At 41.6% G+C, this 288,358-nt stretch overlaps 1 protein-coding gene across 1 annotated transcript; it reads right to left on the reverse strand.

Annotated features, from left to right (window-relative positions):
* Positions 1–10,582: 10,582 nt before the first annotated feature.
* Positions 10,583–234,744, reverse strand: LOC136882006 (G-protein coupled receptor Mth2). Its single transcript, XM_067154495.2, has 7 exons — positions 234,460–234,744; positions 180,242–180,462; positions 161,413–161,598; positions 73,250–73,328; positions 30,360–30,622; positions 21,144–21,285; positions 10,583–11,702 (listed from the first exon to the last, which is right to left on the reverse strand). The coding sequence occupies exons 1-7, from the start codon at positions 234,714–234,716 to the stop codon at positions 11,369–11,371; spliced, it is 1,482 nt and encodes a 493-aa protein (XP_067010596.1). The 5' UTR covers positions 234,717–234,744; the 3' UTR covers positions 10,583–11,368.
* Between the last annotated feature and the right edge of the window lie 53,614 nt (positions 234,745–288,358).

Raw genomic sequence — 288,358 nt, forward strand, 5'->3', positions numbered from 1 at the left:
CCCCTTTTCGAGGGTTTGTTTAGTGAAAGTCAAGCGCTAAGCGTTTTGAGCTGCAGTCGATAGCCATCGGAGTAGTGAGCTGTGTTGTCAATGCTGTTTCACAAGCTACTGCCCTGGCCTCTGCTACTGTCAATACTAAACACCTGATCAGTGGAGATGATAGCCTAACGTTTAGCAAATGAAAATCTGGCTTTGGCTGGTCTGAATGGCTCAGACGATTGAGGCGATCGCTTTCTGACCCCAGTGTGGCAGGTTCGATCCTGGCTCAGTCCAGTGGTATTTGAAGGTGCTCAAATACGTCAGCCTCGTATAGGTAGATTTACTGGCACGTAAAAGAACTCTTGCGGGACTAAATTCTGTCACCTCGGCGTCTTTGAAAACCATAAAAGTAGGTAGTATGCCATAAAGCCAAATACCATTATTAATCCAGCTTTGTGCCTAAATGGATATAATGCCAGGCTATCCTGTGCTAACGGTTTCATTTCTGCGTAACTTCTGCATCCTACATCTGCTCTAATCTGCTTGTCATACTCATAACTTGGTCTACCCCTACCGTTCTTACCCACTACACTTCCCTCAGAAACCAACTGCGCAAGTCCTGGATGTCTAAAGATGTGTCCTATCATTCTATCTCTTCTTCTGGTCAAATTTAGCCAAATCGTTCTCGTCTCACCAATTTGATTCAGAATCTCTTCATTCGTGATTCGATCTATCCATCTCACCTTCAGCATTCTTCTGTAACACCACATTTCAAATGCTTCTATTCTCTTTATTTCTGAGCTAGTTATCGTCCATGTTTCGCTTCCATACAGTGCCACGCTACAGATGCAAGTCTTCAGGTTGTGGGTTCGGATCCCACTGGTGTCTGGTTGGCCCTTTTTTGCTGTACTTAACATCTCTTCAACATGTACTAAATGTACGTAACACGACCTAATAGGTTGAAAGTCGGTTTCGATTACAATGCGGTCGTGAAAATTCAATATTCATTCTATATCAATGTTTGAAGTGAGCAAATTTCTTTTCTTAAGTAAGGCCTTTCTTGCTTGTGTCAGTCTGCATTTTATGTCTTCCTTACTTCTGCCATCCTTAAAAGAAATGAAATGACGTACGGTTTTTAGTGCTGGGAGTGTCCAAGGACATGTTCGGCTCGCCAGGTGCAGGTCTTTTGATTTCACTCCCGTAGGCAACCTGCGCGACGTGATGAGGATGTAATGATGATGGAGTAACACTATTCATCCACTTCCTTTAAGACTTCATTTCCTAATCTAATATTTCCTGCATTACCTGACTTCGTTAGACTGCACTCCATTACTTTTGTTTTGGACTTATTTTCATCTTGTACACCTTACCCAAGGCTCTGTCCATAACATTCAGCAACTTCCCGAGATCTTCTACAGTCTCAGATAAAAAACCAATATTATCGGAAAATCTCAGGGTTTTGATTTCCTCTCCTTGGATACTGATTCCCCTTCTGTATTTCTCTTTGTCTTTCTTTACTGCCTGTTCCATACAGACATTGAAATAAAGGGGGGACAAACTTCAGCCCTGCTTCACTCCTTTCTGGATTGTCGCTTCTTTTTCAAAGCACTCGATTCTTATCACTAGAGATGGGAATTATAGGCACGAATAGGTTAGAATGCAAATGTATTTGAACAAGGCGCAAGTGTATGTTACCCGCATGACGGTTCTGCGCTGAGATTAGCATAAATATTATTGATCTGAATTATCAGAACCCCTAAAATTTATGCAACTCCCCGACATATCTGTAGAGCGGCTAGATTTCACTTTGCGCCTTGTTCAAATACGTTTGCATTCTAACCTATTCGTGCCTATAATTCCCATCTCTACTTATCACTGCAGATTATTTTTATACAGATTGTAGATAATTCTTCGTTCTCGGTATCCGATCCCGATCGTCTTCAGAACCTCAAATAGCTTGGTCCAATCAACATTATCGAATACCGAGCTCGATAGCTGCAGTCGCTTAAGTGCGGTCAGTATCCAGTAATCGGGACATCGTGGGTTCGAGTCCCACTGTCGGCAGTCCTGAAGATGGTTTTCCGTGGTTTCCCATTTTCACACCAGGCAAATGCTGGGGCTGTACCTTCATTAAGGCCACGGCCGCTTCCTTCCAATTCCTAGGCCTTTCCTATCCCATCGTCGCCATAAGACATATCTGTGTCGGTGCGACATAAAGCAAATAAAAATAAAATAAATAAACATTATCGAATGCCTTTTCTGGATCTACGAACGCCATGTACGTAGGCTTGTCCTTCTTAGTTCGATCCTCTAAGATCAGACGTAAAGTCAGGATTGCTTCACGTGTTCCTACATTACTTCTGAAGCCAAATTGATCTTCTCCCAACTCAACTTCAACTTTCCTTTCCATTCTCCTGTATATAATACGTGCTAAAATTTTGCAGGCACGAGATACAAAACTAATGTTGCGGTAGTTTTTAGGCATTATAATGCTAAAATTATAATGTACTTTAGATTTCCATCGTTCTCATTTAAGGTTTGGGCTTTGCCAATAGTCTTGGTAACCCTCAGCACAAGCCCCTGTCTGGCACACCTAATATAGGCCTAGCTGAATATGACGAAGCGGGATGCATACAGCGAAGTGTTTCCAGCCCAGTATAAACTGTCAATTCAGCGGCTCAGTATTTCAAGCCGAGCTAAGCTTCAAGTTTGACACGTAATTTAAACTGGATTACTACACGATTTCATATTTCTGTTGCAAATGAAGCTTCATTACTACATTATTTCCATGTTTTATGATAATAAACTACAATATTGCTTCTTTCTCCAGTAAATAAAGCCATTTTGCAACGAAATATCATATTCTTGTAATTATTCTTTTTCTTTCTTTCTTAATCTGTTTAACCTCTAGGGTTGGCTTTTCCCTCGGACTCAGCGATGAATCCCATCTCTACCGCCTCAAGTCCTGGAACGCGAGAATTTGGATCGGGAATACAACTGGGAAGAGGACCAGTACCTCACCCCGGCGGCCTCACTGCTATACTGAACAGGGGCCTTGTGAAGGGGTGGGAAGGTTGGAAGGGATAGACACGGAAGATGGAAGGAAGCGGCCGTGGCCTTAAATTAGATATCATCCCGGCATTTGCCTGGAAGGAAAGTGGGAAACAACTTCCAGGATGGCTGAGGTGGGAATCGAACCCCCCTCTACTCAGTTGACCTCCCGAGGCTGAATGGACCCCGTTCCAGTCCTCGTACCACTTTTCAAATTTCGTGACAAAGTCGGGAATCGAACCCGGACCTCTGCGGTTGGCAGCTAACCACTACAGCACAGAGGCGGCTTGTAATTATACAATTATGATATTTCAGGTTTTTCTTGTATATTAAGCTAAGTTACCATGCTATTTTTTATTACAATTAGGCCATTTTATGATAAGATTTCAGCTTTATCTCGTAATAAAGCTTACTTCAAGTATTTCCCATTTACAATGACATTTCAGGTATTTTTTATAAATAAATATATTTTACAATGCAATTTCAAGTTTTCTTCTACTTAAATCTATTTTACAAAGCCATTTCAGGTATTTATTGTGTATAAATATGTTTTACAATGATATTTCAGAATTTATTGTAAATAGATCTATTTAATAACAACTCAAATTTTAATGCAAATAAATCCACTTTACAATGACATTTCAGTTTCTTCTTGTAAATAAAGCTATTTTAACAAAGATATTTCAGGTTTTTCTAGTAAGCAAAGTTTTTATTACGGTTATATCATGAGTTTGTCGTAAATCAACCGTTTTACTACGAAACGTCATAGCTTCAGTAACAACAAGCACACGAACTGGTTATGTAAACACTCGCCACGTGCGACGTAAAGCAAAACGGATAACATTCACTTTTGAACGGTAACAGGACGTTGACAACTGTACTATATTGTAGCAAATACATTTCCTATACACTCCTACCGGTTTTTTTTTACAACTTTCCCTTATAGGCTGTATGTTGTGCAGTTCACATGATGGATTTTGTTTTCCAACTAGGAATATACAAATTTAGTAGGTACTCCATGGTCAAATAACAAGATAAATAATAATAATAATAATAATAATAATAATAATAATAATAATAATAATAATAATAATAATAATAATAATAATAATAATAATAATAATAATAATAAAGTAGCAAAAAGGAAGACATAGTTTATGCCATATTTCTGCTTCCGTTTGACAGTTACTGCTTAATTCAGGGTGGTTTGCATTACACTTTTGGTCCAAGACAAGGGATGGAAGAATCTTCCATCAGAGGCACGTTTCCGCTTAGCACAGGGTCGGTTTAAGACAGGTTGTAATTTCATTCCCAACTCTAGTGATGTGGATGATATGTTTGTGGTCACGCCTAATGCATACATCGTTCTACTTTAGAATAACAGATAACTTATGCCATTTCCATATACGGTATGTAATACTTTTTGAACTACAGTATAATATTTTGATTTCATGAACAGCATTCTTGAAGCTGTTATTCCAATGCCAGCAACGTCTTCAACATCATATGAAACTGGATCATTTTTACCTGATATTACCTTATATTCTCTCTCATCGTTTTGGTAACCTCTTCGAGCTGCAGCCGTATGTCTTAAAAGGAACGTCGCGTTACTGATCAACTAATGCCACTATTTTACATATATGTAAATATAAAGTGACAATAAATTTGAACACGTTATTTTTCCAAAACACTGAACCCCTAGATGTTTCATCCACACGCCGCCACTGGTCGACTCTACGGCTGCATCCCACACGGCTACCATTTTTCCCACTCATTTACGAAGTCCAGACGGCTCCCGCCCTTTACAACGAAAAATACCTTCTCATTTTGATGTAGCTTCCTGTTTCGTTTCGTTCGTGTAGAATTTTGCGTGTCTCATGAGAATGTATAGAAAGTTCAGCTTCATCACCTTCCAACTATAAATGATATCTAAATGGTTAATATATGGCTAAAGACGTGGAAAACGAAAATATATTGGAAGTTAATTATAATAATTGGTGGCGTCATTGTGAGTGATGGAGCGTCAGTAATGTTGTGTCTAAACCGTAAAATTGGTATTCATCGCCTCTCCTTTTTGCTATTTGCTTTACGTCGCACCGACACAGATAGGTCTTATGGCGACGATGGGATAGAAAAGGGCTAGGAAGTGGAAGGAAGCGGCCGTGGCCTTAATTAAGGTACAGCCCCGGCATTTGATGGTATGAAAATGGGAAACCACGGAAAACCATCTTCAGGGCTGCCGACAGTGGGGCTCGAACCCACTATCTCCCGATTACTGGATACTGGCCGCACTTAAGCGACTGCAGCTATCGAGCTCGGTCATCGCCTCTCCTTGGCGATAAACTAATCAGTCTCAATTTAATGTCCTATGGAGTTATAACAGTGTCTCCTATCACCTGATATTCTGGACCAAGCGTGTGCTGACAATCTTAGCATTTGGGACAATTTTTCTTTATACATGAGTAAATTAACCTTACACTAATGCTAACATTTAATATACCGTGCGTTAACTTCAAAACTTCCCATCTAGAATACATTAATAGCTGCTAATTGTTATTGTTTATATTGAGGGTAAACACGTCAATTTAGTTTTCGAGGGGGAAGTTTTTATGTGCCACCCTTAAATTAATGTGCTTTTCCCCAACAAGAACAAAATACATCGAAATAATAACCAATTAAATTAAAGGAAAAGCGCATCAATTTGGTTTCAGATAACGATATTCAAAATCACTGCTAATTGAAAGCTGCGGTTTTCCTCGATAAGAATCATAAAGTCAAAATAATAACCATGAAATTTATTGCAGGTGAGAATTTTTGAAATGAACGCCCGGAATATCAGAGACATTTAAAATTAACTGATTGCAAAGGATTGGAAAGGATATCATTTCAATATCAACCAAATTAATTATTTTGCAGCTCCTCTTATACTAGATACATTTTAAAAACTTATTCATCAATTTTATAAATAAATAAATAAATAAATAAATAAATAAATAAATAAATAAATAAATAAATAAATAAATAAATAAATATTTTGATAATTAATAATTCAACATCCTTACCTCTTAATAAACTTTATAATTAAACAACTCCAATATATATCTGTGAAACTCACTATTTAATTTCAGAATAAGAAACTAGGCTGAAATTTGTTTGTTGGAACGGAAGGGAACGGTGGTTTTTAAGGGGCATGTTTTGGTTTTCCCTGCAATACGGGAAAACGCCGGCACAAAAATTGTGAAACTCAGTATTTAATTTCAAGATTAAAGGGGGAAGAAACTGGGCTGGAAATTATTTTTATGAAATCTAAGGTACATGTGTTTCAGAGGGGGGTTATATATTTTTTTTTACTGGCATAAGAGTAAACTACTAATAATACAAAAGCTCATTATGGAATTGAATGGAATTCAATGTTCAGTGAAATAGAGGAAGACATAATTTTTGCCGTAAATATGGCAGTCCCAACGAATGGTTTACCTACTTCAGACTCTTTGTTTCTAAACTCTCTAACTAAACCTACTAGCTTAATCCTCCTTCACCATTTCTGGTAGAAAGAGAACTCCCCGAACGGCGGAGTGTATCGACTCTTTCAAATAAGCAAACGCGATCTGAGACATCATGTTGTCAAACAGGGCTAGAAAAGTATCCACATTAATGACCAGCGCATCTGTCGTCTTGAGCTTTACTGATCAGGAGCTGTTCGGGAAGTAGGGAATAAGAAAAACGGGAGCCGTCTGGAATGTTACAAATATACCGTGTATTTCATCAGCCCATTAACTTTTTTCGGAGGTAGGCAACCCAACTAACGCGTATATCACAGTCATCCGAAAAACATTAGTACCTACTCCTTTATGGCCTTTGTATATCTGTACTGTTTATATAAAGCTCGCGATTATGGTAGAAATCATTAGCGCCAGTGTTATTTCTATTATTTAAACCATAACGAACGTGTACAATGATCACAGCTGCGAATAACACTATATTACGTTTGGACAGGAAGTGTCTATAGGGACTTCACCTATGCATCGCGAATCCCGGTAGCATCACTGCTATTGTATCAGCCAAACTGTCTGGTAATAGGTTCGATTCACAGGCTAGTACACCGTTTTTTCGATTAACGCCGTTTACAGTTACTGTAATATGGCCACGAGCCATCCTGTTCCAAACTGTGAATTTTTACTTTGTCCTGAAAAGGACTGTTTTTATCCGATGTTATGTAGCCAGGTTGGACTACGACATGATGGTCTGTAGATAGGAAGTACGGTACCGTGCATATTCAATGTACCAAGTTTTCGAAATGTTGACCACCTTGGTTTATGCACGACGTTTCAAGGGCATTCTTGAACGTTGTAACATGTCAAGTGTAACAGCTTGGCATGTCTCAGTGATCAGTTGGCGAAGGTGACCAGGATCTTGAGACTCCTTTTGCATACACTACCTACTTTAAATAACTCCACAGGAAGAATATAAGAGGCGTTAGATCGGGTGATCTGGCGGGCCAGAGAACGGGTCTCCCCCTTTCTATCCATTTATTTGGATGTGAAGCATGAAGATGGATCTGGACGACTACTGGTCCGTGAGGTGAAGCTCCGTCCTGTTGAAATCACATTTGTAGTCGCTCGCGCAGTGGCACGTTCTCCAGCAAGTGTGGGAGTTCATTTTGAAGAAAATGAAGGTAGCGTGCTCCCCAGTTAGATATCCGTCGAAGAAATATGGTCCGATGGGATAGTCACCCTAGATCCCACACCAGACATTTACTCCCCACTGCACTTGAAATGGGCCCTGGGTGTTCTCCGCGCTCGAATAGTCCATATTGTGCCGATTCACGACGCGTTGTTGTGAAATCGTGATTCGTCTGAAAACAGAACTCTTGACCAGAAAGGCTGCATTATTGGTCATCCTGCGTAATTCTCATTGACAAAATGTTTCTCTAGCATCGAAATCATGTTCACGGAGCTCCTGGTGTAACTGCAGATGGTATGCGTGAAATTTATTGTTATGCAATATATGCATGACTGATGATCAGCTGATGTTAGTCTGTTGTACAAGTGTCCGAGTACTAATCATCATCATCATCATCATCTGCAGTTTCCAACTGTTGGCCGGGTCTGCTTGCAACATAAGCCTCTCGATCTCCTCTTGTCTTCCCACCACTTCTCCCTCGTCATTCTTGCCCAGTCCTCTGCTCTTCTCTGTACACAGTCTTCCACTCCTTTTATCCACTTGTCTCTTGATCTTCCTCTTGGTCGTTTACCTGTTATCTCCATTTCGTGCACCCTCCTCGATATCCTTTCTTCTGTCTTTCTCTTCATGTGTCCATACCATCTAAGTCTAGGTGCCTCTATCCTATTCTGTAGTGACTCTTCTTTTACTAGTATATCTCGAACCTTCTTATTTCTCATCTTATCCAATCTTGTCACTCCTATCCTTTCATTTCACTTGCCTGCATTCTATGCACAGCTCTCTGCCTCACTACCCAAGTCCCAGCTGCATACGTCAGAACAGGTATATAGTACATCCTGTATATCACCCTTTTGCTTCTCTGAGGGACATCCTTGTCCCAAACCAGGCTTCTGACTCTTTTCAGGACTGCTCCTGCTTGTCTTCCACGCTCGATTATTTCCTTCTCATTTCTTCCACTTTCTTCTATGATACTTCCTAAGTACTTAAAACTCTCTACCTTCCTAAGCTGTTCCCCTCCAAGCATTATCCCTCTCGTAGGTCTCTCCTATCTAGCACTTTTGGGCATTAAATTTCATTCCATATTGTTCCACCTCCTCTACCCAAGCATCCAACTGTTCCTGGATATCCTCTTCCTTTTCTCCCCAGACTAGCAGGCTATCTGCAAACATTATCACTTTCATTTTCCCTTCCCCAATTTCCCTTGCCATTTTTTGTCATTATCTCGTCCATTGTTACTACGAAGAGCAATTATGGACAGCGTCCAAAACAGCTTCTTCATTTGGACCAGACGTTATACGAGCATGTCGGATGGAAGTTACCCTTCCAAGCGTCTCCGTTGACCGCAATCTTTGTTCAAAGTTTCGGGGGGCCGATGACCTTCGATGTTAGGCCCCTTAAAACAACAAGCATCATCAGCAGCAAGCAGCAACGTTTCGGAACGTACTGGTAGTCTGTAATCTTCTCTTAGTAAAACGCTCGTGATACAGACGTTGTGACTGGACTGCGTTCTGCCTTGTTTCCGCATAAATGAGCAACATATCAGCGTACTCGCCACTGGACTACATCGTGAGTGAATGAATACGTGCTGTGATGTGACCTGTTAAGTGTGCATAAACAGTGTGCGCCCGTTATAATGGGGCACGATCTGTCGTTCAAAAATGAAAACACATGCATAAAGTTGGAATCTAACCACTGCATTACCGGCAATCAGACACATTGTGTCATCGGCCCTTAACCGACCCAGCCACAAATACAAAATACAAGAGGATCGCTAAAGGATTATTACTTAAGTATGGCCGTTCGAAATCGAAAGTTAATATCCATGTCAAAGCCTTCAATGATGTTGTACAGTGTTCATTTAACTCCTTTACATTACAGAACATGTGGCATAACCTCTTAATTCGCTCGTAGTACGGGTACCTGTTTTATTTCAAGGCACAATAAATCACATGTTTACTGAATGGTCCTTAGTATTTGATGCGGAATTGTGCATAGTAGTTTTTCCTTCGCTAGGTCCATGGATCAATTTGCAGCGATGACAAGCAGGTAGTGGAGAGCCTTATCGACCATGAGGAGAACTTTCAAGTTATTTGGTGTTCATAAAACTAAATTATAAGGATCTTTTGTTATACACGCCATGTGGGTTGCCTATCTCCGAAAAATAAGGGGCTGGTGAACCACCCTGTATATGTAAATTTCTCCGCTACGTGTAAAAGCATAGAATCATGGATATGTTTTTTTGGCTTAGAAGACGAGAAAGCGAGTACAGAATCTTTGGTAGTTCCCCTCTTAGTAGCCTCTTACGACATGCAGAGGGGTAATGAAATTTTTCACGCCACCCACAGGGGAGATAAAACGAGTTCCGATAAATTGAAAGAAATATACAGCATCAAGATCTACGTCCAACAATATGGCAGCCGATCCAGCACACAACATTCCCCTGCCATGTCACAAGGTAGCACCACCTATCCAGCAATATGACAGGTGATCCAGCATACAACATTCCCCTGCCATGTCACAAGATAGCACCACCTATCAAGATCTACGCCCAACAATATGGCAGTTGATCCAGCACACAACATTCCCATGCCATGTCACAAGATAGCACCACCTATCAAGATCTACGTCCAACGAAATGGCAACCGATCCAGCACACAACATTCCCATGCCATGTCACAAGACAGCACCACCTACCAAGATCTACGCTCAACAATATGGCAATTGATCCAGCACACAACATTCCCATGCCATGTCACAAGATAGCACCACCTATCAAGATCTACGTCCAACGAAATGGCAACCGATCCAGCACACAACATTCCCATGCCATGTCACAAAATAGCACCACCTATCAAGATCTACGCCCAACAATATGGCAATTGATCCAGCACACAACATTCCCATGCCATGTCACAAGATAGCACCACCTATCAAGATCTACGTCCAACGAAATGGCAACCGATCCAGCACACAACATTCCCATGCCATGTCACAAGACATCACCACCTACCAAGATCTACGCTCAACAATATGGCAGTTGATCCAGCACACAACATTCCCATGCCATGTCACAAGATCTACGTCCAAGAAAATGGCAGGTGATCCAGCACACAACATTCCCAAGCCATGTCCCAAGATCTACGTCCAACAAAATTGTCGCAAACAATTTTACGGCCATAAAAGTTCCCAGGATACATATTATGAGAAAAATCCTGCTGCCTCCGGTGATGTTATCATGTGTGAGGGGCTTTGCTGTTATCTAGACGAAACAGCAGTCAAAGACAGTAGAAACTCGTTTAAAACACGACGCCTTTGTACCTATTGTATATGGAAGGCAGAGCTCTGGCACACGGCAATAGCGAGAGGAAGAAGATGACGAAGGCTTAGTATAGACAAAGGACGAACACTTGTTGCCTGGTTACAACGGGGTCGGTTTTCTGTCCACCACGCAACATTTTTAACGCTAATTGATGACTCATTTTACATAGACTCCCAGTATAAGAACATATAGATATAAAATAATGACGGAGGACTGAGAAGGTAACTGTGGACTTCACGTGTAAGTTCAACTTCACAAGTCGTCCTCATTAGACAAATGACTCTCCGACTTTGTTTTGCGAGGTTTAAAACTGAGCAGGCTATGACCGAAGCCTGTTCACTTGCTCACTTCAGCATTTCTTACTTCGAACGAGGCTTCTATGTTGGTGAGTATCGTGCCTTCGTCGGGCAGAGGAAACTCGACCGAAAGTGGCCTCTGGCGGCAGCAGTGACTGCTGACGATCAAGGACAAGGCGTCACATAGCGTTGACCGCACTATGTTCCACACTCGAGGTTCTACGACGTAAATTATGGAGATGATGATTCCTTGGGAGACATTGATAGTATCCGGCAGTGCCCACGCGAAGTCCGAACCTCCAACTACCCAGGAGACGATCTGGAAGATGGAACTGAATCCCGCGAGGAGGAACACAAGCAGAGCCATGCGAGCCCTGAAAATGAACAAGAAAAAAAAGTTAATGAGTACAAAAAATAAGGTCTACACAAGGAGTGTCCATACTGTTGGACCATGCAAGCCACATATCGGGCTTTGAGTCTCAATGGGAGCCGGATCATGACATTTTGTTAGAAACAAGCAGAAAATCCCGTTGTAAACTTTACTACGGTTCAGCTTAATACAATGGTTCCGCTAATTGTGTTCAAACCTGAAATCAGTTACAGTATACGGAAGCGTTCCAATTCCTTTTGAATCACATGTGAAGAATCTCGGCGTTATCATGGACTTCGTCTGCACATTAAATATACGAGGGTAGCCCACAAACTAATGCATCACATTTCTATCTTCAACAATTATTTACTGAAGACAATGAAACATATACACAAGAAAGAATTATGTTTCTTCTACACTCCCTATTTTTCCACGTAATCTCCTTCCCATTATATGGCCTTCCTCCACCGAGACACAAGGTCGTGAATGCCCTGTCGGTACCAGTTCTTGTTCTGTTCATGAAGCCATTTCTTCACTGTGCGAATCACTTCTTCGTTATTATGACCTTACCAGCCTTTTCGCCATCACGACCTTACCAGCGGAAGCAGCTGCTTTGAATTTTTCTTCTGTGGAGAGTCAGGATGGTGCCAATCCATCGATTCCAGTTTTGTTTCGAGATCAAAATGATGAACCGAGGTTTCACCCATCACAATCTGGGACAAAAAGACTTCTTCCTCAGCTTTAAAACGTTGCAGCAACTGAGAAGAAATGCTTTTCTAAGAGTTTTGTGTTCCTCCATAAGATGGCGCAGAACCCATCGTGAACACTTTTTCTGTGTAATCAAGAGCACTGATGATTACACCTGCACTTCCTTTGCTGATTGACAACTCCCGTGCCAAATACCGAATTATTCTTCGTCGGTCCTCGTGAATGAGCACATCACGCTGCGTCTTGTTAGGTGTGACAGCAATGAGTGGCCTCCCCGACCGCTGCAAATCTTGGAGCTCTGCTGAACCGCTTTCAGATGATCTCAACCTCAGTGCCCAGTGACGAACTGTACTTCTGTCGACTCCTGATGCTCATAAATTCCACATAAACGTTTGTGAATGTTTCCAACCGTTTCTTGCTCCTCAGTGAGACATTCAATGACGATACGCTGCTTGTAACATACATCACTTGCAGGCGCCATGTTGAACCATTGATGCAAGTACGCTATCTGTCGGAAGAAGCAGAAACTTTGCATGCGCACTCCGAACACTTCTAAGAATTCACATCTTAAATTTCGCATTCGAAACCATTGTTGGGGGCTGAGAAAAAAATTGTGGTGCATTATTTTCTGGGCAGCTTTTCTCACTTCTACATTCATTACATAAATAAAACATATCTTTCCAATAAAATTTAAAAGCTCTTGCAATGCCACATTTTCATTAATGTGATATTTTCAATGATATTAGGCCAGAATTTTAAGCAAGGCCACAACACGCTCAAAATGCATGTTTGAGATATGCATAAAATTTAAGAAAATATCACCATGTGTCAGAGCCTCCGTGGCTCAGGCGGCAATGCGCCGGCCTCTCAACGCTGGGTTCCGTGGTTCAAATTCCGGGCAATCGGATAGTCCCGTTTTCCCCCATCACCTTTTATTCCAGCAATACTCTCCAATATCATTTTATTTCAACTGTCAGTCATTAATAACAACCCTAGAGGAGTGCAACAGTCTTCGGGAGCTGGCACAATTCCTATCCTTGCCACCAGATGGTGGTGAGTCATTCATTTTATTCCTGACCCGGTTGAATGACTGCAAATAGGCTGTGGATATTCATCTTTCCAAGAATTAGAGTTTTCGCGACCCCATGTTCGTCGTAACCAGGATGGGAAATCAGAAAGAAGTGGTAGGGGGAGAAGGAACATAGGGCTTTACTACTAGTGTTTTTATGAGGCAGTATCCGGCGGGGGAAGGGGGTATAATATTCCCCTGTAATGTAATTACCCTCTTCCCCCAGAAAAATGTAAATTTTAAATCTTTTTGTTTGAATTTCGTGGTTATAACGAGAATGATCAACATTACAACGTTATTCCAATCAGGAGAGAAGTTTATGAGAGTGTGTCCCTTTTTAAGACAGGCCAGACGAGCTGCGATTTGTCGTGATTTATTGATTTATTAGTAGAACCTTCCTCTGGCAGAAACATATTTTGTAGGCCCAGATCCTGTATGCGGAAGCCCGACACTACATAGAAAAATGGGTACAAAAGAAACAAATGGAGAGCTGGAAAAATACTCCAGGATGCAGACTTGGAAAGGAACTGATAAAAGGACCAAACAAGAAGCATACTAAAGAACTGTTGAAACTCTGCAGAGAAAATATAAGATGGGTAGTAGGACTGTTGACAGGACACTGCCATCTGAAAAAACACCTACACAGAATTGGAGTAATAAGAGACAATATATGTAGGAAATGCAATGAAGCAGAGGAATCAGCTAAACACATATTTTTCAAATGTGAGGCGCTGGGTAGAATCAGACTTTCCACTCTAGGACTACCAGGTGAAGAAAGAGAAAAATACAAGAAGACCCAATAAGAACACCCTGCAGCTTTGTGAAGGGAAGGTAGGAATGAAGGAAAAACATGGTAGCAAAAGATCTTAGAGATCGACGCTAATTAGGAACTAATATTTAGAGGCCGCATGAAAAGAAAAAAGAAGAAGAAGAGACTTCCTCTACCAGGGCTAAGTGTTGACTGAACAAATTTGTAGGTTTGTACACACCTTAAGTGAATATTGTCCTATTCGCTACCTATCGGAGACATACCCTCTCCAAGAAGTACAGGAGTGGTGTAAGCTAGATCTACTTAGAGCAATGGCAAGGGAGGAGAGCTTCTAATAATTTACAATTTTTCCCGGGTTTCAGATGGACTTGTCATGAATAATAGGCTGCAGGTGCGGATTGCCACTGCTACGTGGTTTTATCGCTCAAGGTCTGGCAGTCATTTGAATTATTGCTGATGTTTTTATGTAAACATGCACAGTAAAATTATTAATTTCATATGTGTTCTACATTTTCCTCATTATTTTATAATGAAAGAATCTCTCCAGCACCCCCCCCCCCCCGCGGGCAATTTTAGTGGCTGGGAAACTTTGATAAATAATCGTCGGTAGGGGGGAGGGAATCCCTCCCTTCCCTCATGCGATTTTGCACCCTGGTTGTAATTTGTTCTCTTCTCCACCGAGTTCTTACTACATCTTCCCCATCTTCACGTGTCCATTACTTTTCGAATGTACATAACAGAGATACAAGGGCTCAAACATTGAACTTGCTCGTCGTTTGTCACCATCGAACTGCCGCATGTAACAGTTCATATTGTGGGTCCGACGCACGAAAATGAAAATGGAACCGTTCACCGGATGACATCAGAGGAATGCTAAAAACAAGAGCGTTAAGAGATACAACAGGATGCGAGTGAACGCTGCATTTTTTTTTTCATTTCCAATCACTACTGATCTGCATTTAGGGCAGTCGCCCAGGTGGCAGATTCCCTATCTGTTGTTTACCTAGCCCTTTCTTAAATGATTACAAAGAAATTGGAAAATTATTGAACATCTCTCTTGGTAAGTTATTCCAATCCCTAACTCTCCTTCCTATAAATGAATATTTGCCCCAATTTAGCCCCTTGAATTCCAACTTTATCTTCATATTGTGATCTTTCCTACTTTTAAACTTATTCGTGTACTAATGTCGTTCGACGCCGTCCCTCCACTAACAACTCAGAACATACCACTTAGACGAGCAGCTCGTCTCCTTTTTCCCAAGTCTTCCCAGCCCAAACTTAGCAACATTTTTGTAACGCTAGTCTTTTGTCAGAAATCTCCCAAAACAAATCGAGTTGTTCTTTGGATTTTTGCCAGTTCTTGAATCAAGTAATCCTGGTGATGTCCCATACACTGGAACCATACTCTAGTTGGGGTCTTACCAGAGACTTATATGCCCTCGTCTTTACATCCTTACTACAAAGTGCAGTTCCACTATTTCGCCGATTGTGTTATTACAATATTGTTACTAGCTATTACTTTTAATTAAAGAGTTTGGCCAATTAGAAACCACTTAGAACCTAAGACTGCGATACAGTATTTTTCTTTTTCTTAGCTTCCCAGAACGTCTTCATACGTCAACTGTTCGCCTGTCTCCGTTTCAACGATAGCACACTCCTAGACTGACGTCGAATTTGCAAAAGCGAAAAATGCAAACAAGTGATCTGTCGCCGGAAGTCCACCTTCTTATTTATTATGTCATCTGCGATCTTCAGTGTTTGTAGGTTCCACCGTACCTCTTCCAGCCAACCGGTGGTGTGTTTTGATTTGGAGATATCGTTGCTTGCCTGTCTTTGTTCAATCTGCGAAGTGACGATAATATTGTAATCTACGTCTCTTTTGCTGTGTGTGTAATTTTCTCTATAATGCGGTAGTCTTCATTTTTCTTTTCATCTTCTTTTGGGGTCCCAAGAATTTCCTGAGTATTTTCCTTTCTTCCTCTCCCTGTTCCTCATGTTCACCTCTTTTGTTCAACCTTTAAACATTCTGATCCATAATAATAACTCTGGATTAATTACAATTGTGTAGTGCCCGATTTAAGCCTGGAACGATATCGCTCTGTTAGGAATAAAACTCCATCTCTTTCACTACTCTGATGACCCAATGAATGCACACACACACATATATATATATGTACACACACAATACTAATCAGCTATGAATGGCCACACTTACTAATTGCTGTCTATTTACAAGTTCCTCTTCCTTACGGCATAGCAGGCGGTCCAGCGCATTGCTGTACCTGCGAACGGTTAATCCTTACTTTCACTTTCCCAAGTCCAGTCACCTCATACATGAGGTTCGTTGGTTCGACTCCACAGACAGTCCAGTAATCCACACAGTCACATGCAGTAAACCTCTAAGCAGTTCAGCAGTATTCAAGAGCAGGACGATACTCACAACAGCGAACATTAACACAGGTTCATTTACCCTCGCATTCCCCATAGTGGCTTCCCTCGCAGACTCCCGCCGAGCTTCAGTCCATAGAAATACACGAACACACAGTACGGTCTTCCGTTCCGTCGTCTCCAGCCCACCCATTCACTGGTCTCTCCGAAACCACAACAACAGTTCGTCGTTCAGACCTTGGTGGGACACTAGCTAGAGTCAACACCTTTGTCGCCCTCAGCCTAGCCACCCCAAAACACCAAGTTTCACTGGCAATCCAGTCCATTGCTATACCTGCTATACCCACTCCACCACGGTGCCCAACTCTGACCCCGAGTCCTGCACCAACACTGACTTCACCACGAAGCCCAACACTGTGAATATCACACCACGGCTAGCCTCCCTTTTTATAGTTCGGGTGATTTGAGCCAGAATTTTTGCGAGGTGGCAGTACTGAAATGGGCTAGCACGGGGCTGGGACATAACATTGCCCATCCTTCGAGAGCTGATCGTCCCGATCAGTTACTTTCTCAGCCGGTCTAGATGTACCACCTCTACCTCGCACCTTGGCCTCCATCATACTCGGTAGCCGACATCATGTATTCCTCTCAGAACGTGGCAAAGGCTTTTCCACGTCCTCTGGAGCTTGAAAGACAAGCATTCCTTCCTTACGAGATTATATAGCCATCCTCGGTCGTCCTCGTGATTTCCCGAGGTGCCCGCTTGTTAGTCGTGCGACAACTTCACCCGGTCGCTCTCTGTGTTTGGACTTTTCTTGATCGCGGCGCCCACATGCTTCGGTCTCGCTGTCAGATCCACGCAGTACCCTTCGGTCGGAGTAGGGTGGTTTTCAGGATGGCTGAACTCTAAATCAACCGTAAGGCGTAGCTCACTTTCAGGTGGGGTCCTCGCTGGAATAGATCCCGTCGTGTCATGTACTACAGACTGGTAAGCCTGGGGGACCAGGGGAAGGTGACGATCGCCGTCTCTGTGCGTTTCCATTCAGGCGTCACGGCTTCAGTTTCCTTCGAACCCCACGGTGATTAGTCGGCAGGAAACTTCGTGCTCGGCCTCCCTCCTGGAACAAAACTCGCAGTCTTCTGGGCAACGTCTACAGAACAGAGCGTCGACTTACGAAACATGCTTTATTTCTTGTAGACCCTCGTCGACATTTCTCTGTCCGTTACCCATCTTCTTCTGGTCGTCGTCCGTATTCTTCTAGCCATATTCCGTCTCATCATGGCGGTCTTCCGACTTCTTTTGGCCATCCTCCATCTTCTTCTGGTCGTCTTCATTCTTCTTTCGGTCGTCTTTCAGCATCTTCTGCCGTCTTCCGCATCCTTCTGACCATCTCCTATCTCCTTTATCAGCCTCTGCTTACTTTCCGCTATCCTCTTCTGGCTTTCTTCCATCTTCTTTTGGCCTTCTACCAGCGTCTCCATCGTCATTTTCTGGCCTTCTTCTCTCTTCTTTTGACTATCATTCATCTCCTTTCGATTTTCTTCCATCTTCTCCTCCATCTTCTTTTGATTGTCTTCCATCATCTTTATTACAACGAACGGTTAATCTTTACTTTCACTTCCACAAGTCCTGTCACCTCATGCAGCAACTGTGTGTAGACCGCCGGATCTGAACAGAGGCCTACGGACCACTCGACACACGATGACTATTCACTGGTTCGACTCCACAGACAGTCCAGTAATTCACAAAGTCACATGCAGTGAACAACTAAACAGCTCTTCAGTATTCAACAGCAGAACGATACTCACAACAGCGACCATTAACAAAGGTCCATTTACCCTCGCACTCACGATAGCGATGTACATTGCTGACTCACGCCGAGCCTCAGTCTATAGAAATACACGAACTGACAACACAGTCTTCCGTTCCGTCGTCTCCAGCCCACCCACTCACTGGTCTCTCCGACACCACAACAACAGCTCCTGGTTCAGACCTCGGTAGGCCACTAGTGGCAGCCAAAACCTCTGTTACCCTGAGCCAAGCCACCGAACACCAACACACTGAGTCTCACACTGACTCCATCACGGAGCCCAACTGTGACTGACTGCCGCGCCTAGCCTCCCTTTTTATGGCTTGGGTGATCTGAGTCAGAACTTTCGCGAGGTGGCGAGAAGCGGAACATTCACGCTGAATCTCCAAGAAACTCACAGGTACGTCGGCCGACGAGAACAATACACGGGAAGGCCGGCCTCACCCCACAAGCCTGCTGGGAGATCACAGGTCGTCTGAGCCACCAGCCCCTTCCTGGAACTACTGAAAGGAACTACCATGGGACTGGAACGTAACAGCTCGTTTGTTGTAACGGTGTTGAGTGAGTTTATAAGCCATGTCGGTAGCAGTTCCTCACCAGGGGTGATGTCGCGGCCAGACAGATTTAGGATAGATTTAGTATATATTCATGTAGTAAAGTAGTGAGTTTAGTTAGGTGGTGTGTTGCATGTGGAGCTGGCGATCCGCCCATGTGCAAGATGCTACAAAGTAGATTTAGAAGTAGTTAAGTAGTATATTTATGTAGTAAAGTAGTTAGTTTAGTTAGGTGGTGTGTTGCATGTGGAGCTGGCGATCCGCCCATGTGCAAGATGCTACAAAGTAGATTTAGAAGTAGTTAAGTAGTATATTTATGTAGTAAAGTAGTTAGTTTAGTTAGGTGGTGTGTTGCATGTGGAGCTGGCGATCCGCCCATGTGCAAGATGCTACAAAGTAGATTTAGAAGTAGTTAAGTAGTATATTTATGTAGTAAAGTAGTTAGTTTAGTTAGGTGGTGTGTTGCATGTGGAGCTGGCGATCCGCCCATGTGCAAGATGCTACAAAGTAGATTTAGAAGTAGTTAAGTAGTAAGTAGTTAGTGTCTAGCTATAGTTTGTGAGTGTTTATTTTATTGGAACATTGTAACTGGGCGAAAGCCTGTTATGTTCAGTTCAATAAATTCATTCATTCATTCTATAAGCCATGTCCGTCTGCTTCAATCTCTCTTTGCAGGTTGTGTTATCGGAGTCCATTTGACCGGATCCATTTTCCCAGATATTTGAATTGATCAACTATTTAAATGTGTCCATATTGTGGTGTTAGGTTCTTTTCTCCGTTATGTCGATGTTCCATATATTTAGTTTTTTCATATGAAATCTGAAGACCAGTTTTAATGACTGTCATGTAGAGTTTCCACCATTATTTGTGCCTGTGATTTGTTTTCTGAAATTACTGCTAGGACGCACGTCCTATACAAGAAAAAGGCAATCTAAGAAAAGCTAAATTCAGGCACTATAACACCGTGATCAAACCCGAGTGACTGTATGCAAGTGAATGGCTCAGAATGACAGGAAATGTTGGACTAAGAGAATTATGAGCGGAAGATCCTTCGCAAAATAATGGATACTAAGATAACAGATGGACAGTATAGACTCCGAGGAAGAGAAGAGCTATACAGGTATAGTGAACGTCTGATGGAGTCAATAAGGAAACGACGACTGAAATTCTACGGCCATCTGTTCAGGATTGATGCTATCCCACTAACGAAGCAGATTCTGAATGTGTTGGACAACAAACCTAACGTCTCAGATAAATGGTTCAAGGAAGTAAGGAAGGACCTCAAGAGCATGGAAGTGAATCAGGAGGACATCTCTAACCGATCAAAATACAGATCAGTGATGAACAACTTTAAGGGTTTCCACGATGAGCAAAAGCAGAACAGCGACTGGACAACAGAGACAATAGAAAGAAAGAATGCAAGGCTTTTGAGCTGCAAAAATGGCTGTCAGAAATGCCTTACAGTACTTGACGTGGTCTCTAATGGCCCTAAACGGAAAGAAAAAAATACAATCGTGTAACTCACTGGGGTGAAATTGTAATACACTTATAACATATTTTGATTGTATTCGAATTATTGTTTATTATTAGTTACGATAGAAATTGTTTATCAAAACATTCATTTGGAGTGTGCTGATGTATGGCTATGAAGGATGGACTCTCTTGAAGGAGGACGTGAAACGACTAGAGGCAGTGGAAATGTGGCTATGGAGGAAGATGCCAAGAACTAGCTGGATTGAGAAGAAAACTAATGAAGCAGGAGAAAAGCATCACATTCTCCGGCATAATGACTTCATAAAGAACTTGTTCGAAGGCAAGGTGATGGGAAAGAAAGACAGAGGGAAACCACAGAAGAAGAGCATTGAAGAGGTGTTGAGATGACGGGATGCTAAGGTTCTGGAAAGATGAAAAGGATCGCAGAGAGAAGAGATCAATGGTTGCAGCGACAAGGCAAAGCCTTTAGATAATGTTAATGATGACCATAGCATTAATCATGATTCTAATGTACAATAATTTGCTTAGTGTTAGAGAAGGTCTAATGGCCTTAACTATGCTAATAAAGACATTTACATATTTATTTATCTATCTATACTTGACGGACCGATTGCATTGGCCAGATTGAAAATAAAATCCTCAAAGAACTTACTTGTGTTTAGGAATACGGTGGTCTCCAGTCCTGTTCCAGTTGAAGCGCACCACTCTTAACGTGGTGAACCCAAATAACAGCAAGCTCATCAGCATGAGGATGATGATCGGCACATAGAAGTAATGCAGCACTGTCTCCTCAGCTGAAATGATGAACAGAAATTGAATGCAGAGTCAGCAGCGGGCGGTCAGAATTCGGGGCAGTCACCACCACAAATACAACAAAAGTACTCACAAAATAAGCACTCCCACACAAATCCAGGGTCACCTGAAAACAAGACGACTCGCACAACACATAAAAACAGGGTGTATCAGAACTATGCCGATAAAATATCAGGGATGTTTTTCGTCTTATCTTAAGAACGATGATACAATCGGATTGGCGGAGAAAATTTTTATTTTCTAGAAAATGAGGCGCGCGATTGAAATTGCTAAAATCGTCGTATTTGCTATGAAAGAGCGCAAGCTGCTGCTGTGCTTCAGGCAAGAGAAGGGGAGGACGGGAAGGGAAGTGGGGTGTATGATGGCGTATGCACAAGTTTCCTCGTTCGACTCGCACAGGATTGTCTCGTACAGATATTATCCACAGTTCGTTTATTAAACAGCCGTAACTACACACACACAGTACAAGAACACACTTGTCAGTCAAGGAATGCACCAGATCGTGTATCCTCTCATCTGTTGGTCGCAGTAACGTTCCTTATTAATTAACATGCTCGGATATGCAACGCTGCCGCCGCGCGATGGTCTATTCCTTCACTCACAACATTGTAAATACAACCTGTGACAATAAAGTTCGGTGAATAGTCCTGTACTATCAACATAGATAAACAATGCACGACAGTGACCTTACTGTCCTTCGAAACAGTCCCCTCCCATAACTATGCACTGCTGAGATCGGCGATACATGTCCTGGAAAGGCTTCCTTTGCGGGTGGTGTTCAAAAGCCTTGTCACGTTTCGTTGGATGTCAAGACTATCGTCAAATCTCTTTCCTTTTAAAGCGAGTTTGATGCGTGACTTTTCGGCTCTGACATTTTTCCGACGAAGGGATCCCGGAGAACACCATTCCATGCCTTGTCGTTTCGTTTTAGGGTCGCACCTGAGACACCAGGTTTCATCCTCAGTGACAAAACAGTTCAAGAAATTTGGTGTCGCATCCGCCGTTTCGACAAAATCCTGTAAAGCCTCTAAACGTGCCTGCTTCTGATCGCCAGTCAAGTGATGTGGCACAAGTCGAGAACACGTTTTCCTCTTCCCTAAATTCTGGGTGATGATTTTCCGTACCGATTCATGGTTAATTTGCAGTTCATGCGCTATCATGCGCACAGTTAATCACCGATCGTTCGTGATTAATGTCCTCACCTTCTCAATGTTTTCGTCACTGACGGCGGTCGCCGGCCTTCAGCTATTGGGGTTGTTAGAAACACTTTCCCGGCTTCCTCGAAAACGGGCGAACCACTCGTACACACACTTCAAGGACAGTTCATAAACATGTACCAGCATTGCATGCGTTTCTTTCGGTGTCTTGCCAAGCTTAAAACAAAACTGTACACTGATCTTTTGGTCGTTCATGTTCCTGATCGCAGTTCAGAACCAACGCACTGTGTCAAACAGGTCTTATACGGCACACACACGATGCTCAACTGAACAACGTTGGGGGCAGGTGGTCAAAACCTGCTGCTACACAGGTGCAGCGTTGTGTGTTAATAGTGTTGCCGGATCGACCATTCTGACTTCATTCGCCCAACGTTATTGTCACAGGTTGTAGAATGAAATACTGAACGAAGGAAATAATATCCCAATGGTTGATTACATTTCATGTTCAATATGCCCCCCTCCTACATCGATGCACAGTTCACAACGGTGTAGATGTGACTCTGTTCAGGTTGTGTGGTGTGTCGCGAAGGACCTGGAAAGCTACCTGTATTCTTGGTACAAGTTCATCGTCTTTTTCTACGGGGTTCGCATAGTAGTCAATTTGTGCAGAATAACCTTTTACACTGCATTCTGGGGCTGGGAAGCGACTATGAAAAACGAACGGGAAACTTATGTATTCGCACCGAGCATTACGTCTGTCTCCCACTTCCCACTTCTCCTCCCTTCCCTTCTCACCTCTGACATAGCAAGTACGGCGAGTTCGTCAATTTGAATCAGGTACACGGAAGTAACAAAGTACCAATCCCATTTCACCATCGTTCTTAACATAACACGAGGAGTATCCCTGATATTTTTGTCGGTATAGCTCTGATACATGCTGTATACGGAACAGAACACACGCACATTAACAAAACACATGTAATCCCGAAGAATCGTGAAGTAAAGGCATGCGGTATATGTTGCGTATTAAGAGAGTTATTTCACACACACGGAACAAAATTTTATTAAAGGAGAATTACATTGATACAGTATCGCGAAATATGTGCCACTGGCACATTAAACTCAAAGTCCAGTTTTTGCCGAAGAAAAAGTCTTTTCATAGAACGGACGGTTTTGTCACATAAACGTATTACTACAACACTTGAAATATATACAATATTTACACATTGCCAGTACATTAACTCGCTGAGGGAGAAATGTTGCATAGCAACTGACTTGCAAAGTCGAAGTGCTCAGTCAAGAGCTGAACGTTTGAGAATGTAAAGTTTGGAGAGATGTCAGCGAGTCCAGAGATAGAAACCTCACGAGCTAGCTTCAGTCCACTTGTTCAGTAAGCTGTTTATACAGAACATCTTCTGCCCTTCTGAAGTAATGTGTAACTAGCCGTTGGACTATGTCTGCATTCCCACTCGCTTATATAGGGTCTCGAGCAGTGACGTGGAGTGTCAGCTGGTCGCCTGGCCAGCTCTGCCGGTGAGAACTGGACACTAGCCGCGTTGCGCGCGCGATTCGAATACCGGCACTACAACAGTATACAGCAAAATCGAAGCTTCTCCATAGAGAGGTGGATGGAAGCACCCTTCAGAAATGCGCTGACTATGCGTGGGTACCTGAAAATCCCTCACTGATGACATGGATCTCACCAAGGGTAGCTTTACTAACTGACTTGCCATAAGACCTATCCGTGTCGGTGCGACGTAAAGGCACTAGCATTGAAAAAAATCTGATTTTCAAATCGAGTAATTGAACAATTACTTGTACTTCTTAATTGGCTTTCTTTCGAAGACACTGTGGCTTATTATGAAAAGGACGCCCGCTCACCCCCTCTGGACTGTTTATGAAATCGGGTGGGTACACGCCTTCGTTGCTTAGACCTACATTCTCTCTATGCTTAGGCGGACAACCTTCACTTTACCTGTTTCACTGCCATCAGAAATAAAACTCATCATGTCGACGATGCTGGCCAAGTTTTAACATCTTCAAAATGCCCTTTAATATCTCATTGCAGAATCGTAACTGTCTTTTCATATTTACGTAACTTATAAACAGACCTCGGATTTTAGCTAAAAACCTCATTTGATCCAGAAGAGAGAACTTAAAATGAAGTTGTATTTACACGATTCATGTATTTATAAAAATTGACGTTAGAACCTATGTTTGCGCACATTCCTATAACGCATATTCTTTTAATCCCTAAATCGATTTAAAATACGTTTTAATTTATTCCAAAAAAACTAAAATAATTGTTGTCTCGTTTTCTGTATCTTGAACAGTATATTCTTGAAATAACTTTAGAAAGAGAAAGACAATCTTAAAATAGGGAAGGTTTGAACCACAGTTCTCGGAAGTCCTTAAGAACCTCCCGCAGTCTGTGTCACGAGTAAAACTCTTTCATTTCACTCTGTGAGAACATTTCAGTGTGTGAATTCCAAGTCGTCTTTAATTAAATAGTGATTACAGGAGTTTCCGTCATTTCACATCAGATGGTAAAATTATATCCCGTGACGTTTGCAGTAAAGATGTGAGTGAAATTTGATTGATATTTCCTACTAACGACTTATTTATCAATTTAGCAAAATAAAAAAATGGCATTTTAACGGATAAATTAATATTAATATATACTATTGAGGCTCACTAAAATACGTTTTAGAACCTATTTTTTCATATTTGAATGTCTATTTCAGGCACTTAAAACAACATTTTTAGCACCTAAAATCCCTGATCTTCTTATAACTCAGGTCATTATTCTCTCTCTGTCCATTCATCCTTACAGGGGTAACTGTCGGCTTACGTCGTCTGTGTCACTTCCTCCTGATCTATTACACATTCACCAACTGAAAATTTCTTGTAAATCCCTGAAGTAATGTAACACAAACAAACAAACAAACAAACAAACAAACAAACAAACAAACAAACAAACAAACAAACAAACAAACAAACAAAATATGTCTATAGATAATGCTCATGAAGAGCTACGACAACTGGATAAGCAACATACCAGGTGTATGCATAAGTTTTTGCCGGTTTTTTGTGGTAAAGAAAACACGTCATGTTCACGGGAAACTCATTTTTTGTTTATTCACAATATTAGGCATCGCCTTCTATACACACTACCCCCATCTTTCAGGTAAGTTATTAATACCATGCCGGAAAATCTGCTTGTCTTTTGCGGCAAACCATTCGTCGAGCCATTTTCCACCTTCCTCGCAACTGCTGAAGTGCTGCTCTGCGAGCGCGTGCCCCATTGATGCGAAGAAGTGATAGTCAGCTGGCGCCAGGTCCGGGCAGTACGGCGGGTGTGGAAGGATGTCCCATCCAAGCGATTTCAAGTCGCCTTTCACTAGTTTTGCTGTGCGAGACGGCCCATTTTCGTGTAACAAAATCACTTTGCCATGTCTTCTGGCCCATTTCTGTTGTCTTCCGATCCACTTTTGTGGTCTGCCAGAGCAAACTGTCTTTCACATCGAAATCGCCACGTTTAAATTGTCGAAACCATGTCTCGCATGTTCTAATCGATGGAACGTGTTCAGTATATGTTTCTACCAGCAAACGATGACTTTCCACAGCTTTTTCTTTTGATTAAATAAGAAAAGCAATGCGTGCCGCAAATATTCTTTTTCAGGCTCAAATGTTGACATGATCATTGAACGATACAACACAGTCGCTAGTGTTTGGCGGACTCAACTTGTGTTAATGTTAATGCCAGACGAACAAATTGACGTATGTGTCAAATGCATACACTGCGTACTGTTCGCTGGCGCCATTCCTTCGTGAAACCGGTAAAGACTTACGCATACACCTGGTACACGATGTAGAGCAAGATAGTGGAGACTGTTAGAGAAGTGTGGCATAGTGCTTTGAGACACGGCTGCAAGTTTTTACTTTAACGTGAACACGTCATTTGAATAGAGAGAGTTCCAATAAAAGTGCATGGTCAACGATCAAGCTCTCTCATTTCAACTCTTAATTATTCAAATTGGTTGATTCTGAGGAAAGTTATGAGTGCACATTCAATTTCACGTCTCATTTCTTCAACATTTTTTCTCATTGAAGCAATCATATTTTTCGTTCTAATTGAGGTACGCAGTTCGTTTTGGTCTGAAAAAACTCAGTGGATCAAGCGTTTTCTTTTGAGGTAATAACTACTTAAATTGGTATATTCTGAGAAATGTTATGAGTACATTTGTCTTCATGACGAAGATCTTTGAAGGACTTTTTAACAGTTCGGCGCGTAGTGTTGTTCCAAGGAACGTTTAATTCAGTTTCTTTGTGTGATGTATTTTCAAGTGTTTTGTTGACATATTATTACATTCTATTACCGCAGCAGATCATGTGCTTTATTTCATTAACTCGAAACTTTGCAAATACATCCATGAGGAACGTAACGAACAACACCATACTTTGTACATTGCGGGCGGAGCCAGCGGGAAACTACTAGTATTAATTAAAGTGTCAGTTGCTTAGCAACCTGCTAAGTACAAAATGTATTGCGGGTTAGGGTAAGCCTGCTATTACTGGAGTGATCATTTAATGATTTGATTTTATGATTACACAAAGTTGGCTGAACTATCAACGTCTTGTGATTCACAGGCAGGTAATTCCGGAAAGAATAGAACAACAACGAAGCAAATCGGACCGGTAGATCGGACGGAAAGATTTGCCAAAGCTGTTTTTAGTAAACATGTTGTTGTAGCCCTGTTCTACGGCCGGATGCCCTTCCTGACGCTAACCCTATATGGAGGGATGTAATCACTATTGCGTGTTTCTGTGGTGGTTGGTAGTGTAGTGTGTTGTCTGAATATGAAGAGGAAAGTGTTGGGACAAACACAAACACCCAGATTCCGAGCCAGAACAATTAATCAGACACGATTAAAATCCCCAACCCGGTCGGGAATCGAACCCGGAACCCTCTGAACCGAAGGTCTCAACGCTGACCATTCAGACAATGAGTCGGACTTTTAGTAAACTCTTAATATATAGATTATTATTATTATTATTATTATTATTATTATTATTATTAAGGAGAAAGTACAACTTAAGTTACGTTTTTTATGAAACTATAATGCATCATAACGAAGAATTTAGGAGAATCATATAATAATAATAATAATAATAATAATAATAATAATAATAATAATAATAATAATAATAATAATAATAATACATGTCCGCCTCTGTGGTGTAGTGGTTAGTGTGATTAGCTGCCACTCCCGGAGGCCCGGGTTCGATTCCCGGCTCTGCCACAAAATTTGAAAAATGGTACGAGGGCTGGAACGGGGTCCATTCAGCCTCGGGAGGTCAACTGAGTAGAGGTGTGTTCGATTCCCACCTCTGCCATCCTGGAAGTGGTTTTCCGTGGTTTCCCACTTCTCCTCCAGGCAAATGTCTGGATGGTACCTAACTTAAGGCCAGAGCCGCTTCCTTCCCTCTTCCTTGTCTATCCCTTCCAATCTTCCCATCCCCCACCAAAGCCCCTGTTCATCATAGCAGGTGAGGCCGCCTGGGCGAGGTACTGGTCATTCTCTCCAGTTGTATCCCCGACCCAATGTCTCACGCTCCAGGACACTGCCCTTGAGGCGGTAGAGGTGGGATCCCTTGCTAAGTCCGAGGGAAAAACCAACCCTGGGGGGTAAGCAGATTAATAATAATAATAATAATAATAATAATAATAATAATAATAATAATCATAATAATAATAATAGCTATATCTATAACTACGCATGGTCCAATGGAAAAGTTGGAGATAAAGGAAAGGAAAATACTACGAAAAATTCTAGGCCCCAAATTCCATAATAACGAACTTTCACACATCAGCAATGAAACCCTGTATAGGAAATCAGAAAGGATTTCCGACACAATAAGGAAAAGGAGAATTGACTTCTATGGCTACATCCTAAGAATGAATCCAAAAAGGATAACTAAAAGAATCTTCGACTATTTCCGTAATAAGAAAACCAAACCGAACTGGTTTAAGGAAACTGAGAAGGACCTACGAGAATTCCAAATTACAGAAGAGATGCTTGTAGATGGATCTGCAAAGAAAATAACCAAAGATAAAATAAAGAGGTTTCAGGACAGGGTGAAGCCCAAACGACTACACAGAATTTCTGAAGAAGAGAGGAAGGCAAGATCTGAAAGAATGAAAAAAGTAATGGGAGGACAGGAAAACACGACTTACTAACCATTGATAGATCTATCGTACCCCAAAGAGGGTGAAAGGACAATAATAACAATAATGTACACTGACTGACAGAGCAAATGCAACACCAAGAAGGAGTGGTCACAACTTTATGCCAATTGCAGGGTAGACGCACGTCACTGAGGTATGCTCATGATGTGAAATGCGCCGCTGTGCTGCGCACGTAGCGAACGATAAATGGGACACGGCGTTGGCGAATGGCCCACTTCGTACCGTGATTTCTCAGCCGACAGTCATTGTAGAACGTGTTGTCGTGTGCCACAGGACACGTGTATAGCTAAGAATGCCAGGCCGCCGTCAACGGAGGCATTTCCAGCAGACAGACGACTTTACGAGGGGTATGGTGATCGGGCTGAGAAGGGCAGGTTGGTCGCTTCGTCAAATCGCAGCCGATACCCATAGGGATGTGTCCACGGTGCAGCACCTGTGGCGAAGATGGTTGGCGCAGGGACATGTGGCACGTGCGAGGGGTCCAGGCGCAGCCCGAGTGACGTCAGCACGCGAGGATCGGCGCATCCGCCGCCAAGCGGTGGCAGCCCCGCACGCCACGTCAACCGCCATTCTTCAGCATGTGCAAGACACCCTGGCTGTTCCAATATCGACCAGAACAATTTCCCGTCGATTGGTTGAAGGAGGCCTGCACTCCCGGCGCCCGCTCAGAAGACTACCATTGACTCCACAGCATAGACGTGCACTCCTGGCATGGTGCCGGGCTAGAGCGACTTGGATGAGGGAATGGCGGAACGTCGTGTTCTCCGATGAGTCACGCTTCTGTTCTGTCAGTGATAGTCACCGCAGACGAGTGTGGCGTCGGCGTGGAGAAAGGTCAAATCCGGCAGTAACTGTGGAGCGCCCTACCGCTAGACAACGCGGCATCATGGTTTGGGGCGCTATTGCGTATGATTCCACGTCACCTCTAGTGCGTATTCAAGGCACGTTAAATGCCCACCGCTACGTGCAGCATGTGCTGCGGCCGGTGGCACTCCCGTACCTTCAGGGGCTGCCCAATGCTCTGTTTCAGCAGGATAATGCCCGCCCACACACTGCTCGCATCTCCCAACAGGCTCTACGAGGTGTACAAATGCTTCCGTGGCCAGCGTACTCTCCGGATCTCTCACCAATCGAACACGTGTGGGATCTCATTGGACGCCGTTTGCAAACTCTGCCCCAGCCTCGTACGGACGACCAACTGTGGCAAATGGTTGACAGAGAATGGAGAACCATCCCTCAGGACACCATCCGCACTCTTATTGACTCTGTACCTCGACGTGTTTCTGCGTGCATCGCTGCTCGCGGTGGTCCTACATCCTACTGAGTCGATGCCGTGCGCATTGTGTAACCTGCATATCGGTTTGAAATAAACATCAATTATTCATCCGTGCCGTCTCTGTTTTTTCCCCAACTTTCATCCCTTTCGAACCACTCCTCCTTGGTGTTGCATTTGCTCTGTCAGTCAGTGTATCACCAAAATGTTTTACCACCACACGCACTGATTTCGATGCCAATCTGTACAGCTTATTGCAATTCCTGCTATTTAAATGTTGTCTTTCTACAGTTATACTATCTGTTGCTGCACTAGGTAAATGTCTTATGAAGATTTTTAAGATCGGTTGACATGAATGTTAGGTGTACAACTTACAGCTGAACCAGCAGTGGGTGTTCCCCGTGGGCGACTTGATGTACGACGTAGGTATGGCCGGTTTGAGACCTAGGAGCATTACCACGGCCAGCAAGGTGAGAGGGAAGCCCCACGCATACGTAGAATAGAGGACAAACGTTGCTCGGGAGAAGATTTCTTGCCACTCATAGTCTACTTCTTCAATTTCATCCCACCGCTGTTCGGTCTCGTCCCATTTCCACCGCGGGAGTTGAGGGTACAAACGTACCAGCTTCGTGGCGGCCCTGTGGACAATAATTTTAATTTTTAATCATTGCATCTTAATTAAATTACAGCAACAATCCTTTTATTACGCCCTACAGCTGCAGTTGTAATGCGGCCTAGGAAAACCATGCCAACACTACTTGGAGAAAATTAAACCTTTTATGCACAAAAATATGGGAATCGTTTAATTGGAGATTTATTTAATAAACAGGTATGGATTTGCTGTACCAAAGTTCAAATAGCAGAACTTCAAATTCTTCAAAATAAAGCACTCAGAGCCCTTTATAATTTTCCATTCTTAATGTCCAGACAGCCAACGGCCGTAGCCGTGTTGAAACACCGGATCCCGTGAGATCTCCGAAGTTAAGCAACATTGGGCGTGGTCAGGAGTTGGATGGGTTGCCACGCGCTGTTGGTGGGGGGTAAGGGAATGAAGGAGCGGAAAGGAACTGGCCACTCTACCGCACGTAAACTCCAGCTCAGGAACACCTCTGCGGAGGTTCGGACCTCCCTTACCTTACCTAATGTCCAGACAAATACTATACTCATCAACAGGCATTCCTCCTGTTAGGTTATCTATTGTATACTCTTTGATATCACTTACCTTCAAAATTAAACATAGTTTGGCTCGGAGAAAAATTAAACTCAAATTCATCTGTAATTCATCAATTCATGATCATGCAACACAGCAGTCTGGAAACTTACATGTCCTTAGAGTGAGTACTGTGAAGTATGGAACTAATGGTGTATTAAGGGCTATAATAGTATTTCATTCCATTCCAGACTCGTTAAAAGCTTGTCAGAATTTCAATAAATTCAACAATTTCAAAGATAAATACAGGGATACGGCAAGGTGATGGTTTGTCACCACCTTCTATTCAAGTGTGTTCTAGAGAAAATTGTAAGAATTTGAAATGTAAAGCTTAAAGAACGTAACATTTTGCCGGTAACTTTGGGAAGGTAAAACAAATTCATTGAAATAAAGCCTAGCATTTGCAGACGATGTTGCTATATTATCAGGAAGCCTAACAAGTGCAACAACACAAGACAATCTCTTGGAAGAAATAGTCAACAAGACAGGTTTTAGAATCTCCGTAGGAAAAAAACAAAATGTATTACAAACATCAAGAATGCTCCAAAATTTTTGGCAACAGATATTGGTCCAGTGGAAAGAGTAACGAAATTCAAAGATCTGGGAAAAATAATTCAAGAATATTGTTTACACAAATCTGCAGTAGAAGAAAGGGTACACAAGACGGAAAGAGCATGTGGTAACACAAAGATTTTAATAATAAAAAGTGTCTATCTAAATGTCCTAAAATAAGGCACTACACTACAGTGGTGAAACCGGAATGCCTACATGCAAGTGAATGCCCGGTACTAAACTGTATATTAGATAAACTTGAAGTACTAGAAAGGAGAATCATGAGAAAAATCTTAGGCCCTGTTAAAACAACAGAAGTATGGATATTAAGGTCTAATGATGATATATACAGGAACACAGAAAGCATAACAGAAACGATAAGGAAAAAGGAGATTGCAATTTTTTGGACATATTTACAGAATGGATGATTCCAGATTAACAAAAAGGATTTTCAAGTACCTTTGCTAGAAAAAGGCAACAACTAGCTGGATTAAAGAAATCAAGAAATATTTAGAAAAAATAATATAAGATAAGAAGAAACTATGCAGAGAAAGATTTTTAGAAAGAGGGTAGTAAGTATGGAAGGATTCCAAGGAAGACTGAACAAGAAACCTGGTACGAAGTGGTCCGAGGACTAAAAGAAACAGCATAGTGAAAGATTGAAAGAATATTGGAAGGAACGGAAGAGAAAACAACAAAGTATGTAAGCCCTATAATTGAACTGAAATTGGCACGTGGTCGTTAGCAGACATCATCGGAAAGAAGAAAAAGAAATTCAAAAGGAATATTGAGAAACATTTATGGACAAAATGTTATACTCTTGGATTTAGCCTGTTTAGATGAACTTATAATCAGGTTTCATTTCGAGCTGTATGGTACTGTTTGTATAAACTTTTAAACACAATTGTATCATTAAAAATAAAATTTATATTTTAGATTTAAATTATTATACATTTTTATCATCTCTATATTATCAACAATTTAATTTGTCTTTAGCTTTATAATGTACTGTCCCAATATGTGAATTAGCTCATCGGATATTTAAAACAATAAAATAACAAATAAATAAATAAATAAACAGACACGCACACTTACCAGGTCACATTACAGCACGTATTCATTCACTCACGATGTAGTCCAGTGGCGAGTACGCTGATATGTTGCTCATTTATGGGAAAACAAGGCATACACGCTATATACCAGAAATTGCAGTTTTAACGAAAACATGAAAATGCATTCTTGTTTACCTACAAAAATAATGTGGTGTTCTCCTATTACCGCAATGGCTTCAATACCTGTTTGACTCAACACAGATCAAACTATGTACAGACAGTTTCCTGTTCATTTCTTTTATGGAGCTCTTCGAAGTAACTTATTAAACCTCTCAGGCTCAAGGTAACACCACATGCTTGACACGACTACCAGGAGCGCTGTTGTTTGGTTGTTGAACCGCAGTTGGTACAACGCTACCATGTATCCCTCACATGCATATATAGATTGCTGGTTAACCTGAGGTGTTGGGCCTCTTTGTAGCACTCATCACGTAAGGCAAATATCACCGCCCTATTCTCGTTCTTTTTTAATGGTTCATCGCTGTTGCCAACATGACTGGTCAGGTGGTGGTGATTATTGTTTTAAGAGGAAGTATAACTAGGCAACCATCCTCTATATAACATTAATCAGAGGGAAAATGGAAGGGATCCGACACTTCGAAAAATGAAGATATCAGCCAAAGGAAGACAAGGGCCACGAAGGGCGTGAAAATGAAAGACTCCCTAGGCCTCCAAACATAATACCGTCGGGGTCGGAAAAGAACAAGAGTTGACCAAGAGAGGTCGATAAGGATAGATGAAAATGAGGAGCCTGGCACAAGTAAGTGGAAGCAATGCTAGGACTCGGCTAAGGGCCCCGTGGTGATGGGAGAAAGCGAACGTGAAATGATACAAATGTTAGATAAACTCAACATGAAACTAGAAGAATATGGAATGAGAATTAATAAGAAGAAGACCAAAAGTACGATAATTGGAGGAAAAGGTAGAAATTGTCATATTAGTATGGGGGGGGGGGGTGGAAATAGAGCAAGTCAGTAACTTCAAGTATTTGGGAAGTATGATCAGAGATGATATGTATTGCACGACAGAAATTAAGAAAAGAATTGCCATAGCAAAAGAAGGCTTTAAGAAAAAATCAAAATTACTTTGTGGACCACTAAACAAAGATTTGAGGAAAAGACTTGCTAAGTGTTACATTTGGAGCATAGCGCTGTATGGTGCAGAGACTTGGACATTGAGAAAGGAAGATGAGAGAAGATTGGAGGCACTAGAGATGTTGGTATGGAGGAGAATAGAACGAGTGAAATGGGAAGACCGGGTAAGGAATGAAGAGGTATTACGAAGAGCTGGAGAAGAACGAAGTATGTTACAAATCATTAGAAGGAGAAAAATGAACTGAATCGGACATTGTTTGAGGAGGGACTGTTTACTGAAAGAAGGAATGGTGAAAGGAAAACTAGGAAGAGGAAGGAAAAAATATCAAATGTTGGACAATATCCAAGGAAATAAATATTTGGACATGAAAAACTTGGCGCAGGACAGGCAATAGTGGAAGAGGTTCATCCCATGACAAGACCTGCCAATAAGGCAGAATACCTAGATGATGATGGGGATACCGTGGGTGTTATTCTACCGCACCCACCCATAGGGGGACTTGACTGGTCACAGATTGAAATCACGAGACATAACCATCAACAAACTAACCTCATTGTAAGTATCAGTAATGGGAGGTTCTCGTACCTAAGTAAATGATCAGTCAAGATATTCATAATTAAGTCTGTTTTTGAAGTTTAATGAGGAATTAAGGAAATACACACCCTCACTTAATTTAATGTTGTATATTTCTGCTTTTATTTTGATATAGGCCTACACATTACTGTAATCGTATTCATCTGTATTTGCCTTGTGTAAATCATACAGCTACCTTCTTGAAATTTAGGTACTATTATTTGTCGGACTGAATGTTGATGATGGTGATGATGATGATGATGATGATGATGATGATGATGACGACGACGGCGACGGCGACGACGACGATGATGATGATGATGATGCTTGTTGTTTAAAGGGGCCTAACATCCAGGTCATCGGCCACTAATGGTACGAAATGAGACGAAATGCAATGACAAAATAAAAGTCCAAAATCCTCTACTGACCAGAATTCAAAACATGAGGACGAAGTATGAATGGATGGATATGAATTTAAAACAATCAGTGGAGCGTACCTGCAATGCCTCAGTCCCAGAAAGTGACGTAAAACAATAGTATTACTGACCAAGGGACTGCTTCTATAGCACAATACTGAATCGATGATGCTTGCAGTCTAAAGGGGTCAAAAATCCAGGTCATCGGCCCCTCATAATGGTACTTATCATCGCTAGTAAAGTAGAACCATGCTATGTGTCATGTTGCGGTACTAATTAAAAGTAGCGTAGACTCGCGGTATTCCACATAGTATGGTACTACTCACAGGTAATGTAATTCGCACATGGAATGCAGACCTATGGTGTTTCGCACATTGTGGCGCCATTCACAGGCAACGCGCACCCACCTTACAGCCCACCGCCTCTTTCCTTTCTAGAACTTCTCCGTCTACTTGCCACCTCCGTCACCAATATCACCACTACTCTCTATTATCTCCTCCTCCAATCTTACCCCTCTTGTCCTCTTTTCACTAATGTCCCACCGTACCCACAACCTGCCCCGCCGCACACTCTGTAACACTCTCTTTCGTAGTTCTCTGTCATTTTTGTATCACTCACTGTCTATGTAACACTTTTCCTTTTCTGTAATGCGCGCTCGAGATACTTTGCTCTGTCAATAAATTTCTCGTCCCTCTTCCCTATGGTGTTTGCAGGGGTTCGCTTGTTCGGGTGCTTTTCGGCTCCTCCCTGGGTCCCGGCTTGTTGTCACGGTCTCCCTGCGTCAATTCACTTACTATCCTCCCTTTTCGGTGTGTACGACACATGCCTTCTACATTTCACTTTTTTCTGATTATTACCTTCACATACGGCCGAAGAGCTCCTTTGCTGAGCTGATGGCCCGCCCACCCTATTGAGGTGGGAATGAAATGACCTCTTGACGACGACGACAGGCAACGCAAACCTATGGTTTTCATACATAAGGGTACTAACCACAGGAACTTGTACTATCCCGTGGTGTTCCTCATTAATAATAAAATATGTGCAGAAACTATTACGAAAATAAATTATAGTTTCAATAATTTTATAGTCATTGGGCCTCTATAGTGTATTTACAAAAAAGATACATGCAGATAACGTATACTACTTATTAGATGTATTATCAGTAGTTTAAATGGTGTAAAATTCCGTTCACAGCAGCATAAGAGCAAGGTAAGAGCACATGCAGTTCATGTGAACAATCTCTCAGGAGGCGGGAGAAACGCTGCTATTCGAATAATATCTACCTCGGTCAACAGAGAGAAGCACATACTTGTAACAGTATCCAGTAGAAGCAGAACACCTCTGTGCGGTTCATGAGAGTGCGGTATCACGACAAAAGCACTGCGAAGGAAAAGGTTAAAGAAGCTATAAAAATTTACATCGGAAAAAATGTCCGACTCGTTGGCTGAATGGTCAGCGTACTGGCCTTCGGTTCAGAGGGTCCCGGGTTCGATTCCAGGCAGGGTCGGGTATTTTAACCTTCATTGGTTAATTCCAATGGCTCGGGGGCTGGATGTTTGTGCTGTCCCCAACATCCCTGCAATCCTCCACCACAATAACACGCAGTTACCTACACATGGCAGATGACGCCCACCCTCATCGGAGGGTCTGCCTTACAAGGGCTGCACTCGGCTAGAAATAGCCACACGAAATTATTATTTATTATCGGAAAAAATAGACAACCAAACCAACCTCACTGATCACATGCATTTAACCCGCCCCCCCCCCCCACTATATGCACTATTAAATTATAAACAATATTTCACACCTTTTGCATAATCGCTTAATTAATTCCCCAGAAAGCTACTCTGACAATCGATACGTTTTAGTAGCTTATCATTTATCACTAAAAAATAATGCACAGAGGAAAAGGCAGATCATATCAAAGGACGACATCTGGCTTTTACCGCCATCTGTTTCTTAAAATAGAACATTTTAAACAAAATTAATGATTTTTTTCAGAAAGACAAAGAACAAAACTGTTTCCTTAAAACTCAGTGATGGACCAATCCAACAATAGGCAAATTCAAATATCTCGGTTGCTGCATTGCAGATAAAGTCCACCTTGATCTAAAAATCAAGACACGGATTAAAATAGCCAAAGCCATTTTAAGAAAATGGAATCACAGGTAAGGCTTTTTGCTGATGATGTTTTACTCTATGGAGTAATGAATAAGTAACAGGATCGTGAGCGATATCTAAATTTCTCCGCTACACGGAAAAACAGGGAATCGTGGATATGTGTTTGGGCGTAGAAGACGAAACAGTAAGTACAGATTCTTTGGTTATTCCCCTCTTAGTAGCCTCTTACAACATGCAGGTGTACAGATAATGCATCCTTTTTACTCCACCCACAAGGGAGATAAAGAGTTATGGTAAATCGGAAGATTAAAACTCTAGTGGTGTTCACGTGACATTGGTACCATGGTTACCACTTGCATCACCAACATCTATGCGCGGTATGACTGTCCTATGTTTATTTCTCGCCGATGACGTGATCGAGCAAAGCACAATGCTGCCAACCACTCTATTTAGGAACTAGACCATCAGTGAGCAAAGGGGGGTCTGGGGGCGTAAGCCCCAAGGTTAGAACCGCGAAGCGGCCTTAGGCCTCTTAGTTACTTGAGGAAACACCATTGGTCTGGATTGGTTAGGGTAATGAGCCCTGGACCAAAATAAACTTTTTTCTCACCTTACTACACCAGCGCTTTCTATGTGGGTTAGTGGTCAGAAAATGAAATACCTTCTTCTTGCTAGTTGTGAAAAGCTTAATTAATAATGATAGACAGTAGCAAAGCCTACAACGTTTTACTTGGCAGATAGCGCCTCCAGATCTAGACGGCAGTGCATCTGTCCATTGTTGATACAATACGTATGTAATTCTATTATTTATGCGTTTTTACTTCGCGGGTTGGCAACGGTATGTGCTTCTAACACTAATGGCAATGGCGTAACAAGGCATTTTACGACAGCCAATAGCAATGCGCGTAGCCAGTCCAGCAATGGAAAATGGCGTTAGGTTATAAAAGTAAACGTACTTCTTGGGTTGGGTTGGTGGGTCCCTGGCCATGGCAATGGACACATCTCTTCTCTAAAAGGCAGTTCACGCAAGTTGTGCATGCTTTATTCTACATCACCTCCTTATAAAACTTGCGTGAATAGCACTGGAGTTTTACCATCGAAAGAAATTGTAACATCATGATCTACAAATCATGTCAGCGTTTTCCGGGCTTGTAGGCCGTGGTCCAGGAGCGAGTGAATGTCCCGACGTTTCACCGAAGACTGCGTTCGGCATTGTCAAGGGTTCCGACTGACTTCGAAAGCAGCGAAGCTCTCAGAGTTGTCTCACAGTTGTCTTGCACTCAAACATAGGCGCCTACCATTATATGAAAAAAGTCTGTAGTATAATATCTAACAACTATAAGCAACTGGAGACTAACCTCTTTTCAGTTCCTTCAGGTACCTTCTTCATTATGGCTTTGGTAACTTAGGTATCTTCGCAGAAAACTTCCTCTTGACAACTCTAAAAGCTCTATTTTCCTTAGTATGGGGTGCCCGTTGCCTTCCTCAACTTATAGATAGTCTTCATACAGCAGTATAGCTCAGAGCTTTGCTGCTTTCGAAGTCAGTCGGAACCCTTGACAATGCCGAACGCAGTCTTCGGTGAAACGTCGGGACATTCACTCGCTCCTGGACCACGGCCTACAAGCCCGGAAAAAGTTGAAATGATTTGTAACGCCCAGGGCCGGATTAAGGTGGGGGCTAAATGGGCTGCAGCCCCGGGCCCCGCGTGCCAAGGGGCCCGGCCCTTGGCCGAACCTAAAATTGTATTAAAAAAAGGCCTGCTGCTCCACCTTCGTGCATGTATATGAGTATTTACGCTCGCAAAATATCGAACACGCACTCTTCCTTCCTTCCTATCATCTGTCCGCGTTAGTATTTCATCACTGCTAGAATCAATTACTGTCCTCGAATCCTCGCTACTTATGCACTGTAATATTATTGTAAAGGTTATTGTTGACGAAAATTTAAATCTGGCAGCTTGCGAGTACGGGCAGAGGGGGAAAGGGCGAAGAGGTCTAGGAAGTGAGTGGGAGGGAACAGGGAGAAGCTATACTATATATTTGCATCAGGAAGAGAACTTATAGTTCACCTCTGATTATTCAACCATTCGTAAGTTATAATTATAATGTTCTTGTAACATGGATAGAAAATATCCTAGTGGTGCCAAAAAACGTAAGTTCTGTTCTGTATGTCGATTTGATAGTGATGATGAGACAAATGTAAAATATGTTTTGGCATTATGAAATATTAACATGAAAAATAGAGAAAAATTGTAGTCTATTTCAACACTTCCCTATTCATTAATTTAAGTGGGAGTAGTTCTATAACGACTTCAGAATGCTAGTCTTACGTGATGTTACGAAGAAGGGGCCCCACATTTTTAAATAGCCCGGGGCCCCCAAACACCTTAATCCAGCACTGGTAACGCCGGCCGTGAAAGCCTCAATTGCTATCATGATCTACGTCCAAGAATATGGCAGCTAATCCAGCACACAACATTCCCATGCCATGTCTCAAGATATCCCCACCTGCCAAGAATTACGTCCAACAACATGGCAGCTCATCCAGCACACAATATTCCCATGCCATGTCACAAGATAGCCCCGCCTATCAAGATCTGCGTCAAACAATATGGCAGCTGATCCAGCACACAACATTCCCATGCCATGTCACAAGATAGCCCCACCTATCAAGATCTGCGTCCAACAATATGGCCGCTGATCCAGCACACAACATTCCCATGCCATGTCACAAGATAGCCCCACCTATCAAGATCTACGTCCAAATCTGTAAATATGTTTCCGGACCCATGTTGTCATAACCTTTTTTTCTTCTCTCTATGTGAGGGATCCATTCCTAAATTTTTGCCGTCGAGTTTTGGTACACTCTGTATAGTAATAAAATCGGTAGCAATTCACGCTTCGATATCTCTTATTTAGCACCCTGCATTTTATACCACTAATTAGAGTTTATTGTTTTTATTCCTTTAACTAGAACATTCTTAATCTGTTTACCCTGCAGGGTTGGTTTTCCCTCGGACTCAGCGAGGGATCCCACCTCTATCGCCACAAGAGCAGTGTCCTGGAGCAAGAGACTTTTGGTGGGGATACAAATGGGGAAGAGGACCAGTACCTCGCAAAGGCCGCCTCACCTGCTATGCTGAACAGGGGCCTTGTGAGAGTATGGGAAATTTGGAAGGGATGGACAAGGAAGAGGAAAGGAAGCGACCGTGGCCTTAAGTTAGGTACCATCCCGGCATTTACCTGGAGGAGAAGTGGGAAACGACTTCGAGAATGGCCGAGGTGGGAATCGAACTCACGTCTATTCAGTTACCTTCCCAGACCGAGTGGACCCCGTTCGAGCCCTCGTACCACTTTTCAAATTCCGTGGCACTCTTCGAGAGGCAGCAGGTTCAGGCTCGTTGGAATTGTATTTTTTTCACAAAGGTTGGCATTATTATAGGTTATGGTTAGCGGAGACAGCTAAGACGTAACATATGCAGTATAAGAGGCAACAGAATTCTTATTATAATGAATACCAGACAAACGTTATTATAGATTTAATTTGAAAGTATGCGAGTGTGCTTGAATAACAAAAGAGTGGACTGTTATATCACACAACATTCAATATTTTCCTATATGAGTGCAATCTAACACGGGGAAAACGTGATAATAAGTCTTCAATGATTTTTTGGGCATTTTTTACTGAGCGGAAAATAATTCAATGCGTTGCCAATGCTGCAATGGTAGCAGAAACATTTTGCACAGTTGTCTTGCACTCATAAACATAGTCGCCTACCATTACATGAAAAAAGTCTGTAGCATAATACCTAACAACTATAAGCAACTGGAGATTAACCTATTTTCAGTTCCTTCAGGTACCTTCTTCAGTATGGCTTTGGTAGCCTAGGTATCTTTGCAGACAAATTCCTCTTGACAACTTTAAAAACAATTTTTTCTTAGTATGGGGCGCCCGTTGCCTTCTTCAACTTATAGTCTTCATACAGCAGTAAAGCTTGCTACCATTTCGAAAAGTTAACAATTGTTAAAGAGGTTTAACACAGGGCTGGAGCCATGTTCAAGTATTAACAATCTGTTAGTGCTAACAATTAATTCTTGATGAGACGGCCATTTTGTTAAATTGTGTGTTAAGTCTACTTAACAGCTGTGTGAACACTTAACAGTCGCTGAAAAAACTGGACCTCATGCTCGGTTCATCCAACTCTGTGTTAAAGTTTACTTAACAAATGTTAACTAACAATTGTTATTAATTTAACACTTCTGTTAAAAGTCTCCTGTTTCACGAACACATTTCCAACATTTGTTACTTCGATAACACGCATCCGTCAGCGCTCGGAGTGCTATATTGAAATATATTTATATATTGAAACTCGCTGTTGCTTGTTGGGGGCTCCGCCCCCAAACCCCCGTTGCTCTGCATTGGAAGGGGTCATTACGAAAAAATACCGTGGCGAAACGGTATGTCGCATCGACAAACGGACTATGCCACCGGACCGCCCTTTTAGTGGCCTATATGTTTAGTCCTACAATGTTTTCTCGTAAATTGGCGATTAATAGTACAGATAGCAGTAAACGTTTCGATCTGGGGGAAATTTAGTACGCTTTTCACAAGTTGAAATATATTTCACCAACTTAGCAGACAGCCACAGTTTTGAAACTTCGCAGACATATCGACATTGAACCGACCGACAATTTTGGTTCTTTGACGTTTTGTCGTATCTCCATCGGCTGTACCTTAGATTGCTTTAGAAACTTAGAGTAGGCTGAAATTGCAGCACAGTTTCCGCATATTCCGTTCGTTTTCCCATACATGTGTGGCAGCTAAAATAATATTTAGTTTGCATATGACCAACAGTCATGCCAAGGAGCTTGCTGAATTTCGTGCTTCTATCTACCTTATTAGGGTATGAATCAGTAAAATAATATATGGAAAATGAACAAAATTGACCAAAACTGGGAAAATGAAGCTTAATCTAAGATAGAAGGGGTCGGGATATGACAAAAAGTGATAGGACCAAAGTTGTAGACCTCTTAATTTTACAAGCAGGAAGTGCAATCCGTTTGTTGATAGCAATTACCGCTTAGCCACAAAGAGCCTCGAAACGAAGGTCTGCACCGTCATTAAATTTGGCTGAATATTTCGATATTTTTCAAGGGTAAAATATTAAATATTTGAACATCTTGAATTTTTTCCATCGGCTACAGGCTATGGGCTAGAAATTTCGCAAATTTTAATTTTCTAGCTACCACCATTTTGGTTTGGAGAAGGAGGTGGAGCAAAAATTAAAAATTTGAACTTTTTGAATTTTTCCTTAGTTTACATGCTAATAGCTATCACTCTGCCAAACTTCAAGTTTCTAGCTCATGCGGAAGTGGGTAAACATTTATGTCAGTGAGTCAGCCAAGGCGCTTTATATATATAAGATTGTAATTTCTCACATATGTTTATGGTTAGAGGATACCGCTAAGTGTTATTATAATGAATACGAGACAAACTCTATTATAGATTTAATTTGAAAGTATGCGTATGTGCCTGAAAAATAAATGGACGGGTGGTTATATCACAAAATTCAACATATTCTTATATGAGTGCAATTTGATGTAAGTCTTGAATGATTTTGCAGGCATTCTTTTACTGCGGGGGAAATAATGTAATGCGTTGCCAATGCCGCAGAAACTCTCTGCACAATTCTATACACTCTTATCTTGTACTCACGAACATACTGTAATCTCCTACAGTTACTACATTTACATAAAGAATCTGAAGCATATGGATACACTGGTAAGTTTCAATCCGTGGGGAACAAACTATTTCCAATTTTTTCTATCACCTTGTTTCGTAATTACGCATCTTTGTAGACAACTTTCTTGTTACGAGTGTAAAAAGTATTTTCTTAGTATGGGTCCTCCGTTGCCTTCTTCAGTTTATAGATAGTCTTTATACAGCAATACAGCTTACGGCTTCTAGGTGCCACTATTTTGAAATTTTTTGCGCTGTTAAGAGGTTTAACACCGAGCTGTTATGTTCATTTAGCACAAGTATTAAGAGTTTGTTAGTGTTAACAGTACTTGGTGAGGCGGCCATTTTGTTCAATTGTATGTTAAGTCTACTTAACAGCTGTGTTAACACTTAACATTCTTGAAGAAACTAGACCACAGTGTCGTAAAATTTAGCTTACATACCACTACGTAGATGCTTTAACACTTTCAACACTACCATATCTTAACATGGACTCTGGCAGTGAACTGGGTCCTTTTCTTGAATTTTAATAAATTATTGCACAACAGAAAAACATAGTACATACCTGATTTTGTATCATATGAAGGTGTCAGCCATCCAAAACGAAGATGTTAATCAGGAAGTACATATCTAAAGTACTGTATTTTAATTACACTAGTCTTATGAAAAACATAAAAGCAATACGAGAAAAAACTTTACATTAAAGTTTCACCAAAAATCCTGCTCAAAAAATAAAAACGAATCATTTAATGTGGCTACTTAAGCCACAAATAAACACAATTACATTTGAAATACAAGATCTACCTACTTAGGAATAGTTTGCTTTGGTACAGCAGCCTGAAAGCATTGGGCTATACACATTCCAACCTTGCTCAACCATTTACAGTACTTTCTTTTCGCAGTACAATTGAATCATCAGCCTGTGCCTCTTCGTCTTAACGATAAAATAAGCCCATATTTCTGGAGAGGTGAAGTATTTCTACCGTTTGTATTCGGAGTAAAATAACGCAGATAAAGAAAATTGCATTCGAAAGGGACGTAACAAATACAAATCTTTCCCGAATTATCTCTTGATATGTTATCTGGATCGTAAGCAGAGTATTCATCACTGCCATCTATATCTGAACGCGCTTCTCCCTATGAAATATCCAAGATATCACTATCATTGAGCCGGCGTGAGGACAATCATATTTGTACAGTAACAGCTGACAATGCGACAGATTTGGCGTACTCAGTACTCGGCACATCGAGTGCTTCGGTAGAGGACACGGCAAGGAGAAACTACTCCCGGTGAGACGGCGGTGGTTTGAACTTTCCGATAACTGCTGCATTCTAGTGGACACTAGATAAACTGCTACCTCCAAGCACGGCCGACTGGATCCTTCGCTGCGCTCCCAAGGAGCTAGCCAGAGCGACGCATCAAATCGGCCGTGCTCCAAGCAAGGGAGGGGAATCGTATGGCATACGTGCAGCTGCCTATAAACACGAGCGAAAATCACGCCCGTATGGCATAAGGGTACCGTCCACAAATAGGAACGCAGTGTGCCTATATCCTGTACAGGTATAGTGTTGAAAGTGTTCAAAGTGAATGTCAGCTTATCCATGACGAAAATCCATGCTTCGCCTCTGAAGACGATTCACAAAGACTTCGTAGTTAATTTTAGTTGTCTGTGGAGACTGATTACCTCGGATCAAGTAGAGGTGTATCAGTAGCCTTAATAATAGAGAGTACTTCACTTTGAGATTTGAAACTGTAACATAATGACTAGATAAGTCGCTGCTGCTGTGATGATCGAGTGAAACAGATTCCCGTTGACGCTGAAGAATCCACAGGCACTGAAATCCAGTTTAGCCTGGACCAGCTGCGTAGAGAACTCGCGTAGTTCTTGCACAGACTCCTCGTCCAATGAGCGCAGCAGAAGGCACTTGCGTACCAGAGACAGGGCCAATGCTTCCTCGCGGATCACTGCTTGAGTGCCTTGAGTCAAGAGGATGATGTGTGAAATATTGAACAATCCCCAAACCAGACTAGTGGACGCACTCTCCAAGCGGGACATTTCCATGAGCAGATCCATGTTCAGCACAGAAGACATGAGGACATAAGAACAAGTAATAGTTCCTACGAATGAGGTCGCCAGGATACTCAGCAAAGGAACACCGTAGGCGGAATTTGTAACATCCACTGCGGAGTACAGAATGGAGTGCACTTCTCTGAGGAGGTGAATTCTGTTGCAGAAATGCTGGAACTCGTTGCGTCCCCTTGACAAATTCTTGGTATGGAAGTCTACGGGATCCCACTTGTTAATATTGGCTGTTGTTGGCAAACTGTTTCTAGCCAGCGCGTCAGAACGCCTGTTCTCCCAAACAGATCGGAGGTATTTCTTACTTTGAAGTGCATCAGTCTCTTGCAACAAACACGTATTTAAAGCCTGGAGTCTACCTTTTAAATGAAGTATGATTCCAAAATACTGGTTGATCTTGAGTTCTAAAAACGTATCCAAGAAGATATGCAGTATACACCTTCCTAGACCCCACTGCAATTTCAAGCCCAATAAGCTATTTGCTACCGCGTTGTAAGATAAATAAGAAAGTAATGTCACTAACTGAATCACCTGCATATTCTTGTTCGTAGTGTTCATATCAACTGGGAGAGTTTTATCAGCCAGATGTATTAACTTGTAGATATCTTCGTGGCAAATTTTGTTGACTCTCATATACCAGAGAAGGGATATCAGACCAGCTAAATATGTTAAGTAACTGTTAACGACGTCTCGTACAACATGAGTAATACGCAGAGGATAGCGGATGTTGGCAGTCTCCAGGATGGCTATCATACTCAGGATATTTACACACACCATAACAAAAGAATAGACGACTTCTACTTTGCTGCGAACAGTTCTATTGTTGTAGAAAGGCGCGAGGCCGAATATCTTGGAGATGAACAAGGTTGGGTATACCGCTTCGAACACACTGCGTGGCTTAAACAAGTGCTCCATGTTGCGTGTCTCGAAGAAACCTCTGTGAAGAGCTTTTACAGGAAGACATTTGATCGATTACGTAATAACCTAATGGAAAGCAAAATACATTACTAGGCTGTCAAACAGTCCAGCGGGGGCTCATAAAAGGAAAGACAGGAGCTGACGTAAATGCTAACAAATGATAAAAAGGTATTGAGGGGCTGTGTTGTTATTATTATTATTATTATTATTATTATTATTATTATTATTATTATTATTATTATTACCAAATACATTGCAGTGGGCTGATGTCTGCTCACAGTGGTGTAGAAACGAAACGAATGGAAATATAATTTAGGTCTACATAACAACCAATTTCCGTTAGTATTCTCAGGGACTCTCTCCAAACTGCCAATCATAATTTGTATCGCACGACAAATTACAAATGAAATGCATATTCCAGCCTGGGAACATTTTTGAAAAAGATGATTCAGTAAATAATTTCTTCTTCTTGTAGTGCCTTTTCGATTACTGAAGGTTGGACGCAATCACTCCAAAGTCTGCGCGGCTTTCGTCTGTCCTCATCAGACTACTCGAATCTAGTCCTGTCCAATCCCGTTCGCTCCTCAGCCAAGTGTTTTTCCTTCGAGCACGACCTCTATGTGCATCAGTTTTACCCTGAATGATCAATGTAATTAGGATGTTATAATAATAATTTGGGGATATCAGGTCGCGTAATGTTTATAATCGATGCTGCGTCCAGGATCGTCTTCAGAGCAATAACAAATACTGTAATATATTGGCAACTGTCATTCCATAGTAACCCAACGCAATTATAGAGACCCTGTTAGAAAAAAAATAGTTCATTCCGGGGCCTTCAGAGTCAAGGAGGAAGATTTAGACGAGTTTAACATGGAGAGTAGCATGTATGTAACAGAGTTTTCATTCACCCCCCCTCTCTCTGGCCAAGAGATGCGGGCGGATTGGGGAGATGTGATGTAAGAAGGAGATGGGTAAAAAGAGGAGGGTGGCCATGGTCTACTCAGTACATAACCTTCACTTTTGTTAAAATTATTTAGGTTTTTAGCAATTTCTACCGGCTCACGAATGGTTGTCACGTGATTCACGTCTTTTGAGCCTGGCCTTCATGACATACTTATAATCAGTCACTGATTGGTAATATTTTCAGAAGGCACAATGTCAAGACCATTTTAAAGTCTAATATCATCATAGGCAATTGCTTGCAATCTGTTAAAGATATTATTGGTTTAAACTGCGCTGAAATATACAGTATATGATTCCTTGCTCCTGTGGATCGGTTTACGTTGGCCAAACATGTAGGAATGTAGCAACAAGGGTTAAAGAACATCGCAGGTACTTACGTCTTTACCAGCCAGAGAAGTGTGCTGTGGCAGAACATGCCATACATAATGACTAGGTTTCGGAAGTTTATGACCTAAAGAAGTACAAAATATGCAAGCAAATATGCCCTAAAATTAACTAAATATGACATAAAGAAAGTAAAATATGACTTAAGCATTTTAGGAACAGATAGCAAGTATTAGATTATTACTAACATTAAACGTTCCAAACAAGTGATTAGCGCTAAAACAACAGACACAATTATGCAAACTGACCGAGCTACAATAGGTACGTCAAACCTTTATACATTTATTCAGTATCTTAGCCCTGAGGTGCAGTTCACACTCTGTTATTCTTAAAAACAATAAAAACACATACACGGAATATTAGCATGATATTTGTTATCTGTTGGCGTACGTTCGTACACCATCTCTTTCTCGGAATCATGTCTTCTAAACCTGCTGCCTATGTGTTTCGCGAAAAGAAAGAAAAATACAACTACTACAGTATTTTGAAATCCTAACGCATGTAACATGTACCTTGTTAAAAACGACGCCTCAATTTAAACAAAAATCTTTAAAAGATAACCAAATATAACCTTATATCACTAAAATGAGCAAAATTTGACCATAACAATAAAAATGGCTGAAATATGCATTTATAAGAAGCAAAAAAAATGCTTTAAACGGGGTCAAGGACCCATTATCTACAGTTATTTTTCAGATTTCGGGTGAAATGAGATCAGGAAAGAAATATGACTTTTCCTTAACATCCGAACCTTAATAATGACCATCAAATCAGTTTTGATGAAACGTCTGTCATTTATACAGAGAAACATTTGATACCCAGAATCATACGTGAGGATATAGAAATTGCTAAACACCCGAATAATTTCAACAAAGGTGACGGTTATATACTGAGCAGATCTTGGCTGCCCTCCATAGTTAACTCGTCAACATCTTTTTCCTTAACTCTGGGGGCCCTGGAATGAACTATAATTCTAACAGAGTCTCTCTATCTTGAGTCTGGTTACTATGGAGTGACAGTTGCCAATACATGATTTGTTATTGCTCTGAAGACGATCCTTTTCGCTGGATCGAAACGCGTCAGCAGATTATAAACATTGTGTGACGTAATATCCACAAATTACTATTATATTGTCATTTAGTGGTCGTGAATGTCTACGCATTAAGATAAGTAGGATGTACTTTTCATTCTTCTTAATATTCCCAAGGTAGGCTGTGTTTCTTTTCTTGGCTGTACACACCAAGATTCCTTCCCTCCTCATGCGCCTGAGTACAACAGTATTGAAAAAGTGGTCAGTCCACCAGATCCGTGACATCCTTTGGGAAAGCCGTATCTCGAAGGCATTTATTCTCTTAATGGTGTTACATTTCAGAGTCCATGTTTCATATTCATAGCATCTGACGAAGATGGGACGTGTCTCCAAGCTGAGAGTTCTGTCGTACAGTAGATTCCTCATTTTCAGAAAGCTAGCACGAACCATTTCTAGTCGTACACGGTTCTCTAAATCCAGGTCCAAGACCTCAGTAATCTACCTGCCAAGGTACATAAACTTCCGCACTTGTTCAACTTGTTCCTCTTGAATGTTCATAGGTATGTGCGTGTTACGAGTTCTTGTAATGGCCATCACCTTTGTCTTGTCGGTGTTAATTTTGAGTCCAAGTTTATCCCCTTCTGCTACGATTCTGTCTACCAGACGGTGAAGACCTCAGCACTGTCTGCCAAGATGACAATGGCATCTACGTGTCTCAGATTGTTGATCAGCCTACTGTTAACTTTTACTACATCTTCCGCTTCTTGAAGAGCAGCTCTGAAGTTCTGCTCACAGTACAGATTAAATAGCAGGGCAGATAATACACATCCTTGCCGTAGTCCCTGTTTGATCCTAGTAGCGCGAGTCTTGAAGTTTTAAATTCCCATGGAAGCTTCTTGATGATCATACGGCTTTTTGACAAATGTAAGATCTTCACTATCTATTCTATCTATTTTAGTCTCTAGTAAGACCCCAACTAGAGTATGGTTCAAGGATTACTTGATTCAAGAACTGGAAAAAGTCCAAAGAAAAACAGCTCGATTTGTTCTGGGTGATTTCCGACAAACGAGTAGCGTTATAAAAATGTTGCGAAGTTTGGGCTGGGAAGACTTAGGAGAAAGGAGACGAGCTGCTCAACTAGGTGGTATGTTCCGAGCTGTCAGTGGAGAGATGGCGTGGAATGACATTAGTAGACGAATAAGTTTGAGTGATGTTTTTACGTAAAAGTAGGAAAGATCATAATATGAAGATAAAGTTGGAATTCAGGAGGAGAGATTGGGGCAAGTATTCGTTTATAGGACGAGGAGTAAGGGATTGGAATACATTATCAAAGGAAATATTCGATACATTTCGAAGTTCTTTTAAAATATTTAATAAAAGCAATAGATAGGGAATCTGCCACCTGGGTGACAGACCTAAATGCAGATCAGTAGTGATTGATTGATGTCGCAATAAACTGTTTCGAATGTATGTTTTATGGAGATGGTTCCGGAAACACTTCCCAGGCCTCCACGCTCTCCAGACCTAATCCCATTAGAATTTTATTTGTGGGGCATTTAAAAACTCTGGTGTATCGACTGTATTCTTTATGGACATGGTTCCGGAAAGTCAATCAGTAAGTGGTAAAATGTTACATTTGGTCCGCATTGCTTTATAGGGTTGAACTCTAAAGCGGGCCACAAATCATCGACTGGAAACTCTAATCTAAGCTGTTGGTCATATTAATGCCTTGATCTACGCCTACCATTTTTGCAACCTACGCATTTCGCTTAAGTAGCAATTGAACAAGTCCTGGGTGTCTTCTTCTGATCAAATTTCACCAACTCGTTCTCGTCTTACGAATTTGATTTAGTATTTCATCGCCGTCTGTATTACCACATTTCAAAAACTTCTATTTCCTTTCTTTCGGAGCTAGTTATTGTTCATTTTTCACTTCCGTGCAATGCCACTATCCAGAAGAAAGTCTTCAACAACACCTTTGTAATTCCTTTTTTTTAATAGTGGTTTTACGTTTCACCGCCACAGATAGGTCTTATGGCGACGATGGGATAGGAAAGGCCTAGGAGTTTGGAAGGAAGCAGCCGTGGCCTAGGGGAGTACGTACCTCAATTTTTGCAAAAAAATTGCGAATTTCATTTTAATGTATTTTAGTATTCTTTGGTATGTGTAAAATAGAGCACCGTTTTTTATTTCAGCGAAATCGCGTTAAAAGTGCCCATAATTTGGATATTCCATGGCCCCTCCCATTTACAAATGCCACGCCTTCCTCTGACTGCAGGCTGATAACTTTGATAACTTTCTAGGAAATGCAAGTACATTAGTGAACCGCATAGACTATGTTGGGGCTTCTCATCAGTCGAAATCTTATGAAGAAATGTTGCCCACAGCAACAGAAATATCCAAAATAGCACAAACGGCATCAGTACCGAAACTTGCCCAAGACTAGACAGAAAAAGAGAACAAACTAACGTGAAGTTTTCAAAGACATAATTATATCGTATGATGTCCAGATAATATTAGGACCTGAGTACGTTTAATCCAACTTCATATTTTTTTTACAGATAATCTCTTTAATCCAACTTCAAGTTATAGCAATGTTAGGTCTCCTTCAAGGTTTTTATGTTAGCTTATTATTTCGGGTTACTGAGTTCCTCGGCGTGGTTCTTGGTGCACGTATAACAAAGACAAGGGAACCTTCAAACACCAGGGACTTCCTGAAGAAGTGATACTTCTCATTAAGCCCATTTATAAAGATCTTGCCCATCCCAATTTATTGAAGAAAATAATGTTTCCATGGGAAACCCCAAAATGTAAACGAGTCTTTTAACAGTGTTATTTGGAGCCGTATGCATAAAAATATTTTTTTAAATATAACCTTATATTATGTACAATATGCATATTATTCGCACAGCCACTCACGTTGTTTTATAATTGAAAATTTGTTGTTTTGAACAACAATTTAATCTGTGATTTTAATTGGACTTCATGCTTCATATCACGTTCACGCCGCACCATTTTAACATTGAAGATTGACAAGACGCCATCACGCCGCGTCACAGGATACAAAGACTTTTTATTCACTTATTTTAAGGTGTCCTCGCCTTATTTTTAATGTTTTGTATTTGTGACTGAAGATGTCCCATAAGAGGACAAACATGTTTCACGAGTATAATTTAATGTAGTCTTTTTAATAAAGACAATTACAGTATTGCAAAGGTGAAATTATAAATTCAAATTTTCACAAGTTGATACTTTGACAATTCTGGCTCTAATATGAAGTTTATGACATGCAATACTGCCCTTGTGTATTGCTGTTTCTTTTTCAAAACCCTCGATTCTTATTACTGCAGAATGATTTTTGTACAGATTGTAGATATGAGGGCCATTCAAAGAGAAACGAGTCGGAGGCTATAAAAGGAGAACCACTGAAAAGATCATAAAGCAATCGGAAGAAGGTACGGTCTCTATAAGAGCGCTGAGGTCCTTAGCTCGCCGTTGGAGGGACACGGGTGCACACCATGTGATGACAGTGTAACTTTTTTGATGAATATAACTAAATAAAATCATGAATAAAAATATATAAATAAAATTACTCAAAAACTTAATAAAATTAATAAGCATAATTAACCGAAATGTCCATAGTATGGGCGCCAGAGTTCACCAGAATGGATCCCTCGAACTTAGATAAGAGCATGATAAACTTTATATTCCAGGGCGTGTATATAATGCTGCGTACTGGTACATCTGCTGCAGGCCTTACCTAACCTCCTGAAAACGACTAATTAGGTAGGAACTGCACCTAGGTTCATCAATAACACTGATTCTAAAATAGCTAACTATATTCTGAACAAATTCCGTGCATGAGCACCTCATCAACATACAACATTATACATATAATACACAAATAAAATATTGCTGGAAGACACCATATTTACAACAACAACAACAACAACAACAACAATAATGAAAATCGTGGGAAAATGAAAGCGAGAACTAAGCTACCATTTGTAGATAGTCCGATGAACAATGTACATGTATGAAGATAAATACCCTTCACTGTCTCTATATCAATTCGACATACCGATTCTCATAATCGGCAGTTATCACATCACACAGATACTGTACCTTGTACTACTGTGTTCACATATTTTAACACTTGTTGTAAAGATATATACACACGTCTGTCGATCCTCAACATAAATTATGGAAAGTCTGAGATAGCTTTCACCAACATATAATGCTAGGCCGCCACAAGTGCTACAATACTTAATGCGCAAGCACTCTCCACAATCAGTCACTTTCCACGAACATAACAAGACTACGCTCCACGAACGTTTGAAGTCCAGTCCATTGCAGCCGTGTCACTCCAGTACCGTGTATCAGCACCACTTCCTTCCCGTACAGTGCGTCAGTTGTAGTTCTCTTATACAGTGTCACTGGTTGTAGTTATCTTCCTTCTCGTTCCTTTACAATCACCCCCGGTTGCCGCCGTATGATCAACCTTTATAGACATCAACATCCCCCTCCTCTCAGATGATACGTCTGGATTGGTCCTTGCCCACCAATCATGAGTGATCTCTAGGCAAGACCCAGCCCTGAACTCATACTTGGTCTCAAGACAATAACAAACGCTCGGGTATATCATATGAGTCATACGAACTTCTCTAATACAACAACAAGCTCATCTCATCAGGCTGGGATATACAGGGTGAAGCGTAATTCGCGCACTCGGGCGTCGCAGCGCGACTCCTCACATGCCAGCAATAAAAAAATGTCTCTTACAAAATTTCGTCTTGAGAGTATATCTGGCAGAAAAACGACGTTGAAGAGTAGCAATCTGGCAACACTGTAACCGCATGTAGGGTAACTACCTCTGTCAGCAGAAGTTAGACGTACTGTACAGTTGGTGCAGTGGATAGAGTTTTGGGTTAGCATGCAGGAGGTCGAGTGGTCGATCCTGGGTTAAGGCGTATGTTTTTTATTTCGTAAATGTAGTCCAGGTGGTATGGTATCTGGCATCTTAATCGCCAACAGCGATTGCAGTGGGTCCTCTAGAAACCATTTGCACTTACCTACTACGATCCTAGAAATGGACGAACAATCGTTTTCATTGGTCAGCTTTGAAAGGCGCCCTTTCTACGTCGTGGGCGTGAATTTATTCGCACCACTTCATCTACTAGATGTGAAACCTATTTGTTTCAGCTGTCTATTTCTTATTAGTCTAACCAGGTATTTGTTGTTTCAGCGTTACAAAATTTTGTAAATGTAGGATACATGTGACCTCAAAAACGGCGTCTTACTGTATTACAGTAGGTAATGTCAGATGGAAATTAGCAAATAAAAAACGCACCTCAACGCAGGATCGAACCATCGACCTCCTGCATGCCAACCAAAAACTCTACCCACTGCACCAACTGTACAGCACGACGAGAACGTGCTAACAGCGGTAGTTACCCTACATATGTTTACAGTGTTGCCAGATTGCCACTCTTCAACGTCCGTTTTCTACCGGATATACTCGCAAGACGAAAATTTGTAAGAGACATTTTTTTATTGCTGGCATGTGAGGAGTCGCGCTGCGACGCCCGAGTGCGCGAATTACACTTCACCCTGTATACATGACTCATTGGGTATCCCGACACAAGTAGATCACAACAAACACTGGGGTATCCACATGACTCAACCAAATTACCAGAGTTATTAAAGCAATGTTTTCCCACTCGTGCAAAACAAATTACTCATACCTACATATGTGGATATCTTCCAGCTTACCAATATAAATGGCAAAATATACAAATGAAATTCTGATAATAATAATGGTAATAATAATAATAATAATAATAATAATAATAATAATAATAATCGAATACTGACAATAATATCTCTCACTTCGGGGGTGTGATATATGTACTATCACAACAGAGCGAACACGTACAGGCGTTGTTGGTCCCCTGCACCCAGACCTCCTGACAACAGTGAAATGGGGGCTTCAAAAAAAAGAGCAAAGGGGTGTAGAGCGTTTCCTGACAACAGAAAGTGAGAGAGGGAAACGAAAATTCATCGAAGAATGGTACAAGTGTACGGAGAACACTGCATGTCCGTTGCAAGTGTCAATTAGTGTTGGGGAGCGGAGCGGTTGTTGTGACGTCATCACCCGGTAGTACCGAGTGAATGTCCTGACGTGGGACGTTTAAACACGTTATAGGTATGGCACTGCAAAGGTATTGCATCCCCCTATTAATACCCTTCTCTCACAACGTAACAACTGTAAATAACTGCATATATATTCACTAGAATTGTTATATACGTAACTGCTAGGGAGTAGGAGGTAGTATGTGGAATAAATGTTAGTAACTCGTATAGTTAACTCATTCGAATAGTAAAACAAAGTATGGCGCATACCTACCGAAAGGGTTTGTATACAAGGGGATTGGAAGTTAACAGAAAAGTAATGTATTAACAATTATTACGTAAGTTCATGTGATACTGTACACTGTTAATGGGAAGAATAACCTAAATATAAAGAATCTTATCAGAATGCAATGAAAAACACTGACATAATTTCATCTACAGGATGACAAAAGTAATTACGTAAATGAACGTTGACTGGAATGTCCCTCTTTGCAAATGTGATTACAAAACATATTTTACAACATAGTACTACACGTCCCAATGCCAAACAGCTATCAGTAGAATGCTTCTATAAATACAATTATTATATCATTATATTATATTATTATATTTTTTTATATTTGTTGTGCCACCACCCGTCGCGTATGTGCGGCCACAAAATTTGCATTTTGCGAGTTTCAGTGATGTCAAAAAACTGCCAGGCATCCGACGGTTTTCGTGGCATTTGTGGAATAACGTTCTGTAAAATTTTCTTTAAATTCCTTTAAATGTTCTAAAAATATAACTACTATCTACGAATATGTTTAAATATCACACTAACGCCACAAATATAATCTAACAGACTTTACATTATCTACAAAACATAACAAGCGTAGGAAATATATACGTACATTCGAAACACACAGATTGAATACAGGTACATGTGTTGTGCGCTACACTGTGCTCAGGTCCTCCGCGAGTACTCGCAGTTGTAAGCGGAGGGGATCGGTGGTGCGCTCTACCGCTACAACCGGATTACTCATCGGTATTACTAGCTCCGTCCCCACCTCTAGTGTCAATGCGAGGCACAAACGATTCAGGGAAGGACGGATGTCGGTTGACCTATACTGCACAGTCTGAAACGCCACACGGCATTACCGATGCCATTGTCCAGCAAGTGGATGGCCTCATTATGCGAGACCGGCGAGTTATGGTGGCAGCCATTGCCGCAGAGGTCGTAATGATCGTCGGAAGGGTTCACGCCATCATTAAGGACAGATTAAAATTTCGCTAAATGGGTGCTTCACAGTATTCAATCAATCAATCAATACTGATCTGCATTTAGGGCAGTCGCCCAGGTGGCAGATTCCATATCTGTTGCTTTCCTAGCCTTTTCCGAAATGATTTCAAAGAAATTGGAAATTTATTGAACATCTCCCTTGGTAAGTTATTCCAATCCCTAACTCCCCTTCCTATAAATGAATATTTGCCCCAGTTTATCCTCTTGAATTCCAACTTTATCTTCATATTGTGATCTTTCCTACTTTTATAAACGCGATTCAAACTTATTCGTGTACTAACGTCATTCCACGCCATCTCTCCGCTGACTGCTCGGAACATACCACTTAGTCGAGCAGCTCTTCTTCTTTCTCTCAATTCTTCCCAACCCAAACATTGCAACATTTTTGTAACGCTACTCTTTTTTTTTTTTCGGAAATCACTCAGAACAAATCGAGCTGCTTTTCTTTGGATTTTTTCCAGTTCTTGAATCAGGTAATCCTGGTGAGGGTCCCATACACTGGAACCATACTCTAGTTGGGGTCTTACCAGAGACTTATATGCCCTCTCCTTTACATCCTTACTACAACCCCTAAACACCCTCATAACCATGTGCAGAGATCGGTACCCTTTATTTACAATCCCATTTATGTGATTACCCCAACGAAGATCTTTCCTTATATTAACACCTAGATACTTACAATGATCCCCAAAAGGAACTTTCACCCCATCAACGCAGTAATTAAAACTGAGAGGCATGTCGAATGGACCTCTCTCTTGAACATCTGCAATGTTGTGCCAAAGAAACGAATGAGTTCCTGTCACGTATGGTCGCTGGAGATGGGATATTGTGTCACCACTTCGAACCAGAGTCAAAACAACAAAGTCTCCAGTGAAAGCATGCAGGGTCGCCAAATAATCTAATGTGAGCAAAAGAAGGCTCTGAGAGACAAACTATTTACCTCGGACGATGTCGTCAAGCAGTTGGTTCACAACGCAGCCCCAGGAATTTTACGAGACGGCCATTCACCGCCTTGTGTCGCAGTGGGATAAGTGCCTAAACAGTGCTGAGCAATAATTTTGAAAACTTGGTGCAGGTGTTCATTTTATAGCTACCGGTTAGTATCTTTTTGAATGGCCCTTGTAATGCTTGCGTTCGGAATCCGATCCCGATCGCCTTCAAAATCTCACTGAGCATTATCGAATGCATTGTCTAGACCTTCGAATGCGGTGTATGTAGACTTAACCCTATAAAAAAGTAGATAATTTTTGTATATTGTTAGTTGAAATCGGCCCGCTCATTTAATATTCACAGAGATTAGACTCGAATCTATATAATTTTGAGTCGGAAAATAGTTCGAACTAAACCCGAGAGATGGGAGCGGGAAGTATTGTGGTGTTCTGTGGATTGTAAATAAAGGGTACTGATCTCTGCACATGGTTATGAGGGTGTTTAGGGGTTGTAGTAAGGATGTAAAGGAGAGGACATATAAGTCTCTGGTAAGACCCCAACTAGAGTATGGTTCCAGTGTATGGAACCCTTACCAGGATTACCTGATTCAAGAACTGGAAAAAAAATCCAAAGAAAAGCAGCTCGATTTGTTCTGGGTGCTTTCCGACAAAAGAGTAGCGTTACAAAAATGTTGCAAAGTTTGGGCTGGGAAGAATTGAGAGAAAGAAGAAGAGCTGCTCGACTAAGTGGTATGTTCCGAGCTGTCAGCGGAGAGATGGCTTAGAATGACATTAGTAGACGAATAAGTTTGAATGGCGTTTATAAAAGTAGGAAAGATCACAATATGAAGATAAAGTTGGAATTCAAGAGGACAAACTGGGGCAAATATTCATTTATATGAAGGGGAGTTAGGGATTGGAATAACTTACCAAGGGAGACGTTCAATAAATTTCAAATTTCTTTGAAATATTTTAGGAAAAGGCTAGGAAAGCAACAGATAGAAAATCTGCCACCTGGGCGACTGCCCTAAATGCAGATCAGTATTTGATTGATTGATTGATTGATTGATTGATTGATTGATTGATTGATTGATTGATTGATTGATTGATTGATTGATTGATTGATTGATTGATTGATTGATTGAAATTGTTGTTACTTGAAATGTGTCACACAGGCTAAGTTACTGAAGCAAATGCACCCACACACAGCAACTTTAATTGTTGGGTCAAAGTGCATTCTGTAGTAGAAATATGTATCATTTCCAATGAAACCAGTATTATTATTTTTATCGTTCACACAATGTAATATTTTATTTATTTTATTTATTTATTAATGCCTTTTTTCCGTGGCGAAGTTAGGGCTCGAGGCCCTCTCTTCCACTTAACCACATACTAATCAAAACCATACATAAAGTTATGAGATATTTAAAATACTTAAAACCAAACAAAAAATTAATAGAATTGAGAGCAATTTTAAATACATTACTAAGTTAATAATAAAACTAATTAAAAGTAAGAACTCTTAATAATGACTTATCCTCAGGCGCGCACACATTCATACTTCAACCATTCAGTTAGCTGTCCTCAGCAGGTAGTCTCGGCAGGTGACCTTAAACCTTTGTAAAGAGCTAGTTTCTCTGACCTGAGCTGGCAGGGAATTTCATAATCTGGCGCCGGTTACTACAAACGATCTATTAATTTTATTTATGCGGTGCACTGGAATAGAAAGAGTGGATCTGGAACGTGTATTTAAGTTGTGAAATGATGATAGAAAGGTGAATTTAGAAGAAAAATACAGTGGCTGACTTTCCGCTAGTACTGTAAATACCATCGTTAAAATGTGTAGCTGCCGACGTTTATCAGGCTTCAGCCATGAGAGAGCCTTATAGTATGGAGTAATGTGAACATCGTACCCAATATTGTAAATAAATCGCAGGCAGGAATTCAGTGCTCGTTGAAGTTTAAGTGTTTCTTCTCTTGTCATATCAACTAGAACAACGTCACAATAATCAAGAATAGGGAGAACCAGTGTCTGTATTAGTTTGGCCTTAAGCTCAAATGGAAATACATCCCTTTGCCGTTTAAGAGGGTGTAGCGCTCCAAAAATCTTTTTACAGATGATTTTCGTGTGATCAGACCAATCAAGTGTTTTATTCATAATTACGCCGAGATGTTTAACTGTTTTATTGTAGGGAATAATGTTACCATTCAGTAGGATAGGCGGGATTGCAATATTGTTTGAGCAGTTCAGTAATTTTCGTGTTCCTATTATGATTGCCTGAGATTTTGTGGAGTTTAGTATAAGAGAATTTCGTTGTGCATATATACTGAGTCGTCGGAGGTCATTGTTAATATCTTTTATTGTTACATCTAAGTCTGAAGTCTTGCAGTGTCGATAAATCTGAAGATCGTCAGCATAGAGGTGGTGTGTGTTATTTCCTGTCACCGATGATATGTCATTGATATAAATACAGAAAAGTAAAGGCCCTAGAATACTGCCCTGTGGGGCACCACTAAGTTTCATTTTCCATTTAGAGACCTTTTCGTTTACTGTTACACGCTGCTGACGGTTACTCAAATAAGAACTAAAAAACTTAAGCGCAGCCAGGTCAAAATTTAGTAGTTCCATTTTCTTTATCATAGTCTGAATGTCTATAGTGTCAAAGGCGCTACTGAAGTCAAGAAGGATAAGTATAGTAAGCAGTCGTTTGTCCATAGCATTTCTAATGTCTTCAGTAACCTTCAAAAGTGCTGTCGCGGTACTGTGCCCCTTCTTAAATCCAGACTCCAAAGGGTCCAAAAGAGCATTTTTATTTAGGTACTCCAGAACCTGCTCGTATACTAAACGTTCGAAGGCTTTAGAAAGCGCAGGGAGTATGGACACCGGACGATAGTCAGAGGGTGATTGTGGGTCTAAACTCTTAGGTACCGGTATAATATTGGCTGTTTTCCAGACAGTTGGGAAAGTTCCGTTTAGTAAACAAACGTTCAGTATGTGCGTCAGTATAGGCAGGACAGCACCCATAATGTTATGTATAAAAGCAATAGGAATATCGTCTACACCTGTGGCCTTTGATTTAATCGAGTACAAAGCCTTTTTAACCTGATTTTCTGTGACACTGTGAAATGTGAATGGTGGATTGGCTGGAGGGGAGGGCGGTGAGACGGTACAGTTAATTGGGGTAGGTTGAATATTTATTCTACTAAAGTAATCGTTCAGTTCGTCAAGTGGAATGTGAGGAGTTGTCTGTCTCTGTTGATGTTTTCCTATTCCCAGAGCTCTAAGTTCGTCCCAAGCACGATTAGAATTTATGTTGTTAGCTAAATTCCGGAAATATGCACATTTTTTATTTCTGATTAATTGCTTTGTGCGATTTCTTAAGATCCGGTAAGATTCGAAGTCTGCGTCATCTAGGGTATGCTTATAATGTCGAAATAAAGAGTCACGGTGGGCCATCATTCTCTTGGTTTCATCATCTAGCCATGGACAAAAAGGGCGAGAAACCTTTATTCGACGTTTGGGGGCATGTCTGTCATATAAGTTCTTTACCATCGTATTAAACAAGTTAACTTTAGCGTCAGTATCATTTAGACTCCGTATATCGTCCCACGGTAGTTGATAAGCGTCATATTTCAAGTAATCCAAGTTTAAGTCCTTCGTATTTCTGACAGTTATGTACTTGAGTTTATATTTAGGCACTTTGAGGGAATAGGATAAAAATATAAGGTCGTGGGTCGAAAAATCATTAGGCCTCACATAAGACCTTTACAACTTTGAATCGCATTTAAGAAATAGACATCAGATTTGTAGACACATGCACATTTTGTTTGCTTATATGTAAGACTTCCATAACCGACAAGGAAGTGCGTTTGGAGGTGAAATTGGACGAATTATTAAGTTTAATACTGCTTATTAGAGGTGTGACAAACGGTTATTTTTATGCAACTGCTACATCTGCCACTGTTACAATGAAGTAACTGTTAAAAGTAACAGTTAAAAATAACGTACAACGTTACTTACTCTTTAATTGGTCACGGCTTCAAGCTTGTCTCCTTACAGCTGTGTTGCGAAGTCCCATTCATTCACTCGCACATGCGCGAACGCATCACTACATTGTTGAAAGTCGGTGCAGCAAAACACGCATTTCTGTTTGCTATAAAGTTAACGAGAGGGAGACAACGGATGAAATGAGAAGACCACATAACACCTTTTCTGAAATCTAGAGGAGTGAGTTTGACAATGCCCCGATCAAGGATAGAAGACAAGAAAATATGAAGATCTGTCTGCCAAACCTCGATACAAACCGGTACAAGAGGATCGATTAAGTAAAATGAAGTAATGTTACGTTATGTATAATATCAATATGGAAAGTTATCATACTAATTCATTTATGGTATAAGAAAAATTATACGGGTGAAACTTATAATAATATTATAACGTAGGTAGCCCTGCGCGATGTCTGAGTCAACGATTACCCCTGAGCAGTTGAATATGTCATAACAGTTTACACTTTAGTTACCAGATGACAGCAGCAACTTAAACAAATGCACTATAGAGTATATTATACACTATAGTGTATTTGACTTAAAGCAATCTCCTACGAAAGCTCTCTCACTTGGAAGACATGCGTACTATCTGAACTCTGAAGGTCACATTCTGCGTCTCTAAGCTGTTACTAGTGACAGTTCCGACTTCCCAGTTACTGTTTTCACTAGTACGTTATTCTGTTGTCGTTACTCGGTAACCTGCTACTTTTGTCTTCGTTGCATTTGTAACAGTGACAGGCATGTAACTGTGACAACGTAACTGCTACGTTATTTGTCAGCCATCTCTAGTGCTTATACAGGGTCTTTTTTTAAAATGGAAAATCTGCTAAGTTGGCAACACTGGTTATAAGCTACATCGGAATACAAATCTTTGAACTTTATGCAGAATGATTAGATGTTTCTAATATGTAATTATATTAGCATATAGTGTCCGGCTTCATGGCTAAGTGGTTATCGAGTTGGCCTTTGGTCACAGGGGTCCCGGGTTCGATTCCCGGCAGGTTAACTCTCCTGGCACTGGGACTGGGTGTATGTGCCGCCTTCATCATCATTTTATCCTCATCACGACGCCAGGTCGCCTACTGGTGTCATATCAAAAGACCTTCACCAGACCTCTCCGGAGACCACACGACATTTCATTTCAGCATATAGTAACTTAATCAGCACTCACTCCAAAATGAGTCAGGTAGTTCATAGTCATATTTTCATACATGCATAGGCTATAACATTAAAATGGAAGGAATCTTACTTTAAGTATTAATTATGCCAGTTTGTGTCAATGTGTCACTAAACTTCAGATTGACATTAAAAAGTAACAACTGCGGAGCTTCAGCAGTAAATCACAGCAATCACGGTGTTAAAATATTTGGAGATGTATACGCATGCGTCAGCAGCAGTTTCACTCACAGACTGGAACTGGAAAACCACCGAGAGAATGTGTTGTGACTGATTGACTCTCGGAGTGTACCAGCCTGTAGCACTCGTCACAGGGCCGGTCCTCGGAGTGGTGATTTCGTGAGCTCCATCACAGGTGTACACAGCTCCAACCAAATCACAGTGATAAACTCACAAGTCGTGAAATCACAACCCATTCCTTATATACGAGGGTTGGAACTTAGATAGTGGCAACACTGCTGTGGAGACGCTATGCAACGGAATCTAATATTGTCGCTGATAGCACACGTTGGTTACATACCTACCTTACCTCAGAGCAAATGGACTCGTCCGTCCCACATCACCTGCGTGCGCACAAGCGAGAGAAACACAGTCACTTGTGAGCTAGCGGTCTAACGTAACGTTGTCAGTATGTTTTCCAAACAGAAACAACGGAGTTGGATCAAGATTGAATGTGCCAGAGGTCGTACAGCACGACAGTGTCATCAAGGTCTTCAAGAGGCTTGCGGGGAATCTGCATTGCCTTACAGAACAGTGGCACGTTGGGTAAAAGCCTTCAACGATGGTCGGCTAATTGTGGCGGACATTCATCGGGCAGGTCGTCCTACGAGCGTCCCGCCGCGTTACTGGACAGTGATCGAAACCAGACGATTCGTGAGCTCGCCCAAGAAATCGAATTAGCGCATACGACTGTGCTTCACATCCTGAAGGAACGCCTGAGCATGCGAAAAATTGCATCACGATGGGTTCCACATGATTTGACGGAAATGCACAAATGGTTGCGTTACGACGCTGCTAAGACGCACTTGTGACTTCGATTTGATTCCGAAGATGATTCGCTTCAGAACTGTTGCAGAGATTTGACATGAAGTGGACCGCTCCATTCGCACCATCAAAAGACAGGCTCTGCTAAAGGTATACTACGACTTCCACATCGCTAGCAACGGGTTATACACAACGCTGGTGACTACATTGAAGGACAGTAAAGGTTGCTAACATGTAACTCTTTTGTATCTGTTGTAAATAAATAGTTGTCACTATTTAAGTTCCAACCTTCGTACTTATGCATATTTTCATATACTTGAAATTACTGCATATATTTTAAATTTCGGATTTATTTTGCATGTTTTCGACTTTTATTATGCATATTTTAAATACGTTTTATAAGCATTCTTCAAGAAAATGTCGACTAATTAATGCCGTGAACACTTTCATCAATGAAATGGTTCAAAGGGTACTGGCAATTACCAAGACACACTTCTAAATCATACCAGAATCAATCAAGAAGCTAGAAACACGTGGGTCGCATCTTTATAATTCGCTGGACATTATGGAAGACGTGAAGCGTGAATTGGGAAGTATCCCACGAAAACTCGGATACGTCCTTTTAAAAAAACCGGAATACGAAATCATGGTAACTATATACAAATACACTCTATAACAAACAAACAAAAAAAAGACGCACCGGGAAGGCGTTGTTCGATTGTAAGGAAATTACGTATGCAAAGACAGTCGGACCGAACATGCAAATGATTAAAGTTTCGTGTCCAATGAATGAATAGCGGGAGCACCCGCACATCCGAAATGTGCATGTATCAGGTGTATATAAGGCGCGATTCTGAAGCGTAAGCTCAAAGTAGCTGTTGCATGCGACTGCGCTATCTTAACGTCGGCTGTAAGAATGCCACGCCGAAGGATTCGTGCTCATTACGAGCAGAGATCAGAGTTTGAAAGAGGTCGTGCGATCGGATTGAAAGAAGCTGGTTGGTCGAATCGAGCTGTCGCTGGACATTTGGGTCGAAGTGATGCGGCGATCAGACGATACTGGCAAGCGTGGGTCAGCAATGGCAGGCATCAGCGTCAGGACGGCAGTGGTCGACCGAGGGCCTCAACAGCACGGGCAGGCAGAGCGATTGTCAGAACAGCTGTCACAGCACCGGAGTCGTCGTTATCAACAATCCAGCGTGTGACCCGCACACATATGTCCACCATGACCATCAACATACGCCTGAGCGAGAAGAATTTGCGTTCACGCCGCCCGTTACGCCGCTTACCACTCACGCCTGTTCACCGTCAAGACAGATTACAGTGGTGCCGCGCTCGAACAACGTGGAACTGCGCTGACTGGGGACGTATAGTCTTTAGTGACGAGTCCCGTTTCCAACGGTGCCCTGACGACAACCGCAGAAGTGTTTGAAGACGTCCAGGCCAGCGTGGGGATCTTGCCTTGACTATCGCGCGCCACACAGCCCCACAACAGGGGGTGATAGTGTGGGGGTGCCATCTCCTTTGATAGCCGGACCCCTCTGGTAGTCATTCCTGGCACACTGACAGCACAGCGGTATACTGATGACATTCTACGGCCGGTTGTGTTACCGTTCCTTCAGCGTCATCCAGGCCTTACTTTCCAACAGGATAATGCCCAACCGCACACGGCACGTGTTGCTATGAACCGTCTTCAAGCTTGCCCTATCCTTCCTTGGCCAGCTTGGTCGCCGGATCTCTCTCCCATAGAGCACATTTGGGACGTCATGGGAAGGCGATTGCGAACAACCCGGAATGTCGCCGATTTAGCCCATCAGTTGGAGACCATTTGGCACGAAATTCCGCAGGGCGCCATCCGGGAACTTTATCAGTCTGTGCCACGTCGAGTGACAGCTTGCATCCAGGCCAGGGGTGGACCGACACCTTATTGACGCCCTCACCTTGTAAGGCTCCAACTCTGCAACAAATCATTCGATTGATCGTTGATCGTTTGTTTTCTATGTCTGTTCCTCACATCCACCGATTTTTATCACCATCGGACAATTCCTTCCTGCTGCGTCGCTTTTATTTTATACAGTGTATTTGGCTGATATCGATAATGTGGATCTACCAGAATGTCTAACCCATACACTCGCTCCCGAATTCAAATACTGCCCTGTCACATCCGTAGATGACCGAGCTTGATAGCTGCAGTCGCTTATGTGAAGCCAGTATCCAGTATTCGGGAGATAGTGGGTTCGAACCCCACTGTCGGCAGCCCTGAAGATGGTTTTCCGTGGTTTCCCATCTTCACACCAGGAAAATGCTGGGGCTGTACCTTAATTAAGGCCACGGCCGCTTCTTCCCAGTCCTAGCCCTTTCCTGTCCCATTATCGCCATAAGGCCTATCTGTGTCGGTGCGACGTAAAGCCAATAGCCAAAAAAAAAAAAGCAAAAGAACATCCGTAAATGTAGAGAGATCATTCTGCGCATTGGAGCTAGTTTTAACAGACAAATGCCATAGATTTATACTAGAAAAATTGGAGAGGGCTCTTGTAGTGTGCTGTAAAACAAATTATGGACGGGAAAAGTACAGTAGTGTGTACAAGGTAAAATGAAAGAGGAATGTGTATCTGAATTTATTCACGTTTGAGTTTTTTCACTGTTCTTTTACAACCTTGCTAATTGATTTATCATGTGTATTAGCTAACACATTGCGTGCGCATATTGTTTTAGCAGTGAATGCTAAAGGGGCCCATAGACGTATAATATTATTGGGCAATATCGGGGTTTGTGCAATATAATTGATAGTGTGTATTTAATATTGAAGTGCTGTGCAATGCATTGTACGAAATTTAAAAAAGTTTGAAATATATTGTGCAAATCGCAAAATACTGTGCCGTGTGTTGGCAATATTGTGCATTATCCCGTCCTCCCGCAAGCTGGCATCAACAAGTGGGGGAGAACGTGTCGTGAGGGCAGACAAACAGGTGTTGAAAAAGTTTATTTTAGAGTTTATCGGAGTGTACCATGGCCTTCCGGCTTTATGGGACGTTAAGAGCGAAGATTACAGTAATCGCCTTAAAAAAGGTGAACAGAACGAGGTGCTTATTGAGAAATATCGTAAAAGATACCCGAACGCCGACAAGCAAAGAAGTTATTTTAAAAACTCAGTTCTCTGCGTACAAACTTCCGGAGAAAAGTGAAGCGGATTTTGATACAGAAAAGAGTCTTCACCGAACAAAATACTGGCATGGACTGACTATAATATATTGCCACGCATATTGTACGTCTATGGCAGCTTTGCACAATATATTGCACAACCAACAATATTATCTCCACACGATTCTATTTATTGCACAAACCCGATTGTTGTGCAATAATATTGCACGTCTATGGGCCCCTTAATAGATTCAGTAGAGGCGAATGGGAATTGGACAAAACAATATACAGACAACAAACAGTGCCTGGGTTTGTGGGATATAGCGGACGGGTGGTTTCTATACATTAAAACTGAAAAAAGCAAAGCTACAACATGGTAAGGCTTTTTATGCTCTCCCAGCGAATTTTGACAGAGAGGTAAAGGTTGGCAGTGTACCAATTTAAGTGCGGTAATAATAGTTTCTTGAGATTCTGATTCAGTGTTTGTTTGTTCAACCCTTGTCCCGTTTCTCTACGGGGTCGGGTATGAGGTGAGGTAAGATGAATCTGTCGTGGCGGGTTTTTATGACCGGATGCCTTTCCTGACGTCAATCTCATCAGAGGAGTTAATGAGATGAAATGGATGACGTGATGTACGATAGTAGGACGGGAGAGGGTGAAATCCGGTGCCGGCACATAGCCTACTCCTGTTGAATAGCACCAAGGGGTCTGCTGAAGGCTTGACGTCCCCATCTGACGGACGAATCACCATCAACAGCGTCATATACCCTCACTCCATATGAGTACTGCGGAGAGGTTTTTATGACCGGATGCCTTTCCTGACGTCAATCTCATCAGAGGAGTTGGCACGCAATCTAGTGATTAGAAATGATATACCACCACCTCCCCTACCCTACCGGCCAACATTCTGATGGTGAAAAGATTTCTGACCAATGGGACTCGAACCGGCTAACCGCGGTGTCAGACCGTTTAGACTTCATGGCCACCAAGCTGGCTTGAAATTCTGATTCAGTACTGTACAGTAACATTTTCAACAAAGACATTTATTAAAATTAAAAATATTTACGGAATGTATTCCATTAAAATCATTTAGTATTTGACTACACACTGCAAAAACTAAGACACTAAAGACACTGCCGGACTGACGAATGCCCACGGCAAGCAGGCGAACCATACCTCAGTGTCCATGACGTTGGCAAAAACTTGTAACCCCTGCTACCTTTCCTCACAGCGAATGCAAAATCTCCACTACTTGCTGTGGCGCTATAGAAATCGATTGGCCGCGAAGAAGAAGGGCATTTTGTGTGTATTTCCGGTGATAATATTGTTAATCTTTATTTCTTCATCTGTTTACCCTCCAGGGTTGGCTTTTCCCTCGGACTCAGCGAGGGATCCCACCTCTACCGCCTCAAGGGCAGTGTCCTTGGAGCGTCCGACATTGGGTCGGGGGATACAACTGGGGAGAATGGCCAGTATCTCGCCCAAGCGGCCGCACCTGCTATGCTCAACAGCGGCGTTGGTGGAGGGATGGGAAGATTGAAAGGGATAGACAAGGAAGAGGGAAGGAAGTGGCCGTCGCCTTAAGTTAGGTACCATCCCGGCATTTGTCTGGAGGAGAAGTGGGAAACCACGGAAACCACTTCCAGGATGGTTGAGGTGGGAATCGAACCCATCTCTACTCAGTTGACCTCCCGAGGCTGAGTGAACCCCGTTCCAGCCCTCGTACCACTTTTCAAATTTCGCGGCAGAGTCGGCAATCGAACCCGGGCCTACGGGGGTGGCAGCTAATCACACTAGACACTACACCACAGAGGCGGACAATAATAATATTGTTAATAATTAAAAGAATTAAGAAAAGATTCACCTGATAACAGGCCTTGTACAGTTTGCTTTTTTTTTAAAATCTATACAAATAAATAAAATTCAAATGTCTGTTTGTAATGTCAAAGTCGGGCTGAGTGGCTCAGACGGTTAAGGCGCTGGCCTTCTGACCCCAACTTGGCAGGTTCGATCCTGGCTCAGTCCGGTGGTATTTGAAGGTGCTCAAATACGTCAGCCTCGTGTCGGTAGATTTACTGGCACGTAAAAGAACTCCTGCGGGGCTAAATTCCGGCACCTCGGCGTCTCCGAAAACCGTAAAAGAGTAGTTAGAGGGACGTAAAACAAATACCATATTTTAAAAAAATTGTAATGTCAAAATAACAGCATTTTACTAAGTTTATATTAAAGTATATAGGGTACATATAACTAAAGTTCGCCTACGTAGCGTAACGGTTAGTGTTATTAGCTGCCGTCCTCGGGGGCCCGGGTTCGATTCCCGGTACTGCCAGAAATTTAAGAATGGCAGGAGGGCTGGTATGTGGTTGAAATGGCACATGCAGCTCACCTCCAATGGGGGTGTGCCTGAAAAGAGCTGCATCACCTCGGGATGAGGACACGAGTTTACTTTTATATAACTAAAAACAAATTTTTACATTTTTTGTCTGTCTGTCAGTTCCGACTAATCTCCGAAACGGTTGGACCGATTCTGACGGGATTTTCACTGGCAGATAGCTGAAGGTATAAGGAGTAAATGAGGCTACTACTAAATTTTCAAAACAATTAGAGGGGGGAGACGACGGCAGGAATTATAAAAATAATACGCGAAATATCGAATTTGTTGTGCATGGACGAGACAAAGCTAATTTTAAGCCCCTTAACGCAAAGAACGAAACTCGGTAAGCCCTACGAGCCCGAAGACCATGTTTTAAGGCCCTGAAACCAACCATTATAGAGATATTGTCACCACACTACCCCTGCTCTAGGAATCCGATAAAGAAACGACCAGCCGTAACCATGGCAACGTCAGCTCAAGGATTCTACAGGAGCGAGATTTGCCACCCAAAATTGGTACATATTTGTAATAGTTACGAAATGTCGGATCAAACAAATATATTCAGTAATATTTATATTTGTGGTTGTATCTAGCGGTAGTATCCTTAAACTATAATTTCAAATGTGAAAAATGATTTCTACGTACTTAAGTACACCAGTGATATAAATATCTAATGAAGTCACTCACACCAGTAGTATGAGTAACTAAAGCGAGTTTCTGATAACCCGTACGAAGAACGGGTATTTCAGCTAGCAATTCCTATAATTCCTAGTTTCAGCTGGCTAAAATGGAATAAAATGTAATATTTTCTCCAGAAAACTCCCAACTCATCGCTACTCAATAGATTGATATGTCTCACAGACTATGCACGGATTGTTTGTTCTAGTAGAACAGCCACAGCTGTAAGTGGCTTTACGTCGCACCGACACAGATAGGTCTTACGGCGACGATGGGATAGGAAAGGCCTAGGAGTTGGAAGGAAGCGACCGTGGCCGTAATTAAGATACAGCCCCAACATTTGCCTGGTGTGAAGACGGGAAACCACGGAAAACCATCTTCAGGGCTGCCGACAGTGGGAGTCAAACCCACTATCTCCCGGATGCAAGCTCACAGCCGCGCGCTCCTAACCGCACGACCAACTCGCTCGGTAACACCAAACACTAATCTTCCTATGATTATGAGCGACTTCATAAACACCATTAGGATTTTCTGCACACCAATAGAGAGAGTTATAACTGTTCATACGACCATTAAGATGAAACCAGAACGGTGTTGCAATGATAACTGCCCTACCCTAACCCATCACCGATCAAACCCGCCGAATCTCCTGGCCAGAGAGAAGGCGTTACCTTCTACGTGGCCCGCCCCTCCCCACTAGGGAGGGGAATGAAAACTTTTTGATGACGATGATGATTTAAGTATGATACATGTGTCACAAATCTGTTGAACCCCGGTGACGAAATTCACGAGCCGCCACTGCAAACTAAAGACCGTTTTCAATGCACTCACATGAGTCAATAACGTACTGGCCTCCCAAGAACTCTGAGGCATTCTTGAATGCGATGAGGCAGGCTCAGTTCTAAGATACTGCGTATTTCTTGAGGCAAACAGTCCCACTCCTCGATGGCAGAATCTATTAGGGCAGGGCCTCTCAAACGCCCAAAATCTCACGCGTGCAATTCGAGGCGCAAGAGCTCCATGCGCTGTGCATCAGTTCCACTCGGCTCGGCTCGTCTCGTCTCGCACCAACGTTTCGTCTCTGGGCTACTCGGCTAAGCTCGGCTCAACTCGACTCAACTCGGCTCGGATTTGGAGCGCAACGGTGCAAGTGAGCAAGAGGGAGATAGGCGTGGAGAAAGAGAGAGACAGTGCTTTTGCTCCAAAACGAGGAGTGGGGGTCTGCACTCTGGGCAACCAAGCGAAGTCGTCTTTTGCACCGTGCACAGTGCATGCACCCTGAGAGGCCCTGTATTAGGGTCTGGATCGTCAGTGGTGAATGTTGACGGTTGGAAATTGCTCGATTTTAACTGCATGCTCTATGCGGACGCTGGCCAGTCCATTCTCCGGATCCCATGCCCTTTCCCCACCACCCAGAGTAACCATTCACACCTGCTGCACGATATGGAAGAGTGTTATCGTCCTGTAGAGCAGTGGTATTCAAATGTTTTGGTTGAGGTACCCCCGACGTAGGATTATATTACGATTATACCAGAAATGCAAATAATATTACACTATAATCATCATCATCATCATCATCCATAGCTTACCCCGCTCGCTTGGGGTCCTTGCACGCGCTGAGATATGAAAGAGACGCGGCCGAGGATTTAAGGTTGCATGTCCTTCCTGACACCACGGAATTTTCAACCGAAAATTCCATCCGAACAAAACCAGGAATCAAACCATGGTCGCTGGCCACAGAAAACCTCGTCATTCCTTCGGAGTAAAGTTTATAGAAGCAGTCCAAAACTGAGCAGTCAGCAATGGCCGAAAATCTGTTCCTTGCATTTTCATTACCAATTATTCGACGATTGGAGCCTTCTGTTTCCTGCTCAGCCAACGCGGCAAGCCTTCACAAGACAGATGGAGAAACTTGGTTTTCTCGGGAGTGAAATCACGAGGTTTTCATTGCCTAGCAACGATATATGTACACGAGTATAATTATTAACGCAACAGTTATTGTACTATATACAGAACACTACTATTGGAAAAAATAGAAGTGAATGAGTGGATTTGGAAACAAAAATTTAAAAAGAACAATGTAGCAGAAGTAAGCACAGGGGCGGCCCTACCTTATGTGCTGAAGTGCTGCAGCACATTGCCTATTTGAAAAATAAATTACTTTAAAAACATTATGTGCAATCAAATACAGTGCATTGAAAAAGAAGTCAGCCAAAGAATAGGAAATTATTCAACTCCCCTCACAACCAGGTAAATAGTCGTGCGCTCCACGCCGGGTGGCTGTGCTCAGGGAGAATTTCTAAGCTTTTTGCCAGAAAGCAGGAACTCTGCCTTTTGCGCATGCGTGCCCAACTTTTCGGATAGGCTGTAGAAACAACAGCCAAGACCGCCAAGACATCACTTCGCAGCGATTCTTCGTTCGACCACAGAGAGGCAGCACTGGTCACACTTGCATTACGACCGAAATGAGAACATGGCAAGTGGCACCCTCTTGACTCAGCGGTAGTATTTAAGAGAGGATCGCTCAAAGCAAACGGGAAAACAAAATACTGTAGAACTGTTCCCGCCAGGTCTTTTAATACCAAAGAGGATAGAATACTCCCAACTTGCCTATTCCATAGCCACCTTTTGAAATAGATGAACTGTAAAAATTGTACGTTTTATGTTGTCAAAATAAGGACACGATATTGTGATTTTCTTTAATAAAAACGTCTAGTTTATGAATGAGAGTATGAAAATACAACATGTAATTTTGCATTACGACGTTGCTGGTTTTATTTCAATGATTTGGGTAACATTGGGAAGTTTTGTTTTTGCGCGCTCACACTCAGTGTTTGAGTTCGTGAATATTTTGCCATTGCAGGTGTTATTGTGTGTTTAACTAAATAGTTTTATTACGAGGAATGTGTATATGTGTTGAGTTATTTGCGTGTTTGTTCAGTGTGAAATACTCAGTGGAGAGCCTCTTGAAAACCGCGTGCCGGTATGTTTCTCAATATTTTTATTTTTTGGAGGGGGAATGACTTACAGCACACAACTGATTTTCTGCACCAGCCGCCACTGAGTAAGCATTTTACATTCCTAGTGAATGGGAGGTACAAACCGACACATATTTTAGAACGAATAGTTCAGAAAGGAGACTCTGTGTAGTGTGAGACGAAAACACTAAATCGAAACAAGATTTTATTGAAAATGAACAGGCTTGTGAATTGCTTACTGGAAACAGTTAGAAGCCACGATAAATTTGCGTATCACTAGTGGCAAGCGGACCACACTTTGAATACCATTGCTACAGAGAAAACCTCTGTCCCCTACATACGTTATACGAGGGCTGATCAACAAAGACCGAGACTGATTTTTTTCACAGATGTTTATTACTCCATTTCAATATTTACATGATATTTTTCAAAGTGGTCCCCTCCTACTTAAATGCACGTTTTATAGCGTCTCTGCCAGTCCTTGAACACATGCTGCAGACCATTTTTATCAGGTCCTTGAGAATCACCTCACTTCTCTTCAGCACTGCTTCAGAGTTCTCAAATCGAATACCCGTAAGCTTTGCCTTTAGTGATGGGAACAAAAAAATCACAGGGTGCAAGATCAGGGCTATAAGGAGGATACGGTACACAGGTAATGTTGAATCGAGCCAGAAACTGCATGACTTGATTTGCGACGTGAGGCCGTGGATTGTCATGATGAAGTCGCCACCCAGTCCGAGAAAACTCTGGTCGTTTCTTTGCAATGTGCTTCCTCAGTGTAGCCAATACTGACATGTAGTAACGGTAGTGTGAGGGGGAACTGCATGCTAGTAAATTATTCCATTACAGTAAAAAATGTGATCACCATCACTTTCCCTGCTGATGGAATAACTTTTGCCTTTTTTGGCGATTTCCACACTGTGCTGGCTTGTTTTCCTTCAGGACCATAATGATGCTTCAGCTTTTCGTAAGTTTCAGTGGCTGTATGGTTTAAACGGAAACAGAATTTGATTACGCTGTATTGTTCTTTTCGCGTCACCTCCAGTGTCTGGTATCCGAAATGCACGTTGTCTCAAAAAAATAGAGCATTACAACCAACCTACTGATACGAGAGTGCTGCCGCCTACGGACATTACACATAAAAACTCGCTCTTTTCAAATATTTATGTTACAGATCGGAAACTATCATGGAAGCTACAGTAAAAAACCAGTCTGTCTTTGTTCATCAGCCTTCGTATAACATCTTCAAACAACACTACATTAAAGAAATACAACGTTAAGTAAAATTATTTAACTTAACCAAGCACTCCGATAAAGTCTGTAGAGGTTTAAGTAGAGAAGCATACTTACAGGATACACCAGAACGTGTCAACAGACAGGATGCTCAGCCAGAAGAAACTAGCCGTGAGGAAATACTGGAGCATATATCCTGGAAAGAAAGAGAGAAATAATCAGCCGTTAGTTCATTGATTTACGGAATAGAATGGTTTCAAGAATCATGATTACCGGGCGAGTTGGCCGTGCGCGTAGAGGCGTGCGGCTGGGAGCTTGCATCCGGGAGATAGTAGGTTCGAATCCCACTATCGGCAGCCCTGAAGATTGTTTTCCGTGGTTTCCCATTTTCACACCAGGCAAATGCTGGGGCTGTACCTTAATTAAGGCCACGGCCGCTTCCTTCCAACTCCTAGACATTTCCTCTCCCATCGTCGCCATAAGACCTATCTGTGTCGGTGCGACGTAAAGCCCCTAGCAAAAAAAAAAAAAAAAAAAAAAGAATCATGATCGTGTTTATTAGCGATGGGCTGTCCGACTCGTTGGCTGAACGGTCAGCGTACTGGCCTTCGGTTCCGAGGGTCCCGGGTTCGATTCCCGGCCGGGTCGGGGATTTTAACCTTAATTGGTTAATTCCAATGACACGGGGGCTGAGTGTATGTGTCGTCTTCATCATCATTTCATCCTCATCACGACGCGCAGGTCGCCTATGGGAGTCAAATAGAAAGACCTGCACCTGGCGAGCCGAACTCTTCCTGGGATATCCCGGCACTAAAAGCCATACGACATTTCATCTCATTTCAGCGATGGTCTTCCCTTGCGAGAGTCTAAGATTTAGTATAATAGAATATATTGGGTGATCAGACGTGCTGTACACCGGCGCGTGGTGCTTTATCTATGGGCGAGGGTGCGCTCGTTTCTGGCGAGCGGGTCGATGTCCAGTAGCGGGAATGTGAAGTAACACAAACAATTTAAAGTTCCTTACTTACCGAATTAATAATAATGGTGGCATGTGGCCTTGGAGGAGGCCTGCTGCAGGTCTTTCCAGTTGACACCTGAAGACGGCACACTACCCCAGCCCCGAACCATCAGAATTAACAAATGAAGGTTAAAGTTCCCGAACCGACCGGGAATCAAACCCGGTGCCACTTGGACTATAGGATAGCACGCTAATCATTTAGCCATGGAGCCGAACACCGAATTAATGAAAGGCGGTGTTGAAACTGCCCGCCTTCATTCTACACACATTGTTGGCACCTCGTTAGGAAATTATTCATCACATTCTGTATTTCACGTTGAATAATTCCGGCAATTTCCTGACGAATACTACTACTACTACTACTACTACTACTACTACTACTTTTTTCATTCCTCCCCTGAAGTGGGAGGCGGGTTTCCTAGACGGTGACGTTGTCTCTCAGGCCGGCAGATTTATATGGGAGAAGGTGAGAGGGTTGCGGGCTGTGGCCTTTACTAGGAACTGCTACGGCATTCGCATTAGTGCAGAAGAATGGAAAACCATTCTCAGTTCAGCCGACGGTCAGGACCAGCCTCTCTCCGTCTCCCGAATACAGAGGCCGAGAGCCACGGTAGAGCGGTGACCACTTGTGGACCGAGACCCACTCTACATCCATCGACGTCCTGACGGATATTACGTTTCAGTTCATGTATGGTGTCCGAGTTGTTCTTGTACACGCCTTTTTTTCTTTATTTACCCAAGAGATAATCATCACAGGCAGGTAAATCGGGGAACCGAGGGGGCCACAAATCCTTGCAAATAACTGTTCTGTGGAAACACTTAGTGAACTTTCTTCATAGAATTATTCGCAGTGTGTGCAGTGGTAGAGACCAATTCAAAAAAATGCAAAATCACGCTCCCTGCCGGTAAATTCTATGAAGTTGGAGGTTAGTGTGGTATTTATATGTAACAGAAACAACCGTATTCTAATATATATCTATCAATCTTTCACTGCCTATGGCACACCATACACCGAGTTTTGCGTCATGGAAGGGCACTGCGCGTACGAATTCAGGTTTAACAGCACTCCAGTAAGGATTGTTTTGTGTACAAACATAACCTTGGAGGTGGAGCCAGGTCCCATCTGAAGAGAATTATAAATATTGGTCTATTTGTCCATACTGTACATTTTCCAGTATCTACGCTAGATGACATATTCATATCGCCTACCTGGTTGAAGAGCATGTAACACAGTTGTTTGATACGGTTTTGAATATAATAATTTAGTAGCCTGTTCGTGTCAGTGGTGTAGTGGTTAGTATGAAATGTGCTACGAAGACTGGAACGGGGTCCACTCAGCCTCGGGAGGTCAAATGAGTAGAGGGTTGTTCGATTCCCTCCTCAGCCATCCTCGAAGTAGCTTTCCGCGGTTTCCTAACTTAAGGTCACGGCCGTTTCATTCCCTCTTCCTTGCCTATCCCTTCCAATCATCCTATCTTCCACAAGGCCCCTGTTGTGCATAGCAGATGAGACCGCCTGGACGAGTTACTGGTTCTTCTTCCCAGTTGTATCCCCGACCAAATACCTCACGCTCCAGGTCAGTTTCCTTGAGGTGGTAGAGGTGGGACCCCTCGCTGAGTCTGCGGGAAAAAACCAACCCTGGACGGTAAACAGTTGATGAAATAAAAAGTAAATTTAGTAACCTTTTACAAGGACCCATTTGTCCAACTCGTGTGTAAAACAACGAAGTGATGGTGGTGGTGGTGGTGGTGATTATTGTTTTAAGAGGAAATACAACTAGGCAACCATCCTCTATATAACACTAATCAGAAGGAAAAATGGAAGGGATCCGACACTTCGAAAAATGAAGATATCGGCCAAAGGAAGACAAGGGCCACGAAGGGCGTGAAAATGAAAGACTCCCTAGCCCTCGCAAACCTAATAGCGTCGGGGTCGGAAAAGAACAAGAGTTGACCAAGGTAAGTCGGACAGGATAGATGAAAGTGAGGAGCCTGCCACACGTAAGTGGAAGCAATGCCAGGACTCAGCTGAGGGCGCCGTGGTCGCCAACACACGCTTCAAATTTCGGAGCCCCTGGGGCCCCTTTGAGTCGCCTCTTACGACAGACAGGGGATACCGTGGGTGTTATTGTACCGCCCCCACCCACAGGGGGACAACGAAGTGATTTTAGGAAAATTTTCCAAACGATGACCAGTGACTTCTAACTTTTCTCCAGCGAGAACGCTACGCCGCTTGTTAGCTTTCTCAGGCTAGATACTTCTATTTTCTAAAATGTATTATAAAGTTTATGGACTGTTTTACAACTTGGAAGTCCGACTCGTTGGCTGACCGGTCAGCGTACTGGCCTTCAGTTCAGAGGGTCTGGGTTCGATTCCCGGCCGGGTCGGGGATTTTAACCTTAATTGGTTAATTTCAATGGCACGGGGGCCGGGTGTGTGTGTTGTCTTCATCATCATTTCATCGTCATCATGACGCGCAGGTCGCCTATGGGAGTCAAATAGAAAGACCTGCGCCTGGCGAGCCGAACCCGTTGTGGGATATCCCGGCACTAAAAGCCATACGACATTTCATTTCATTACAACTGGGAATATTCGTTGAAACAGTCTTTGAACTTCACGAGCTGTGTTGACGTATGAATCGTACATAAAGGCACGCTATGCCGTTGAAGCGTACCCTTGAAATTAAATGGCGTATGGCTTTTAGTGCCGGGAGTGTCCGAGGACAAATTCGGCTCGCCAGGTAAAGGTCTTTTGATTCGACTCCCGTAGGCGACCTGCGCGTCGTGATGAGGATAAAATGATGATGAAGACGACACATACACCCAGCCCCCATGCCAGAGAAATTAACCAATGATGGTTAAAATTCCCGACCCTACGGGAATCGAACTCGGGACCCCTGTAACCAACGGCCAGCATGCTAACCAATTAGCCATGGAGCCGGACAGCGTACCCTTTATGACCCATTACAAAAAACACACACACACAGAGGAATTGCGATATTGGACACGTGTACAAGGTCAGCTACCGGGGATACGCACGTACACACACACACAAAGGTCGTGATCAGGGAACAAACATGTAATGACATACTCCGCCATCCCCTTTCCGCTTCGTGGCGGACGAGCGGGGAGATCGCCCACAGCAAAAACACCGCGCGCATCGGAGAAAGGCATATCTGATCAACCGATCACTCTGTATCATAAATAGTAAGATTGGCGATTGGAAATGCAATTCTTTTATATTATGAGATATCGCGTAACTTTATGCCGCATTAATAATCAGAAGAAGAAGTAGAAGCAGGAGAAGAAGAAGACCATTACTCATCGTCTTCTCCATCGAAGCCGGCCAGGAACAAAACAACGCAAGAGTAATTTCGCCTGGAAGATCACTGCGTTAGCTTTGTAGAACATTCATTCGATACCACTTTCTGAATGAATATAACTTAACTATAGGAGTGGAGACGAAGATATAAATATAACAATGGTAGATGAAATGTAGATATGAACATGGCAGTGATAGGGGAGGCAAGATATGGATATATATCGTATGGCTTTACAAGTACACAAACTATCTAATATCAAATGGAAATGTCCAAATTTGACCAGTCCAGAGCACTTGGAGTCACCTGGTATAGAAGCCTCAGATCACCGTTAAATGCTCCAAGTGGGCACTCCTTAACAATGTGTTACATTGTCTGCTCCTCCACTCCGTAGTCGCAGTCAGCAGATGGACGGAAACTCCATTTCTTCAACATGTAACCACACCTACCTTAACCCGTTCTAATTCGGTTCAGCTTCGACCAGTTTTTACGCAGCAGTTGGAATCCTTCAACCTTCTTTGTTGGATCTTAAACCAAGTGAGCGTTGTTGGATGGATGTTCATGCCAACGTTGTCGCCACTCGGAGGTCATGTCGAAAGAACTGACGCTTTTAAAATCAGTCCAGAGTGGTTTGCGTGATTTCGGACGAGTTGGTGATGGGTCTTGTAGGGCATATGGATATGATTATGGCAGAGAGGCCATGATATGAACATGACAATGACAGAGGGGGCCACGATATGGATACGATAATGGTAGTGGAGGCGAAAATATGAATATGAGAATGGTAGAGGAGACCAAGATATGAATATGACAGTGGTAGAGGATGCCAAGATATGAATATGACAATGGTAGTGGAGACCAAGATATGAATATAACAGTGGTAGAGGAGGACAAGATATGAATATGACAGTGGTAGAGTATGCTAAGATATGAATATGACAATGGTAGTGGAGACCAAGATATGAATATAACAGTGGTAGAGGAGGACAAGATATGAATATGACAGTAGTAGAGGAGGACAAGATATGAATATGACAGTGTTAGAGGAGGCCAAGATATGAATATGACAGTGGTAGAGGAGGCCAAGACATGAATATGACAATGGTAGAGGAGACCAAGATATGAATATGACAGTGGTAGAGGATGCTAAGATATGAATATGACAATGGTAGTGGAGACCAAGATATGAATATAACAGTGGTAGAGGAGGACAAGATATGAATATGACAGTGGTAGAGGATGCTAAGATATGAATATGACAATGGTAGTGGAGACCAAGATATGAATATAACAGTGGTAGAGGAGGACAAGATATGAATATGACAGTGGTAGAGGATGCTAAGATATGAATATGGCAATGGTAGTGGAGACCAAGATATGAATATAACAGTGGTAGAGGAGGACAAGATATGAATATGACAATAGTAGAGGAGACCAAGATATGAATATAACAGTGGTAGAGGATGCTAAGATATGAATATGGCAATGGTAGTGGAGACCAAGATATGAATATAACAGTGGTAGAGGAGGACAAGATATGAATATGACAGTGGTAGAGGATGCTAAGATATGAATATGGCAATGGTAGTGGAGACCAAGATATGAATATAACAGTGGTAGAGGAGGACAAGATATGAATATGACAGTGGTAGAGGAGGACAAGATATGAATATGACAGTGGTAGAGGATGCTAAGATATGAATATGGCAATGGTAGTGGAGACCAAGATATGAATATAACAGTGGTAGTGGAGACCAAGATATGAATATAACAGTGGTAGAGGAGGACAAGATATGAATATGACAGTGGTAGAGGATGCTAAGATATGAATATGGCAATGGTAGTGGAGACCAAGATATGAATATAACAGTGGTAGAGGAGGACAAGATATGAATATGACAGTGGTAGAGGATGCTAAGATATGAATATGACAATGGTAGAGGAGACCAAGATATGAATATAACAGTGGTAGAGGAGGCCAAGATATGAATATGAGAATGATAAAGAAGACCAAGTAATGAATATGACAGTGGTAGAGGAGACCAAGATATGAATATGAGAATGGTAAAGAAGACCAAGAAATGAATATGACAGTGGTAGAGTAGACCAAGATATGAATATGAGGAACCACTAAGGGTGGCTAAAGACGTCCAGTTATATAGAAAAAAAAATGTCAAAAACTAAGTAGATGATGTGGCGTAGGAGGGAGGTGAATAATTGGCTCTGGAAAGTTTAAATGATCGCGCTATGACCTTATCACGTCATCAATTGACTCTACCAAGAATCTGCCAGCGAGTTAAAGAGATTCTGGTCAGACGTTGTATCCATTGTATACAGTTCTTTAACTGTCACTTATTGGTTGACGAGATGTCACGGCCACACATTACGTCATTTCACGCTTCCCATAGTGCTTCATCTGCATACGAAAAGAAGTTGTTCCCAGAAGATGGTTAGATATCTGCCTTACTGCTAAAGAAGATGATGCAGCAGGAGAATTTTTGGTATCACCCACACTTCTCTTATTAACTGAACGGGGAAGGCGACAGCGGCAATGGAAAGCGGGACCGATGAATATTCAATGAATGTGAATGAGTAAAATAATTGTCTCTCGATCACGGGAAGAGGGAATTAATTTATTTTAATCATAATTAACCGTTAATTGCCTACTATTCTTCAGAAAGTCGGGCTGAGTGGCTCAGACGGTTAAGGCGCTGGCCTTCTGACCCCAACTAGGCAGATTCTATCCTGGCTCACTCCTGTGGTATTTGAAGTTGCTCAGATACGTCAGTCTCATGTCGGTAGATTTATTGGCACGTGAAAGAACTCCTGCGGGACTAAGTTCCGGCACCTCAGTGTCTCCGAAAACCGAAAAAGTAGTTAGTGGGGCGTAAAGCCAACAACATTATTATTATTATTATTATTATTATTATTATTATTATTATTATTATTATTATTTATGAATTGACCACTTAATTTCACGGTACAATTTCTTCTTTGAAGTTTCTCCTTTCTCCATTACTCCTTCATAAGGGCGCTATGCTGTTGCTTCTGTTCATCCATCCGGTCCCTTCCACTCTTTGCAGTTCTTTCGACTTGAAACCCTTCCAAATTTTGAATCATGGTCCGAAATGTTTTCTGTCTAACATATGAACTTCCTGGATGTTGGACTTTTCTAGATCTTTACGAACTTCATAAATTCATACAGTTGTTGTCTTCTTGTTCCACAGATACCGGTAGTCGAATAACTTTTGGTTAGTCTAGTTTGGTCCATACTGTACAGGTTATTATTATTATCATTATTATTATTATTATTATTATTATTATTATTTCTTTGCGTTTTGGCCATCTGCGGACCACGGTGCTTGTGTTCTAGCTGTGTTTTTTGTCGTCGTCTGCTCCTTTTGGCGTACTGGATTGTGTTCTTAGTGGCCTCTTGAGCCTTCCTATTGGCCCAGTATTCCTTCATTTTCTCGCTGAATTATTTCCTGCGCTCCTCCGACCAATTCCCGGCTCTTTTGTGGCTAGCTGATGTAAGGGATGTTAGTTCCTGTCAGTTATGGCGGCTTGATTAATATTAAGCTCTGCAAGATCTTTGTCCACTTGCTTGGTCCAGGGGAATCCAGGAGCTTTGCCTTTGTTAGCAACCTTGAAGATCTTATGGGATAATCTATTAGGATCCATTCTGTGTCCATAGAAAGTCAGACGTTTTCTTCTGATGGCATCTATGAGGTTTTCTTAATGCTGGTAGAGCTCATTGTTGGGTTTGTACCATCGCGTTCCATCTGGTAGGATCCTTGGCCCTATTATTCTTCTAAGGAATTATTATTATTATTATTATTATTATTATTATCATCCTGTACTAACCTTTTCATTTCTATGTAACTACAGCATCCTACACTACTCTAGTTTGCTTTCATACTCATACCTTAATAATATAATAATTTTATTTGCTTTACGTCCCACTAAGTACTTTTACGACTTTCGGAGACACCGAGGTGCTGGAATTTAGTCCCGCAGGAGTTCTTTTACGTGCCAGTAAATCTACTGACACGAGGCTGACGTATTTGAGCACCTTCAAATACCACCGGGCTGAGCCAGCATCGAACCTGCCAAGTTGGGGTCAGTAGGCCAGCGCCTCAACCGTCTGAGCCACTCAGCCCGGCTATTCATACCTTGGTCCACCCCTACCGATCTCACCACATACACTTCCCTATATATATATAAAGCACAAGTCCTGGGTGTCTTAAGATGTGTCCTATCATTCTATCTCTTCTTCTCGTCAAATTTAGTCAAATCGATCTCCTCTCACCAATTCGATGCAGTATCTCTTCATTCGTGATTCGATCTATCATCTCACCTTCAGCATTCTTCTGTAACAGCACATTTTTAAAGCTTCTATTCTATTTCTTTCTGAGCGAATTATCGTCCATGTTTCACTTCCATACAATGCCACATTCCAGACGAAAGTCTTCAAAAAGAGTTTTTCTAATTCCTATATCAATGTTCGAGGTGAACACATTTATTTTCTTAAGAAAGGCCTTTATTGCGTTTGCTAGTCTGCTTTTTATGTCCTCCTTACTTCTGCCATCGTTAGTTATTTTACTCCCCAAGTAACAATATTCATCTACTTCCTTTAAGACTTCATTTCCTAATCTAATATTTCCTGCATCAGCTGACTTCGTTCGACCGCACTCTATTACTTTTGTTTTGGACTTATTTATTTTCATCTTGTACTCCTTACCCAAGACTCTGTTATAACATTCAACAATTTCCTCAGATCTTCTGCAATACCATCAGCAAATCTTCGTGTTTTGATTTTCTCTCCTTGAATTGTGATCCCTTTCCCAAATTCCTCTTTGATCTCGTTTACTGCCTGTTCTATATAAACAGTGAAAAGGAGGGCGACAAACTGCAACCTTGCCCCACTCCTTTCTGGATTGTTGCTTCTTTTTCAAATCCCTCAATTCTTATCACTGCAGACTGATTTGTATACAGATTGTAGATCCCGATCGTCTTCAGAACCTCAAATAGCTTAGTCCTATCAACATTATCAAATGCATTATATTTTCCTATTTTACATTAATTTTTCCTTATCTACGAAGCCTAATCACTAGTGACAGGTGGTGGTGGTTATTGTTTTAAGAGTACAACTAGGCAACCATCCTCTATATAACACTAATCAGAAGGTAAAATGGAAGGGATCCGACACTTCGAAAAATGAAGATATCGACCAAAGGAAGACAAAGGCCACGAAGGGCGTGAAAACGAAAGACTCCCTAGCCCTCGCAAACCTAATAGCGTCGGGGTCGGAAAAGAACTAGAGTTGACCAAGGGAGGTCGGATAGGATAGATGAAAGTGAGGAGCCTCGCACAAGTAAGTGGAAGCAATGCCAGGACTCACCTAAGGTCCCCGTGGTCGCCAACCCACGCTCCAAAGTTCAGAGTCCCTGGGACCCCTTTTAGTCGCCTCTTATGACAGGCAGGAGATACCGTGGGTGTTATTCTACCTGCGGGGGTGGCAGCTAATCCCACTATCCACTACACCACACAGGGGGGCTTATACATATTATAGGCCTAAAATCTGTGAAAAGGCCGATCCCTGCTATGTACAATTAACTCGATTTCTCAAAAGGTTTGTGTAATTTTGTTCTAGTCTTGTACAGCCCTGAAGATATTCGTATGTCTCATGGGATGCATTGGCAACATGGTCTGTAATTTCTTTCAGTGAGACCGCAACACTTACGGCTTGTTAAATCCCATCTCAAATCCAATTATAGCCTAGCGTGGGTACTGGGCTACTGAATGTGTTACGTGAGTCATTACATGTGATGTCGGGGGAGAACAATTCGTTTTAAACGTTGGTGGGTGATTAAGTTTCCTGAAGGAACGCAGAATTGCTGAAGCAATGCTCAGTCATGAATGACCAAGTGCTAAAAGAGTGGGTGCAAGCAGGCTTTGGTTTGAACGGGTGGGCGAGTGGCTTCCTAAATAAGAGCTCTGTCTCATGGCTACAGATGGAGGTATTGTCGTTGCATATGCCAGAATGGTGAAGATTCATTCACTTCGCGGATAGAAGGTACTTTTCACTAAACAGTTCAAATATGATGGACATAATTTAGTAGTCCGCCTGTTAGCTACTGTCTTCGAGGGACCCGGGTTCGATTCCCGAAACTGTCAGAAATTTAAGGTTAGCAGGAGGGCATAAAGGGCTGCATCATCTCGGGACGAGGGCACGAATATACCCTCGAAGCATAACTGTTAAATGCCGTCCTCAAGGGCGTGGGTTCGACACCCAGTACTGCCATTGGGGGTGTGCCTGAAAAGAACTGCACCACCTCGGAATGAGGACAAGACTTTACTTTTATCATTTAGTATTCTAACATGGATATGTTTGTTTCTCCTTCAAGTGTCATGGCTGCCAGTGGTTCAAGTAATTTCAAAGATGGCCATCACATTAGCACTCTATATTTTTCATGTTGTTGTATATGCCATTTTATTTACTTGCAATAATACAATACAATGTAAGGAAAATATAAATAATGGTAGAAAAACCAACTCTTGAGTCCTGGTGTAGCACATATGAAGTCATTAAAACTACTATGTTGTTGGGTATTCAGCCTGAAGGCTGGTTGGATCCTCATCAGGTCTAGCATTAGCTGTCACAGATGGCCAAGGTGTCACTAAAGAGACGTACTAGGGAAATGAGGAGTGAGGTATTTTCCCGTTGAGCAAAAGATAATTTTCTTTGGTGAACATTTTAAAGTTGTTTTAGCAAAATGAAACATATTGAATGCAAAAACAGATTCGGGACTGAAGAGGTTATGGCTGGCTCGAACACATCACTGCCTTCTGAATACTACCTTGAATTACTTCCGAGGGGAATAACAGCGAGAAAACCGAGAAAAGCGTCAAGAAACCGCGGTTTCGAAGTCAAGGATTAAACAATGGTGCAACAGCTTAATGCGTTGCGTACGTTATACACTCACAAGGCCGTTTTGAAAAGCGGCTCGGTGTTGTTTGAAAATGCACCGCTAGATCGCATTGTTTAGACCTGTTCAACCGTACGGTTTTATTAGGCGGCGATACGTAATAAATCAAATTTGACCGGGCGAGTTGGCCGTGCGCGTAGAGGCGCGCGGCTGTGAGCTTGCATCCAGGAGATAGTAGGTTCGAATCCCACTATCGGCAGCCCTGAAAATGGTTTTCCGTGGTTTCCCATTTTCACACCAGGCAAATGCTGGGGCTGTACCTTAATTAAGGCCACGGCCGCTTCCTTCCAACTCCTAAGCCTTTCCTATCCCATCGTCGCCGTAAGACCTATCTGTGTCGGTGCGACGTAAAGCCCCTAGCAAAAAAATAAAATCAAATTTGAATTGAATTAATGCATATGACACATTTATGGGAATACAACAAACATTAACTTCATCTTTTAATAAATAACTGTCTTAATTGTTAATACTCTGCTGCATAATGGGAATCATAATTTTAGCAGTTTACGACTTTTTCATGAAATTCTTCGCGAAATCAGTGTCATTTGTAATCTTTCTTGCATAATTTTAAAGTTTTGGTTTGAGGAACTTCGTTACAATAATGTCAGGGAGTGGCTGCGCATTACATTTATCACATAGAAATATTTGTATGAATTTGAGAACAACAAACACTTTGAGTTTTTAAAGCACATTTGCATTTTGTACATATTTTATGGCATACGAAGTGAATTTAAGAACATTTCTTAAGAAGAAAACAAACTTTCTCGATGGGTAAGGTAATGCGCCTCGGTCTTGTGCCTTAATTAGACACATCAAAGGGCTGTTGGTATTGATTCCAGGAAGTTGCTCTAGACAGAACGAACACTGCAATTCGAACCAAGTATCTACGTGTCATATCCAATGATGTCAGTTCTATTGAGTTTGGGTAATCTGCAATAGACAACTTATGGATTGTTTACTTTCGAGGTCTTATACAAAGAAAAGAAAATTCTAGCTGACAGATAAACAACACATCATATAGTGATAAGTCAAGTAACTCTAAAATAGCCTTGGGCAGACAATTTGAGTTCATTTTATGCATCTCTACCCCGGCACATTGCTGTTTGATGGCATCTAATGTCTTGAACGTATTCCTTTCTTCATTGCTTGTATCCAACGTATTTATCATGCCGATTTTTAATGTTGTTTCCATTGCATTCAAGTATGTTCTCATGTCCATCATGTCATTAAATCAACTTTTCCTTCGCAAATGACTGAAGAACAGTTCAATGTCATCATTACTCAGGTTGCCAAACCAGGCCTTGTTTCGGGTATCTTTTCCTGTAGTTGGTCTAGGAGGTTTGCATAGTATTGCCCCGTAACTGTTTGACCAGTAGGAAGATAATCTATCAGCAAAATGCCTTTTGCATCCCAGAAAACTGAGGCCATGACCTTTCCGGCCGAACGCACTGCCTTTGCTTTCTTTGGTGGTGGTGAATCAGCATGTTTCCACTGCTTTGACTGCTGTTTTGTCTCTGGGGTATAGTAGTGGGCCCAAGTTTCATCTGTAGTCGCAAACCGGCGCAAAAAATCTTGTTGGTTGCACTGAAAACGGGCCAGACTTTGTTCGGACACTTCCAATCTGGTGCGTTTATTGTCCAATGTCAAGAGCCGCGGCACCCATCTTGCGGATAATTTTTTCATACCCAATTCTTCGGTTAAAATATAATATACCCATTCAGAAGACATCCCTACAGCTTCAGCAATCTCCCGCACTTTCAGTCGACGATCCTCCATGACTATTTTATGCACTTTTGCGATAAATTCTGCGGTCGTAACATTTTTGGCCGTCCACTACGCGGATCATCATCCAAGCTCTCCCGACCAAATTTAAACTCCCTGGTTCACTTGGCAACAGTTGAAAATAAAGGAGCAGAGTCTCCCAGTGTGTTATGAAAGTCGGCATGAATTTCCTTTGCGTTCATACCTTTCTTTATAAAGTATTTAATCACTGCTCGAATCTCAGTTTTTTCCATTGTCACAAATCACTACGCGGGAACAACAACAACAACAGAGTCGTCACTACCACACTCCTGCAGCTAGAGCACTGACGCGCCACGTGTTCACTCACAAAGGATGTGTGATTATTGCGCGGGAACCTCGTTGCTCTAGCACAGACATCTAGCGGTGATTCCGAGAACTTTTCACAAACCGTCCTCGTACGTCGAATTTGTTGTCAGTTGGATACCTTGGTGTGTTTCTTAGCTTTTTCTTGAACGTTTGGTCTGCATTGGTTTGAATCTTTTCAATAAACGGCAGAAAGGTCTCCGTTAACCACATTGCCTTGTCATCGTCTACTGCGGAGAATATTACTTTGTCAGAATTTCGTGAAATGTACGACTGTTTTATGGCATAGACTTCGTGTATGTCATGCCACTTGCGGACCATGTCCAAAAAATGTAATTGTTTTCTGGAGATCGGGTAAGGATTGCTTTTCCCAAATAATTTCGATACCAAAGGTAGCAACACGGTTGATTGCAGCATGATATAGTGTTACTGCTGCTCTTACAGACAGTTTATGGAGGTTTTTATTTTCTATATTGCTCTGATGGATGTTGCTGCTTTCTCCCTTATGTGTATCCCGAGGTAACTGAAGAAATTAGTTAATTCTAGATCTTTACATTTTACAAGACATGAAGGACCCCACTAATGCTTTGGAGAACTATCTCCACAATGTGAATTGTCGACAAGGACAGGACTAAAACCTGCCACCTAGCGGCAGAAAGGCGTAATAGCTGTGCCCGCTTTTTTGGCTTGAAAAGACCTGCATTTTACGGCCTTGTGAGATATAACGTAGGCAACGGTTAATGACAACGCCACGGTAAGAATTTTACCACGGCTTCGCAACACCTGATATTTACCGAGAATAGTGCACCCGGGCATAAGAGCACGGCCATAAATATTCGCAAGATATCATGAAAAAAAAATTCAACATGGGTGGTTTAATAATGATTTTCTCCTTACCAGAATCACTGTAGTCCTTTTAATTGTATCTTCTATTACAGCCCCTTATTTCTAGGATTAATTAATTTAGTTTCGTTAGGTTAGCTTATCAGCCGATACGGAAAGTAAAGGGTTCGTACGAGTAGGGAACTGGAGTCAGTCACCTATTATTAATTGTAATAAGTACGCCACAATCTACTTCTCCAGCCAAAATACGGTTTGAAACGAGGTGTCTGTTCAATCTTCAAACGGACTGCCCCCTGTCCCTTTCTCTCTGATCATCAACCTCAAGATACTGCAGATATACGAGATGTAGTACCAAATCCATTTCAAGGATAAAATCAGTGCTCATTGATGCACGCAATACAGGGTAAAGCGAAATTCGCGCACTCGGGCGTCGCAGCGCGACGACTCATATGCCAGCAATAAAAAAAAGGTCTCTCACAAAAGTTCCTCCTGCTAGTATATCCGGGAGAAAAAGTACGTTGAAGGGTGGCAATCTGGCAACACTGTAACCACATGTAGAGTAACTACCTCTGTCAGCACACAATAGTCGTACTGTACAGTTGGTGCAGTGGATAGAGTTTTGAGTTAGCATGCAGGAGGTCGAGGGGGTCGATCCTGGTTTGAGGCGTATGTTCCTTATTTCGTAAATGTAGTCCAGGTGGTATGGTATCTGGCATCTTAATCGTCAACAGCGATTGCAGCGCGTCCTATAGAAACCATTTGCACTTACATACTACGATCCTAGAAATGGACGAACATTCGTTTTCACTGGTCAGCTTTGAAAGACGCCCTTTCCACGTCGTGGGCGTGAATTTGTTCGCACCTCTTCATCTACTAGATGCGTTACAACGTGTTCAGCTTTACTAAATTTTGGAAATGTAGGATACATGTGACCTAAGAAACCTTGTCTTACTTATTACTAGGGCCCGGATTTTTAGGTTCTTAAAAACCACGTTTTAGTTTTTTAATACCTCAAAATAGTTTTTTTAGTTTTTTATCCTCCTGAAATAGTTTTTAATGATCATTTCAATCATTTCTAAAGTTATACTATTCATTCAAACTTTTTTTTTTGCAGTCGCTTAAGTGCGGCTAGTATCCAGTAATCGGGAGATGGTGGGTTCGAATCCCACTGTCGGCAGCCCTGAAGATAGTTTTCTGTGGTTTCCCATTTTAACATTAGGCAAATGCTGGAGCTGTACCTTAATTAAGGCCACGGCCGCTTCCTTCCCATTCCTAGGCCTTTCCTATCCCAACGTCGCCATAAGACCTATCTGCGTCGGTGCGACGTAAAGCAAATGATTACTTGCCTTTAGGCATCGCCACATCTGAGATGCGTAAGCTTCTTAAACTGCCTTCAATAATAATTTGATTTATAGGGAAAATTAATTTTTTCCGTCACAAAATAATGTGTATAGAGCTAAACAGTCGTAGCTGGCGGTAGTCGACCGTACACAATGAGAAGCTGGCAAGTTAGGCGGGCTTGTACCTGCTAGATACAGGTCAGTGAACGCTCTTGATTTGTGCTGTACCCTAGTGGAATAGTATCGTATCATGTTGTTTCGCTCTCACTAGTTATACTTACAAACCACTTCCAGTTCCAAACCATGAAGTCACTTCAAAAAGTCGTGCATAATGTTTATTTATAAAAAAATCATTCAATTTCATTAATATTTGGTACTTCTATTTCAAAATAACGTAATACTGTCTTGAATAGCCCATTTAGTTTTTTTTTTTTTAGGTTTTAACGTCTTATTTAGTTATTTTTAGGTTTTATAAGATTCGAGTAATTTACTCCAATGATAATGAAATGGATAAGTAAGTTAAAATACTGCAGTTAGCTAGCAAGGAATAAACTAGTTTAAAACCTAAAAATCCGGGCCCTACTTATTACAATATGTAGTGTCCGATGGAAATTAGCAAATAAAAAAGTGCGCCTCAACCCAGGATCGAACCCTCGAGCTCCTGCATGATAACTCAAAACTCTACCCACTGCACCAACTGTACAGCACGTCTAGTTTATGCTGACAGAGGTAGTTACTCTACATGTGGTTACAGTGTTGCCAGATTGCCACTCTTCAACGTTCTTTTTCTGTCGGATATACTCGCAGGACGAACTTTCGTGAGAGACATTTTTTTATTGCTGGCATGTGAGGAGTCGCGCTGCGACGCCCGAGTTCGGGAATTTCGCTTCATCCTGTATGCAACGACCTCGTGAGGTTATGCAGAGTACGAAGGCCTTAAAACTTTGGTTAGCTGCTTAACTGCTCGCTTGAAATTCAACTTAACCATGGTAAGCTAATCATTTTACTCTAGTTAGTTCTTTAAAAGGTTCAAAAATCGTGAGACGTTCATTATTTTTTTCTTGCAACGGGGTTTGAACATTCTCGTTTTCTCAGTATCTTTGTGAAAGACAAACAGAAATATGGATTATAATAAAATAATAGAAGATACGGTCATCCATTGAAATATTAGTGATATAATATATAATATAATTCATTTACACTTTTGTCAGTTTAACGTCTAGGGTTGGTTTTTCCCTCGGACTCAGCGAGAGATCCCACCTCTACCGCCTCAAAGACAGTGTCCTAGAGCGTGAGATATTTGGCTCTGTATACAACACGGGAGGAGGACCAATAGCTCGTCCACGCGGCCTTATCTGCTATGCTGAAACAGGGGCGTTGTGGACAATGAGAAGGTTGGAAGCAGTGCTATTTTCCGCTAAATATGGCGGGATGAGAAGACTGTCGGCGGAGAAATATATCATTCAGCGGACTTTTTGGCGGAATTCTAGATTTATTATAGCGAAATTCAGTGTTTTATCCATTTTACGTGTTTTTTAATTTGTACTTCAGTCTTTCTCCGAGCTATTCCGTTTTTCTTGTCAGGAGCTAGCAGTCACATGAGGAAAACACGTTATTTGGATTTGATGTTATGAGATCGTGGTATCATAAATTTGTAATACGTGGGGAAAGGGTACTTATCTCTTCGTTGACGAATGAGGACAGATAATGAATCTGAGAGAGTAGCGTTTATATTTATGCTATGAAGGGAGACCGTTTAATGAACTCGCCTGTTCTTGGAGTAGGGGATTCACCTAGTTTGCACCCGGCACTAAAACGCCTACAAGTTTTAGCTCGTCGGCTTTAATCCCAGTGAAACTCACAGATCAGGTGAGTGCAGAAATTTACTTATTATTATTATTGCTCATTATTTGAGATCGGATTTCTTGACGGAATTTTAGCGGATTTTTAGTACTAATTAGCGGATCTTGAAAATATAAGTTGGCAACACTGGTTGGAAGGGATAAACAAGGAAGACGGAAGGAAGCGGCCGTGTACCATCCCGATATTTGCCTGGAGGAGAGTTGGGAAACCACGGAAAATCACTTCGAGGATGTCTGAGATGGGAATTGAACCCCTCTCTAGTCATTTGACCTCCCGAGGCTGAGTGGAAGTGGATCACGTTCCAGTCCTCGTAACGCTTTTTAAATTTCGTGGCAGAACCGGAATTCGAAACCGGACCTCCGGGGGGTGGGAGCTAATCACACTAACCACTACACCACAGAAGCGGACTTAGTTCTACAAAAAAAAGTGCAAACAATAACAATTAAGATTTTTTCTTGCATTCTTTAATGTCTTGTTACAGAAAAGAGATTCAGAAGATATAAGCACATTTACGTAGCCATCGTTGAGTTGGAAAAGGCATTTGACAATTTTCACTGGGGTAAAATGTTCTATATCCTGAAAGAGTTCTCACAAGCGAACTGTTTAAGAACCAGCTGGTTATTGTTAAGACAGGCAATGAAACAAGAGAAGCAAAGATCAGGAAAGGTGTTAGAGTCGTTTGCTGTCTGTCGGTGATATTCAATGCATACAAAGCACCACTGAATGAGCTTCGGGAGAAAGTCAGTGTAGGAGATAAGATCCAAGGTGAAAAATTGGATATGCCGGCAGTATGTCGATGACATAACGATAACAGAAAATGATGATCTCAAGTTAGTAGGAAAAAATAGCCGGAGCTGGCGCAGGGGCTAATGTGCAAGATGGCGGCTATACACGGGCTCTTATGGGACTAACTCTGGGGAGCTGGCTCAAGAGTTATTGTCTACGATGGCGACTATACATAAGCCCTTATGGAGAAAGCTGGCTCAGGGGCGACACAGGACTTAAGGAGACGGCCTAGGGGCGATTGCGCAAGATGGCGGCTATACACGGGCTCTTACGGAAGCTGGCTCAGGGGAGACATAGGACTTAAGGAGATTGCCTAGGGGCGATTGCGCAAGATGGTGGCTATACACAGGCTCTTATGGGACTAACTCTAGGGAGCTGGCATAGGGCCACATGCGCAAGATAGCGGCTATGCATAGGCTTTTATGGAGAAAGCTGGCTCAGGGGAGACATAGGACTTAAGGAGACGGCCTAGGGGTGATTGCGCAAGATGGTGGCTATACACAGGCTCTTATGGGACTAACTCTAGGGAGCTGGCACAAGGCCACATGCGCAAGATAGCGGCTATGCATAGGCTTTTATGGAGAAAGCTGACTCAGGGGAGACATAGGACTTAAGGAGACGGCCTAGGGGCGATTACGCAAGATGGTGGCTATACACAGGCTCTTATGGGACTAACTCTAGGGAGCTGGCATAGGGCCACATGCGCAAGATATCGGCTATGCATAGCCTCTTATGGAGAAAGCTGACTCAGGGGAGACATAGGACTTAAGGAGACGGCCTAGGGGAGATTGCGCAATATGGCGGCTATACACGGGCTCTTACGGAAGCTGGCTCAGGGGAGACATAGGACTTAAGGAGATTGCCTAGGGGCGATTACGCAAGATGGTGGCTATACACAGGCTCTTACGGGACTAACTCTAGGGAGCTGGCACAAGGCCACATGCGCAAGATAGCGGCTATGCATAGCCTCTTATGGAGAAAGCTGACTCAGGGGAGACATAGGACTTTGAACTTTGGAGCGTGGATTGGCGACCACGGGGCCCTCAGCTGAGACCTGGCATTGCTTCCACTTACTTGTGCCAGGCTCCTCACTTTCATCTATCCTATAGGACCTTCCTTGGTCAACTCTTGTTCTTTTCCGACCCCGACGCTATTAGGTTTGCGAGGGCTAGGGAGTCTTTCATTTTCACGCCCTTCGTGGCCCTTGTCTTCCTCTGGCCGATATCTTCATTTTTCGAAGTGTCGGACCCCTTCCATATTTTCCCTCTGATTAGTGTTATATAGAGGATGGTTGCCTAGTTGTACTTCCTCTTAAAACAATAATCACCACCACCACCACCACCACCAGACATAGGACTTAAGGAGACGGCCTAGGGGCGATTACGCAAGATGGTGGCTATACACAGGCTCTTATGGGACTAACTCTAGGGAGCTGGCATAGGGCCACATGCGCAAGATAGCGGCTATGCATAGGCTTTTATGGAGAAAGCTGGCTCAGGGGAGACATAGGATTTAAGGAGATGGCCTAGGGGTGATTGTGCAAGATGGCGGCCTCGTACAACTTCCTAGTGCTAGGGACCTCGAGGCAAGATGGTTGCTATACATTGGTTATATGAGACTAACATTAAGGAGATGGATCAGGAGTTAATGGTGATACACTGTAGGCCTAACTCTACAGAGCTGCCTCAGGGGCTCACAACTTTTAACTTATGACCTGTTAGTTTGATCAGCCTGACATTCGAGAACTAAGGCAAGGGATGCTATGCAAGATAGCTCATATACTCTATTCGTATAGACCTAACTGGAGAGATACCTCAGGGGCTCACAACTTTTAACTTATGACCTGTTAGTTTGATCAGCCTGACATTCGACAACTGAGGCAAGGGCTACTATGCAAGATAACTGCTATGCTCTATTCGTATAGACCTAACTGGAGAGATACCTCAGGGGCTCACAACTTCTAACTTATTACTTTTATCAACCTAACTTTCGGGGGACTGAAGCAAGGGCTACTACGCAAGATAGCTCCTATACTCTATTCGTTTAGACTAAACTAGAGGACTCCCTCAGGGGCTCACAACTTTTAACTTATGCCCTATTAGTTTTATCAGCCATGCTAAATCCGCTGCGAAGCCGGTCCCAACCCCGGTTCAAAAAGGATGAAGGGCTGTATGATTAGCATACTGACCTTAGGTTTACAAGGCCTTGGGTTCGATTCCTGGCGGGTCGTGATTTTAACTGCGTATGATTAAGTTTTCTGGCTTGAGAACTAAGTTTTTTAGTCGTAATAAACTTCTCTTCATCTATATAAAAAAGGGCTTGGGTTCAATTTTCGCCTAGGTCATGAATTTAACTGTGCATGATCACGTTTTCTGGCTTGGGGACTAAGTGTTTTCGTCGTGTTGATCCAAATATATTGAGGAAAAGGTCAAGAAGGAGGAGAAGAAGAAAAATAAATAGCATGTCCTGTATTCTACGCTCCGTGTTTGAAACCATTATGATGCCTTCTCTTAATAATGATATACTTCTTTGACTGCATCGTCTACTATATTTCCACCATCTTTACTCACTGTTGTTCGCAAGCTCTCGGTAGCTGTTTCTTGATCAGCATTCCTGTATGCTACAAATGAGCTTCAAAAACAGGTAACAAGAGTTCGCATAGAGAAAATTTATTTTATAGCAGACAAATCGAGGTCCTATAAACGCTAACCTAAGCTCACAAGTTTAGCGGCTACTAGAACCCCTCTTGGTCGCTATTTGCAACTCCTGCCGCAGTTCCAAAAGTTAGACTGATAAAAACTAATACGTAATAAGTTACAAGTTGTAAGCCTTTGAGGTATGAGACTTCATTGTGTCAAACGATCGTGTAAGTAAACCCCTGTAGAAGCTCTACAGAGTTAGGCTTACGCCAAACTCAGCTAAAGACCCCGACTTGGCTAACCCATGCTCTTCCAAGTCGGGCGCCCCTTTTAGTAGCCTCTTTCGGCAGTATTCCATAAGATGACGACATCCTATTGTCTTAGGGTGTCATATAGTGCCCCTCATCCTTTTTGAACCGGGGTTGGTATCGGCTTGGCAGCAGATTTAGCATGTCTGATAAAACTAATAGGTCATAAGTTACAAGTTGTGAGCCCCTGAGGGAGTCCTCTAGTTAAGTCTGAATGAAGAGAGTATAGCAGTTATCTTGCATAGTAGCCTTTGCTTAAGTCCCCCGAAAGTTAAGTTGATAAAATTAATAAGTCGTAAGTTAGAAGTTGTGAGCCCCTGAGGTATCTCTCCAGTTAGGTCTATACGAATAGAGCACAGCAGTTATCTTGCCTTAGTTCTCGAATGTTAGGCTGATAAAACTAATAGGTCATAAGTTACAAGTTGTGAGCCTCTGAGACAGCTGTAGAGTTAGGCCTAAGAGTAACGTCATCATGGTAGTGAGAGCTGTAGTAACGTCACCGCTAACAAGTTTTGGCCTGTACCTAAAGCCCCGCAGGTCTCTCAAATCCAGGGGCGTATTCTCCTTGAATGCAAGGCATTCATTGCATGCGTTATGATAACACAAAGAACTGTCTGATGTACCATTTTAGGTTGCTTCAAGTCAAATATTAACGATTTCATCTCTCAGAAGTTCAAAAGGTCCGCGCAACTGTATTGGTTCCGTTGCTTGACTACGTGTGGTGCTGGTGTAGTCTCGCCGTCTACTCCACTCTAGGAAGGAAGAGACAGCGAATGCAGGAGTTAAGGATGAAAGGCATTCAATCTTAAAATTGCATTCAGTGGCAGACGTAGTTCTGAAACCCTCCGAACGATGTCGCTGCAATTGAAACTTGGTCAGAATTTGTCACCCCATACCCGTGCTACCGTCTGCCATCTGTTAGCAACTTGGAGAAAGTCGGCATCTTTACCCCCCCCCGGCGAGAACCCAATGTGACGAAACTGACCAATGCCACTGGGGTGACTTACCTCCAGTGCTTGAGTTGTGGCTAACTAGTGAGTTAATTCATTGTGTTTTCGGTGTTTTGTTATATTTTGCGCACATGTGGTATTAACGATGGATGAGTCTAAAACGGATATAATTGTAAATCAGTTTGAAAAGCCATTTACTGGCCGTTCGTTTGATGAAAAGATTCAAATAGTTAAAGCCGGGAGACCTCTACCTTCCCTCGTAAATTTCTTCTTCTTCTTCTTCATCTGTTTACCCTCCAGGGTTGGCTTTTCCCTCGGACTCAGCGAGGGATCCCACCTCTACCGCCTCAAGGGCAGTGTACTGGAGCTTCAGACTCTTGGTCGGGGGATACAACTGGGGAGGATGACCAGTACCTCGCCCAGGCTGCCTCACCTGCTATGCTGAACAGGGGCCTTGCGGGGGATGGGAAGATTGGAAGGGATAGACAAGGAAGAGGGAAGGAAGCGGCTGTGGCCTGAAGTTATGTACCTTCCCGGCATTTGCCTGGAGGAGAAGTGGGAAACCACGGAAAACCACTTCGAGGACGGCTGAGGTGGGAATCGAACCCACCTCTACTCAGTTGATCTCCCGAGGCTGAGTGGACCCCGTTCCAGCAGAGCCGGAAATCGAACCCGGGCCTCCGGGGGTGGCAGCTAATCACACTAACCACTACACCACGGAGGCGGACCCTCGTAAATTTAAAAACAGAAAACAAGAATTGTGTACGCACGTTCAATCCAGAAACTTACAGTAAAACTGTTTGGCTCGAGTTCACCTACATGTAATTAGGGTGAGTAGAATTGAAATTTACTTAATACATTGTGTTAACTGCATGGTTACTAGTTGCATGCCTCAGTGGAGATTCCAGGATACGCCACTGCTCAAATCAGGTGTCTTACATCATAACACATTGTCAGCATTCCTTTACCAGATGCGAAAATACTGTTTAGCTCACAAAGTCATTGTTTTTCTGCTGAAATGTACATGTCTCCACATTTACTGTAGTCAGTACACCTTCATCGTACACACATTTCAATCAGAGTGAGGATATTTCAATTGCACTTAAGCTCTTTAGTTTTTAGTTTATGTCAACTCCACACTCGAATCCTTAGGAGTGGCATTTAGTCTGCTGCACTAGGGTGGAAGTGTCCCCTACAATAGTTCGCCAAGGAGGTTAGATATACGACAGATGTAGATTGCGCGTGGCGGCCATCTTGCGCACCTGCCCTGCGCCTGCTCCCCAGATTTTAGTCCCATAAGAGCCCGTCTATAGCCACCATCTTGTACATTAGCCCCTGCGCCAGCTTCGGCTATTTTTCCCTACTCAAGGTAGTTTTGTCTAAAATGGCTAATATGGAAAGGTTATTCTCCAGCTAGCAGCATTGAGTGGCTCAGTCCGGTGGTATTTGAAGGTGCTTAAATACGTCAGCCTCGTGTCGATATATTCACCAACACGTAAAAAAATTCTGTGGGACAAACTAGCAGCTCCTATGCGTCTCCGAAATCTGTCGAAGTACGTAATGGGACGTAAAAATATTATTTTTGCTACTTTGTTTTAAGTCGCACCGACACAGATATGTCTTATGGCGACGATGGGATAGGAAAGTACTAGGAAGTGGAAGGAAGCGACCGTGGCCTTAATTAGGGTACAGCCCCGGCATTTGCCTGGTGTGAAAATGGGAAACCATGGAAAACCATCTCAGGGCTGCCGACAGTGGGACTCGAACCCACTATCTCCCGATTACTGAATACTGGCCGCACTTAAGCGACTGCAGCTATCGAGCTCGGTGTAAAAATATTATTATTATTATTATTATTATTATTATTATTATTATTATTATTGTCCGCCTCTGTGGTGTAGTGGTTAGCGTGATTAGCTGCCATCCCCGGAGGCCCGGGTTCGATTCCCGGCTCTGCCACGAAATTTGAAAAGTGGTACGAGGGCTGGAACGGGGTCCACTCAGCCTCGGGAGGTCAACTGAGTAGAGGTGGGTTCGATTCCCACCTCAGCCATCCTGGAAGTGGTTTTCCGTGGTTTCCCACTTCTCCTCCAGGCGAATGCCGGGATGGTACCTAACTTAAGGCCACGGCCGCTTCCTTCCCTCTCCCTTGCCTATCCCTTCCAATCTTCCCATCCCTCCACAAGGCCCCTGTTCAGCATAGCAGGTGAGGCCGCCTGGGCGAGGTACTGGTCATACTCCCCAGTTGTATCCCCGACCAAGAGTCTGAAGCTCCAGGACACTGCCCTTGAGGCGGTAGAGGTGGGATCCCTCGCTACGTCCGAGGGAAAACCGAACCTGGAGGGTAAACAGATGATGATGGTGATGATTATTATTATTATTATTATTATTATTATTATTATTATTATTATTATTATTATTATCCAGTTACTTCATGAAAATTAATGGCAGGAAAACTAAGGTATTTTTTTACAAGAAGTGGGAATTACAGACAATGATATCTGGGAACGTGCCGCCCCCCATAAACAGAAACTAACAAGACACCGATGTTTCCAAGAAAAACCTAAGCTTCCAACAAACAAGAAGTGAACCGAAGAAAGGAAGCAACGGCATCAAGAACTAATGAGGAAGTACTGGGTGGAGGTTAAAGCTCGACGCAGCAAGAAACAGTTGAAATGAAGAAATAATAATAATAATAATAATAATAATAATAATAATAATAATAATAATAATAATAATAATAGGGCTTCTGTGGCTCAGGCGGCAACGCGTCGGCCTCTCACCTCTGGGTTCCGTGGTTCAAATCCCGGTCACTCCATGTGAGATTTGTGCTGGACAAAGCGGAGACAGGACAGGTTTTTCTTCGGGTACTCCGGTTTTTCCTGTCTTCTTTCATTCCAGCAAACACTCTCCGCTATCATTTCATTTCCAGTCATTAATCATTGCGGGCACATTTCCTATCCTCGCCGCAAGATGGGGTCTACATTCGTCCCATCCTTGAACCGGTCACTGACAGGAAAACAGGATGTAGGTTTTCATTTTCAATATTAAGAATAATAATAGCGTGTAGAGGCGTGGTCCAGGCCTTTCAAGTTGACGCCTGATGGGCGACCCGCACGCCTGTGAGGATGGGGCCCTCCTTATGATTAATTCTAATGATGAAATGTCATATGGCTTTTAGTGCCGGGAGTGTCCGAGGACAAGTTCGGCTCGCCAAGTGCAGGTCTTTCGATTCAACGCCCGTAGGCGACCTGCGCGTCGTGATGAGGATGAAATGATGATGAAGACGACACATACACCCAGCCCCCGTGCCAGCGAAATTAACCAATGATGGTTAAAATTCCCGACCCTGCCGGGAATCGAACCCGGGACCCCTGTGACCAAAGGCCAGAACGCTAACCATTTAGCCATGGAGCCGGACAATTCTAATGATGACGACGGCACACTCACACAGCCCCCGAACCATCGCAATTAACCAATGAAATTTAAAATCCACGATCCCGGACGAGAATCGAAACCGGGACCTCGTGGGTCAGAGGCCAGCACGCTAACCATTTAGCCATGAAGCCGGATAATTTAGCAACAGTTTACAAATATCAGTTGAACTATACCAACGGACAACAAAAAACATTGAAATAAATTGGCCTCCAGCTGTTTTAAAGATCACCAACTCACAGTTTATAAATTTCATCGTGCTTTTTAAGAAAACGTTTTATCTGACATTTTATTTTGTTTGTCTGATGTTTTTAATGCGTTATGTATGTCTTACTGAGGACGTTCCTCTGTCGGGTCGAAACATGCCTATGTAAAGTGTAATTGGATGTAAAATATTCTAGTATGATGAGGATGATGATGATGATTATGTTTGTTGATGAATATTGAATTTTCACGACCGCATTGTAATCGGTTCGGATCCCAATGGTATCCGGCTGGCCATTTTTGTTCTGTACTTAACATCTCTTCAACACGTACTACATGTACGTAACACGACCTAATACGTTGAAAGTCTGTTTCGATTACAATGCGGTCGTGAAAATTCAATATTCATTGACATGCCCCACAACGGGCGACTTAAACGCACTCTACAGTGTGCTAGCAGCAGTGCCAGACCTGTAGCTCAGATCCTTTCAGAGAGAACAAAGATGGTCTAGGCCACCATAGCTCAATTGGTAGAGCAACCGACGCGAAATGCAACCGTGAAAATTCAATATTCATTGATATGCCCCACAACGGGCGACTTAAACGCACTCTACAGTGTGCTAGCAGCAGTGCCAGACCTGTAGCTCAGATCCTTTCAGACAGAACAGAGATGGCCTAGGCCACCATAGCTCAATTGGTAGAGCAACCGACGCGAAATCGGGAGGTTGTGGGTTCGGATCCCACTGGTGTCCGGCTGGCCATTTTTGTTCTGTACTTAACATCTCTTCAACACGTACTACATGTACGTAACACGACCTAATACGTTGAAAGTCTGTTTCGATGATGTTTGTTGTTTAAAGGGGCCTAACATCTAGGTCATCGGCCCCTAATGGTACGAAATGAGACGAAATATAATGACAAATTAAAAGCCAAAATCCGCCACTGACCACAATTAAAACGTGAGGACGAAGAATGAATGGATGGTTATGAATTTAAAACAATCAGTGGATCCGACCCGCAATACCTCTCATTCACAGAAACTGACGTGAAACAATAGTATTACTGACCAAGGGATTGCTGCTATAGCACAATACTGAATCGATGATGCTTGTAGTCTAAAGGAGTCCAAAATCCAGGTCATCGGCCCCTCATAATGGTACTTATCGCCAGGAAAGTAGAACCATGGTATTTGTCATGTTGCAGTACTAATCAAAAGTAGCGTAGACTCGCGGTATTCCGCACATTATGGTACTACTCACAGGTAGTGGTGGTGGTGGTGGTGATTATTGTTTAAAGAGGAAGTACAACTAGGCAACCATCCTCTATATAACACTAATCAGAGGGGAAATATGGAAGGGATCCGACACTTCGAAAAATGAAGGTATCGGCCAAAGGAAGACAAGGGTCACGAAGGGCGTGAAAATGAAAGACTCCCTAGGCCTCGCAAACCTAATAGCTTCGGAGTAAAAAAAAAAAAGAGTTGGCCAAGGGAGGTCGAATAGGATAGATGAAAGTGAGGAGCCTGGCACAAGTAAGTGGAAAAATGCCAGGACTCAGCTAACGGCCCCGTGGTCGCCACCCCACGCTCCAAAGTTCAGAGATTCTGGGGCCCTTTTAGTCGCCTCTTACGACCGGCAGGGGTTACCGTGGGTGTTATTCTACCACCGCTACCCACACGTAACGAAATTCGGACATGTAATACAGACCTATGGTGTTTCGCATTGCGGCGCCACTGACAAGCAACGCAAACCTATGGTGTTCATCAGATACGCGTACTAACCACAGGGACCCGCACTATCCCGTGGTGTTTCTCATATAGTGGGTACTAATCATAGGCAAGCCAGAACCATGGTGTCGCTCATATAGTGCTACTAATTACAGGTACTGCAAAAGCAGGCAACGCACTCTTTTGCTATTGATCACAAACCTATTGTGTACCTAACATAGTGGCACTACGCGCGAGTAAAAGCGACCCATGGTGTTCTCCGCGTTGTGGTACTAATCACAAGTAGTTTCATGGTTCTAATACAATCATCCCTTGGTGGCCCCTTTTAGTCGCCTCTTACGACCGGCAGGGAATACCGTGGGTGTATTCTTCGTCTGCGTCCCCCACCCACAGGGAGTTGTGTGTTTGGTTCGCGAGAGGTATTTTATTTCCCTCAAGTCCGCCGGCAGGCCGGTTAGGAACCCCCTAACCGCCACCTAGGACGCGCTACCTGGGAGAATCACTTCTCTCCCTGCTACGCCAGCGTAGTAGGTTCGTGGTATTATAGTTATTGACTAGGGAGGATATCAGCATAACTGTGTACAATTCTGTAAAACATTCAACCGTCTATACGGATCTAACATGAGATGCATAGTCGGTAAAAATGGAATAGCGTATGGCTTTTAGTGCCGTGTTCGGCTCGCCAGGTGCAGGTCTTTTGATTTGACTCCCATAGGCGACCTGCGCGTCGTGATGAGGATGAAATGATGATAAAAAAGACACATGCACCCAGCCCCCGTGTCAGCGAATTTAACCAATTATGGTTAACCCGCGAGTGGTCGCTAGCCGAAATGTAACGTGTGTGGTCGCGCGTGAGACTTTCTCTCACATTAAAATAAATATGATATTTTTCACAGTTTTGTTTGGCGTAAAGGGGCTCATAGACGTACAATATTATCGCACAAAAATTGAGTTTGTGCAATAAATAGAATCGTGTGGAGATAATATTGATAGTTGTGCAATATATTGTGCAAAGCGGTCATAGACGTACAATATGCGTTGCAATATATAGTCAGTCCATGCCGGTATTTTATTTGGTGATTATATTGAGTGACACTGATCTTTGCTGCGTTTTGATCGCCGTGGGCGTAAGTGCCAAAAAGAAGCAGAAACGGAAAAGAAGCACAAGGGCCAAACAGTGGTTTCTAGACAGAGAAAAGTACACTCATGAAAATTTACTCAATGAACTGAGAAAATGGGAACCAAATGATTTTCGAAACTCCCTGCGCATGAATGGTGAATTGTATGATGAACTCCTCGCTTTGCTCTTAACGTCCCACAGAGCCAGAAGGCCATGGTACACTTCGATAAACTCGAAAATAAACTTTTACTCCTTTTTGCCCGCCATCACGATACCTTCTCCAACGCTTGTTGATACCAACTGGCGGGAGGACGGGATATTGCACAATATTGCCAACACACAGCACAGTATATTGCGATTTGCACAATATATTTCAAACTTTTTTGATTTCGTACACTATATTGCGCAACCCTTCAATATTAAATACACACTATCAATGTTATTGCACAAACCCCGATATTGCGCATTAATATTGCACGTCTATGGGCCCCTTAAGGCTGAAATTTACTACTGAAATGTTCTACCTTATGTATTTTAGATACATGAAACGAAATGGCGTATGCCTTTTAGTGCCGGGAGTGTCCGAGACATGTTCGGCTCGTCATATGCGGGTTTTCGATTTGACACCCGTGGGCGACCTGCGCGTCGTGATGAGGATGAAATGATGGCGAAGACGACAACATACACCCAGTCTCCGCGCCGGCGAAATCAACCAATTCCAATTAAGGTTAAAATTCCCGACCCTGCCGGGAATCGAACCCGGGACCCCTGTGACCAAAGGCCAGCACACTAATCAATTAGCCATGGAGCTGGACTTATTTTAGATAAAAATGAAATAATTAGCTGTTTATTAAAGACACAAATTACTACTTAAAACAACATATGCAATGTACAAAAAAAAATATCTTCCGTCCTGAAGTTGTAAAAAATAAAATCTCACACATGTATTATATCTAGTAATACTTACGTACAAAGCAAGGATTCTGAACACAATAACAGTTTCAAAAACAAGAAGTGCTCATAATACAAATGAATCGTTTGTTTCAGAAACGACACTTCTCCAACGTACCAAATTGTTCAGAGAACAGGAAATACTGTCTGTAGTGTGTAATGTCATATCTATCTTTCCGATATTTATTATGCTTATTCTACTGTTGAAATGACTATGACAGATAGGTTGTTTGTATGAATTAGTCCAATACGTTCCTTTACAGACTTTGTTGAAAATGGTGGAGACGTGCTGTTTCTGCAACAAACGCCATTATTGAGAATATAAGGAAGTGTAACATTGATTTTAACGTCATTTCAATTTCAAAAGGAACTTTGTTAAATAAAGTACAAATTTTGTACTGAGGAAATACAGTGTTTAAACCCATTATTTAATAGTTATTTGTAACACTTACTTATTTGCACATATTATGATTAGACCACCTTGTATAGAAAAATAAACAGAAGAATACTTCTTTTATGTGCCTCTCCAAAGTTCGTAAAACAAAACAACACAATATAATACAAGTAACATGCAAGTCTCTTATCTTTTAACAATGCTTCTCACTTCTATTGCGCTGATGTTGTCCATGCAAACAGTTCATTACAAAACTCATGGTGTTCTTTTGGTATGTAAGATTCCAACTTCTTTATGTCTGCTAATTTCTTTTCATTCAGTGGAATACAGCCTTGTGGATAAGCAAGTCTAGTTGGTAACACAGGGAGACGGGTTGCAGAAATAAGCAACTTGAAAGTATGAACGCACAGTCCATTAATGCAGTATTTTCCTAAGACATAATTTGCCTCATACTGAAACTCCATAAATTGATTTAAATGAAACGCGACTTTTGCATCTCTTTTCACACCTCTTCCTAGCGACTCAAGTGAAATTAAAACCATACCTCTCCAGGATAAGTGTTCTTTCTGCACAAAACGGAAACTTTCATTCGCGACTGACAGGCAGGGATATATGGTAGAAGTGTTTTTTCTGCACAAAATGGTAGCGCTTCGTGCATTAATCATGGCAGTATTAATAACTCATATAGTGTCAAAAAGTGGAGAAGTGCTGTTTCTGCAACAAACGATTCAAATACTAACGCGTACAACAGGAGTAGGTTTCCCGCTCCACTTCAACATAACACCAACGTCATTAGTCGCGCGATGAGAGAAACTCTCACGCAGCGCGCACGGACACATAGGAACCTTTGTTCTGACCAAGGGAGGGGGTGCTTACCCTTCAAATGCGAATCGCTTCACTCACGACAGTTATAAACTTAGCTAGAAGAGGGAACAGTCACCTCCCTTTCTTCACTGTGAACTGAGAATTTCCTAACTAGCTGACTTATTTTACAACATATGTATCTGCATTTAACTTGTAAAATCTGAATATCTGCATTAAAAATGGAAAATCTGAAAATTAACATTCATTAAATAAAATACACAATCGTCGAACCTGGTACTCACACTTACTAGTTACCTGCTTACTTACACATACGTTATTTGAAGGGCGCCAGCTGTCACTCAGTACAGCAATAATAGAATGAGACTCTTGACTATCTCTAGGGTGTGGGGTAATAAGCTTACTTTTGACAACATACCATATAAGTTCTGGAAAAAGGAGATTGGCGTTCGGTTTCCCCATTAATTTTGAGGTTAAGAGATTTTACTGTCAATGAAATGAAACTATGAATTCGTTTGACAGAACAATATATATTCTTTAAATAATATACCAAAAAATAGTGAGTCTTGTTGCGATAAAACAGATGAGAATATGAAATTATGACATTGCAACTGAAAGAAACTAGGCATGAATTTGAATTCTTCTTGACCGGACATTTAACAATTTATACGAAATATTTCCCTCACTGATTCACTTGACTGTACCTTCAACACTTTGAGTGTAATTACGACGTAATCCATTGCTCTGGTGTTTACTGTAAATGTGTCACGCCTAACGTGGTGATACATCCTTGCGACTGCGTCTTCTCCATATCATCTGACTTCTTTGTAAGTCAATATGGTATGACCTCTTGGCAGGTCTAGGGTTGCCCTCTCTGACTCCATGGTAAGTGTAGAATTATGTCGTAAATACACATTATTTTTGTATCAACTAATTCAGTTTTCAACATTCATAAACAACTTTTATTTATAATCAAAACATGTTAACGCCCGACCACAGAATACACAAAACCCAAAGAGTAAAGGAATAAACATAGCCAACTTTAACATCTTCAAATATCTCGACATACTCCCACCTAATTTACAATTTTCTCAAAATTGGAAATTATCAAAACATTGAGGGTAACTGAACAATGGATGCCAAGTGGATTCTCTCTCCCCGGCCTCATGAAATCAAAGATTTAGTCTTTTAGGAGGAACCACATTTCTTCCTGCTCTTGTTCTTATTTCTTCAGGGGATTTAGAAAAAACCTCTTCCTTGAGCTGGGCTTTGTTTGGCAACTCTCGATGCTAGAGTGAACCTTTAAGGGGTACACTCTCTGTAGAGGACGCACAACGGTACCACTGCTAGTCTTCAGTTGAACCACCCGGACTCTTCCATCTCGCCCTGGAATGAGATGCTCAATTCTTGCCAAAGGCCAATCCATCCTCTTTCGATTGTCCTTTTGATCTTGGAATACTTGGAAATTCTTAAGTCTCTGATCGTCTGGGAATTCGAAGGACTCTGCCTGAATGAGCAGAACAAGTTTATCTTCAGCTGCAGCTACCTCACTTGTCGATAACGAACCTCTTCTTTTAATTTCAGTGCGTCGACAGTTGTTGAGAAATCTGAAGATCCATCCCACCATCCGGACAATATTTTCATATTTGCTGAACCGGTGATACAGCCACGTAGTATTGTGAGTGACTGCAATAAGATTATATTCGTTTGCCACTCCGTAGCTTATGTGAGATTCAGGCCAGTTTTCTTCTCCTTCAGCAAGCCATTTAGGCCCTTTCCACCATTCGGATTCGAGCAGTTGCGCGACAGTACATCCTCTTGAGGGCAGATCTGCGGGGTTCAACTCACCTGGTATGTGTCTCCAGCTTCGTACATCAGTGAGTTCCCTTATCTCCTTCACTCGATTCCTAACAAACACAGTCTTGTCTTCATTGCCAAGAATCCAGGCCAGCACAGTGCTTGAATCGGTCCAACAATGAACAGGGACTTCTTTCCAATCTAGACTTTCTCGAACTGATTTCAGTAGACGAGCTCCAATAAGAGTTCCTAATAATTCCACTTGAGGAATGGTCAGGCGCTTAAGCGGTGTTACTCTTGCTTTGGCTACCGCTAACCGAATGTGTACCTCTCCCTGGTAACCACTCCTGATAAAGACAACAGCTGCATATGCATTCTGACTTCCATCACAGAATACATGCAGTGAGATATCCTCCTCGCTGCCGAGGTGGCGCATCATTCCGATTTCTCTTAGGTGAGGCAGGTCCTTCAACCACCTCTCAAATTGTCGTCGAGTATCTTTGTCAATAGGGTCGTCCCATCCTAACTTTCTGGTCCATAACTCTTGAATTAACATTTTCAACCTTATCGTTTCTGGAACGGTTAGTCCAATCGGATCAAAAATGCGGTGAACTATTGAAAGAACAGTCCTTTTTGTCAGATTTTCCATTTCCCACGATTTCTCCCACCAATCCATATTGATCTTCAAAGTGTCATCTCGATGATTCCACCTAATGCCAAGCAGTGTAGACTCCTGGGGAGAGTTGTCTCCAGTCCACTCCCACCCTCGAAGGTCGAACCCGGCCCTCGCCATAATGGTCTTCGAAAGATAAACGAATTCCTCTACTTCTTCTGCTCGGTCGAGGCTTGTCACTAGATTATCAACATAAAAATTATTCTTCAACGATGCCGCGATTTTTGCCTCCTTTGGATCAGTTGATTCCACACATTTTTCTAGGTGGTATCCAATAACTGCTCCAAGAAGAAACCGACTAATGGTAACACCGAATACCACTCTGGCATGACGAAGGACTCGTAGGTCTTTCTCATTATCTTCATACCACAAGAACTTCAAGTAGTCTCTCTCGTCTGGGTGTATTCTTATCTGCAAAAATGCCTTTTTTGTATCAGCTGTGATACCTATCCTCCGTTGTCGAAACCTCAAGAGCAATTCTGGTATGATTTCAACGAGGTTCGGTCCTTCTTCAAGGCAGTCGTTCAGTGACGGGATACCCCTCTCTTTCGCCGACGCATCGAATACTGGACGCACTTTCGTAGTTGCACTAGTTTCCTTCAATACCGGGCGGTGAGGAAGGTAGTGTCCTGTAGATAGATCCATTGCACCTTCGACAATGCCTTCTTTCACCCAGTCTTGTAAGATGGTATCATATTCTTCGTAGACCCCACGCTTTGCCTTTAATTTTCGGGTCATTCGAACTAATCTGCCTTCTGCAATCTCTCTATTGGTTGGAAGGTCTGGAGCATCTCTCCTCCATGGAAGACGTACCTCATACCTGCCATCTACAAAATTAACCGTATTTTTGAAATATCTGAGTGCTGACATCCTCTTCTCCTCCTTTGTTGCATTCTCTACTGGATCGGTGATCCCAATGGTCTCCATTTTCCATAGATCAGATACAGGTAGTTGAGTAATACTGAGTGCAGTGACTGTATTCGCAATACTTGCATGCTGAGCTAGATCGTTTTTTCCTATGGTGCATACTTTCTTCTTCTTCCCCGTTACCGTCCATCCTAAACGGGTTTCAATGGCAACCAGGCCAGAAGGTAGAGTCTTTATTTTGCCCGTCCACAACTTTCCCGCGATGTCAGAACCTATCAAGATGTCAATCGGAGCCCTAGAATCTCTGTACATTGGAATGTGTTCTCTCAGCAACTCTTCCCTCACTTCCTCCCTGACTTCTACTGATGGAACCGCAGCTGTAATTGTTCTCTGGTCTAGCGCCATGAAGTTGCATGCAAAGTCATTACATAAGCTGAGTAAGTGCACTTTATAGCATCTGTGCTTGACTACCCCTGTTGGCTTACCACCAAAAAGAGAGTGTATAATGTTTTCTTCCCCAATTGGAAAGTAGTTCATTTCTTCGACCAAACTACTAGAAATGTACGAACGTTGGGATCCACTGTCTATCAGTACCCTGGCCTTCTTGATTTTGTCACCATTCTTTACATAAACTAGCAGAGTCTGTAGATAGACCTCCGTTTGGGAGCTAACTGTCAAATTGTTATCAACAGATGAAGTATTGAACAAGGAAACCTCTTCTCGTTTGCTCTCAGGATGGCTACCCTCAATACATTCTTTCTCTTCCACTTGGTACTTCTCAACAGAGGGGCATAATAATGGCACATGCCGCCCACGACAAACAACACACCGTGCTCGACATTGCTGCGCAGAATGGCCTGCTTTGGTACAAGAAAAACAGCGCTTAACTTTAAACAGAACCCCTTTCCTATCTTCAAGTGACATTTTTTGTGCATGGAGGCATTCTGTCGAATAATGATTCACTCCTTTACAAAATACACACTTCTGAGAGTCAGATTCAATTCCGAGAGTAGCAAGATCGATTGCAGAGGCAAAATTAACCTTGTCCTTATCATGTGATTTCCCCGGATTCTTAGCCTGGCTATAGGAAAGGGACTGATTATTTGCCATTGCGACTCTCTCCTCCCCTTCTACTTCTCTTTTCAAAAACAACATTAAGTTATCCATTTGCTCCTGCAGTGTCCTATTGGGTTCATTGGAACGTTGCCACACCTTCAATATGTCTGTGGGCAGACACGATTCTATTAGCGGAAACAATAATGCGGCATAATTATCCGAGAAGACATTTAATGCCTCCAGTGCCCGTAACTGGGTTTCTAGTTTGTCATATAAAATACTGATCTTGACTGTCTTCTTTTCCAAAACCAAACTTAGTAGCTCCCGAACATAATACTCGATAAGGAGGTCATTACGCCCAAATCTGCCTTTAAGTGCTTGAATGGCCCTCCCGTAATTTTCACCTGAGGGAGGAAAACTCATAACAACCGCGCGTGCTCGTGAATTTTCTTTCGTAGCTTGAATCAAATACTGAAACTTTTCCTCCCTACTTAACGACTTACTCTCGTCAATTTGTGAGAACTGTGACCAGAATGATATCCAACCGGCTATTTCCCCGTCGTACTTATTTAATTCCAATTTCGGTAGACGAAGAGATATTTCGTTTCCCGAACGATCACCAACACAACTAGATGAAGCATGGGCAGCACTATTCATTGTGATCAAATCAGAGGCCTTACCTTTAATGCTGTGGTAACGTAAGGTATACTCCTCTGCTTTCTCCATTTCTGCCATCAGCACCTCTTCAATCTCCTCTTCCTTTGTTTCAGCACAGATGTTTTCACAAATCTGACTGTCCAGTTCCGATAACTCGTTTCTTCTCTCTTCGAGCACTAGTAAACGCGCGCTTATTAATTGTAAATCTGCATCCGTATGCGTCACTAGTTCGTCTATAGCATTGCAATTTTTCGTGAACAATGTGCGGATAACAGCTCTTTTCTTAGTTGCTTGTGTAGACGTCATGATTACGATGTACCGGTACGAATGTAAACAACAGGATACGGTATACTGGATATACAGACACAGTTATACTCGTTATCAAATTAAAACTCAACGAAGTCTACGCTACGTCCTGTCACGGTCGCCATATGTAGAATTATGTCGTAAATACACATTATTTTTGTATCAACTAATTCAGTTTTCAACATTCATAAACAACTTTTATTTATAATCAAAACATGTTAACGCCCGACCACAGAATACACAAAACCCAAAGAGTAAAGGAATAAACATAGCCAACTTTAACATCTTCAAATATCTCGACAGTAAGCCTTGCGTCCGTGTCTTCAACTGAGTGAGCGACCAACCAACATTTGGCCTCACTCTCTCAATGACCAATGATTAATGGCTCACTGAGTCTTCTCCATCTCTCGTTCACACTGGTTGACTGACCACCTAAGGCCTCTTGATCTAGTAGACTACTTCACTGTACTGCATCCGTATAAGCAGCGTTCTCCCTAGGACCTTTCTAATGGGCGCACCGCCCAGCCGTTTTCACTGACCGCCCAGCTATCATAACCTAGATATCTGCTAGTTACATAATATTTCTAGTTGCTTTACGTCGCACCGACAAAGATAAGTCTTATGGCGACGATGGAATAGGGAAGGGCTAGGAGTGGGAAGAAAGCGTCCGTGGCCTTAATCAAGGTACAACCCCAGCATTTACCTGGCGTGAAAATGGGAAAACACGTAAAACCATCTTCAGTGCTGTCGACAGTGGGGGTCGAACCTTCTATTTCCCGACTGCAAGCTCACAGCTGTGCTCTCTCGGTTTACGTAATATTAATACATATTTCAGTCATTGAAAACGTACAAGCTATTTTCCAGTCCGTAACCGGATCAGGGATGGAAAGAATGAAGCCCCCTCTTGCGGGGAGGATAGGAATTGTGCCGGCTGCCAAAGCCTGTCGTAGTCCACTGGGGCAATGATTAATGACTGACAGATGAAGTGAAATGATATTGGAGAGTGTTGCTGGAATGAAAGATAAAACGGAAAACCGGAGTACCCGGAGAAAAACCTGTCCCGCCTCCGCTTTGTCCAGCACAAATCTCACATGGAGTGACCGGGATTTGAACCACGAAAGCCAGCGGTGAGAGGCAGGCGCGCTGCCGCCTGAGCTACGGAGGCTCACATATTTAAGTCATTATGTGTTCCAAATTAAAATGTAAACACTGTCAAACTGTTTATTTAAATGAAACACCTTCATTATTGTCAGCATAACTGCGCGAGTTACATCGGAGTTCAGCTTATCCCGCAGTGTCGTGCGCGAGCGATGTCTGGATTAGCGTGGAATCGCATGCGAGCACTCGATTCCGCGGGACGTAACAAACCCGTCTGGCTCTCCATAGCAACCGGATGATTATGAACGAGCAGTAGAACACTAGAACTTCAAACTACTCTCTTACATCCTCTTCGTGTTAACACTAAAATAGTTCATTTTTGCAGTTAATGTTTACCTGTCTATTGTTATTGTTAATGGCCTGAGGGGAATGAGTTGAAATTTTATTATAATTATTTTTTACGTAGTATTCCCCGCCCGGCTACTCATTCCTACCACCCAGCTAACGAAAATTTCTGGGGAGAACACTGGTATAAGTAATGACTGACGCTACAATATGCATCCACCTTATATAGACGTTGGTTGACACAACTACGTAATCTCCAGAAATAACAATGACATACTCCCACCTACGCGACAAATATTACATACAGTGGTGAAATAGCCCCGCGGCGACTAAGTCCGTGCGCGCATTGCTAAATAAATACGATGACGTAGCCATGGAGTGGCGATGACTTGGCAGAATCTCCACTGGTATAGCAATATAACAACGTCACTTCCAATCTCTGATATATACAACAATTCTCACTGTACAGGTATTGAGTGCTATTCTACACATACGTATATATGCATACATCTAAGTACAATCTTGCAAGCAACAGGCAATTGCAAAATCGAATTGAATAAAACGGATAATTACAATAATAGTAACAATATCACAGATAACATAATAATAATAATAATAATAATAATAATAATAATAATAATAATACAGATAAAATAATAAAATACAGATATCATCTTGTAACGGGATTTGAACCGTTACAATTCGCCTCCCTCATAAATAAATCGAAGAACAAAGAATCGATTGATTTATGAACAACATAATAAAAATATAACACTGACACATCTAAACACTTTAAATGAGTATACAACAATAATTTTCTTTTTCAACATCCATACATTTTATAATACATCACATATGAGAATTTTTCTCGCACATTGCCATCGTAGATAACTGTTCAGTGCCCCATTCTCTTTTTCTCTCATACAAATCACAAGAGTACAGCACTCAATTTAACACATACAAATAATTTTAAATGATTACACTACATTCTTCTTTTTTTTTACATATCAAAACTTTTTGTGAGATACCACTTATATGAGAACTGTTCTCGCATATTGTTATCGCAGGTAACTGTCCAATGTCCTGTTCTCCGTTTTTTTTGTCACACAGTACATGAAAATGTAGCACTTATTCTTCCAATACACCAATACGACACTTGGTTCACATGCCAATCGCAGATGTTAGTTTTATTTGCCAGTTTCTCACAAAATTTTAATCATCTTACTCTTATTTCAACAAATCTCACGTGAAATACTTCTTTACATATATAATACTATAAACACCGACAATATCCCCTTCCTGATCTATTAAAAAATATGCACACTTCCCGATACGGTTCACAATAGTGAAATACCCCTGATACAAAAAATAACTTCAAAATATTTTCCGCCTCTGCAGATGATGAAATGGAACTCTGAGTAGCACTCTGTCACTCAAACTGAATCAATTTTGCCCTTGTAAACTTACATATCTCAAGAAATCACATCCCACTTGGCAACAATAATTAAAAGAATCAATACTATGGCTACAAGATGGTTCAATTATTCCGTAATCCAGCATAATGTTTATCTGTTCTTCGACAGCACTAGCATATTTGAGTGGAATGGGATACTTAGGTCCCACAAATGATGAATGGTCATGTACTACAAATTTATGTTCATATACGTGTTCTTCCTCACTTACCACTAAATACCTCTCGATGCTTACCTAACATCGAACACAATTACTCCTCTTGTAATTCACTCAAATTACCTCACGTCACTGCCTCATACCGACTATCCCTCGGATACTGGTCGAAATAGACACGTAACACACATTAACATTTCCTCTCACTAGGAACAACTTCACTTACCTCTCACCTATTTTTAAAGACCACACGTCACCAACACACTTACCTCAGACCATCATAATTAATACGTACTTCTTTGCTAGTTTCCTCCCAGAACAAACACACACTACCTAAATTAAAGTCTACTCTACTTCCATGATTTGCAACCAAGTCAGCTCCTAAAACAACTGAATACACAAGTTCTGGTACAAGAAGGCATGTCTGAAACTTACAATTATCTTTACTTATGATCGGTACCGCTATCATTTTATTTACTCACTTTGACTCACCCAACGGCTGTTATAAGATCTGATAGTACCTTCACTTACCTTCCTCATATCACAATTTCCATCATCGGAGTTATTCCCTCACTACTTACATCACATTCTCGGCATTACAAGTACTTACATCACTTACCAGAACACTTCTTACGTCTAACTTACAGCTACCATTAATTACTTCATTATCTACGACTACGTCATTACTTAAATATCTCACTTAACATTACTTAAATCTACTTATACTAAATACCAGTTCATCTTCTACCTTCAGCCTGTCTACTTAACTTACCCGATTCCCTGTGAATCTGAAATACTCTGGCTCGATAACGACACCTTGATAACATTCATATTCAGACTATCATAGTCTCTTTGATAACTCAAATCCGTACGCCTCCCATCTTCCGATTCTCTCTGATTACTCCTCTGATACTCTCTCTCACAACTCAAATTCATACGCCTCCCATCTTCCAATTCTCTCTGATTACTCTTCCGACCTCTATCACCATCAACACAACTATTAATCCTCTGCGGATCATGATCACTACCTCTTCTCTGATACACGGCTAACATTTTTCCTCCTCTCTCTACTATACTCCTTTCTCCAGACATCATGCGCTCTCTCTCTCGCGCGCGCGCCCTTGCACACATTCTTCCCAACGCCTATCAATGAACACTTTAAACTCCGCTAAATTAGACATATTATTCCAGTATACTCGAAACCATATTCTACTTTCACCGATAAAAACATTCGACAAGATTTCCACCACGTATTCCCATTCATTAATATTATTCCTCGACTTACTTGCAAATCTTTTCTCAACTACTTTTACAAACTCTATAGGATTAAACTGTTTTCCAGAAAACTTGGTTAAATCACGATCCCTACTGAACAAACCACTCGCTACTATCACGTCTAAACCTGTCTTACCTCTACCTTTCTGCCGTATCACTTCCTGGCAGTTTACAACTTCTTCTTCTTCTTCTTCTTCCGCTGCTCTCTCAGAATTCTCTTCCACTATTCTCACGTCTTCCTGCAATTCTTCCTCTCTCTCTCTCACCTGTTGTGATAGCATTTCCTGTTCATTCCGTAGTTCAGTGACCTCCACAAGTTTGCTTTCAATTTGTTCAATTCTACTAATCTGTTCCCTCGTCTCTTCCCCAACTGCATTGCAAATCCTGTCCAATCCTTCCTCGACTACCTCATGAATTTCTTCCCGATTACTCGAAATTTTATTACTTAATTCTACGATATTCTCTGTACATATTTCTTTGACTTGCTCAGTCTGAATATGAAGACTGCTCCGATTCAACTTCATTTCATCTTCATTTTCAACACACTCTTCATTTGACTTACGTTCTAACATACATGTTTGCCCTGTTACCTCTAGTATCTTAGAATCTATATTACTAATGATCGCATTACAATTTTCGTTATTACTGCTAATTAATTCTTCCATCTGTTTCTTATTGTTTTCATTACTAATACTACTAAAAAATTATTTCATCTCTTTCATCTCTTTCTTATTTTCATTACTGAGCTCGGTAAATCTGGCCATCAACAAATTAAAAAAACCTTGGTTTATTCCCCCCACGATTTCCTTTTGAGTTTCAGTGTGTTTCTCAATTTCTGCACTTTCCTGAATTAATTCAGAAGCTTCCATCGTATTCACCTGCTCCCTACTCTGAATTTCACCTTGGATGTCCGCAGAAGCAATGACCTCGTCCTCACATGACTTGTTATTGTCTTCCTTGTCCATCTTTGGTTCACTAGTGATAGTACGCGATCTCAAATTAATTTCCCTCTTCAAATCCCTTGACATATCCCCAAAATACAAATATATATCACAGAATTATAGCCCTGAAATTTACCGGTAATAATTCCGTTGGCTTAAATGTGCATACTCTTCCCAAATGAACCTATGATATGCTGTCATTCAGAACAGGTTCTGAATTTATTCGAGTCCCACGTTGCGTCGACACTTTGTGAGGTTTTCCTACTAAAAACTAACAGGGTGTGGGGTAATAAGCTTACTTTTGACAACATACCATATAAGTTCTGGAAAAAGGAGATTGGCGTTCGGTTTCCCCATTAATTTTGAGGTTAAGAGATTTTACTGTCAATGAAATGAAACTATGAATTCGTTTGACAGAACAATATATATTCTTTAAATAATATACCAAAAAATAGTGAGTCTTGTTGCGATAAAACAGATGAGAATATGAAATTATGACATTGCAACTGAAAGAAACTAGGCATGAATTTGAATTCTTCTTGACCGGACATTTAACAATTTATACGAAATATTTCCCTCACTGATTCACTTGACTGTACCTTCAACACTTTGAGTGTAATTACGACGTAATCCATTGCTCTGGTGTTTACTGTAGATGTGTCACGCCTAACGTGGTGATACATCCTTGCGACTGCGTCTTCTCCATATCATCTGACTTCTTTGTAAGTCAATATGGTATGACCTCTTGGCAGGTCTAGGGTTGCCCTCTCTGACTCCATGGTAAGCCTTGCGTCCGTGTCTTCAACTGAGTGAGCGACCAACCAACATTTGGCCTCACTCTCTCAATGACCAATGATTAATGGCTCACTGAGTCTTCTCCATCTCTCGTTCACACTGGTTGACTGACCACCTAAGGCCTCTTGATCTAGTAGACTACTTCACTGTACTGCATCCGTATAAGCAGCGTTCTCCCTAGGACCTTTCTAATGGGCGCACCGCCCAGCCGTTTTCACTGACCGCCCAGCTATCATAACCTAGATATCTGCTAGTTACATAATATTTCTAGTTGCTTTACGTCGCACCGACAAAGATAAGTCTTATGGCGACGATGGAATAGGGAAGGGCTAGGAGTGGGAAGAAAGCGTCCGTGGCCTTAATCAAGGTACAACCCCAGCATTTACCTGGCGTGAAAATGGGAAAACACGTAAAACCATCTTCAGTGCTGTCGACAGTGGGGGTCGAACCTTCTATTTCCCGACTGCAAGCTCACAGCTGTGCTCTCTCGGTTTACGTAATATTAATACATATTTCAGTCATTGAAAACGTACAAGCTATTTTCCAGTCCGTAACCGGATCAGGGATGGAAAGAATGAAGCCCCCTCTTGCGGGGAGGATAGGAATTGTGCCGGCTGCCAAAGCCTGTCGTAGTCCACTGGGGCAATGATTAATGACTGACAGATGAAGTGAAATGATATTGGAGAGTGTTGCTGGAATGAAAGATAAAACGGAAAACCGGAGTACCCGGAGAAAAACCTGTCCCGCCTCCGCTTTGTCCAGCACAAATCTCACATGGAGTGACCGGGATTTGAACCACGAAAGCCAGCGGTGAGAGGCAGGCGCGCTGCCGCCTGAGCTACGGAGGCTCACATATTTAAGTCATTATGTGTTCCAAATTAAAATGTAAACACTGTCAAACTGTTTATTTAAATGAAACACCTTCATTATTGTCAGCATAACTGCGCGAGTTACATCGGAGTTCAGCTTATCCCGCAGTGTCGTGCGCGAGCGATGTCTGGATTAGCGTGGAATCGCATGCGAGCACTCGATTCCGCGGGACGTAACAAACCCGTCTGGCTCTCCATAGCAACCGGATGATTATGAACGAGCAGTAGAACACTAGAACTTCAAACTACTCTCTTACATCCTCTTCGTGTTAACACTAAAATAGTTCATTTTTGCAGTTAATGTTTACCTGTCTATTGTTATTGTTAATGGCCTGAGGGGAATGAGTTGAAATTTTATTATAATTATTTTTTACGTAGTATTCCCCGCCCGGCTACTCATTCCTACCACCCAGCTAACGAAAATTTCTGGGGAGAACACTGGTATAAGTAATGACTGACGCTACAATATGCATCCACCTTATATAGACGTTGGTTGACACAACTACGTAATCTCCAGAAATAACAATGACATACTCCCACCTACGCGACAAATATTACATACAGTGGTGAAATAGCCCCGCGGCGACTAAGTCCGTGCGCGCATTGCTAAATAAATACGATGACGTAGCCATGGAGTGGCGATGACTTGGCAGAATCTCCACTGGTATAGCAATATAACAACGTCACTTCCAATCTCTGATATATACAACAATTCTCACTGTACAGGTATTGAGTGCTATTCTACACATACGTATATATGCATACATCTAAGTACAATCTTGCAAGCAACAGGCAATTGCAAAATCGAATTGAATAAAACGGATAATTACAATAATAGTAACAATATCACAGATAACATAATAATAATAATAATAATAATAATAATAATAATAATAATAATAATACAGATAAAATAATAAAATACAGATATCATCTTGTAACGGGATTTGAACCGTTACAGAACTAATATCACAATAAAAAATAATGTGAGAGAAAATCTCATATAGCGACCATTCGCGGGTTAAAATTCCCGACCCTACCGGGAATCGAACCCGGGACCCCTGTAACCAAAGGCCAGCACGCTAACCATTTAGCCATGGCACCCCCTGATACGACCACACGTACCCCTAAAGGTACGCGTACCCCACTTTAAATACCACTGATCTAGAAGATAGGTTTGAACTTCATTTCTTGCAATTTGCTCTACGTCGCACTGACACAGATAGGTCTTATAGCGACGAAGGGATAGGAAAGGGTCAGGAGTGGGCTGGAAGCAGCCGTGGCTTTAATTAAGATACAGCCCCAGCATTAGCCGGTGTGAAAATAGGAAACCACGGAAAACCATCTTCAGTGCTGCCGACAGTAGGGTTCGAACCCACTATCTCCCGAATTCAAGCTCACAGCTGCGCGCGCCCCTAACCACACGGCCAACTCGCCCGGTTAGTTTTAAATTTGGACGGTGAGGAGATATGGAAAATGCAGGCTTGAGATTTCGAGTCCTGCTGCTACAGATGAATGCTCAAAATTAGAGGGACAAAGAAATGACAAACGTCAGAGATTACCCCGGTGCAGAGAAACCAATAGGCACGGGTGACAGCAATTTTTTTAAAAAAATGGAGTGACGCACCATCCAGGTAAGCCCTCTAGGGTTAAGTCCAAGATGTGATGGTGGTGATTATTGTTTTAAGAGGAAGTACAACTGGGCAACCATCCTCTATATAACACTAATCAGAGGGGAAAAAGGAAGGTATCCTACACTTCGAAAAATGAAGGTATGGGCAAAAGGAAAGCAAGGGCTACGAAGGGCGTGAAAATGAAAGACTGCCTAGGTCTCGAGTACTCTAATACCGTCGGAGTCGAGAAAGAACAAGAGTTGACCAAGGATAGGATAAATTAAAGTAATTGGAAGCAATGCCAGGACTCGTGGTTGTCAACACACGCTCCCTAATTAAGAGCCCCACCTTTTTAGTCAGTTTTACGTCAGGCAGCCCTATGGTTGGCAACGCCTTTTTAGAGCACCACATCTGGTAGAAGACCACAACAGCTGGAGATTTCTCAATAGCCTCCTCGTAGATTACGATCCTCAGAATTGAGAGTAATCGTTTCTAAGGAAACATACTCACTAATTATTGATATTATACAAATTGTTCTGAGGGGAGCAATACTAATCTGAAATGTTGTCAATTTTCCTGGATTAATGTAGTATTTATAACGTACTAGCAAATGTATCTGTGCTTCGCTATGATATTCTACCTTTTATACGGAGTTCTACGTAAGTTGCTGTACACGCAGTACTGCATGTCTCTTAGCGTTGTCCGAGAAACAAAACGTTGTCTCCGATGTAAGGTGCATGTTGGGGGAATTTAGATGATAATAGCAGGTCACATTTCTTACTGCCATTCCCAATCGAGTTCGGAAGTTTCCACAATAACGCCAGGCTCACTTGCCAACTGCCCTTCACAATAGAGATGGATAGTTTTCATTATAATTATAGGCCCCCTTTCCTAAAGCCAGTCACTATCGAGTTGGGGAGATTTGATTATAATCGAGAAATGCTGCGCTATATAAAGTATAAATAATCGAGATAGGACAATAATGATAGGATCAAAGTTCAAGATCTCTTAAAATTGAGCGGCGATTGTGTAATCTGCTTTGTGAAATGACTTACCGTTTAGAAACTAGGATGACGTTTACACACAATCAAATCAGTGGTGGCTGGTAACCACAAAATCTACGGTAAATTATCACGCAAGCGGGCCCATGTTTACTAAGACGGTTTTACTTCTAGTATCGTGTACTTACAGCCGTTTTTAATTTGCGCTATTAACTATGACACACCCTGTATAAAGGCTTGGTGTAGCTGTTTTTGGTGTGCTAATCAAATTCATTTGAGATTATATTTTCTGACACATGAACACCGCTAATACAATGAGTAATGTGCTATTGTTGCGCGGATAGCTGGCTTCCTGTGCGGTCCGCACTTGGCTTCCTGTGCGGTCCGTACCCTGTCTAGATATGAGCACAGCTCGAATCTTGCAGAAAAAAAAATCATTCAAGTACGCGTCCGCAAGGATTTCGGGGGCAACAAAGCGTGCTGCTATCAGGATGGTTGCCATGAGTGTTGGGCGGGGAGGAGCCCTCACTTTGAAGGAGATTCATCTTACATCTTATGGGATTGTCTCAAGAAGAAGCATCACTCAACAGCTTCGACTACAACTACATCGATTTTTTAAAAAAAAGTACGCGTCCGCAAGGATTTCGGGGGCAACAAAGCGTGCTGCTATCAGGATGGTTGCCACGAGTGTTGGGCGGGGAGGAGCCCTCACTTTGAAGGAGATTCATCATGGGATTTTCTCCAGAAGAAGCATCACTCAACAGCTTCGACTACAACTGCATCGATTATTTTAAGTACGCGTCCGCAAGGATTTCGGGGGCAACAAAGCGTGCTGCTATCAGGATGGTTGCCACGAGTGTTGGGCGGGGAGGAGCCCTCACTTTGAAGGAGATTCATCATGGGATTTTCTCCAGAAGAAGCATCACTCAACAGCTTCGACTACAACTGCATCGATTATTTAAAGTACGCGTCCGCAAGGATTTCGGGGGCAACAAAGCGTGCTGCTATCAGGATGGTTGCCACGAGTGTTGGGCGGGGAGGGGCCCTCACTTTGAAGGAAATTCATCTTATTGGATTTTCTCCAGAAGAAGCATCACTCAACAGCTTCGACTACAACTACATCGATTATTTTAAGTACGCGTCCGCAAGGATTTCGGGGGCAACAAAGCGTGCTGCTATCAGGATGGTTGCCACGAGTGTTGGGCGGGGAGGAGCCCTCACTTTGAAGGAGATTCATCATGGGATTTTCTCCAGAAGAAGCATCACTCAACAGCTTCGACTACAACTGCATCGATTATTTTAAGTACGCGTCCGCAAGGATTTCGGGGGCAACAAAGCGTGCTGCTATCAGGATGGTTGCCACGAGTGTTGGGCGGGGAGGGGCCCTCACTTTGAGGGAAATTCATCTTATTGGATTTTCTCCAGAAGAAGCATCACTCAACAGCTTCGACTACAACTACATCGATTATTTTAAGTACGCGTCCGCAAGGATTTCGGGGGCAACAAAGCGTGCTGCTATCAGGATGGTTGCCACGAGTGTTGGGCGGGGAGGGGCCCTCACTTTGAAGGAAATTCATCTTATTGGATTTTCTCCAGAAGAAGCATCACTCAACAGCTTCGACTACAACTACATCGATTATTTTAAGTACGCGTCCGCAAGGATTTCGGGGGCAACAAAGCGTGCTGACTTCCGGATGGTTGTCACGAGTGTTGGGCGGGGAGGGGCCCTCACTTTGAAGGAGATTCATCATGGGATTTTCTCCAGAAGAAGCATCACTCAACAGCTTCGACTACAACTACATCGATATTTTTAAGTACGCGTCCGCAAGGATTTCGGGGGCAACAAAGCGTACTGCTATCAGGATGGTTGCCACGAGTGTTGGGCGGGGAGGAGCCCTCACTTTGAAGGAGATTCATCTTATTGGATTTTCTCCAGAAGAAGCATCACTCAACAGCTTCGACTACAACTACATCGATTATTTTAAGTACGCGTCCGCAAGGATTTCGGGGGCAACAAAGCGTGCTGACTTCCGGATGGTTGCCACGAGTGTTGGGCGGGGAGGAGCCCTCACTTTGATAGAGATTCATCACGAGGGACTGTCTCCTACGGAAAGATCAACTTGCTGCATCACTCAACAGCGTCGACCTACTATCCACCTTCCCCTGTCTTCAGGTCTGCGAGTACCCTCCACCTCGAATTCCCTAAAACCCTCCAACACAACAAGTTTGCTTCCGTAGGCTGATGTGCCCTCGTCATCACCACACCACTTCGTCGTCGAGTAGATCGTTAGGTGTTAGAAAACATTATTGCTAATGTCATATTCTTCTCTCTTTCCAGGTTGTGCTGTCTATGTCCGAAGACGCTGACTTCTGGATGGTTTGCACGGGTATACTATAAGGTTTTTAAATTGTATTCTTATTTTACAGGTACGCATCCACTTGGGAGAGCGAATCGTCACTAGTACGGAATTCAACGACCGACTTCGCATGGGAAAACTACTGGAAACATCCAGAACAATTTCACCATCAATTCTTCATGAGAACATCAGACGTTCCTTCACCTACATTCAGCAAGAATGGCCTAAATCCCGTGAATCCAGTGTCTTCAACCAATAACTGCCGTCAAAAGCTGACACTCTCTGGCGATTACGTCATTCACCACAGCTAAAAGATTCAATCATGAGGTAGTTAGAACCAACAATTCTTCGACGACGGTTATGGTACGGTCTGCAATCTCTGCCAAACATCTGTTTCGTATGCATTACATTTCTCCACAGTACCTCTGAAGACAGTTACCTCATGTTACGAGAGTGTTGTAAGCAGACAATCTGGAATAAATGATGAAATCATATCTTGCATTTTCCTTTCGCAATCTAGAATAATAAGGGGAAACTGTATATGGAAGGAAGGAGAGGGTTGTACCAGAAATTCTGGATTATCCCCGTATTTGGAAGAACTTCCTTTTTTCTGGTAAAAAAGTTAATAGTAGTAATAACAATAATAATAAAAACTGTCTATCATTTGCAGGTGATTTCACCATACGTTCAGAGAACCTGACAAATGCAGCAAAGCCCAAGTCAATATCTTGGAAGAGAGAGCCAACAGAACAGGTTTAAGAATTTCTGTAGGAAAGAAAAATGTATTAAGAACTAGCTGATGTACCCGTGCTTCGCTACGGAATTCTAAATTTTATACAGAATTCTAGGTTAGGTAGTGTAAACGTTGTGAGCAAGGTTGTATTAAGTTGCATACCGTAGCTCTTAACGTTGCCCTAGAAACACGACGGGGAAGTCACCGACGTCTTTTCTCATATGAAGACTGGGTTAGAGAATTTTCATTGTAATGGTAGGCTTGCTTATCTACCGTCAGTCACAATCAGGTTGGGGAGTTTTCATTATAATGGCAGCCACTTACTCTCCGCCTGCCTTTATAGATTCTCAGAAAGACTCCCTTAGTGGTTTTCCCAACTGAAATGAACATGGGTCATTACAATGACGTCAGTAGGAATGGCGCGATTCAAAGTAATGCTTTCATATGAAATACTCGATCAAATGAAAAAAACACACATTTTCTCACTTTTAACGAACAGTACTATGCTGCCGAATTAACAGTCCAAAGCTACAGAGCTGAAATGACCAAAACGCAGACATCCGTGAACAATCTTCGTCTTTTTTTTTTCGACGGGGGGATTCGAATAGTCTCAGGGCAAAAACTATGCCCGTTTACTTATCTGTTTCCTGAGAGCACCCGATGAGTCGGAAAATTTCAATTCACTACACTGGCGGGGGAAAGAACTATCTGACGTGGAGGCAATTTTTCCTCCAAGCCAGAGAAGAAACCACATCTTCGCTACTAATTTAGAATAAAATGAATGTAGATTTAATAAAAGTGATGAGGAAGAAGCTTTTCTTAAGAAACGGCTCTTTTCAGGGTTGAATTTTGAGTTATTTTGTGAACTGTGGTACTTTAATTTGGGATAGGCCTAAATTGTAATTCTAGACCAATTCATACTACTACTACTACTACTACTACTACTGCTACTACTACTACTAGGTACTACTAACTGATCCTCTGACTTAAGTGCGCACACTGCTCATTCAAAACAGCGCGTCAGAGTAGGGATCGAATAACTGGCAAACTATGATGAACCAGTGTGTTACGTACCAGCAGTATCAGAAAATGTATGAACCAGAGGAATAGCGTGCTAAAGAAGAAAGTTATCTAACTCCTCAGCTATTTCCCGCCAATATTCAGTTAGGCTGTTATACTCGGTACGCAGCAGTAATCCCATCTATCGGAGTTGAATGTCAGCAGAAGAGACAAAGAACATTACAACAAACAACGGCCAGTGTAATGTTATTGTTGATCAATGTTACGCGTTTTCGATATTGTAGGCCTTCACATTATTAATTGTCTTCCGGTTCTGAAATAAATAAATGCTCCAGAATTTCTAATAACAGAAATTGGTCGAATAAGGAAGATAAAGAAATTCAGAAATTTGGGAGAAACAATCCAAGAAAACAAGTTCAAAAAAAAAAAAACGCTGTAGAAGGAAGGATACACAAGATGGAAACAGTATACGGTATGACTTTTTTTTTTTTTTTTTGCTAGTTGCTTTACGTCGCACCGACACAGATAGGTCTTATGGCGACGATGGGGCAGGGAAGGGCTAGGTGTTGGAAGGAAGCGGCCGTGGCCTTAATTAAGGTACAGCCCCAGCATTTGCCTGGTGTGAAAATGGGAAACCACGGAAAACCATTTTCAGGGCTGCCGATAGTGGGGTTCGAACCTACTATCTCCCGAATACTGGATACTGGCCTCAATTAAGCGACTGCAGCTATCGAGCTCGGTCATACGGTATGACTAGTAATATCTACAACAAAAAGTATTTATCTAAAAACCTCAAAATACAACACTTCAACTGGAATTCCTATACGCGAGTGAAGTCTAGTACTGAACTAAAAGATTAATAAATTAGAAGTGCTGGAAAGAAGAATGATACGGAAAATACTCGGTCCGCTAAAAACTACAGAACTCTGGAAACAAAGATGTAATGATGAAAGATATCGAAACATAGAAAACATAATAGAAACAATACGGAAGAGGCGAATATTTTTGGACATTTATAGAGAACGAATGACAACAGATTAACCAAACAGAACTTCAAATATCTTCGGAACAAGAAGTCACCAACAAACTGGATTCATGAAGTCGAGAAAGGTTTGGAGAGTAACATGGTCCGTTTACAATGCAACGATCCCAGCGATGACACATGGACAAGAAGAAGCTACTAGCTAGTTATTTTTTACGTCGCACCGACAGATAGGTCTTACGGCGACGATGGGACAGGAAAGGGCTAGGAGTGGGAAGGAAGCGGCCGTGACCTTAATTAAGGTACAGCCCCAGCATTTGCCTGGTGTGAAAATGGGAAACCACGGAAAACCATTTTCAGGGCTGCCGACAGTGGGATTCGAACCTACTATCTCCCGAATACTGGATACTGGCCGCACTTAAGCGACTGCATCTATCGAGCTCGGTACAACAAGAAGAAGCAGCAGCAAAAAAAAAGAGAGAGAGATGTTTAGATAGAAGGTGTTAAAAATTTAAGGATTCCCAGGTCGGAAGGAAAATAAAACAGCCTAAAAATGGTTCGAGATGAGGAAAAGAAGACATAGTGAGAACATGGAGTATTGGAGGAAGGAGAAGGAACAAGAAAGGATGAACCATCGAAACTGGTAAGTGGCCCTGGAGGACCCTAACGGAGAAATAATAATAATAATAATAATAATAACAATAATAATAATAATAATAATAATAATAATAATAATAATAATAATAATAATAATTCGTGGTGTGTGCTCCTGCACTCACGTCTTAGTTCAGCAACGGCTGAGTGGCCTAGTAAGTGGTCTTGAGAGTCGGAATACCAGTTCCTCTCGAACATATTATGAACGTCCGGCTCCATGGTCACAGCGGACCAGGGTTCAATTCCCGGCGGGGTCGGGAATTTTAACCATCATGGGTTAATTTCTTCTTTTTTTGCTAGGGGCTTTACGTCGCACCGACACAGATAGGTCTTATGGCGAAAATGGGATAGGAAAGGCCTAGGAGTTGGAAGGAAGTGGCCGTGGCCTTAATTAAGGTACAGCCCCAGCATTTGCCTGGCGTGAAAATGGGAAACCACGGAAAACCATTTTCAGGGCTGCCGATAGTGGGATTCGAACCTACTATCTCCCGGATGCAAGCTCGGTTAATTTCTCTGGCACGGGGGCTGGGTGTATATGTTGTCTTCATCATCATTTCATCCTCATCACGACGCGCAGGTCGCCTACGGGTGTTAAATCGAAAGACCTGCACCTGGCGAGCCGAACTTGTCCTCGGACACTCCCGGCACTAAAAGCCATACGCCATTTCATTTTCTGAATCCTGTCCCTCTTTATGCTCAGGAGACTATACAATCTACCGGTTGTCCCTAACCCGCTAGAAGAAAGATTCTCACTGGGACTATGAGTAAGTACTGTAGCATTCTGCTTCGCAAACATTTTACCGAGCCCGTTCAGAATGTTTTAAGCAAGCATCGGACCTCTGGAGGTAACCGAGTCCCTCTTTTATTTGATAAGCAATGGACTCCTAGGAAACAGCTTGAAGAACGAAATGGAATTCGATGGGGAGCTATCAATATTAATGGGGCTTATGTAAGTAAGTAAGTAAGTAAGTAAGTAAGTAAGTAAGTAAGTAAGTAAGTAAGTAAGTAAGTAAGTAAGTAAGTAAGTAAGTAAGTAAGTAAGAACTTCCACGGGCAGCAAAGAGGATGCGTCCGAATGTGTTAGGAGTTAATGATATTCGGATAAGGGGAGATAACGAGGAAGATAGAGATTATAAAGTGTTCTTAACAGATAGTTTCTGTTAGACACAAAAAGAGCGAATGATGTGGGTAGATTTAGCAGCTGGAGGAATTAGGACGAGAATTGTCTCAGTGTATTCACCATGTGAGGTTTCAGATGAGAATGAAGTTGACAAGTTTTATGAAGCACTGACTGACATCGTAGTGAGGATCAACAGCAAGGAGAGGAAAGTGCTAATTGGCGATTGTAATGCGAGAGTTTAAAAAATAACTGAAGGATATGAGAAACTGATGGGTAAAGCTGGGGAAGATATGGAAGCTAAAAAGAACGGGAAGCGTTTACTGGACTCATGTGCTAGCGCGAGATTAGCAGTTACGAATACATTCTTCAAGCATAAGGCTATTCACCGCTACACAAGAGAGGATAGGTCACTGCATTTATAACAGACTAAATCATAACCGAGTTTAAATTCAGGAAATCTGTTAGGAATGTGCGGGTTTTCCGGAGAGATTTCGATGATACAGACCACTATCATCTCTGCAGTGAACTAAGTATCCTCCATCTGTCTGAAGACTAATAAGGATATAGAATCTCCAGGACGAGGAATTAGCGTAAAGTTCCATACAGTAGACAGTAAGAAAGTTCAGGATATAAAAAGAGAATGGACGGTATACAGGGATGCTCTAGTGTAAACAGCAAGGTAAAGAAGCCTAAGAACAATTGTATGCAACGATAGGGAAAAAGTGAACGCATTTTGGTGGAATGATGCAGTGAGAGCAGGCTGTAAACGTAAAAGGAAGGTATAACAGAAATGGCTCCAAACAAGGACTGTTGCAGATATGGAATTTCACGTAGATGAAAGAAGCAGAGCGAAACAAATACTTATTTAATCCAAGAAGTCATGAGAAATTTTAAGTAATAACCAGGGAAGGCTGGGTCAAGCGCCAGACAAAAATTTCTGAACAGTAATAAGAAGCTTAGAAAGGGAGGGAAAGAGTTTTTTGGGGTAAATGACAAACTTGGAATCGATCCCATAAATCATTGTTATAGTGATTTAAAGATTATTAGATCCAAGGGAATCACTGGACACATGAAAGGAATATTTTGAAAATCTTCTCAACGTAAAAGTAAATCATCCTATTGACGTCGCGAACAGCAAAGCTCATAGGGAGGAGGACAATGGTGTTAGCGAAATTACGCTTGAGGAAGTTGAAAGGATGGTAATTAAACTCCATTGTCATAAGCAGCAGGAATAGATGAATTTAGATATGAAATGACGAAATATAGTGGGAACTTCACAGAGTAATAAGATTAGCATGGAATGTTAGTAAGGTATCTTCTGATTGGACGAAAGCAGTAATTGCACTTATCCATAAGTAAGAGAACAAGGAGGATTGCAACAAATATCGAGGTATTTTAATGTGTTCAATGGGTTTTTGGAAAGGAGTGGTTCAGAGTAAGCTGGATGAAAACCAGCGTGATATTAGACTGCAGAAGACCACAGAGGTGGCTGTTACGATCAGATTTTCAGTATGCGCCAGGTAATTGAAAAATGGTATGGGAGAAATAAACAGTTATGTTTATCTTTCGTAGATCTAGAGAAGGTGTATGACAAAGTACTGAGGCAAAAGGTGTTCGCCATACTAGAGGATAACGGAATTGAGGATAGGTCCTTGAAAGCAATCGAATTTCTTTTTATATTGACAATTGGGCTGCAATGAGAATAAGTGGTAGAATGAGTTCTTGGTTAAATGTAATTACAGGGGTGAGAGAAGGCTGTAATATTTCACCGTTGTTGCTCATAGTTTATATGGATCATCTACTAAAAGAGAGGGATTCAGTTAGGTGAAAATGTAGTAATTAGTGTGGCCTGTGCCGACGACTTCGTCTTAATGGAAGATTGTGCTGAGAGCCTGCAGTGAAATATCTTGGAACTTGAAAATAGATGTAATAAGTATGATATGAAATTAAGTCTTTCCGAGACTACAGTGATGTCAGAGAATTGATATATGGTCCGATCTGCATCATAGAGACCGGAAGATGACAAAAGAATGTGGGGAGGGAGCAAGGTATAAGTGTACCAGCGGTTTAAGAAAAGTGATACTGGGAGGAGGATCACCAGAAAAATATTGCAGTGGCTAGGACATGCTTTTAGATCAGAAAGTACTGTACTTACTCACCTGCCAACTGAAAGACTTCCAAGAGGTGGAAATATAGAGTACTGTTGACACGAGAACAAGTCGACCCAAGAGCCAGCAATGACGGTTCGCGAGATAGAAGTACATGGCCGTACATCTGTGACAAATAATTGCGATATGGCCCTCAGGATTTAAAGGCATATAAGTCTCTGGTAAGACCCCAACTAGATTATGGTTCCAGTGTATGGGACCCTCACCAGAATGACTTGATTCAAGAACTGGAAAAAAATCCAAAGAAAAGCAGCTCGATTTGTTCTGGGTGATTTCCGACAAAAGAGTAGCGTTAAAAAAATGTTGCAAAATTCGGGCTGGGAAGACTTGGAAGAAAGGAGACGAGCTGTTCGACTAAGTGGTATGTTCCAAGCTGTCAGTGGAGAGATGGCGTGGAATGACATCAGTAGACGAATACGTTTTTTTTGCTAGTTGCTTTACGTCGCACCGACACAGATAGGTCTTATGGCGACGAGGGGACAGGAAAGGCCTAGAAATGGGAAGGAAGCGGCCGTGGCCTTAATTAAGGTACAGCCCCAGCATATGCCTGGTGTTAAAATGGAAAACCACAGAAAACCATCTTCAGGGCTGCCGACAGTGGGGTTCGAACCCACTATCACCCAGATGCGAGCTCAGAGCCGCGCGCTCCTAACCGCACGACCAACTCGCCCGCTACGAATAAGTTTGAGTGGTGTCTTTAAAATAGGAAAGATCACAATATGAAGATAAAGTTGGAATTCAAGAGGACAAACTGGGGAAATTATTCGTTTATGGGCAAGGGAGTTAGGGATTGGAATAACTTACCAGGGGAGATATTCAATAAATTTCCAATTTCTTTGCAATCATTTAAGAAAAGCCTAGGAAAACAACATAAGGAATCTGACACCTGGGCGACTGCCCTAAATGCAGATCAGAATAGATTACATAGATTAGATAAATCGAAATAGAAATTATAATCGAAATCGAAATCGAAATTGAAATTGAAATTGAAATTGATTTGATTTGATTTGATTGACTCTAGCGCTACCTTCACAACCGAGGTAGCTCTGCTGCATATTACGTGACCTTACCATCTTAGACGAGTCTCCCGCATATCGTCATTAATTGGAGTCACTCCAGATGCCGCTGGTTCCTTACGTGGTCCAATTTACTCAGTCCCCGAGAGCTCGAAGCATCCCATGACATGGAGGTGTTGTTCGTATCTTTTTCTGACATGCCAGTACTACGTCCCGAACGACCGATCTAAAAATGTTTGGGCCGATTCCAGAAACGGTATTTAGACTATGTTTACGGTTAAACAGTCCGGCTCCATGGCTAAATGGTTAGCGTGCTGGCCTTTGGTCACAGGGGTCCTTGGTTGGATTCCCGGCGGGGTCGGGAATTTTAAGCATAATTGGTTAATTTCACTGGCACGGGGACTGGGTGTATGTGTCGTCTTCATCATCATTTCATCTTCATCATGACGCGCAGGTAGCCTACAGGCGTCAAATCAAAAGACCTGCATCTGGCGAGCCGAACTTGTCCTCGGACACTCCCGGCACTCAAAGCCATACGCCATTTCATTTCAATGTCTAAGTAGGGCTGCCGCATTGCAAAGGCGTTATTTATCACTTAGACACTATCTAAAACCAATGTTCAACCTGTCGTGTTTAAACACTGCCGAGAACACTATTTAACCTCAAATTTGAGGAGTGAGACACAATCCAGAGGTTACGTACCATGAAACATATGACACAAGGGACAGTTCGGTAACTGTCGACTTGACTACAATTCTTGGCAACCAAAATGTTTTTACCATATTTGGGATAATTTCCCTGGAATTATAGGTCACTTCGACTACATCCATATCAGAATAACGTGTCCCGATCGTCAGAGGGCCGTCACATACATCAACCGGAAGGGATTCAGTTATTATATTTACTGCCAAGTAATCACACATAATAGTGACACTAAAGTAGGTTGTGTGCGTGTGTGTGGTTCTTTTGCGGATAACCGCCGCGCTAATTCAGGTGAGATTTAGTGAACTATAGAAATAGGAAAAGGCAAGCACTGGGAAGGATGAACTGTGGAAATAATAACAGCCCAGTATTTGCCAGATGTAAAAATGGGGAACCACGGAAAACAATCTTCAGGGATGCCGATAGTATGGCCCGTACAACTCATTCAGTTACATCTTCATCTTCCCTTCGCAGAAGCTATTTAGATTACTCTCACCGTAAGAACACTATAAACAAAGCTATATGGTGGCGTGTCGCTTCAGTGTTGATAATATTATGAGATTTTATTTCCACCGAAAGCGATATTCTTACCTGTGGGCATGCTTAACCATATTTGAGTAATGTTTAGGAAGACGACAGCTGACTAACGTTTGGCGCGCGGATCGATGAATTTCATTGGTTGCGACAAGCAAAGAGTTGCATGGAAGATACTTCTATTTCCATTTTAGAACCAATATTGAAACTTTAAGCGACGTCTAGCTAAAGACCAGCTGAACATCGCTTATGCAATGGAAGATCGTGCTCGACTTAGACGTTGTTTAGGTAGACGTTGTCTGAGGCATAAAACTAGTCATCGTTTCTGCAATCTGCCCGTTGATTTTAAGTACAACGGGATCTTCCGGTAGAAAAGGACTCATAGTAACTGGGGGCTTCTTCATCCAGGCTGCATTTACTCTATTCTTTGTATCTGTCGGTGCATCATAATCTAAAACAATGAGTGATCCCAAATATTTAAACTGACTTGTGTTGAGAAGATCAACACCATCGATGTTAATGGACCCATTCCGTTGCTCTCCACACTCAGGAATTCCGTTTTCCTGACATCAAGTCGCAGTCCGTATTTATCTAAGTGAAATTTCCAGTGTTGGACTAGCTGTTGTAGTTCTTGCCGAGATGCGCAGGAGACCATGAGATCATCAGCATAAACCAGAGTCCAAGGATCTGGCGTCTGCAACTCTGCAGTGATGGTGTCCAGACACAAGATGAACAAAAGCGGAGATAAAGCCGATCCCTGGTGCACGCCGACATGGATATTACATGGTACACAGATTCCTGCAGCACATCGGCCATAGCTGGTGACACTCCGATGTAGGAGTCGGATCCATCGAACGGAAATTTCTGGTACACTGGGCAATCTGAGTGCATACCAAATTAGATCACGTGGCAAGATCTAGGGATGCCATGTGGAGTGGTTTCCGTTGCTCTTGGTGCAGACGTGAGGCATGTATGGCGTAATTACATTACTGTTGTTGTTGTTGTTGCATGTTATTTGTATTAATAATTACAAGTAGATTTATATTTTACAGTGCTTAAGTGTAAGGGAGAGCTTGAGCCCTAACTTTGCTACAAATAAAGGTTTAATCTTATTTTCTTTACGTCCCACTAACTACTTTTTAAGGTCTTCGGGGACGCCGAGGTGCCGGAATTTAGTCCCGCAGGAGTTCTTTTTACGTGCCAGTAAATCTACCGACACGGGGCTGTCGTATTTGAGCACCTTCAAATATCACCGGACTGAGCCAGGATCGAACCTGCCAAGTTGGGGTTAGAAGGCCAGCGCCTTAACCGTCTGAGCCACTCAGCCCGGCAAATAAAAGTTTAACCACTCGCGGGTTAACAACATTAAACTATGCAAAGAAAGGAATTTGAAAACATGATTAAATTTAGAAACGTTGAAATACCATCATAATATTAAAACAAGCTAAGGACACACGATGTGGGATGGGGTAGGAACCCCTAAGAGACGATGAATCAGAGATTCTCGTGGCCGAATATTTTTCACAGCCACGTTTTTCCACTGTCACAAAAGGCTTTATCCATCATATAATCATTTACGATGATAAGGTAAAGGGTGCCTAAACTCACTGGGCACATGTTGTAGCAGAACAGCTTCTAGACTAATTTTACTGATTTGAACGATTCTGGGGAAGTCAACAATTGTAGTATTCAAGCACCAAAGTCTGAATACATATTTTGATTCTTAAAAGTTCTCGAATGTATTGTACTCGGTTCTAGAAAGAATTCGATTCTCTCAATCACTACTGTAACTCACGTTATTGTTCGCCGTAACTTATAACTTAAAAAAAAAACTTTTCCCTATACGAAAATCAAATGATCATAAATCTGTGGCTTGGTTCTAAAAGGGCTAATGTCAAAAAACTTGTTTTTGAGCTATGAGCATTTGAAGTTTTGCTTATAGTTTTCCAATTATTTTTTTCAACAACTATAAATAATTTTATACTTTCTTTGTGGAAGTCACCTTATTAAACGCTAATTTTTTCTATCGTATTCTTTAAAAATTGCCAGGTCTCTAATCTTTTTGGTAATCTAACATTATTGGCAAGGGCTTATTTAATTAAACGTTAACTGTTCGTTTAGTACTTAACAGAGACATTGGCCCTTTTAACATGTTGCGAGCCAGGATAAAACGCGTTTGTATCAGTTAATATCTCAATTTTGATGTCCGGCTCCATGGCTGAATGGTTAGCGTGCTGGCCCTTGGCCACAGGAGTCCCGGGTTCGATTCCCGGCGGGGTCGGGAATTTTAACCATAATTGGTTGATTTCTCTGGCACGGGGGCTGGGTGTTAGTGTAGTCTTCATCATCATGCCATCCTCATCACGACGCGCAGGTCGCCTACGGCCTCAAATCAAAAGACCTGCATCTGGCGAGCCGAATTTGTCCTCGGACATTCCCGGCACTAAAAGCCATACGCCATTTTTTTTTCAATTTCGATTTTAAAAAAATGACATTGGCCCTTTTAGAACCAAGCCACAGAAATATATCTCCCGGTCATGACCATGCATCAACGGCTATTAAATTTCAGATGGCAATCAACCATTATATAGCCTGCACGGTTGCTAGGTTACATCGTCAGGCTATCCATCCATACCTTACACCACACCCTGCACAGTTGCTATGGTTACTCTTCCGTCACACATTTTGTCACGTTACGTTACAAAAAATTTTGGATGACCACCTACCCCCCCCCCCCTCCCGCAGCCGTAAGACATATTTAGGCCAAAATTGAAAAAGTTCTCATCCCAATGTTGAATTCGCCATTTATCTTCGCAGTGCATCATTTTCAGTGTTTAACATTATCAATCAATCAGTTAATCAATCAAACAATCACTACTGGTGTACATTTAGGGCATATATCAGAATATTAATGAAAGTGTTAGTCGCTTAGCAACCTGCTAAGTACAGAATGTATTGCAGGTTAGTGTAAGCCTTCACCTGCAATTATTGGAGTGATGATTTAATTATTTGATTGTATGATTACTCACAGTTGGCTGATCTTAGAGACCTGCCAATGTCTTATGATTCGGCGGCAGGTAATTCTGGAGAGAATAAAACAAAGAGGAAGCATATCGGTCTTGTAGAATGGACGAACGGATTTTCCAAAGCTGTTTTTAGCAAACTCTTTAATATATACAGTAGATTATCAATATTGCTTTCTCAATGTCTATTTTTTTACATAAATCATTCACAAATCTCACAAATTAAACTTTTTATGAATAACTTTAGGAAAGGATTAAAGCAATTTTTTTTTTACGCAACATCGAATATAAATTAATGCGGAAATCCATGCATCTAAGCATATCCGTAATTTTATGCTTCTACATATAGCGGAGAAAAAGTACCGTTTTGACATTTCACTGGCCTTGGTCAATTGCGGAATTTCACACTGCAGCGTGTGGGCAGTATCTGCCGGCTGGCTTTTGCGGTATGCATTGCAACAAAAAGATTTCTCCATAAATATTACTACGCAACATTTCTTATTACGCACTACTGATAGACGCACGTTTATTTTCTCGGAAACTTTTTAAAAAGTTTTTTCAATTTACTTTACTTTGCACAGTAATTCATAGGTCTTATGGTGGAGATGGGATAGCAAAGAGCTAGAAGTGGGAAGGAAGCAACCTTGGCTTTAGGTAAGATACAGCCCCATTAGAAGAGAGATTCTCACTGGGACCATGAGTAAGTAGTGTAGCATTCTGCTTCGCAAACATTTTACCGAGCCCGTTCAATTATTATTATTATTATTATTATTATTATTATTATTATTATTATTATTATTATTATTATTATTATTATTATTATTATTATTATTATTATTATTATTATTATTATTATTATTGCTATTTGCTTTACGTCGCACCGACACAGATAGGTCTTATTGCGACGATGGGATAGGAAAGGCCTAGGACTCGGAAGGAAGCGGCCGTGGTCTTAATTAAGGTACCAGCCCCAGCATTTGCCTGGTGTGAAAATGGGAAATCATGGAAGACCACCTTTAGGGCTGCCGACAGTGTGGTTCGAACCCACTATCTCCCGAATGTAAGTAGACAGCTACGTGACTCAAAACACGCACCCACTCACTCAGTATTATTATTATTATTATTATTATTATTATTATTATTATTATTATTTCTTTCTTTCTTTCTTTCTTTCTTTCTTTCTTTCTTTCTTTCTTTCTTTCTTAATCTGCTTACCCTCCAGGATTGGTTTTTCCCTCGGACTCGGCGAGGGATCCCAACTTTATCGCCTGAAGGGCAGTGTCCTGGAGCATGAGACATTGGGTAGAGAGATACAGCTGGGGAGGAGGACCAGTACCTCACCCAGGCGGCCTCACCTGCTGTACTGAATAGAGGCCCTGTGCGAGGATCGGAAGATTGGAAGGGATAGACAAGGAAGAGGGAAAGAATCGGCCGTGGCCTTAAGTACCATCCCGGCATTTGCCTGGAGGAGATGTGGTAAACCACAGAAAACCACTTCGAGGATGGCTGCGGTGGGAATCGAACCCTCATCTACTCAGTTGACTTCCCGATGCTGAGTGGACCCCGTTACAGCCATCGTGCCACTTTTCAAATTTCGTGGCAGAGCCTGGATCGAACACGGGCCTCCGGGGGGTGTGGCAGTTAACCACACTAACCAGTACACTACAAAGGCGGACATTATTATTATTATTATTATTATTATTATTATTATTATTATTATTATTATACCATTAATCCACAAAGAGAACTACTAAATCTGTAACCCACGAATTCAGTCAACAGCTGACGTAATTAGTTCGCCTGTTTCGTGGAGCTACGCCCTCTACATTACTTGTAATATCGAGCAGAAAACTTGACCCATTTTTGGACTGTGAATGACGTAGGAACCGGAGAAACCACTCTACAACGAATGGGTGTGTCATGACGTGTGATGTCCTGCCTACACTACATATTTGACACGCTGCATTGAGCAAACAAGGCCTTCTGGTATCTTCCTGGTAAACGTGATCTATCGCTTCGCAGCTTGTAGTAGGAGGCTCTCCGTCCTGACGTCACAAGAGAACCAGGTGGCCCTGGCCTTGATCAGCCGTGGAAATTCACAATGTGGCTGGCTTTTGTGGTGTGCATTGCAACAAAAAGATTTCCCCACAGACATCACAGTACTACGTAACATTACTCGCTACTGAAAGACGCGTCAGCTGACAGACGATACAGAGCAGAAGATTGCCTTAAAAGGTTGAATTACGTAGTCTTGAAATGTTATTTCATTTTTCATTATAATCCGGCTCCTTGGCTGAATTGTCCCTGGGTTCAATTCCCGACTGGGTCAGGGATTATAACAATAAATGGTTTATTCCCTTGCTTCGGGGACTGGATATTTGTACTGTCCCGAACATCCCTGCACCTCACGAAACAGTATCCTACACCGTAAAAATTAAGTTTCCTATGTATGGCAGGTGGGCAAGTGCCACCCACCCTCATCGGAGGGTCTGCCTTAAAAGGTCTACACCAGGCTAGCAATAGCTACACGTTATTATTATTATTATTATTATTATTATTATTATTATTATTATTATTATTATTATTATTATTATTGATGAAGATTCTTTCTTTCTTTCTTTCTTTCTTTCTTTCTTTCTTTCTTTCCGACGAAGAAGAAACGCGAGAGTGTGTGTGTGAGAGAGAGAGAGAGAGATAGAGAGACAGAGAGAGAGAGAGAGAGAGAGAGAGATAGAGAGACAGAGAGAGAGAGAGAGAGAGAGAGCCTTCGAAGAATGAAGATAACAGAAAAAAAATCGTTCTTGTTTTTCATGATAATGTTATTGTTTCTATGTCCCACTAGCTACGTTTTTACGGTTTTCGGAGACGCCGAGATATCGGATTTTTTCCCGCAGGAATTCTTTAACATGTCAGTAAATCTACCGGCATGAGGCTGATGTATTTGAACACTTTCAAATACCACCGGACTGAGCCAGGATCGAACGCGCGAAGTTGGGTTCGGAAGGCTAGTCCCTCAACCGTCTGAGCCACTCAGCTCGACTTTCTTCTTCTTCTTCTTTTTCTCTCCTTAAGAAGAGTAAGAAGAAGAAGATAAACACAAAGAAAAACTGAAAAAATAATATATATCTCTCTGTTTATTTTTGTACAATTGGCTTTACGTCACAGCGACACAGAAAGGTCTCATGGCGACGGCGGGACAGGAAAGGCCTAAGAGTGGGAAGCAAGCGGCCGTGGACTTAATTAAGGTACAGTTCCAGCATTTGGCTGGTGTGGAAATGGGAAACCGCGCAAAATCCTCTTCAGTGCTGCCCCGAGAGTGGGGTTCAAACTCACTATCTCCCGAATGCAAGCTCAGAGCTGCGCGCCCCTAACCGCACGGCCAACTCGTTCGGTCGATGAAGAAGAATAGCGACAGTGAGAGTCTTCGATGAATGAAGATAACAGCAAAAGAAAGGAAAAATTATTACTATCTTCTTATGTCTTTCCTCCGGAACAAAATACACGGGAAATAATAGTGAGATAATCACCCATTCCCATTTTTCTTACATATTTTTTGTTGAAGTTCCCGTTAAATGTTCTTTTTGTACCCCTAAACATCTTAGTTATATAAAGTTCTGGTCGTGATGGACTTAATTTCTTCGCAAGTAATACATTTTCGTAACTTAGAGTTTTATTTTGTAAATGTCTCACTTGATTCATTTCATTTACTATAACTGACACATCGCACAAAACAACACATACATACATACATACATACATACATACATACATACATACATACATACATACATACATAGATAATTATTAAAGACTGCTATGCCTTTCAGCGTTCAGTCTGCAAGCCTCTGTGAATTTACTAAACGTCGCCACAATCCTCTATTTGTACCTAGTGCTGTGGCCTCATTTAGTTCTATACTTCTTTAAATCGTTAGAAACTGAGTCTAACCACCGTCGTCTTGGTCTCCCTCTACTTCTCTTACCCTCCATAACAGAGTCCATTATTCTCCTAGGTAACCTATCCTCCTCCATTCGCCTCACATGATCTCACTACCGAAGCCGGTTTATGCGTACAGCTTCATCCATCGAGTTCATTACTAAATTAGCCTTTATTTCCTCATTCCGAGTACCCTCCTGCCATTGTTCCCACCTGATTGTACCAGCAATCATTCTCGCTACTTTCGTGTCTGTTACTTCAAACTTATGAATAAGATATCCTTGAGTCCACCCAGCTTCAACATTCACAAAAAACTTTTCTAAAACGTATCGAACAGATACATGTAATACAATAAATATTAAGCATGTGTTTACTTCCCGCTTATCATCTGTGTTTGGTTCAGCCTGGCCAACATAACTGCATGGAAAACCGACTTCTTCTTCGTTTTGCCTCATGACTGAGGCGTCGTGACTATCATAATATTCAGCCCTCTAGCCGATGAACCATACTTCGCCATTCTTCCCTACCTAAAGCTTTAAATGTGGTTACTCTGAGAGAACACTGTAGGGGGCCGTTCACCATGTCAATCCATCGCGTTGGTATTCGTCCTCGTTGTCTGGTTCCCTGGACTTTGCCCTCAACAATCAGCTTTTGAAGACTACCATCTCGGCGCTTTATACGTCCAAAGTAGCGTACAATCCGTTGAGAGACCTTACACGATAGACGAACTTTTATCTGAAGTTGGTTCAGGATTGATGTGTTCGTGCGATGAGCTGTCCAAGGAATCCTTAACATTTTCCTCCAGCACCACATTTCAAAGCTTTCTATCCGTTCACGATCACGTTTGAGGATGGTCCACGTCCCTGCGCCATTCAAGAAGACTGAGAAGACTAGAGATTCAACGAGCTTCTTTTTTGTCTTAATGGTGATGTTATCTTTCCAGATCTTCCGCAGACGGATCATTGCTACCTTTGCTATTTCAATTCTTCGCTTTATTTCATCTTTGGAACCACCAGAATTGGATAGTAAGGAGCCTAGGTATACATACTGATGTACAACTTCACACCGACGAGCACGAATCAAATATCCGCTAAATTTCTTCATCACAAATTAAATGGAATATTTCTGTGCCCCTAGAAGAAGTTGAAATAACCACTAAATCCCTAATAAACATTGCACTTTATTTTAAAATTCCCCCTGCTAGATACATCTCAAATCCTCTAGATCTAGTGGAAAAATTGCTAGATTGGCACCAGAAATTTGTTCCACTCTAAAACAGTAAACTGCACGAACATTTCTTTTTTCGGTTTATGTTTTTCTTCACATTATTGGTGTTCCTTATTTAATACAGCATCTATCACGAGAAACTTTCTAGACGAAGATAACTGTCCGTTTAGTTAGGGTCAGGCAGCTGTGAGCTTACATTTGGGAAAGAATGGGTTCAAACCCCACTGTCGGCAGCTCTGAAGATGGTTTCCCATTTTTACACAGCTCAATTACGGTCACGGCCGTTTCCTTCCCACTCCTAGCCCCTTCCTGTCCCATCGTCGCCATAAAGCCTATCTGTGTGATGTAAATATAATAATTTCGTGTGGCTATTTCTAGCCGAGTGCAGCCCTTGTAAGGCAGACCCTCCGATGAGGGTGGGCTGCATCTGCCATGTGTAGGTAACTGCGTGTTGTTGTGGTGGAAGATAGTGTTATGTATGGTGTGTGAGTTGCAGGGATGTTGGGGACAGCACAAACACCCAGCCACCGAGACAATGGAATTAACCAATGAAGGTTAAAATCCCCGACCCGACCGAGAATCGAACCCGGGACCCTCTGAACCGAAGGCCAGTACGCTGACCATTCAGCCAACGAGTCGGACATTTTAAAAATGTACTAAGGAAGTGAGCTCTCGATTTTCTGTTGACAATCTGAACCGAAGGTTATTTGTGACACGGACGTGATTATATCTGGGGGTTTTCCTTCTTTCTTGTTACAGTATTTAATTTCTAAAGAACTCATTTTTGTTAAGCCCCATCCTTCTTATCTTTTATTGCTTGTTTTCTCTCTCTCTCTCTCTCTCTCTCTCTCTCTCTCTCTCTCTCTCTCTCTCTGCAAGATGACATTATCACTCAAACTGTATTAAAAAAATGAACCCGTCAATAGCTAGTAAGTACTATTCTCCAACACACTCGGCATTTCTCAGGAACACTTTATGAGGAAACACACAGCATAACAAATCTGACTCCTGACGTAAAATTCCCTGAAATTTTCATTACAATTGGAGAGCAGCCACACCTGTTCGGCGGAGGTGAACGGACCCAGAGCAACGTATCTTACAGTACAGCAGTACCCACTCACTCATTGATAAACAGGTGAACAGGACGCACAAAGTGTGGCTTTGCTCACGTTACGCTTGGGATTTATAATAGTCGGGCCCAGAATCTATAACTATGCACAAAGGATATCAAAGGGAGTTTGAAGATGGAGTACTTTAGACTTAAAAATTTTCTGTCACTTTGTTTCCCTATTGGTTAACAACCGGCGCTTCAAACACCTGACTAGAAGTAAGAAGGACGGGAAAAGAACGAAGCGGGGTTGCCAGTTTTCTTTCTATAGTGCAGTGTTTATTTGTTTCAAGTTTCTTCTCACTTCATATTTATTTTATGGTTTTGATTAATCGAGTTGCATGTTGTGAGTTTTTTAGTATCTAAGTCACTTATATCGAACCGGTGAAATTTGTAATAACGATACAATATATCGCAACATAGCGTATCACCAACATTCTCATATATTCATTGAATACCGCTGGGCACTCAATGTCCGCATTAAGAAAAAGAATACCCCCGCCCCTAGTCTACTAAAGGTGTCAATGGTGCGGCTCGAGTCAAAGAATATTTCCCTCTAGTCTACTGAAGTTGTCATTAGTGGAGATTGAGTCAAAGAACATTTCCCTCTAGTCTACTGAAGTTGTCATTAGTGCAGATTGAGTTAAAGAACATTTCCCCCTAGTCTACTGAAGCTGTCACTGGTCGGCTTGAGTCAAATCATATTTCCCCCTAGCCTACTGAAGCTGTCGCTGGTGCGGCTTGAGTCAAATCATATTTCCCCCTAGTCTACTGAAGCTGTCGCTGGTGCGGCTTGAGTCAAATCATATTTCCCCCTAGTCTACTGAAGCTGTCACTGGTGCGGCTTGAGTCAAAGAATATTTCCCCCTAGTCTACTGAAGCTGTCGCTGGTGCGGTTTGAGTCAAATCATATTTCCCCCTAGTCTACTGAAGCTGTCACTGGTGCGGTTTGAGTCAAAGAACATTTCCCTCTAGTCTGCTGAAGCTGTCACTGGTGCGGCTTGAGTCAAATCATATTTCCGTCTAGTCTACTGAAGCTGTCACTGGTGCGGCTTGAGTCAAATCATATTTCCATCTAGTCTACTGAAGCTGTCACTGGTGCGGTTTGAGTCAAAGAACATTTCCCTCTAGTCTGCTGAAGCTGTCACTGGTGCGGCTTGAGTCAAAGAATATTTCCCCCTAGTCTACTGAAGCTGTCACTGGTGCGGTTTGAGTCAAATCATACTTCCGTCTAGTCTACTGAAGCTGTCACTGGTGCGGTTTGAGTCAAAGAACATTTCCCTCTAGTCTGCTGAAGCTGTCACTGGTGCGGCTTGAGTCAAATCATATTTCCGTCTAGTCTACTGAAGCTGTCACTGGTGCGGCTTGAGTCAAATAATATTTCCCCCTAGTCTACTGAAGTTGTCACTGGTGCGGTTTGAGTCAAATCATATTTCCCCCTAGTCTACTGAAGCTGTCACTGGTGCGGCTTGAGTCAAATCATATTTCCGTCTAGTCTACTGAAGCTGTCACTGGTGCGGTTTGAGTCAAAGAACATTTCCCTCTAGTCTGCTGAAGCTGTCACCGGTGCGGCTTGAGTCAAATCATATTTCCGTCTAGTCTACTGAAGCTGTCACTGGTGCGGCTTGAGTCAAAGAATATTTCCCCCTAGTCTACTGAAGCTGTCACCGGTGCGGTTTGAGTCAAATCATATTTCCGTCTAGTCTACTGAAGCTGTCACTGGTGCGGCTTGAGTCAAATCATATTTCCGTCTAGTCTACTGAAGCTGTCACTGGTGCGGCTTGAGTCAAAGAATATTTCCCTCTAGTCTACTGAAGCTGTCACTGGTGCGGTTTGAGTCAAATCATATTTCCCCCTAGTCCACTGAAGCTGTCACTGGTGCGGTTTGAGTCAAAGGACATTTCCCTCTAGTCTGCTGAAGCTGTCACTGGTGCGGCTTGAGTCAAATCATATTTCCGTCTAGTCTACTGAAGCTGTCACTGGTGCGGCTTGAGTCAAAGAATATTTCCCTCTAGTCTACTGAAGCTGTCACTGGTGCGGTTTGAGTCAAATCATATTTCCCCCTAGTCTACTGAAGCTGTCACTGGTGCGGTTTGAGTCAAAGAACATTTCCCTCTAGTCTGCTGAAGCTGTCACTGGTGCGGCTTGAGTCAAAGAATATTTCCCCCTAGTCTACTGAAGTTGTCACTGGTGCGGCTTGAGTCAAAGAATATTTCCCCCTAGTCTACTGAAGCTGTCACTGGTGCAGCTTGAGTCAAAGAATATTTCCCCCTAGTCTACTGAAGCTGTCACTGGTGCGGCTTGAGTCAAATCATATTTCCGTCTAGTCTACTGAAGCTGTCACTGGTGCGGCTTGAGTCAAAGAATATTTCCCCCTAGTCTACTGAAGCTGTCACTGGTGCGGCTTGAGTCAAATCATATTTCCGTCTAGTCTACTGAAGCTGTCACTGGTGCGGTTTGAGTCAAAGAACATTTCCCTCTAGTCTGCTGAAGCTGTCACTGGTGCGGCTTGAGTCAAATCATATTTCCGTCTAGTCTACTGAAGCTGTCACTGGTGCGGCTTGAGTCAAAGAATATTTCCCCCTAGTCTACTGAAGCTGTCACTGGTGCGGTTTGAGTCAAATCATATTTCCGTCTAGTCTACTGAAGCTGTCACTGGTGCGGCTTGAGTCAAATCATATTTCCGTCTAGTCTACTGAAGCTGTCACTGGTGCGGTTTGAGTCAAAGGACATTTCCCTCTAGTCTGCTGAAGCTGTCACTGGTGCGGCTTGAGTCAAATCATATTTCCGTCTAGTCTACTGAAGCTGTCACTGGTGCGGCTTGAGTCAAAGAATATTTCCCTCTAGTCTACTGAAGCTGTCACTGGTGCGGTTTGAGTCAAATCATATTTCCCCCTAGTCCACTGAAGCTGTCGCTGGTGCGGTTTGAGTCAAAGGACATTTCCCTCTAGTCTGCTGAAGCTGTCACTGGTGCGGCTTGAGTCAAATCATATTTCCGTCTAGTCTACTGAAGCTGTCACTGGTGCGGCTTGAGTCAAAGAATATTTCCCTCTAGTCTACTGAAGCTGTCACTGGTGCGGTTTGAGTCAAATCATATTTCCCTCTAGTCTACTGAAGCTGTCACTGGTGCGGTTTGAGTCAAAGAACATTTCCCTCTAGTCTGCTGAAGCTGTCACTGGTGCGGCTTGAGTCAAATCATATTTCCGTCTAGTCTACTGAAGCTGTCACTGGTGCGGTTTGAGTCAAAGAACATTTCCCTCTAGTCTACTGAAGTTGTCATTAGTGCAGATTGAGTTAAAGAACATTTCCCCCTAGTCTACTGAAGCTGTCACTGGTGCGGCTTGAGTCAAATCATAATTCCCCCTAGTCTACTGAAGCTGTCGCTGGTGCGGTTTGAGTCAAATCATATTTTCCCCTATTCTACTGAAGCTGTCACTGGTGCGGTTTGAGTCAAAGAACATTTCCCTCTAGTCTACTGAAGCTGTCACTGGTCGGCTTGAGTCAAAGCATATTTCCCCCTAGTCTACTGAAGCTGTCACTGGTGCGGTTTGAGTCAAATCATATTTCCCTCTAGTCTACTGAAGCTGTCACTGGTCGGCTTGAGTCAAAGCATATTTCCCCCTAGTCTACTGAAGCTGTCGCTGGTGCGGTTTGAGTCAAAGAACATTTCCCTCGAGTCTGCTGAAGCTGTCACTGGTCGGCTTGAGTCAAATCATATTTCCGTCTAGTCTACTGAAGCTGTCAGTGGTGCGGCTTGAGTCAAAGAATATTTCCCCCTAGTCTACTGAAGCTGTCGCTGGTGCGGTTTGAGTCAAAGAATATTTTCACCTAGTCTACTGAAGCTGTCACTGGTGCGGCTTGAGTCAAAGAATATTTTCCCCTAGTCTACTGAAGCTGTCGCTGGTGCGGCTTGAGTCAAAGAATATTTTCCCCTAGTCTACTGAAGCTGTCGCTGGTGCGGCTTGAGTCAAAGAATATTTTCCCCTAGTCTACTGAAGCTGTCACTGGTGCGGCTTGAGTCAAAGAATATTTCCCCCTAGTCTGTTGAAGCTGTCACTGGTGCAGATTGAGTCAAAGAATATTTCTCTCTAGTCTGCTGAAGCAGTCACTGGTGCGCCTTGAGTCAAAGAATACTACCCTCTAGTCTGCTGAAGCTGTCACTGGTGCGGCGTGAGTTAAAGAATATTTCCCTCTAGTCTGCTGAAGCTGTCACTGGTGCGGCGTTGAGTTAAAGAATACTACCCTCTAGTCTGCTGAAGCTGTCACTGGTGCGGCGTGAGTTAAAGAATACTACCCTCTAGTCTGCTGAAGCTGTCACTGGTGCGGCGTGAGTTAAATAATATTTCATTGTAGTCTGCTGAAACTGTTACTGGTGCGGCTTGAGTCAATCAATCAATCAATCAATCAATCAATCAATCAATCAATCAATCAATCAATCAATCAATCAATCAATCAACCAATCAATCAATCAATCAATGATCTTTTTTGCAAGTTGTTTTACGTCGCACCGACACAGATAGGTCTTATGGCGACGATGGGATAAGGAAGGGCTAGGAGTGGGAATGAAGCAGCCATGGCATTAATTAAGGTACAACTCCAGCATTTGCTTGGTGGGAAAATGGGAAACTACCGAAAACTATAATAATAATAATAATAATAATAATAATAATAATAATAATAATAATAATAATAATATCTAGGGGTTGGATTTCCATGACATATCTGTTTTTCCAGGACTGTTTCTACAAAATTAAGTTAAACTAGCGGCCCGTGCGAGAAATCTCGCATGCTCATAAAGTATGCGGTGGAGTAGCCCCCTGGTGAACTAAGGAATACACAAATTAGTACAATATTGGACAGTCTTACTTACCACTTCATGTAATCTTTGATTTTTTAAAAATACATTTATGATATCTACTTGAACGGAAGCAAATGCAAGTGCATTATTATACTGACGGATGTTTCGGAAGTATTTTTTGGTTTTACTATCATTCTTTTCTTAACTGATAATTACAGCATATTATAATGACATAAAACAGGCGTCCAATCGGCCATAATGTGAAGTGGACAGCAATGATGGCGCGTATTTTCCTACAGCAAATTTGCAAATCGCACACTTCGTACAATTTTTAAACTCATTTTTTAAAAAGAAATTATTGATATTTATGAAACGAGAGTGCAATTCATCACTGCTAACGTATATTCTCTTTCTTTTGAATGCTCATTTGTCATGATCGGTTACTTGTGAGGGCCGCAAAAGGGATCTATACTACTTTTGTGAATACATTCACATGGTTTATATTGTTTTCATTAATGTATGTTTACTATACTCTAACATAAATTCATATCAGACGCCAAAATGTTGTAAACGCCTATTTTCGGACATATAATTATTTCGCCAAAACAAAAAAAGAGAGAATACTGATGGAATGGAACAAAAGTGTTAATACACACTAATGTACTGTACAATCAGAGGCGTGGATACATTAGTTGTTCTCAGTAATGAAGTGATACGAATGCAGAAAGTACTGAGCAGATCACACGAACCAAACAGTACAACTTTCAAAGAGAAAGTGACCGTGGAATAACTGAAGTGGTCCATTGTGGCCAATAAAGTTAATAATATTCTTCTTCTACCGCTTCCCCCCCCCCAAAAACAGTTTTACGACCCTGTTTTACGGCCGGGTGCCCTTCCGGACGCCGACCCTCTATGGAGGGATTTAATCACTATTTAGTGTTTCTGTGGTGGTTGGTAGTGTAGTGTGTTGTCTGAATATGAAAAGGAGAGTGCTGGGACAAACACAAACACCCAGTCTCCGTGTCAAAGGAATTAAACAGACTCGATTAAAATCCCCGACGCGGCCAGGAATCGAACTCTGGACCCTCTGAAGCGCTGACCATTCAGACAAGGATTCAGACAATAATAATAATAATAATAATAATAATAATAATAATAATAATAATAATAATAATAATAATAATAATAATAATACAGAATGGATGACAATAAACTAAACGAATCTTCAAGTACCTTTGGGAAAAGAAATTAACTACCACCTGGGATCAAGAAGTCAAGAAAGACCTGGAAAGGAACAACATACGAGAAGAAGAATTATTGGAAAGAAAGACTTTTAGGAAGAAAGTCTTACAAATGGAAGGATTCCAAGGGAGGAAGGAAAAGAAAACAGGCACAATGTGGACTGAAGACAGGAAAAAGAAGCACAGTGAAACAATGAAGGAATATTGGAAGAATAGGAAAGAACAACTAAGGAGGAAGAATTGGAATTGTAACGTGGTCCTTAGAAGGCCGGAACGCAAGAAGAAGAAGAAGAAGAAGACAGATTTCACAGGGAACAATTTATTCAATTTTTATAACAGCCCGCCTGGTGTCCATGATCTTTAAGGCGCTGAAATCTAACCGGTCTGACACCGAGGTTGACCATGAGAATGTTGGCCGGCAGGGTAGGGGAGGTGGTGGTATACAATTTCTAATCACTAGATTGCGTGCCAAAAACCTGGATTAAATTCCAAACCTCTCCGCAGTACTCATATGGAGTGAAGGCATATGACGCTGTTGATGGTGATTCGTCCGTCGGATGGAGACGTTAAGCCTCGAGCAGACCCCTTGGTGCTATTCGACAGGAGTAGGCTATGTGCCGGCACTGGGTTTCACCCCCCTCTCTCTGCTACCATATATCACGTCATTCATTTCATTTCATTAACTCCTCTGATAAGGTTGACGCCAGGAAGGGCATCCAGTCATAAAAACCCGCCACGACAGATTCATCTCACCTCAAACCCGACCCCGTAGGGAAACGGAACAAGGGTTGGACAAACAACAACATTCAATTTTTATAACAAGGAAATTTTATTGGTAGAATGTCGAGTTATTATTATTATTATTATTATTATTATTATTATTATTATTATTATTATTATTATTATTATTATTTATTGTTGTTGTAACGAGCCGGGGTGAATGGGCGCACAGAGAAAAGATCGAAACATAAGTTAAAACACTAAAATGTAAAATTTTATTTCTTTCCTTTCTTTTTTCCTTTCTCTGATTTTAAACTCGTTAAACCAATAACAGTGGATGAAAAAATGGTGATCTCCTCAGCTCTTATAACAACAGTGGTTTGAAAAACCTAAAACAATCAGGTACTATAGACATAATGATTTCGAAGTGATAAGTTTGTAGCTCAAATATTACACTGTAACCAAGAGCACTATTGTTCCAATCAATTAGAATCTAGGAGACCGAGCTCCAAAATTTACAATATTCCAGCCTCTCAAAAACACAAGTTTCCAATCCAAATTTTACATTAGATCATTACGAAAATAGTCTTTACTGTCTTACCCGCTTGACAGCCTGATGCACACTTAATTATGAATATTTAGAAATTAAACCGGGGCAATAAGTGCCCATACTAAATGGCCTTAGTGGTCAAAAGAAGAGGTTTAAAATATCGGCCATAAACAAAATGCTAGGAGCCGAAGACTTGCACTCCCTTGGAAATACACTTTGAAACTCTTAAGATCCTAATGGGCTTATGGCTAAGCCAATACTACAGAGGGTGACTAGTTGGACACAAATACTAAGTTCCAAAAGAAGAGTTACAAAATCACAGTCACCTCAATACAAAGTTGAATGGGAATTAAAAGACGGTGAACACTCTTTATTCCGTAAGTTAGAATAAAGTCCTTAGGTTTGTTTGAGAATTTACACTGAAAAGATGATGTTGAACTTCAGGAATTTACATTAAGAATGTATTTAAAAACCTTCCCCTCAAGACAGCTTTCTGAAACTATCACATAATTAAAAGATGTCTTCCATTACCTTGAGCTGGTAGGCCTTGCAACGGCGAGCAAGGTTTTCTCCTACTTCCACTACATATGCTCTCCAAACCTCTTAACTGGAGCGATGAATAAGACAACATGGCCCAAAAGCTCCCAGCTTTTATGCAGAGGACAAGGTTCCAGAACTCTCTACTCCGAAGGCCTGTACACACCCTCAAATTTCATTGGCTAATTGAATAAATATCCAAAATTCCTGACTGGTTAATAATTTCATGAAGATTAAGAGAACACACAAAAAAAAATCTACCAACATTTCAGTTTAGAAAACCTCGAAATTAAAAATTATTTTGAAAATGAATTGTCCGTCCTCCCACCAGAGGGGGTACATAAGTCGACAGCAGAGACATCTGAAGATTAAAGTTCAAACTTCTTCCAATACACAGTTCAAAGTTCGCATTACAGATGTCCTAACAGGCGCTCAGTTTAAATGTACGGAGCAGGTATACCTCCGGTACAATTATTATTATTATTATTATTATTATTATTATTATTATTATTATTATTATTATTATTACTATTATTACTATTATTACTATTATTATTATTATTATTATTATTATTATTATTATTATTATTATTATTATTATTATTATTATTATTATTATTATTATTATTATTATTATTATTATAAAAGCCTCACAGTTGTTCTGTGAATTCTTAGAAACAACTTCTGACGTCAATGAGATGCTTTCCCATTCAATTACAAGAAGCCTTATCTTTGATTAACCTTGTAAAGTTTATCTTGCTCCTTCATTCACCTTCGATCTGCCAACATTTACCGCGAAATGCTGTGTTAAAACATTTGCTATATTTCAATTAATCTCTCTCAACCACGTATCAGGAGGCTATATATTTTGATACGCTGGGGAAGATTCCATTCCATTGCTGTGTCATGTAGGAACTTTATTCTCTGACTATATACACTTATGAGTAAATGATGATGATGATGATGATGATGACTGTTGTTGTTTAAAGGTGCCTAACACCTAGGTCATCGTCTCCTAATGGTACGAGGGGCAACAAAATGAAAATTAAAACTTCAAAAAGTATCCACTGAGCAGAATATGAAACGAATGGTGATGAAAAACTGTTCGTGAAGCAAAAACAATCAGTGGATCCAATTCACAATGCTTAATTACTGGGATGGTACTTATTATCTAAAGGGATCGAAAATCCAGGTCACGGCCGCTCATAATAACAATCCCTGGTAAAGCAGAACCACGGTGTTCCTCCTATAGTGGTACTAATCACAGGTAATGTAGACTGAATTGAGGACATAATATGCAAAACCCGCCAAGTCCAATTTCTGACATTTTGAAGTTGTATACGCCATTATGTGCGCAATGCAGAATTCTTTGCTTATATTTTATCTCATAAGCAAAACCCGCCATGTTATGTTATAAAATGCATGCAGAAATTCGCAGTTTCAAGCAATAAGCGCCAAGTCCACAGGAGCCAATGAAACTGCTCATCCATCTCACGTGACATAAGTTCACAGGTTCCATTTCACAGAGGTTTATCAGCTCGTAAGATCACATATATTTGTTTAAGTTACCGAGAAATATATTAATAACATGGCAGATTGTTCTGTTAAAATAATTCCATGTCAGATCAATAGAATAATACTGACAAGGGGGCATTTCCTACTCGTCACCACCGATTTCGCTCAAATTTATAGAACATGCAGGGCTGGGCTAGACATGAAAGTGCCCGAAGTGGGAACTCTAGATGGCCAAGCGTATAGAAAATAAAAATAAAAATGTTGACGCGGCTCTCGCACCGTATAAGGCTGATGACACACGGAGCGGTTTTCGCCGAGTCGGCAGCCGAGTCGGCCGCCGCGTCGGCGCATGTTTCTATTGTATCAGATGGGATGAAACAGACACAGCGGTGCTCGCCGACAGGCGGCAGATTTGCCGACTCGGCCTGTCGTGTAGCTGGCGGTGCAGCGAGCGTTTTGAAGACTTTGTGCGCGCTCTAGCGCCATAGATTTATTACATTCAGCTGAATCACGGCTGACTTGATGTTTCGCTCTAGTCGGGCGTGGCTGAATTTACGCGGCGATTGCATCATTGGTAGATATCATGAAGTATCTTTGAAATTCAATAATATACACGTAAAAGGACATATAGAGTAAGTAGTCTTTTGGAATAAGAACAATCCTTTATTTTTCGGTAATTTTAGCTAGCTTCCTCACCTAACGTCACGCTCACTAATGTGTTTTGTCCACTGCCTGCTCGATACGCACCCGATGACTGCTTATAAGCAGTCATTTTAGATGCAGTTCGAGCGGGCAGTGGTTTCGTCACAGTCGGCAAAAACCGCTCTGTGTATCAATCACAGGCGGCGGCCGACGCGGCTGCCGACTCGGCAAAAACCGCTCCGTGTGTCATCAGCCTAAGCCATTTACGTCAGTGTGCACGCCGAGCAGTAGTTGGCGTAGCGGTAAGAGCTCGGACTGGTAGTTCCATAGTAGTGGGTTCGACTCCCCGTGTGGAGACTGTTTCTTCTGTCAAATTTTATATTATTCATTTTATTTATTTATACGCAAAAGGCACAGAAAAGGTAAAAAAAAAAAGGGATTTCATTGTCATGGTCTACCTGCGCCAAGAATCTATTGTTTGTGTACAGCCGCCAGGAGCAACCTTCACTTGTCAGGTGAAAACGAATCTTACAGCGAAACGACTATTCACGTTTATGGCCTATTCCCCAAGCAGGGGAGGTAGCCAATAAAGGAGAAAAAAGAAGAATTTCTGTTTGGACACGTCGGGAAAGTTCGCAACTCCAAATTTTCTACAATTGTGCGCTGATTAAAAAAATGACGTCCTATCTGTCATTTGCATAAGTAAAATAAATTAAAATAAATGAATAATATAAAAATTGAGAAAAATATTCTCCACAGGGCGTGTCGAACCCACGACCATCGAATTACTAGTCCAAGCTCTTACCGCTACGGCAACTACTGCTCGGCGTACGCACTAACGTAAGTGCCTTATACGGTGCGTGAGCCGCGTCAACATTTTTATTTTTATTTTTTGTACGCTTGGTCATCTGGAGTTCCCACTTTGGGTACTTTCATTTCTCGATGATGATGATGATTTTTTTTTTTGCTAGGGGATTTACGTCGCACCGACACAGACAGGTCTTATGGCGACGATGGGATAGGAAAGGCCTAGGAGTTGAAAGGAAGCGGCCGTGGCCTTAATTAAGGTACAGCCCCAGAATTTGCCTGGTGTGAAAATGGGAAACCACGGAAAACCATCTTCAGGGCTGCCGATAGTGGGATTCGAACCTACTATCTCCCGGATGCAAGCTCACAGCCGCACGCCTCTACGCGCACGGCCAACTCGCCCGGTATATGATGATGATGATGATGATGATGCTTGTTGTTTTAAGGGGCCTAACATCTAGGTCATCGGCCCCTGATGGTACGAAATGAGACGAAATGCAATGACAAAATAAAAATCCAAAATCCTCCGCTGACCAGAATTCAAAGCGTGAGGACGAAAAATGAATGGATGGATATGAAGTTAAAACAATCAGTGGAGACGACCCGCAATGCCTCAGTCACAGAACATGACGGAAAACAATAGTAATACTGACCAAGGGACTGCTTCTATAGCTCAATACTCAATCGATGATGCTTGCAAGCTAAAGGGGTCCAAAATATAGGTCATCGACCTCTCATAATGGTACTTATCGCTTGGAAAGTAGAACCATGGTATTTGACATGGTGCGGTACTAATCAAAAGTATCGTAGACTCGCGGTATTCCTCATATTATGGCACTACTCACATGTAATGAAATTCGCACATGTAATACACACCTATGGTGTTTCACACTTAGCGGCGCCATTTACAGGCAACGCAAACCTATAGTTTTCATTACGTAAGTGTACTAACCACAGGGACTCGTACTATCCCGTGGTGTTCCTCATATAGTGGGCACTGATCATAGGCAAGCCAGAACCCTGGTGTCGCTCATATAGTGCTACTAATCACAGGTACCGTAAAAGCCTGACCGCACAGTGCTCCTGATTACTACTAATCAAAAACCTATTTGGTACCTAACATAGTGGTACTACGCGCAAGTAATAGCGACCCATAGTGTTCCCCGCGTGGTGGTACTAATCACAAGTAGTTTCATGGCTCTAATCCAATCATCCCTTGGTCACCCCTTTTAGTCGTCTCTTACGACAGGCAGGGGATGCCGTGGGTGTATTCTGCGTCTGCGTCCCCCTACCCGCAGGGGTTATGTGTTTGGTCCGCGAGAGGTATTTTATTTCCCTCAAGTCCGCCGGCAAGCCGGTTAGGACCCCCCTATCCGCCACCTGGGACGCGCCACGTGAGAGTATCACCTCTCCCCCTGCTACGCCAGGGTAGTAGGTTCGTGGACTTTCATTTCTAGCCTAGCCCTGCATGTTCTATAAATTTGAGCGAAATCGGTGGTGACGAATAGGGAATGTCCCCTTGTGAGAAAAACAAGCAGTGGAGTTACAGTTCAGGGTGAAGCACATTACCGCACGGATCTATATATCCCTAAAATTATTCTCAAGAAGGGAAAGAGATTAGGAAACAATATTCTTCCAAACTGTGTCCAAGTGAAAAAAAAGAAAAACTCATAGACATCGAAAACCTACTAAAAAAGCAACAGAATGGAATAGCAAGAAATAGAGAGCCTCAAATTCTACAAGGACCTCATCGATGCTTCCAATGAAAATCTACCTGAATTAGTGGAAGAAGAGCCTGGCTGTGAAGAGAACGGGAGTGAATGTGTGCTTGATCTGAGAGTTTGAAACAATGCCAATGTTTTTCGATTGTGAAGATCTATTTGGTGAACCATCATCATCATCATCATCATCATCATCATCATCATCTGTTTACCCTCCAGGTTTGGTTTTTCCCTCGGACTCAGCGAGGGATCTCACCTCTACCGCCCCAAGGGCAGTGTCCTGGAGCTTCAGACTCTTGGTCGGGGGATACAACTGGGGAGTATGACCAGTACCTCGCCCAGGCGGCCTCACCTGCTATGCTGAACAGGGGCCTTGTGGAGGGATGGGAAGATTGGAAGGGACAGGCAAGGATGAGGGAAGGAAGCGGCCGTGGCCTTAAGTTAGGTACCATCCCGGCATTCGCCTGGAGGAGAAGTGGGAAACCACGGAAAACCACTTCCAGGATGGCTGAGGTGGGAATCGAACCCATCTCTACTCAGTTGACCTCCCGAGGCTAAGTGGACCCCGTTCCAGCCCTCGTACCACTTTTCAAATTTCGTGGCAGAGCCGGGAATCGAACCCGGGCCTCCGGGGGTGGCAGCTAATCACGCTAACCACTACACCACAGAGGCGGCTTTGGTGAACCATAACTAATTCAATTAAAACATTATTCTTGAATGTACACTTCTAAAAAACCTTTTTAATATTCAAATATTTCATTGTTAACGCAAAATACTTTATTGCAGAGACTTAGCGTCTCATTCATCTACATAACAGAATTTTGAATTGATGATTACTGTCATGTTCCAACCAAAACCCTCCAGGTCAAAAATAAAATCCACATTAACAACAAAAATAATAGGTATATGTTTACTTTCCTTTGCTCATATTATTCCCAAACCCCTTACGTATCTCTTGTCCAATACACACACAGTAAGAACAAATTGTAAAGCTGAGAGGGGCCCGTTTTTCTCAATTTCTGAAAATTTTGTCAACGTGGACATGGCGGCTTTTGCATCTTATGTCCTGATGGTGTGTCTCGCATGGGGGTATTAATCTCAGGTAATATAGGCCCATGGAGTGTCACACACAATGGCACGACTCACAGGTAATACAGACCTATGGTGTTTCGCACTTGAGGGTACTACTCACAACCAACGCAGACCCATGCTATTCCTCATATAGTGGGATTAATCACGGGCGCCGAAATTCCCGTGGTGTTCCTCACTTGGCTGAATTAATCACAGGCCACGTATATATGTGCTGTTGCTCACGCGTGCAAACTGCGGCGCAGAGTTCCTGTGCACAGTGCATCGGCCCCATTCGGCTCGGCTCGGACCAATGCTTCGTCTCTGGACTACTCGTATAATCTCAGCTGAACTCGGCTCGGATTTGGAGCGCTACAGAGCAAGTGAGGAAGAGGGAGACAGGCGGAGCGAGCGAGACAGGCGTGGGGAAAGAGAGAGCCAGCGCTATTGCTCCAAATCGATGAGTGGGGGTCTGCACTCTGGGCAACCAAGCGAAGTCGTCTTTTGCACCGTGCACAGTGCATGCACCCTGAGAGGCCCTGATCTAGAGTCTCAATTAGCCCGGATTAATGAGGTTCTACTGTATGTCTATGTCGGTTGTACACACCACGACTCCGTCCAAAGCCATGGTCGTAAATCTTGGCGTTCTTTTTTTTTTTTCACTACCGCACCATTTAGAGCATTGTATTCTGCAAAACTTCAACTGTTATACCAAAATTACGACACGGTAGTACCATGCTTCCACCCTGTAATGGTATTTTGCCGCTGTTTCTCTCGCCTTGGCTTCTTGTCAAGTGCTTATCATAATAGTGCAAATGAATAGAGATGAATTCGATAGTTGGCGACCACGAACATCACAAAGGCCGTTAGAGGAGAAAATAGAAATTAAGTCTTGGAAAACCAACATTGGTTAATAAACCTCTACAAACAATTGTAATTTTAATGGAATGTTTACAGTAAGATACAAAAGTTGAAAACTAGAAAAGCAGCTGGAATTGATAAGGTTTCGGGGGATATACTAAAGACAATGGGTTGGGATATAGTACCATACCTGAAGTACTTGTTTGATTATTGTTTGCATGAAGGAACTTTACCAAATGAATGCAGAGTTGCTATAATAGCTCCTGTGTATAAAGGAAAGGGTGATAGACATAAAGCTGAAAATTACAGGCCAGTAAGTTTGACATGCATTGTATGTAAGCTTTGGGAAAGCATTCTTTCTGATTATATAAGACATGTTTGAGAAATTAATAACTGGTTTGATAGAAGGCAGTTTGTGTTTAGGAAAGGTTATTCCACTGAAGCTCAACTTGTAGGATTTCAGTAAGATATAGCAGATATCCTGGATTCAGGATGTCAATTGGACTGTATCACGATTCATCTGTCTAAGGCATTTGATAGGGTAGATCATGGGGGACTACTGGCAAATATGAGTGCAATTGGACTTGACAAAATAGTGACTGAATGGGTGGCTCTGTTTCTAGAGCAACAGATAGGGAATCTGCCACCTGGGCGACTGCCCTAAATGCAGATCAGTAGTGATTGATTGATTTAATGTTGGTTTTTTTTTAAGAACAAGACTGATTGTGCAGTTGTGATGGAAGGAATACTCTGTTTTGTTTACCGTGTGTTTTGATAAATGTGCTGTCAGCAACGACAGGAGATTTTTCAGTTAATGAGCAATATATTTCAGTTTGGCACCGTCTTTAAATATTTGGCACCTCAAAAGGCTTGACTACCATTTAGCATAATAGTAATTTCTGTGCATTCTTGCGAAAGTGAGGGAAGTTCCTAATGTTAATCACTGTAATTGAATATTATGCAATCCCGTACACATCAAGTCTTCGACTGCCACTGAAAAGCAGGAAAAACGCACGCGCACCCAGAATATTGTCTTCCTAGCTAGTATGACCACAACACTATCTCATGTTATCACAGGAATTATGTAAAGCTGATTACTCTGTGTTACTGCCACTTCAATGGTGTCTATATTTACTCTACCCGGAATGTTATCTACAGTAGGTATGAACTCGACATTCCTGAGGTACGCAGCTATCGCCTTCCAAAATACTCTGATGATTAGTCTAGAGCTGAGATTTTACGATTCACTGTAAGCGTTTCCAAGTATGATGAGATCATCGTCCTTAAGAAGTTATGCACGGGGAAACTGAGACTCTGTATAAAATAGACTTGCCAGATTTTCTGAAGGGCAGTAAGGGACACTTGCCATTTTTTTGCGCTGTTGTAAGGATTAACCACCTAATTGAGAAAATAAGGAAAACTATAGCAACACTTAAAATAAATAATTGGAGCATACAATTGAAATGGGTGATAAACTAGCAAAGGAAGCAATACAATTACGACAAGTTGCTACCGCTTTTTCCCCCACACCTGTGGGGTCGCGAGTGCGAACTGCGTCACACATGTGGATTTGGTCCTGTTTTACGGCCGGATGCCCTTCCTGACGCCAACCCTACATGGAGGGATGTAATAACTATTGCGTCGTGTTTCTGTGGTGTGTTGTCTGAATATGATGAGGAGAGAGTTGGGACAGACAAATAGACACAGTCCCCGAGCCAGAAGAATTAATCAGAAGCTATTAAAAATCCCCGACCCGGACGGGAATCGAACCCGGGACTCTCTGAACCGAAGGCCTGCACGCTGACCATTCAGACAACGAGTCGAACTACGACATATTATCCATCAACACAGTTAAAAGTAACCTCAGGAAAGTGTCTATTTACGAATGGCAGCGAAAATGGGAAGAGACTTCAAAAGGTACAATCACAAAGCAATCCTTTCCTGCAGTTGAAGGTAGACTAACAAACAAAATCAACCTAACGTCAAACGTGTCAACAATAGTAGCCGGCCATGGACACATCGCATCGTATCTGCACAGGCTTAGCATTGTACACAGTCCCGAGTGTTCCTGCAACAGAAGACTCCAAAGAGTAGACCACTAATATTCGAGTGTAGTGAAATAAAAAGTGAGAGAGAAATGTTAATAAACAGTGTCATTATGGCAGGCAACTGGCCAATGCAAAAGTCTGTCCTAATCAAAAAGTGTTCAAAACCATACGCAAAATTTGTGAACTATATAAACTTTCAAGCATTGAGAAAAAGTCAAGACCAATAGCCATGACCAAATAAGTAAGATTAGTTAAGTGCATGTAGTGGAGCATGCAGAGAGTGTATAGAATAATAATAATAATAATAATAATAATAATAATAATAATAATAATAATAATAATAATAATAATAAACTGACTTGGAAAGAAACTGTGTTGAATAGATTAATGTTACTATGTGTTAAAAAGTAAAAAAAATAATTAAATTCAAAATCATTATTGATCTATATTTAACGCAGTCGCCCAATTGGCAGATTCCCTATCAGTTTTCTCTTCGATGATTTCAAAGAAATTGGAAATTTCTCAATAAATTATTTCAACCCCTAATTCCTTTTCCTATTATAAAAATATTTACCCCAGCCTGTCCTCTTGAATTCCAGCCCTATCTTCATGTTATGATCGTTCCTACCTTTAAAAGCTCCACTCAAACTTATTAGTCTACTAATTTCATTCCACGCCAACTCACCACTGACAGCTCGGAACATACCACTCACTCGGGCATCTCGTCTCCTTACTCCCAAGTCTTTCCAATTCTAAGTTTATAACATTTTCGTAACATTACTCTTCACTCTGAAATCACCAAGAACAAATCTGCTGCTTTCCGTTGTATCTTTTCCAGTTCCCATATCAAGTAGTCCTGATGTGAGTCCCATACACTGGAACAAGACTAACTGCGGTCTCTCCAGCCCTCTCCTTTACATCCTTACTACAACCCCTAAATACACTCATAACCATGTGCAGAGATCTGTAACCTTTATTTACAGCCTCCTTAATGCGATTGTCCCAATGAAGATCTGTCCTTAAATTATCACCTAAGTACTTACATTGATCCCCGTAAGGTTCTATCACCCCATCAATTAAAACTAAGAGGACTTTGCCTTTGGGTGAAACTTACAACCTGACTTTGCTCCCTTTTACCATCATTCAACTTGTGAAAGTTGTCGAGGTCTTTTTGCAGTCGCTAACAATCCTGTAACTTACTTTTTACTCTTTACAGTACAACTTGATCAGAAAAAAGCCTTATCTGTGATTCCAGTTCTTCGCTCATATAATTTGTATACATAAGAAATTAAAGGTCCAATAATAATGCCTTGCGGGACCCCAACCCCTCACCTGTCTTATTCGTTACAGGATCAAATACTACTTTACCTACTCTAATTCTCTGAGTTCTACTTTTTAGAAATTTTGGCCGTGCTGTTAGGGGCGCGCAACTGTGAGTTTGCATCCGGGAGATAAAGGGTTCGAACTCAATATCGGTAGCCCTGAAGATGGATTTCTGTTTGTTTCCCATTTTCACACCTGGCAAATGCTGGGGCTGAACCTTAATTAAGGCCACGGGCGCTTCCTTCCCACTCCTAGGCCTTTCCTATCCCATCGTAGCCTTAAGACCTGTCTGTGTCGGTGCTACATAAAGCAATTATTTAAAAAAAGTAATTATAACTCATCCACTAGGGCCTTGAAATAGGTGTGCTAGCTCAGGTAGTAAAGGTGTACGTGGAAGGATGTTGGTTCGATTCCTAGTCAGTTAGTTAGAATTTATGAATGATACTACGACTTCCTTCTTTTCTGATATTTGTTTTACGAGTTCGACACTTATTTGTCTGCATGTTTCTGTGAAATTCTTATAGGCCTATAATAAAATAGTAATAGGTATTGAAAACCTAATATTCTGCTGCTGGTTCTTGGTTATTAACAACAAAATCTAACATAGTAGCGCTTAACTTGTTGTAGCATACCTACATGTTCGGTAGCCCTGAGTATCAACAAGTTATCTTCTGAATAATCGCATTACGCGCTCCACACTACGTAACTGAACCAAATTTATTTATTTATTTATTTATTTATTTATTTATTTATTTATTTATTTATTTATTTATTTATTTATTTATTTATTTATTTATTTATTTATTTATTTATTTACCTTCTAAGATGGTTTTAAATTTGAAAAACTTCGGGCACGTTTTGCTCGAAACTCTACTTACTGTACTTTTGACAAAATTTATCGTCACACACATTTCCATAATACGAGAACGTTATTTTACGCAATAACTCTGTTGAAGATATACTATCAAGCTTACGCTCGTAGTTGGTCGGACGTCGCACAGACCGCAGCACAGCAGAATCGGTCTCGAGAATCTCGAAATCTGTGACTTCAGTCTCGCGAGTCTCGAGCGAGAGATTACTCTAGTCCTGTTCACGCAACAGTAGTAGAATGATTCAATGGTTCACCACTTACATTGCGGATATCTTCGCGCGGTGTGACTGCTGTATGTTAATTTCTCGCGGGTGCCGTGATACCGCGGTGCACAAGACTGCCAACCTGTCTACTTAGGAATTAAGATGAATTGCAATGACCTTTTCTTTCCTGCCGGCCTCTCGAAAGGAATGTGTTCTAACGACAGTCTACCAATCATAGAGATTGGCCTGGACCGCTTTTATTACCGTGCGATAGCAGCGCATTCTATGTGACCTAGTGGTGAAAAGGTGAACTGATTCATATTAGCACCTTTTTCTTTCTGGCTGGTGGGCCCTGGACCAAGATGACTTTTTTCTTGCTATACGATAGCAGTGGTGGTGCGGTGGGCCTGTGGTGAAAAGATGAAATACCTTTTTTTCGGTGAAAAGCTTAATTAAGAATGCCGGATACGAACTAAGCCTACTAAATTGTTCTTGGTAGATAACGCCCCGAGATAGAAACAGAAGTGCATCTGTCCATTGTTGATTCAAACCATCAACAAGCTAGCGGCTCTGAAGTAGAATGATGACGACCTCTATAACTGGACGGGACACCCTTCCATAATTCCCATACCCACCTAGCGTAGTGGTCACCCAACATAACTCAAATACTGTGGCAAAATCTGTACCTTGGGTACATAATTCCTACCTACAGGAAACATTTTTATATCAGGTTACATGACAACATTGTCGTGTTCACATCTTGTATATAGCAATGAACATTCAGTCCACCTTCACACTCCTCCCTTAGATACTTAATTATATACTGGTGTCAACTTAGGCGAAGGATCTCCCGCATGGTTCTAAGAAATCCACAGCTGTGTAAATATGTGTCTTCGCTTATATAGATGCTAGCAACTCCAGGAAATTCAAATGAATAACTTATCAAAATCTATGCTTACATTGTACATAATCATGTCACCCTTGTAAATTTTATATATTATATAAAGTCATCACAAAAAAGGTATGAAAGTAACATACAAACAGCAAAAACACTTAAAAAATAAAAATTAAAAGTTAAAAATTAAGGGGGGAGACCTAGCTTAACACGGGGAAAATAGGCCAATATTCATTCGATTGCTATATATGCTACAAACGTTGTTGAAAAAGGCTGCAAAATCCCAGTATTTGCATGCTTCAGAGCAATCAGAAGCAACTTCAATAATGTCAAAATTCTAATTATAACATTTTCAAATTAAATGTTCAAAATTTCCCGCCTTTTTAACAATATATCAAGGTTTCCTTCACAACCCTCTTACTGATTCACGGATAATTATGAATTTTTCAGAGTTTTCTTCCCATAGTGTTGTACTACAATCTTTACCTCGTTCAGATCAATAGGATTTAAATTAGATTTTATATAACATTTTTATTTTTTTAAACTATAAATATTTTCTGGTGCTCGGAATAAAAACGCGACAAAAAATCCAAATCGCAGTCTATGCTAATGATTGAGGTTCATATTGTAGCTGGAGTTTTGATACACACTTTTAAAAAAGGAAAAGTACAAAAATTCTTATAAACTTGGAATTTATAAGGGAAACTGATATATTAAAAAAAAGTCGGGAAATTTTGAATATTTTATTTTAAAATACTAAAATTATTAAAATTCTGACATTATTGAAGTTGCTTCTGGTTGCCAGGAAGCATGCCAATACCGGCAATTGGACTTGACAAAAGAGTGACTGAATGGGTGGCTCTGTTTCTAGAAAACAGAACTCAGAGAATTAGAGTAGGTGAAGCTTTATTTGTCCTGTAAAAATTAAGAAGGGAATTCTTCAGGGCAGTATTATTGGACCTTTATGTTTTCTTATATATATCAATGATATGTGTAAAGAAGTGGAATCAGAGATAAGGCTTTTTGCAGATGATGTTATTCTGTACAGAGTAACAAATAAGTTACAAGATTGTGAGCAACTGCAAAATGACCTCGATAATGTTGTGAGTTGGACAGTAGGCAAGGGTATGATGATAAATGGGGATAAAAGTCAGGTTGTGAGTTTCACAAATAGGAAAAGTCCTCTCAGTTTTAATTACTGAATTGATGGGGGTGAAAGTTCCCTTTGGGGATCACTGTAAATACCTAGGTATAAATATAAGGAAAGATCTTCATTGGGGTAATCACATAAATATGATTGTAAATAAAGGGTACAGATCTCTGCACATGGTTATGAGAGTATTTAGGGGTTGTAGTAAGGATGTAAAGGAGAGAGCATATTTGTCTCTGGTGAGACCCCAACTAGAGCATGGCTCCAGTGTATGGGACCCTTACCAGGATTACTTGATTCAGGAACTGGAAAAAATCCAAAGAAAAGCAGCTCGATTTGTTCTGGGCGATTTCCGACAAAAGAGTAGCGTTACAAAAAAGTTGCAAAGTTTGGGCTGGGAAGACTTGGTAGAAAGGAGACGAGCTGCTCGATTAAGTGGTATGTTCCGAGCTGTCAGTGGAGAGATGGCGTGGGAGGACATCAGTAGACGAATAAGTTCGGATGGTGTCTTTAAAAGTAGGAAAGATCACAATATGAAGATAAAGTTGGAATTCAAGAGGACAAATTGAGGTAAATATTCGTTTATAGGAAGGGGAGTTAGGGACTGGAATAACTTACCAAGGGAGATGTTCAATAAATTTCCAATTTCTTTGCAATCATTTAAGAAAAGGCTATGAAAACAACAGATAGGGAATCTGCCACCTGGGCGACTGCCCTAATTGCAGATCAGTATTGATTGATTGATTGATTGATTGATTGATTGATTGATTGATTGATTGATTGATTGGGATATGTGCAGCAATTGTCAACAACAATTGTAGCATATTTAATAATCGAATGAATATTAACCTATTTTTTTTCCTTTGTTAAGCTGAGTCTCCTCCCTTAAAAACAACAAAAAGAAAATAACAAAATGTTAAAGTGGTCAAGAAGTTCCACTGTTGTAAATTAATTTTTCTGGTTCGAAGTAATATCAACCAAACAAAGAAAGTTCCTTTACGTTGTATAATGTAGTACTTACCCAGTGTGCTGCACACACCATCACTGAAAGAGGAACTTCCAAGTTCGACGCAGGCCAGGAGGACGTAGGCTACGGCTAGACAAGAGCAGTAGGACGAGACCGCCTTGCCGTTCAGATCTCCAAGTTCAGGTATGAGGTAGTAGACCAGCACGGTCACTAGGAGGAATGGTACAGAGATCAGACGAACTGCAACACAATAATGATAGGAACATAAAGTGGGAATTCGAGAGGACAAATTCATTCATATTCATTTACAGAAAGAGGAACTAGGGAATCGAATCATTTAGCAAGAGAAACGTCCGATAAATTTCAAAGTTCTTTCAAATCATATAAGAAAAGAGTAGGGAATCTGCCACCTGATGGACAGTCCTAAATGCAGATCATTCACAGTGTTGCCAACTTAGCGGATTTTCCGCTAAATTTGGCGGAATTAGAAGACTGTCGGGCGGAGAAATATATCATTTAGCGGACAGCGGAATTTTTGACGGAATTCTAGATTTATTATAGCGGAATTCAGTGTTTTATACATTTTACGTTCTTTGTTAATTTGTACTCCAGTCTGTCTCCGAGCTATTCCGCATTTTCCTTGTCAGGAGCTAGCAGTCACATGAGGAAAACATATTATTTAGATTTGATGTTATGAGATCATGGCATCATAAACTTCTAAAGCATGGGGGAAAGGGTAATTATCTCTTAGTTGACGAATGACGACAGATAATTAAACAGAGAGAGTAGCATTTATATTTATGCTATGAAGGAAGACCGTTTAATAAACGGGCCTGTTTTGTGTGTGGCCCTAGGGGATTCACCTAGTTTGCATCCAGCACTAAAACGCCTACAAGTTTTAGCGCGCCGACTTGCAGGTAGGGGGTTAATTCCAGTGAAACTCACAGATCAGGTGAGGGCAGACAATTACTTTTTATTATTATTATTATTATTATTATTATTATTATTATTATTATTATTATTGCTAGTTGCTTTACGTCGCTCCGACACAGATAGGTCTTATGGTGACGATTGGACAGGAAATGGCTAGGAGTGGGAAGGAAGTGGCCGTGGCCTTATTTAAGGTACAGCCCCAGCATTTGCCTGGTGTGAAAATGGGAAACCACGGAAAAGTATCTTCAGGGCTGCCGACAGTGGGGTTCGAACCCACTGTCTCCCCAATACTGGATACGGCCGCACTTAAGCAAAGCTATCGAGCTCGGTTTTATTATTTATTATTTATTATTATTATTATTATTATTATTATTATTATTATTATTATTATTATTATTATTATTATTATTATTATTATTTGATATCGCATTTCTTGGCGGAATTTTAGCGGATTTTAAGTAGTATTTAGTGGATATTGAAAATATAAGTTGGCAACACTGTTCATTCATGATGGACAGAGAACGTTAGCTGACCGTGCACCCGACAGTACGTCCGTAATGACGTACATCATTACAGACTGTTATGCTTTTCAGCATTCAGTCTGCAAGCCTCTGTGAATTTACTAATCGCCGCCAAAATCTTCTATTTGTAACTAGTTCTGGGGCCTCGTTTAGTTCCATATCTGTTATCTTTAAATCCAGTGGCGTATATTGAGGGCTACCAAGGCTACAGAATACTGTTAATCGCAACTGCGAGCTCACTGCATTAGCTTTTCTGGGAGAACACACATCCTAACTAATTGAAATTATCTACCTGTTCCAGCTTTGTAAACCCAATGTGACATTCTGTTCTGTTGGATTTCTTATTGACTGACATCAATTTAGTCTTGGACAGGCTAATTCTCATACTATACTCATTGCACCTTCTTTCAAGTTCCAAGATATTAGACTGCAGGCTTTCGGAACAATCAGCCAGTAAGACCAAGTCGTCAGCATAGGCCAGACTGTTTACATTTTCAGCTAACTGAATCCCTCCCTGCTCTAATACATCAAAAGTTTTCGGTGACGGCCTTAAGGGGGGAGGTACACCTTTACTGGTCAAAAAGTATCATTTTTCAATATTTTTTTTCTCTATAGAAAAAACTTTTCTCGTTAATATGTTGAAGGAATTTTGTAAATATCTCTAACGATATTCAAGATATGTCCCGTAATCTGCACACATGTTACGCAGCTTGTCCTTTTAAAGCAGACAATGACCACACCCACTTGCTCTACCAAGTGAAAATGAAAACCTACAACCTGTTTTCCAGTCATTGACCGGGTCAGGGATGTGATGAATGAAACATATATAGGCTGTTATTAATGAGTGATAAATGCTATGAAATGATATTGGAGAGTGTTGCTGGAATGAAAGATGACAGGGAAAACCGGAGTACCCGGAGAAAAACCTGTCCCGCCTCCGCTTTGTCCAGCACAAATCTCACATGCAGTGACCGGGATTTGAACCACGGTATCCAGCGGTGAGAGGCCGACGCGCTGCCGTCTGAGCCACGGAGGCTCTGCTCTACCAAGTAATTATTGCAAATGATTTGTTGCCGCTCAAATTTCCCGCTCCATTTCTACTTCTTCCTTGGCACGTATAATCTCTTTGACATTACAGGAACAGGAAATGTCGATAAAGCTTCTGTTTTGTTTATATTTTGGTGGGATATTACAAAGGCGAACCTCGTGTGTACATTCATTGCGAATATTAGTGCCAGTAGCAATTCTTCTCCAAGTCATCAACTACAAATATAAAATGGGCAATCAGAAACCAACTTAAAAAACGAAGAAGCGAAAATTTAATGGGAATATGTTTGTAACTAAGATTAATACTGACACTTCTAAGCCACAGACCTCTCCTAACCTAGAAAGTGCTTCTGCTAAGAAATTTGTAAATAGACCGAAATGTGACAGTGTAACAAACACTAATAATTATGTTAATATTATTTGTAATGTAAATATAATGTTCCGGGAATTACAGAAATGTAATTATTGCAAATGAGTGTGTTTGTGGTGCCAGTGTACATTTTAATGTAAATAGTGTTGTAGGCCTAGGTGGTAAAGTTGCAGTTGTCTGTGAAAAGTGCAGCGAAATCGGATCATTCAATAACTGTGACAGCCGGGCTGAGTGGCTCAGACGGTTAAGGCGCTAGCCCTCTAACCCCAACTTGGCAGGTTCGATCCTGGCTCAGTCCGGTGGTATTTGAAGGTGCTCAAATACGACAGCCTCGTGTCGGTAGATTTACTGGCACGTAAAAGAACTCTTGCGGGACTAAATTCCGGCACCTCGGCGTCTCTGAAGACCGTAAAAGTAGTTAGTGGGACGTAAAGCAAATAGCATTATTATTATTATTATTATTATTATTATTATTATTATTATTATTATTATTATATTATTATTATTATTATTATTATTATTATTATTATTATTATTATTATTATTATTATTATTATTATTATTATTATTATTATTATTATTATTATATATAATTCGCTGGGGCCATCAAGGACCACGTTAAGTCTTGTTGCATTTGGCACTGAACTTCGCCTTCTTTAGAGCCCAAATTTCCCTCATTCTTTGTGAGTGAGCCTGCTTACGCTCCTCTGTCCAAGGGGCACCGTGTCTTCTCTTCGGTTGCTCGACTCGGTTTAGTCCGTTCGTCAATATTTTCTTGCGGAAGAGATCTCTGTTAAGGGCGTATTCAGCTGAGATATGTAGCATTTGCAGGTCTTCTTTGGTATTTCTAAACCAGGGAATTGAGGTTTTGGGGTTTGAATAAAAAAAGTGAAAGATTTCTGTAGTTAACTTTCTTCCGTCCATTCTTTTCAGATGACCGTAAAATCGTGCCCGTCTTTTTCTGATTGTGTCGGTAATTTTCTCTATTTTTCTGTAGACTTCCTTGTTGGATCTCTTTTGATGGATTCCATTTCTGTACTTTGATCCCAAGATTCCTCTCACAATTTTGCGTTCTCTTTTCTCCAGTTCTTCAAGGAGTCCTTTGTTGGCATTTAGAGACAGGATTTCGGCTGCATATAGAACTACTGGCTTCAGAACTGTTTCATAGTGACGTAGCTTGGTGTTTTGGGAAAGGCATTTTTGTTATTATTATTATTATTATTATTATTATTATTATTATTATTATTATTATTATTATTATTATTATTATTATTATTATAACTGTGACAAAATTGGGAAGAATGATATTGTTTATTCTATAAACAGAAGGGCAGTGTATGCTATGAGGTGCATAGGTCAGGGTTTAGCTGCTCTCAAAGTATTTTATGGTCTTATGAACTTGGCACCACCAGTAAAAAGAAGTACCTTTACAAAAACAACAACCGCCTCAGCATTTGCCTAGTTTGAAAATGGGAAACGAGGGAAAACCACATTCAGGGCTGCCGACGGTTGGATTCGGACCCTCCATCTCCCGAATGCAAGCTCACAACTGCACGACCCTAACCACAAGGCCAACAGATTTCTATACCAATTCCGAACAAGAATGTTTAAGTGGTTGTGAGGACATATCGAAGTGATTATGGTAGAAACTCATTTTAATTTTGAAAACAATTCTTAGCAGACAAAGCAAGGGTCCCCATACTACAAAAAACGCAAAGTTAAGCAATTTCCTCAATTATGCCAAACGTTGAAAGGATAATGGACTTGGGAATGTTTCAAATTGTGAGAAAAAAAAATCGAAAATCACTTCCAACCTAAATGTAGTTTCGGAAAAACAGCCTAATAGCGCTTGTTTATTTACGCGTTTTCTTTTTTAGTCAAATCCTAGTCAAATTAACTTATTTACATAATTCTTTCTATAATGTGGTCTTTGCTTCAATACCCTGAGGCATTTTTTGATTTTTGAAAAATGTCCACACTGAAGGGATTAAGTGAAACTCTGCATTGATTCACATTAGCGCTCGTAGTGGTCGAAAAAGGCAAACTCGTAATCTAATCGACCGGATAACTATGATCAAGAAAAGGATTGTAATTTTTAGGAATTACAGAAAACTGATAGAAGAATTCTTAGAACAATTATTAATAAAAAACACCAAGTTGATGGACAGTGGAGACTGTTGCCTAAGATGTTCCGTAGTAACCTGCGTTCTCTTTTAGTAGTTGGTTGACTTGTCCTTTTCGATTCCTGCACAGGGTCTCCGAAGCATATAAGCCTTCCCCGCCTCATGTGATCTGCCACGCAAAGAATGGGAGGAAAACACATTGTCAGCTAGTTGTCGGTGGGGACAGATATCTGATCCACGAGGCGGGGCTGGGAGTGGTGTCACGGGCTGGAGGGGCAGTTTTCCTTACCAGGGGAGATACCACGACCAACCAGTTCTTTTAAATTAGTTTTAGGCAGTAAAATACCTAGTTAGGACGTTAGGGTAGATTGTAGTTAAGGTAGCATTTTACATGTGGTACTGGAGATCAGCGCATGTGTGGGATGCTACAGAGTAGATTCACAGATTGTAATTTAAACATAGAAGTTTTAGATTAAATTAGTTATAGATTTGGGGTAATAAAGAAGTAATGTAACGTAATCTGGTCTAACAACAGTGCTGTAATGTCTTACTTTGACTCCGAAACTCAGCATCTTATAGATGTTTTTAGTCGATTGGACTCTCGCTCTAATTTCTGGATGCGGATATTGGTCGCTTCTTGTTCTAGCCCATTCTCTTGGATTACTTCACTAGGGCACTTCTGAAATATTATATGATTGGATTAATTTTTGTCCACGTCGTGTCTTCAGAGCGTATGCCACAGGATTTCCAATGCAACAGTCCATCGAAGGTCTATGGTAACGAGAGCACTCACGATGTAAATCTAATCTTGAGGAATGGTTGGCCGACCTGTGCATGACCCGCATGAAATGCCTTGACCCATCATGGAACCGCCCTATACGATAATGCGTTCTCGCCGCAGGCTTCACGTAATCCTCGATAATATTTTGATGCATTTTTGCCATGGGCAACCTCGATTTTAATGCACGAACGCTGATCACCTTTTGGAAACACGCTTTTGAGCGGTGAAATCGACACTCTTCACTTCAACGCCACACAACAAAAACAACACTCCCAACTTGATGCTCGTCAAATGCACACTACACATCGACAACAGCACCACTTGACCGCTCCCATGCCCGATCTCCTGCGAGTGTCTGGACTACGTCGCCACAACTCTATTTACAGCCTTCATATATTTTTTACAACCTGCTCTACGTCGCACCGACACAATAGTCTTATGGCGCCGATGGGAGAGGAACTGGCTAGAAATGGAACGTTAAATACATTTAATCTAGATGGCGCTGGACAGCAACACGTCAGTGATGCCGCTTGAGATCCGTGTACGTTATACCGACATACAGGAATGGCACCGGTATGAACTGGCATACCGGATAGATACCGCAACGAAGGAAAAACATTTATGCAGCATATCGTCGCCATTGATGAGACGTGAGTATGAGCCTACGAGACTGAATTAAAGCATCATCGAATGATGCGTCTGCCACCTCCACAGAAATTTCGACAGGAACCCAGTCGGGTGAAGCTTATGCTGATTGTGGCATACACTACGAGGTTGTTGGTCTTACGCATGCTGTACCTGTCCGTCTGCGCAAACGTCCATGTTTATTACGAGACGATCGCCCTATCGGCATGTTGTCATGTTGCAAACAATATCAAACACTTATTGTAACACTGGCATTGGGATAGCTTGGAACGGCCTCCTCACTCACCAGACATGAGTCCTAGTGACTTCCACCTGTTTCGGAAGTTGAAGGAACCCCTCCGAGATCGCCGATTTCCTGTCGTGTAATCCACGCTATAATCAATAGACAACGCGTTGAAGGACTGTAATGCAATTCTACTCGTTAGTTCATTAAACATTGCATCTACTTTATTTATAGCCCTCGTATACATTTAAGGTTCACTATCTTTTTACCTGCTCTTCAGCCTTTCCTCAAGATAATGGTTCTTTTGAAGCCCCGTTTCATCAATAATTTAACGCGTGCTGAATTTTAAACAAAGAGAGCTGGCGACCTGGTTTTTAAGATCACGTTCTATTGATGTCAATGACAGCTTGGATTTGGTAGGATGCCCATGTTGCCACCCATAAACTCCAGACGAAGCCAAACCATCAACAAGCTAGCGGCTCTGAAGTAGAATGATGACGACCTCTACCCCTAACCCTTCCATAATTCCCATACCCACCTAGCGTAGTGGTCAGCCAAAATATCTCAAATTATGTGGCAAATCTGTACCTTGGGTACATAAATCCTACCTACAGGAAACAATTTAATATTAACTCACATGACAACATTGTGGTGTGCACGTCTTGTATATAGCAATGTAATTTCCAATGTAATTATATACTGGTGTCAATTTAGGCGAAGGATCTCCTGTATGATTCTAAGAAATCCGCAGTTCTCTAAATATGTGACTTCGCTGATATATACTCTAGCAACTCCAGGAAATTCAAATGAATGACTTAATAATTTATATATCAAAACCTATGCTTACATTGTACATAATTATGTCATCTTTGTAAATTTTGTATATCATATAGAGTCACTATAAAAAAAGTATGCAAAAAACATATAAACAGGAAAAATATTTACAAAATAAAAGGTTTAAAGTCCGCCTGTGGGGTGTAATGGTTAGTGTGATTAGCTGCCACCCCCGGAGGCCCGAGTTCGATTTCCGGCTCTGTCACGTACTTTGAAAAGTGGTACGAGGGCTGGAACGGGGTCCACTCAGCCTCGGGAGGTCAACTGAGTAGAGATGGGTTTGATTCCTACCTCAACCACCCTGGAAGTGGTTTTCCGTGGTTTCGCACTTCTCCTCCAGGCAAATGCCGGGATGGTACCCGACCTAAGGCCACGGTTGCTTCCTTCCCTCTTCCTTGTCTATCCCTTCCAATCTTTCCATTCCCCCGCAAGGCCCCTGTTCAGCATAGCAGGTGAGGCCACCTGAGCGAGGTACTGGTCATTCTCCCCAGTTGTATCCCCGACCCAATGTCTCACGATCCAGGACACTGCCCTTGAGGCGATAGAGGTGAGGTCAATCGCTGAGTTCGAGGGAAAAACCAACCCTGGAGGGTAAACAGATTAAGAAAGAAAGGTTTAAAAATTAAAAATAACGAAACGAAAATAACAAAAGATTAAAGTGGTCAAGAACTTCCACTAACGTAAAGAGCAGTCGCTAATGAGCAGTGCCTAATGAGCAGTGATTAATTATTTTTCTGGTTCGGAGTAATACCAAGCAAACAAACAAAATTCCTTTACTTTGTATAACGTAATTCTTTTTTAAAGTTGCTTTAGGTTGCACCGGTACAGAGAGGTCTTATGGCGACGATTTGACAGAAGGCTAGGAGTTGAAGAAAGAGACCGTGGCCTCAATTAAGACACAGCCCCCAGCATTTGCCTGGTGTGAAAATGGGAAACCACGGAAAACCATCTTCAGGGCTGTCGACAATGTAAATTTTAGGTTCGAAGAAAATACCAACCAGGCAATTTTTTTTCATTTTGTCCTTCTTATACTTAGGCCCTACTATTGTAAACCAACTGATGTAATAAAGCGATTCGCCCATCTTCTTACCTCACTTATTTACCCCTCTCCTCCATTCCTCACCTGCCCACATCTCTTGGCCAGAGAGAGGGCGTAACCCTCTAGGTGGCCCGCCCCATCCCTTCACGGTGGGGAATGAAAACATTTATTATTTTTATGATGATGAAGAAGAAGAAGAAGTAGAATACGTCTTATTTCGAAACGTGGTGAGCATTACAAAGACATGGAAGTTTTAAAATAGAAACAATTTGCAAACGGTCCGTGCGGAGAGAATGTTAAATAGAACGGGGGAAATAGTTCTTTTTCTGGAACAAGTGCGTTTTTCCTGTTCCGAAAAAAAAAACATGTTCCAAATAACAGTCCATGCATTAGGAGGTCTGGGAAGTAGAAAATATCAACAAACCTCGTGTATGCTAAATCGAAAATTGTGTCATCACTGCGAGTTTTATGCTTTCTTTTAATTGGATAGGGTTTAGTGTAGTTTAGCCTAAATAAGGTAAACTGGAACCTGTCGTAATCCCGAGGGAACTAGGATAAGGATCGCATGAATTCAGAGCGAATAGTCAGCTAATGACGTGATGGCTTAAAGAGAATTTCTACGCGAAGCTGAAATTTGCACTGCCTTTCCAATAATTACAATTACTACTACTACTACTACTAAATGTTTTCATCCTCCCCTGAAGGTGGAGGCGGGCCTCCTAGACGGTGACACCGTCTCTCAGGCCGGAAGATTTATAATAATAATTAAGAAATGCGTACAATGTGGATTATGTTTGTTTAGCGTAGTCACACAATTATTTTGATCTCTTTTTGCAAAACTGCAAGTGGTATCTTCCACAACTCTCACCACACAGCTCACAGACACACGAATCACACGGTTCGTGGTATCTGTTATTGGTGCAGACTGCATGATGGAAATCATCACATGCAAATCTGGTAACCACATGTCTCAACTCATAATATGACTGGGTCCAGTCCCTTTTCGTCATCGCGTGAGTGCTGTAAAATTCGCACCAAATAAAATTAGTTTTTGTTCCCGTCTTCTTAATGTTTGCTGAAAGGCGGTCGTTGATTTCTGAACTCTTGTATTAGATAGTCCTTTTGTTAGTACGTATACAAGTCCTGATCAAGTGAATTTTGATGCACTTGAGTGTTCTCTTGAGGAATGATGCCTACGTCGCTTGTTTGTAAATGGTCCCATACAAGTTCCACTCCGTATGTTAGAACCGGCATTATTTTCGCTTGAAATAGTATCATTTGCAGTGATTAAGGATATTTTTTTTTCTGGATTTTTGATGTCTTTCATGGCTCTAATCGCTGGTGTTGCTTTTTCTTCAACATGTATAGAGAAGGTGGTTCGGGCCGTTTGGAAGGTAATACCCAAATTTTTGAACTGATTTACAATTGCTAATTTGTTCCCCCCTAAGTATAGTCCACGCACCTATTTGCGATATTATTTTGTACGGGGTTGAGGAGTAAGGAGGGAGCTGTCCCGGTTTCGGTTATACTGCCAACTGAATGGAAATGAAATCATGCTCGATCGATATGAATTTTCTAAACATTTATCATCTTACGCCAACAACTGTGTCACACATACATTATTTAACATTATATAATATTTCTCGATGCGAATCTTGTTCCTAGCATGAATTCTATAGTTTGGCTTTGCTGTGTAAAAAAACATCAGTACTAGTACGTAAAGTGTACGCCAGATGTCGCACAACAATGCATAAGCGATTCATAGTTTGTGTTTCAAAGGTTGCTAATGCTAATCTCGAAGATAACCGAGGTCGATCGATTCAGCACTAGGGTGTGCATGCATCACTAAAAGGTGCGCGTACGGTATATAATTGGGCCGATGACCTTAGATGTTAAGCCCCTTTAAACAACAAGCGCAAGCTGAGTATAAATGGTTTTTTGATGCAATCTTTCCTCGTTTTCAGAATGTCATTTGAACTGTCTTCTTAGTGTTAATTGTGAATTTGTTTTCTATAGCCCATTCCGAGAGTCTATGAGGTGCATCTTGCACCTCTTGCAGGATTGTCCTCCTATGACGATGTGAGGTGTTGAATAGTGAAAGGGAGATTTTGGGGATATAGAAGTGTGAAAAGATTCATATTCCTCAGTGTTAAGAGTAAATGCAATTGGCCGCAATGTCGGACTGATATTGGAGTGACGTGTTTTCAAGTGCGAAGTTCTCATCTTCAGTGTATTTAATCTTAACTTTATGATAGGCCAGGAGATTTGTGTCGGGGAAGGAAATGTGCGGAGAAGGTGAGAGAGTGGGCGGCCATGGCCTATAGTAGAAACTGTCTGGGCATTCGCTTTAAGTGCAGGAGAATGGAAAACGTGGGGAAACCATTCTGAGATCACCCGACAGTGAGGACCAGCCCTCTCTGTGTCCCGAATACAGAGGCGTAGAGCCACGGTAGAGCCGTGCTCTCGGCTCTGCTCGGTTGGCCGGACGGAGTGCAGATCTGTCGGACCAGCCGTGGCTATTTGTGGGCCGAGACCTACCAACTCTACATACGCCTACAATTACATTTACTAATCTGAGGGTATTTACATATCCAAAATTATTGTTAGGATATATTCCAACCAGAGTTGGTAAGTAATTGAGTAAAAGAAATATAATTAGTTGTAACGAATACATTTTTAGTAATGCTTTACTTCTAAGCGCTAATAGTCACTTTTTACCAAATTTAATATTTACACATAATGTTCTCCTTAAAATAAAATTGTAATGGTTACATTTTAGCGATCAATACACATCGCATGAAAGCAGAAACAGAAGATTTAACTTCTTCACTTCTAATTCAGTTGAACCAGTAGCTTCATCGGTGTTGGATGTCCGGCTCCATGGCTAAATGGTTAGCGTGCTGACCTTTGGCCACAGGAGTCCCGGGTTCGATTCCCGGCAGGGTCGTGAATTTTAACCGTAATTGGTTAATTTCGCTGGCACGGGGACTGGGTGTATGTGTCGTCTTCATCATCATTTCATCCTCATCACGACGCCCAGGTCGCCTACGGGTGTCAATTAAAAATACCAGCATCTGGCGAGCCGAACTTGTCCTCGGACACTCCCGGCACTAAAAGCCATACGCCATTTCATTTCATCGGTGTTGGATGAGGTATTTTCTTACCTCTCCAGTACTTCCAAAGACATCAGACTTATCCTACAATATCCATCACTCTGGGGATGTTCTTAACGTTCAAGAAAGATATCCATTCAAGTGTCCCTACAACGCGTCTTATCTGTAAATGCAAAGATGGAATTTTCCCCAAGGGACCGAAGCTTAGCGATGAGAATTTTGAGAACCAATTGTATCGCAAAGTTTGCAAATAACAAATTATTTCAAATGCTTAAGCAACATAAACAGCCCTGAACCTTGGTTTAAAAAAAAAAATACTAGTACTTGACGATGCTTGTCGTTAACCGCAGTGAGAATTAAAATGAACAAAGATTAATAAAACCAGTGTCATGCATACTAACCACAGGTTCGCTGCTTGTCGAATTACTAAGACGCGCGACCCTTACAAATTCATATTTCGCGAGTTCCCTTTCCTGATCCGTTGGTGCCCACTGCTGCTTGCTGCCAACGTTGTACCCAGTGACAATTTCCGAAGAACATCGAAACCAGTACAGAGACTTACCGCTCATGTTCTTTTGGATTCGGAACAAGTAGCCAAATGGCGGAGCTTTCGGGGATCTTGGACACCTGGACCAATCCCGCTGGAATGCAGGCGATTCGGGAACAGTTATTTCGAGTGAGATGTGTCAAGTAGTTCAATGTTTGGAGTGGTCACGTGAATTGACTGTGCGAGTTATCGGCCTTGTCTGGAGTCGAGCCAAGTGAGCAACAGTCCTGTGTTGTGATGATCAACAGACGTGTGCTCGAACCTGTATGCTTGTAACTGCTATGTAGTGCGACCATGTGAAAGGTGAGAGCTGTCAATCAAGATTACGGAAGGGTCGTCCGTTCCAGGTAAATACCAGGAAGTGAAGACCTGCTGTGAGGAGTACAAGAGACTTTGCGAATAGGCACTAATTAGTGAAGTTTTGCCACTCTTTTTTAAGTATAATTGTGTGTGTGTGTGTGTGTGTGTGTGTGTGTGTGTGTGTGTGTGTGTCCGCTAATTGGGTCATCCTAGATTAAATTAGTCCCACAAAACAGTCAGTGTTTTATTTGTAAAAATATGACTTCGTAGACCTGCGATGCTCCTAATAAATAAATAAATAAATAAATAAATAAATAAATAAATAAATAAATAAATAAATAAAAACAGTACGTCCGGGAGGAGGTGTGAAATGGACTCAGGAGCGAAAAGACATCCACAGTGCAAGAATGAAGGAGTACTGGTCAAAGAAGAAAGCTGCTAGAGATAAGAACCACGTGGTCCATAGCAGGCCCAAACGGAACTAAAAAAAATAAAATAAAAATAAATTATGTTATTGGTTTTACGTCCCACTAACTCCTTCTGGTGGTTTTCGGAGACGCCGAGGTGCCGAAATTTTGTCCTGCATGAGTTTTTTGCGTGCCAGTAAATCTGCCGACATGAGTCTTACTTATTTGAGCACCTTCAATTACCACCTGATAGAACCAGGATCGAACCTGCCAATTTGATGTCAGAAGGCCAGCAACTCAACCGTCTGAGCCACTTAGCCTGGCTAATAAATAAATAAATAAATAAATAAATAGAATTATTATGATTTTATTTTTATAGATAAACTAGTAGTTGAGCCTGTCGCTGATGGGTGAGATTGTATACAATTGCAGTGGTAATGCCATCTGGTGGAGATTAATGGAAGCCATGGACAGAGAATTAATGGTAGTTTTTTTACGTCCGACTAACTACTTTTGACTGTTTTCGTAGATGCGTAAGTGCCGGAATGTTGTCCCGCAAGAGTTATTTTACGTGTTCGTGCCAAGAAATCTACTGACACGTGTCTGACTTATTTGAGTACCTTCAAATAGCATCGGACTGAGCGAGGATCGAACCTGCCAATTTGGCGTCAGACGGCCAGCGCCTCAATCAGTCACGAGAGAGAGAGAGAGAGAGAGAGAGAGAGAGAGAGAACTTCTCAGTTAACAACAGTCAGTATAATGTACTCACTCTTGATCAGTTTTGTAAACTTAGGACATTGTAGGCCAACGCATTTACCGTAGTTTCTTCTGCCTCCACTATATTAGTGCATCCGACATCAAGGGTGTCTCATTTCCACCTCCCTTCACCCCTTTTCTCGTATTATTTTTCTTGTTGCAATGGTTACCAGGAGTATGCATAAGTTTTTGCAGGTTTTTGTGGTAAAGAAAAAACGTCATTTTCAAGGGAAATTCATCTGTCACTCGAAATCGAAGTGTTCCCTAACCGCCTGCATTCCAGCGGGATTGCTCCAGGTGTCCGAGATCCTCGAAAGTTCCGCCAGTTGGCTACTTCTTCTGAATCCAGAAGAACATGATGTCATGTTCCAAGATGCTCGAGCTCTTACCCACACTAGACACTAGAGGTCCAGGATTATACGGGAAGCTGTGGAAATACTTATAAATCCCACAAATTTCAACAGGGACACTGGCTATCAATTAAATAATACCTGGTTGCGAGCCATTAAGGATTTACGTAGGTAGTTCCCTTCCCTGTCCCTTCACTACTGTCATTTCGTCTCGGTGTTTTCCAAATCCATACGTTCCTCATCGCCGGATGTTTCATTCCAGGCTTGTGTCAATGTCATGTTACATATACATGTTATGTGACGCTCTTAGGACTGATTCTGATGGTTCGGTCAGCTTCCCCTTCGAACGCTAGCACTGTGCCACGTCCGGGGAGCCATCTGGTGGTGAATGAACACACCATTTCCACTTCTATTATAACATCTAAATTTCAAAAAGTCATTGTTTAAGAAGCCTTTCTCTTGGACAGTCGAGATTTTCTTCTGATGACGCAGAGCACAGTTCTCTGCGAAACGTAAAGAATTTCACCTTATTTTCTTGACACGGCATAAGCCCAAAAGCCTATACAATATAATGTCTACAAGTACGGACCGTGACAGCATCAATGGAAAAATTCATTTTTTTGTTTATTCAAAATATTGGCCATGGGCTTCTACACACTTCATCCATGTTTCAGGTAAGTTATGAATACCATGCCAGAAAAAAGAAACTGCTTGTCTTCTGCAGCAAACCATTCGTCGAGCCATTTTCCAACTTCCTGGAAATTGTTGAAGTGCTGCTCTGCGACCGCGTGCCCCATTGATGTGAAGAGATGAGAGCGAGATGGCGCCAGATCGGGGCAGTACGGCGGGTGCGGAAGGATGCCATCCAAGCGATTTCAAGGTGTCTTTCACTGGTTTTGCTGTGATACGGCGCATTGTTGTGTAACAAAGTCACTTTGACATGTCCTCTGGCCCATTCCGGTCGTCTTTCGATCAACGCATGATTTAAATGAATTATTTGTTGATAGCGTTGTGCATTAACGGTTTCGCCGGGCTTCTTCGCACTTTTACGGTCTACCAGAGCAAAAAAATGTCGAAACCATGTCTCACATGTTCTAATCGATGGAGCGTGTTCACCATATGTTTCCACCAGCAAAGCATGACTTTCCACAACACAGTGTTTGACGGGCTCAACTTGTGTGTGTGTTGGTAGGTTAATGTCAGACGAACAAACTGACGTATGTGTCAAATTCATACGTAGCGTACTGTTCGCTGGCGCCATCTCTTAGTGAAACCGGAAATGACTTATGAATACGCTTGGTATCTTAATTATCCTGTGCGATATGGCCTCGTGACCACACTGACCTGGTTGCAGGTCTGCGCAACCACCAATTTTTATAAAAAAAATTTCTTGCTAGGGGCTTTACGTCGCACCGACACAGATAGGTCTTATGGCGACGATGGGACAGGGAAGGGCTAGGAGTGGGAAGGAAGCGGTCGTGGCCTTAATTAAGGTACAGCCTGGTGTGAAAATGGGAAACAACGGAAAACCATCTTCAGGGCTGCCGACAGTGAGGTTCGAACCTACTATCTCCCGAATACTGGACACTAACTTGAAATCTCTAATTAATTAAATGATTATAAAGAGCTTGCATCCGGGAGATAGTAGGTTCGAATCCCACTATCGGCAGCCCTGAAAATGGTTTTCCGTGGTTTCCCATTTTCACACCAGGCAAATGCTGGGGCGGTACCTTAATTAAGGCCACGACCGCTTCCTTCCCACTCCTAGCCCTTCCCTGTCCCATCGTCGCCACAAGACCTATCTGTGTCGGTGCGACGTAAAGCAACTAGCAAAAAAAAAAAAAAAAATTCTAGTTATTCTTTTTGAGCAGTTCGTTAATAATGCTCTCTGCATCAACATCCATACATGTCGGTTCAGTCCAGCGGAATGTGATTGGTGCATATTTGCTTCGCAACAGAACCACAGATTGCAATCTCCACTTATTTTTCATACGCATGTATCTCCCTAGCTTCTCCACTGTTGGTGTCGTAAAGCATTGCCCGGAGAAACTTGTTCGTAGTTGACTCGCAATCCTTGTGAGTAGCAGTTAGGACTGCGTAGTGTTGCTGCTATTTTCATTAAACTATGCCTCAAGTGATGGTAAAAAAAAAAAAACCTTCAGCTTGCATTCAACAGAAGACAAGCTAGAAATTTTAAATGTAGGTTAATCCACACCAGCACTAAAAATAGAAAATTTTGTACAAATTAAAGTCAAAACGTTTACACGTAAGTTCAGTTCATTTGTTTGTGATAAACATAATGTTGCTAGTTGCTTTACGTCGCACCGACACAGATAGGTCTTATGGCGACGATGGGACAGGAAAGGGCTAGGAGTGGGAAAGAAGCGGTCCCAGCATTTGCCTGGTGTGAAAATGGAAAACTACGGAAAACCATTTTCAGGGCTGCCGACAGTGGGGTTCGAACCTACTATCTCCCGAATACTGGATACTGGCCGCACTTCAGCGACTGCAGCTATCGAGCTCGGTAAACATAATGCTAGATTTGTGGCTGAGAAAAGAACAATTCATTGTAGTCCTACTGTTTTCTATGCTTGACCGGAACACGAATGGCAGATTTAAATCATCTAAGAGACAGAATCAATAAAAACAAAATTCGAAGGCACACATTAAAAATGCTTTAAGCCTATCATTATTTGGGAAACTGAACATTGCTAAACAGTTTGACTGTGAATACAGAAAATCAGTGTATATGCCTAATGATCACAGTCTTGGAGGAAGAGTACAAGATGAAAATAAACAAGTCCAAATCAGAAGTATCTAACGGAGTGCAGTCGAACGAAGTCAGGTGATGCAGTGTGACCGTTCACGGTACTACAGATACCATATCGTGACATCCCATATCAATAACATGCCGTTTTCCGCGTCATTCTACGACGTTTAGCCGCAAAGCTAGGAGACCCCAGCGCTGCACGGAATACGAACGATGTGCTGCTACCTCAGAGGACAAGAGGCTCTGTGCGCGTAATGACAAGGGCGAGTCATACGCTAGCCAGCAATTAGGATGTTTCTGTCTCCTGTGCGAGTGAGTTGGAAGGAGTAAATAAATGTCATGTGACAGCCCACGAGCCATACTTAATAAGTCGGGTTAACTTGGGAGAAGTAATTCCCTAAATATTTGTTGGTGATTTTAGTGATACCAACCAAAACCTTCATTTGTTTTAGAATTTTCAATATTAATAACAATAATAATAATCACGTGATTCTTGACTTACGCACCTAATATTCATGAACAAGAGCTTGTCATAATCAGGGAATTATTTAGTTAAAGAAGACAACAAAACATCTTCCAGTTATTTAACTTATCATTAATTACGTGATATGAATCGGTGCAGTAGGAAATATTAGATTAAGGAATGAAGTCTTAAAGAAAGTAGATGAATACTCCTACTTGTGTAGCAGCATAACAAACGAAGGCAGAAGTAAGGAGGACATAAAATTCAGACTAGCACAAGCAAGGAAGGTTTTTATAAGGAAAGAAATTTGCTTACTTTGAGCATTGATATAAGAATTAGAATTTTTTTTTTTTTTTAAGACTTTCGTCTGGAGCGTGGCATCGTACTGGAGTGAAACATTGACGATAACTAAGTCATAAAGGAAGCGATTAGAAGCTTTTGAAATGTGGTGTTACAGAAAAATGAAATGGCGTATGGCTTTTAGTGCCTGGAGTGTTCGAGGACAAGTTCGGCTCGCCAGATGCAGGTCTTTTGATTTGACTTCGGTAGGTGACCTGCGCGCCGTGATGAGGATGAAATGATGATGAAGACGACACATACACCCAGTCCCCGTGTCAGCGAAATTAACCAATTATGGTTAAAATTCCCGACCCTGCCGGGAATCGAACCCGCGATCCCTGTGACCAAGGGCCAGCACGCTAACCATTTAGCCATGGAGCCAAAGGGTGTTACAGAAGAATGCTGAAGGTGAGATGGATAGATCGAATCACGAATGAAGAGATACTGGATCGAATTATTGAAAGGAGATCGATTTGGCTAAATTTGACGAGAAGAAAAGATCGAATGACAGGGCACACCTTAAGACACCCAGGACTTGTTCAGATAGTTTTGAGGAAAGTGCAGGTGGTAAGAACGGTATGGGTAGGCCAACGTATTAATATAACAGGTGGATTAGAACAGATGTGGGATGTAACAATTGCGTAGAAATGAAATGATTAACACAAGATAGGATGGCGTGGAGAGCTGAATCAAACCAGTCAATGGACTGATGACTCAAAGAACAACAATAAAAAAATCCACTCATGAAATATTCTCCCGTACTTCTATTACACGTCCGCCTCTGTGGTGTAGTGGTTAGCGTGATTAGCTGCCACCCCCGGAGGCCCGGGTTCGATTCCCGGCTCTGCCACGAAATTTGAAAAGTGGTACGAGGGCTGGAACGGGGTCCACTCAGCCTCGGGAGGTCAACTGAGTAGAGGTGGGTTCGATTCCCTCCTCAGCCATCCTGGAAGTGGTTTTCCGTGGTTTCCCACTTCTCCTCCAGACGAATGCCGGGATGGTACCTAACATTAGGCCACGGCCGCTTCCTTCCCTCTTCCTTGCCTATCCCTTCCAATCTTCCCATCCCTCCACAAGGCCCCTGTTCAGCATAGCAGGTGAGGCCGCCTGGGCGAGGTACTGGTCATTCTCCCCAGTTGTATCCCCCGACCCAGAGTCTGAAGCTCCAGGACACTGTCCTCGAGGTGGTAGAGGTGGGATCCCTCGCCGAGTCCGAGGGAAAAGCCGAACCTGGAGGGTAAAGAGATGATGATGATGATGATGATGATGATGACTTCTATTACACACAGTATAGATAACATTCATTGTATAGGAATACGAACCAATGGGATAAATGATTACGTGCAGTCCGGCGGACTTCTCCCCACTACTCTCAACCACCTCACATATGAACGGTGTAACATAGGAGTCTCCATTCTCTTGTAAAGTTTCCATGCAGAAGTCCGTGGGCGCCAGAGGATCGGTGAACATATAAGGTACTACCAACGAGCCGTCAGGGAGCAAGTAGTTGTAGTCCCTGTCATCTGTGGGATCCTGTGGGTACCTGAAACAGAAATCACACCACGTCACTGAATGTGAGCTACAGTGAGAACTAGCAGAATAGAACAGAATACTGCTATCCACTCGTTCCGGACCGTCTGAAACTGCAGAGAGCACTCATATATTGCACTTCATTAAGTTCAATACATGGATTACATTTTCCTCTTATAATTATTTGACTATTATTACATCAAATAAAAAATTTCAGCTCAATCGGTCCAGTTGTTTACGAGCCTATCCGGAACAAAAAAGTAACTATACAGCACCATCTCATTTATTTATTTATTTATTTATTTATTTATTTCTTCTTTTTCTTCTTCTTCTTGCGTTTCGGCCTTCTAAGGACCACGTTACAATTTCAATTCTTCCTCCTCAGTTCTTTCCTTTTCTTCCAGTATTCTTTCATTGTCTCACTGTGCTTCTTTTACCTGTCTTCAGTCCACTTTGTGCCTGTTTTCTTTTCCTTCCTCCCTTGGAATCCTTCCACATTTGTAAGACTTTCTTCCTAAAAATCTTTCTTTCCAATAATTCTTCTTCTCGTATGTTGTTCCTTTCCAGGTCTTTCTTGACTTCTTGAATCCAGGTGGTAGTTGATTTCTTTTCCCAAAGGTACTTGAAGATTTGTTTAGTTAGTCTATTATCATCCATTCTGTAAATGTGTCCAAGAAATAGCAATCTCCTTTTTCTTATTGTTTCTGATATGTTTTATATGTTCTGGTAAATTTCATTGTTACTTCTTAATTTGCAAAACTCTGCAATTCTTAGGGGACCTAATATTTTCCTTATAATTCTTCTTTCTAATATTTCTATTTTATCGAGCTTGTAGTTCAGTGCTAGACATTCGCTGGCATAAAGGCATTCTGGTTTCACTACTGTGTTGTAGTGCTTTATTTTAAGTTTTCTTGATAAGCACTTTTTGTTATAAGTATTCTTAGTTATACCGTAAGCTCTTTCCATCTTTTGTATCCTCTCCTCTATAGCAGATTTTTCCAAACCATTTTCTTGAATTGTCTCACCCAAATATTTGAATTTATTTACCTTTTCTATTTCTATTTTATTTATTTATTTATTTATTTATTTATTTATTTATTTATTTATTTATTTATTTATTTATTTATTTATTTATTTATTTATTTATTTATTTATGACTTCCATTTGTGCCGAAGTTAGGGCTCACGGCTCTCTCTTACACTTAAGCACTTTAAACAATAACATTTAATAATGTAAATAAAAAGTCGGATACGATAATTCTGCAAAGAAATAATATTACGGACAGATAAACTAGAGATTAAGTTACAAATTAGAATGGTAATAAGTGTCCACGAACCTGCTACGCTGGCATAGCAGGGGGACAGGTGATACCCCCACGTGGCGCGTCGCAGGTGGCGGATAGGGGGGTCCTAACCGGCTTGCCGGCGGACTTGAGGGAAACAAAATACCTCTCGCGGACCAGACACACTACCCGCTGCGGGTGGGGGACGGACATGTAGAATACACCCGCGGTATCCCCTGCCTGTCGTAAGAGGCGACTACAAGGGGCAACCAAGGGATGATTGAATTAGAACCATGAAACTACTCTTGATTCGTACCACCTTGCGGGGAACACCATGGGTTGCATGTACTTGCGAGTACTATCACTAAATAGGTTTGTGATTAGTTGCAGTAAAAAGCCTGGCCTGGTGGATTCTAGTACCCGTGCGTTGTACCCATGTGAGCAACACCGCGGGTCTGGGCGTAGCCTGTGAGTTGTACCGCTATATGAGCGGCACCGTGGGTCAGCGTTGCCTGTGATTGGTACCCACTATGTGAGGAACACCACGGGAATACCGGTGCCCGTGACTAGTACACCTAGGTGAGGAACATTACCGGTTTGCGTTGGCTATGAGTGGCGCCACTGTGTGAGAAACACCATAGGTCTGCGTTCCCTGTACGAATTGCAATACTTGTGAGTAGTACCATCTTGTGTGGACCACCGTGAGTCTTCGCTACTTTTGATCAGTACCCCAAAATGAAAAATGCCATGGTTCTACTTTACTCGCGACGTGTACCATTCTGTGGGGCCTTAGACGTGAATTTAGCAGCCCTTCAGACATCAAGCATCATTGTGCTTTATAAATGGTCCCTTGGTCAGTAATACTCTAATTACCTACCTTCTTTTTGAGTCTGATCCACTGTTTTTGTTTGTTTGTTTGTTTGTTTGTTTGTTTCTTTGTTTGTTTGTTTGTAGGGTTCATGTCCATCCATTCATTCTTCATGACATTTTTTTATTTTATTTTAGTCAGTGGATGAATTTGAATTTTTTGTTATTACATTTCGTACCATTGAGGGCCGATGACCTCGCTGTTAGGCCCCTTTAAACAACAAGCATCATCATCATCAACGGTAATTAGTGTGATGATAATAATAATATAAAGAGGAAACGTAATAATAATAATAATAATAATAATAATAAAAGTGCATAATAGATAAAAATCCCATTCACACAACATACACACAATGACTCACAGAACTCAGTTATGTGATCCCAGGGGAAAAAAATCGGCAGGCAGATTTGAATTTTTGAGAGGAACTAACGTGCCGAATGTACATTGGGAGTCTCGATGCAGTAACTAAAAAGGAATGATTGTAGAAATTCGTTCGATTTAGTGGAATTTCAAGTAGGGAACGAGAACGGGTACTAATTTCATTGAATGAGGAAAGGGAACGATAGGTAAGTAGGAGTGTTCGTCGAGAGTACTTGGTAAAAAAGCGTCATTAGGTGAAAATTCCTTCGTTCATTTATGCGTAGCCATCCCAATGTTTTGAAATGTCCGACTCGTTGGCTGAATGGTCAGCGTACTGGCCTTCGGTTCAGAGGGTCCCGGGTTCGATTCCCGGCCGGGTCGGGGATTTTAATCGCTTCTGATTAATTCTTCTGGCTCGGGGACTGGGTGTCTATGTCCGTCCCAACACTCTCCTCATCATATTCAGACAACACACTACACTACCAACCACCACAGAAACACGCAATAGTGCTTACATCCCTCCATAGAGGGTTGGCGTCAGGAAGGGCATCCGGCCGTAAAAACAAGGCCAAATCCACATGTGCGACGCAGTTCGCACCCGCGACCCCACAGGTGTGGGAAAAAGCGGCGGGAAAAGAAGAAGAAGATCCCAATGTTTTGAAATATGGTGTAACATGAGCGTCATGTCGCAGTTGGAAGGCATATCGTAATCATGAGTTTTGTGCTCGTTGAAGTCTCAAAGCTTGTTCAGCATTTAGGTTGAATAGTGCCGTATCACAGTAGTCTAAAATTGGGAATAGTAGTGCTAGGATTAATTTTAAATTTAAGGTTTGGAGGAAAAGCATTCTTGTGACGTTACAGGGGATATAGAGCTACATGGACCTTTCTACATACACTAGTTACGTGCTCATTCCAGGTCAGATTCTCGTTGATGCAGATTCCAAGATTAGTTCCTTTTTTAAGGTACGGAACAGCAATGTCATTGATGACAACTGGAGGAGGATTGACATTTCTTATTACATGTAATAATTTAGAGTTTCCTATAACAATACTGTTTTACGAGGATTTAGGTTGTTTTTAGAATAGGCGGTAAGTCTTTCAATATCTGAATTAATACACTGAATTGTTTCATGAAAATTGTTCACAGTAATAATAATTTCGTGTGGCTATTTCTAGCCGAGTGCAGCCCTTGTACGGCAGACCCTCCGATGAGGGTGGGCGGCATCTGCCTTTTGTAGGTAACTGCGTGTTATTGTGGTGGAGGATAGTGTTGTGGTGGTGTGTGAGTTGCAGGGATGTTGGGGACAGCACAAACACCCAGCCCCCGGACCATTGGAATTAACCAATTAAGGTTAAAATCCCCGACCCGACCGGGAATCGAACCCGGGACCCTCTGAACCGAAGGCCAGTACGCTGACCATTCGGCCAACGAGTCGGACATTGTTCACAGTGATGTGTTTGTATATCTGCAGATCAGCAGCATATCAGCATTTTTATTCCTTTTATGAAAATATTATAGTTTTATTAGGGTCAGACTCGTTGGCTGCATGGTCAGCGTTGAGGCCTTTGATTCGGAGGGTCCCGGGTTTCGATTCCCGGCTAGGTCGGGGATTTTAATCGCATGTAATTAATTTTTTCCAGTGGTACATGCAGCTGTCCGCCTCTGTGGTGTAGTGGTTAGCGTGATTAGCTGCCACCCCCGGAGGCCCGGGTTCGATTCCCGGCTCTGCCACGAAATTTGAAAAGTGGTACAAGGGCTGGAACGGGGTCCACTCAGCCTCGGGAGGTCAACTGAGTAGAGGTGGGTTCGATTCCCACCTCAGCCATCCTGGAAGTGGTTTTCCGTGGTTTCCCACTTCTCCTACAGGCGAATGCCGGGATGGTACCTAACTTAAGGCCACGGCCGCTTCCTTCCCTCTTCCTTGCCTATCCCTTCCAATCTTCCCATTCCTCCACAAGGCCCCTGTTCAGCATAGCAGGTGAGGCCGCCTGGGCGAGGTACTGGTCATACTCCCCAGTTGTATCCCCGACCAAGAGTCTGAAGCTCCAGGACACTGCCCTTGAGGCGGTAGAGGTGGGATCCCTCGCTAAGTCCGAGGGAAAACCAAACCTGGAGGGTAAACAGATGATGATGATAGTACATGCAGCTCACCTCCACTGGGGGTGTGCCTGAAAAGAGCTGCATCACCTCAGGCTGAGGACACGAGTTTACTTTTAAGTCTTCTGGCTCGGAGACTGGGTGTTTGTGTTTGTCCCAACACTCTCGTCTTCAGATTCAGACAAAACACTACACTACCAACCACCACAGAAACACAATAGTGATAATAATGCTATAGGCTTTACGTCCAATGAACTACTTTTGCGGTTTTCGGATACGCCGAGGTGCCGGAATTTAGTCCCGCAGGAGATCTTTTGCGTGTCATTAAATCTGGCGCCGACCTAGCTTACCCTGTATGGAGGTCCCTCAATCGTTTGAGAGTGGCCATCCCTCGATGCAAGACCAACCTGAAGAAATGGGGGATCCTTCCAGCAAACGCAGACACCTCGAGTGTATTATTATTATTATTATTATTATTATTATTATTATTATTATTATTATTATTATTATTATTATTATTATTATTGTACCGGGCGGTACACCTCCACGCTGCTTATTTAAACTTTGCGCCAGTTGAAACTCCCCTACTGGAAGAAGTGTGAACATTCTCTTCTAGAGGACACTACTGAAGAACTACAACGGTGCACCCTAGCGCGGAGTGAAAGAACTGTTTTTGTTGAGAAAATTTAATTTCAAAAGTTTGTTCTTTGCTAAATTTCTTTCAGTCATTGTTTAAGTTGGCAATATTAACCCTTTCTTTCCCCTTGTTTTGAAATTAGCCAATCCCGAATTTCTCGAATTAATTTTCAACCAATAATATGTTTCTTCCCCGTATTGTGTAGGGGGTTTCTTGGTGAACCAATAAAAACCTTGTGGGAGGGTGTTCTCATTCCAAAAACGCCTCGAACTTTCCGCGAGAGTATATAAACTGCTGATTTTCGGGTCTCGGGGCCACTTCAGTACCATCTTTCAGTGTGTAAAGTACATGGCAGGGGGCGGGAAGCGCCTCTTTCTTCGGGGAGCAGTTCAACACCAAGGTAATGGCCTTTTAATAACTTCTTTTCTTGCTAGCTCAGCAGTTTAACTCTCGGGGCGGGTCCGAAGCGTCTCTACCATGTAACTTTCCCTAAAATGTAAAGACTCTTAGCCTCTATTCTCTTTCAAAACTACATATTGGGATAGAGAGTGCTTAACCCTCTCGATCTCCCACTCATATTGTTCTGAGGTGAACTTATTTTTCTCAACCGATTCTTCCGTAACAGTAATGTAAATTGTTTCTTTCTTTAGTCACCTCTTTAGTATGGGATTAGCCCTTGCATTAGCGGCCTAGTGCCAGATTAGGGTTTTAAACAAGTGTATTAGGAGTGCAGATCGCCTCCTCTCAATTGTTATTTTAGAGGTCAAGTAATTAACCTTTTCTCACTTAATAGACCTCAGTAGGTTGGGTATGTTACCCCTGTGTATATGTCCTTAGAGGACAACTTGAAGGTGGAGTTTGGTGTGGCCTTTGATAGGCTTAAAGTTGAGAGCGAGTGGCTCTTTTTTGAAAACTGAGTGTTGTATGCCTCGAGGAGGCTTTACTGTGTAATTTGGAGCAAGTGCTCCTGGGCTTGATTGGGGTCTTCTGCCCCTTTGTTGAATTCTGTATATCGTAAAGTTGGGCTAATTGCTCAGAATTGTGTGTCTGGCTCTCGGAGCCCAAATCCTGTAATTGTACATTCTCGATTAGTGGTTTTGCTACTCTGTACCTGCCATTATTGTTATTTCTTGTTTTTTGCTAAGAAAATATAACCTTGTTAAATTTTACATTAACTTTAATTTCGTAGTTTGAGACCCGTTCACACCCGCACCTTCTTTCACCTCTACCTACCGGAAAACTCCGTAACAATTATTATTATTATTAAAGCTACTTTATTGTGGAGAAGTTAGGGCTCCCGGCCTCAAAAATTTATAGTATAAACAGTATAAAAACCGAAATGACCTCATTTAAACACATTCAATCTTTTTTTTTTTTTTTTGCTAGTTGCTCTACGTCGCACCGACACAGATATGTCTTATGGCGACGATGGGACAGGGAAGGGCTAGGAGTAGGAAGGAAGCGGCCATGGCCTTAATTAAGGTACAGCCCCAGCATTTGCCTGGTGTGAAAATGGGAAACCACGGAAAACCATCTTCAGAGCTGCCGACAGTGGGGTTCGAACCTACTATCTCCCGAATACTGGATACTGGTCGTACTTAAACGACTGCAGCTATCGAGCTCGGTCATTCAATCTTCACCACCTAAAGTATAAACTAGAACACGTTACAGTAAGCAACCATATTCACTCTCATTCATGCATCCCACTCACACTCAAGAAAGACTGGAAGTGCTTATAAGATGCCGCTGGCAGAGGATTTTAAACTTTGTTTTTGATTTAGCGCCCCTGATGTCATTGCGGAGTTCATTCCACGAGCTCGTGGCGGTGATCGTGAACGATCTGTTGTAGGTTGCGGTTCGATGTACAGGAATTTCTGGCGTACAGCCTGATCGGGCATTGAAGAGGTGTAGTGAACTAAGGTAGCGAAATCTGGTGTGGTGCTGAACAAGATCCAAGCATCTACGTACTTATCTGTCCCCTCCTGGACAACCCATGCACATCACAAGTTGTTTTTTAGAGGAAACAACAAGGCCATCGCAGCTGCAGATTTTTGGAAATGCTGACCGGACACGGAAACGAACGATGAACGAACGAACGAATGACATCTACCGACATGAGGCTGACGTATTTGATCACATTCAAATACCACTGGACTGAGCCAGGATCGAACCTGCCAAGTTCGCGTCAGAAGGTCACGCAATATAGGGTTCTACTCAGAAAACGCATTCGACCAGATCGATGTGTGCGACACAGTTCACACCCGCGACCCCATAGATGTTTTTTTTTTTTTTTTTTTGCTAGTTGTTTTACGTCGCACCGACACAGATAGGTCTTACGGCGACGATGGGACAGGAAAGGGCTAGGAGTGGGAAGGAAGCGGCCGTGGCCTTAATTAAGGCACAGCCCCAGCATTTTCCTGGTGTGAAAATGGGAAACCACGGAAAACCATTTTCAGGGATGCCGACAGTGGGGTTCGAACCTACTATCTCCCGAATACTGGATACTGGCCACACTTAAGCGACTGCAGCTATCGAGCTCGGTCCCATAGATGTTGGAAAAGCAGAAGTAGTAATTTATAGTTCTAACAGAGTAATGTTTACTTCGAATTAAACAATGTAATAGGCTATTCGAATAAAACGCGGATATTTAACATTGTATTGGTTAGAAATATGAAGAGGCCGTGAGAAACATTCGAATTATTGACACGTTCAACTTAAAAACGTACCAGTTAACCAAATATTACTGTACCTTCATTGCTGAGACCCTGTAGCTCTGCACATGGCTCACATTTGCAGTAACTTTAGCGCCTGTTCGTTGTCCGTGCTGCGCGTCTGTTATAAGTGTTGCATGAAACAGGCGGGCATTTCACTGCATCACTGACACAGTGACTGGTAAAATTATGAGTTCTCTGACCTTATAAATATCTTGCATACGATAACTAGTTCAGCTTTCTGAGGACAGGTTTAAGGAAAACCCTGAGGGCGGTTTGCTAAATGGTGAACACTCTTTACACTTATTGTAAACTGCAACGTATAAAGAAAGAATTTCGCTTTAGAAACGACCTAGTGTCTGTGTAAGTTTGAACTCAAACAGCAATAATTAAGGCGTTGACGTGTAAATTATTAACACTGCACAGTAGAAGTATTTTTTTGCTAGTTGCTTTACGTCGCACCGACACAGATAGGTCTTATGGCGACGATGGGACAGGAGAGGGCTAGGGGCTAGGAGTGGGAAGGAAGCGATCGTGGCCTTAATTAAGGTACAGCCCCAGCATTTGCCTGGTGTGAAAATGGGAAACCACGGAAAACCATCTTCAGGGCCGCCGACAGTGGGGTTCGAACCCACTATCTCCCGAATACTGGATACTGGCCGCACTTAAGCGACTGCAGCTATCGAGCTCGGTCTACCGATTATTACAACTACTATATCTATTTTGCTCGAACAGACAAGTAGAATCTGCCCTAACACCGTTTGAAATGCACAAAGGCAATAAACTCATGATAATAGGCACTTAAAATAACAAAACTGGGCACTAAAATAGGAAACATGTCATGTATTTCTCAGAATACCGATTCTGTTTCCTAGTCAATCTGTTTTATCGAACACATAATTATGAAACTCTTAACATTCAAATTCCTTACAAAGTAATTTTACTTAACTAATAGCAAACATTTCACTGATTCAGTGTTTTACTGATTTTTAACATCTGATTATTGAGGGGTCATCGAAGTAAAATATTCTCTCCTTACTGGTGTTATGTCCAGACACTGAAAAGAAGTATTCAGTTATCTGTAGAAATAATAATTAGGGGCTGCCTGGTCGAGGCGGTAAAGGCGTGGACGGACGTGGGTTCGAATCCCCGTCAGGAAGTTCTAAAATTTAAGAAACGAGATTTCCACTTCCGGAGGTACACATGGCCCTGAGGTTTACTCAGCTTACACCAAAAATGAGTACCAGGTTAATTTCTGGAGGGTAAAGGCGGCCGGGCGTAGAGCTAACCACTCTACCCCATCAAGAGCTGAGGTTACGGACAGTGGAAGCCTTTACCTTCCACACCTCCAGGGGCCTTCATCGCCTGTACGGAGATGACTTTGCTTTGCTTTAGAAATTGTACCGGGCGGTACACCTCCACGCCGCTAGTTCAAATATTGCGCCAGTTGAAACTCCTCTACAGGAGACAGCCTGGACTTTAACAAACTGAATTAACTCAACGGTTTCTCGGAAGATGTCACCACTGTAAATTTGGTAATTTTGAAGTGTTCTGAACTGTGTCTATTTCGATTTGTGTTTGTTTGATCCGTATCAAGAAGTTGGGACATTCTCTAACAGATGTCTCTACCAAAAACTATGATAACGCACTCTGGTATAAAGGAATGTAGTCTCCTGAAGAAATATTGTATTCCTAAGTTTTGTTTTTACTAAATTTTGTTCTGTAGTTTGTGGGTTGGCAATATAAATCCTTTCTTTCCGCCTGTTTTGAATTCAGCCAATCCCGAATTTTCTAAATTAAATTTTCCTCCAATCCTAGGTTTCTTGTTCATGTTGTGTGTAACTTTTGATGTTAGCCAATAAAGGGAAGGGGTGTGGCGCTTCTATTTCATGAAAGGTCTCGAAGCTTCCTTGTGGGTATGGCTCGTCGCCACTCCATCGACATCTTGCTTAGTGTGTGAATATGTAGCAGGGGGCGGAAAGCGCCTTTTTTCTTCGGGAAGCACTTCATCAACAAGGTAATAGCCGTTTAATAACTTTATTTCTTGCTAGCTCAGCAGTTTAACCCCCGGGGCAGGTTCGAAACTTTTCTCATGTAACCTACCTTTATAATGTAAAAGACATTTGGTAAAAATTCCGTCTCTTTAACTACAAATTGGGATAGAGAGTGCCTTACCCTCTCGAGCTCCCACTCATATTGTTTTGAGGTGACTACGTTTTCATTACCGATTTTCTTATTTTCTGAATGTAATAAAGTTTTCTTCTACGAGTCACCTCCTTAGTATGGGATTAGCCCTTGTGTAAGCGGCCTAGTGCCAAGTAGGTTTTAAAAGTGTATTAGGAGTGCTAGCTACGCCTCCAGTCAATTTGGTATTTTGGGCCATGTAAGTAACCTGTTCCTTTTCTGAGTAGGCCCAGTAGGTTGGGTACATGGTACCCCTGTGTAAATTTGTAAGTTGTGCCTGTAGGCATGTGATTGTAAAAGTCGAGGATGCCTTAAATAGGTGTGAGTAACTGAGAGACGGTTCGCTCGTTTCGAATTAGGTTTTGAGTGCCTCTAGAAGGCCGGAATGTGTTAGGTGAGAGCAAGTGCTCTTTGATTTCAGGGGAATTCTGCCTCAGGTAGTCTGGTTGCATATTGGTAAAGTGGAGCTTGGAGCTCATTAATTATTCACCCGGGGCTTGAACCCCAGCAAATGTAATTTCTTAACTTGTTTTCCTGCTACTTGGTACCTGTTACTCTGTTGTTGTTATTTGTTGATTTTGAAAAGAAAATATAACCTTTGTTAAAGTTTTAAATTAACTTTAATTTTGTAGTTGAGACCTATTGCAGCCCGCACCTTCTTTCACCTCTGCTGTTCCACAGATACCTCGGAACAGAAATAATTGCGTGTGGTCTCCAAAGAGTCCTGGTGCAGGTCTTTCAAATTCACGCCGTCTAAGCGACCTGCGCATCTATGAGAATGAGGTCCCAAGCCATCGGAAACAACCAATGTTTTCCGTGGTTTTCCATTTTCACACCAGGAAAATGCTGGGGCTGTACCTTAATTAAGGCCACGGCCGCTTCCTTCCAACTCCTAGGCCTTTCCTATCCCATCGTCGCCATAAGACCTATCTGTGTCGGTGCGACGTAAAGCCCCTAGCAAAAAAAAAAAAAAACCAATGAAGGTTAAAATCGCCGATCCAACCTGGACCATCTGGACCTTCAGGGCTGCGGACAGTGGGGTTCGAACCCCACTATCTCTCGGATGGAAGCTCACAGCTTCGCGCCCCACGCCCCAAGACCGCACACCCAAATCGCCCGGTGTGCTAACCATTTAGCCAAGGAGCCGGACATCTTTAGAAATTCAAAATATTTGTCTGCAAGTTGAATTTTAAAACCCATTTCTCTAGAGATGTCATGTTTGCCAACAAATTGCTATTGCTTTATACATACTTGAATATTTTAGCAATTTCAGATATTTTTTTAGACAAATTGAACTGCGAATAAAATATCCACGTAACATATTTATTTCGAGATCTCGACTTATTTTTTCAACCGTCGAGGAATTTATTTGTCCACGGGACGAACATGACACAACCAGAAATATATTTTTAAAATTTGAGATTGGGGTGGGGGGGGGGAGCGGAATAAAATCCTATGAAAAATTTGAAGTGTAGGACATTTTATACTTACTTCCGGACACAGGCCCGAAATGTAGGACGTGCGATCACTAAGTACAGCGCCAGCATTGGCTTGTTTGATAATGAGGGCAAATCTCGGGAAGTCATCTTCAAGGCTATCGATGATAAGATTCGACAGCCCTGAAGATGGTTTTAAGTGATTTCCCGCGTTCACACCAGGCAAATGCTGGGGCTGTACCTTAATTAAGGCCACGGCCGGTTCCCTCACATTTTCCTGTCAAATCGTCGCCATAAGACCTATCTGTGTCGGTGCGACGTAAAACAACTTTAAAAAAAAAGAAAAAAGGAAAAATAAGAGGATGAAGAAGAAGAAAAGTAATACTACTAGATAAGAGAAATGAAGGAAAAGGAGGACGAAGAATAAAGGAGAAAAAAAAGAACGGAAATAAAGAAAAAGTAGAAGTAACGGACAAGAACACGAAGAAGTAAAACAAGAAGAAGAATTAATAATAATGTTATTTGCTTTACGTCCTACTAACTGCTTTTACGGTTTTCGGAGACGCTCAGGTGCCGGAATTTTGTCCCGCAGGAGTTCTTTTACGTGCCACTAAATCAACCGACATGAGGCTGAAATGTTTGAGCACCTTCAAATACCACCAAACTGAACCAGGATCGAACCTGCCGAGTTGGGCTCAGAAGGCCAGCGCCTCAACCGTCCGAGCCACTCAGCCCGGCACAAGAAGAAGAAACAAGAAAGAAGAATAGAAATGAAGAAGCTAAACAGAAAGAAGAATAGAATAATGAAGAGGAAGCGGAAGAAGAGGAACAAAAATAAGGAGGAACCAGAAAACGCCAACCCTATGTTATGGGATGCATTCACTATTGCATGAAGAAGGGAATAAGGAGGAGAGAGAGAGAGAGAGGTAATGAGATAGAGAAGAGAAGGAAGAAGACTGAGAACGAGAGAGAAAGAAAGGTTGACGAGAAAGGATAAGAAAACACTGTTTTCTTTGTTGCAAACTCACAGCTGGTTATTTTTAAATCTTCATGTGTTAAGAGTTGCATTACGTCAAAGAAACCTGATACTTGTGGCTTAAAATACGCTGCTATGTCTCGTTTACATTATTAGTAGCTGTTAGCAAACAAGGCTCATCCTATTACAACCTCTATAAGAGCGCTGTAACAAGTGGTCATAGGGGGCCTTGACAGAGAGACGATATTCAGCAAGAACGACTCTCAGCTGTCACGGTCGAAAAAAAAAAGAAAGATTGTCACAGGTGAAGGTTAGCGTTCTTTAGCCAGTTACCAAAAACTCGAGCTTGGGTGTTCATAGGAGCTAGGGACAATAATAATAATAATAATAATAATAATAATAATAATAATAATAATAATAATAATAATAATAATAATAATAATAAAAGCAAATCACCTCCGTACAGGCCATGAAGGCCCTTGGAGGAGTGGAAGGTAAGGGCTTCTACCATTGTTAACTTCGGCACGTGATGGGGTAGAGTGGTTAGCTCTACGCCCGGCCGCCTTTGCCCCCAGAAATTAACCTGGTACTCATTTTTGGTGTAGGCTGAGTGAACCTCAGGGCCATATGCACCTCCGGAAGTAGAAATCTTGTTTCTTAAATTTTACGACTTCCTGACGGTGATTCGAACCCACGTCCTTCCACGCGAACCGAGCACGCCTTTACCGCCTCGGCCAGGCATCCCCTAATAATAATAATAATAATAATAATAATAATAATAATAGTAATAGTAATAATGAAGCCTTTGCTTCACGCATGAATAAAATGGAAATGGCTTACCATCTGACTAAAAATGTCTATAACAATGGATCTATATCTCTGAATGCAAAAATCAAACACTATTGCACTGTCATCCGGCCAGAGGCTCTATATGCAGCGGAATGTATCGCCATGAACAAGAAAGGCATGGTGGAGAAATTGGAGGCCAAGGAAAGAAAGATTTGAGGAAAATCTTAGGTCCAGTCTAAGACAACGGCGAGTTTAGGAGACGGCACAACCAGGAGTTGTACTCGCATGTGGAGAAAATAACCGATGTGATGCGAAAAAGGAGGATTAGGCTACTTTTTATGGACGCATGGCCCGAATGAAGTCAACACGGTTAACCAACCGCATTTTCACTTTCCTCCAAGAGAAACAGGCAAAGGGAGCATGGTTCAGTGAGGTACAGAAAGATCTGCAGGAGATTGGGATCTCATTTGAAGATATCCAGGAGCGCGACCCACTTAAGAAAAAACTCCAAGAATATCAGAGTTTCCAACCAAAGCCGAAGATGAAAACTGGAAAGGCATGGACGAAAGAGGGAAAGGAGCAACACCGTCTACGAATGAAGGAATACTGGACGAAATGAAAGCTCAAAGGAAACAGTTGAAATGACGTGGTCGTTTGTTGGCCGAAACGAAATAATAATAATAATAATAATAATAATAATAATAATAATAATAATAATAATAATAATAATAATAATAATAATAATAATAATAATAATAATAATGTTGTTGTTGTTGTTTGAGTCATCAGTCCATAGACTGGTTTGATGCAGCCCTCCATGCCACCCTATCCTGTGCTAACCTTTTCATTTCTACGTAACGATTGCATCCTACATCTGCTCTAATCTGTTTGTCATATTCATACCGTGGTCTACCCCTACCGTTCTTACCACCTACACTTCCTTCAAAAACCAACTGAACAAGTCCTGGGTATCTTAAGATGTGTCCTATCATTCTATCTCTTCTTCTCGTCAAATTTAGCCAAATCGATCTCCTCTCACCAATTCTATTCATTATCTCTTCATTCGTGATTCGATCTATCCATCTCACCTTCAGCATTCTTCTGTAACACCACATTTCAAAAGCTTCTATTCTCTTTCTTTCTGAGCTAGTTATCGTCCATGTTTCATTTCCATACAATGCCACGCTCCACACGAAAGTCTTCAAAAACATCTTTCTAATTCCGATATCAATGTTTGAAGTGAGCAAATTTCTTTTCTTAAGAAAGCTCTTCCTTGCTTGTGCTAGTCTGCATTTTATGTCCTCCTTACTTCTGCCATACGAAACGCCAGTCGAAGACAGCGGAAATTCGTTTAAAACACGGCCTTATTTGTACACACTGTATATAGAAGGCAGAGTTCCCGCACACGGTAATAACATGAGGAAGGTGATGACGAATACTGGTTGCCTGATTAACCACGGTGTTTTTTTTATGCCCACGGTAAATTGATTATGGTAATTGCAGATAGACCCCCCTCCACCTAAAAACACATCCATGTTAAAAAAAGGCCGGTTATCCCATTACAATTGACACCACCCCACACCATGACTCCTGGGGTCTGGCTGTTCAACACAATGAATGCGTGTTTGCGGGACGCCAGTACAAGCAACTGTAACGATTCACGCTACCTCATACGTGAAATGTTACTGCTTCATTCCACAGCACGTAGCGCGCTAGCCCAGAATTTTATCTTCAAGTATCGCGAGCCAGTCTCGGCAAATTGTACGCCTGTCGGTATTCTCCTTACTCAGCGCATTGACCAGGCACGGATGGCATGGTCTTCGGCTGAGTTCTTTCAGCATTATTTGCACACTTGTTCGCTAAATACCCAACCTGATAAACAAACACCTTCGTAATTTGTCCTTGCGGGGCGAGCTGGCTAATTCATTCTGCAACCGCAGTTTGCTGTCCTCATTAACCACACTTTTCGGTCTACTCGCTCTTATGGCATGTTGTACGCTTCCTGTTGAGCCAAACTTGGAGTTATGACTTCTGATCGTGTTGAGAGAAGGCCCAGGGAATTCATACTCGATAGCCATATGGCTGTTCACATACGCATAATTATTGCACACAGAATACAGCCGAACACATTTATTACGACAATTAAATGTTTCCATTCCTCCCTGAAGGGGGAGGCGGGCCTCCCAGACGGTGACGCCGTCTCTCAGGCCAGGAGATTTGTATCGGGGAAGGTGAGAGGGTTAGCGGCCGTGGCCTATGCTAGGAACTGTCCCGGCATTCGCCTTAGTGCAGGAGAATTATCATCATCATCATCATCATCATCATCATCATTCTCGTTCTTTAAAGGGGCCTAAAATCTAGGTCATCTGCCCCCAATGGTACGAAATGAGACGAAATGGAATGACAATTCGAAAGTCCAAAACTCATCCACTGACCAGAATTCAAAACGTGATGATGAATGGATGGATATTTAAAGTTAAAAATAATTCAAAAAAAAAGAGAGAGACTTGAACAATGGTTATGAACTTAAAACAATCAGTGGATTCGACACGCAATGCCCCACCTTCCCAGAAACTTTCTTAAAACAATGGTGTGTACTGACCAAGGGGCTGCTTCCAAAGCACAATCCTGAATCGATCATGCTTGTTGTCAAAAGGGGTTCAACGGGCGAGTTGGCCGTGCGGTTAGGGGCGCGCAGCTGTGATCTCGCATCCGGGAGATAGTGGGTTCGAACACCACTGTCGGCGGCTCTGAAGATAGTTTTCCGTGGTTTCCCATTTTCACACCAGGCAAATGCTGGGGCTGTACCTTAATTAAGGCCACGGCCGATTCCTTCCCGTTCCTAGGCCTTTCCAGTCCCATTGTCACCATAACACCTATCTGTGCCAGTATCCAGTAATCGGGAGATAGTGGGTTCGAGCCCTACTGTCGGCAGCCCTGAAGATGGTTTTCCATGGTTTCCCATTTTCACACCAGGCAAATGCCGGGGCTGTACCTTAATTAAGGCCACGGCCGCTTCCTTCCAATTCCCAGGCCATTCCTATCCCATCGTCGCCATAAGATATATCTGTGTCGGTGCGACGTAAAGCAAATAGCAAAAAAAAAGACCTATCTGTGACGGTGCGACGTAAAGCAAGTAGCAAAAAAAAGTGGGGGGGGGGGGGTCAAAATCCAGGTCAACGGCCCATAGTATCTCTCGTGTAGCGGTACTAATCATGAGTAACGTACACTTACGGTGTTCCACACATTATGGTACTACTCACAGGTAACGCATACTTATGGTGTTTAGGGCGCCACTCATAGGCAACGCAAACCCATGGTCTTCCTCACATAGGTGTAATAATCACAGGCAACGCAGACCCACGGTGTCGCTCATATAGTGGTTCTAATCACAGGCAACGTAAGCCCGTGGTGTTCCGCATATAGTGGTACTAATCTTGGGTACTATAAAATCCATGCTGATTCAGTCTCTGGTGCTACTAATCACAAACTTATTCTGCACTTAACATAGTGTTCCTCGCGTGACGGTATTAATTACAAGTAGTCTCATGGTTCTAATTCAATCATCGCTTGGTCGTCCCTTTTAGTCGCGTCTTACGACATGCAGGGTATACCGTCAGTGTCTGTGTCCCTCATCCATAAGGGGTGCAAGAGAATGGAGAACAACGGGAAACCATTCTCAGAACAGGTGATAGTGGGGAGCAACCCCTCCCATCTTCCGAATACGGAGGCGCACGGCCACGGTAAAGCAGTGGTCGGTCGGTCGGTCGGTCGGTCGGTCGGTCGGTCGGTCGGTCGGTCGGTCGGTCGGTCGGTCGGTCGGAGTGCAGAGCTGTCGGACCACTTGGGGGCCGAGACCCATTCTACATCCGCTGACCAAACACATTTTGACTTTCTCTAGTAAGCTTAATTGATGCGCTGCTTTTTTGTCGACCCAGCTGCGAAACTGCCATCTATTGGACATGTCCATAACTAGCCATATCTATAGTGCAGTAGCTTGATTAAAATTAAATGTCAAATATTCCCTCATTTAAATGTTTTATATATATAAATAGGGGTCGTCCTGCCTATCACTTTAAACAGTAGTTTCCAACTCCTTCAAAAATACGTACTCCATTTCCAACAATAAAAGGACTGTATATCGCCAGTTATTAAAAAATACTGCTATTATTTACGATCTTGCTCGACATTAAATGCAATAAACCTAAAAATCTATCAGCTGGACTGAACATTCCAACATGATTCAGGAGTTGAACTGAACTTCCTTGAATTATTGCATTAATGTGTCCATAAAACAATACATTTGATTCCTTTCATGATCCACAAGTTAGAGCTCGCAAGAACACATTATTAACAAATCTGACCATAACTGGTCCTATATTGGCCCGTATTGACTAAGATAATCAAATACCACAACGAGGTATTAACGGGACGCCCTGTCAATATTTATTAATTTTCACTAACACATTATTTATTAATCGTACATGTTTCGAAAAATTTATAACAAAAGCCCGGATTTTCATGCGGCAATAGGTTAGATTGCAAACTAATTTGGTTAGTAGGAAATGTCGGTCACCCGCTCTTCCATAATGTAGAAAGAGTAACATAAATTTTAGGGGTTCCGATGGGCCATACCCGTAATGTCTATGCAACCCCATAGCATAATCGTTGTGAAGGTAGACTATACTTGCTTCTCGCTTCAGTAAGTTTGCAGTCTACCCTATTAACGCATAAAATTCCGGGGCCTATTTATAACATTCTCTTCATAAGCGATATCAAAAGAATCTGCAAAACATCCTTACTTTCTAGGACCCAAGACGAAAATTACAATTATTGCACCTGTATTGATACAAATTTAAAAACTTAGTGCATTCTTCTTAATATATAATAAATTATAAGGATATAATTCTTTAAATGTTGTTGCGCCCGTTCTTGAAATTAATATTCTGAAAACATTGCGTACACCAGCAACGACAGCATCACATAAATGTTCAAGTGGATAAAGATCGGGAGATCTGGAGGGCCAATCCATGGTCGTAACTTCACTGGAGTGCTCCTTCAACCACCTGCGTGCCACCACAGTGTATATAATGTAGCACCAATATGATGATATGATTAATAATAATAGGAAATTCCTGAGAAAATACGAAGAGTCTGTTGTCAAAACAGCAATCCAACTCGATCCTGGGGGACGTCGACCCCACGGTAGACAAAGACGTAGATGGATTAACAGCAGGGATGACATGAGCAATGTGTATCTCAACCCCGAAGACGTGCACAACAAAGCTCGGTAGAAGAGACATAGTAGAACAGTAGATCCCGTGTAATGGGGTAAATGATAGTAAATAATAATAATGAAAATGAAAACTTACAACCTGTTTTCCACTCATTGACCGGGTCAGGGCTGTAATGAATGAATCATATATAGGCTATTAGTACGATGAGGTCGCCACTCTCAAAGTGAGTTATTAATGACTGATAGATGCTATGAAATGAGAATGGAGAGTGTTGCTGGAATGAAAGATGACAGGGAAAACCGGAGTACCCGGAGGAAAACCTGTCCCGCCTCCGCTTTGTCCAGCAAAAATCTCATATGGAACGACCGGAATTTGAACCACGGTATCCAGCGATGAGAGGCCGACGCGCTGCCGTCTGAGCTACGGAGGCTACAGTAAATAATAATAATAATAATAATAATAATAATAATAATAATAATAATAATAATAATAATAATAATAATAATAATAACCTATTTAAATATCTTGGAGATAGTGGGTTTGAACACTACTGTAGGCAGCCCTGGATATGGTTTTCCGTGGTTTCCCATTTTCACACCAAGCAAATGCTGGAGCTGTACATTAATTAAGGCCACGGCCGCTTCCTTCCCACTCCTAGCCCTTTCCTCTCCCGTTTTCGCCATAAGACTTATCTGTGGTCGGTGCGACGTAAAGTAACTTATTAAAAAAACCTTGGAGAAATAATTTTTCTTTTGGGATTAGACATTTTCGCCAATACAGAAAGGGCCTCAAAACTTCATAGAGGGCATTGAGACTAACATGGAATCATTACAATAAAGGAGTAATGTCACGTAATGAAACATTACAAAATACTTATCCCACCGGAAGCTGTATATGCATCAGAAACCTTAAACCAGGGCCTCTCAGGGTGCATGCGCCTGGTGCATGCACTGTGCACGATGCAAAAGACGACTTCGCTTGGTTGCCCAGAGTGCAGACCCCCACTCCTCGATTTGGAGCAATAGCGCTGTCTCTCTCTTTCCCCACGCCTGTCTCGCTCGCTCCCCCTGTCTCCCTCTTCATCACTTGCTCCATAGCTCTCCAAATCCGAGCCGAGTTGAGCCGAGCTTAGCCGAGTAGTCCAGAGACGAAGTGTTGGTCCGAGCCGAGGCGAGTGGAACCGATGCACAGTGCACGGAGCTCTTGCGCCTCGATTTGCACGCGTGAGATTTAGGGCGTTTGAGAGGCCCTGCCTTAAACTTTAGGTCATTCTAAAACTTCAGATATTGAAAAACAAGAACGTTAAATTCTTAGAACAATTTTCGGCCCCATACAAAAAAAAATGGAATTTCAAACAGAAGATGGACCGCAGATCTCTATAGTTACACAGATAGTTTCATCAATACTGTACGGAGGAGACGTTTAAAATTGTTTGGATACATTTTTAGGATGGATAATAATAGACTAACAAGAAGGTTATCCAATGTAATAAATTTCCAACACATGTAACAAATTGGATGGAGGAAACAAGAGGGGACCTGAATGAGTTGAACATCTGGGATGATATCACGAAAAATAGCAAATTCTTCAGGACCTCAATAAGTAAACACACATTTATGGTGGAAACTAGCAGCAGGACTGGTACAAAGTGGTCAGAAGAACGGAAGAGGCAACACAGTGAGTTCATGAAGAGATTTTGGAAGAATAGGAAGGCGAAAGTCATCAGGAAAACCTGTCCCGCCTCCGCTTTGTCCAGCAAAAATCTCATATGGAACGACCGGGATTTGAACCACGGTATCCAGCGATGAGAGGCCGACGCGCTGCCGTCTGAGACGCCAAGATGCCAGAATTTTGTCCCGCGGGAGTTCTTTTACGAGCCTGCAATTCTACAGGCTCAAAGCTGGCGTACACTTACACTGAGTGGCCAAAAGTCATGGGAAGACACTGAATGTGATGTTAGTCACAAGTTTCTCCTCCGCGAACCCTCAAAACGGCAGCAGTACGGCGAGGCATCGACTCTACAAGGTGTCGGAATCGTTCTGGAGGGATCTGGACCCACGCATCTTGCACTGCTACCCACAGTTGGTCTTGCGTAGTTGGTGCGAGGTTCATGGAGCGTACTCCAGCAACGGCAGCATCACATAAATGCTCAAGTGGATTAAGATCGGGAGATCTGGAGGGCCAATCCATGGTCGTAACTTCACTGGAGTGCTCCTTCAACCACCTGCGTATCACCGCAGAGCGGTGACATGGCGCATTGTCCTGTTGAAACATGGAGTCTCCATCACGGTACTCTAGGGCCAGAAAGGGATGCAGATGGTCTGAAAGAATGTCCACATAACGTGCACCTGTCAGTGCACCCTGCAGCCGGACAATGGGGCCTAATTGCGATCATGAGAACGCCGCACAGACCAGAACTGAGCCCCCTTCCGCCTGGATACAACCTTGTTGACACGCAGGATCCATAGCTTCATGGGGCATACGCCACACTCTCACGCGCCCATCAGATCAATACAACTTGAAACGGGATTCATCGGACCATACCACACTCCGCCGCTGTTCCATCGTCCATTGGCGATGTTCGTGGGCCCATGCACGTCATTGAGCTCTCTGTCGAGGTGTCAGCCAAGGGACACGAGTTGGGCGTCGGCTGGTGAAGCCTATGCGGTGCAGTTGCCTCCTTACGGTCCTGGTAGAACTAGGTTCCTGACTCCCAACGTTCAACTAGACGGTGATCTGACTCACAGTAGCCCGTCGAGCGCCCAGTATGGTTCTGCGGAGGGGACGTAATGTCATTTCGTTAAACACCTGTGACCTTTCCGTGCGGCGGTTTACGCGGGTGGTAACATTCTTGATTACAATTAATCACAAAATATTGCAACAGATAGTCAAAAAACAAATTTGCACCCCATGTTTGCTTTATATGTGCAGTGGGCATCTTGGACACATTCTCATTCACGGCCCTCAATGTGCTGAGGCGGCTAGGTCTATGCATCCACCGGTAGTCCTGTCAGAGGAGAGATCCTCTCTTGGAATATGTGTAAGTAAGGGTAGCATTCTGCTTCATTGAAGATCCACCCTCGATACTGTTGACCTCGGAGTGGTGGTGGTGGTGGTGATTTTTTTGCTATTGGCTTTACGTCGCACCGACACAGATAGGTCTTATGGCGACGATGGGACAGGGAAGGGCTGGGAGTGGGAAGGAAGCGGCCGTGGCCTTAATTAAGGTACAGCCCCGGCATTTGCCTGGTGTGAAAATGGGAAACCACGGAACATCATCTTCAAGGCAGCTGACAGTGGGGTTCAAACCCACTATCTCCCGAATACTGGATACTGGCCGCACTTAAGCGACTGCAGCTATCGAGCTCGGTGATTATTGTTTTAAGAGGAAGTACAACTAGGCAACCATCCTCAAACGCTGACCTCGGAAACGCGAATTCGCGTGTAATCTCCGCAATGCTATGATCCATACGCCGTGCGCCGATGATCATCGCACGTTCAAAGTCGGTTAACTCGCGACGTGTTGCCGTCTTCATGACGCTGGTGTCCGTGACAGACTGCTCAGCTACGCAGCAGTTCTAATGATGATGCTTGTTGTTTTAAGGGGCCTAACATCGAGGTCATCGGCCCCTGATGGTACGAAATGAGACGAAATGCAATGAAAAAATAAAAATCCAAAATACTCCACTGACCAGAATTCAAAGCGTGAGACGAAAAATGAACGGATGGATATGAAGTTAAAACAATCAGTGGAGACGACCCACAATGCCTCAGTCTCAGAAACTGACGGAGAACAATAGTAATACTGACCAAGGGACTGCTTCTATAGCTCAATACTGAATCGATGATGCTTGCAAGCTAAAGGGGTCCAAAATATAGGTTATCGGCCTCTCATAATGGTATTTATCGCTGGAAAGTAGAACCATGGTATTTGTCATGGTGCGGTACTAATCAAAAGTATCATAGACTCGCGGTATTCCACATATTATGGCACTACTCACAGGTAATGAAATTCGCACAGGTAATACAGACCTATGGTGTTTCACACACAGCGGCTCCATTTACAGGCAACGCAAACCTATGGTTTTCATCACGTAAGTGTAGCCTACTAACCACAGGAACTCGTACTATCCCGTGGTGTTCTTTATATAGTAGGTACTAATCATAGGCAAGCCAGAACCCGGGTGTCGCTCATACAGTGCTACTAATCACAGGTACCGTAAAAGCCTGACCGCACGGTGCTCCTGATTGCTGCTAATCAAAAACCTATTTGGTACCTAACATAGTGATACTACGCGCAAGTAATAGCGACCCATGGTGTTCCCCGCGTGGTGGTACAAATCACAAGTAGTTTCATGGTTCTAATCCAATCATCCCTTGGTCGACCCTTTTAGTCGCCTCTTAAGACAGGCACACGGGGATACCGTGGGTGTATTCTTCGTCTGCGTCCCCTACACACAGGGGGTTGTGTGTTTGGTCCGCGAGAGGTATTTTATTTCCCTCAAGTCCGCCGGCAAGCCGGTTAGGACCCCCTATCCGCCACCTGGGACGCGCCACGTGGGAGTATCACCTCTCCCCCTGCTACGCCAGCGTAGTAGGTTCGTGGACGCCGCAGTTCTAATGGGGCACCCCTTCCCGTGTATTTGAGCACCTTTAAATACCAGCTAGCGCTCTACGGCCTGAGCTAATCAGCCCGGCGTTGGGACAAAGGAAACACGAGTCCCCGAGTTGAAAGGAATTAACCAGACACGATTAAAATTCAGGAATCGAACACAAGACCACATGAACCGAAGTCATCGACGCTGACCATTCAGCCAATCTTCCCACTGTTGCTTGTCGTCTACGTGACTTGGAGAGAACAGTGCTCTATTCACACATTCATCTACTTTCACTTGTAATGAAGATGATTTTCCGTGGTTTCCCATTTTCACACCAGGCAAATGCTGGGGCTGTACCTTAATTAAGGCCACGGCCGTTTCCTTCCCACTCCTAGCCCCTTTCTGCCCCATCGTCGCCATAAGACCTATCTGTGTCGGTGCGACGTAAAGAAAAAAAAAATGTTAGTCTGTCTTCCTGATGTCCATATTCAGCAGCTACCCACACACACTACTGCACGTCCCACAGGCAAAACGCTCGCCTGTCCTTGGCAGAGAAGCGGGCCACGCCACTCCCAGTATTATAAGACATCGTTTGTTTGATCTGTTCGCACCATTCAACCATGAAAGGAACTGTCCGCTTGTGGGTGTACAAGGGTCTCTTATGTTCCCGAAGATATGATGATGATGATGATGCTTGTTGTTTTAAGGGGCCTAACATCGAAGGTCATCGGCCCCTAATGGTACGAAATGAAAGAACAAAAATTTCAAAGGCATCCACTGACCAAAATAAAAATAAAATATGTCATGAAGAATGAATGGATGGACAGGAACTCAACAAAACACAAAACAAACAAACAAAAACCAGTGGATCAGACTCAAAACAGATCGAAAATAACATTATTACCGACCAAGGAACCACTTATAAAGCACAATGATGCTTAGTGTCTAAAGGGGGTGCAAAATCCACGTCAAAGGCCCCACAGAACGGTACATGTCGCGAGTAAAATAGAACCATGGTATGTGTTATGTTGGGGTATTAATCAGAAGTAGCGAAGACTCACAGTGTTCCACAAAAGATGGTACTACTCACAAGTATTGCAATACGTACAAGTAACGCAGACCTATGGTGTGTCTCACACAATGGCCCAACTCATAGCCAACGCAAACCGAGAAGGTTCCCCACCTAGGTGTACTAAACACGGGCGCCGGTATCCCCGTGGTGTTCCTCACATAGTGGGTACTAATCACAGGCAACGCAGACCCACGGTGCTGCTCATATAGTGGTACAACTCACAGGCTACGCCCAGACCCGCGGTGTTGCGCACATGGGTACGACGCACGGGTACTGGAATCCACCAGGCCAGGCTTTTACTGCTACTAATCACAAACCTATTTCGTACCAAATTTAGTGGTACTACTCGCAAGTACAGGCAACGTATGGTGTTCCCCGCGTGATGGTACGATTCAAAATTAGGTTCATGGTTCTAATTCAGTCAGCCCTTGGTCGCCCCTTTTAGTCGCCTCTTACGAAAGGCAGGGGATACCGCGGGTGTATTCTACATGTGCGTCCCCCACCCGCAGGGGGTAGTGTGTTTGGTCCGCGAGAGGTATTTTATTTCCCTCAAGTCCGCCGGCAAGCCGGTTAGGACTCCCCTATTCGCCACCTGGGACGCGCCACGTGGGAGTATCACCTCTCCCCCTGCTACGCCAACGTAGCAGGTTCGTGGTTCCCGAAGATAAAGACGAAACCTGTGTTTAAGTATCTACAAAGATGGACCAGCGAAAATGAAGATGTTCAATGAAAAGGACATGGCATAGCCTATACAGTGGCGGTGAAAGTGGTCATCATCATTATCATCAGCAGCAGCAGCAGCATCATTATCACGTGTTCTAGTTATTGCCAGGTTCCTGACAGTAGCGGTGATTAGGGGGAGGGTGGAATTAAGTTTGTACTCAGTTTTAACCGCCTGTAGCTGGCAATTATAAAACAATCGATTTGTATAAACTCTGTTGTCTTTTCAGCTAATTATTTCCTTTAATGTCTTTAATTATTTAAAAAAATACTTTGCGGAAATACGCACAAAATGTAGTTCGTCGCGGCTAACCGAATTATTGTCCGGCTCCATAGCTAAATGGTTAGCATGCTGACCTTTGATCACAGGGGTACCGGATTCGATTCCCGGGAGGGTCGGGGGTTTTAACCATGATTGATTAATTCCCCTGGCACGGGGACTGGGTGTATGTGTCGTCTTCATCATCATTTCATCCTCATCACGACGCTCAGGTCGCCTGCGGGGAAATCAAACGAAGTGCGCCAGACGAGCCGAAGTCCTCAGGACACCTCCAGGCACTAAAAGCCATACGCCATTTCCATTCTATCGTAAAAACCGCCTCTACTGTTTTTACTCCATTATTATTTTATTTTATTTTTTAGCACAGTGGGCATTAAGAGGCTATCATCACTAAGTGAGACTAAAACTTTCAAAATGATCACTCCTAAGCGAAGTTTGCATGTCGCATTCATGTTTATTATTTTGATGAAGCATCGTGAGGAGTATCTGTAACTATGAACCGAAGATACAGCATACAGCTGGGGCGCATTGCCGTTATGCAGCAGGACACTTCAAAAACCAATGTGACAAAAATCAATCTTGTCAACACTCTCGTGTTCCTTGCTACGTCCTACGCATCAAAGGCATGATGATCGCCACCGCATCGAGGCCTTTGAGATGGGTTGCTGACGACGACGACGACGACGACGTATGTTTCGCATTCCGTGGACAGCACACAGAACCAATACATCCGTTCTCAAGGACATCAGACACCAACAAATAGAGATGGGGAGATTTTGAACGAGTGATTCATAATGAACGAATCATTGCACTGAACGATTGAATCATGATTCAGTGAACGAAATGAATTGACTCGTTTGTGAATCGAAAGCTGAACCGAGAGACGACAGCCGCAACTCGTTCCTTAGTTCCTCGTTCCTCGTTCGTTCTGATTCATATCGCCCAATCGGGTATCCACCATTTTTTAATCAATTACAACTTGTGAAGAACGACTCTGTTATTTTTTACTTAACCTGAACTAAAGTCCGGTTGACAAGTCAAATACTCCTAACCTAACCTTACAGGTAAAAATATTTTATTTTTTTAAATAAGAAATTATCACGTCGTTTCAAGTCACACACTTCACAGAACTGTAATATACACTCAACTTCCAGCTCAATGCGAAATGTTAGGTTAAGTTTGCTTCAAGGTTCCCGTTTCCGTTCTCGTTCTCATGAACTACTGTCAACTAATAGTGTGGAACGTGGCCACAAAAATGTTCATATCTACTATAAATTTCAAATTCGATTGTAGCATTTTTCGACTGTAACCTCTAAAAAAGGATATTACTCTTGTTAAAAAGCTAGCAGTTACCTTGAACATTTCACTTCTCGTAACTTGTAAAGCAGTAGCAGTTATAAAGAACATAACGGGATGGTTCATCTGAGTCCATGGTTTCGCTTTCGGCTCTCCGTCACGTGGTAATCGAATGAACGAATCAAATGAACGAATCATTTTGGTGAATCGTTTCAAATGAATCGGTTCTTTTGAATGAATCAGATTCCCCATCTCTACCAACAAAGATTATCGACCTTGATACATAAGATAAGAACAGCTGAAGACAGAAATGCATGGAGAAATGATGTGTGAAGACCTGCCTAAGGGCAGAACATTTGATATATTGTACTCCTCCTAAATTGTGTCCATGCCATTCGGCAGTTTCTCAACAACTTTTCTTGGCGGACACAGATAAGATAAAAATATCATCCGCAAACATCAGAGTTGTGATTTCCTTTCCTTTAACGGGCATTCATTTGCCAGTTTGCTATTTTGATTCAGTCTCTCTTAATTTCTTCGTCACTTCTTCCTCACGATCATTCAATCTCTGTTGAACTACTACTCTCCGATTTGGACAACAACCTCCCCCTCCAATATTAACAAGTTAGACACAGCAGTGTCCTCCTTTGCTTCAATTGTAAGGAACAGAAAACCCAAGCTCAGAAGTATGTCTACGCAGCAGGTATTGAGGGCAATAAATGTATCACTGCTGCACATCAAGCGACAGGTAGCTGATCAGCGTTTCCTCCGCGGGATCTTAAGTGGGGATTACCGCTCGGTACATTTTGTCTCACTCTTCACCCTCCGTGTTCCATCTCGCTCCACCAGAATCAAAGAGCTTCTCCACATTCCCCACAACCAGCACTCAATACTTCAACGATCCTTCCTAATCCATCCCCCAACCCTCTTTAACAATATTAATAGGAGACAAGAGATTGATATAGCATCAAGTAAAAATATATTCGAGAGGGGTGTAAATATTCCCTTAAAGATAAGTTTATGTTATTACACCGCCATCTTGATCCACGACGACTTGGCTGTGAACATGGACATTCTCATGGTTTTCGATTTGGACAGTTGTGCTTGATGATGATGATGATGATGCTTGTTGTTTAAAGGGGCCTAACATCGAAGGAAATCGGCCCTTGGACAGTTGTTAGGAGTAGATTGTCTTCCTGATCTTGTTATCTTTTGTTATGTTTGTTATATATAATTATGAAAGTGTGTTGACAGTACAAGTGAAATTTGCTCAGTGTAGCTGTATCTTGTGTTTCGTGAATAATTCTTCTTCTTCGTTTTGCCTCATGACTGAGGCGTCGTGACTATCATAATATTCAGCCCTCTAGCCGATGAACCATACTCCGCCATTCTTCCCTATCTAAAGCTTTCAATGTGGTTACTCTGAGAGAACACTGTAGGGGGCCGTTCACCATGTCAATCCATCGCGTTGGTATTCGTCCTCGTTGTCTGGTTCCCTGGACTTTGCCCTCAACAATCAGCTTTTGCAGACTACCATCTCGGCGCATTATATGTCCAAAGTAGCGTACAATTCGTTGAAAGACCTTACACGAACTTTTATCTGAAGTTGGTTCAGGATTGATGTGTTCGTGCGATGAGCTGTCCAAGGAATCCTTACAACTCATCATTGAATAATAAATAAATACATAATAAAACATGTGAAAGTAGGGGCACAAAATAGCCCTATCTCACTTCATTTTGAATAGCTGCCTCTCTTTCATAGTCCTCGATATTTACCACTGCCATTTGATTTCTGAACAGGTTGAAAAATAAATGTGCTGACCATATTGTGGTATTACGGGATCACAGCTAGAACACTACAGAAAATCAAATGCTTTTGTGTCACCGTGAAAATTGATGGAAGAATGAGTTCTACCCCCTGTGGGTGGGGACGCAGACGAAGAATACACCCACGGTGTCCCCCACCTGTCGTAAGAGACGACTAAAGGGGCGACCAAGGGTGATTGACTTAGAACCATGAGACTACTTGTGATTAGTACCATCATGCAGGGAACACCGTGGGTCGCCTTTACTTGCGAGTCAAAATCGACCAAAGAACATCAGAAGCGACTACAATCAGAAAAGGTGTTCGTCAGGGATGTGTGCTATCACCTCTCTTGTTCAACATTTATTCTGAAGCAATATTTAGGGAAGTGTTGCTGAAAGAAAACAGCGGGATAGTTATAAATGGACAGGCAGTTAACCAATATCAGGTAAGCAGATGATACTGTTGTCATAGCAAATGAATTACCTGCTCTCCAATGCATGATAGACAAATTACTCCAGCGCAGTGAAGAGTTTGGCCTCTTTGTCAACGCTTCCACGACCAAAGTTGTAGTCTTCTCTAAAAGAAAAATCCAAGCAACCCTGTCAATAAAAGGCAGTAAGATTGAACAAGTATCCTCCTTCAAATACTTGGGCACTGTGCTAGATGAGGAATGTGATTCCAAGAGCCAGGAGACTTTGTTTTTTAGCATGAAACAGCTATTTACAAAATCGGATCTAAGTCTGCAATTGAGAATGCGAATGATTCGGTGCTGTGTGTTCTCCATTTTTCTCTTTGGATGTGAAAGCTGGACCCTTGACCAAAATCTAGAAAAAAGAATTGATGCTTTTGAAATGTGTCTATATCGCCGCCTACTCCGAATACCTTGGGTGTTGAAAATACCAAATGACGAAATCCTTCATCGCATGAAGAAACAAGAGCTATTACTTACTGTAAATAAAAAGGAAAACCCAATATCTAGGGCACATTATCAGAGGCGAGAAGTACCAGCTATTACAACTCATCATTGAAGGTAAGATACAGGGGAAAAGATCTGTTGGCAGGAGTAGGAATTCATGGCTGAAGGACATCCGAAGATGGCACAACTGCACTTAGAAGATGCTTTCCATGCTGCAACATCACGTCCGGCTGTGTGGACCGCCAACCTCCGCTGGGAGAAGGCGCCTCAAGAAGAAGTACTATGTTAGGTACACAATAGGTTTGTGATTAATAGCAGCAGAGGGTGGTTCACTATGGGTTTACAGTACCTGTGATTAGTACCATTATATGAGCGACACCGTGGGTCTGCGTTGCCTATGATTAGTACCTACACTATGTGAGGAACACCACGGGATAGTGCGAGTCCCTCTGATTAGTACCCACTATGTGAGGAACACCATGGGTTTGCGTTGCCTATGGGTGGCACCGTAATGTGAGAAACACCATATGCCTGCGTTACCTGTTCGTATTACATTACATGTGAGTAGTACCACAGTGTGTGGATCACCGTAAGTCTACGTTACTTGTGATTAGTACCGCTACATAAGAAGTACTATGGTTCTTACTTTCCTAGCGATAAGTACCATTATGAGGGGCCGTTGACCTGGATTTTGGCCCTTTAGACAAGCATAATCGATTCAGGATTGTGCTTTGGAAACAGCGCCTTGTTCAGTATATGCCATTGTTTTAAGTTAGTTTCTGGAAACGTGGGGCATTGTGGGTCGGATCCGAATGATCGTTTTAGGTTCATAATCATTGTTAAATTTTTAACTTTCAATATTGTGAGCCGGATCCGCTAATTATTTTAGATTCATATTCATCCGTTCATTCTTCATCATCACGTTCTGAATTCTGGTCAGTGGATGAGTTTTCGACTTTTAAATTGTCATTACACTTAGTTTCATTTCGTACCAGTAGAGGCCGATGACCTAGATGTTGGGCCCCTTAAACAACAATCATCATCATCATCATCATCGATATTGTTACGTACCAACCCTCTGCCTGTAGCTCCCTTCGGTATTTCTTGGAAGCAGCTAGTGAACCAGCTGCGAGCTCCCAGGGCTTAGTGACAGCCTCACCTCTCTCTTGTTCCCTTCGTATTGTTTCTCGTGGATCTTCTGGAATATTCTCATTCCGGCCGCACTCCGAAGAGTCTGGAACTTCATTACCGCGGATATAAAAGAGGCTCGCCGGGAGCAGACAGTTTAATTTCGTATGGCTATTTCTAGCCGAGTGCAGCCCTTGTAAGGCAGACCCTCCTACGAGGGTGGGCGGCATCTGCCATGTGTAGGTAACTGCGTGTTATTGTGGTGGAGGATAGTGTTATATGTAGTGTGTGAGTTGCAGGGATGTTGTGGACAGCACAAACACCCAGCCCCCGGGCCATTGGAATTAACCAATGAAGGTTAAAATCCCCGACCCGGCCGGGGATCGAACCCGGGATCCTCTGAACCGAAGACCAGTACGCTGACCATTCAGCCAACGAGTCGGACGGGAGCAGACAGTGAGTGTAGGAGAGTTGGTAAGCAGTTGTACTGGCTGTCGTCGGAGTTGGTGTGGTGCGCTTCCACCAGAGTCAGTGTCAGAGTGTCGTCATTTTCGAGTGTCGCTTGCAGTATTGCCACACTAGCGGATTTTCCGCCAAATTTTAAGGACTTTTAAAGGGAACAGCGTACAGCGGAATTTTTGACGGATTTTCAAACTGCTATTAACGGTTTTAAGCAGATTGGTTCTCACCTTTATTCATAAGGAGAAAATTAATAATCCCTTTGTTAGTTGAAGATGGTGTTAAATTAATTTCCTTTATTAAAGAAGCTACTATATGCTATTTTGTTTCAGTTCGGAATTTAGTGGAATTTTCGCGGATTTTCAACTAAATCTTAGCTGAGAAAAGATTTTTGGGTATACTGTGTGTTTACCGGTGTGGAGTTGTGGGGAACAGTGCACGAAGAGTAATAACAATAACAGTCGTATGGTCTGAGCTACCGTGTGCAGACATTTTAATTTGACGCCATCTAGCTGTCTTCCCGTCAATTTCGACGTTCCTATTTTGCTCTAGGCCTACTAGATGGTAGAGCAAACCGAATCTTACCTGCACTTTAGTGGCTAAGTTGTATCGGATAAAGACTAAAAGTTTTGTTTTGGAAGAGACCAAGATATTGTTTTCGAGGATACCACGTTTACGAAAAGACGGCATATCGTTATTGTTATTACTCTTCGTGCACTGTTCCACATACTCACTCCACACCGGTACATACGCGGTACTCCACGGCAGTACACATACAGTACTCCACAGCAGTACACATACAGTACGATAGCGAAGGAAGTGGAGAACTCATTTGCGAAGCTTTGAAAAATTACTTTAGGCGTGGCAAACCCTCAAGGTTGTTCAGAAAAGAGCTTCTAATAAATAAATAAATAAATAAATAAATAAATAAATAAATAAATAAATAAATAAATCGTTACGTAACATGCTTTGCAATTGTTTCACAGAAGTCACGGGTTTGACCAAGAGCAATGAGTGACTACAACACAGACGTCCATGGTGCAATAAACATAGATATAAATATCGTCAGAGTAATTGAAACGAAACAAAGCAATGTTCATTGTTTTATTCATAACTTTAACTGGCGATCTGCCGATTACCAGTATTTAGTCACAGTCTAATATATACAGTCGCGAAGCTCTGATGATATTTTTCATCCGATGCGACTACAGCTCTCCAAGCGGCGAGGTAGAGGCAACTTGCTGGCAGACAACAGGGAACGAATTACCACTACAGTCTAAAATGGTCATAACTTCTGAACCATTCATGCAAATAAATTCCTGACAAGGTTATTGTAATCCTTATGAAATAGTGGATGAGGTCGAACAATTTATTTCGATGAGGAGTTCGAGGATAATATCGAAATATTTATTTAATCTATAGGAATCATTTTTCTTTACCGCGGACTATAATATGAAATCGCTTCTAGAGGGCAACCAGACCGTCCGACCGACATCGAACCTGCCAAGTTGGGCTAAGAAGGCCAGCGCTCTACCATGGTCGTCACTTGCTTTCTTGGCTTACGCTGCGTGAACTGTCAACGATAGACCCCAAGTGTAAGCGTACGAATTGTAGAGCATAGAAACCTCTACCAAAAAAAAAAAAAAAAGCCCGCGATGGTATATACCTATTTCGAACCGGTTGCCCTCTAGAAGCGATTTTATGTTATAGTCCGCGGTAAAAAAAAACATAACTCCTTAAGATTAAATACATATTTCGATATTATCCTCGAACTTCTCATCGAAATAAATTGTTTGACCTCCTCCACTATTTCATAAGGATTACAATAACCTTGTCAGGACATTATTTGCATGAATGGTTCAGAAGTTATGACCATTTTAGACTGTAGTGGTAATTCGTTCCGTGTTGTCTGCTAGCAAGTTGCCTCTACCTCGCCGCTAGAGGTGCTAGTGTCGCTCCAGCTGTCAAGTGGATGAACCTTCCTCTTATTAGAGCTTCGCGACTGTATATATTAGACTGATTTAGTTTAATCGCACAAATAAGTGTCGTAAAGGTTTTGTGATTGTCAGTAAACTGACGAGTGATGTGAAATAAATTAAAATCTTTTCCACATAATCATACTTCTTTAAGTGGCAATGGGGTCCTAGAAACTGTGAAAACTGCGGTATTTAAGTTGACTATGGCCAGCACGCTGGGCGTTATAAAGTTATTGTGAGAAGCAGCGAAGGCGTTCGGGAATTAGAAGTGGGGTGGGGTTTGGATATCAAAATTGAAAAACATTGCTACGAAATAGTAAGTTTCTGATGCTTCCTGAGTGAATTTCGACAGAGAAGTAAAGGTTGACAGTCTAACAACTTATGTGTGGTAATAACAGTTTTTTGAGATTTTGATTCAGTATTATACAATGAACCTTTCACCAAAGGAACAATTCCCCATGTATTGCAATTTAATAAGAAGTACGGCATCGTTTAGTGTTTGACTACACACTAACAAAGTAACAGACACCTAGCTAGACTGCACAGACACATTGACTGAGTGAGATTGCCAGACTGAGGAATGTGTGCGGCCGGCGGGTGAATCATACCTCAGCGACCATGACCTGGGCAAAACTATACCCTTGTTACCCTGCAGCACAAGCTTCACGTTGCTGCACGAGTGTCCACTACTTACTGAGGCGCTGTTAACCGCGACGAATTGCGCATATTTCCGTTAAGGAGGCAATGTTTTAATGAATGAAAATCCATAGCATGTTTCCAGTCATTCGACCGGGTCAGGAATGGAATGAATGAAGCTCCATCTAGCGCCAAGGATAGGAATTGTGCCGACTGCCGAAGCTTGTCGCACTCCTTTGGGAAATTGATTAATGAATGACAGATGAAATTAAATGATATTAGAGAGTGTTGCTGGAATGAAATATGACAGGGAAAACCAGAGTACCCGGAGAAAAATCTGTCCCGCCTCCGCTTTGTACAGCACACATTTCACATGGAGTGACCGGGATTTGAATCACGGAACCCAGCGGTGAGAGACCGGCGCGCTGCCGCCTGAGCCACGGAGCCGATACTATGTTTTAATAAATATTTAAATAAATTAAAGGGAAGAATTTGTATAAATTGTTTTTAAAAAATAATTCCTAGTTTCAGGTGGCTAAAATAGAATTAACGGGGCGAGTTGGCCATGCGATTAGGGGCGCGCAGCTGTGAGCTTGCATCCGGGAGATAGTGGGTTTGAGCCCCACTGTCTGCAGCTCTGAAGATGGTTTTTCGTGGTTTTTCATCTTTACACCAGACAAATACTGGGGCTGTACCTAATTAAAGCCATGGCCTCTTCCTTCCCATTCCTAGGCCTTTCCTATCCACTCGTCGCCATAAGACCTGTCTGTGTCGGTGCGACGTAAAACAAATTGTAAATAAAATGGAATAAAAAGGAATTTTTTATCCAGTTCATTTCGGAATTTAGCGGATTTTCAACTAAAATTTAGCGAGGAAAAAATTTCTGGGTTGGCAACACTGGACTTGTTGGAGTACTGTGTGTGTACTGCAGTGGACTGCTGTGTGTGCACTGTGCGCGTATAGTTTAGAGGTGGAGGGGTTTAAAGCGTGCAAGATTAATGACCGGGCGAGTTGGCCGTGCGCGTAGAGGCGCGCGGCTGTGAGCTTGCATCCGGGAGATAGTAGGTTCGAATCCCACTATCGGCAGCCCTGAAGATGGTTTTCCGTGGTTTCCCATTTTCACACCAGGCAAATGCTGGGGCTGTACCTTAATTAAGGCCACGGCCGCTTCCTTCCAACTCCTAGGCCTTGCCTTTCCCATCCCCTCGTCGCCATAAGACCTATCTGTGTCGGTGCGACGTAAAGCCCCTAGCAAGATTAATGAACCGATTTTGAACATTCTGATTCTCAAACTTCTAAGAAAACCATTGTATATTGTTCCCAGCTTTACCACAGACATTCCGAGAATGATCCCTGGTTATAACTTAGAATGTATGTTGCCATTTTAACCCCATTTAACCATGCTCTGTCCTCTGAATAATAAACTTTGTGACAAAAGATCTGGCAATGGCCCGTTTTACTAAACCGGCCGAAACATTCTGCAAACAGGTCGCATGTTTGTTTCTTCTTATCTTTCGCAAAAGTGACTCCTCGCGATTTATTCAGCTCGTGTGATTCTTAAGAAGATGCTCTGAGTGCATTTTCTTTGAGTTTCTTTGAAATATTATCTCCCGTATAACAGGCGGCCAAGACTTAAAAGCTTGCACCAGCAGTAGAAAGTTAATGTTGTTGAATATGAGCTACGACTCGATAACCTTAGAATTTGGGTTGCGACTGGTTCTTAGCTTCTGTTCTGCAGTATCTTACGTATAAAAGGAAAGCTTCTGGACAAACAGCTGTGATATCTTGTAACGTTTGCTTGTAACCATTCTCTTTGGTAACCATGTTGGTCACCATTGTAAGTGTATGGTTATTACACTTACCTCACAGTTAAGTATTTCCGTAGATTTTACTGATTCTACTTGACGTAATAATAATAATAATAATAATAATAATAATAATAATAATAATAATAATAATAATAATAATAATAATAATAATAATAAATAATAATAATAATCAGGGTTCAGAAAAAGTCGCTCAACAGCCGAACAGATCCAAAATCTCAAAACGATCATCAGATATTGTACACTAAGGTCCAAGCAGTATGTGTCTGTCTTTGTGGACTTCACGAAAGCGTACGGTATGACTACATTGACCGGGAAGTCCTGCTAAACATCTTAAATTAATTTGGAGTTGATTTGAAACGGTTGGCATTAATTAGAGCCACCCTGAACGATACAAAATCCAAGGTGAAGTTCCATGGATGTCTTTCGCATTCCTTTGACATCAAAACAGGAGTCCCCGATACTCTTCAACTGCGTTCTTGAAAAGATCATCAGAACCTGGCGGGTGAGATTACAGGAAACCAACTACAGTCCACTAAGAATAGGAACCAAATCCAAGGGGATCACAACAGACTGCTTAGCATTTGCCGATGATATTGCCGTTCTCACAAACGACGTAGAAACCGCTAGAGCTCAAGTTGAAATGTTAAAGGAAATTGCCGAACAAACTGGTCCGCAGATATGGTTTGAGAAAACAGAAGTAATGACTAACATCAAAGAGGCCCCACCAAAAATCCATACAAAATACGGGGACATCACCCGAGTAGACAAATTCAAATACCTGGGTGAGATCATCATGAAAAATGGACTGGACCAAGAAGCACTTCAGGAGCGAGTACGCAAACTGGAAATAGCCTACCAAACATCCCGCACAATCTACAACAAAAAATGCCTTTCCCAAAACACCAAGATACGTCACTATGAAACAGTCGAGGCCAACGAAAGATATTCCTTACATGAATGTTATTTTTAGTTTTTGTTCCACCAGGTATAGTAAGAGACACTATGTTTCATTTGATCTGTAGTTCAATAGTGTTCTTTTAGTAGGTTAAAATGCGCTGAAATGTATTTTATTTACCGCGCTACGATAGTCTCTCGCGTGAGCTTGGGGATGCATTCTCTACAGTAAGACCGGCCGAGTCACGTGACATTCAGTGTATGACGTGCGCGCCGCGGCCTGTCTTTCTCGTCGGCCTCGGAAACAGTTCTGAAGCCAGTAGTTCTATATTCAGCCGAAACCCTGTCTCTAAATGCCAACAAAGGACTCCTTGAAGAACTGGAGGAAAAAGGGCGCAAAATTGTGAGAGGAATCTTGGGTTTAAAGGACAGAAATGGAATCCATCAAAAGAGATCCAAAGAGGAAGTCTAAAGCAAAATAGAGAAAATTACTGACACAATCCGAAAAAGACGGGCACGATTTTATGGTCATCTGAAAATAATGGACGAAAGAAAGTTAACTAAAGAGATCTTTCACTTTTTTGATTCAAACCTCAAGAACACAATTACCTGGTTTAGAAATACCAAAGAAGACCTGCAAATGCTACATATCTCAACTGAATATGCTCTTAACAGAGATCGCTTCTGAAAGAAAATATTGACGAACGGGCTAAACCGAGACGAGCAACCGAAGAGAAGACACGGTGCCCCTTGGACAGAGGAGCGTAAGAAGGCCCACTCACAAAGAATGAGGGAGAAAGAAGGCCAAGTTCAGTGTCAAATGCAAGAAGACTTAACGTGGTCCTTGATGCCCCCAGCGAATTATATAATAATAATAATAATAATAATAATAATAATAATAATAATAATAATAATAATAATAATAATGTTCTTAGGACAGAGAACCGATCTCAGTACCGACAAGCTTTCTCTTCCCACTGTCCCTCACAAAAAAAAAAGAGTACAGGGACCACCAGACCTAAGTGGACGGATGGGAGCAAGCAGGCACACAGCCAGAAAATGCAGAAGACCATAGCTAAGATTTAAGACGAGCCCCGTGGTTCCTAGAAGGCCAAAACGAACCGAAAAATGTTATTCGGAGAAATCTCTGATCCGTTTGAAATTATGACAGGGGCCAGACAATGATACGGATTATCCCCGATCCTGTTCAAGGTCGTAAAGGAGAAAATAATGAAAACTTGGGAAGAAACTACGAAATTGGAAGGAATAAGTGGAATACACCTGGGGAAGAAAGTACAGAACCTAGAAATCAAGTGTTTAGGTTTTGCCGAAGACCTTGCCGTCTTAGACAAAACACCGAAAGGACGCACAAAAGATGTTGGGACAGCCGCGTGAAATCGCAGAAAAAGTGGGTCTTAAAGTGTCGTACGAAAGGGCTGAATATATGGAGTACCAGCACCGAAATGAACGGTAAAACATGGAAAGATTAAAAGGACAGAGAAGTTGAAATACATGGGAGACTGGATCAGACCCAACGGACTGGATGAAGAGGCAAGAGCCAGAAAATTAGATATTGCCCACCAGCCAATACAGAACAGGTATACCAAAGGGGGCAATAGCCTACAACAGGGCCTGTAAGGGTGCATGCACTGTGCACGGTGAAAAAGACGACTTCGCTTGGTTCACCAGAGTGCAGACCCCTACTCCTCGATTTGGAGCAATAGCGCTGTCTCTCTCTTTCCTCACGCCTATCTCGCTCGCTCCCCCTGTTTCCCTCTTCCTCACTTGCTCCGTAGCGCTCCAAATCCGAGCCGAGTTGAGCCGAGCTTAGCCGAGTAGCCCAGAGACGAAGCGTTGGTCCGAGCATAGCCGAGTGGGACCGATGCACTGTGCACAGGAACTCTGCGCCGCAGTTTGCACCCGTGAGATTTTGGGCGTTTGAGAGGCCCTGGCCTACAAGGCCGAAAAATCATATATTGCAACTCAGTAATAAAGCCAGAAAGATTGTACGATTTAGAATGTCTTATTTTAAATAAAAAGAGGAGCTGCAAGAACTCGAGATGAAGGAAAGGAAGATTCTGAGGAAACTTTTGGGACCACAGAATACTAAGGATAGGACTTGAAAGAAAAGGGCAAACAAGGAGCTCTACAAGTACACTGAAATGATGAGACACAATGCGTAAACGAAGGCTGGAATTCTACGGACACCTAGTAAGAATGGATGACAAACTACTGACCAAAAAGATCTTCAGATACATCATGGGGTTAAAGACCACCTGCAAGTGGGTAAAAGAGGTCAAGAAGGATGCAGAAGAAGTTGGAATTACATTATAGAGACGATCCACAATAGAAGAGAGTTCAGAAGAAGAGTCGACAGTCCAAAATCATTTGAAGAGAAACCACTAAATCGAAGACCCAAAAGAATCATTTCCGGATAGGAAAGAAAAATGAGAAGCGAAATTTTCGTAAATGGTGCCAGAGTTCACCGAAGTGGAACCCTTTAATTTAAATTTTAAAATGTCATAATGAATTTATCTTCTGTCAGGGTGTATATGATGCTGTATTTTGGTACTGTACATCCGCTTCAGGCCTTACCCAATCCCCATGAAAACGGCCAAACCCATGATTTTAAATGTAACCTGCAAGGAATATGTTTATTTTGCATATAGAGTCACTGTTTTGCTGTACTTCGCACCGACATAGATAGGTCTTGTGGCGACGATGTGATAGGAAAGGGCTAGAAGTGGGAAGGAAGCGATGATGATGATGCTTCTTGTTTAAACCGGTCTAACAGCTAGGTCATCGGCCTGTAATGGTACGAAGTGAGACGAAATGTAAAGGCAATTTAAAAGTCCAAAATTCATCCACTGACCAGAATTTAAAACGTGATGGTTAAAAAAGGAATGGCTGAATATGAATTTTTTAAAAACTAGCGGATCCAACTCACAATACTGAAAGTTAAAAATAATTCCAAAATCGATCCATTGACTAGAATTTAAAAAAAGACGTCGATGAACAATGATTGTGAACTTAAAACAATCAGTGGATCTGATCTTCCCAGAAACCATCTTAAAACAATAGTTTTACTGACCAAGGGGCTGCTTCCAAAACATAATTCTGAATTGATGATGCTTGTTGTCTAAAGGGGTCCAGAATCCACGTCGATGGCCGCTCATAATGGTACTTATCACTAATGTCATGTTGCGGTACTAATCAAAAGTAGCGTAGACTCACGGTGTTCCACACATTATGGTACTACTCACAGGTATTGTACGTCGCACAGGTATATAACACAGACCTATAGTGTTTCTCACGTATGGCGCCACTCATCGTATACCCATGATGTTCCCCACATAGGTGTACTAATCACGGCCGCCGGTATTCCCGCGGTGTTCCGCTAGTACTAGTACTTAGCGGTTCCTTTGATGTTAGTCAGGCTTCTGGTAGGTGAAAAGGCTTCCGCAACGCCAAATAGTTCCCTAGGTTTGTCACTTGTTCCTGAAGTCAGGAGCTTCCTTCAGTTTGGTTAGATATTCTGGTGAACTGACTTGACGAATTAAAAATTTTTGCCGTGTATAAATATGGAAAATATATCACAGATTGTATGTCATTCGGGCTCGTTACCAACTCTTATATTTCATACATAGATAGCTGGTAATGTTCTAAGTGGAGTATGTAGCAAAATAATAATTATTTAACTTGAGATTGATATCTTATTGCACTGTGCATTTAGTAAGCTTTGTTCGAGTTCATTCCATTGCTGATAAGTTCGCATACAATTTGCGACGTTGAAGATGGATCCAAGAAAACAGTTGGCAATACTGGCCGCAATGCAACAGTATGTTCAGTATTCATAATGGCTGCCAGCTGTGAGCAAGACGTGTGTGATGCAGTGACGCTTGAGTCCCCTGTGAAATACTTTAACGCAAATAAACGTGGAGAAAAATTAAGTAGGAAATCTAAACAAATTGTTTTAAATGTATACAGTAGCCTACGAGATGAGAATCCGCTGTGGACTGTGGAAGACATGGTGAAAAAGACCGCGCAGCTGACTAGTGTTTCTGTGTAGTGTTTACGCCGCTCGCGCGGAATTTAAACTCCACGGAAAATCCAAGTCTCCAGCGAAAGGTCGACCGGCGTCCAAAGGGAAGAAAGTTCGTGTGTCACAATATTCTGATTTTGTTTTAAGTGGCGTTCGGAGAAAAGTGCACAGTTTTTTTCTTAAGAACGAAATTCCGACTGTCAAGAAAGTGACAACTGCAGTAAATAGGGATGCCGAGTTACCTAATTTCAGTGAGAGTACAATTCGGAGGTTGATGACGGATTTAGGATTTGTCTTTAGGAGGCGGAATAGAGCTTCAGCTTTACTGGAACGAGCGGATTTAATTCAGTGGCGTCACAAGTACCTAAGGTCAATCAAGGATTATCGTAAACAGAAGCGCACGGTTTATTACCTTGACGAAACTTGGTGTAACGCTGGACATACACCATCTAAGGTATGGCAGGACAGTACTATTAAAAGCAAACGCCAGGCTTTCATTAGTGGTGTAAGTACCGGGTTGAAAGCCCCAAGTGGAAAAGGGGGTCGTGTGATCATAGTACATTGTGGGAGCGAGAACGGTTTCGTTGATGGTGCGGGACTTGTATTTAGAGCCAGAAAGTCCAGTGGCGATTATCACCAGGAAATGGACGGTCCCAGGTTCGAAGCTTGGTTTAAGGAACTACTGCCGAAACTTCAGCCGAATAGTGTGATTGTGATGGACAATGCCAGTTATCACTCTGTCAAGCGTGAAAGGATCCCTACGTCGTCTTCCAAGAAAATTGACATGCAGAAGTTCCTAAGGGAGAAGGGAGTGTACTTCGAGGATAGCTGGATAAAAGCAGAACTCATAGGTTTAATTCAAATTGTGAAACATAAGTATGAAGGTTACCGTATTGACAGCATTGCTGGACTGGCTGGACATACTGTGCTTCGTTTACCTCCATATCACTGTGAACTAAACCCGATAGAGCTAATATGGAGCCAGGTCAAGGGTTACGTTGCTCTGAACAACACCACTTTTAAACTTGATGATGTCGAAAGGTTACTACAGGAAGGAATCGCCGAAGTTACACCGAAAAGTGGGCGAACTGCGTCCGTCACATTATGGGAGAAGAGACGAAATTGTGGAACCTGGACTTCTTAATGGATGCAGAGGAAGACAGGTTTGTGATCAGCGTTGATAGTGACAATGAATCGTCGAGCGGTAGTCTCAGCGGAATAGAAGAAATGGATGGAGATTAGCTACGTCACTCGTTATACTGTTTTCAATACAAATCATATATTGTCTTAAGGGAATTCTTATGTTTTCTTGTGGTGCTATATCGTATGCTCTCCTGTGGCTGTTTATATATGTCGTGAGTGTTTCTGATGACACGTTTCCCTAAAGTCGCTGAATTTTAGTTTTAAGAAAGTGTCTCAATATGTAAACGAGCAATCAAGGTGAAGGAAAAAAAAAATGTCACTCAAATAAGCCGCATGCCACATGTGTTTGGCTGCTCGTCAGTAGGCTCAGTTCGAACTATGCACTCGCCGTAAATAAGATTTGTGTAATACAAAATATGGTTTGTGAAATATGGTTTTTACAGTTGAAATATGCAATTATCTTTATTATTAATAATACAGTACATTGGTACATTTCAATTATATTTCCACTGATTAATTTTAATACGGTATATAAATAATAGCAGAAAATATCCGTAACAACTCAAAAAGGCATCAAACTTTAAAATAGGCAACAACAACAACAACAACAACAAAGTAATTACTGGTTATACCATGACCAAATGTACGGAAACACATGTATATCTATTTGACACTTCAATATATCCACCCAGATAGAAAAGTAACTAAGTTTCCCTTCGCGAAAATTGAATGATCATAAATACGTCTCCCGGTCTTGGCCATCCATCAACAGCTGCTAATTTCAGATGGCAACAAGCCATAAGACATAGCGTGCTCGGTTACTAGGTAACATTGTCTAGCCATCCATTCACACCTTACATCACAGCCTGCACGTTTGCTAGGTAACATTGTCTAGCCATCCATCCATAACTTACAACACAGCCTGCATGTTTGCTATTGTCTGACCATCCATCCATATCTTACATCACAGCCTGCACGTTTGCTAGGTAACATTGTCTAGCCATCCATCCATAACTTACATCACAGCCTGCACGTTTGCTATTGTCTGGCCATCCATTCATACCTTACATTACAGCCTGCACGTTTGCTATTATCTGGCCATCCATCCGTGCATTACATCACAGCCAGCACTTTTGCTAGGTAACGTTGTCTGGCCATCCATCCATACCTTACATCACAGCCTGCACTGTTGCTAGGCAACATTGTCTGGCTGGCCATCCACCCATAACTTACATCACAGCCTGCACGGTTGCTAGGTAACACTGTCTAGCCATTCATCCATATCCTACATCACAGCCTGCACGGTTGCTAGGTAACACTGTCTAGCCATCCATCCATACCTTACATCACAGCCTGCACTGTTGCTAGGCAACATTGTCTGGCTGGCCATCCACCCATACCTTACATCACAGCCTGCACGTTTGCTATTGTCTAGCCATCCATGCATACCTTGCATCACAGCCTGCACGTTTGCTATTGTCTAGCCATCCATCCATATCTTACATCACAGCCTGCACGGTTGCTAGGTAACATTATCTAGCCATCCATCCATACTTTACATCACAGCCTTCACGGTTGCTAGGTAACATTGTCTGGCTGGCCATCCATCCATACCTTACATCACAGCCTGCACGGTTGCTAGGTAACATTGTCTGCCATAGCTGCCTCTGTGGATCAGCGGTAGAGTGTCGGCCTCCGGATCCCAAGATAGTGGGTTCAAACCCGGCAGAGGTAGTCGGATTTTTGAAGGGCGGGAAAAAGTCCATTCGACACTCCATGTCGTACAATGTCGGCATGTAAAAGATCTCTGGTGACACATTTGGTATTTACCCGACAAAATTCATTAAATCTCAGCCATAGACGCTCAAGAGAGTTTCGGTTTACTCGGTCTGCCATCTAGTGGGGGCCTAGAGTAAAACGGAACGTCGAAATTGACGAGCAGACAGCCAGATGGCGTCAAATTGAAATGTCTGCACACGGTAGCTGAGGCCATACGATTATTATTATTATTATTATTATTATTATTATTATTATTATTATTATTATTATTATTATTATTGTCTGCCATCCATCCATACCTTACATCACAGCCTGCACGGTTGCTAGGTAACATTGTCTAGCCATCCATCCATACCTTACATCACAGCCTGCACGTTTGCTAGGTAACATTGTCTAGCCATCCATCCATACCTTAAATCACAGCCTGCACGTTTGCTAGGTAACATTGTCTAGCCATCCATCCATCCATCCATCCATCCATCCATCCATCCATCCATCCATCCATCCATCCATCCATCCATCCATCCATCCATCCATCCATACCTTGTATCACTGCCTGCACGGTTGCTAGGTAACATTGTCTAGCCATCCATCCATACCTTACATCACAGCCTGCACGGTTGCTAGGTAACATTGTCTGCCATCCATCCATACCTTACATCACAGCCTGTACGTTTGCTAGGTAACATTGTCCAGCCATCCATCCATACCTTACATCACAGCCTCCACGTTTGCTATTGTCTAGCCATCCATCCATATCTTACATCACAGTCTGTACGTTTGCTAGGTAACATTGTCTAGCCATCCATCCATAACTTACATCACAGCCTGCACGGTTGCTAGGTAACATTGTCTAGCCATCCATGCATACCTTACATCACAGCCTGCACGTTTGCTATTGTCTGGCCATCCATCCATATCTTAGATCACAGTCTGTACGTTTGCTAGGTAACATTGTCTAGCCATCCATCCATAACTTACATCACAGCCTGCACGGTTGCTAGGTAACATTGTCTAGCCATCCATGCATACCTTACATCACAGCCTGCACGTTTGCTATTATCTGGCCATCCATCCGTGCATTACATCACAGCCTGCACTTTTGCTAGGTAACGTCTGGCCATCCATCCATACCTTACATCACAGCCTGCACTTTTGCTAGGTAACGTTGTCTGGCCATCCATCCATACCTTACATCACAGCCTGCACTTTTGCTAGGCAACGTTGTCTGGCCATTCATCCGTGCATTACATCACAGCCTGCACGGTTGCTAGGCAACATTGTTGGACCTTCCACCCATACCTTACATCACAGCGTGTGCGGTTGCTAGGGTTACCGGTACAATTCCGTAACGTAAATTTTCAGATGACTCCCGGCCATAAGACATATTTACGTCAAAAACATTTTGCGTAACTTCCCGGCTCAAGCTTTAAGTTCTTATTTATCTCGCATGTAATTTGTTTCACAGATCCTGTATTGATAATGCTAGCTATATGGTTTACACCAAGCCAAGAGCTAATAAATAGAAAAGAAATAAGGGCATACGATCCCTGCTGCCATTCTTAAATCTCTGGGAGTACCATAAGTCGAACTCAGGTCAAAAAAGACGGCAGCTAATAGCGTTAACAGTTACGCTACGGAGGCGAACACGGGAAACCATGGAAAGCTGTCTCTAAAAAAGATGCCGACGACGGAGTACAAACCCATCAATTCTGGAATGTAAGTTATTATCCAAACAAACCATACCGTGTAGCCATCTAGTTTATTTTTATTATTTATTCAGTTGTTATTCCGCCTGATAGGCGACTGCCATATCAGTGACTTGATAAATTCAGAATACCTCGCACACTTCGACCCAGACGTAACATGTCGGCTATGTATCTTCCCTATCAGTCTTCAGATTAGATAACAGCCATAGGTAGAGAAAACCACACATTAAAGGATACCAATCAGCACTGTCTAGAAGGCAATCAATAAGACAATTCTATACCTCAGAACAAAAACCAGAAAAGCACTTATTAGAGAATTTAATAAACACTCATAAAGTTGTGGTTCCTCGAGTTATAAAGAAAAATCCACAGGCAAGTAACTCAATGTTGAATACATCCTAGGGATATGAGCTACGGATCTTAGATAAATAAAATAGTATAATAAAGTATGAGAATGCGCCTCTGTGGTGTAGTGGTTAGCGTGATTAGCTGAAAACCCCCGGAGGCCAGGGTTCGATTCCCGGCTCTGCCACGAAATTTGAAAAGTGGTACGAGGGCTGGAACGGGGTCCACTCAGCCTCGGGAGGTCAACTGAGTAGAGGTGGGTTCGATTCCCACCTCAGCCATCCTGGAAGTGGTTTTCCGTGGTTTCCCACTTCTCCTCCAGGCGAATGCCGGGATGGTACCTAACTTAAGGCCACGGCCGCTTCCTTCCCTCTTTCTTGCCTATCCCTTCCAATCTTCCCATCCCTCCACAAGGCCCCTGTTCAGCATAGCATGTGAGGCCGCCTGGGCGAGGTACTGGTCATACTCCCCAGTTGTATCCCCCGACCAAGAGTCTGAAGCTCCAGGACACTGCCCTTGAGGCGGTAGAGGTGGGATCCCTCGCTCAGTCCGAGGGAAAATCCGAACCTGGAGGGTAAACAGATGATGATGATGATGATTATTATTATTATTATTATTATTAATATTAATATTATATTTCATCTAAAAGTATCGTGATGCTAGTCAGTGAAAAGGGGACCGATTGGGAGGGGAAAGAAATGGCGGCATAGCCCTGCTAGAGTAAAATGTCATGAACCGCCACTGCTGTGAGGAAAAGGAGACTGATCTTTCATGGACACATTAAAAGGATGAATCAAGAAAATTTGGCGAACAGAATACTCCTTCTATACGAAAAGTGGAAAAAATAGCCTGCGTGGCTTACACAGGTGCTCAAGAACCTAGCAGAAGTGGGTGAATCGTACCTCAGTGGCCACGACCCTGTTTCCCTTCCTCAAAGCACATGCTACAATCAATCAATCAATCAATCAATCAATACTGATCTGCATTTAGGGCAGACACCCAAGTGGCAGATTCCCTATCTGATGTTTTCCTAGCCTTTTCTTAAATGAGGGCAAAGAAATTGGAAATTTATTGAACATCTCCTTGGTAAGTTATTCCAATCCCTACCTCCCCTTCCTGTAAGCCAATATTTGGATCCGTGGTAGAGTGTCGGCCTCCGGATCCCAAGATAGCGGGTTCAAACCCGGCAGGGGTAGTCGGATTTTTGAAGGTTGGAAAAAAGTCCACTCGATACTCCATGTCGTACGGTGTCGGCATGTAAAAGATCTCTGGTGATACATTTGGTATTTATCCGATAAAATTCATTAAATCTCAGCCATAGACGCCCAAGAGAGATCCGGTTTACTCGGTCTGCCATCTAGTGGGCCTAGAGTAAAAGGGAACGTCGAAATTGACGAGCAGACAGCCAGATGGCGTCAAATCGAAATGTCTGCACACGGTAGCTGAGGCCATACGATTATTATTATTATTATTATTATTATTATTATTATTATTATTATTATTATTATTATTATTATTATTATTATTAGTGGTTCATGTTTGTGGGTTACTGTAGTCACGTCCTAGTTCGTGAACCATGGGCAACGGCTGAGTGGCCTAGTAAGTGGTCCTGAGAGTCGGGATACCAGTTGCTATGGAATGGGAGTGGGCATCTCGGACGTATTCTGAGTCCTGGCCCTCCTTGTGCTCAGGCGGCTAGGACTATACAATTCACCGGTGGTCCATAACCCGTTAGAGGAGAGATCCTCACTTGGACTATGTGCAAGTAGGGCAGCATCCTGCTTCATGAATTAACCGAGCTCAGAACACTTTAAGCAAGCCTCGGACCTATGGGAGTAATGGAGTCCACTCCCATTTGACAGGCGAGGGACTCCTTGGAAACAACTTGGCGAACGAAATGTTATTCGATGGGGAGCTATCAATATTAATGGGGCTTATGGAAGAAAGAAGGTAGAACTGGCTGAGTCAGCAAAGAGGATGCATCTGGATGTGCTAGGAGTAAGTGATATTCGGGTAAGGGGAGATAACGAGGAAGAGATAGGAGATTATAAAGTGTACTTGACGGGTGTTAGAAAGGGAAGGGCAGAGTCTGCGGTAGGGCTCTTTATCAGGAATACCATTGCACGCAACATAGTTTCTGTTAGGCACATAAATGAGCGAATGATGTGGGTAGATTTGTCAGTGGGGGGATTTAGGACAAGAATTGTGTCCGTGTATTCACCATGTGAGGGTGCAGATGAGGATGAAGTTGACAAGTTTTATGAAGCATTGAGTGACATCGTGGTCAGGGTCAACAGCAAGGATAGAATAGTGCTCATGGGCGATTTCAATGCGAGAGTTGGGAATAGAACTGAAGGATACGAAAGGGTGATTGGTAAATGTGGGGAAGATATGGAAGCTAATGGGAATGGGAAGCGTTTGCTGGACTTCTGTGCTAGTATGGGTTTAGCTGTTACGAATACATTCTTCAAGCATAAGGCTATTTACCGCTACACATGGGAAGCTAGGGGCACCAGATCCATAATAGACTATATCTTAACAGACTTCGAATTCAGGAAATCTGTTAGGAATGTACGAATTTTTCGCGGATTTTTCGATGATACAGACCACTATCTGATCTGTAGTGAACTAAATATCTCTAGGCCTAGGGTAGAGAAAGTGACATCTGTCTGCAAACGAATAAGGGTAGAAAATTTCCAGGACGAGGAAATTAGACAGAAGTACATGGATATGATTAGTGAGAAGTTTCGAACAGTAGACAGTAAGCAGGTTCAGGATATAGAAAGTGAATGGGTGGCATACAGGGATGCTGTAGTAGAAACAGCAAGGGAATGCCTAGGAACAACTGTGTGTAAAGATGGGAAAAGGCGAACATCTTGGTGGAATGAAGTGAGAGCAGCCTGTAAACGTAAAAAGAAGGCTTATCAGAAATGGCTCCAAACAAGGGCCGAGGCAGACAGGGATTTGTACGTAGATGAAAGAAACAGAGCGAAACAAATAGTTGTTGAATCCAAAAAGAAGTCATGGGAAGATTTTGGTAATAACCTGGAAAGGCTAGGTCAAGCAGCAGGGAAACCTTTCTGGACAGTAATAAAGAATCTTAGGAAGGGAGGGAAAAAGGAAATGAACAGTGTTTTGAGTAATTCAGGTGAACTCATAATAGATCCCAGGGAATGACTGGAGAGGTGGAGGGAATATTTTGAACATCTTCTCAATGTAAAAGGAAATCATCATGGTGGTGTTGCAAACGGCAAAGCTCATGGGGAGGAGGAAAATTATGTTGGTGAAATTATGCTTGAGGAAGTGGAAACGATAGTAAATAAACTCCATTGTCATAAGGCAGCAGGAATAGATGAAATTAGACCTGAAATGGTGAAGTATAGTGGGAAGGCAGGTATGCAATGGCTTCATAGAGTAGTAAAATTAGCGTGGAGTGTTGATAAGGTACCTTCAGATTGGACAAAAGCAGTAATTGCACCTATCTATAAGCAAGGGAACAGGAAGGATTGCAACAACTATCGAGGTATCTCATTGATTAGTATACCAGGCAAAGTATTCACTGGCATCTTGGAAGGGAGGGTGCGATCAGTCGTTGAGAGGAAGTTGGATGAAAACCAGTGTGGTTTCAGACCACAGAGAGGTTGTCAGGATCAGATTTTCAGTATGGGCCAGGTAATTGAAAAATGCTACGAGAGGAATAGGAAGTTGTGTTTATGTTTCGTAGATCTAGAGAAAGCATATGACAGGGTACCGAGGGAAAAGATGTTCGCCATACTGGGGGACTATGGAATTAAAGGTAGATTATTAAAATCAATCAAAGGCATTTATGTTGACAATTAGGCTTCAGTGAGAATTGATGGTAGAATGAGTTCTTGGTTCAGGGTACTTACAAGAGTTAGACAAGGCTGTAATCTTTCACCTTTGCTGTTCGTAGTTTACATGGATCATCTGCTGAAAGGTATAAAATGGCAGGGAGGGATTCAGTTAGGTGGAAATGTAGTAAGCAGTTTGGCCTATGCTGATGACTTGGTCTTAATGGCAGACTGTGCCGAAAGCCTGCAGTCTAATATCTTGGAACTTGAAAATAGGTGCAATGAGTATGATATGAAAATTAGCCTCTCGAAGACTAAATTGATGTCAGTAGGTAAGAAATTCAACAGAATTGAATGTCAGATTGGTGATACAAAGCTAGAACAGGTCGATAATTTAAAGTATTTAGGTTGTGTGTTCTCCCAGGATGGTAATATAGTGAGATTGAATCAAGGTGTAGTAAAGCTAATGCAGTGAGCTCGCAGTTGCGATCAGCAGTATTCTGTAAGAAGGAAGTCAGCTCCCAGACGAAACTATCTTTACATCGGTCTGTTTTCAGACCAACTTTGCTTTACGGGAGCGAAAGCTGGGTGGACTCAGGATATCTTATTCATAAGTTAGAAGTAACAGACATGAAAGTAGCAAGAATGAATGTTGGTACAAACAGGTGGGAACAATGGCAGGAGGGTACTTGGAATGAGGAGATAAAGGCTAATTTAGGAATGAACTCGATGGATGAAGCTGTACGCATAAACCGGCTTCGGTGGTGGGGTCATGTGAGGCGAATGGAGGAGGATAGGTTACCTAGGAGAATAATGGACTCTGTTATGGAGGGTAAGAGAAGTAGAGGGAGACCAAGACGACGATGGTTAGACTCGGTTTCTAACGATTTAAAGATAAGAGGCATGGAACTAAATGAGGCCACAACACTAGTTGCAAATCGAGGATTGTGGCGACGTTTAGTAAATTCTCAGAGGCTTGCAGACTGAACGCTGAAAGGCATAACAGTCTATATTGATAATGTATGTGTTATTGTTATTATTATTATTATTATTATTATTGCCCCAATTTGTCCCCTTGAATTCCAATGTTATCTTCATATTATGATCTTTCCTAATTTTGAAGACACCGTTCAGACTTATTCGTCTACAAATGTCATTTCACGTCATCTCTCTACTGACAGCTCGGAACATACCACTTAGTCGAGCAGCTCGTCTCCTTTCTCCCAAGTCTTCCCAGACCGAACTTCGCAACATTTTTGTAACGCTACTCTTTTGTCGGAAATCGCCCAGAACAAATCGGGCTGCTTTTCTTTGGATTTTTTCCAGTTCTTGTACCAAGCTGTGCGTGTCTCCACTACTTGCTGCGGCGCAGTACAAATTGGTTAGCTGCGACGAATGACATTTTGGGCGTATTTCTGACAAGCACATTTTAATAATTGAAGAAATTAAAGGGTCCACCTCTGTGGTGTAGTGGTTAGTGTGATTAGCTGCCACCCCGGAGGTCCGGGTTCGATTCCACTCTCTGCTACGAAATTTGAAACGTTTTACGAGGGCTGGAACGGGGTCCACTCAGCCTAGGGAGGTCAACTGAATAGAGGCGGGTTCGATTCCCACCTCAGCCATCCTGGAAGTGGTTTTCCGTGGTTTACCGCTTCTCCTTCAGGCAAATGCCGGGATGGTACCTAACTTAACCCGCGAGTGGTCGCTAGCCGAAATGTAACGTGAGTGGTCGCACGTGAGACTTTCTCTCACGTTAAAATAAATATGACATAATTCACAGTTTTGTGGGGCGTAAGGCTGAAATTTACTATCGAAATGAAACGCAAGTTCTACCTTATACATTTTAGATAAAATGAAATGATTAGCTGTGAGAGAGAGACAGGTGGCGTATGGCTTTTAGCGCCGGGAGTGTCCGAGGACAAGTTCGGCACGCCACATGCAGGTCTTTTGATTTGACCCCCGTAGGCGACCTGCGCGTCATAATGAGGATGAAATGGTGATGAAGACGACACATACACCCAGCCCCCGTGTCAGCGAAATTAACCAATTAAGGTTAAAATTCTCGATCCCGCCGGAAATCGAACCCGGGACTTCTGTGACCAAAGGCCAGCACGCTAACCATTTAGCCATGGAGCCGGACTTGATTACTTGTTTATTAAAGACACAAATTACCACTTAAATAACATATGGAATATACATAAAAATAACTTTCGTCCTGAAGTTGTAAAATATAAAATCTAGTAATATTTACATACAAAGCAAGGATTCTGAACACAATAACATTTTTAAAAACAAGAAGGGCGCATAATACAAATACTAACGCGTACAACAGGAGTAAGTTTCCCGCTCCACTTCAAAATAACACCAACGTCATTGGCCGCGCGATGAGAGAAACTCTCACGCAGCACGCACGGACACATAGGAACCTTTGTTCTGACTAGGAGAGGGGGTGCTTACCCTTCAAATGTGAATCGCTCTACTCACGAAAGTTATAAACTCAGCTAGACGAGGGAACAGTCACCTCCCTTTCATCACTGTGAAGTAATATCACAATAAAAAATAACGTGAGAGAAAATCTCATATAGCGACCACTCGCGGGTTAAGGTCACGGCCGCTTCCTTCCCTCTTCCTTGTCTATCCCTTCCAATCTTCCCATCCTCCCGCAAGGCCCCTGTTTAGCATAACAGGTGAGGCCACCTAGGCGAGGTAAGGGTCATCACCCCCAGCAGTATCCCCGACCCAGAGTCTGAAGCTCCAAGACACTGCCCTTAAGGCGGTAGAGGTGGGATCCCTCGCTGAGTCTGAGGGAAAAACCGACCCTGGAGGGTAAACAGATAAATAAGAAGAAGAAATTAAAGGAAAGAATTATGTGATAAGCCAACAGTGTTTATACAAATTGCCGTTTGGTATAATTCCTGTAATTCCTAGTTTCGGGCGGCTAACATGGTATAAAAATGCAATTTTCTCCACAAAGTGGGGGTGGGGGAGGTTACTGCGCCGCCCCCATCGCCTCCGAATCACCACCACTGGCCTTCACCTTCCTACTGCTTTATTATTTGAAATGATGTACAGAAGCCTAACAAGAAATCGAATTTATACTGTACAGTCCGGCACAATGGCTAAATGGTTAGCGTGCTGGCCTTTGGCCACAGGGGTTCCAGGTTCGATTCCCGGCAGGGTCGGGAATTTTAAGCATAATTGGTTAATTTCGCTGACACGAGGGCTGGGTGTGTGTGTGTCGTCTTCATCATCATTTCATCCTCATCACGACACGCAGGTCGCCTACGGGTGTCAAATCATAGACCTGCATCTGGCGAGCCAAACTTGTCCTGGGACACTCCCGGCACTGTACATGCTGTATTTACATTTATTGTTAAATTTAGACACGTCTTGTGATTTGTATTTTTTTGGTCACGTGGACTTGAAAAATAATTCGAAAAATGAATATTTGTTGCGGTTGTTACTACCTGCTTTACGTCGCACCCACACAGCTAGGTCTTAAGGCGACGATGGGATACGAAAAGTCAAGAATGGAAAGGAAACGGCCGTGGCCTTAATATTAAGCATTTGCCTGGTGTGAAAATGGGAAACAACGGAAAACCATCTTCAGGGCTGCCGACAGTGGGGTTCGAACCCACTACGTACCGGATGAAAGCTCACAGCTGCGTGCCCCTAACCGCACGGCCAACTCGCCCGGTAAATTAACATTTTAGCGTTCACCTTTTGAAATAGAGTAAGCTTTTCTGAGACCAAAAATATATAACGTGTGTATGTTCCTGTAGCAACAGTTTATTTTAACGGGCTGTTTAAATCTGACGGTACCACTGCCACGCGCCCTCAGCTGACAGCTAACATTATTTATTTATTTATTTATTTATTTATTTATTTATTTATTTATTTATTTACAGCTACAATGAGCACTTCTTACTTGTCCTGTCAAAAGACGATTAAGAAATGTAAATTTCAAGAAGTCCCCCTCTGTGTTGTAGTGGTTTGCGTGATTAGCTGCCACCCCCAGAGGGCCGGGTTTGATTCCCGGCTCTGCCACGAAATTTGAAAAGTGGTACGAGGGCTGGAACGGGGTCCACTCAACCTCGGGAGGTCAAATGAGTAGAGGTGGGTTCGATTCCCAACTCAGCCATCCTGGAAGTGGTTTTACGTGTTTCCGACTTCTCCTCCGGGCAAATGCCGGGATGGTACCTAACTTAAGGCCACGGCTGCTTCCTTCCCTCTTCCTTGTCTATACCTTCCATTCTTTCCATCCCCCTGCAAGGCCCCTGTTCAGCATAACAGGTGAGGACGCCTGGGCGATGTACTGGTCATTCTCCCCAGTTGTATCCCCTACCCAATGTCTCACGCTCCAGGACACTGCCCTTGAGGCGTTAGAGGTGAGATCCCTCGCTGAGTCCGAGGGAGAAACCAACCCTAGAGGGTAAGCAGATTAAGAAAGAAAGACATTTCTAGAGTGGATTTTGGCACAATTTTCTCAGGAATAAAATAGCTAAAGTACATCCACTTAATAGCTTTAACGCTGCCATAGAGACTTGCAAAAAGAATATTTTTCCCTAAGATACTAGTGTGCCACTAAAACCTCCAAATTGTTAAATGGAAACATATTTTTGTAATCATTTTAATGGGGTAACATACCGTTTATTGGATATAAGCCCTACTTATAGGTACTATTGTTATTAGCTTCCACAAAAAGAATTAGGACTCATATAATAATATCTTAAGTGAAAATTATACGGAAAGTTATGCCATAAATGTAATTTTACAAATGGGATTTGTTGCCATTTGATCCCTGTTGATAAATTAAGGAAGATAATACAGTATGTTACTAATGAATTTTCCAGATTATCAGGCATTTCGCGAATCCAGTCCCTTTTGAGGCGGGTAAATGGGGTTCTAAAGCATTTTTAAATAAGGGAAAAAAACCACCGCTTTCGCCATGTCTTTAAAAATATAATAAATAATGAGTGTTTGCTTACTTTCTGCCTTTGCAGGGGCTTCCATATACAATGACATAGGTGTCAGGATCGGCGAAACTTGTGGCATTTTCTCCCAGTCGTATCCTGAACTCAATACTGGAGTTGTGACATGCCAGGTCGTCTTGATAAACATGGCCCTCTGGGCAACATTTATGAACACACGCTTTATTGGGAGCTGCAGCGCACTCGGCAGGTAAACTGTTCACGTTCGTAAGCAAAGCCCACCAAAGCACAACACTCATGGAAGTACGCCACATCGCACACTTTCCTCAGCCGGTGAGGCCCGTGTCGCCTGGCGAACTGTGTGTTGAAGTCTCACCGGTCACGGGCCTTGCTGGCTCAGCCCGCTACCACAGTGCTGCCAACCTGATCACGGAGATCAAACGAGAAACCCCGCTCACGTAGAGCGATGCATGTCAAGTAGCCAATGGCACAAGTCTTACAAATAAAATACTAAACATGCTACAACGGCAGATAAAGTGGCCAGGAAAGGGGCAGAAACATATTTTATAGGCCCAGAACTTGTACGTGGGATTTCCTATGGACAAGTCCGACACTACATAGGAAAATGGGCACAAAAGAAACAAATGGGGAACTGGAACTGGAAAAATACTCCAGGATGCAGGCTTGCAAAGAAACTGATAAAAGGACCAAACAAGAAGCATACCTACTAAAGAACTGTTGAAACTCAGCAGAGAAAATACCTACAGTACATTGAATTGGAGTAATAAGAGACAATATATGAAGGAAATGCAATGAAGCAGAGGAATCAGCTGAACACATACTTTTCGAATGGGAGGCGCTGGGTAGAATCAGACTCTCCACTCTAGGACTACCAGGTGAAGAGAGAGAAAATATCCAAAGAGACCCAGTAAGAACAACCTGCAGCTTTGTGAAGGGAGCAGGTATATCTAGGTGGGAATGAAGGAAAAACATGGTAGCTAAAGATCTTAAGAGGTCGACGCTAATTAGGAACTAATACTTAGAGGCCTCATGAAGAAAAGAAGAAGAAGAAGAAGAAGAAGAAGAAGAATAAAACATGCTACAAAAGCTACCGTGCCTCAATCAAAGGAAATAACAGCATTCGCACTGAAATGAAATGTCGTATGGTTTTTAGTGCCGGGATATCCCAGGACGGGTTCGTCTCGCCAGGTGCAGGTCTTTCTATTTGACTCCCGTAGGCGACCTGCGTGTCCTGACGAGGATGAAATGATGATGAAGACAACACATACACCTACACCCAGCGCCCCCGTGCCACTGGAATTAACCAATTAAGGTTAAAATCCCCGACCCGGCCGGGAATCGAACCCGGGACCCTCTGAACCGAAGGCCAGTACGCTGACCGTTCAGCCAACGAGTCGGACAGCATTCGCACTATTAGGCCTCTTTAAACAACAAGCAGCATCATCATAGCATTCGCACATACATACATACATACATCATGGACCGCTATGCCTTTCAGCGTTCATTCTGCAAGCCTCTGTGAATTTACTAAATGCCGCCACAATCCTCCATTTGCAACTAGTGCTGTGGTCTCTATACCGTACCTCTTATATTTAAATTGTTAGATACTGAGTTTAACCATCGTCGTCTTGGTCTCCCTCTACTTTTCTTACCCTCCATAACAGAGTCCATTATTCTCCTAGATAACCTATCCTCCTCCATTCGCCTCACATGACCCGACCACCGAAGCCGGTTTATGTGTACAACTTCATCCATCGAGTTCATTCCTAACTTAGCCTTTATCTCCTCATTCCGAGTACCCTCCTGCAATTGTTCCCACCTGTTTGTACCAGCAATCATTCTCGCTACTTTCATGTCTGTTACTTCTAACTTATGAATAAGATACCTGGAGTCCACCCAGCTTTCACTCCCGTAAAGCAAAGTTGGTCTGAAAACAGATGTAAAGATAGTTTCCTCGGGGAGTTGACTTCATTCTTACAGGATACTCCGGAAAGGCTGAGATGCCGGAATTTTGTCTTGCAGGAGTCCTTGTACGTGCCAGTTGTTACACCGTATAGAGTAGTAAATTACTTGCAGGATTGCGAGCGACTGCGGGGAAAGCACGTGGGTGTCAATCAATATAAAGAATGAGTTCTGCCACTGTAATGTTTCTGATTTCATTAGTAATGTTTTGTTTCATTTCCTCCAATGTGTGAGGATATGTTCGACACACTTTTTTTTCTTTTAGTTTACCCCACAAGTAAAAATCACACGCTGCATTTACTGTCGTCTCGAAAAAGATAGGCCCAATTTGTCTTGCACTAACAGCACACCAAACCAGCGTTACCAACCTAGGGGTTTTACCCCTAAATTTAGGGGGATTTAATCGTCCCAGAGGGAAAGTTGGGGGATAGAAGAGACAGGGAAATTTTAGGGGGAAATTATATCTTGAGGAATTTTGAGGGGCTATGGGGGTCCCATAATTATTTATTTCATTGCAATAGCGTGCTTGGTTCCGCAAGTGTGTTGGATTTATCTCGATGTTTAAGTCTCAGACCCTGCAATTATTTTCTTTTCTAGAAGCTCTTAACGTACGATCCCTTCACGTTCCTCGAGATTCCCTCTTCTCCTCTCATTTATGGACGCAGCAGTCCCCTTATTCTTTACATTTTTATTGACTACCAGCAAATATGTGTATTTATATAAAATTGACTGCATGTTTATATATATTAAAACACTGGAGACATGCATATCCCATGCCTTCTTTCTTTGTCCCTGCTTCTGCTCGGTCACCGCAGCAGCATTTGTTCCTTTTGATAGATGTTGAGGAGAATTACTCACTTCGGATCTCGCACATAGTTCATTGGTCTGTTTGTAGAGTAAATGTCACTAGTTGTCAACGTCATGTAGGAGGGAAATCCCCGCAGTAGATGAATGTAGCGGTCTAATAGCGGAACTCGATGCAGTTTTCACTGTGACTGTGCAGTTGTAAGGCTATTTGCATGGTATGTTAACAAATTAAGGCGATATCTGTGATGTGTGAATAATTCTGTGGAGTGATTTATTGTTCTTGTAAATAATGACAGTGCTATTACTATTATTATTATTATTATTATTATTATTATTATTATTATTATTATTATTATTATTATTATTATTATTATTATTATTATTATTATCTTTAGTTTGGTGCTAAAACATGCACAGTACAAGATCTACTTCAGGCAACAGAAAATGCACTGGATGTCACCAGTTTCTGGGCAAAAGTAGTATAGACCTTTCTTTTATAAGTGTGACTTTGTCTATAATGTATATAATTCAGTAAGAATATATATGTATATGCATTTATAGTATTAATGCTTCTGATACGAATAAATAAATAAATAAATAAATAAATAAATAAATAAATAAATAAATAAATAAATAAATAAATAAATAAATAAATAAATTATTATTATTATTATTATTATTATTATTATTATTATTATTATTATTATTATTATTATTATTATTATTATTATTATTATTATTATTATTTGGGGTTATTGTCTCATTTAGAGGGATTTTTGAATTGATCTGGGGGAATTTAAACTTAGGAGTTGGCAACACTGCACCAAACACCAATCTTCACATCACAATGTTACTCTTTATTCAAAAATAGTTATTTCATTCCTGCCCGGTAAGGCTAAACATGTAGCTCTTTGGCCGGTGCGTGAGTATATAAAGTAGAATTTTGCAACCTATACACAGAAGTATGTCTCGTACATACTGAAAACAAAACAAAGTTCTCCTGACAAGTTTATCTCCCTTTTCATTTTCTTCTATACCTCCTTGCCCTGGTACTCATAATATTTCGACAATGTTGTACTTTGAGAGCTTCAGGAGAAGTGAATGGCAATACCAGATAATTCTGGATATTATTCGGACTGCCTCTAGTGCCATAATGGCCGCTTGGCTGTCCGTAAAAATGAAAATGTTCTTATTTGCCGGAAACATACAACCTCATAATTAATTTTTCAAACAATGTTTTAATAATAGTAGCCTATGACTTAAATCTTTTGTTTTTTTTACAACTCGCTTTACGTCACACCGACACAGATAGCTCTTACAGCGACGATGGGACAGGAAAAGGCTAGGAGAGGGAAAGAGGCAGCCGTGGCCTTAATTAAGGTACAGCCCCAGAATTTGCCTAGTGTAAAATGGGAAACCATGGAAAACCATTTTCAGGGCTGCCGACAGCGGGGTTCGAACCCACTGTCTCCTGGATGCAAGGTCACAGCTGCGCAACCCTAACCGCACGGCCAACTCGCCCGGTAAAAAATCTGTTAAAAACATTTAAGTTCTTTAGACCTATTCAGTCGTGAAATGTTCGGCTCCATGGCTAAATGGTTAGCGTATTGACCTTTGGTCACTGTGTTCCCGAGTTCGATTCCCGGCAGGGTCGGAAATTTTAACCATAATTGGTTAATTTCGCTGGCACGGGGGCTGGGTGTATGTGTCGTCTTCATCACCATTTCATCCTCATGACGACGCGCAGGTCGCCTACGGGAGTCAAATCAAAAGACCTGCATCTAGCGAGCCGAACTTGTCCTCGAACACTTCTGGCTCTAAAAGCCATAGGCCTACGCCATTTATTTTTATTTATTTATTTATTTATTTATTTATTTATTTATTTATTTATTTATTTATTTATTTATTTATTTATTTATTTATTTATTTTGTCGTGAAATCACCAACGTTTCGTCCCAGTGAAGCAGTGAGCTCATCAGTTGGATTGCTACACCTTCCCAAGATGCTGGCGGCTAGTGTGCCGTTGAGACACCACTACAGGCCTCTTATGCAGGACAATGCAGTGCTAATTTTGGTACAAACATGCTACCCTCCATAGTAAATTCCTCAACGTATTTCTCCTTGACTCTGGTGGACCTGGAATGAACTATATTTCTATCAGGGTCTTTCTATCTTGAGTCTAGTTACTATGGAGTCATAGTTGCCAACACATTATTTGTTATTACTCTGGACGATCCTAGTCACAGCACCATAACGCGCCAGCATGTTATAAACATTACGCGAACTAATATCCCCAAATTATTATTATAACATCCTACTTAAATTGATCATACAAGGTAAAACCGATTGGCGTAGAGGTCGTGGTCGAAGGAAACATTCTTGGCTGAGGAACGCACGGGACTGGACAGGACTAGATTCGAGTAGACTGATGAGGACAGACGAACACCGCACAGACTTCGCTGTGATTGTGGCCAACCTTCAGTAATGGAGAAGAAAGGTGCGTCCACACCAAATGTTTCCGTTAACTTCGTTAATAAACAAATTAGCGTGTTCAATAACTTTTCGAGCATGTTGATTAACAAAATTTCTTTAACTCTTGCGAATGAAACTTTTCATTAACATTTCGTGTTTTCGTTAACATTTCGGTTCGCACATGCGCAAAGACGCAATTAGAACACGCAAATTCGTAGCGCGGAATACGATGCTTTTTTTTATTTTATTTCTCGAAATCGACTATCGAATCGCAAGCAACTCGCATGCACCATACAAATGCATAAGTGAAGCGTAGGACTCACCAATTGCTAAGAATCTTAAATTTATACCTGTCCTAACATTAATGGAGATGGCGTTCCGATAATTTTTACAATTTCTTGCAATTTCAGGCCCAATTACTGTCAGCAAGAATTGAAAGGCATGTGGGGACATTCTCAGAAAGTGTTGAAAGCCTGCTGCGTCATGAATTAAAAGATCTGATAGGCTATAAGTGTGCTCTCCAAACTTAATTTTAAACGTTTTTCCAATGTTTTTTCTTTTCCACTTTTCTATAACTGCACTAATTAAAATAATGAAAGTTGTAGCTGTAAGTATTACCTTCTTCCTGATCCTATCAATTGTAACCTCACAAACAGATATTTTGGTGGGGAGACAATGTTAAAGAAGTTTGTTAACAAAAGTTTATTAACATCTTGAGCAATGTTTTCGGTAACAGTGTTTATTCACTATGTTTCTTTAACACTGTTTATTAACTTTGGTGTGGACTAACCAGCAGAAATTATTTAGTGAATCATTTTTTTTTTTCAAATCGGTTCCTTAAGATGCCTGGCCAAGGCGGTAAAGGCGTGCTCGGTTCGCCCGGAAGGACGTGGGTTCGAATCCCCGTCAGGAAGTCGTAAAATTTAAGAAATTCCACTTCCGGAGGTGCATATGGCCCTGAGGTTCACTCAGCCTACACCAAAAATGAGTACCAGGTTAATTCCTGGGGGCAAAGGCGGCCGGGCGTAGAGCTAACCACTCTATCCCATCACGTGCCGCGGTTAACAATGGTGGAAGCCCTTACCTTCCACTCCTCCAAGGGCCTTCATGGCCTGTACGGAGGTGACTTTGTCTTTGTCTCTTAAGATGCAGCTTTCCCCGACTGGAATATGCATTTCATTTATTTGTCGTGCGATACAAATTATGATTGGCAGTTTGGAGAAAGTCCCTGAGAATATTAAGGGCATTTTTTGTTATGTAGGCTTAAATTATATTTTCCATTCGTCTCGTTCCTCCACTACTGTGAGCAGACATCACCCAACTGAAATGTACACTCATGTTCATAAAAACAGAACAACTTGAAAGACTAGAGATGGAAAGTTCATATTCACAGGACATGTTCATTTTAGTGTGTTCTACAGAAATTATTAGCATTTCAGTCACCTGGGTTCAGCATGTGTCCTGTTGCCTAGTAGGCACTGTGTCCTCCATGGGCTCTGATGATATATAAGACGCGAATGGCGTCCTGGAGTATAGCAATCCATGCTGCATTCACCAGGTTTCACAGTTCATCATAGGTGGTTGGCATTGGTTCACAGCGCCGCGCCCGTCGTTTCACCATACCCCACACATTTTCGATTGGCGACAAGTCTGGTGATCGTGTGGGCCAGGGCAACAGTCTGACATCCGGTGACGACAAGAAGGCACGTGTTCGTGCAGCGACATGTGGTCGCACATTGTCCTGTTAAAATATGGCGGACATATGACAGAACAACTTGAAAGACTAGAGATAGAAAGTTCATATTCACGGGACATATTCATTAGTATGTTCTACAAAAACGATTAGCATTTCAGTCATCTGGGTTCAGCAAGTGTCCTGTTGCCTAGTAGACACTGTCGTGCAGAAAGGGTATGCCTATGGCTATGGGTCGCAGGATGTCATTCACGTAGGTCAAACTAGTCATAGTGTCCTGGACACGCATCAAATGTGAATTATTATTGTACCCGATAGCACCCCACACAATAAGGCCTTGAGTTGGCGCTGTATGTCTTGTGAGAATGCAGTCAAAGTGATGCCTCTCCCCCTGTGTGCGGCGAACCAAAATGCGGCCATCATTCTCGAACAAACAGAATCTGGATTCGTCCGAAAACACTATCTGCTGCCATTCCTGTCCCCAGTGACGTCGTTCCATACACCATTGCAATCTAGCATGGTTATGCAAATTAGTCAAAGGTAGGCGGGGAAGTGGACGATGCGCCAGTAACACAGACCGTAATAAACGGCGACGGACTGTGACTCTTGATAGAGTACGATGTGTTACACTGTTGCGCCAGAGCCGAGGAGGACGCAGATCTGTCCTGCAATGCCAGTCGGGTGAGGTGTCGATCTTCTCGGCAGGTGGTCTGGGTGGTGCGACCAGACCCATCTCATCGTGTTCTACGGCCTTCTGTGAACCATTCTGTACACACCCGTTGCACTGCCGACACATTTCGTCCCACACGAACAGCAGTTTCCCGGATGAATGCATCGCTTTCTCTCATGCCAATAATGCGCCCTTTTTCAAACTCACTCATTTGACGGTACGGTTCTCGCATACGTCTGCGAGGCATCCTGCATGTCTGCTCAAGTCACACTGAACCATTACCTTCGGTTTATAGCGACAACGAGAGCCACAGGGACATTTTACCAGTCGGTGGTGATGCACCAAGACATCGATGTGGACCTTGAACCTGAGGGCCTACATGGTTCATTTCTTCAGAACATGCTAATGCATATGCCATGTGAATATGAACTTCCTATCTGTAATATTTCAAGGTGTTCTCCTTTTTATGAACATCAATGTACTGTACTTGGTAATAATAATAACTCATCCTCTCAATACATTTTTTTATCATTTGTTAGCATTTACGTCAGCTCCTGTCTTTCCTTTGATGAGCACACGCTGGACTGTTTGACAGGCTAGTAATGTATTTTGCTTTCCATTAGGTTATTAAGTAATCGATCAAATGTTAAAGCTCTTCACAAAGGTTTCTTGCAGACACGCAACATGAAGCACTTCTTGAAGCCACGCAGTGTGTTCGAAGCGGTATACCCAACCTTATTTATTTCCAGAATATTCGGCCTCGCGCCCTTCTACAACAATAGAGCTGTTCGCAGCAAAGTAGAATTCGCCTATTCTCTTGTTTTGGTGTCTGTAAATATCCTGAGTCTGATAGCCATACTGGAGACTGCCAACATCCGGTATCCTCTGCGTATTACCCTTGTTGTGCGAGACGTCGTTAACAGTTACTTAACATATTTAGCTGGTCTGATATCCCTTCTCTGGTATATGAGAGTCAACAAAATTTGCCACGAAGATATTTACAAGTTAATACATCTGGCTGATAAAACTCTCCCAGTTGATATGAACACTACGAACAAGAATATTCAGGTGATTCAGTTAGTGACATTATTTTCTTATTTATCTTACAACGCGGTAGGAAATAGCTTATTGGGCATGAAATGGCAGTGGGATCTGGGAAGATGTATACTGCATATCTTCTTGGGTACATTTTTAGAACTCAAGATCAACCAGTATTTTGGAATCATACTTCATTTAAAAGGTAGGCTCCAGGCTTTAAATTCGTGTTTGCTGCAAGAGACTGATGTACTTCAAGGTAAAAAATACCGCCGGTCTGTTTGGGAGAGTAAGCGTGCTGACGCGCTGGCTAGAAACAGTTGGCCAACATCAACAACAACAGCCAATATTAACAAGTGGAATCCCGTAGACTTCCATACCAAGAATTTGTCAAGGGGGCGTGGCGAGTACCAGCATCCCTCGAACAGGATTCACCTCCTCAGAGAAGTCCACTCCATTCTGTTCTCCGCAGTGGACGCTACAAACTCTGCCTACGGTGTTCCTTTGCTCAGTATCCTCGCAACCTCATTCGTAGGAACTATTACTTGCTCTTATGTCTTCCTGTCTTCTGTGCTGAACACGGAGCTGCTCATGGAAATGTCGCGCTTGGAGACTGCGTCCACTAGTCTGGTTTGGGGGTTGTTCAACATTTCGCACCTCATTCTCTTGACTCAAAGTACTCAAGCGGTGATCCGCGAGGAAGCATTGGCCCTATCTCTGGTGCGCAAGTGCCTTCTGTTGCGCTCATTGGATGAGGAGTCTGTGATGGAACTACGCGAGTTCTCTACGCAGCTAGTTCAGGCTAAACTGGACTTCAGTGCCTGCGGATTCTTCAGCGTCAACGGGAATCTCTTTCGCTCGATCATCACAGCAGCAGCGACTTATCTAGTAATTATGTTACAGTTTCAAACCTCAAGTAAAGTACTCCCTATGAAGCCTACTGATATACCTCCACTTGCTCCGAGATAATCAATCTCCACATGCAACTTAAATTAACTACGAAGTCTTTCAATCGTCTTCAGAGGCGAAGGGTAGATTTCATCCTGGGTAAGCTGACTTTCACTTTTAAAGAATCTACGTTAAGATATGTAAGCTAAATTTTACGATACGATCATCGTGTGCCTTCCACCGAAACAATGGAACCAACGTTCGGCTGCATAGACTTACGTCTCTGCGAGAATATGTGCCGTAACATACACTAAAGTGAGTTGGTTCCCCTGTGTTCAAAATACATAAATCCAGCTCTGTTAGTAGTGTTTCCAGCTCTCTTCACCGGGGGCAAGGCGTCTCAGAGCCCCATATGGGGTGATGGGCGTTAAAATCTCCCAATAAGATGAAGGGAGGTGGAAGTTGGTTCAACGAATGTTAAGTATTCACTCAGCTGTTTAAGTAGACTTAACACACAATTTAACATTTATCAAGTATTGTTAACACTAACAAACTGTTAATACTTGCGTTAAATTAAGATGACACCAGCCCTGTTTTAAAACACTTTCAGCTGCTAAAAGTTTCAAAATGTTAGCACCTAGAAGTTGTAAGTTTGATGCTTTATTGCTGTATGAAGACTATCTATAGACTGAAGAAGGTAATGTATGACCCATAGTAAGAAAATTCTTTTACGTTTGTTACAAGAAAGTTTCCTCAGAGATACCTAATTACGGAAGTCATAATGAGCAACGTACTAGAAGAAATCGAAAATAAGTTAGTTTCCCACACAGTGAAATGTATCAGTGTCTCCATAGCAGCAGTTACATATAATTTTTCGATATAATGCTTTAGACTCTTTTCACGTAACTGTAGTAATTGTAGGAGATCATGTTCATGAGTGCAAGACAAGAGTGTGTAGAATTATGCAAAGAGTTTCTGCTGCCTTTGCGGCATTGGCAACGCACTACGTTATTTTCCCCGCAGTGAAAGAATGTCTGACAAATCATTCAAGACTTATATCAATTATCACATTTTTCCGGTGTTGTAGGAGCTTTAGAATGACACTCATATAAGAATACATTGAACGTTGTAATATAACCGTCCATCCTTTTATTTTCCAAGCACACTTGTATACATTCAAATTAAATCTATAAAAATGATTGTCTTACATTCATTATACAAAATGCTTTTGTCGCCTCTTACTGCACACGTTTATATCTTAGCTGTATCCGCTAACCATAATCATAATCATATTTTTACATAGCGCTTGGAGCGTTGACGGATACGTGTTAATTTGTCTTTAACAATGTGTTTCGTAATAAATGTCGGAAATGTATTCGTGAAACAGGAGACCTTTAACAGAAGTGTTAAATGAATAACAATTGTTAGTTAACATAACTTTAACACAGAGCTTGGGAAACCGGGCACAAGGCCCAGTTTCCTCAATGGAAGGTAAATGTAAACACAGTTGTTAAGTAGACTCAACACGCAATTTAACAAAATGGCTGTCTCATCAAGAATTAATTATTAACACAAACAAATTGTTAATAATTGTGTTAAATTAACATGGCACCAGCCCTGTGTTAAACCTCTTAACAGTTGTTAATTTTACAAAATGGTAGCATCTTGAAGACCTAAGTTTGAAGCTTTACTGCTGTATGAAGATTATCTATAAACTGAAGAAGGCAATGGACCACCCAAACTAAGAAAGAGTTTTAAGAGTTATGAAGAGAAAGTTTTCTTCAAAGATACCTAATTACTAAAGCCATAATGAACAAGGTACATGAAGAAGCTGAAAATTGGTTAGTTTCCAGTGCAGTATTTGCTTATAGTTCTTAGATATTATGTTTCCGACTTTTTCATGTAATTGTTATTACAGAAACAGTCTTTAAACTCCATTTCCCAATACCAAATTCACACCATTCTGAAATTTTTAATTTCGCTTCACGCTACCAGCAAATACAGTAGAGACAATACGCGACACTTCCGGATTTAGCCTTGTTAAAATGGAAGACAAGTCGCAAGTGGCGCTCCTAGTGACTTGACCTGAAAATTCGCGCTATTCAAATATCAATGTAAATGTATATACGGAAATGGATAAAGAAAGTGTTATTAAGATATTAACTTCAAAGTTGCTAAAGCAATTCTGGATAAATGAATGAAGAATTATTTAACCGGTTATTATTTAAACACTGAAATTAGACACATAATCAAGCTGTGAAATGGACTGCTGTGAAAGGGCTGGATCTTTCACGTATGCATTACTATTTAGGCTTTAGAATTCCTGCCTGAACTTTCACGGCTAGATTTGTCTTTTTTCTCATTTAAAAGCATTAAAACACTTGTCAACACAAATATCGGCACATTCCTTACATACATGATTCAATGCACTTACATTTAAGAGCTGGACAATTTTCCTTTTAACTTGAAGCCTACTAACAGAAAGAAAAATCTATAATTTAGCCTCAAAAACATTCAAACTTTCCCTATAAGCAATACTTGCCATAATGCCATTACATTAAGGTAAAGCAAATTTGCATCATCGTGTTGTTTCAACAAAATATGTACATTTCTTAAATCACCCATATTTTCTTCAGTGCTTGACAACGCATTACGGCATCCCAAATGGGGTAACTTGGAACACAACCAGCCACACTCATATACATATGTATTTTCCTGAATTAAATCAAACCCACAGATCACACCAACAACAACACATTGGTATTGAAGGTTAACTGCTGCACTATACAATAAAATATGCGTATTATATTTTAAGCCAGTTAAAATATGGGTCGAGCAGGTCAGAAGATTATGAAGTACTATAAAAATATCTTTGTTACAAGAATATATATGCAAACACAATATTAATTACATTTTCTTGTCACGAGGGAAACTGAAGAAAGACCGCGCATTCTTCTCTATTTCATAGTTACTGCAGCCAAACACAGCACATACCTTTCCCTCCATGCTGAGAGGAGATATCAAGGAATGACACACGCTACTATTTAATTATGTCAACTCACTGAAAACGCATAAATGACACCAAGAACTTCACACATAAATACACGTGCTCTTATGACAGAATCAGTAGTTCTCAGGTCAATCCGCTAGAGAGAGCTCTAATAGCTGTCCCTCGATATCTCGCTGAGTGTCGCGTATTGTCTCTACTGTATTTGCTACCAGTTACCGTGTGAAGACATTTTAATTTGACGCCATCTGGCTGTCTGCTCGTCAATTGCGACGTTCCGTTTGACTCTAGGCCCACTAGATGGCAGACCGAGTAAACCGAATCTCTCTCGGCCATCTGTGGCTGAGATTTAATGGATTTTGTCGGGTAAACACCAAATGTGTCACCAGAGATGTTTTAGATGCCGACCTCGTACGACATGGAATGTCGAATGGACTTTTCTCCGCCCTTCAAAAATCCGACTACCTCCGCCGGGTTTGAATCCGCTATCTTGGGATCCGGAGGCCGACATTCAACCACTGATCCACAGAGGAAGTTACACTACCAGTTAAAAAAAAAAAAAGGCTTCGTGGTGTACCGTTTTGTTTGAGACAGTTTCGTAAATTTGCCAACCTTCTATTCCAGTATTAAATTAGATGTTGGTATTTTTTCAACCTTTAATTTTCAACTTTTCTTTGTAGTTTGGTATTGACAGATATTAAACATCTGTTAGTGGAACGTCCACCATGTTCTCAGATACATTACTGGACTAAAACTCTCGCCGTTACCAAAATGAAAAACAACAACACACTTTACTCTCGGCATTAGATCTTCTAGGCTCGTCTTGGTCGCAGCTGTGCCTTGCCTTCCACGCCTCAGCTCGTAGATATACTCCAGCTTGAAGCTTCTAACACTATACAGCGTCTCCCATAGAAACCAAGACCGAACGCACGGTGTTTGTTACACTGCGTTACGGCAGCTGCCTGAGCCGAACTTATGTCGCACGCCACCGCCCTCCTTTAAGCGTGCATAAAATCTCTCTCTCTCTCTCTCTCTATATATATATATATATATATATACACACACTGACTGACAGAGCAAATGCAACACCAAGGAGGAGTGGTTCGAAAGGGATGAAAGTTGGGGAAAAAACAGAGTCGGCACGGAAGAATAATTGATGTTTATTTCAAACCGATATGCAGGTTACACAATGCGCACGGCATCGACTCAGTAGGATGTAGGACCATCGCGAGCGGCGATGCACGCAGAAACACGTCGAGGTACAGAGTCAATAAGAGTGCGGATGGTGTCCTGAGGGATGGTTCTCCATTCTCTGTCAACCATTTGCCACAGTTGGTCGTCCGTACGAGGCTGGGGCAGAGTTTGCAAACGGCGTCCAATGAGATCCCACACGTGTTCGATTGGTGAGAGATCCGGAGAGTACGCTGGCCACGGAAGCATCTGTACACCTCGTAGAGCCTGTTGGGAGATGCGAGCAGTGTGTGGGCGGGCATTATCCTGCTGAAACAGAGCATTGGGCAGCCCCTGAAGGCACGGGAGTACCACCGGCCGCAGCACATGCTGCACGTAGCGGTGGGCATTTAACGTGCCTTGAATACGCACTAGAGGTGACGTGGAATCATACGCAATAGCGCCCCAAACCATGATGCCGCGTTGTCTAGCGGTAGGGCGCTCCACAGTTACTGCCGGATTTGACCTTTCTCCACGCCGACGCCACACTCGTCTGCGGTGACTATCACTGACAGAACAGAAGCGTGACTCATCGGAGAACACGACGTTCCGCCATTCCCTCATCCAAGTCGCTGTAGCCCGGCACCATGCCAGGCGTGCACGTCTATGCTGTGGAGTCAATGGTAGTCTTCTGAGCGGACGCCGGGAGTGCAGGCCTCCTTCAACCAATCGACGGGAAATTGTTCTGGTCGATATTGGAACAGCCAGGGTGTCTTGCACATGCTGAAGAATGGCGGTTGACGTGGCGTGCGGGGCTGCCACCGCTTGGCGGCGGATGCGCCGATCCTCGCGTGCTGACGTCACTCGGGCTGCGCCTGGACCCCTCGCACGTGCCACATGTCCCTGCGCCAACCATCTTCGCCTCGCCACAGGCGCTGCACCGTGGACACATCCCTATGGGTATCGGCTGCGATTTGACGAAGCGACCAACCTGCCCTTCTCAGCCCGATCACCATACCCCTCGTAAAGTCGTCTGTCTGCTGGAAATGCCTCCGTTGACGGCGGCCTGGCATTCTTAGCTATACACGTGTCCTATGGCACACGACAACACGTTCTACAATGACTGTCGGCTGAGAAATCACGGTACGAAGTGGGCCATTCGCCAACGCCGTGTCCCATTTATCGTTCGCTACGTGCGCAGCACAGCGGCGCATTTCACATCATGAGCATACCTCAGTGACGTCAGTCTACCCTGCAATTGGCATAAAGTTCTGACCACTCCTTCTTGGTGTTGCATTTGCTCTGTCAGTCAGTGTATGTATATATAACTTGTCCTGACTGACTGATTCATCATCGCCGAGCCAAAACTAATGGACATAAAGAAATGAAATTTTGGGGATACAATTATATTGACATGTAGGTGCTCGCTAAGAGAGGATTTTTGGATATTCCATCACTAAGGGGGTGAAAGGGGGGGGGAGGTGAAATTTTAAAATGAGTGTATCTATATCTCAAAACTTTAAAAGTTTGCAGATGTAAAAATTGGTATTTAGAATCTTCTTTACAAATAAGGAAGCACGTATTTTTTGTTTCCGGAAAATCCCAATAGCAGGGGTTAAAAAGGGTGAAAATGGGTTGAATGCCTTTAATGAGGATACTTATATCTCAGAAACTGAAGATATTACAGACCTGAAAATTGGTTTTTGGGATCTCCTTTCAAAATAAAGAAAAACGTATTTTTTTTGTTTTTGGAAAATCCAATTAATGGGAGGGTGAAAAGAGGGGTGAATTTTTAAAATGAGCGTATCTATATCTCAAAACTTTGAAAGTTTACAGATGTAAAAATTTGTATTTAGAATCTCCTTTAAAAATAAAGAAACACGAATGTTTTGTTTTCGAAAATCCCAATAGGAAGGGTGAAAAAGGGGTTGAATATCGTAAATGAGGATACTTATATCTCAGAAACAGAAGACATTACAGACCTGAAAATTGATATTTAGAACCTCATTTAAAAATAAAGAAACACGTATTTTTTGTTTTCGTAAAATTCCAGTAGGAGGGGTGAAAAGGGGCGAGAAAGGGGTTGAATGCCTTTAATGAGGATACTTATATCTCAGAAACAGAAGACATTACAGATCTGAAAATTGGTATTTGGGATCTCCTTTAAAAATAAAGAAACACGTAATTTTTGTTTCTGGAAAATCCAATTAATGGGGGTGAAAAGAGGGCGAATTTTTAAAAATAATTGTATCTATATCTCAAAACTTTTAAAGTTTACAGATGTAAAAATTTGTATTTAGAATCTCCTTTAAAAATAAAGAAACACGAATTTTTTGTTTTCGAAAATCCCAACAGGAAGGGTGAAAAAGGGGTTGAATATCTTAAATGAGGATACTTATATCTCAGAAACTGAAGATATTATAGACCTGATAATTGGTATTTGGGATCCCCTTTAAAAATAAAGAAACGCGTATTTTTAGTTTTTTGGAAAATCCAGTCAATGGGGGGTGAAAATGGGGTGAATTTTTAAAATGTCTGTATATATCTCTCAAAACTGTTAAAGTGTACAGATGTAAAAATTGGTATTTAGAATCCCCTTTAAAAATAAAGAAACACATATTTTGTGGTTTTCGGGAAATCCCAATAGGAGAAGTGAAAAAGGGGTTGAATGCCTTAAATGAGGATACTTATATCTCAGAAACAGAAGACATTACAGACCTGAAAATTGGTATTTGGGATCTCCTTTGAAAATAAAGAAACACGTAGTTTTTTGCTTTTGGAAGATCCAAGTAATGGGGGTTAAACTTTAGTGACAAATGGGGTGAATTTTTAGAAAGACTGTATCTACAGTATATCTCAGAAACGTTAAATATTACAGACGTAAGAACTGGTATTTGGAATCTCCTGTAAAAGTAAAGAAACATAGGTGATTTGTTTTTGGAAACTCCACTTACGGGGAACTAAAAAGGGGGTGAAATTTTAAAATGAGCATTTCTACAGTATATCTCAAACACGTAACATGTTACCGAAGTGAAAAATAGTACTCTTTAAAAATAAAGAAACATGTATTTTTGTTTTCTGAAAAAACACTTGGGTGGAGGGGTAAAAGTGACTGAAAATGGGGTTGAATTCAGTTAATTGGGATACTGACATCTCAAAAGGTGAAGATGTTACAAACGTGAAATTTGGTATTTGGAATCTCCTTTAAAAATAAAGAAATACGTATTTTTTGTTTTCGGAAATCCACCTAAAGTGGGGAGGGAAATTGAAAAATTTGTTGAATTATTTGTATGAGGATACTATTATCTCAGGCCTCCGTGGCTCAGACGGCAGTGCATCAGCCTCTCACCACTGGATACCGTGGTTCAAATCCCGGTCACTCCATGTGAGATTTGTGCTGGACAAAGCGGAGGCGGGGCAGGTTTTCTCCGGGTACTCCGGTTTCCCCTGTCACCTTTCATTCCAACAACACTCTCCATTCTCATTTCATAGCATTTATCACTCATTAATAAATCACTTTGGGAGTGGCGACCCCATCGTACTAATAGCCTATATCTGCTTCATTCATTACATCCCTGACCTGGTCATTGACTGGAAAACAGGTTGTAGGTTTTCATTTTATTTCGCTATTATCTCAAAAACGAAAGATTTTGCAGATGTGAAAATTGGTATTTGGAATCTGCTTTAAAATTAAAGAAACACGCATTCTCGGAAAATCCAATGAGGGAAGGGGGGGGGGGGGGGCTGGGTGGGTGAAAGAATTGTAAACATTAATTGAATTAATTGTATGAGGATACTTACATCTAATAAACACTAAGGTTGTTACAGACGTGAAAATTGGTATTTGGATCTCCTTTAAAAACAAAGAAAAGAGCGTTTTTGGAGGAAATCATCTTGGGAGGCAGGAGTGAAAAGGAGTTGAATTCCTTTTATGAGGACACATGTCTCAAAAACTGAAGATGTTAGAGTCGTGATAATTGGTATTTAGAAGATCCTTTACTATTAAAGAAACAAAGTATTTTTTAACGGGAAATTCACTTAAGGGGCGGGAGTGTGAAAGGAAGTGAAAAAAAGTGAATTCTTTTTATGGGGATACTTATATCTCAGAACTGAAGGTAACAGACGTGAACATTGGTATTTGGAATCTTCTTTAAACATAAGGAAACGCGCCTCTTTCTTTTTTTTGGTGTGGGGGGTGGGGGTAAATCAACTTAACGGCGGTGGGGTGAGAAAGGAGTTGAGACCAATTGATTTTACTGTTCATAATGTACTTATTCTGATCATAAACTGATCATTTTCAATCTTTCCTGGGTTCGTTTTCAACAACCATCTTTTCCTTTGGAGAACATAAAGTTAGATTACAGTAGATTCTCCTGGCATATAAATAAAAATGTAAACACATTTGAAATAAACGATAGGAATGATATTGACCGTGCAATTGTTTACCTCTATAATAAGGTCAATAATGCATGGAAGTATATCATTCGTGTCACCAGAAACCTCGCGCACTTGCCTACGCGCGACGATGGTGCTGGTCTCATTATTATTATTATTATTATTATTATTATTATTATTATTATTATTATGTTCTGGACCATCTGGAAACGGGTCCTGGCCGGGTAATGACTACTATTGCAGTCCGGCCGCGGGTTCAATACCGTCAAGACACCCAAGACGACACCACGCCGGATCTCCTCAAGGATTCGATCCATATTTAAAATGCTTAAGGGAAAAGATTGCAAAGATTTAGGGACCCAACTGACCGGGTGGAATACCTGGACCTAGCCCGGGACGTACGAAATCGATTGCTGGAAAGAAAGATTGAAAAATGGGAGGAACTTTGGCGTAATCTCTCAGAAAACAAGTCAGAATACGAATTTTAGCGGTTTCTCTCAGAAGACGAGTTAAATCGCGAATTTCGGCGTATATATATAAAACGTTAAGCATTTAATTATAAATTTCATTACAATGCCGTAACGAAGCACGGGTATCTTAACCAAACCAAACCCCATCGCACTACAGCCCTTGAAGGGCCTTGGCCTACCAAGCGACCGCTGCTCAACCCGAAGGCCTGCAGATTACGAGGTGTCATGCGGTCAGCACGACGAATCCTCTCGGCCGTTATTCTTGGTTTTCTAGACCGGGGTCGCCATCTCGCCGTCAGATAGCTCCTCAATTCTAATCACGTAGGCTGAGTGGACCTCGAACCAGCCCTCAGGTGTAGGTAAAAATCCCTGACGTGGCCGGGAATCGAACCCGGGGCCTCCGGGTAAGACGGGTATCTTGCTAGTCTTAAATAATGGAAGCCTATATCAAGTAAGAAGTGATACAGTGTAGTTTTGGAAAATCGTGGCAAAGAATTTTCTCCATTTATTCAATCAGTTTTATAATACTGATTAAATGAACACCACTGCTTATGGCTGTCAGTATATTTAAACAAAGACTTTAATATTACTTATCTAGACTCACAGAGCGCGCTGGTGCTATGCGGAAAATTGAATATCTTCGCGCATCGCCATGTTGCGGGAACTTCAGTTTTGAATGTAATGTTAACACGTGGTGATGTTTACAGTTTCTTGTGTATTTTTCATGGTGATTCCTATCGGTTAGCGGACATGTGATTGTGTTATGCGATAAAGTGATAATTTATAGTATTGGCAACTATTTTAGTGATAAGTGCGAGCTTACATTGATCGGCGATATTAAAGGAGAGTAGGCCTAAGTTGAGCCGTAAGTGCGGAGTGGAGAACTATTCACGATGGTGACCTCTTGTGCAGCTTTCAATTGCACAGTCGGTATCGGGAAGGATCTGGTATTTCTCTTCACAAGTGAGTAAAAATTGAAATGTTATAAAATTACCATAAGAATGGGATACAGATTGGTGGATTCAGTGATGTATGGACGTGGCATTCTCAATATTTAGGCTTCTTCTTCTTCTTGGCGTTTTTCATTTCGTTAGGGCAATTCTTAAGAACTAATTAGCTATTCAGAAAAAGTGCACATTTTGTTCTTACAGACTGTGTACCCGTATTAAAATTTCGATGAACACAGGCCTAGAATCCGAAAAATATGATTGATAAAGCTTGGTAAATCCATCTAAGTTATTTTTAGGTCAAATTATTACTTCAAATTATTAACAATTATCAGAAAAATGTTTTACTGATACCATTATCCATGTTTTCAAATCTCCTTTATAATAAAAGAATTGTTAAATATGCCATTCCAGAGAAGTTTGACTAAAACACTAATCAATCTACCTGTTTAACTGTTATATTCATATGTGCTTAATATTCAAGCTCCTTTATCTTCTTTCTTATGTGAATCATAATGTTCCTGTAATAGAAAAGTTAGAACACATTTTCAATTTTAATTTGTGCATAGAAAATCTCCTTTCAGTTTGAGTTGATAAAATCAGTAGGCCTAATATTGGTATTCAAGATGTGAATTGTAAGAGAGGGAATTTTGCATCCTAAATTGTATATTTTTCCTCTCTTAAATTAACCAACTGGTAAAAATATATTTAATTCAGAGAAACTGAAACTAAGTTAGGTATTCTTTTCATTATTAGATACATTTAGAATTATGAGGTAGAGTAGCACTAGTGTAATGTGTTTTATTTCAGGAAGAATATTTTCAAAATGTAAAATGATTTAGTGAAATGTGAACGATTGCTGGCTCCACCACTCTGTTCTGAAATATATCACATGAGGTTCTATTTATGAAGCAGAAAAATATTTTGTGATAAATCAATGGGAGAATGTTCTGTCATTGTACCAGGAATGGTTGAGAAAAAGAGGAGGAGATAGAAATATATACATTTCTTTTATTTCGAACACATGGCTAATGTTTTTAGACATATTGCTTCCAGTTTTCCATTGAATAAGCCTGAACTTCTGTCGAAGTGGCTTGTTGCTGTAAAAAGAGACAAGTTGGCTCCAACTTATTCCCAGAGACTATGTTCAATTCACTTCACAGAAGCAAGCTTTTGGCAATCTGAAGAGAACACAATTCTGAAAGATGATGCAGTGCCAACACTGTTTGACTTTCCAAATCATTTAAAAAAGGTACTTGTAGGTCAAGTAATTTGGATTAGATATTGTATTACTTCATTTTTAATTTTTTTTTATCAATGATAGGGCTTTGCTTATGGTAGACCCAATAGGCCTATATATTTTTATTTTTTCAGACTGACAAGGCTCCCCATAGGATTTTAAAAAGGAAGTTAGATTTTGGAGGGACAAATCAACAGAATAACACCATAGATCCCAGTCCATGTAGCAGTTCAGTCAGTGCTGTTACACAGTGCATTTCATTTGAGCACAATTATTTTAGTGCAGAAAGCCCCACAAAACATGTAAAAATCTCAGTAGATTTTAGATAGCTATTTTCAAAACCATATAGAAATCATAATTGAAGGTATACTCATCCTGATATACTATTTCATATCCTGGAAATAATAACAAATAAAAATTTCATTCAGGTGGGAATTAGTAAAGCAAGTAAAGTTACTTGTGGTAAACACTGGATTTTTTTTTTTTTTTTTTTTTTTACAGATTTCTGCAGTCACGTACCTTTTCAACAATCTGTTCATAGTACCGAATAATAACTTGCTGTGATTACTCATCAGAAAGAAAAGATCTGCCATGTAACTTTCATAGAAAACATTCTATTTCACAGGTTTTCTTTTTGACAATATCACAGATTCTTGCTTTTGATACAACCGTTTGTTAATACTGTAAATATTGAAAGAATTGACGGATTATTGATGTACTCCAGTCTCCTATGTCACAGGTGAAAGATTGTTTTTCTCCCCATGATCTGTAAATCATACTGAAGTTGTAAACTGCTATGATTTGAAAATGTCTTGGTATTTTCATGAGAGCTTAACTGCCGAGTCTAGGATTTAATTACATGTGTCTATTTCGAATATGCAAACAAATCAGTTAAAAACATGGTCATTATAGTAGGCCTAATGTGAGCTACATATTCTTTCTTGAAGATTATTAATTCAATGTACTGGTATGCAATGTTTTTGGAGTATGTTCTCTCTAAATTTAAGATATGTGTTTATCTACGTAGGTATAGTGGTGTATTTTGAAGTCTTCTTATCCAGTTTTCTAGATGTTGTTTTATTGCGTCTGTTATTTATAGGCCAGCTATCCAAATGATTTGTGGAGATTTGTTCAATAACAATGCAAATGTGTTCAGTTTGTAGGCTATGCATAAGTATCATTTCCGTGTTATTACCGCCTTGATTCTTGTATATTTATTGCGTGTGTTCACGTTAGTCGGTGTAGGCTGTGCCTTTATTATTAATGAATTAGGACTTGGGAGTAGCTTAAGTTTCCTTGATGTTTGGAATGCAACATTTCCGTACGAATCTTCTGTTTTCTAAAGCGGCATCTTTTTAACATTTTATTTTGGATGTATCTAATGAACATCTTTACTTACCGTGTTATCCTGTATCGCAGGAATAAAAATAACCTGTCGTGAGGTGTTTTCATTCGTGCGTAATTGAAGTTAATGCATGAATTCCATACTACGATCTCCTCGGCGAGCTGTGGAGTGCCCGCAACATGGCGATACGCGCATGGACAGCTCTTCCCCAGTCACACGCTACTGCGCAGCCAACGGTGTGGGGCCTTGTATTTAAAAGCTCAATGTTTGGGAGATCCCTGCTGGCCAGCCGGCCGAGTCACTCGTGAAACGTAAACAAACAAGACATTCTCCCTGTCATAAATTAAGAGATAACGAGATAAGGACTTGAGGTATGATTTAAAAATAACTTCCATATCCGAAGACCGTTTACTTTGCTTTAACCATGCCATGATCCTTCTGCACCTTTTCTTCAAACTGAGATCCCCACGCACGAGCATGAACTCCCGAACCACACAAACGAAATACACTTGCCCTCAAGAATTGTACATACGGTATGTCACTGATATGTATTTAATCACTATTATACATACTACTGACAGAATGAGCACTGCACTGCATGTGACTGTGTGGAAATGTTAAAAGCGCATGTTTGGGAGATCACTACCGGTAGTTCAGCCAACCAGACAGACAGACAGACAGCCGAATCATGCGTGAAACCAAAATTTAAGGAGACATTCTTTCTATCACAAGAACTAAGCAAGATAAGAACTTCGGGATTGTTTTAAAAATAACTTCCATATCTGAAGTCCATTTGCTTCGCTTTGACCTCCCATGCAAATTCAATAGGAAAGATGCTGGCCAGCGACTGACTTTTTTGTGCCTGCACATAAAAATCCCTGAACATGACTGAAAATAAACACATATACTGAATTTTCTTATCACCTAAATTCAAAAATAAACTTATCTACATTGAGCTGAAATGTGTCTTTATCAGCAGTGAAAATTAGGAAAATAATGAATATAAAATAGGAGTTATGACATGATAAGTTCTATGCAATGAAGATTTTGGATTTGGCGTAACTTTCCATTATATTACCATTTTCACACTAAATTATTTTCTTACAATTTTTTTGTTAATGGCATCAAATGCGCCCTGAAATTCTGTACATAACACGATATTCACCCATTTCAACCGATAACATTCTGATTTACGGATATTTGGCAAATCCGCTGCATTAGAGTAGGACAGTGCTACCCGCAAAACATGGGAGAAGGAAAGAGATGGGATTATCCCATTACTGCTGAACTGCATTTTAAGGTTGGAGCACTCTGTAGAGAGCCATGTTAACAAGATCTCAGAATTTATTTCCACATTCAACACATTATTTTTTAAAAGTACGTATAGAGATCTTGTGTCATCTGCTGCTTCTCTCACACGCTAGTAGGGTCACAGGTTCAATCTGCATTGCATATCTGGCCTCTGGAGAAACCTGTTGCAGGTCTTTCAAGTTGATACCCATCGATGTCTGTGAGGATGGGCCCATCCTAGGATGAAGATATTGAAGATGGCACACACACACTCAGCCCGAGCCACAGGAATCTATGAAAAATTCCCGACCTTGCCAGGAATCGAACCTGATACCTGTTGAACCAAAGGTCATCAAGCTATTCAGCGACAGAGCAGGGCAAAATTTGTGTTCTCGTCCGGAAGTGGTACAGCTCTACTCAGGCACCCCCCACCCCCCACATGAAGGTGAGCTGCATGTACCTATTTAAACATGTACCAAAACCCACAGCGGTACCAGGAATCGAACCCCAGCCTCCGAGGAAGCAGCTAATTGCACTAACCTTTAGACTACAGAGGTGGACAGCCAAAACTCTAGCATCGATCTGATTTATATATAGCGGTTATATTCAAACTCATGTTTTGGCTACATTCTTATACTATGGTTAAAAGATGCTGAAGATCATTTACACTGTCAGCAAAATGCATCGCAGCGTCAGCATCTTGATATCCATCAACTTTTACATTTCCCTTCCAATATTTTCAAGGTGTAAATTAACGAGGTTTATGACAATTATTTTAATATACAATAAAAGAACAGGATACACTTCAAAGGAGAGCATTATTTTACAAATTGTTGGGTATAAATACAGTGATTGAACATGACTAACAAACTACTTACACATATACAATGGAGACAAATAAATCACATTAGAGTGAAGAGAAGTGAGCAGATGTACGTCTACTCTTTTACGAGATAAACACAGCACAAGCTAAAGTTTCACGGGCCACATACCCTCCTTTAGAAGTTCTCAACTCATTTAAATGTAGTGTAATTTGAGAGGTGAAGTAGAAAAAAGGTGGCAAATGAAAAGCACAGATTTATTAACACACTGTACTCAATAGAGAGACGCAGTATGATCACAAAGGTTGGGCTGATCCTTCATCAACCCTCCCACCAGTTTACTTTGGTCTATCATACAGCAACAGATCTCTGTCAGAAATAACTTTCCACCTTAGACATTGCACCTCTAAGAATTTGGAATGAAATTCAATTTCACATTTCAACAGCCCAAAATCAGATTCAACTCCTGAAATATGTTGCAGAAAAAGTCGGCCTTCAGATATCTTTTGAAAAGACAGAATACATGACCTGCAATAAACAAGCACCAAAAATCATGGGAACAAAATATGTTCAAAATTAAACAAGTATCACAATTTAAGTATCTTAGTGAAACAATTCAAGAAAATGGATTTGAAACAAAAGCCAATTAAATTAGATGCCAAAAGATGGAAACTGCACATCAACTAACCCAAAATATTTATAACAAAAAATGTAGCTCCAAGCACACAAAACTAAGACATTACACTACAGTTATTAAACGAGAATGTCTTTATGGATCAGAGATGCTAATTTTGAAAAAGAAAGCAGACATTGAAAAAAAAAAAATTGAGAAAAAGGAATGGAAAATCATAAGAACAATTCTAGGCCCAAAACTCACCAACGGACAATACCAACTTCGAGGCAGACAGGAAATCAAACAATACACAAATATTCACAGTTTTTTTTTTGTCCAACCCTTGTCCCGTTTCCTTACGGGGTCGGGTATGAGGTGAGATGAATCTGTCGTGGCGGGTTTTTTATGACCGAATGCCCTTCCTGACGTCAACCTCATCAGAGGAGTTAATGAGAGATGAAATGAATGACGTGATATATGATAGTAGGGAGAGGGTGAAACCCGGTGCCGGCACATAGCCTACTCCTGTCGAATAGCACCAAGGGGTCTGCTCAAGGTTTAACGTCGCCATCCGACGGACGAATCACCATCAACAGCGTCATATGCCCTCACTCCATATGAGCACTGCGGAAAGGTTTGGAATTTAATCCAGGCTTTTGGCACGCAATCTAGTGATTAGAAATTGTATATCACCACCTCCCCTACCCTGCCGGCCAACATTCTGATGGTGAAAATTTTTTCGACCAACGGGACTCGAACCGGCTAACCTCGGTGTTAGACCGTTTTAGACTTCAGTGCCTTAACGATCATGGCCGCCAGACGGGCAATACACAAATATTCACAGTGACATTAGAAAATGCAGGCTAAGATTCTATGGACATATTAAAAGAATGCATTCAGACAGACTTACAAAACAAATAGTCGAATTCTATGAAAATAGGAGTGAAGTTAAAACAGACACTTGGGGGGGGGGGGGGGGCAGCTGTGAGCTCACATCCGGGAGATAGTGGGTTCAAGCCCCACTATCAGCAGCCCTGAAGATGGTTTTCCATGGTTTCCCATTTTTACACCAGGCAAGTGTACCTTAATTAAGGCCACGGCTGCTTCATTCCCATTCCTAGACCTTTCCCGTCCCATCGTCGCCATAAGACCTATCTGTGTCGGTGCGGCATAAAGCAAATAGCATTAAAAAACAGACACAATGAAATGGATTGGCGAAATCAAAACCAATGTGAACAGGCAGGAATTACACCAGCAGATGTCCAAAACAGGGTAATCTTCAGACCCAAAATTCACAAATGGTAAATTGACCAAGAGGAAAGACTAAAGAAGAACAACCTGGTCTGGAGACAGAAAGGAAGCCCACAGTAAAAATGAAAGAAATATGGGCACAAAGGAAGGCTAACGCATGCCTCTAATTACTTTGTGTAGTCCTAATAGGCTTATTTGCATATATATAATAATATCATACATCAAAATTATACTCTGTTATGCCTGTCAGCATTCAGTCTGCAAGTCTGTGTGAATTTACTAAATGTCTCCACAATCCTCCATTTGTTACAAGCTTTGAAGCCTCATTTAGTTCTGTACCGGTTATATTTAAGTCATTATAAACCAAGTCTAACCATCATTGTCATGGTCGCCTTCTACTTCTCTTACCCTCCATGATGGAGTTCAGTATTCTCCTAGGTAGCCATCATCCTCCTCCATTTACCTCACGACCCCACCAACAAAGCTGGTTTATTCCTAGCATTTCATCCATCCAGTTCATTCCTAACTTAGTTTTTACTTCCTCATTCCGAGTACCCTCCTGCTGTTTTCCCCACCATTTTATTATTTTGGTAGTACCATTAAAAAGGCTTTAACGAATATCCTACAGGTGACAGCATCGTAAATACAAATGTATACCATCAAAGTACCAGTGTAGCAATGTCTGTCTCACTTCTGGCATGCACAGAAGAACAGCGGTTTGTGTTTTGGTTTATGAGTAGTGAAGGTACGAAACCTACTGAAATTCATCAGCAAATGACAATTCACTGTGGGGATGGACTTTTTATTACAGCAGCAGCATAGCAATGTTCGACTCCATACTGCCTGTACAACCACCATGACAATCCGACACCTGCATTTTGAGCGTCTTTCATTTCTGATATTTTCAACAGACTTTCCTCCAAGTGATTACACGTTTGGGCCACTTGAGGAGGAAATAGGGGACTGAGTGAGTGATTGTGTGGTATTGGTCATATAGCTGTCAGTTTACATTCAGGAGATAGTGGGTTTGAAGCCTACTCTCGACAGCTGTGAAGATGATTTTCCATGGTTCAGTGAACAATCAATCACTACTGATCTGCATTTAGGGCATTCGCGCAGGTGGCAGATTCCCTGTCTGTTGTTTTCCTAGCCTTTTCTTAAATGATTTCAATGACATTGGAAATTTATTGAACATCTCCCTTGGTAAGTTATTCCAATCCCTAACTCCCCTTCCTATAAATGAATATTTGCCCCAATTTGTCCTCTTGTACTCCAACTTTATTTTCATATTGTGATCTTTCCTACGTTTATAAACGCCACTCAAACTTATTCGTCTACTAATGTCATTCCACGCCATTTCTCCGCTGACAGCACAGAACATACCACTCATTACAAGTGATGAAAATCATTTTTTATCCGTATTGAAAGTTTTCGTAAAATATGTAGGAAAATATTTAAGATTTATTACCACCTATTCAATACAATACAAGATGTTGACATATAGGTTTCCTATATATTTTACATACCACTCAGTCGAGCAGCTCGTTTCCTTTCTCCCAGTTCTTCCCAGCCCAAACTTTGCTACTCTTTTGTCGGAAATCACCCAGAACAAGTCTTTCTCCAGTTCTTGAATCAAGTAATCCTGGTGAGGGTCCCATACACTGGAACCATACTCTAGTTCAGGTCTTACCAGAGACTTATAAGCCCTCTCCTTTACATCCTTACTACAACCCCTAAACACCCTCATAACCATGTGCAGAGAACTGTATCCTTTATTTACAATCCCATTTATGTTATTACCACAATGAAGATCTTTACTTATATTAACACCCAGATACCTACAATGATCCCCAAAAGGAACTTTCACCCCATCAACGCAGTAATTAAAACTCAGAGGACTTTTCCTGTTTGTAGAACTCACAACCTGACTTTTAACCCTGTTTATCATCATACCATTGCCTGCTGTCCATCTCACAACATTATCGAGGTCATTTTGCAGTTGTTCACAATCTTGTAACTTATTTATTACTCTATAGAGAATAACATCATCTGCAAAAAGCCTTACCTCTGATTCCACTTCTTTACTCAAATAATTTATATATATAAGAAAACATAAAGGTCCAATAATACTGCCTTGAGGAATTCCCCTCTTAATTATTACAGGGTCAGATAAAGCTTCGCCTACTCTAATTCTCTGAGATCTATTTTCTAGGAATATAGCCACCCATTCAGTCACTCTTTTGTCAAGTCCAATTGCATTTGTCCCATTTTCATACCAGGCGTATGCTGGTGCTGTGACTTAAACTAGGCACAGATGCTTTCTTCCTACTCCTAGGCTTTTCCTACTTCGTTGTTGCCACAAAACCTATCTGTGTTGGCATGATGTAAAGCAAATTGTATTAAAAAAGAATTTGAAAAATGTTATTGGCTTTTACGTCCCACTGACTTCTTTTATAGTTATTGGAGATGCCGACTTGCCAGAGCTGAGTCCTGCAGGAGTTCTTTTACATGCCAGTAAAGATGTTCCATTAAGCTGAAGAAGATGACGATGATGATGCTTGTTGTTTAAAAGGGCCTAACATCTAGGTCATCAGGCCCTAATGGTTCGAAATGAGACAAAATGTAATGACAAATTAGAAGTCCAAAATCCTCCACTGACCCAAATTCAAAACGTGAGGATGAAGAATGAATGGATGGATATGAATTTAAAACAATCAGTTGATCCGACCCGCAATGCCTCACATTCACAGAAACTGACGTAGAACGATAGTATTACTGACCAATGGACTGCTTCTATAGCATAACACTGAATCGATGATGCTTGTAGTCTAAAGGAGTCCAAAATCCAGGTCATCAGCCCCTCATAATGGTACTTACCGCTAGGAAAGTAGAACCATGCTATTTATAATGTTGCGGTACTAATCAAAAATAGCATAGACTCGCGGTATTCCACACATTATGGTACTACTCACAGGTAATGAAATTCGCACATATAAAACAGACCTATGATGTTTTGATAATTGTGGCACCATTTACAGGCAACGCAAACCAATGGTGTTCATCACATGTGTGTACTAACCACAAGGAGTTGCACTATCCCATGGTGTTCCTCATATAGTGGGTACTAATCATAGGCAAGCCAGAACCATGGTGTCGCTTACCCACGGTGTCACTCCTTAAGTGGTACTAATCACAGGTACTCTAAAAGCCGGCAATGCAGTCTGTTGCTACAAATCACTAACCTAATTTGTACCTAACAGAGTGGTACTACGACACATGGTGTTTCCTGCGTGTTGGTACTAATCACAAGTAGTTTAATGGTTCTAATACAATCATCCCTTGATTGCCCCTTATAGTCATCTCTTACGACAGGCAGGGGATACCGTGGGTGTATTCGCTTGTGTCCTCCACCCACAGGGGGTTGAAGAAGATGAATGACAACTGTGCATGACTGGCTATGCAGACAAGTGAAGGATTCCTTTATTTCCACATGTAGTGCTGGAGGTCTTGCATAGAATGTAATGAAGATTATGTAGAAAAATTATGCAATTATGTACTACTTTTTCTCAATAAAATAAATTTTAAAAACATTTAAGAATTTTTCATTTGACTTGCCCTTACACACTGACTGACAGAGCAAATGCAACACCAAGAAGGAGTGGTTCGAAAGGGATGAAAGTTGGGGAAAAAACAGAGACGGCACGGACGAATAATTGATGTTTATTTCAAACCAATATGCAGGTTACACAATGCGCACGGCATCGACTCAGTAGGATGTAGGACCACCGCGAGCGGCGATGCACGCAGAAACACGTCGAGGTACAGAGTCAATAAGAGTGCGGATGGTGTCCTGAGGGATGGTTCTCCATTCTCTGTCAACCATTTGCCACAGTTGGTCGTCCGTACGAGGCTGGGGCAGAGTTTGCAAACGGCGTCCAATGAGATCCCACACGTGTTCGATTGGTGAGAGATCCAGAGAGTACGCTGGCCACGGAAGCATCTGTACACCTCGTAGAGCCTGTTGGGAGATGCGAGCAGTGTGTGGGCGGGCATTATCCTGCTGAAACAGAGCATTGGGCAGCCCCTGAAGGTACGGGAGTGCCACCGGCTGCAGCACATGCTTCACGTAGCGGTGGGCATTTAACGTGCCTTGAATACGCACTAGAGGTGACGTGGAATCATACGCAATAGCGCCCCAAACCATGATGCCGCGTTGTCTAGCGGTAGGGCGCTCCACAGTTACTGCCGGATTTGACCTTTCTCCACGCCGACGCCACACTCGTCTGCGGTGACTATCACTGACAGAACAGAAGCGTGACTCATCGGAGAACACGACGTTCCACCATTCCCTCATCAAAGTTGCTCTAGCCCGGCACCATGCCAGGCGTGCACGTCTATGCTGTGGAGTCAATGGTAGTCTTCTGAGCGGACAACGGACGCCGGGAGTGCAGGCCTCCTTCAACCAATCGACGGGAAATTGTTCTGGTCGATATTGGAACAGCCAGGGTGTCTTGCACATGCTGAAGAATGGCGGTTGACGTGGCGTGCGGGGCTGCCACCGCTTGGCGGCGGATGCGCCGATCCTCGCGTGCTGACGTCACTCGGGCTGCGCCTGGACCTCTCGCACGTGCCACATGTCCCTGCGCCAACCATCTTCGCCACAGGCGCTGCACCGTGGACACATCCCTATGGGTATCGGCTGCAATTTGACGAAGCGACCAACCTGCCCTTCTCAGCCCGATCACCATACCCCTTGTAAAGTTGTCTGTCTGCTGGAAATGCCTCCGTTGATGGCGGCCTGGCATTCTTAGCTATACACGTGTCCTGTGGCACATGACAACACGTTCTACAATGACTGTCGGCTGAGAAATCACGGTACGAAGTGGGCCATTCGCCAACGCCGTGACCCATTTATCATTCGCTACGTGCGCAGCACAGCGGTGCATTTCACATCATGAGCTTACCTCAGTGACGTCACTCTACCCTGCAATTGGCATAAAGTTCTGACCACTCCTTCTTGGTGTTGCATTTGCTCTGTCAGTCAGTGTATGTAAAGTGTTTACAATGACAGTACACATTCTTCATGCCTTATCTGGTCCGGATATAGGCAATCATCAGATCTATTGTAATTTTGTTCATAGATCTTTGGTACAGATCAGCAGATGACAGTTCAAACCACTGATGGATGTTTCTTAAGGAAGGAGATTGATAGCATCCAGGACTTATTTTCGTGAATATCTTGCTTTTCATGACAAGATGGATTATTCAATATTTCTCCTTTTTTTCAAATGATATGTCTGAGATATTCTAAATTTCAGTTTCTTTGTGATTTTCATTACCTCTTTCGGAGTAAGTTGTTGATCATGTGGTCCATCCAAGATGTTTTATGAGCAGCCTACTCTCAGTTGCTTGTGTTAAGTGTCAGTGCCTCTACTCTGTACAACAGAACAGAACAGGACAGACATGCACAGTTTGGTCGACAGGCTCAGATCTATGGAGCACAGCAAGGATTTCTTTTTTATAAAGGTCGACCTGGCAATTTCTATTTGGGCTTTGATTACTGCATGGAGCTCCCACTGCGTGTTGAGGCTGCGTCCTAGGAAGGCAAATTTGTCACTCTCTCAATTTCTTCCATTCCTGCCATCAGCACTCCTGCTCCTTATAACCATCAACTTGGTCATCTTAGTATTTTCTTCTAATCTGGAAGCTTTTCTTGTAGTTTTTGCTCGGTTCACCAAGAAATTGCACGTCCTTCAGGCTGATGGCTAGCAGGACCATGTTGTTTGTATACTGTAGGTTGTAAGGTTGTTTCAGATGCCCACATGCAGGACAGCTAGATCTTCTGCAAATATCTCCTTGGAGTAAATATTGAATAGAGTAGGGAGCAGTAAGCAACCTTGCCTGACGCTCGTGTGTATTTCTCCTAACTCGTTCAACTGCTCTTCGACTAAACGGTACTCAAAGAAAGGAAAATAGGACTTAGGAAATTTAAAAATCACATTCTCAATTTATTATGTATAATTCTTTAATGATACATGCACTTGATTTCCGTAAACATTATCTTTGTCTCTTTTACAGGAATAAATAAATATATGTATGTATAAGTATATATCTAACTTCTTACATATTTCTCTAATGTCCAGCATTATTATGGCACTATCATACTAATTCTATTTATTTTTACATGTAGGTAACCATAAATTAACATTCTTAAAATAGATCCTAAAAAAATATCATCCTATTCTGGAAAAGAAGGAGCATCTTAACACACCCATAGCGTATGTCAGCGTAACAGAAATATATTCTAATAGAGGTGTGTGCAACCATTGACCAGAATGCAGGAGTTTCAATAAGAGAAAATCCCAAGTGATTGTAGTTTCATTACTACAGACACCACCCCGCTTAACCGAAATGCTCTGGAAAAATTGTATTTTAAGATTTTGCTTTTACCCTCTTGTTCTTAGCTGTCAATATTAGTAATTTTCTTGTTATATGTGCTGAGAGCTACTAGGCAAACCCTATTTTTGTATCATGACTTATACCAGAATGCAAGTGTAGCATAAAACAAAACAGTTTCTTACCACCTAGTTCATTCCATGATACATTTTTTCTTGAACAAGCAGGAATTATTATTATTATTATTATTATTATTATTATTATTATTATTATTATTATTATTATTATTATTATTACTGTATTATTTGCCATGAATATTATGTAGACTGTGGTTAATGTTGCTTCAGTTGTGGGAGTTTCATCTTGTTTACTGCTCGGACTATACTGCAGCTTCTGTTAGGAAACCAGGGAAGTCCAGCGACCCTTCTCCATATTTTTCTTTCACCCAAGGTCGTTCCATTGGCCTTGCGGTTTTATACCGTAGTTCCAATGCTTTTCTTACTCCATTGCAAAATAAACTGTTTCATTATTTCAGATTGCTTTGCGCTTTGTGGAACAAAGCAATTAATCTACATCAGCTGATTTATTATTGATTAAACGGTGGCGGGACAGCGCTGCACCAAGAAAATTCAGAAGAAAATCACTGATTTAATACAATGAGTGATATTATGTAAACATTTTAATGTTAATATACAGTATGCACCTTTGCTTAACAGAGTTTATGCATTTTTATTTCGACATTTAACTTCCGAAAATATTTACCATGTGTTATCCGAAAAAACTTATCACTCGAAGTGGCTCCGCTCCCTTTATTTCGAATAAACGGGGTTCTACTGTAATACATTAAACAACATCTGTACATTTTAAGTGATTCCCAGGGGATCAAAATATGTGATATTCCGATATTGCTACCCATTACTTATGGCAGGTTTCTTTCTTTTATCTTTCCCATCTGACATTCCTTGATAATAATAATAATAATAATAATAATAATAATAATAATAATAATAATAATAATAATAATAATAATGGTGTGTGGCCACCGGAGAGGCCAGGTGATGGTCTTTCAATGTGATGCCGTACAGGCAACCTGCGCATCTATGAGGATGGAGCCCTACCTAGGATGATTTCTAATGCTTAAGACAACAAACACACCCAACCCATGAGCCATTGGAATTAACCAATTAAGGTTAAAATCCCCGACCCTACAGGGAATCAAACCCAGAAATCTCTGGATCAAAGGCCAGCACGCTAATGATTTAACCATGGAGCCAGACACCTCCCTTGATCAATAGTAGGATTCTCTTGCCTATGATCCTTCTCTTTCCTCCTGCTTTCAGCGAGTTGGATCTCTTCCGTTTTTCCCTTCAAATGTGGGCAAATAAGCACCAACATTCATGATCCTATTGTAGAAATCTTTATTTACATAATTTGTAAAGACTATATTTTTTTTTTGCGTGTGTGTAGAAATTCACTAGTCATTACTTGGTGTTTCCAAATATGAACTTAATGTTAATATACAGTATGCACCTTTGCTTAACAGAGTTTATGCATTTTTATTTCGACATTTAACTTCCGAAAATATTTACCATGTGTTATCCGAAAAAACTTATCACTCGAAGTGGCTCCGCTCCCTTTATTTCGAATAAACGGGGTTCTACTGTAATACATTAAACAACATCTGTACATTTTAAGTGATTCCCAGGGGATCAAAATATGTGATATTCCGATATTGCTACCCATTACTTATTCACTGGAAACTGCAAAATCATCAAAATGTGCCACCACAAGTTATTCCTGTGTTAATTCTGTAAGGGTCGGAGACTGTCTAACGGTTTATTGTTTGGAATACTGTGAACACACAGCATGATGTATGGATAATATAACTGCCTAAATACAGATGCCTTATTGATTCAAGCAAGTGCCCCATCGGTCCATTTGATGACGGATACCTCGAGCGAGAACAACGGCCATGCTTGTGCCTACTGTGCCTGATCCGGTTTTGGCACGTCCTTATTTGTCCGTGATGAAATTCTCTACACTATCAGAATACTGTACACCGAGTGAGTGGCTGTGCGGTTTGGGACAGGAAGCTGTGAGCTTGCGGTTTCGAACACCATTATCGGCAACCCTGAAAATGGTTTTCTATATTTTCCCATTTTCACACTGGGAAAATGCTGGGGATGTACCGTTTGCTTCCCACTCCTAGCCTTTTCCTATCCCATCATCCCATGTCGGCGCGACGTAAAGCATGGTAAACAATGAATACTGTAGAGTGTCATACATACACATCCTTCATACGATGGTAAAGGTCAGCTCCTGCCAACATAAACTGAATAAGCAATCAATCAATCAATCAATCAATCAATCAATCAATCAATCATTACTGATCTACATTTAGGGCACTCGCCCAGGTGGCAGATTCCCTATCTGTTGTTTTCCTAGCATTTTCTTAAACGATTTCAAAGAAATTGGAAATTTATTGAACATCTCCCTTGGTAAGTTATTCCAATCTCTAACTCTCCTTCCTATAAACAAATATTTACCCCAATTTGTCCTCTTGAATTCCAACTTTATTTAAACACACCGCTCAAACTTATTCGTCTACTAATGTCATTCCACGCCATCTTTCCGCTGATAGCATGGAACATACCACTTACAATACCAACATAAATGGTCCCTTATTGGACATTATAAATTTTCCACCTAACTCATTCCTGGTTGCCAGCATTTCGCCCCCGTGCGCTCATCAGTTGGTACATAGCACACCCATCAAGACGCATGATGCAAAGTCTCTCATAGTGCATTGGCACTGCTGATGGCTCCAAGTAGCTTGCGCAGTGGCCTCCACGGTATGCGTTAGCCATGCATCTTGGTGGGTGTGCTATGTACCAACTGATGAGCACACGGGGGTGAAACGCTGGCAACCAGGAATGAGTTAGCTGGAAAATTTATGGTGTCCAATAACGGACCATTGATGTTGGTATTATAAATTTACTCATTCGGACAAATATTTCAGGTTCCCTATGGGAATCAACATCTTTATTATCTGATGGCCAAGCAGCCATCAATTTTTTGGTAATGAGACAAAGTCTAACATAGTGTATTGGCACTGCCGGTGGCTCCAAGTAGCTTATGCAGTGGCCTCCACGGTATGCGCTAGCCATGCATCTTGGTGGGTGTGCTATGTACCAACTGATGAGCCCAACATAGCACACGGGGGCGAAACGCTGGCAACCAGGAATGAGTTAGCTGGAAAATTTATAATGTCCAATAATGGACCATTTATGTTGGTATTATAAATTTACTAATTCGGACAAACATTTCAGGTTCCCTATGGGAATCAACATCTTTATCAACATATCACTTAGTCGAACAGCTCATCATCTTTGTACCAAGTCTTCCCAGCCCAAACTCTGCAACACCCCTACAACGCCACTCTTTTGTCGGAATTCACCCAGAACAAATCAAGCTGCTTTTCTTTGGATTTTTTTTTTTTTCCAGTTCTTGTATCAAGTAATCCTGATGAGGGTCCCATACACTGGAACCATACTCTAGTTGGGGTCTTACCAGAGAAAATTATGCCCTCTCCTCTGCTTCTAAGAGAAGGAAGTTAATCACAACTGTGATCTTACTGCACTAACTTTGCTGCATCTTGATTCAATTTCACATAGTGTACTACCATCCTGAGAGTATAACATCCTAAATACTCAAAATAATCCACCTGTTCTAGTGAAATATTTCCAATCAGACATACAATCCTCTAAAGTTTCTTCCATAAAATATAGTAGTTTTTGTAGTTCAAGAATGTCCTCCAGCTGAATAATTTAGGACAAATTCATGGCACTACCTTTTGTTGCTTCCTCCCATACAAACTATTTGCTAACACTTCCTGACATATGTAGCCATACATGTGCCATGTTGTCTTTCTTCGAATAATGACACTCGTACTAAAATCTCAATTTCATTTGGCCACATTGCCAAACAGGATTTAGAAAAATGGCTTTCCACAAGGTAGTGCTGCATTTGCACTGCCTCTAAAATTTATCTGCTGAACTGCCCTGGCACAAGACGACCTGTATATGCTGATATAATGACAATATTATTTGTTTCACATCCCATTAAGTTTTTTTCCGCTGCCTCTGTGGATCCGTGGTAGAGTGTCGGCCTCCGGATCCCAAGATTGCGGGTTCAAACCCGGCAGAGGTAGTCGGATTTTTGAAGGGCGGAAAAAAGTCCATTCGATACTCCATGTCGTACGATGTCGGCATGTAAAAGATCTCCGGTGATACATTTGGTATTTACCCGACAAAATTAATTAAATCTCAGCCATAGACGCCCAAGAGAGATCCGGTTTACTCTATCTGCCATCTAGCGGACCCAGAGTAAAAGGGAACGTCGAAATTGACGAGCAGACAGCCAGATGGCGTCAAATTGAAATGTCTGCACACGGTAGCTGAGGCCATACGATTATTATTATTATTATTATTATTATTATTATTATTATTATTATTCTTATTATTATTATTACTATTATTATTATTATTATTATTATTATTATTATTATTATTATTATTATATTAACTTTTTTTCCAAGCATTTGTCCTGCCTAGGTACAAGGTCTGCTTTCTTACATACTAATTGCCACTTCTGCAAATCAAGGACATCACTGGGAGCAACACTGAGCAATTTCATGTCCTCCTTCAGCTGATTTAACCAGAGTTTCTTTGGTCGGCTACGGGGTTGGCGTCTTTTTGGGCGGAAGTAGAACACCTTTCTGGCCGCAGACTGTTCATTACTGCATGCAACATGTCTCTATGGGCACCACTCCAAGAACAGCCCGGATATCCTATTATCTACTTTTAAGGCTTTTGTCCTGCAAGAGTTCTCTAATTACCACCACACTTACATTACATTTCCCTAAAACGATCCACATTACATATCTTACACATGCTTTACATGAAGTGGTGGAAGTAGTTACATACCAAATACCCTGATGTAGACAGACTAATTTCTAACAGGAAGCACATGTTTCTGAAAGCATACAGAATTTCAAAGAAACTGCTCCTACTTTAGCTGACTTGCTGAGAGACTTGACTCAATGCTACTGTTGCACTAATTGTAATTCTTTACAAAGAGTAGTTTAACATTTTTATTCTTCTGATAATCATCTACTAAGATTGTGCAAGATCCATTTTCATCACCAGCCTTGACTGCATATAAAGGTGACTTTGGTAAAATATCAGGGGCAATTACTGCATGGGACTTGTAGGACTTCCATTTAGTGAGGCACTGCAAATAATGAAAGACACTGAAACTGATTTAAAATGGCTGAAAAAATTATCGCAAATGTGGAAAGAGTGCTGTTGTTTACTGTACGTTACACCGCCCTTCAAAGATACACAAAGAAATCTGCGTAACAAAAGCAAAATCTGCAGATTTTGAGCCAGTATTTTCTTGAGATCATCTAAGAGAGCATGCTTGGATATTTCTTGGGAAAGCTCTCGAGAATTTTACCCTTATCTCTCATATTATAGTAACTTATAATAAAGGACTGAGCCAAATGTATCCATGATTTTGTACTTGTTTAAGATATGGTGGGTGGATCTTGTCACTATTGTTCGTGTGCAGTCTGCCGAGTGGAACACAATTCATAAAAACTATGTAAGCAGTAAGAGTAATATGGTATTTATAAATCAATCACACTGCAGTTACTGGAGTAGAAAATTATATTACTCTTCTTCTTTACTTCCATCACCGTTATCCAGGGAGCTCTTGGGTCAGGCTGTGGATCTATTACTTCCATCCACTTCTTGCACAACCCTGGAGACGTAAGAGATGCTCATTCCTTCTGGCGTACTCCTTAGCTCTTTGTTCTAATACACTTTAATACTTAATTTCTTTTCACTTAATTTGTTCAGAGAGTATGATTACCTAGTTGTACTTGCTCTTAAAACAAAAATCACCACTACCACCACCACATAAGCTACATTAATGGTTTCAAATACACTGCCCCTAAACTGAAGAACAGATGTTGTCTGCTGAATTTCAGTGGCATTTGCTTCACTAGGGGATCAGCAACAAACTAAAGGGGCTCCTCTGCTCAAAGCCATTGGCCCTTTTAAAGATTTATTGCTGTACGGACTACTCCATCTTGTAGCGAATAACCCCGGCCAGACATAGTTTTATTCATAGAATTTAATGAAGCCATGGAGGATCAAAGTTATTTGATGGAGTGATATCTTTGACGCACATCCAAACCTTGTGACTACTGGCATTGCAGTGAAAGCTTGGAGATTCTGGTTCCAAAAGATTGTAACCACGGGCTATGAAGCATATATTTCATAAAGCAGGTTTGGTTATTGATAAGCAACAAAGCAGGCTGCACGGCAAGACAGTGAGGAAAAATGCATTTTAAAAAATTAAGAACTGTGATGCATGACGAATATAAGACCAAGTGTGAGGACTCAGCCATTATAGTATGGTAGTTTGTGGTCCTGCCACTGCAAGCAATTATATCCAACACGTGCTCCAGTACTTCCCGCAAGCCAGGTATAGAAAAGTGCGGGAGACGTTACTGTGTGCGATATTTCAGTGAATAAGTTGAATTTTCTTTGCTTTCAGTTCCTAAACCCAGTTCACTGTGTGTTGTGTACTTCAAGCATGTATATCTTATGCGGCTTGATTAATTTAATAGTTCATCATACCGTACTGTCTTGTGCCTGACTGTAAGTCAGGCTATGGTAGAGTAGTTGGTGATATGCAATTTTTGTCACCACCAAAGGATAGAAATCAATTTGAAAATTGGGCCAGAGCTATTCCACGGAAGGATACTGAGCTAACGCGTAATAGCAGAATTTGTTATGTTCATTTCTCTGATGATTTAATAGTAAAATCAGATAATTTTATAGTGAATCATGAAAAAGTGGATATCTCTGGTATGAGATGGAAATTACGTCCAGGAACAGTACCTCACATTTTCCCCTAATCTGCCGCCAAATCTTCAGGCAAGCTTTCAAAAGTCCAGTAACCGACAAATTGAGTTGGTAAGTAGAGTATTACCTTTAAACAGTTCATGAGTGTTTGTTTTAATAGGCTGGGAGTTATGTGCTATTTATCTGTATATGTATACTCCAGTAACCTGTGCTCTCCGCAACATGCAATGAAGGCTGTAGCTCTTATTTCCATGTATAATGTTTTCCATTGTACCCTGCCGCGGTATTTTAATTGTAATCTCTCATTGTTTTTTAAAAAGACACTGTATATACTTATCTATTACGGAGTAATACGTTTCCTTTGGCATAATTCCTAAGACCAGCTGATCGGTTCTGAGGAGTTTGCCCACTTGAGTTCTGCCTGGCGGGGCACGCTTGAACTCGAGGAGTCCTCACGCTTTTTCTTATATTCGTCATGTGTGATGTTTAAACAACAGTTCCTATTAAATTTCTGTAATATTTAATTTTCTTTCCTTGTTATATAATTGCCACTGATGTGTATTGTTACAATCACTATATTTTATTACAAGCATGTAAATCTAAAGATAGCATAGTCAGAGTATATAAAGTGTTATTCCTCAGCTTTTTATGGCATGTAAAATACTCGGATGATAGTTCTCTGAAGGTTATCTGGAGTGCAGCATGATAGCATGTTCATCTTGGCAAGTCTGCAGTAGTCTCAAGCAAGAATATAGATGGGGTTTGGTTTGGATCCCATATGTAACTTTTCATCATGTACAATTTGAGATTTAAGTTCAGAGCATCATTTCCCCCTGTGGGTGGGGGTGGCAGAATAACACGCATGGTATCCCCTGTCTGTCCTACGGGGCCTAGGGACTCTCAACTTGGGAGCGTGGGTTGACAACCACGGGGACCTTGGCTGAGTCCTGGTATTCCTTCCACTAACTTGTGCCAAGCTTCTCACTTTCATCTCTCCTATTTAACCTCCCTTGGACATCTCTTGTTCTTTTGTGACCCAGACGGTATTAGGTATCGAGACCTAGGAAATAATTTTCACGCCCTTCGTGGCCCTTGCCTTTATTTGGCCGATACCTTAATTTTTTGAAGTGTCAGATCCCTTCCATTTTTTTCTCTATGATTAGTGTTATATAGACAATGGTTGCTTAATTGTACTTCTTCTTAAAACAATAATCACCACTACCATCACCTCAGAGCATTATCACATAACAATCCCTTCATTTTTTGAATATAGCTCAGTCTATAGATCAGGTTTTAATTTCCAGATTGGGTTTCAAGTCATTAATAATCCAGTAGCCAAAGTATCTATAGGATTAGCTGGTCTTCTAGCTTCAGAATGACTGTTTTTCAAAAGGCTTGACAAAGATTTAGAACGCGGCATTACTGGGTCAATGCCACAAGTTTAGATGACGAGTACAAACTGTGTGGTAGGTATTGCTGAAATAAAGTATCCAGTAAGTGTAGGTTTGAAATTCTTTCTCCACTGGGACTCCATTTGTGTGAAACTTGGCTCATGTGACTCAGTCGCCTTAACTTTGAGATGCTCCAATAAGCATTTTAATGCTCAGCATTGGTGATTTTAGACAATTTGGAATTCTAGCAAGCCTCTTGAAATAATTTTTGATGATTCTGAAACAAGTTATTGTCCATGCGTTGCAACATCTTGGGAAAGAAAGAAATGTCTCGCACTTCTTCACTCCATAATTTTCTCAAATGTTCGTTTGATTCTTTTTTTGCTATATACTTATAGAACTCACCAAGATGAATCAAACGTTGCCTTGCATGATATGCAACCATGCCAGAGACCAGAGTTACAATAATTGTCAGCCGTGGAGCATGGCGATTTTTTTCTCAAGATGGCGGCACTGATGTCATACCTAGGTTGTTGCTAGACACGATGGTCATTCCTCTTTAAAATGAGATATTGAACATGGTTGCCATATGCGCTATCTACAAATTACTTCGATTTTAAAACTTTCATGTGTTTGTAATGCTCAACGGCCCAAGAATGGTTCTGAAACTTTACATTTATTTATTTATTTATTTATTTATTTATTTATTTATTTATTCTCTCTCTCTCTCTCTCTCTCTCTCTCTCTCTCTCTCTCTCTCACACACACACACATTGATGTTGGTTATGGATTCAAAAATAATTTATAAGGAACCTATTTTAACTCACTGGCGCCAACTTACGGAACTGTTCTGTACTGACATATAAACATAGGTAATTCAAGTTACTGGCAAGAGATGGGTCTTGTGGCACATACAGATTACAGGGAATCTTCTAAATGATATGGACCCTACGAAGTTGATAGAATGCTGTATAAAAAAACAAAATGCCTGCGCTTGTTAATAAACAAATGGATGGTAATGATGAAGATATTGTGAAGTGGCTTGAAATTGATAATGATGACTATTTATCGTTAGAAGACAGTGATCTTTCTTACAAAGGTGATGAAGTGGCATATGGCTTTTAGTGCCGGGAGTGTCCGAGAACAAGTTTGGCTTGCCAGATGCAGGTATTTTGATTTGACACCCATAGGCAACCTGCGCGTCGTGATGATGATGATGAAATGATGATGAAGATGATACATACACCCAGCCCCCGTGCTAGTGGAATTAACCAATTACGGTTTAAATTCCTGACCCTACCGGGAATCGAACCCGGGACTCCTGTGACCAAAGGCCAACATGGAGCCATGGAGCCAGATGATAGTAGTGCTGTGGCTATGTGAAAAATGTGACATGCCACTTCATTTGGAGAGCTGCTTTTTAAAAAAAAAATCACATGATTCATTACTGAAGACTAGAAAACAGTTAACAAACATTTTAGTCACTGCATACTTCTAAAAAAATTTTTAAAAATAGAGATTTCTGTCCCTGCACGTGGTACTATTATTCAGGTTTCCAACGGGTTAATTTCTGAAGCTCCCTATGTTCCTAAAATTGAGAATTTGTCAACTATTACTATACAACTCCTGCACGAAGGTACATTCAATTTTTGGGCAAGTTTCTCTCTAAACATACAGCTTTACAATATATCTTATGTAAGATTTTAAAACTATTTGCTACAGAGACTCAGCAAAATACATTACGGAGTGGAGCCAAGCTCTGGAGAGACGAGCGGGTTCAAAACCCACCGTCGGCTGTCCTGAGAATGGTTTTCTGTGGTTTCTCATTCTCTTTCCCAGGCAAATGCCGGGGCAGTTCCTATCCATATGTCACAGCCTATTTCTTCCACCTTCATTCACCATCATTATCTCCTCAACGGAGATCAATGTCAGGAAGAGCATCTGCCCATTAAAAAACAAAGCCGTATAATTACATCTCATCCCCAATCCTTTATCAGGAAACTGGACTAAGCAGTAGACAGATAATTAGCAATATACACTAGATAATTATTCTTATTCAGTTTTGTTTTCAAGGCTCCAAATGTGGCTGAAAACAGGTTAACTACAGCTTAGAAATTTAGATCTGAATCAAATTTCATGTATGACCTTGGTAAAATGGTTGCACATTCCTGTTCTAACACAATTATTATTTGAAAAAGGAACATCTTTTTTTAAATATTTTTTTTTTCTGCAGAGAATGTGTTGGCCCTATATATATTTTTTTTTTTAGCAAAATGTTCTTAGAAAATAATATTAAAAGTATATGTGATTTGCACTGATCATTGTGGACATAGAGAAGAAGTGGAATGTTGAACTGTTACTACAAGAACAAGCTTTTCTACTATAAGATACAAGTACTTCAAGGATAATGTCATTTGAAAAATATTCTGTTGCACACTGATGTTTCTCCCTGATGGCTCAGATCTTCAACAGGTCTGTTGCACAATGAAGATGACAAATGACTTTTGATGATGTGACTTAAGTTAGCCTGGGTCAAACACAAATTGTGAACTTACTAAAAAGTAGCAGTTACCAGGTAGTTTTAGCTCTTCCTTAAATCTGGTTGAATAAAGAAGTGCTAAGTCTAACTAGCAACAACTGATTTACATCTGGATAACCCTTAGCAAAAACTAGGGGTAGCAATTACTGGGCTTGCACTGATTCCTGCAAGCAATGTTCTCACTCCTACCCAGGGTGCACAATTTGTTTAGTTGTGTTTGTAGCAATCTGAAAAGATGTTGATTGGCGATGAAGATTTAAAGATAAAAACTTCATTGTTCCGTATTGAAATTATTGATGTTAAAAATTAAATAATTGAAAAGGAGGTTCAACCTATTCAATACTAAAAGAAGGAAATGCAGTAATCACATTCCTATTTAAATGGGACCGGTTTTGACCTTAGTCCAGGTCATCATCAGCCGTAAAAAAAAATGTACAATGTTTATGAATATTGGAGGTCAGTTTCACACTTTGATAGGCACAAAGACATGACACCACATTCTGTATGCACAAAGTCACAACACTATCAACTGATATACGGAGATCAAAAATAACTAGAAGTCGTAGACGAATAGATTTGTAGTAGAAAGCCGCCAGTTCCTGGTGATCAGCGCGGCACATTCAAGGTCATGCGCTGCGGTCGAACGCCAAAGTAGTGACAAATTCTAGACCTTCAAAACATTCTCCACTCTACTTTGGCGTTCGACCGCAGCGCATGACCTTGAATGTGCCGCGCTGATCACCAGGAGCTGGCGGCTTTCTACTACAAATCTATTCGTCTACGACTTCTAGTTATTTTTGATCTTCGTATATCAGTTGATAGTGTTGTGACTTTGTGCATACAGAATGTGGTGTCGTGTCTTTGTACCTATCAAAGTGTGAAACTGACCTCCAATATTCATAAACATTGTACATTTTTTTTACGGCTGATGATGACCTGGACTAAGGTCGAAACCGGTCCCATTTAAATAGGAATGTGATTACTACATTTCCTTCTTTTAGTATTGAATAGGTTGAACCTCCTTTTCAATTATTTAATTTTTAACATGGCGATGAAGATAACGTGCTGGATAGATCACTAATCGTCAGGCTAATTTCAGAACATGTACTATGGATCAACGGTTCTCAACATGGGGGGGCGCTTTGCAGAATTTCAGGGGAGGTGTGGTGAGTAATGAAAAACACACATGAATTTGCTAAACAGTAAAAAGTTGTGACAAAGAATCGACTACAAAAAGTTATCTTCATCACCGCTAAATTGTATAAAAAAAGTTTTTTCTAAAATGGTTATACTTAACGAGCTTCTTGACGACACACAAAATCTTCCATTAAATTTGAAAAGTGAATTGAAGAGCTTGATTTCAGAATATTTGTCATCCTTGGAAACCGAAGTTGGACGCTACTTCCCAGACATTTCTTCAGATGGCTGGCAATTTCACTTGATATGAAATACGTTCAAAATAGAACTGGATTTGATTCCTGATTTCCTTCAGGCTCAGGCAATTGGCCTAAAATGTGATTCCAAAGCAAAAAGCTGAGTTTCTACATTTGACCGTTGAAAAATTTTGGTTAAACTATTTTTCAATATAACCACAAGTTGTTGTGGAAGCTGCAAGGTTGTTGGTGTAGTTTTCATCAACATACCTATGTGAATCTGGGTTTTCTACGCTGGCTTATATCAAATCAAAATACCGAGCACAGTTAAATGTTAAAGTGATCTTAGGTGTGCACTATCACAGTTGGAACCAAAAAATAAAAAACAGTGCCAGCCCTCTTATTAACAATTAATTATGTGCTTACAAAATCAAATCAAACGATGTAGTTTGAAATGTTAATTGCACTAAGTGTAGAATTCTCTCTGTAATATATTTACTGTTATTTGTGTTATTCTCTTGTTGTATTATTATTTGTGTTATTCATGACTTTGTAAAGTGAGTGCATTGTAATTATTTCTTTGATAATATAATTATTATATATTAAACACTCATAATTAATAATAATAAAATCATTATAAAATACTTTGAGATATTAACCCTAACAGAGAAGTAGAACTTGTGTAAATCAGTAATTCGTAAAGGGGGCATGAAATAATTTATGGATACAAAGGGGGCACAGGCCCACAAACGTTGAGAACCACTGCTAGAGATCATTCCATGTTAAGAAAACAGTATTGCTCTTATGACAACAGGGTTGCCATATCAAGCAGCTCTGCTCCACAGCATCACGAGGGGAAAACGGTGGCATGTACATTGGTGAAAGTCAGTGTTTAAGTTCAAGATAAAAGGTATAAGAAACTAAGCTGAAAATTATATTAATGAACTCTAGGTTTTGGGAAGAGGGGCTCATTCCATTCACAGCATAATGGGAAAATGGCAGAGCACAAATTTGTGAAACTCGGTTTTTAAATTCAAGATAAAACGGGAAAGAAAAAACCTCCAAATTGAGCACAGTTTTGTTTCATTTCTAATAATGTATTTGTATGCCATATGCTAAATAAATAATAAATCCATAACTAAATAAATCACTGTATTAATGTTAAAGAAAGAAATTGCACACATTCGCTAATTAATCACATAACACTCGCTCAACATAAGTACGCACTGATATAAAGACTAAACATCATATGTAACACATAAATAGATAACTTCTCTACAACAGTAACAAGCTGCCAGAATTCACAGAGTAACAGATTACGCATGTTACATGCACCAGAGTGACACACAAGGAAATTGAAGGAAGGCAACAAAGCGATGGTTGCTCCCGCCATTGTACTTCCTCCCTACAAATGTATTTATGAAGTAGAAAAGTTTGAGTAGTTAGTTTAATAACACATGGGCAAAAACTGTCTCATGTATTTTCTTTCTTTCATAACACAATATAAATTACATTATAATGCTCCTTAATCGCAAGAAATTAAGGGTGTCTAAGAGGGGTTGTGTTCACTCCATGTAGATCCATAAGAGCGGTACTGTTTTCTTAACATGGAATGATCTAAAGTAACGGAAAAATCAGAAGTTCCAACAACTGTCAAGGCAGCTGTTGGTAATGGAATGTAGACCCAATGAGGTGATCTATCAATGATTTTGTCCACAAAATAAGTAAAATTTCTGGACACAGTTGTTCTATGGACACCAGTATCTTGAGCTAATCCTGACTGAAATCTCCAATCACCCACATAATGTAATTGATGATACTGGATCTATCTGTCTGTATAATACTATGGTACCATAACTTATTATTGAAATGTTGTGAAGTTTGTGTTGCTATTTTGAAAGTAAACTTAACCTATCCTAATCTAAAATACTGATTTAAATAGAGAGCTATTTTATTACAACTTAGCATAATTTTCTTTTAGTGCAGTACGTTAATTATTTGTTCCCCTGGCTAAGTTATTAAAGTAATGTGTCAGTCCAGAGGTTTACTGGGAATGATTTCTTTGACCAGGTGCATCCACTCAGAAGATAAGGGGATGTATTCCTCTCAATATGATCTTACTTGCTCCTTGTCCATGGAGAAGCAGGTGGATTGACCAATTCCTTTACTGTTTCAACCCTGGTAAAAAACTGAGCAGTCAGAGGGAGACTTCCGTCCAAGAAAATAATGTAATATCCTCAAAGTATTAGCATTTATTATAGAGGCTGCAAACATTTGCATTATATAATTTGACAAGATTATGTTGAGTTCTTTGAATGAGAAGAACATGGAAAACTATCCCATTCTGCCTGATTTACTGTGCTATGTAGAGTTGTAGAAAATAAGTTCTAACATGCAAAGAAAGCATTTCCACATCCATGTCATTATAACATATTTTATTCCTTTACGTGTGAGGGACGACCTTCCTTATTGTTACATCCTGTAAAACATATCAATTTGAATTTTTTCTTCTTCCTAATGACATTAAAGGGGCTGGCATTCATGTTGTTTTGACCTTTAAGGGGATTGGGACGACATTACAGGGAAAAGTGATACAAAAATAGGTAAGATTTGAACTTTAATATCTTACTCCATTTTTGCAATATTTAAAAAAAAAAAAAAAACTCTCAGAACAGGTAAATTTGTACTTTCTCTTAACTGTTAGCATCCTAAAAGTTTTTTATATTACTAGGAAATGGAGTTATTCAATATTTCTAAAATATAGTAAATTACAATATAATTTTTAGTATTCATCCCAAATTTCAGGTACATTTTACTAAGAAACTATTTAATATACAGAGCTGAAATTAAACATTCTATTTATGTGTACTGTCATCTGTAAGATAGACCTTACAAAACAACAAATTTATTCCTTAGTGACCCACAGAGCTTATTTTTTGAAAAAAATATTTGTTTCATTTTCATGATCAGAAATTTAAAGTGTCTGAAAATAAAAAGTAAGTATAATTTTTGTTCTAACCAAAGTCTATTATCATACACCAAGACTATTAGGCATGATTCTGAAATTTTACTTCCTGAAGTACAGCCATTACCTAGAAAAGTGTACCTGAAATTTGGGATGCATACTAAAAAATAAATTGTACTATATTAAAAAAATATAGAATAACACTATTTTCCAGTAACACTGAAAACTTTCAGGATGCTAACAATTAAGAAGAAGTACAAGTTTACCTGTTCTGAGAGTTTTGAAGTTATATTGCAAAAATGGAGCAAGATATTCTAGTTCAAACCTTATCAATTTTTATGTCACTTTTCCCTTAAGACAACAATCAAGATTACAATATTGATTCCATTCTTCTTTAATACTCAGACTATGTTACTGGGCATTCTACCATGTAAATTTGTGAATCTGTTCACCTTGTCTTGTCAGTGACCGCCTCAGACATCATCAGGTAAATTATATATTGAAAGATAGGACAGCATGACGACAGATCAGTGCGAGAAGAAATAGCAACAGAAATAGGAGGCACGGATAAACTTTAAAACACAAGGACAATCTCCACATCATCATCGACTGCCAGCTTCAGATAGATACCGCAGGCTCTCTCATCAACCCCATCCATTTCTTCGCAGCACCTGACAAACTTCCCAGCTTCATCCAGAAAACAGGCACAATGCTATTCGAGGGGATATTTCGAGAGAGCTTCAATCTTGAAGTGGAAAGTGTAGAATAATAAGAGAGCTGGATAAACGCAGGATAAAGAAACAGACAGAAAGATAAAAATGATTATAAGGAGAAGGAGACTAGGAATACATGATCAACATACGAAAAAGCTCACTGGGATAATATAAGTAATGGAAATGAAAAAACAAGTGATGGAGATAGGAGAGAGGCCATTTGAGTGAGGAGAGCAGTAGAGGAAGTATTTTCTGATCCTGTAATGATTAAGAGGGGGGTTCCACAAGGCAGAATTATTGGACCTTTGTTTTCTTGTATATACAAATTATATGAGTAACAAAATGTAATCACAGATCAGGCTTTTTTTGAATTTTGTATACTGTATAAGTTACAGGATTCTAAGCCTCTGCAAAAAGACCTCAACAACATTTCGACATGGACGGTAGACAATGATATCATGATAAAGGGGGTGAAAAGTCACGTTGCCAAGTATCAATAAGAGGAAAGTGCTCTCAGTTTTAATGACTGTGTTGGAGTGAAAATACTTCATGGGGACCATTGTAAGAACTAGGTGTTAATATAAGGAAAGATCTTAATTAGGGTAGTCACATTAATGAAGTTGTAAATAAAGGTTTCAAATCTCTTCATATGTTTATGAGGGTATTTAAGGTTTGTAGTAAGGATGTGAAGGAAAAGGTATACAAAGTCACTGGTAAGACTCCAATTAGAGTATGGTTCCAATTTGGGACTCCCACCAGGATTTTTTTTTTTCTTGCTAGTGGCTTTACATCGCACTGGTACAGATAGGTCTTATGGCAACGATGGGATAGGAAAGGCCTAGGAGATTGAAGGAAGCGGCCATGGCCTTAATTAAGGTACAGCCCCAGCATTTGCCTGGTGTGAAAATGGGAAACCACGGAAAAAATCCTCAGGGCTGCCGACAGTGAGATTCGAACCCTCTATCTCCCGGATCCCACCAGGATTATTTGATAAGTGAACTGGAAAATATCCAAAGAAAAGCACCATGATTTGTTCTGGGTAATTTTCCGACAAATGATCAGTGTTACAAAAATGTTGCAAATTTTTGGCTGGGAAGACTTGGGAGTAATGAGACGAGCTGCTTGACTAAGTGGTATGTTCTGAGCTATGAGTGGAGAGATGGCATGGAATGACATTAGTAGAGGAGAAAGTCTGAGTGGAGTTTTTAAAAGTAGAAAGGATATGAAGATAAAGTTGGAATTTAAGAGGACACATTGGGGCAAATACTGTATTCGTTTACTGGAATAATTTACCAAATGAGATGTTCAATAAATTTTGGAAATCATCTAAGAAAAGACTAAGTAAACAACTGATAGGGAATCTGCCACCTTTCTATATTGACCTGCCATTGTATTGATGCTATTATGCATTGTTGCTATTTATGTTATCAATTGAATAATGAGAGCTGTAACCTACAAGATACTGGACAGGACTTCTTGAACTCCAAATCTGTCTTGACAAAGCCTACCTCAGTTTCAAATATGAAATGATACTAACCTGGTACAAGGTAAAGCACTTTGCATGATTTTTACGTGGTCTGAAAATATCCCATAAGCATCAAGATCTATTGGAGCATGTTAAGGTTTAATATCTCATTGCAAGACTTTGTAGCATCATGAGGAATAAGCTTTGTCAACAAGACATCTTTGCTATTCTTACTAAAGATGGCACTAACTTCCAGTTTGGGTGAAAAATACCACAATTCACTGTATGCCATAGATTTACGCTAAGGCTGATTTTGCTTATAGGTTATTGTACATTAATCTGATGATTAATAACATCTATAAGCTCACAGAGCTTGAGAAAAGAAATTAATAACTTGGAATTTCTTCATAGTTAAACATTTTCATGGGTAGAATTGAACAGAAGTTTGCAACACTAGACCAAGAATATTTTGTTTGGTTGTAATGTGTGCTTTCTTTTCTGCATGTGCATAACTAGAATCTCTTTGGCTTGTTTTAATAATAATGTTATTGGTTTAACAACCCACTAACTACTTTTTGGAGATGCTGAGGTAAAGGAATGTTGCTCTTCAGGAGTTCTTTTACATGCCAGTAAATCTACTAACATGAGGCAAGTGTCCTGATCCAGGATGGAATATGTGAACTTGAGCTCAGATACTGTCCGAGCTATTCAGCCTGCCTCAAGATTTTACAAGAATACATAACTACTAAGTTTTACAGTTTGTCGAAACTAATGAAAGATAAATAAATACCCACAACAACAACAACAACAACAAACTGTTATTAATTAAATGCTTTCTTTTTCAGGTATTTTCCAGTTTTCCAGTTGTCCGACAGAAGCTCAAACTTTAGTAGAAGCATCGTTATTTGAAGAAAGACAACATTGCACATGGACCAGTCAGGAAACAATCTGGTTTCATTGGAAAGTGAAAGTGTCTTGTTTGTACGTTTGGAAGCAAAGTGACTTGGTATGGTTGTGCCATGAATTTGTCCAGAATTGCCCAGCATTGGTTATTCACTTTATGGTGGCAGACGTTTTTAGCAGAGCCGACATTTACTGTCGTATGAAGGATGTGCATGGGAATGAGTGTGTATCATGCTGTAGTCTTCAGATGGTGCTGGGAATTTCATCACGAACGAATAAGGACGTACCAAAACCAGGTTAAGCACACTAGAAATCAATTGTGCCATCTATAGCCTGGTGATAAAAGAAAAAGAAAAACCTCAAGGCATTCTGGTTCGCAAGCAATGGTGAGTCTGAAACACTGCTAAGGAATGGTTCCACCACCACCACCACCACCACCACCACCACCACCACCAGATGTACAGTTTATAAATCTCATATTTACTGTTCCATATTGATACTAATATTACACAATAAACTTGAAAGGAACTGATTCTGGTTCCACCCTGTTCAGCACCAATCAGATTCTTAAAATTTTTAATTATTATTAACATTACTTGTATTTGTGTATATGTTTTGTACTTGCAAATATAACTTCTTAGCCATTACACTTGATAAAATATATTGATGCACGATTAAGAATTAAAAAAAAAACAATGGACATTGCACATAGAATATTTTTCCATATAGACATGATATAGTCTTTCGGGCTCATGCCGTGCCAAGAAAATAAGATGAAATTCTTTACATTTCGCAGAGAACTTTGCTCTGCGTCTTTAGAAGAAAATCTCGACTGTCCACGAGAAAGGCTTCTCAAACAATGAGGTTTGAATTTAGACGTTATAATAGAAGTGGAAGTAGTACGTTCATTCATCACCAAATCGCTCCCTGGACTCGGTACAACGCTAGCGTTCAAAGCGGAAGCTGACGGAACCATCAGAATCAGTCTGAGAGTCTATTCTGATGAGTTACAACAGTTTAATGGACCAGTAACTTTTTTTTTCCTTTTTGAACAGTATTTTATTTGGGACAGTTTAGTCTAAGAAGACTATTTCAAGTGAAGATTTATTTTGTAATGTAATAAACAAACAGTATACGGACATTAAAAATTATATGCAATGTCCAATGATTTAAAAACATATTCTTAATTGTGTATCAATATATTTTATCAAGTGTAATGGCTGAAGGAGTCCTATAAACAAAGATGAAACGTGTACCAAAAACAATTTTGTAATTTGTAAATGTTATAATAATAATAATGCTACTTGCTTTACATCCCACTAACTACTTTTACAGTTTTCGGAGACGCCGAGGTGCCGGAATTTTGTCCTGCGGGAATTCTTTTACGTGCCAGTAAATCTACCGACACGAGGCTGACATATTTGAGCATCTTTAAATACCACCGGACTGAGCCAGGATCGAACCTGCCAAGTTGGGGTCAGAAGGCCAGCGCCTCAACCGTCTGAGCCACTCAACCCGGCAATTTGTAAATGTTAATAACAAGTTAAAGGTTTTAAGAATCTGATTTGTGTTGAACAAGGTGGAACCAGAATCTTTCCTTATCAGGTTATTGCATGATATCACAGATGTTCGCTTGGGGCATTCATCATTAAGTGGACTGTTTGAACCATCAAGCTGAATGTATTTAGGCAGATATATCATCCATACACCACACTTGACTTCCTATATGTCCACGTATTTGAAACTGTAAACCATTTCATTTGGGTAACCATTAGCCTACTCATCTCGCGTAAGTTTTGACAGACTGCAAAACTTGAAGGTGATATATTAACTAACTCAAGACTGAAAAGAAAATGCCTACAACTTAAATATTTAAAAAAAAAGAAGGAAGAAAGAAAGAAAGAAAGAAGCGGGCGAGGTGCCCATGCGGTTAGGGGCGCGCAGTTGTGAACTAGCATCCGGGATATAGTGAGTTCGAACCCCAATATCGGCAGCCCTGAAGATGATTTTTCCATGGTTTCCCACTTCCACACCAGGCAAATGCTGGGGCTGTTCCTTAATTAAGGCAAAGGCCGCTTCCTTTCGACTCCTAGGCCTTTCCTATCCCATCGTTGCCATAAGACCTATCTGTGTCGGTGCGACATATAACCAATTATAGAAAAAAAAAAAAAAAGAGAAACAAATAAGATGGAGGACATGTGTTAACATCAATTACATAATAGTTAAGATACAATCTTATGTACTTTAATGTACGATTATGATTCATTAGCTGAGTTGATGGATGTGACATTCTCCAATAAAACAAGAGAAAATGGGGAACTTCTGCCAGCCTTAGAGTACAGCTAGATGAAGGTTAAAGAAGAGACAAACTTTGCAGATTTCATCATTGAACTAAGCAGGAAACGCAATGTATTTCTCACTTTCTCCAGTCAAGTATACTTAGGTCTGTTTCAAACACTCTGTATATCAAGAGTTTGTTCCAAATGTGATGTTATCGTGGTGTAGTTTAAGAAAAAATATAATAAATTTACTAATTTCATTGTACTTGTAACATTTACTTGTTAAAGAGGAAATCCTCCTATTCTGTTTCAAAAGAATTGGTGTGTCGTGCTTATTTGTATTTTGAACAAGAACAGACTTTCCTATGAACGCCATTAAGAATCAATAATCATGGTGTAATAATAACTGTACCATGTGCAGTCATTTTAATTTGATACCATTTAGACTACTAATGTCAATATTGTCATTCCATTTTCCTCCATATGGCAGAGAAACCAGAATTCTCTTGGGTGATGTATAGTTAAGTTTTAATTAATTTTGTCAGATAAATACCACATGTATTATCAGAAATATTCTACATGCCAATAAACATATGACATGAAGTGTTCTTTGAAATTTGGAGAGCGACATTCTACCACAGGTCCATAGAGGGATCTGTGGAGCATTGACATTCATAAACAGTGATTGGTAATGGAAAGGCCACAGGAAAAAATTCATCACTCCATTGCCTCTTGAGTCAAAGATGGAGAACAATTGAACAATTTGACGTTATAGGGCTAGTTTTAAGTCTAAATAGGGAATGATTTGTTCTATTTTTCTGGCTTTTGGAGACGCTAATGTGCCGTAAATTTGTTGTGTAGGAGTTCTTTTATGTGTTAGTAAATCTACCAACATGAGGC

Source organism: Anabrus simplex, chromosome 10 (genome assembly GCF_040414725.1).
Source record: "Anabrus simplex isolate iqAnaSimp1 chromosome 10, ASM4041472v1, whole genome shotgun sequence".
NCBI lineage: Eukaryota > Metazoa > Arthropoda > Insecta > Orthoptera > Tettigoniidae > Anabrus > Anabrus simplex.

Excerpts from the sequence above, each read along its gene's own strand:
- LOC136882006 (XM_067154495.2), bottom strand. The coding sequence starts at position 234,716 with ATGTGGCGTACTTCCATGAGTGTTGTGCTTTGGTGGGCTTTGCTTACG. Across the intron at positions 180,463-234,459 it reads AGCCCCTGCAAAGGCAGAAA|GTACCCACAGGATCCCACAG; the intron begins GTAAGCAAACAC and ends TTTCTGTTTCAG. Across the intron at positions 21,286-30,359 it reads CACCCACTGCTGGTTCAGCT|CTGAGGAGACAGTGCTGCAT; the intron begins GTAAGTTGTACA and ends TCATCATTTCAG.